The sequence below is a fragment of the Anolis sagrei genome, chromosome 2, assembly GCF_037176765.1.
Source record: "Anolis sagrei isolate rAnoSag1 chromosome 2, rAnoSag1.mat, whole genome shotgun sequence".
NCBI lineage: Eukaryota > Metazoa > Chordata > Lepidosauria > Squamata > Dactyloidae > Anolis > Anolis sagrei.
The window spans coordinates 64,940,873-65,173,330 of NC_090022.1; the positions used below are offsets into that span (position 1 = coordinate 64,940,873).

At 39.7% G+C, this 232,458-nt stretch overlaps 2 protein-coding genes and 1 long non-coding RNA gene across 7 annotated transcripts; 2 read left to right on the forward strand and 1 right to left on the reverse strand.

The window, feature by feature from the left end:
* Positions 1-49,376: 49,376 nt before the first annotated feature.
* Positions 49,377-79,605, forward strand: TAMM41 (TAM41 mitochondrial translocator assembly and maintenance homolog). 3 transcript variants are annotated; one of them, XM_060765942.2, is made up of 8 exons: positions 49,378-49,557; positions 51,157-51,336; positions 52,214-52,306; positions 61,467-61,617; positions 65,940-66,085; positions 69,642-69,807; positions 72,901-72,963; positions 78,507-79,605. In XM_060765942.2, exons 1-8 carry the CDS (start codon positions 49,429-49,431, stop codon positions 78,578-78,580), a joined length of 1,002 nt encoding a protein of 333 aa, XP_060621925.2. In that variant the 5' UTR covers positions 49,378-49,428; the 3' UTR covers positions 78,581-79,605. The 3 variants fall into 3 exon arrangements, with proteins under 3 accessions (XP_060621926.2, XP_060621925.2, XP_067319676.1); XM_060765943.2 differs by lacking the exons at positions 72,901-72,963; positions 78,507-79,605 and having other exon boundaries at positions 49,377-49,557; positions 69,646-69,767; XM_067463575.1 differs by lacking the exons at positions 49,378-49,557; positions 51,157-51,336; positions 52,214-52,306 and adding an exon at positions 55,457-55,578.
* Positions 68,402-86,212, reverse strand: LOC137096039 (uncharacterized). Its single transcript, XR_010909155.1, has 3 exons — positions 86,179-86,212; positions 81,518-81,566; positions 68,402-68,561 (listed from the first exon to the last, which is right to left on the reverse strand). It is a non-coding gene; the product is annotated as an uncharacterized lncRNA (long non-coding RNA).
* Positions 86,213-95,608: 9,396 nt separating this feature from the next.
* Positions 95,609-227,088, forward strand: VGLL4 (vestigial like family member 4). 3 transcript variants are annotated; one of them, XM_060765940.2, is made up of 6 exons: positions 95,609-95,978; positions 104,404-104,480; positions 179,425-179,614; positions 215,032-215,254; positions 221,400-221,523; positions 224,238-227,088. In XM_060765940.2, exons 2-6 carry the CDS (start codon positions 104,417-104,419, stop codon positions 224,510-224,512), a joined length of 876 nt encoding a protein of 291 aa, XP_060621923.2. In that variant the 5' UTR covers positions 95,609-95,978; positions 104,404-104,416; the 3' UTR covers positions 224,513-227,088. The 3 variants fall into 3 exon arrangements, with proteins under 3 accessions (XP_060621923.2, XP_060621922.2, XP_060621924.2); XM_060765939.2 differs by lacking the exons at positions 95,609-95,978; positions 104,404-104,480 and adding an exon at positions 143,544-144,156; XM_060765941.2 differs by lacking the exons at positions 95,609-95,978; positions 104,404-104,480; positions 179,425-179,614 and adding an exon at positions 198,589-198,686.
* Positions 227,089-232,458: the final 5,370 nt, after the last annotated feature.

The window sequence follows — 232,458 nt, forward strand, 5'->3', positions numbered from 1 at the left end:
ATTTCCTTCCTTCCCCCCTGTAGAGTGCTACAGTGCACGTCCTCGTTTAACAAGCCCAAAACAGCTGATCAGGCTATCAAACGGACACATGACTGGCTTAAAGGAAGTACAAACAGAAAGAAATTAGAACTCTCTGAAACTCTTTATTTCACAGTTTACAATATTAATCAGAACTTGCATTAAGAATTGGGAGAAGTAAGAGGTAATAAATGTGTTTGTGTGTACATTCAGATATTTGCATGAGTTCCAGAGCATAATGGGGTGATTTTTAACTTTTTTAAAAAACTTTTGTCGGATGTCCTCCATTTGCTCTCTATTTTGTTCTGATATAGAGGACGCCTGGATTAGTCCTGGGATTGATATGGGACTTACAGGTCTGTTTGGGAACCTGCAGTCAGGTTCCGTGATTTTTTACCCCCCATTTTAACCCGGATTTTGGCACTGAGCTCTTTCAGGCTTTTAAAATATGCACATGCACTGGGTATAGGAAGGAAGCCACATGTTTTCCATGACTGCAGGGTATATAGCCATGCGAATATGCACATTTTTGGCATGTGTAGAAGGGTCCAAACCAGATTAAAACCAATTAAAATACTTCATACAAACACAGAATTATGGAGTTGGAAGATGCTTAAAATCCAATCAGCCTAGCCATGTAACTTCTTGGTTGGTTGAGGCAACTTACCTTTCCTTCCTCAGGTCATTAGTGACACTCCCCAAGAGGTCCTTGTACGTTGTGTGTCAGGCTCCACAAATCCCTAAATGGTAGTGAGTGCTCTAGTCTAGAAAAATGCTTTCAGGGAGGGGGGGGGGTCTATAAACCTTCCCTTCATTTAAGGCCCAATCTGGAGTGGCGATCCTTCCATGTACTTACTTGCAAACAAGGTGGAACCTGCATGAAGGATGTATCCCAGCTGCACTGCATAGCATCCTTGTCCTCGTTTAGTCCTTTTTATTGCCATACACAATTGCTTTAATCCCAGCTGAAATCAGTCTGGAAAGTCCCCAACCTGGTGCCAGGTTGTGTTCCTACTGTATACACATGTTCAGTATATCAGTTTATGTCTGTTCACATAACTGCAGCAACTGCAAGGTTTGCTTGCTTTCTTTATTCTTGAAACACATATTCACTTAGTCAAATTATTCTTTGTTTTTCCTTTCTTCTGATTGTCTCATTTGTATAAAGTGAAGCCAGTAGATAAAGGGTGTGTGTTTGTGTGTGTGTGTGTGTGTGTGAAATGTCAGCCTGTGAATGTATGCAGTGAATCTGGGAGAGGTGCAAAACCGACCTACATGCAATCATGAAATCCAAAAAAGGGGGTGACAGTGCCTTTTCAGGATGCTAATATAAACAAGGGGGAATACCTTTTTTGGTGGGAATGATCAGGTGACCTGGATGGCCACCTGACCTAGCTGAGCACCCAACAAGCTGGCCTCACCCCCTTTCCACCTCTGTAATCTCAATTCCAACCATGTTTCAAATGGTTGTTTCTTCCCCCAAAACAGTAGAGAACACTGCTATTATTTTAATAATCACTTTAAAGACCTCAGACCAGGCATGTAGCCCGGGGGGGGGGGGGGGGGCTTGAGGAGCTTCAGCCCCCCCCCCCCGAAATTCTCATGGTGGTTCGTGACAAGGCCTTACTGGTGCATTATTTAAACTGTTATGTTTATTCATATCATGATCTGATCACCATGCTCAATATATCCCATATGCATGGGGGTATTGGGGTAATGATACAAAAGGTTTGCTAGAGTAGACCCTCTTTCACTCAGACTCAGTCCCCCCTGAAACTCAGCCCCCCCGAACCCCCCCCCCGAAAAAAACTCAGCCCCCCCCCCCAAATCGAAATCCTGGCTACGGGCCTACCTCAGACATTGCAAAAATGTGTTTTCACACTGAAAAGAGAGGGGCATCATGTGTTTCAACATGGTGTTGAAGCAAGGATGCATTATTTAGCCTGTATAGATCCACCATAACAAAGAAAGTAATGCTGTAAATTTAACACACATTTTAATTCCACCTTCACATCTAGAATGTAAGGAGTAGGAGGAAAGTAATGCAGCTAGCCCTTCTATAGTGATTTGCATTCAGGTATCTCAAAAGTTGATTTTACTGAAGGCATAAATAGTTGAAAAGGTATCTCCGATAGATGCTCCCGCATCAGAAAATCTCTTTCATGACAGAGGTTTAACCAAGCCTGAGCTTGAATATCTGCTGAAGCATCAGTTTGATGAGGCTGAAAAATTTTAACTGAGCTTCCATTGTTCAAAATCAAGAAAGCTGCTCTACTAACGTTAAGTAAATGAATGTAGAGCAGGTTTTTCTCCATTGAGCAGCCAGATGATTTCCTGAAGGCTCTATTTCAACAAAATGGGAAGTCCATCCCATTGAACTTTCCAAAACTCTTCAAGGAAGTCTTGTCAAATTGATGGTACACAAGCATGGTAACTGATGCCTAAGGCTCTTCTTTTCAGGCCTTCATTCTTCACTGCTCACTTGAAATGTTCTTTCCTGAGCTGTGACTGGGCACACGGCAGACACATCTGTGGAATGGCACTTGAGCTACTTGGCCCTATGGGGATATTTTGAAACAAGACAGACTCAGATATTGGGTAATTACATTCAAGATACAGTACAGTATATTAAAAGCTGAGCTTCCAGTCAGTTACTCCACCAGCCTTTCCAGCAAGCTTGTTACTGCCTTACAACAAAAACACAGCCAAGAAAGACACTGCAGCAGTATCACCATGGGAAGTAAATTGATCTTGTGGTTCATAGATTGTAGGGATTTACACTCTTCCAATAGCAAGTTAAATGGTTTCCTATAGCAACTTAAATATGAAATAAAGTATTATAATACTCAGAAAAACATATTGGTTTTATGGTTTATTTTTTTCTGGTAGAGCTTTTCTGATCTATCCAATTTTAATACTGTAGCAATAGAAACAGTGAGACACCTAGAAAAGGAAAATGAAACTGTATTAATGAAGGGAAGAAAGATGACATTATCCTGCAATATGGTTTGGAAAATTGTCTGAAGTCACTTCTTCCCAGAAGCTTTATGGGGCCTGCTGAGTACAATCACTATTACATCTTGCCAAAACGGGATAGTTGACACTGGCAAATAGGGTCAACACAATGGAAGCACAGCTTGAAAGTAATCAGTAACAACTAAAATATTTACTTTTTGTGCAACAAGGGTACATTTCAAAAATAACATGAGTAAGAGCAAAATTACAGTATCGGCGTAAACAGGTTTCTGGCTACTTGTAAGCATTTTCACAAGGATTCTTTTTATGGGCACTTTGATAATATTTCCCTAGTTTTATGCCATTTGTTGATTAAATATAAGAATGTCTTCCACAAAAAGGAACAAAAAGTAATAAAAAGCAAAGATCGGTGTAAAAAAAATTAATGTAACAAGTTGTTTTGGTCTCATTATTACCTTGAGTAATGGCTACAGTTTTTGTTATAATCTTGGTAACAATAACACGAATGAATTATTTCAAACACATTTTTCACTGTCTGAACTGCATCTAAAAGAGGGGTTTTTTTGACCATACAAAAAATGTTTGACTACAGTTTTTGACTGTCTTCCTTCCTTACCCACTCCTGATGACAGCAAGATTTTATTAATTTTTTGCCCTACTGTTCCTTCCAGTTGGTTGCAAAGGTCAGCTCTGGTCATCCTCAGTAAAAATGAAGCACATCACCAAAATTTCAAGTTACATCCTGACTAACCACCAGTGGAAAAGTGTTCATAATAATAGGGTAAGTAAGTAACTGTGAGATATAAGGATCCAGTATAGTGGTTTGAGAGCAAAGTTCGATCAGCTATGGTGACCTTCAGGTGACCTTGGGTGAGTCACACATACTCAGCCCCAGAGAAGCCTGTGATAGAGGTACCACATGCCAGAAATGACTTGAAGATACGCAACAACAAAACTTGGAGTTACATATACATTGGTCTCAAATAGATAAGTCTCCCTGCTGAATTTTAAAGCAGAGAGGCTTATTAACTAGTATTAACAGGCCTGCCAGCTGATTCTGTGGATGCAATATTCACAGGAAGATAATCAGCTTTGAAATTTGGTAGTTATCATGTCAACTGCCTGGCCAGTTTCCTTGCTGCAGAGGTCAGCCAAAAATTAGACATAGCTATTATTCATGGTATTTTAAGAAATCCCCAAGAGCACACCTGGAGTCATTGCGATTTTTGTGTCAGCCTAATAGGCTCTTAAAAGAACACTTCACTTTCTGAATTATAGAACATAACAAGCACAGAGTCTTTTGTGGGTCACAATTCCTAGTATTCTCCAGCTACTCTGACCATGCTTTCTGGGGGATTCTAGGAATTAAAGCCCCAAAAGATAAACTACTCAAGTTGTAGAAAAACTCCAGCGACCATTTTCTTCCACCATAAAACTGTTACATCTTCTTTTGTGGCAGATTAGTTATCTGTTTACTTGTTTGGCTAAATTTAGGGGTTTCCTTCCTTCCCTCCTATCACAGCCTTTTATCTTCTCCCCTTTGATTAATGTTTTCAATCTAAGTCTACTTACGAAGTCTACATTTCCCAAGATTATGGAGGTTGCCATGGGAACAAGAGTATATCTGTTTAACCAAGTTGAGTAAACCGTGAAGTACATCTACCAGAATAGCTTTATCGAACAGATGTCTCTACTTTAGTCTCCACCTCAGGGTAGTAGACTTCACAACATGGAGCCCACAGAAAGTTTAAGAGCTCTTTGTCCATGGAGACGAAACAGGACATTCTTAGCCCCCTTCCACATGGCCCCTATATCCCAGGATCTGATACCAAATTATATGCTTATCCCAGATTATCTGGCCATGGAGACACATATAATTCAGTTTAAAGCAGATGAGCTATTCCATTTGAAATCTGCTTCAGTCAGTCTTATGAAGGTAGTTCATTGATGACACTCTCTATTGCATCCCTGATGCATTTGCACTTAAAAAATATCATTTGCGGTTTTTGTCCATATTATTAGCATCATTTCTAACTCGTGTACCCTATTCCTCACTTCATTACCACTTCATATATTTTTAATGTAGCTGTATTAGCACTATGACTGTAGGACATGATCTCACATGATGGTGATGTGACAGCAAACAAACAAAAAATCAGAAGAGATGGTTAGCAGGGCTTTAAACATACTAGAAAAAGTAATCTTCCCCATGAGAGTGCTGGAAGTAGTCTGGAGCTTCTCTGTCAGATATTTCAATGGGAAGGAGGGATAATCCAGCTATGTCCACACCATTCCCATTAGTGGATCATTAACAGAGGTAAGCACTCTGAAATATCCACACCCCAATTCGTTACTGAATTGTTGTGAGAAATGGGGATAATTAATGGATTATTTCTAGAGTGGAAAAACTGCCATACATCCAGTGACCCTGCCTGGAGAGCAGTAGCATTGTTTGGAGAGCAATAGTATTGTGTGATAAGGCTGAAGCACCAGCAGGATGAAAGCATTGCTATAGTGGTGCCCTAACTGTATGGTATAATAAATGAAGCTGTATTACCCCTTCTTAAAAAATTATACTTTTAAAATGAATGGAGCACTCTTGAAGTTGGGACTATATGGAACAAGTCAGATTTTTCCTGCTGCAGTATTTACATTAAAAACCCTTGGAGATATTAATTTAGGATAGACTCCATGTTTCAACCCTTGCATCAGAAATAAAACATATTTAACAATGAGTTGTGATAGCAAACATATGCATTTACTGTTAAGACTGTTTTTACTTCTCAGTTTGAGTGTCATGGCCATGGAAAGTCTTTTGATTGTGAAAAAATGATAAAAACAAGACAAGAGCTTCAGGCCCCTTCCACACAGCTGAATAAAATCCCACATTTTCTGCTTTGAACTGGGATATATGGCAGATAACCCAGATCTAAGAAGATATTGTGGGATTTTCGGCCTTGATATTTTGGGTTATATGACTGTGTGGAAGGGCCCTCAGCCTCTAGCCCTGAGCACATGGCAGCTTGAGCAGTCAGAGAGAGTTTAGTGCTATAATGAATGCTGCAATTCTATGTCTGAGGATGTAGCTGTCCTGAACACATAGGGGATTTTATTCTGAACAAACATGCTATAAGGTTGTATTGTCTGTACATAACATGAGCAAAGACAAGGTAAACTTTGGAGGGCAGATATTAGTTCAGTTCTCCATGGATATGCTGGTACTTTATCCCTGATGAGTGGACATCTGCAGTGTGCCTGAGAAACAGTTTTCTTCCTCTTGAGATCTTTTGATGACCAAAAATTTTCCCTGAAAGAAAATTTGGCAGAAGCCTATTTCTGGTTTTGAAAAACAAGTATTTCGTTGATGTTAACGAGTTCAGAGACACCCCAATGTCAATTTAAAAGTTTAATTCCCACTCCTATATATAGGGCTTAACATGAGATGATTCACTCTAGGCTGAAGTCTGGATATTGACAGCCACCAAAAACAGCCTTGAAGGACCACATTTTGTCTTTTCCTAAATTATAGGCTTAAATTACTCTGTTGGTTATGAGCTATAGAAGGACTTCTGCACTACAAACAGTGTTAAGAGTTATGGCTTCTCACACAGAAGTGGGTGTCTGTGTTTTAAGATGTTGTCATTGTTATTCAGTTAATGGGTTACACAAAGAATGTGCATTGGCCCCCTTATTAGAAGAGCATTCAATTAGTAAGGCCTATTAATGATCATCAGGGTATCAAAAATGAAAGTATTGTCGAAGGCTTTCATGGCAGGAATCATTGGGTTGTTGTAGGTTTTTTCGGGCTATATAGAATCATAGAATCAAAGAGTTGGAAGAGACCTCATGGGCCATCCAGTCCAACCCCCTGCCAAGAAGCAGGAACATCGCATTCAAATAACCCCCGACAGATGGCCATCCAGCCTCTGTTCAAACTCTGGTCTTCAGAATTAAAGCCACATGGCCATGTTCTAGAGGCATTTTCTCCTGACGTTTCGCCTGCATCAATGACAAGCATCCTCAGAGGTAGTGAGGTCTGTTGGAACTAGGAAAGTGGGTTTATATATCTGTGGAATGACCAGGGTGGGACAAAGGACTCTTGTCTGTTGGAGCTAGGTGTGAATGTTTCAGCTGACCACCTTGATTAGCATTTAACTTCTCTGGTTGAAGTAGTCTGCAGTGCCTTTCATGTTCCTTGATTCGTGTTTGGGCGCTGCGTTTGGTGGTCTCTATGTAGCCCAAAAAACCCTACAACAATCCAAAAAAGAAAGTATTTTTAGTTCTGACAAGTTCAACGTGAGAGAAACTTAATTTGGAGTGAATAAAATTTTTACATGGTAATCTTCCAGCCTCCAACAAAGCATAGGCAGAATACAGCATCGGCAGCATGAGGTAGTGGTTTGAGAGTTTGGCTTTAATTCTGAAGACCAGAGTTTGAATCCCTGCTCCACCATAGGGTAGGCATAAGTTGCAAACAACAACAACAAAAATTGAGAAATTAAGCCTGGAGGCAGGCAACAGAGAAAGTACTTGGGAGAATTACAAGTACTTGTCCAAGAATTGTCCAAGCAACACCACCATTCTGTTAACTATAGTCCAATATTGCATCTTTCAAGAGAAGGTAGCGTGCTGTGTTTGGTGAAAGATTCTTCCAATCTAGTTTTCAACAATTCCTGCTCTCACTGGTGTCTCATAAGACACAACCTGCAAGGTTTGGTAGCTTTTCTCCAACCTCTTGTAAACATTTTGGAGTGTGATTGAGAGGGGATGTAGATCTTCGGTGTATGCTGGCTTTCAGTTTGCACACCACTGTCACACCTCATGAAATTCTATCTCCACCATCTCTAATCAAACAGGTCTTGCATGTTTTTTGAAGTATTATGAAATTCCACAAGCCCAGCATGATCAGAAGAGTGGCAGCGGAATAAAGCAGCACATTTATATACAGGACTATCAATGAATTTGGCACATCACTCTCAGCTCTCTAAACTATTGTCTGTTTCTACCCAGTAGCATACTGTGAGAATATTAAACCCAGACTCTATTCTTGCAAAAGTAAATTGCCTTGTAATCTCCATTACAGGCATTATCTGATTTAAGGAAATCACTTGTCTAAGGCCCCACATTCTGGCAACTTTAAATATAGAGGGAAGTGTATTTTCTTCCCCCAATTCAGACATTTTGTAACCATGGAAATGCCTTTGCAATCCTATGCACATTAAGTTGGAGACAGACCATGTCCAAACCAGAAAAGCATCCCTCCAGGGCAGTGTGAGGAGAGCTGTGCATGGGTTATCCATCACATATTACATCCCACATAGTTGTGCAGAACATACAGGAAAGAGAATGACAATTACATGACCTGTTCCTTAGAAAAAGTAGTTTTTCATGCAAAAGTAAATATAGGTCTTGAATATGTATTCATGCCCAGCTTTCTGAGACATATATTAGAAAAAGGAGAACAGAGAAATAAACACTGTTTGCAGGACTAGAGTTTGATCCAGCAAGATCGCTGGCAATGCAAAAGAAAACTGATTCTAGTTGCGGCACAGGTTAAGGTTGAGTTACAACAGGAATACAAGCTTGGAAAATGTTCTTGTTTGAACTGCAGTTACCTGAATTGCCTCACTAGCATTTACAAGCTCTGAAAATACTGCAATGAGAAAGATAAAACGGGCAGTCAGGTAGGAAGGTTTGGAATTGTAATGCAGGGCCTTAAAGGAAATATAAATGAAGAACAAGTAAAATGCCAGGCAAGGTTGGGATGAAACCAAATCATGGAAATAATGAGGTACATTTTCAAATAACTTTTTCAGAAATGCAGTAAGTAACACAATAAATTGCTGGATAAACTTTTTAATAAATAAAGACAATAGGAAGAAAATACTTTTTAAAAGTACTTTATCAAAAAGGAAGTATCCAAGTTCTCGATGAATCATATATAAAACCACCTTAGGATACCTCTAAAAAATCATTCTGTAGGTAGTGACAAAAAAATGAAAGTGATTGCTTTGCCTGGCCTAAATTCAATAGTTAATCTTAATTAAAGTAAACACAGTGAATCATTGGGAACTTGATTGGTTAACATCTGTGAAATATATTGCATTAATAAACTTATGTGTATTGTGACTGTTGACGAGAATTCATTCTCTGTCAACAGATTCTCCTTGTTCCTTTAATACAGGTGCAAGTGAGATACAGCCCTGAAGGCATAATTGGACTGGAACTGCCATAATCCTTTACTACTGGCCCCAATGGCTAGAGTTATTGGATATTGTAGTCAAACATGATTTGCATAATCTCCTAATTTGGCAGATATAATCCTGATTTATCTCACTTTTCCAGCTACTTTTATAATGTCCCATTTTTTTCCCTTCATTGCCTACTTGTTAGCCGCCTTGAATCCCCATGGGAAGAAAGGCAGGGTATAAATAAAGTGAAGAAGAACAAGAAGAAGACTGTTTCCCTCCATTGCCCTTTGTGACTTTAATTGCTCTAAACTAATTTTATTAACACAACAAGAGGGGAGAGAAGGGAGTCAAATATTGCCAATATGTTCAGGTAAAAACAAACTGCTGTAGCCTCCCCCAACTTATCTGTTCTTCCTGGTTAATAATGTTTGCCATCTTGACAACAATCTGCAGTTACTTAGCCTATGTAGTCCCAGGTTTCATCGGTGAAAAGTTGCATTGAAGGGCCATACCTTGGCCACCCCTGTTATAGGGAGAATGACTGAAGCTGAAAACAAATGGGAAAAAGCCTGGGAAAAACCCACACAGATGACCAGTTTCACCTGTGTACTGAAAAGAGGTAATATCTGACAAGCACTCACTTAGAAAAGAAGAAGAGAAAAGGTAGAGGGTACTAGAAAGCTCCATTAGCTGTTTTGATTTTTCCATCCCCATTCCACAAGATAGTGCCTTTTAAGGACACAAGTTATAGTTAGACCTGACAGTTTTCTGGACCTGTGAGCATTTATAAATTATTAATCCATGTTATTTGTTCAGTTGGGAAGGAAAAGCATTGCAAAGGGAGTAACAAGCTTGCAAATGAATATGTTTGCTCTGTTACTAGGCACTGACTGTGAATAGAGAGTTTTGTTCCTCAAGATTACCAAAAAGCTTCTCAAAATACATTTGCACTATTGATATGTTCTGACAATGCATTGAACAGTAATCAATAGCCTTCATCTGAGAGCTGAATGTGTCAGTGGTTTATTTTGTGCAGTTTGACCTCTGGATTCCAAAGAGAAACATGTTTAGAATTGCTTTAATAAAGCCTTCAGCCAGGATCTCTGATAACAATGTCAAAATAGAGCAGAGCCTCCGCCAACAGCAAAATGAAAATGGAGCAATTGCCTAGATGTGGTGGGATTGCCTCCTTTGGATGTTTTCAAAAAGAGACTGGACAACTACACAGTGGAGATCCTGCACTGAGGAGTGGCTTGGACTCAATGGCCCATGAAGCTTCTTCCGGCTCTATGAATGAGTTTGCAGTCCCATTGCAAACCACTGTGCTACGTGAATTGAAATATTGTAGTGGGGGGTTTTGCATGTGGTCTTGACACCAATACATTTTAGCGCTTGAATATGTAGGCTAAATGTTCATAGAGTATTTCATTCTCTCAATCTACAGCTCATAGTGGGTGGACCTGCATTTGACCGTTATTGTAAATCACCTTGATACCATTTTAACTGGCATTATTCCATTCTATGGAATCCTGAGATTTGCAGTTTGGGGAGGTACATGGAATACTTAGTTAGAGGGACCCAGAGAAGAGTGATTATGGGTATTATATTGATTTATTTATGTAGTAAAGAGGTACTAGAGTAACTGAACTTTCAGAAAAGGAGACTAGAGTTTACAGGCAGAGAATTCTAAATGCCTCAGCACACTACAAATCCCAGAATTCCATAAGATAGAACCATCACAAAGTAAAATGGATGTAACAGCAAAGGGCATTCCCCAAAAGGACACTATCACTTTGTTTTATCTCTCTTGCACACAGTCTCTCTCTTCTATGGAAGAACCTGGTATGGGCCACCAATAGGTCATCATTCAAAATTCTACTTGTTTTTTCCCAACATTAATTTTTTGTAGCCCTAACAAATTTTACAAGATTGGACTGTACCATATAGATTTGCATTTGCACTTTCCAACAAAGTGTACAAATTAATGTATTGTTGATGGATTTCATGGCCAGAATCACTGGGTTGTTGTGTGTTTTCTGGGCTGTATGGCCATGTTCCAGAAGCATTCTCTCCTGACGTTTCACCTGTGTCTATGGCAGGCAACCTCAGAGGTTGTGAGGTCTCCAGAGAATGCTTCTGGAACAGTCCAGAAAACACACAACAATCTATAAATTCACATCAAGAATAATTTCTGAGCTAATTCAGTTGTACTGAATCTTTTGACAACACGGTCTAATGACCTCTAAATCTATTGAGTAGTCAAAAGTGACGTTTTAGTACTGTTGCGGTGATGAAATTCTGGAGATGAATTGGGTGTGCAGACTGGAGTACAGACACTTTCACTGTGTTCTGCGAAATAGCAGGATCAGGGAAGAACTTGGAAGGAAATTAAGGAGAGGTGTCTTCTCATTCCTAGTCATATATTCTGTTGAGACCTGAACCTGGACATCTGTCTACTAGTACTGAAAACTCTTAAAATTAAATCCAGGGTGGGGAACACAGACCAGAAATAATCAATGCAACAATACAATTATATTGTGTTAATTTTTAATATTATAAAATTTAAATTTAAAAGAAACGAAATTAAATCCATGATCCTGTCTTAGCTGAATTTCTTTCGAAAATTTCTGATTTCATTATGGACTGCATGAAATATTCTAATTTTTCCAGCTGTCGTTTTTAATTATAACATTCTATATTAAGGGAATGCTGTATCATGTTTTATATAAATAAATGTAAGTCTTGCCCTTCTTTTGCTGAAGTATGATGAAACTATTTAGACACACAAAATCTATTATCTATTTCAACTAATTGATTTTTATATATGGTGACACCATCAAGGGTTTTCTTTTTGTGTGACATTTATTCAGAGGTTTGCTTTTGCCTTCATGTAAAACCTAATGGGTTTCAATGACTGAGAAGAGACTCAAACCCTCATCTCCTAGAGCCCTAGTTGTAACTTGCCTCGAGCCATGAGGAGAGGCAGGTGAGAAATAAAATTGTTATTATTATTATTAGTAGTAGTAGTAGTAGTTGAACACTTAAACTGTTATAACACACTGCCTCTCAGTATGCTAGTATACCGTACATTTCTCCCTCCACATTTGCAGTTTTGACTTTTGTGGATTTGATTATTCATGGATTTGATTTTAAATGATCAGTGTGTCCTTATGGTCAACTTATTCCAGTCATGCTGGAGGACCTAGACATTTCTAGATAGACCACTTCCTTAGGAATCTCTTATGCATTTCTATGGACAGCTTCCAGTGGAAGTTGACCACAGAGTCATGCTAGAAGACCTTGAATTCCTAGAGAGGCATTATCTCTGGAAAAAATATAGTGATTTCTTTACTTCTGGTTTCTCACTTTTAGAGGTGTTCTGTGCCCTTAATCCCAGTGAATGTAAAAGGCTGACTAGGGATGGAATGGTGGGTGAAATTTGGTGTTTCTGAACACTCGGGAAACCCTGACCAGAAAAATAGCACTTGGAAAGTTCTTGCACTTTGCAGGAACTTTTTGCTTTGGCAACTCTGTGCAGCCTGAAAACCAGCACATTGGAATACTGCACAAGTTTCCAAAGCAAAGATGCACGCCTATCCTAAAACTCTGCAACTTTTAGTGTCTGAATTCTGTAATATTGAAAAGAGAAGTAGAATATACCTTGAATGCTAAGCTCCAAAGTCGTGCAACTCAACTGTGAAAACTATGACTATTTTCTCTTCCATTACCTACCACCCACACTCCCACACAGTGCATTAACTGTGAGCAACAGTCTGTAATTTACAAAGGGAATTTAGGAGAAAGAAAGGTCCACAGCTCCACTATTGGTCTTTCTGAAGCCTTTGCAGTTGCAGTGAAATCCCTTTCCCATTTCCTGAAATTCAACAAGGACATTTTTTTTCACCTAACAGAATTGTGGTGCACCTTCTCATCATTCCAATCAAATCACTGGAATGAAATAACTACTTGCATACATATGGGTAAGTAAACAAAGACTGAAAGATTGCAGTGAGGAACTGCATACAAATGACAACACTATGTAACATGATTTTTGTTCCTGGGTTAAAATTGGTTCTGTCATAAAAACATGGAAAAAGTTTATTAAACTGCAAAACTTTGTTTTTGTGTGACATTCTGCAACACATTTTGCTATAATTTTTCAATGAAGAGTCTCAACCAATACAACAAAATTTGCCACAAAAACACAGTTTCTGGCATATGACAACAACTTTCCAAGTAAGTACCACCTAATTAAATAGGAAATGACACTTTCATGCCAGGAACACACAATTTTTCAAAATATATTTGAAAAATATATTTTTCAAATTTTGTTACATAGTGTAATGAAAGAGGAGGGGGTAGCAGAGAAGGAAGAGCCTTGGTGGGATGAAGCAAATTAGCCAAGCTAAGAAGTAATCGGTGATTTGGAGTAAGCAGGCACTGGAAGAAAGAGAAAGAAAAATTAAGAAAAGGAGCAGTGAAACCTGAGTTCAGGGAACAAAATGCATAAAAAGCAGTCAGAATTATTTAATAATTCTTGGTGTCTGAGCCATCCACTCCTGTCTTATCCCTCTTTCTCAGAAAGTTGCATCAAAGGAAACAGAATCGTGGACAAAGAAGGATTTACAACTGTACCATTGTCTTGTCATTTGCCAGTCTATTCATGGAAGAGGATGGTCCTTTTACTGATAAGAGTTAAGGCATAGCATTTGCATTGAGCTGTTGATACATTGACCCAGGATGTGCAAATGGGTAAGTGGGGAGAGAGGGAGGATCTGAAGATTGGAAGCAGAAACAAAAATCCTTGGGATGAGAATGTAGCTTGGAACTACTTTATTTTCCATTTCTACTCCCACCACCATGAGCCACTATTCTGCACCTGGTTTTGCCTGTTCTGGAAACCCCCCCCCCCCCAAAAAAAACAAGTTAGCTCCTGTGAGTTAACAATCCGCTCCCTGCCACCTCATGCTATGCCAATGAGCTGCCTTGAGTCCTAACATGGGTGAAAGACAGAATATGACTAAATAAATATCTACGAATGATCACAATTGAATTCACTGAAACTAACATTTGAGTAAACATTGCTGGCAAGACAAGCACCACAGTACTGCTCCTGTTATGTGACAAAGACCTGGAGATTTCTCTCAAATGGCTGGCTGGTGTGTCTATGAGGGAGAGAAGAGATTCTCAAAACTAGACATTGTGGAAAAAAATACCAATGATGCATTATCACAAGAAGTGACAGGTTACAAATACACTACTTTTAGCACAGCTGGCACAGGGAAGAAGCCCTCTCTTCTGGTCAAACAACCATACAGTAAAGGCTATGAAAGCTAAGTGATAAATCCAGCTGTAAAGGCAAGAAATGTATCCAGTGTGACTTCTTTGTAACCCCCACCTCCTTACAGACCCGGGCCTATCTCAGCTTTAGCAATTGAGGGACCTGCCAAATAAAAAGCAGGACTCCAACATTGGTGGGGTGGCCAATGAAAGGTGTTGCCTCTATGTAGGAGATCTTTCCCTTCTCAAGAGAAGGGGAGGGAGTTGCATTCTCCCAATATCTCCCTGAAGTGCTGTCTAAGGGCGCACCCAGACAGCCTCTTTATTGTGATAACTCCCATAATAAAGAAGGGGCTGTGCAGATGACATCTGGACAATCCCGAATTCATTTGCTAGAAACCAGGAAAAACCTGGTTTGTAGTGAATTAATTAGATAGTGGATTTATTCTGCACCTTCTTGAAAGGTGCGTGATAAACCCAATTCTTCGACTGTCTGGACTGCTCCCTCAAAATTTCTGGACTTTTGAGTGGGTAGTCCAGACAGTAGTCCTGTGTTTTCCAGCCTGGAAAACTGCAAGGGTTCCAACCCCCTCCCCCAAAGCTCCCACAAAATGTTAAAAAATAAAAAAGAAAGTTACTGTTAGCCATTTGGCTTTTCCTTCTTTTTGATGGAACATACCAATGACACCTGAAATAAGGGGGGGGGATCACTCCTGGCTCCCCTTATGTTTTTGGGCATCATTGGTATGTTCCCTCCATAGGAAGAGAAGCCAAATGGCTCCTGTAAGTTTCCTTTTCATTTTTAAGGGGGGTTTTCTTTGGGGGGGGGGGGTTGGCTGGCCACATGCTATCCTGGAAGTATTAAGGATAACATGTGGACAGCCAAAGGGGAAAGCCTGTTTGTTCTCCTGCCTGTGTGGATTTAAACCCCCTTTCGACTGGGTTTCTTAAACCTGCTCCGAAGTGGGTTTAATGTGGGGAACCACCCTATATTGACTATCTGTAAGGGTACCAACAGTTTGCAAAAGGAAAGAATGCATTTTTAAAAGAAAAGGGCAGAGGTTGGGTCTCAGAAAGCTGCCACCACAATTGTACAGAGCAATTCTAGGAGAATGTGTCAGAATATTGCCCTTCTTGGCTTATTGGTCATTCTTTTTAGAAATATAAAGCAGGTTAGAAATAACAACAACAGCACAGAGGGAGACTGCCTGAGGACCTTATCACACAAGACAGCAACATCACAATTGCATTTCGAAAACACTGCCATCTGTTGGGGCTTAGTACACAAAGCTGTTGCTCATCTGTTGTTGTCCCATAGGAAACTATTTTAAAAGACCCTTTTTGAAAACTAATGCAAAAATCCATTATTGGTCTCCTTTTCCGCTTCTATGAATGCTATGGTATTCTCTGCAAAAAAGTTCAATTGTGCTGTTATGCCAATTTGGGGTGGTCAAAGTGTGATCAGTGAGTGTGTACACTGGATAGGAGATCTAATCCCTTTCTGGAGTCTCTGTTGCTACAATGGTACAATTCCACAGAATGACAATATCTTATTCTCTCTCTCTCTCTCTCTCTCTCTCTCTCGCACGCACACACACATAGAGCTGTGCTGCTATAGGATCAGGCTAGAAGAGAAATACTAGGGAGCTGTTTGATTTTCTGCTTATCTCTTTCCACATAGAGATAATGCCTGAATTTCTTTCCACAGTGCCATGACTGCAAAATGTGTGAAGGAAGGAGGGGAGTGGGTGAGACTCCTCTGAGCAAGCCCCTCAACTGGAGGCCTTTGATTCGCTTGTGCTCTCTCCTCCTGCCTTCCCTCCTTCTCCCAACACTTCTCAGAAAAAAAATAATGAAAAGGGAGGGGATAATTTTGGAGGACATTGTGAGAAGGCAATCTGTGTGCGATAAGGTTTTGGTGCTAATGGGTACTATGATCCCAGATGGTTCTGAATGTGCACAAGGAAAGACCGAGTACCAATTGCATAGCATTTTTACAGACAGCGCAATTGTAGTGGGAGAAGGGCTTTATACAATAAGGGTCAGAGTGATTAGAGGGAATGGATAGAGCCTTACCAAAACAAGGCAGAGTTCCATCATGCCTAAATAAAATAGTTATAACACCATTGCTGAAAAAATGCTGGAAAATTACCAGCCTGTTTCCAATATTTAATTTCTGGAGCATATGGTAGCTTCCCAGCTCCAGGGTTTCCTGGATGAGACAAATTATCTGATTCATTTCAGTATAATTTGATTCTCTCTCCCATGCTATTTAACATATTCATAAAACTGCTAGGAAAGGTTGTCCAGAGCATTTGGAGTCTGATTTCACTATGACAGCCAATTGTATTAGTCCCCTCCACCTCAAGCCAATAATATTGATTCAGTTCTAAACTGGTACTGGACAGGATTAGCATAAACAAATGAAAACATCATTCTACTGGTCAGCAAAAAGGCAGATCAGATAAGGATTGGCGCACCCGATGGCGCAGTAGGTTACACCCCTGTGTCGGCAGGACTGAAGACCGACAGGTTGCAGGTCCAAATCCAGAGAGGGGGCGGATGAGCTCCCTCTATCAGCTCATGCCCCTTATCTGGGGACATGAGAGAAGCCTCCCACAAGGATGGTAAAACATCAAAACATCTGGGCGTCCCCTGGGCAACGTCCTTACAGAGAGCCAATTTTCTCACACCTGAAGCAACTTGCAGTTTTTCAAGTTGCTCCTGACATAACAAAAAAAAAAAGAGAAGAAGATAAGGATTCAACCTTTGCTAGATAGGTCTGTAGCTCCTGTATTCAGCCTTGACAGTGTTATAGTCCTCTTGAAGGTTGGGGAAATATGGGATATAAGTAACTAATATCTTGTGTTACCTCCCTAATTTCTTACAAATATCCATGTGGTTCATCTAATTTTATGTAAAGTGCTCTCTAGTTTCCATCCGTCTGTATGTGTGTACGTACATGTATATATTAAAATTTTGAAACAACTCTCTCTCCTTTATGCTATGAACTATGGTGTGGATAAGGGAGTGGAGAAACCAACTATTCTTCTCAGGAGCAATGGACAAATAATGTTGATGATTATGATAACAATAATGTGTGCCTGCTTATTCCTCCATCATCGTGTTCCATTTGCTGACCAAAAGGTCGGAGGTTTGAATCCGGGGAGCGGGAAAACATCTAGGTGTCTCCTGGGCAACGTCCTTGCAGATGGCCAATTCTCTCACACCAGAAGCAACTAGCAGTTTCTCAAGTTGCTCCTGACACACACGAAAAATTACCACCTAGGAGAAATTTAAAACAAACATTTTCCAAATGGTTCCTCCACTGAGCTAAAGGAATCCACACATCACTTATATAATCCCTCTCTGACCAAACCTAACAACTACAGAAATAAACAGTACATTAGCACAAACTTGGAGCCAACTACTCATGTAAGATAACATGTTTTTCCATTAATTTTAGGAATAAAACTGAACTTCTGGGAAACCATAAACCACTCACTAAAGCACTAGCTGCTTCTTTGTTCCTTCCTGTCAGAAAACATCACTGAGGTTTTGCCAGGAAGCAGTACAGATCCTAGATGCCCACAAAGACCAAAATCATTGGGAATGGGGCTGAGAGCTACTTGTCCTCAGCTCAACCAAGCAGAATTTTACTGTAAGGCTTCTTATATTTTCCTAGCAGAAATATTGATAGGACAGCACTTCTTCTGCCACCCACTCACATTTTTTTTGCTTTTGGAAAAGAACACTTCTTCAGCCACCTTTGCTCACGAAATAAAATTCTTCTGACAAATGATCAAAAACAAACTAGACTCAAATCTGATGCAGTTACAGGGAAAGCAGGATAGAGTGCACATAAAGGCTTGAATGGAGTGTATTGGTGAAAAGGTGTCATTGGGTGCATATACACCATAGAACTAATGCAGTTTGACACCACTTTAACTACTGTGGCTCAATGCTATGGGAGCCTGGGAGATGTAGTTTTACAAGGTCTTTAGCCTTCGCTGCCAAAAACTGCTTGTGGCTCGCCAAACTATAAATCCCAGGATTCTTCTTCATTCAGCCCTGGCAGTTAAAGTGTGTCAAACTTTAATTTGACAGTACAGATGCACCCACTCTCTTATTGCGAGCCACTTTTCTCCCTTTCCCAGATATTTTTTTGTCTCTCATAGTTGGATCACTAATGCAAGGCAATAGTTGCCGAAAAAGTCATATCAAAGCAGAATAGGAAGGAACTGTGGATTGAAATGGGACTTGTGCACTCATTATCCAGTTCCCTCTTTTAGTCACAAAAGGAAAGAAGTCAAGAATCTGTATTGAAAATTGAGACTAGATAATCCACTTGATGATATTAAGTAGAAATTTCACACCAGATTTTACAAAAGATGTGAAAGAGCTTTCATTATCCCCATAAAACCTTTAATAGAATTTTAATGAAAAAGATAAAACCAAAGTCTCAGTTTCTGCAGTGTCTGTGTCAGTCAGTCTTGCGAAGACAGAATAGTTCAGTTGGGACAAATGATGGATACTAATCTTTTCCTGATGAGACACACTTAAACTCATATTTGCCAGTCCGGCAAGTGGTTTCCTAGTTTCTTAGGGATGTAGATATAAGATTGGATTGGCTTTGCTGCCTATACCCATGGGCAGCAAGTCAATGGGCATAGGACAGATTATTGTAACAACCTCATCAGATGGGGGAGGGGGGAGAATCTGGGGCATGCTCCACTTCGCCACCCCTTTAAGCACAAAGCCCATCAGCCCCCCTTACACAATGTACTACTACTTCTGGTAGGGCTCCATGCTTGAAGGGGTGATGAAATGGAGTATGTCATCACCATGGTAACATGGGAGGCTACCTGTGTTACCTTGGAGCAACGGGGCGGGGGGCAGATGGTCAACGCTTCCCCCTGTGGGATCGCCCTGTGGGTAAGCTGGGTGATGCAGGGCATGGGGTGATAGATTCCCCACGCCCCTCGATGGCGGTTGTCAGATTTCGGTGGCCAGTGTGAAGAAGTCATTAGAAACACTTCAGGAAGCGCATCCTTTCTCTAGAATTCTGATCCAAAATATACCAAATTTGTCCACGTGGATGGTCAAGATAGTGATATAGAATATTTGCTTTCTAATGTTTCAATGAACACAAACTTTGTTTTGTGCACAACATTATTTAAAATATTGTATAAAATTACCTTCGGCTTATTTATATAAAGTGTATATGAAACATAAATGTATTTTTCGATTATGCAAATGCAGGTATTCTGAAATTTTAAAATAAAATAAATCCAAAATCTGAAACTGAAAAGTATCAGGGGAGCTGAGGGATAATTTATTGTTGCCACCAATTTGAAAGGAACCAGTATTCAGGAGATTTTACCCCAGTTCCCAATTTTAAAAAGAACTGGCCGATACGCAATGGAGGTTGCCGATTAGGAACCAAATTTACCATCAAGTTGGAAGGGAGGCTGTTCAATTGCACCTCCTCCTTTATTAAGAAAGTAATAACTTAGTAGTAATTACTCTGTATATTCTGTAGTGTGACTAGAGAGAAGAATGTAGATTTATTTGGTTACTTTTCCTTGCGTTCCTGCTACCACGTGAGGTAAGTTATAATATTGTGAGAAATGGCACTTTGGACACAGAATAGACCAGGGGTCCTCAAACTTTTTAAACAGAGGGCCAGGTCACAGTCCCTCAAATTGTTGGAGGGCCGGATTATAATTTGAAAAAACATGAATTAATTTCTATGCACACCACACATATCTTATTTGTAGTGGAAAAACACTTTAAAACAATACAATAATTAAATAATTAATCAAGAACAATTTTAACAAACATAAACTTATTAGTATTTCAATGGGAAGTATGGGCCTGCATTTGGCTGATGAGATAGGGTTGTTGTTGTTGTGTGCTTTCAAGTCATTTCAGACTTAGTTTGACCCTGAGCGAGGGCCAGATAAATGACCTTGGAGGGCCATATTCGGCCCGCGGGCCTTAGTTTGAGGACCCCTGGAATAGACGGAGCTGAGGCAATCTTCAAATAAAAGTTAACAATTTTATTAAATACACAGCGTGTGGTTGCAAGACATAACTTTTCCTTGTTGCACTTGGAATAATACTTGTAACTTTAACAGTTCATTCTTTCAAGTAACACAGTATCTTTCTGACGTAGAGCACTTGTTTCAGACAAAGTTTCAATACAGGGATGTTTCCCTTATTTGATCCTCCCTAGATCAAATACTAAGTAAACTATTCTTTAGCTTCTCCTTAGACTAAAAGAATAACAGCTCTGTTTCACCATTCGGCTGCACTAGCCTGAGAAACTTCCAATAGCCAAACCCAGCTTTTCAAAGCCTCAAAGCTTTGCTTCACAAGTCACTCCGCCACCTTTCATTTCCTTCTCTCCCAACTCCTAACTCCTCACTCCTCTGAACCTAACTCCTGACTGCTCACTCCTCTAAACCTAAACCCCTAACTGATTTTTAACTGTCGTTTTTTCAAACTCTCCCCTCTAAGCTCCTCCCACTTCCCTCTCTCCTGCATCGGTCTCCATGGCAATGCACATGGAGGACTCCTCTGACTTAGGCCACTCCAGCCTTACTGCAGCCAATCTAAATACAAATACAGTTAAAATCATACAATTTATAATCAACTCCTGTACAGAAACATTTCTAGACACAAACATTTTGGGAAAGGGATACTCAACCTGTATGCAGATAATCCAAAAGGCACAGAGGCAAAGTTTCAGCTGGTCTAGAACTTTTTATACATAATCACAAGTCCATATAACCAAATAGAAAAAGGCAAATGAAAAGGAGTCGTTCCACATAGCCAGTCCAGGAATTTAGACTTCCAGGAAGTGCTGAAACATTGAGGCACTGCCAGCCAGAAAACGAATGGTTGCAAGCAACAAAGACTCTCTTCAACTGTTAGTTGATTTATAGGTGGCTGTATCTAGATGCCAGGTGCTTAATGATTTAGCATCTCCTCTTACAGATTCCTGCAAAGCTTCTTCTTCACTCTTTACTTTACTGTAAAGACTATTAAACCCTACTAAGGAGGAAGCACCCCAACTGATTCAGCCTCCAGCTGATGTTCTACCCAGATATGGAATAGCCTGCCAATGCAAAGCTTTTGGCCATTCTGGATAAGCCCTCATTGATGCATTTCTGAGCAAAGATTGATGGGATGGCACTGCAAGGTTTTGATAAGCTATTATTTAATCATATGGGAAACGGAAATTAAATATTACCTGTCCTTGGTATCCACTGGAATTAAATGATGCCTGCCCTTGGTATCTTTGGATGCTCAGGTGTTATTACATGCAATGGCATAGCAAAACTATGTCCCTTATATCAAATAGCAAAACCAAAATTTACTTTTGGGATTTTCTTTAATATCCTTAAGCCATGAATATAATAATATAATATATAATAATAAAACTTTATTTCTATACCACCCTATCTCAGGGCAGTTTGCACACACAAAAGGCAAACATTCAATGCCTAAGTAAGTACTAATACATCAAAAATAATGCACAATATTATACAATAACAACAGTAAACTTATAATAAAAGAATTAAACATTGAAATGAAAACAAAGAGCAAAAATCCAACAGGACAATAAACTAAAACATGAGTGGACATTAAAACCTATACCCTAAAAACAGTTAAAATACATAATATTAAAATGGCTAACACAGCCTTATGGTATAAATGAGTTAGCCAGCGTTTGAAGTGTCATAGTTCTCCTCCTAGTTGAATAGTTGAATTTGTGGATTCAGAATGTATGGATATAGATGTCCAATTGTACTCATATTTAGGCATTGACATCATGATAGCAGACTTTATCTTCCCAATTGTTTATGAGAGGATGGAAGGAGTTAACTCTGTAAACTGAACTCTATCTGAAATTAACTAAATTTTAAATAAGGAACAAAAAAAAGCAAATGTAATAAGCAAAACGAGGAGCCAGACATATTCCAGGCTCATTTAATTGCTTTCACAAATCTCTCATCAACATTGCCTTTCCAACCTCCAGAGGGTTCATAAGTTGTATGTAATTATAGCAAGATTGGAACCACTCTTACCTTTGCCATGACCCTATATATAATATCCAAAAACCCCTTTTAAAAGGATGATTCACTGAAGTGATGCAGAAGATGTGTCAAAAGACCTGAACTCTGCAGGTAATTTTTCAAATGTACCACTGGGAAAAGACTCCAGAATGTATCTCAGGAAAGCAATACTGTATGCTGCTTGGATGACAGTTTCTGAGCATCAGGATCCCATCTTCAAACACTTAGGACGAAGTGGTTGGATTAAATATAGTTTGTGGGGCAGCTTAGGTCTGCAAAACAAAGTCTGTAGAACAGAATGAAATATGGGGATGGCTGCTAACAAGGCATTTCGGAAAGAAGCCAACAGATTCTGGGAAGGTACCCAATGCACATGGAAGAAGCAGTTTCTGAGGATGATGGAGTCATGACTGGTTCAGATACTGCCCTGAAACAAGCAGATGGTCTGTATGCTATTAATGCTGACTGGAAATCAATTTACTTACCATTTTTTCCAGGAGATAGCAGGCTTGCAAGCCAAGCTTCTTATGTTGTTTATTAAATTACAACTTCTATGAAGATTCAATACCAAGTTACATGTCTATGATTCATGGTTCCATGTATGGACCATGGGCTGAGAACATGGGAAAATAGAAAAGTCTCCTCATAAGACTTTCTTGTATTTACCTGTGGCTATGTTGCTGTCCTTTAGCATATGAGAAGAGAATCATAGGATCATAGAATTATAGAGTTGGAAGAGACCATCCAGTCCAACCCCCTTCCAAGAAGCAGGAAAATCGCATTCAAAACTCCCCCACCCCCCGACAGATGGCCACCCAGCCATCCAGTTTCAATAACTGGCTCAGAAAATGGTGTCAGAAGGAACATTATGGCTTCCTTGGCCATGGCCTGATTTTCCAGGAGGACAGCCTACTGGCAAGGGATGGGGTGCATCTCACACAAATAGGAAAACATGTTTTGGGTCACAGACTCATAAACCTCATCAGGTGCACTTTAAACTAGGTCCACTGGGGGAGGCGGACAACAGCTTTGTGCATAGTACTTTATCCACGACCGAAGGGAACTGCCAAAAGGCTAAACGGAGGATTGCACAAACAAAACAAAGACCAAGCACAATAATCCCAAATAAACAACTCAGGGGAAGTTCCCAGGGGCTTACATGTCTTTACACCAATGCACAGAGCATGGGAAACAAACAAGGCTAACTCCAACTTTTAGTACAACACCACACTTACGATCTCATAGGCATCACTGAAAAGGGTCTATTCCAGGCAACTGCAAGTCCTCTCCAGCTTCAGCAAGTGTTGTCTCTTTCTTATGGTTTCCCTACCACTGGACCTAACCAGTCCAGTGGTAGGGAAACCATGAGCTCCTGTGTTTTTACCTGGGGCATCCAAACGACGCCTCAGATAAAAGTGAATTAATTTGGCATGTGGAAAGACCCAGGTCTTTCACGCAACTTCCAGGCCCAATCCACACAGCTGTCTTGGGATTTTTTGGGGCTCCTAGAGCCAGAAAAACCCAAGACAGCTCCCACACCCTCCTCAAAACTCCTTTAAAAGCTTTAAAAACTAAAAATTACTTAGCTGGAAGCCATTACTCTGCTGCCGGCCTTCTCCTGGTGCATAGAAATGCAGTACCAGGAGAAGGTGGGGCCAGGAGTGATCCCCCCCCCCCCACACACACACTTCTATGCGCCAGGATAAGACCAGCAGCAGGGCCATGGTGACCAGGTAAGTGATTTTTAGTTTTAAAGGCTTTTCTGGAGAGTTTTCTTGCTGTCCAGGTGCCCTGCCGGAAGGTCTGGCAGGGCATCTGGACAGCATCCTCCAGAAAAGCATGTGTTTTCCACCAGTGTGGGGACAGTAGTCTGGACTGAGTTTTTTAAACCTGAGTCGGATAGGACTTTTGCCATGTGGAACCAGCCCAAAACCCACAAATGTTACATTTACTCATGGAAAGAGTTAGTCCTCTTTGGCTGGAAGCCTACTAGATCTTTGTACAACATTGTGTAAGGAGGTGCCTAGTACCTTTTTATTCAAGACATCTACCTGGCCAGGCAGGTAGCCGGGGGGGGGGGGGGGGCTTGAGGGCTTCAGCCCCTCCCCTGAAATTCTGATGGTGGTCTGTGAGAAGGCCTTACTGGTACATTATTTAAACTGTTATGTTTATTCATATCATGATCTGATCACCATGCTCAATATATCTCATATGCATGGGTGTATTGGGGTAACAGTACAAATGGTTTGCTAGGGTAGACCCTCTTTCACTCAGACTCAGCCCCCCCGAACCAAACTCAGCCCCCCCCCCCCCCGAAACAAAATTCTGGCTACGGGCCTGTACCTGGCAATACAATGACTGCTGGACATCATGTAGCAAAATCCACATCTAGACTGATGGATGTCAGGAAAGTTCTCCCACAATGCAGTCAGGCTAACCATTTCCACTCTTCATCTAAGGCAGACTTGATCTACAATGGTTCAACTTTATTTTCTGCCACCTTCATATGGGATCTCATCCCCCATTTCCATTTTTGAAGTTTGAAGTATTTGTGCAGTTCTTCTGTTATAAGTACACCAATAGTGATCAGAACCATTCATAATGTAAATCTTAGCTTTTAGTGTCTCCTGTACTTTATTTTGTCCGTCCGTCCATCTGTCTTCTAAAGTGGAGACAGCAAGTTGTACCAAACATCCTAGTTAATTGGAAAAGGTGAGATATGAACACATTTCATAAATTAAACTAATCTACATTAAATTAATATCTGATAAGAATTTCCTGCTTTACATATTCGATTTCTGCAATATTTATACATAATTGAACTTGGCTGATCGAGCCACAGTGATAAAATTTATCTCAAAGGTTGGTTTTGGAAACAAATTTTCCATTGTATGTTCTAAATACCAAGTTTAGTGACCCCTCACATAATCTTGGGCCGTTCGTGCCACCTTAGAAGACATTGCTGCTCTATGAATCCGCTGGAACAGGGTTTGAAACAAACACTGGAGGTTTAAAAATGTTTTCTTACATTACTACATATAAGAAGAATTTGTGATTCAGTTTGTCCAATGCTTTGGCAAACAGGAACATATGGCCAAATTATCAAAGGGTTATTAAACGGTTTATAATTAATTCAGAAATGTTTAAGGAGCAAGGAAAACAAATTGCAACCTTGCTACATATTTAATGACAGAAAAATGAGTGGCACTGGGATTATTGAATTAAAGAGAAAACATCCTGATATTTTTAAGGGACCTTTATTTTAAAACATAGTGATATAAGCAAATAAAACAGCTAACAGGGAGGTCTCTTGAAGAGGGGCAAAATGTGGCTCACCTGCTCTCTCTTCTCTTTCTTTGCCCTTTCTCTTCTTGCCCATACAGGTAAGAGATTTGTGGTATATTTTGCCTCAGATGTAGAATATCAGATTTTTTTCCATCCAAAATAGCACTAAGCCTTCTTGTGCTTTTAGAGAAGTGCTTTTCATAGTACAACATTCACAATGTGAGTTCAGACTATATTATAGAAGATGCTTTCAAAGTTCACACACCATAAAGGAATGCCTTGATATCTAACCTACTTCTTTGCAATCCATGCCTTATCAAATCTCTTGCTTTTTCTTTTCTTTTTTTAAATTTAAAAGCACAAGTAGGACTATTTTAGATGGGGAAAACCTGATATTCTACAGCTAAGGTCAAACTTGAGCACTTTCCTACTTTATCCTTTTTATCTGGTCCTTCTATGTAGATCAGAAGCTTTTCTTCCCTATGTCATTTATACAGTATTTTCTTTTTGTGAGTCTAATAGACTTTATCCTTACTAGATGATAGTAATATTTTCATGCTATTGTATATTTGTAAGACAATGTGCATGTGTGCTTGTTGTGAAAATTGTGAGATTTTTCTGTGTTTGCCAGATGAAAATATTGCTGATATCATGGAATTATAGAGCTGGATGTGACGTCATGGGCCATCCAGTCCAACCCCCTGCCAAGAGGCAGGAAAATCGCGTGCAAAGCACCCCGGCAGGTGGCCATCCAGCCTCCGTGTTCAAAAGCCTCCAAAGAAGGAGCCTCAACCACACTCATTATGTGTGTATTACAAATCTCATCTAGCCCACCAAAGGATTTCTTAGGGTGTGTCTGCACTGTAGAATTGATGCAGTTCAGCATCACTTTGGCATAGCTTGATGCTATGGAATCATGAGAGCTGTAGTTTAATGAGGCACCAACACTATTTGGCAGAGAAAGCGAAGATCTGGTAAATCTAGAACTATCTCAACCATAGCCATCCGTGTGGACTATTTTAGATTTTTGAGTGTTTTGGATTTTAGAATTCCTGAGAAGAGATGCTTGACCTTTACTATATCCTGGAATGTGGTTTACAACCTCATTATAAACCAGATACAGTTAAAAAATTGCAATAAGAAAAATACCCTTAATTTACAATAGTAAAGAACTATTGAAAATACATAATATAAAAATGCAGGATCTGCACCCCCCCCCCCCCCCCCAAAATCATATCCTTCCTCACACCCAGTTAATTTCCAAATGCCTATTTAAATACAAAGTTCTTTACCAGTCTTTATCACACTTCCTCATACTCGTTTTTATCTAATCTAGAAAGCTCTGTGCCCAACAGAAGCTTTGTCTGACTTTTATTTCATGGAACACAGCATGGCCTTTGAAATTGAGAAAAAATTCTAAGATGCTTGTGATACACCACGGCAGGATGCGGGTCTTTCAGGATTCAAGTGTAAATGTTCACATTCTTGAAGCCCATACTCAGAGCAACAGTTGCACCCCAGTCCTTCTAATTTTCTATAAAGGTATCCGTTTTTTCCCTACCAATAAATGAACAGAGCCATATGTAGTTTAAAAAACACAAAGGAAATCTTAACAACTCCTTAAAAGTCCTTCTACTCTTGTTAAAGTAATATCTCCAGTATGATATTCCCCTACAGATCACTAACTATTTATTCAGTGGCTAATGGTGAATATAACACATAGAAAACTATCTAACTATTTCACATCCATTTATAACACAATCCTTTGGCAAAAGACAGTTGTCAATATTATGGCTGTTTTTAATGTATTTTTGGAGGTCAAAGTTTTAAAAAACTTAATAAAAATGTACTGCAAACATTTGTTTCACTAATTTTATTATTAATTTCAATACTAATGTCATTCAGTTGCATCTTAAAATATAGAAACGCCAAAGCAAGTTTTGAAAAAACTAAACATGCTTTTTGGAGCCAATCTTTTTGCAACACACTCTATGTGGGCTGCCTTTGAAGATGGTCCAGAAACTACAGTCGGTTCAAAGATCTGCAGCCAAACTACTAACTGGAGCTAGTTACAGGGAGCGGTCAACTCCTCTGTTCAAACAGCTCCATTGGCTTCCAATAAGTTTTCAGTCCCAATACAAAGTGCAGGTTATCACCTATAAAGCCCTAAACGGTTCGGGACCTGCCTATCTTCGTAATCGCATCATCCCCTATGAACTGGAACATACTTTAAGGGGAGGCTCTTCTCTCGCTTCCACCACCCTCACAAGCTCAGTTGGTGGGAACGAGGAAAAGGGCCTTCCTCTGTGGTGGCCCCCCAGCTCTGGAACTCCCTCCCCAGGGAGATCAGACAGGCTCCCACTCTCTCCATTTTCTGCAAGGAATTAAAAACTTGGCTGTTCTGTTGTGCCTTTGATTAGGCAGTTCACCACAGAATTCCCTGATCTATCCATCTCCTGCACTTTAACATGGTCCCTTTCTGGCACTTCTAACACTTTAATAGCCTAAGGACATTTGCCTCCTAGCCCAGCCTTCCGATTGTCACACTTTCCCTGGCTCTTCTTAGGATTCATTGCAGTTAGTAATTATGAACCGAACCCAGCACTTTATTTGCTCAGCCATGATAGCTTTTATTATTTTCAGTATTTATATACCGCCTTTCTCACCCCTCGGGTGACTCAAATCATTTTTATAATGTTGTCTGATTTTATGTTTATTGATGTTTGATATTGCTTGTTTTTCAATGCTTATTTTAACCTGTTTTGTTGGGCATATCCCTCTGTAAGCCACCCTGAGACCCTTTGGGGAGATGGAGGTGGGGTATAAAAATAAAGTTATTATTATTATAAATCTGGTAGAGGAGCCCCCGGTGGCGCAGTGGGTTAAAGCACTGAGCTGCTGAGCTTGTTGATCGAAAGGTCGCAGGTTCAATTCCGGGGAGCGGTGTGAGCTTCCGCTGTCAGCCCTAGCTTCTGCCAACCTAGCAATTCAAAAACATGCAAATGTGAGTAGATCAATAGGTACCGCTCAGGCGGGAAGGTAATGGCGCTCCATGCAGTCATGCCAGCCACATGACCTTGGAGGTGTCTACGGACAACGCTGGCTCTTCGGCTTAGAAATGGAGATGAGCACCACACCCCAGAGTCAGACATGACTGGACTTAATGTCAGGGGACTACCTTTACCTTAGAGGAATATAATCATTTTTGAATGTCAAATTCCTATACAGCCAGCATTCATTGAAAAAGTTGCTATGATCTTTGGTTTTGCAGATTTATACAATGTATCAGTACTAAGGCATCCTATCCTGTCTGATCTTGGAAGTTAAACAGAATGGCCCTGGTTAGTACTTTAGTGGGAGACCTCCAACTAATACCAAGTGCTGTAGGCCTTTTTTTTTTTTTTTTTTTTTGAGGAAGCAGCTGGCAAAACCACCACTGAGTACTCCTTGCCCATGAAATTCATGGGTTTGCCATAAATCCATGGGCTGTTTGAAGGTGCGCACACACAGACCCTAACTAAGAATTGTAAGCCTGAACACAGATCTTCATCATTAAGCAGTGCCAGCCATTCACAGGTGGTTTCAGATACTTTATTTTCTGAAAAGTCATGCTCGAGACCTGGCATGGTGTAATACTTTGAGCACTGGACTATTACCCTGGAGACTAAGCTTTGAATCTTCGCTCAGCCACGGGAAGATATGGAATGTCCTTGGGCAAGTTATGCTTTCTCAGCTTCAAAACAGACTGCGTCTGGGGAAAAAATCCTCCCAAAAAATTCTGTGATAGATTTGTTTTAGGATTTCCAGAAGTCAGAAATGACTTGAAGGCCTGAAACAACAACCATTCAGCAACAGCATAAAAAAAAACAACATACTGGATAGCATTTAAAACTTTTCTGTTCCAGTGTTCTGTCCACAAAATAGGTAACCAGGCACTAAGGAAAGCTCTCCAGCAGAACATGAGGCGCAACTCTCTTCTTCTGTTCATGTTTACTACAACACATTGGGAAAAATCAATAATTTGGCAAATCTCTCCAAGTAGAGCTTTTAGAGGACCAGAAACAGTCTGAAGCAATAACCATTCCATAGCCCCCATTTTTAATTAGCTAGACATCTGTGGGCAGTGACCAGCCCACAGATGTCTAGCTGGGAAAAACAGAATCAAAATTAAATATTCCATGCAAGGTATAAAAGGATGTTTATTCATAGTCTGAGCATAACTACACACAGACATGGCTTCTTAAGGTAAAGTGAAAAAAATCGAGTTCTACATAGTATCAGGGAAAAGGGGCCTCTCATCCCAGGATGCTTCCTCACCACATGCTTGTTGGCGAAGGATCAGAGATAAAAGTTGAGTGGTCAAACATATGCAGCCCCAGAGAATATATTAATGCCTACATGAACCTGGAAGGGAGGGTGTGAATAGACAGACATACAAGAAACAAACCATAAACATACTTTTCTAAAGTTCTACAGGATCCAACTACCAATGAATTATACATGCACAGTCTTCTATCTCCAACACAAAATGATCATAACCACAGACATTATAACCTTAACTTTCAAAAGGTTGTTTCATCCCCTTCTTATTTTGGCGGCTCTTCTCTGCAGTTTTTTCAAGTACTCCAAGTGCATGATCACTATTACACATATTGTTCCAAGTATAGTTGCACTATAGATTTGTTCAAAGGTATTGTGAGATGTGCACTCCCCCAAACCCACCCCCCATATTGATCCCCATTATGGAATGTGCCTTTCAGTTAGCAGCTTACAAAACATGACAATATTCTCATCGTTTTCCATCATAACCCCTTGGATCCTCCTCAGTAAATATGGAAACGTATGAATTTTTCCACTAATGCACATTGTATCATAATTACTTATATCCAATAGCATTTGCAATTTGAAGAAATATTTATGAAGTACTTTGTCATCCCTAACTACTAAATTAATTTGGTGTTATATTCAAATGTCGCCACCACACAGTTCCCTCCTTTCACAATAATTTTGAACAAATTTTAAAATTGCCCCCAAACAGATACTTAGAGAACCAACATATCACCATGCTGTATGTTTCTCCTTGGAAAAAATTATCCAATTTATTTCATTTCTTGGTTTCTTTTCTTGGAGCAATAGTCATCATGAAACCTGTGCTGAGATGTGCGAGTTTTTAACCTAGGGGATTTCAGCTTTGTCATGGACTTCTTTAGAGTCCACTTAACCATGTCTCCTGGGTTATCACCTCTGTCAAAAATGCTTGTTGACACACACAAAACTGAAAGGCTGGTGAGATAGAAAAATACAGAATTTCAGAAATTAGTTTTGATTCTTCCTCAGTATCTTCTTGACAGTACTATACACTCCAGGATTGGTCTAAATAACCTTTAAGAAAGTCTATAGTTGAGAAAAGAAATTCCTGTGGGTTAAATCAGAATGACAAGTCTGGACAATTATCTCATGTTATGGAGTAGTCCTCTTGGATCTTCCTTGACCTTTTATCACCTGTGGTGTACATTCTGTATGAGTTTTTATTACTGAGGTTTTGATTAATTTCCAAATGTTCTGGAGAGATTTGAGCCCCCTGACCTTACATTTCAGTTTACCTTCTACCAATCTCTTCATTGCTGTTTCATCTTTTGCAGTTAAATGGATTTTTGTGGCAATTTTCCTTCCATGCCAATTAAAATTGAAGGCTCTGTGTCACTCTTTCAAATAGCTTCAATAACACTGAGATCCTGCAGTAAAAATTGTAAGGATTCATTCCATGGTCACTTTCCTTTTATCTAGTCCCATAACTACGTTCAGTCATTCCGGGTAACTAGAAACGTTATTTCTTTGTTATCACTGGAAAATTTAGCTGTCCTATTGAAGGTACCAAGCCAGTGTGGTCTAGTGTTTTGAACACTGGGTTATGGTTCCAGAAACCAGGGTGAAAAATTCTCACTTGACTATGGAAACCTATGGATGACCTTGGGCAAGTCACAATCTTTCAACTTCAGAGGAAGGCAAAGACAACTCCGCTCTGAACAAAGATTCTCTTTAGGATCAACATAACTACAAAATCATTTGAAGGCACACAACAATAACAACAATGGAAGATGACCTAAGTCATACATACTATAACCTTTTTGAGGCCTGCCTGATTTTATTCTATATGTCAAAATTATCCTGAACACTTAAACTAGGGAAATTGTAACATTCTCCAGGATGAAATACTTTGGATACAAAGTATTGTCAACCACAATACTTTTGTGGAGGGACCTGTTACTTTTGAAGTCATTAGTTTGTCATGATGCCCCTCCGTACACAGAAAAAATGCCACCCCATTATGCCTAGGTTTGTTAGCCAGCACTGAATTAGCAAGAAGAAAGCATGCTGTAACCATGTGAAATAAGCACATTAATGATCTTTATCTGCAGATATTTACATCTACCACTTTATCACAGTAGGGCTTTAAATTGGGCAGTCCCACATTTTGGACTTCCTTTGCTAACTGCTAAATTCTGGTAAATGTCGTTTAAAGCGGGGCCTTTTGTATTCTCAGCTACAGAGGTCTTCACCTTCCCAAACTATATTTCCCAAAATTCTGCAGATGGCAGAACACCTCAAAAATGGGGGACTGCCTGTTTTACAACCTTAGTGTGATAAAGCAGATTATGAGGACAGAACTCTTTTGTAGATTTGAAAGATGCTCAGTTGGTTGACATACTTCTCAGGCATTTCAGAATTATTAGCTTTAAAAATACTGAAAATTTGGATAAGAAATCTTACAAAGCAAATTGATGGCCTTTACCATATAATGCTGTCAAAATCTTTAGTTAATAGAAAGATGTAAGTCTTTGGGCAATCAAACCCACATTAGAAAAGACAATAGACAGCTTGCTGAGATGGAGGGACTGTGCATCAATGTCAGCTCTATGCAATTCAGCTAATTAGCTACAAATGCTCCAACATTCATAAACCATAGCTTTAGAATGGTGTAGCAACCATCTTTGCCTCAAAATAATACAAACTGATCTTAAACTTCTAATATTAGTCAGACCTCAGTGAGAGTAGAAAAACCATGAATAAAAATCCTTTTTAGCTGGGATAGCATCTCTTTAGGGATTTCTTGATAGTCCAATGCAACTCTATAGTCAACCTCTGATGGAAATTGACCACAGAATTGGAACTGGAGGACTTACAAAAGCCTAGAGAACTCCTGCTTGAAGTTGGCCATAGGCCCCTTCCACACAGATGCACAAAATCCACATTGAACTGGATTACATGGCAGCATTCACTCCGATAACCCTTACTGAACTGGATTTAGATAATCCAATTCAAAGCAGATCTTGTGGGATTATCTGCCTTGATATTCTGGAATATAGAGTTGTGTGGAATGGCCCCCAGGAATCTCTATGTCCTACAGTGTGAGTCTATGGGCCCTTCCACACACCCATATAACCCAGAATATCAATGCAGATAATCCCACAAGATCTGCTTTGAACTGGGTTATCTAAGTCCAGACTCTGATAATGTGGAATTTTCTGCCTTGATATTCTGGGATATAGGACTGTGTGTAAGGGCCCCTAGGCAGAGAGAACATACTAATAAAATCTTTGAATACTAAAATCTGCAGAAGTTAAGCCCGGATATGTGGAGAGCCCATTGTCCTCTTCTGTCTTTTCAACACTGTAGAATGTTGTCTTTATAGATCAAAGTTTGGCACCCATATGTAGCAGGAATACTTGGAATTTATAATAGATTGAAATGCTAGTTCACAGATGAATCACAGAATCAAAGAGTTGGAAGAGACCTCATGGGCCATCCAGTCCAACCCCCTGCCAAGAAGCAGGAATATTGCATTCAAATCACCCCTGACAAATGGTCATCCAGCCTCTGCTTAAAAGCTTCCAAAGAAGGAGCCTCCACCACACTCCGGGGCAGAGAGTTCCACTGCTGAATGGCTCTCACAGTCAGGAAGTTCTTCCTAATGTTCAGATGGAATCTCCTCTCTTGTAGTCTGAAGCCATTGTTCCGCGTCCTAGTCTCCAAGGAAGCAGAAAACAAGCTTGCTCCCTCCTCCCTGTGGCTTCCTCTCACATATTTATACATGGCTATCATATCTCCTCTCAGCCTTCTCTTCTTCAGGCTAAACATGCCCAGCTACCTAAGCCGCTCCTCATAGGGCTTGTTCTCCAGACCCTTGATCATTTTAGTCGCCCTCCTCTGGACACATTCCAGCTTGTCAATATCTCTCTTGAATTGTGGTGCCCAGAATTGGACACAATATTCCAGATGTGGTCTAACCAAAGCAGAATAGAGGGGCAGCATTACTTCCTTAGATCTAGACACTATGCTTCTATTGATGCAGGCCAAAATCCCATTGGCTTTTTTTGCCGCCACATCACATTGTTGGCTCATGTTTAACTTGTTGTCCACGAGGACTCCAAGATCTGTTTCACACGTACTGCTCTCGAGCCAGGCGTCCCCCATTCTGTATCTTTGCATTTCATTTTTTCTGCCAAAGTGGAGTATCTTGCATTTGTCACTGTTGAACTTCATTTTGTTAGTTTTGGCCATCTCTCTAATCTGTCAAGATCGTTTTGAATCCTGCTCCTGTCCTCTGGACTATTGGCTATCGTCTGCAATTGGTGTCGTCTGCAAACTTGATGATCATGCCTTCTAGCCCTTCATCTAAGTCATTAATAAAGATGTTGAACAGGACCGGGCCCAGGACGGAACCCTGTGGCACTCCACTTGTCACTTCTTTCCAAGATGAAGAGGAAGCATTAGTGAGCTCTCTCTGTGTTCGTCCACTTAACCAATTACAGATCCACCTCACCGTAGTTTTGCCTAGCCCACATTGGACTAGTTTCCTTGCCAGAAGGTCATGGGGGACCTTGTCGAAGGCCTTACTGAAATCCAGGTACGCTACATCCACGGCATTCCCCGCATCTACCCAGCTTGTAGCTCTATCGAAGAAAGAGATCAGATTAGTCTGGCATGACTTGTTTTTGATAAATCCATGTTGACTATTAGCGATGACTGCATTTGTTTCTAAGTGTTTGCAGACCGCTTCCTTAACAATCTTTTCCAGAATCTTGCCCGGTATCGACGTGAGGCTGACCGGACGGTAGTTGCTTGGGTCATCCTTTTTTCCCTGCTTGAAGATTGGGACCACATTGGCCCTCCTCCAATCTGCTGGAACTTCTCCCGTTCTCCAAGAACTCTCAAAGATGGTTGCCAATGGTTCCGAAATGACTTCCGCTAGTTCCTTCAATACTCTGGGGTGTAGTTGATCTGGCCCTGGGGACTTGAACTCATTAAGAGCATCCAGGTATTCCTGGACGACTTCTTTCCCAATTTGGGATTGGATGTCCTCCAATCCCTCATCCACTCCATCTTGCTGAGGTTGAAGACTCTCTTTTTGTGAGAAGATCGAGGCAAAGAAGGCATTAAGTAGTTCTGCCTTTTCCCTATCCCCTGTCAGCATTGCCCCATCTTCTCCTCGAAGAGGTCCTATCGCCTCCTTGTTTTTCCTTTTTCTACTGACATAAGAATAGAAGCCCTTTTTATTGTTTTTAATGTCCCTGGCAAGTCTGAGCTCGTTTTTTGCTTTAGCCTTGCGGACCTTTTCCCTACAGGTGTTGGCTATTTGTTTGAATTCTTCTTTGGTGATTTCTCCCTTTTTCCACTTCTTGTGCATGTCTCTTTTGTGTCTTAGCACAGTTAGAAGTTCTTTGGACATCCATTCTGGCTTCTTTGCACTTGTCCTATTTTTTCTCTTTGTTGGCACGGTTTGCAATTGCGTCTTGAGTATTTCACTCTTGAGAAATTCCCATCCATCCGTAACTCCCTTGTCTTTTAGTATCTGTGTCCACGGAATGCTGCTCAGCGTTTCCTTCATTTTTTGGAAATCAGCTCTCCTAAAGTCCAAAATGCGGGTTTGACTTGTCTTAGTTTCGGCCTTCCTTTGTACCTCAAATTGCAGGAGCACATGGTCACTTGCCCCTAAGGATCCTACTACTTCGACCGCATCGGTCAGGTCGTCCGCATTTGTTAGGATGAGATCAAGAGTAGCCAATCCCCTTGTTGCCTCTTCTACCTTCTGGACCATGAAATTGTCTGCAAGGCAAGCGAGGAATTTGTTGGACCTTGTACTCTTGGCCGAGTTTGTTTTTCAGCAAATATCGGGATAGTTGAAATCGCCCATGACTACTACATCTCTTCTCTGTGCCTGTTTGGTCAACTGTTGGCAGAAGACTTCATCAAGTTCTTCCTCCTGGCTTGGGGGTCTGTAGTAGACGCCTACAACGACATCTTTTTGAGTCCCAGTTCCCTTGATTCTTATCCAGATGATTTCAAGCTGGTTTCCCAGATTGCTGTCTTGAATCTCTTCTGCAGCATAAGAGTTTTTGACATATAAGGCTACTCCGCCTCCTCTCCCCTTTGTTCGGTTTCTGTTAAAGAGGTTATAGCCCTCGATATCTACATTTCAGCGATAGGAGTCATCCCACCAGGTTTCAGTGATCCCTATGATATCATATTTGTGGTGTTGTGCTAAAAGTTGGAGTTCGTCTTCTTTATTTCCCATGCTCTGTGCATTAGTGTAAAGACATGTGAGCCCCTGAGATCTTCCCTTGAGCTGTTTAATTGGGATTATGGTGCTTTTCGTACGTGGTCCTTGTTGTGTTTGTGCAGCCCTCCGTTTAGCCTTCTGGCGATTCCCAGACATTATGGGTAAAGTAGTGTTCGCAAGGCTGTTGTCCCCCTCCCCCGGTGGACCTAGTTTAAAGTGCGTCTAATGAGGTTTGCGAGTCTGTGAGCAAAAAGGTGTTTTCCTACTTGTGTGAGATGCACCCCATCCCTTGCCAGTAGGCCATCCTCCTGGAAAAGCAGGCCATGGTCGAGGAAGCCAAAGCGTTCCTCCTGACACCATTTTCTAAGCCAGTTATTGACCTGTACTATTTTTCTGGCTCTTGTGGGTCCGTGTCTTACAACAGGAAGGAGGGATGAAAAGACCACCTGTGCATTACATTCTTTTAGCTTTGCTCCTTGAGCTCGAAAATCATTTGTGATCTTTTGAAACGTATGCCTTGCAGTATCATTGGTTCCTACATGAATCAACATGAGGGGAGGACGGTGATAGGGCTTGAGGAGCCTGGTGAGCCTCTGAGTGATATGGTGTATTTTTGCCCCCGGTAGGCAGCATATTTCTCGAGCCATCCCATCCGGTCTGGAAATGACAGCTTCCGTTCCTCTAAGGAGGGAGTCGCCTACTACCAAGACCTGTTTACTTTTGGGAATGACAGGGCCCCTTTTGTGCAATGTAGTGTGTAGGTCTCCAGAAAAGTGATCCTGTTGGTGTGAATTGTGTAGGTGAAAAGTGTTGTCCTCCTCCTCGACATCCCCGGTGCATTCGTCAAGGACAATCCATTGAGATTCGTCCAAGAGCCTATGGTTCTCCTGTATGTGTTCCTGTTGCACCTGGTCTATGGTTGGGGATGGTACACCTGCACGATTGTGCAAGTGTGAATGTTGTGAAGTGTTGTCCCAGTCAGGGCTATCCCCTGCACACTGATCAAGGATGAGCCACTGATCAGTATCTAAGCGATTCTGGTCTTCCCCAATATGTTGTGTTTCTTGGTCAGGTGATAGTTGTGTGAGAATTTGGAATCTATTGTGTAACTGCAGCTGAGCGGAAGTATTCTGAGGAGGCTTCCGGGTCCTATGTGTCCTTCTAAGGGTGACATTTCTCCAAGCCTGAGGGTTGTCCACATCTGAGGTGCTGTTCTCTTGAGCCTCCCCGTAATGTTGGTGTGATATGGGCTGCGTGTCTAAGCCAGTGTGGTGTCTAAGAACAGCTCAAGTTCCTGAATGTCCTTAAGGGTCTTAATACGGTCCTCGAGTTGTTGGATCCTGTGTTCCATGCGAGTGATCTGCTTACACTTGGGGCAGATGTAATTGAGTAATTGTAGTGTGAAAAAGCTGACCATGCCACAGCTTGTGCATGAAACAGGAAGTTTTCATGTTTATATAGGATAACCAGGAAGCCCCGCCTCTCAAACAAAGTAGTTAATTTTTAAACTCAGGAAGCCCCGCCTCTCAAACAAAGCAGTTAATTTTTAAACTCAGGAAGCCCTGCCTCTCAAACAAAGCAGTTAATTTTTAAACTCAGGAAGCCCCACCTCTCAAACAAAGCAGTTAATTTTAAACTCAGGAAGCCCCGCCTCTCAAACAAAGCAGTTAATTTTTAAACTCAGGAAGCCCCGCCTCTCAAACAAAGCAGTTAATTTTTAAACTCAGGAAGCCCTGCCTCTCAAACAAAGCAGTTAATTTTTAAACTCAGGAAGCCCCGCCTCTCAAACAAAGCAGTTAATTTTTAAACTCATGAAGCCCCGCCTCTCAAACAAAGCAGTTAATTTTTAAACTCAGGAAGCCCCTCCTCTCAAACAAAGCAGTTAATTTTTAAACTCAGGAAGTCCTGCCTCTCAAACAAAGCAGTTAATTTTTAAACTCAGGAAGCCCCTCCTCTCAAACAAGCAGCACTGAAAGCAGTTAAATTTAAACAAAGCTTATCCTGAAGCAGAAGGAAACAAAATGGATTCCTGCTTCCTCAACTTCTGAAGTTAAAAATACTCTCTGAAACAGTTATTTCAGATATGCTGAACAGAATTGTTACGATTACTTCCTTAATGTCTTCATTTATGTTCTGCTTTCCCTCAATAAGAGAACCAAAGACAATTTACAACATGTAAAAAACATTACTATACCACAAAATAAATATAAAATAAAATTATAAAAGTTGCTGAAATAATATATAAAGTCAAACTCGTTACAATTCATTTAAACAAGCTACAAAACAGCACTTGTTCCAGACTTCTGGTGACCGTAAGTGGTTTGAGCATTAGACTGCAACCCCGGAGACAAGGGTTCCAATCTCAGTTCAGCTATGAAACTCACTGGGTATTATTGGGCGAGTCACACTCTCTCAGTCTCAGATGGTGGCAGAGGCAAACCTATTCTGGACAGATTTTGCCAAGAAAACCCTGTGATAAAGGCACTTTAGGATTGCCATAGGTCAGAAACGACTTGAAGGCACACAACAGCAATTACAAAGGCAAGCCTATCACAGAGTTTTCTTGCTCATTTTTTTTTCAGAGAGGGCTTTGCCATTGCCTTTCCCATAAGTGACTTGCCAAGTGGGTACAGAACAACATTGAAACCCATCTCAGTCAGTTCCTAAAAGCCTGTTGGCAGAGGAATGTTTTGACTTGTCAACAGAATGCAGGCAAAGGGTATAGCCTAGCTTCAGTGTCTAAGATCTTAATCCTCCATCACCTCACTTTTTAGCTGCTTTTATAGATCCCAGTTTTTCTTTCTTCCTCCCCAAATACTACAGTGTATTACAAGTATTGTGTGAGATTACGTTCCTTACCACTGAACTGCATTAAAAGTAATATGTGCGTATAAGAAACACTCCTTAGAAATTTGTGCCTGGACTATGTAATGTCTATGAAAAAATAATGTGCCAAGATTGGGAGTATTTCTATCATATGATGAATCCCCACAAAGAGTACATACTTGCATACTCTATTTTTAAAAATAAAAGTACTAAAATAATTATAAAGCCATGGGCTTATTATGCAGTTATCTAAATGTCATATATTTCCAAAGGTTAAGATATTCAGAATGCTGGCATCTCTAGACAATGCTGCTGTTTGCTTCCTTGCAAGCTCAAGTAACAGTAAATGTAAACTCTACACCAATTGACAATCTTAGGGCGAAGAACTTTGAATCTTTCTAGAAAGAGACAACCACACCTCTTTCACTCAGGTAGTAGAAATTACATGGAGGAGAATGATTGAATAGGGCTATATCAAGAGACAGTGGTCAATCGGATGAGTTATGTGGCATCAGAGTAACTTATTTGCACCCTTGTGACTAGTTCTTTTTACATCGTGACACAAATTCCTTGTGGAGCTCTAGCATTACAGCCATGAGCAGAATTCAAATGCCTACACTTGAATTCAGTTTGCAATGACTTTATGTGGAAATGAAAGCATATTTTTTATTCCTGAGCTGTAAATTAAGTCATTACGTACCTTGACCTTACTTAGTTTGCATTGGGATACTGATCTGAAATATGGCACCATATTTCACAAAGATATATTTTCTTGTCTCCCTGCCTTACTAATGATACACTTCATTGTGTTCCTTCTTTTGCACTTTGTGCTGGCTGTGAATTTTAATTCTGATTTGGCTGAGCACAACAATGGTTTAGGAAATAGGACTACAGGCTCCTAAATAATTTATGCATCGTGTTTGCTCTTGATTTGATAAATTATCTTTCTTTTAAAAATCGAAGTGTGCATCTCTAATATTAGCCATGCATTAGAGTTTCACAACACTGCTTCAAGAACAACAGCCGATAAGACACAGAGGATAAAGAAAGATACAAAAGGGTAGCATGTGCTGCTGTGGTTTCCATGCAAGTATTTGGAGCCCAACCAATGTTCTGAGACAAAGCAAAACACAACTATCAAGAGAATGAAATGTCAGTTTGATTTGCTTGAGAAAGGAAGCAATTAAACATTTTATCTCTTGCTTATATTCCTTTGAGTAGAACACAAGTCTTGCTGGTTTTGCAGATTCACATAACATCTCTGTGTGCCAGCATGCGATAAAGAGAGATCGGGGTGGGGATAGAGATTTCTTGAAGAAAACCTCTAGGGAACTCAAATTAATTTCAGATTTTGTTTTTCCATTCATACATGGTCGATAGTAAAAAATACTTTCATTTTGTAGGAGCAGGGAACAATAACAAAAGATAGAATTTCAATGAAGACATTTAAATAGTTCAAGATTCTCCTTATCTTGGCTAAGTTATTAATCATATTGAGGATTACAGTCAAGAACTTTGAAGAAGGCTAAGGCCCCTTCCACACAGCTGGATAAAATCCACATAGAACTGGATTGTCTGGCAGTGTGGACTCAGATAATCCATTTCACAGCAGATATTGTGGATTATTTGTCTTGATATTCTGGGTTATATGGCTATGTGGAAGGGCCCTCAGATTTGGAAGAGCACCTATGATAGGACTAGACAAAATCATAGAATCATAGAGTCATTGATTCCAACTCCTTGCCATGCAGGAAAAGCACAATCAAAGTGGCCATTCAGCCTCTGTTTAAAAGTTTCCAAGGAAGGAGCTTCCACCACACACTGAGGCAGAGAGTTCCACTGTTGAACAGCTCTTACAGTTCTTCCTAATGTTCAGGGGGAATCTCCTTTCCTGTAATTTGAACCCATTGCTTTGAGTTCTAGGGCCCATCCACTCTGCCATACAACCCAGTTCAATGTGGATTGTATACAGCTGTGTGGAATGGGCCCTAGTTTCAATGGCAGCAGGAAAAAAAAACCTGCCCCCTCTTCTTTATTTACACATATTTATACATGGCTATAATATGTCCTCTCAACCTTCTCTTGTCAAGATATATCATTGCATAATAAAGTTAGGATGGTCCATTCTATCATGTTTCCAGTTTCTATGTATGATTGTGAAAACTGGACAATGAAGAAATCTGATTGAAAGAAAATTAACTCATTTGTATTGCTGTGGCAGAGAAGAGTTCTATGGATACCATGGATTGCTCAAAAGACATATCAGTAAGTCTTAAAGCAAGTCAAGCCTGCACTCTCCCTAGATGCCAAGATAAATAAGACTGTCATACTTTGGACACACTGTGAGAAGATACGAGTGATTAGAAAACACAATAACGCTTGGAAAGGCAGTGGGAGAAGAGGAAGACTGTATAAAAGATGGACAGACTCAAGGAAGCCACGGATTTTAGTCTGCAAATCCTGAGCAGGACTGTTGATGACAGAGTGGCTTGAAGTGCATCTATACTGCAGAATCAATGCAGTTCAACACCACTTTAACTGCCATGACTCAATGCCATGGGAACATGGAAGATGTCGTATAACAAGGTCTTCAGCTTTCTTTGTCAAGCTACAACTCTCATGATTCCATAGCATTTTGATAGGGCAGTTAAAGTGTTGTAAAAGTACATTCATTGGGCAGTGTAGATACAGCCTTAGAATCATAGAATCATAGAATCAAAGAGTTGGAAGAGACCTCATGGGCCATCCAGTCCAACCCCCTGCCAAGAAGCAGGAAAATTGCATTCAAATCACCCCTGACAAATGGCCATCCAGCCTCTGCTTAAAAGCTTCCAAAGAAGGAGCCTCCACCACACTCCGGGGCAGAGAGTTCCACTGCTGAATGGCTCTCACAGTCAGGAAGTTCTTCCTTGGAGGTCTCTCATTCATAGAGTTGCCATAAGTTGAAGTTGGCTTGATTCAGTCAACATCAAGGGGTTATAAAATGTGGATAATCAATCTTCAATTTCAGCAGAACACTTTGGGAGGGTTGACTTTTTAAAAAAAATGGGTGTTGGGATTTTGAGGGCTTAGGGTGATTTACCGACTCCAAAAATGGAAACCCACAGGCTACACTGTCCCTTCCCCCAGTTTTGAATCATTTCTTAAACAAATGAAGTGCCAAAAATGTTCTCTGAAGTAGCAGAAACTGGCTTTGGAAGGGGTGGCTGCTCCCCCTTTCTGCTTCCTAGCATCATTCTGACATGTAAGCTAAGGTTCTGGCACATTTAGGCAGAAGTGATAATCAAGGCATAACAACATTTCTAAAACTGCATAAGTATACTCAAGAGTGAAATGAGAACTGACTTGTATGTATCTTAAGCAACGTGTTTTAAACTGTATTTGTTCTATTTGATTTGACTGTTAGCTGCCTTGAGTCCCATAGGGTTGGAAAGCAGGAGAGAAAGAAATCAAATACATCAATAAAAGCAACCCATCCTGAGTTTTCCTCCCCTTAAGTAAAATCTCTTCTTAAACTCTGAAAATCTCTATTCAGCTCTAACCATAGGAACATTCATTAGTCTGAATTCCCCCAAGAAATCCATAAATGAGATAATTCCTTGGACAGATAGCAAAGAGATAAGCACAATGGGCAACTCACAGACCTCCAAATATTCTTGGCCAGTAACTCCTATCAATCCCAGCTGGCATAGCCAATGCTGAGGTAATATGCGAACTGCTGCAACATCAAGGAGAAGCACACCACAAATTGTCCAGCTCACCCTAGATGAAAATTGCCACCGGGTTAGAGACATCAGCTCAGAGAAAACAGACTATAGAAGCATCACAGGCCTTGTTCCATTGTTTAAATGAAGGCAAATGACAGCCTAATGGAAGTTTAATAGGAGTTATGTATTCAGGTAATTAAAGAAAAAAGAATTTCATTTTTATTACTGTAATTTTGTGCCTTCAAGTTCATTTCAATTTATGGAAACCCTTTCACAGTGGTTTCTGGGCAAGATTTATTAAGTTTGTTCTTCCGCTGAGGCTGAGACAATGTGACTTGCCCAAGGTCACCCAGTAAATTTTGTGGCTGATCAGTAATCTGAATCCTTGTCTCTAGAATCATAGTCTGACTCTAAAGCCACAGCACCATGCTGGCTCAGAGACATACCAGTACAAATGTGTGTATGTGTATTTTATTATGATCGTTTTGATCATTAATGATAGTACACTGCTCTAGGAGCTGTGTCTTGTCACCACAATGTCTGCATGGGTGAGAAGGTAATGGTCTTTTTGCTGTTGCCACCCTATGAGGAAAGCCTATAAAAAGGAAGCACAAAGCCAAATGTATTTGATATGATGAGCCATACTATGGATATGGTCATTTTTAACATGTCAAAAAATGATGAGCCATGTAAACAGTATGCTTGCTTCCTTGACTGTTGCTGTCATTCTGCCCAATCAAAGGAGTTATCTTGTCCCAGTTGCTCTGTGCATTTCACTTCCATAAGAAAAAACAACAACATAATGCAGCTTCTGGCAATGCTTCTCTCAAAGACAAAATAAAATGCAGCTGAAGAACAATTCCCCTGCAGGTTGAGGTTTTTTGAAATCACTGAGTTTCTGGGTTGGCATTTCAAAGATACTGCATACAAGTAAGGCTCTTAAAAGACTAGCAGTAAAAGAAACATGAAGGTTGTTGTCATCTAATAGCTCATGGTATCTAATGGCATTTCACTTTTTAGCTTCTTTAAGTCCTAAAGGTTTTGGAAGTGTTCTCGAAAAGCCAATGGCATTGTGAAGTCTTAGATCTGCCTTTTCCTCTCCTCTGCTTCAGTTCCCCCTGTTTATAGGTTTTCCAAATAGTGTAGATAGATACCTTCCTTTGTATTAGTTTTTGGGTGGAGCATAAAAACCCCTAGAGGCCAGTGTTAGTTGGTCCATTCCATTTGCCTGTATACAGCTCCTTTGCTGGACTCCTCCTTTTTCTGCAGCAGAGCTACAGAAAATAGAGGCTTGGGTATTGTCTGGTAGCTCTAGGCCCAAACAATCCAAAAAACAGGCATCCTTGGCACTTGCATTCAGCAGTATTCTTATACCAACAGTCCCAGTGACAACAGAAGCTTTTGACCAGCTTAAGCTTCACAAGAAAGAGGATTGAGACAGTTTATAAGCAACAGCTTGTAAACCATCGCTTTGCCCAGAGGCAGAAAACTCCAGAGAGATGACTGCAGCCAGCAAAGGCTCCCTTTGTAATGTACTATTTTAAATTACCTTATAATAGTCCTGAGTGGCATTAACCCTTTGTTCATCTTGTTTTCAGTAAACTTATTTTGGTTGTCTTTTTGTCTTGTCTAAAGTGCCTCTTTTTGTTAAAGTCTCAACCTTAACAGAAGGTATACAGATAGCCCCTGAGTAAAGCCAGATACTATAGTTTTTCCCAAAGGCTCGGGCGTGCCACCACAGGCATCTCTATCATTTTATACTAGGAATTTTTATTGAAGGGAGGTATGGATAGAATGAGGTATGGATAGATCATATATCTGTATACATGTATCTGTATCACTCTCTCTATATGATGATTGATAAATATGCCAAATATGTGTTTGGGTTTGAACACCCTCCTTACCCCATGCCCATGTTCTCTACTTCTTTTCCCCTTAACCACTCATGCCACCATACATGTTTTTTTCATACTGTTTTTTCTTTCTCTCCATCCCAATATTTATTTAGTCTTTACTTTTGATCACATTTCTCCCCGCACCAGTTTGAAGAGTAAAGTTAACCATTTAACTGTTTGAGAAGTTCAAGTGCCCAGAAAAAGGTACATGGTGCTGCCCTGTAGAAAAACTGATCTCCTAGACCACATGTGTCAATGCAAGACCCATGGGTCAAATCTGGTCCGCTTTTAATACCAAGGAAATATAGTTAAATTATACAATCTTAAAATTACAAACAGGCAACCATAAGCTGATCAGAGGTCCCTTCAACACAGCTGAATAATTTCCCACATTTTCCGCTTGGAACTGGAATATAGGGCAGTGTGGACTCAGATAACCTAGTTCAAAGCAAATATTGTGGAATTTTCTACCTTGATATTCTGGGTTATATAGTTGTGTGGAAGGGCCCTGATTATGGAAGACCTGGAATGTAGTGGCTCAAGAAAATGCATATAATTTTATTAAAATTGCCTAATCAGTGTGAAAAGCAAAATAACCCATAGACGTATGAACGGCAGTGTCCCTTTAGTATCTATACCAGGTTTCAGGTGTCTAGATTTCATGGTCTTAGAGTATAGTGCACTCTTGATATTGACTGATTCCAGAACCCCTAATCGATACCAAAATATCTGGATGTTGAAGTCCTGTTATATACATAGTAAAATGGTGTCCCTTATATAAAATAACATAATCAAAGTTTACTTTGGTGATTTTAAAAAAATCAAGCTATGGAAGATGGAATCTATCGGTGCAGAATCCATGGATACAGAAGGCTGATTGTATAGCCAAACATCACACACATTTTCTTGTATTATTATTACATGTTTTGACTCTGTGTGTGGTGCCTATGTAGTCTCTCTGGGTCCTTCCACACAGCCATATAACCCAGAATATCAAGGCAGAAAATGCCACAATATCTGCTTTGAACTGGGTTATCCGAGTCCACAATCAGATAATGTGGGATTTCCTGCCTTGATATTCTGGGATATATGGCTGTGCGGAAGGGTCCTCTGCTTTGATTAGGGGCAACAATCTATTTGCATTGTTAGCTTGAGCCACTTATAAATCTCAATAAATCTCGGTTGTTTTTGCTTAGTTGTTGTCAAATGTTGTCCATGCCATGCCTAGGACAACAAAGTGCTAGATCTGTTTCATTCTGCAAAATTCTAGAGGGCATTTTATCCACTGATTGCAATAACATTTCAGTAATTGTTATACTTGGAGAATCTCTCTAACCCAAAATCTACATAATCTTTCATTAGTACACTGTTTGTTCAATAACAGGAGGGCTTAACTCATTTTGTGATCTTTCTCCTCCCCAACACAACATGGCAATAAATGCTTGCAATTTTAAGAGAGCCCAGAAAGGATGCTCTGAAAATATTCTGTTTTAGAAAATGAATAATGATAGCTTTGGGGAAAGAGGACCTCAAGTGGTGAAGCCTGCAACTGCAAATGAGTGCCTATTATTATGGAATAATTCTATGCATCACTGAGGCCCCATCCACACATCAGAATAAAATCCCAATGATCTGCCTTAAACTGAAATATATGGCAGTGTGGACTCTGATAACCCAGTTCAAAGCAGATACTGTGGAATGTTCTGCCTTGACGTTCTAGGTAGCAATGTATTCAAAAGATAGCCCTGTTTTTAATAACCTTTTAATGCAGAGATAGGTCTGTTGGAACAAACCCTTAAACAACTCACAGGCAACAATAGTGGTGAAGGTGCTCCAGAGGCCTTTGCATGTTTACTTGAAAGTTATCCAAATTGTATTCATCATAATTTCCTACTATGTGTGTTTAAGACTGGAGCTTTATCGGGCAACCCTAAGTTGTGTTCACTCAGAAATCAAACACACTAAATTCAGTTGGATATATTCCCACACAAGTATCTGTAGCATAGTGAACTGGAATTAGAAAACCACGAGATGAGGGGTGCATCTACACTATAAAAAGAATGCAGTTTGACCCAATTGCCATGGCTCAAAGCTATGGGATCCTGGGAGATGTAGTTTTACAAGGTCTTTAACCTTCTCTGCCAAAGAGTGATAATGCCTCACCAAATCCCAGGATTCCACACCATTGAACCATGAGAATTAAGGTGGGGTTAAACTGTATTAATTCTACAGTGTAGATGCACCCCAAGGTTTATACTACCACTTTTGCCTTGAAACTCACTGGGTGACTTTGAGCAAGTCACACACTTTCAGCCATAGAGGAAATAGAATCAAGAAATAATTTTCTAAGATCTACAGAGATACTTGCAGGAACACCTCAGGAAGCGAGAGTCCAAAAGTGGCAGGCAAAAAAACGGAACCTCAAGCCATGGCTCCCTCCTGGGCACACAGAAGACTGGGCAACTTAGAAGGCGCTGAACAGACTGTGTTCTGGCACCACGAGATGCAGAGACAACCTTAAGAAATGGGGCCACAAAATCGAGTCCATGACATGCACATGTGGAGAAGAGCAAACCACAGACCACCTATTACATTGCAGTCTGAGCCCTGTCATGTGCACAGTGGAGGACCTTCTTATAGCAACACGAGACACACTCCAAATGGCCAGCTACGGGTCAAAAGGACACTTAATATAACACCAAGTCTTTAAACTTTGTGCGTTTTAAAATACATTACAACTGTACCCTTGGCTTGCTTCTGATACAATAAATAAATAGCCATAGAAGAACAACAGCTAATGTGGATTAGTGGTTTAAGTACCAGCTGAGACTTCCTGGAAACCTGATCCCTACTGAGCCATGGGAATCCACTGTGTATCTTGAGCAAGTCATGCTCTCTCAGGCTCAGAGGTATGCAAAAGCAACTAAGAAAAACCCAGGAGAGGGTTGCCATAACAAAACAACCACATTTGTGTAGGATTCTGAATAAATATAGAAAACATTGGTCACTGAAGAACAAAAAACGATAGCTCTCTTCCTGAATGTAGGGGAGACGACAAATGTGTCCATGCTGGATACAAGCCATGACTAACCCATCTGAGCCAATGTGCTTTGATCACAGGAGCCTGCCATAAACAACTACTGAATAGGTCTGGAAAGCCAGCTTCTCTTAATTACGCATACGAATGTTTCAAAAATCCTAGTGGAAAGGAGAATGAAATCTGTAATTATAACAGCTAGTGTGATGTATCAAGCACTAAAACAAAAGCTAACAACAATTACGAGGTGATAAAAGCAAACAAGATGGGCACGGAGAATAGAATGAACGTGTTGCTATAGTCACAGAAAACACAGTGGATTAAGTCCAATTGAGTTACTGCTGAGTGAACAGAGAAAAAAATGGGCCAACAGCTGAAGTCACATTGCTCGTTCACAGGATTGCTAGTTTGCCAGATGGTTGAGAAATTGGAAAGGACATACTTAAAATTTGACTCCACTCCCCTGCAGTTTGAAGTAGTATATCTCAGGGCTGTAGTTTATAAATGCATAGCAACCCCTACCCAAAACTAGTTGTCAATGTTCAGAGTGTCCATTCAAGACTCGGCATTTATGTAGATCGTGTGTAAAATAAATATGGTAGGAGTCCATCTGTTTATTTAGTCTGAACATGTATAGGAGTACAGTATGTCTCTTTGGGCTTGTAAGCTACCCCGAGTCCCCATTGGGGAGATGGTGACGGGGTATTAAATAAAGATGATAATGATGATGATTATTATTGGGCCTGTAACTAGCAAGCTTGGAATTGGGCATACTTAAAAAACATGCTAAGTGGGGGTGCATCTCTACACTATAGGATTAATGCAGTTTGAAACAACTGTCAGGGCTCACTGCTGTGGGACCTTGGGAGCTGTAGTTTGGTGAGGCACCATTTCTTTGTCGCAGAGAGGGCTAAAAAGCTTGTGAAACTACAGCTCCCGGGGTTCCATTGCATTGAGTCATGGCTGTAAAAGTGGGCATTAATTCTACAGGGTAGATCAAGCAAGGGATACTTGGGTCCTCCAAGTGTTTTGGACTCAAACTCCCACAATTCCTAACAGCCTTGTGGGAGTTGGAGTCCAAAACACCTGGAGGGCCCAAGTTTGCCCATGCCTGGTGTAGATGCAAGTAAAGGTAAATGTTTTCCCCTGACATTAAGTCCAGTCATGTCTGACTCTGAGGTGTGGTGCTCATCTCCATTTCTAAGCCGAAGAGCCAGCGTTGTCCGTAGATACCTCCAAGGTCATGTGGCCGGTATGATGCAGCCTTAGCTCAAATTGGGTACTCAATGAATTCAGCAAAGGGGAGGAGGCAGATCCTTTCCCTTCTCCACAAACTCAGGCAAAACTAGAGTGATGCAAATATCTCCACGCTTCTGTGTGTTGTTGTTGTGTTCGTTTCATTCACAAGTCAGTTTTGTCCCACTGCCAGAGAAGGCGCTGTGATGCAGCGCGGAAGGCGCGGCGTTTCCATTTTCGTCCCAAAGCGCTTTCCGTACTTCTTCGGTTCCTGGCGGAGAAGGCGAGTTGGCGCTTGACTTCCGCCCGGCCTTTGCCCAGCCTTCCAAGCCATGCCTTTGCCCAGCTCGGCGGTGGCCTTCCGCAGGATCCTGGCCCATTTCCCCCCGGAGCTCAGCCTCGCCTTCGCCTATGGCTCCGGGGTCTTCCAGCAGGCGGGGGCCTCCTCCGCGGAGACGGGGGTAAGTGCCAGGGCAGCAAAGACTGCTCTCCAAGCAAGCGGCATGGGGTTTTGATGCCTCTGATTGCGCTGATGGGATCCCCTTCAATGCCTTTGGAGTTCTTGGAAATGGAATTCACCTAACTCTTCATATACAATAGACTCTCAGTTAACCGGAACTCTCAAGCAACCGGAAAATGTGTATTGGCTAAAAGTTTATTCTTAACTGCCTTCACAAAGCTATTTTACGTGAATTTTGACCCACCCCCTCCATATAACAGTAGACTCTCAGTTAACCGGAATTCTCAAGTAACTGGCAAAAATGTATTGGCTAAAAGTTTATTCCTAATTGCCTTCCAAAACTATTTTTATGTGAATTTTGATCCATCCCCTCCATATACAGCAGGCTCTCGGTTAACCAGAACTCTCAAGCAACTAGCAAAAATGTATTGGCTAAAAGTTTATTCTTAACTGCCGTCACAAAGCTGTTTTTACGAGAATTTTGATCCACTCCCTCCATATACACCAGGCTCTCAGTTAACCAGAATTCTCAAGCAACCAGCAAAAATGTATTGCCTAAAAGTTTATTCTTAACTGCCTTCACAAAGCTGTTGTTATGTGAATTTTGATCCACTCCCTCCATATACACCAGGCTCTCAGATAACGGGAACTCTCAAATAACTGGCAAAAATGTATTAGCTAAAAGTTTATTCCTAACTTCCTTCACAAAGCTATTTTAATAATAATAATAATAATAATAAAACTTTATTAGTATCCCATCCTACCTCCTTGATGGTGGCTCAGGGCAACTAACAGCATATAACGGCAATATTCAATGCCATATAATACTACCAGCCAATAAACATAAATTTAAAAATGACACAGGAAACCTTAACATAAGCAACAACAAGACATTACCAACGAATTAAACAAACATTCAAGTTTTTAAGTGAATTTTGATCTACTCCTGCCATATACAGCAGGTTCTCAGTTAACGAGAACTCCCAAGTAGTTGGCAGAAATGTATTGGCTAAAAGTTTATTCCTAACTGCCTTCACAAAGCTGTTTTTAGGGGATTTTGATTCACTCCTTCCATATACAGCAGGCTCTCAGTTAATCGGAACTCTCAAGCAACTGGAAAAAGTTTATTGGCTGAAAGTTTATTCCTAACTACCTCCACAAAGCTGTTTTTAATACCAATAATAATAATAATAATGAACTTTATATAGTAGACTCTCAGTTAACTGGAACTCTCAAGCAACCGGCAAAAGTTTATCCACTGGCGTTTTATTAAAATTGCTTATTGAGTCTACATTGACCATATAATGCAGTTTCGAACTGCATTATATAGCAATATTGATGGAGTCTCACAAGAGTTAGACAGTGGGACATATGATCATCATAATTAATGTCTTCCGTGATGAAATAATGTTGGTTTCAGCCCATTGCGTTTGTCTACACAGATATATATGAGTTACGATAGTTTATACCTATATATACTGTATGTTTACAATTATTTGCCTTTGGGGTCGTGAGTTAATCATGTGATATAATATTTGCAGATAAAGTTAGAACCGTATTTCCTAAATTTCAGCATATTTCATTATCTTTTCTACTGTAGAACAACATGCTGGACTTTGTATTTGCCGTCGATGATTCTGTTACATGGCACACAACAAACCTGTCCAAGAATCGGAGTCATTATTCCTTCCTAAAATATTTTGGGCCAAAACCAATCGCTAACATCCAGAATTATGGAGCAGGGATTTACTACAATACACTAGTGCCTTGTAATGGCAGGGTAAGTGAGCAATATAAACCACATATTTCAGAACAGTATAACTGTCTCAAAAAGGAGACAGTGCCAAATATATTTTTAGATGAACAGAAAACTATTTTTGTTCTGCTAAGCTTTTGAGCGCCAGTAAAGTGTCGTAGTTTGAGCATTGAAATAAGAATCTGGAGACCAGAAGTTGAATCTCTTCTTGGCCATGAAAACCCACCGGATGAGAAAGTCACACTCTCTCAGCCTCAGAGGAAAGCAAGGGCAAACTTCTGAAAACTTTATGATGGTTTCACATAACTTTATGATGGTTCCATAAATTGGAAATAGCTTGAAGGCACATCTTGTGCTGAAATGGCTTTAGGAGATAATATGTTTAATGGAAACATGCATTTATTCAACTTTAAATTTCAGCAATTTATACTGATGGAAGGTATTTTGAATACAAAAAGATGTTTATGACCTTTCTCCATCAACATTTGAAAGAGACAGAAGCCTTAGTAGATTGCAAGATGAATGAGAGTTAACAGTGTGATGCAACAGCTGAAAAAGCCAATCTGATTCTAGGCTGCAGTGTAGTGTCTAGATCGAGGGAAGCCATAATCCCATTACATTCTTCTTGGTCAGCCTCACCCAGAATAACACTGCCCAGTATCCAGAACACCTGAGACAGCCATTTGCACTTGAATTAAGAGACATAATGGGAGCCCAGAAGAAAGATACTGGTTCCTAATAAAAGTTTGGATAGCCTTGAGACCTTTCTCATGCTTGGAGAACTATTATTCTAAAAGTAAAGGAAAAGTAAAGTCATCAGAATGATGCCACCTTGCCTCCCCAACTTTAGTTTTGACAAATGGAAACAAGCAATTCAGCTCTTCTTTTTCCCATGTTTCAGGTTATCAAATATGGTGTCATTTGCACAGATGCCCTAATTGATGATTTGCTTCACTGGAAGACTCTGTATGTAGCTGGACGCCTACAAAAACCGGTATTTTTTTCAGCTTCTTTGTCTGTTTAAAATAATAAAAAAACAATAGCATCAGAATGCCTCCTGTAGAAAACGGTAAGGAAAGTGGGTGAGAATGCTACCACTGCATTTGATGTAAGAGCTAAACAACAGGTCGCATTATTTGTAATTTTTGTAAGCATTAGATTGCACTGGAGCAGAAAGCTCCAAATCCCCCTCTCCCAGTGGCTAATTCCTCATGAAGGTGATGTTTGTGGTAAACACCTGCTTTTACTAAACATATCATAGCTCCATTTTATGTTTGAAGTTTAATTTTATATATTCTTTCAAGGAGTTCGGGGTAATGTATGGAGAATTAGGCTGCATGATTTCCAAAAAGTATTCAATGAATTGTACGGCTACAAGGAGAACTCAGTCTATTTATTCCCCTTCCAAATCTCGCAGACTTTTTCTACTGCCCATTCTGGGGATTCTTTGGCGCCATTAAAAATAATCAGGACTGAGGTTTAAGATTGCCATCCATCCCCCTGGTGGCACAGCGGATTAAACTGCTGAGCTGTTGAACTTGCTGACCAAAAGGTTGGTGGTTCAAATTCGTGGAGCCGGGTGAGGTCCTGCTGTTAGCCCCAGCTTCTGCCAGTCTATGAGTTTGAAAACATGCAAGTGTGAGTAGATCAATAAGTACCGCCTTGGCAGGAAGGTAACGGCACTCCATGTAGTCATGCTGGCCACATGATCTTGAAGATGTCTACGGACAATGCCGGCTCTTCGACTTAGAAATGGAGATGAGCACCACCACCCAGAGTCGGACACGACTGGACTCAGGCATGTAGCCCGGGGGGGGGGGGGCTTGAGGGGCTTCAGCAGCTTCAGCCTCCCCCCCCCCCTGAAATTCTCATGGTGGTTCGCGAAAAGGCCTTACTGGTGCATTATTTAGACTGTTATGTTTATTCATATCATGATCTGATCACCATACTCAATATATCCCATATGCATGGGGGGATTGGGGTAATGCCTGGCTACGGGCCTGACTGGACTTAAAGTCAGGGGAAACCTTTACCTTTACCATGTGTTTATATGCTTCAGTAAAAGTTACGGTGACATGAAGTGTTTGGACTGACCACCAGAGGGAAGCAGAGTTGAGCCAGGTGGAGAAAGAGAAAAAGTGCAGTAAAAAAGAACCATTGTTGATATGCTGGGGGTGAAACAAGTTTTGATGTTCGTAAGGGAGTATATTTTGGGCAACTTGGCATTGTGTTTGTATTTTTGTGTATCTTGTATAACATTGGTTGTATTTAAACAATTAGTAGGAGTTGGTTACTTGCAACACAAAATGACCTATAGCATTTTATGTTTCTAGGTAAGGGGTGACTGCCAAAATTTTAGAAGACCTCATTAGGGCACCTCATGAGAACTTTTGGGGGGATGCCAGCCCACTACTATGCCTCTCCAGCAAAGCAGTATTTAGCTTTAATGAAAAGTGCCCCCATTAATCCCAGTGGAATTTTAGCATCATGCCTTTTTTGGCTCAGGAGAGGTCAAAACACAGTAAACCTATGCCCCAAGCCCCAGAGGCTGTGGGGAAATTTTAAATAGAAAAGCAAGCTTCTTTTTTTCAAATGACAGGTGCACAAATCCATTGTCACACTGCTCAATCGTCACAAGAGTCTACCTGGGCAAACTTGGGCTCGCGAGGTGTTTTGGACTTCAACTCCCATCATTCCTAACAGCCTCAGACCCTTTCCTCTTCCCCTTCAGCTGCTTAAGTTGTAGTCCAAAACGCCTGGAGGGCCCAAATTTGTCCATGCCTGCTCTACCACCTCACTGTACCAGTGGAGAGGAGTCATGGGCTGGAAAATACCCTTTTCAAATATTTCAGACTTTCCACACAACTGGAAATTTTAATACAGCCTGTTTTTTTTAAAAAAAATGTATTTAATACTGTTTTTAACTGTAGTTTTAGTAGCATGGACACTTCAGTGTTTATCTTCTGTAGTAGTCTATTTTTAGCTAAACTGTTATTTTTAGTATTCTAAGTAGCCTTGGTTTCCTTGGCAGTGTTACTGTTTGGGGAGAAATTAAAGGTACAGTTCTCTAAACTAGTTAACTCCTCACTAACTAGAGAACTGTTCTTTAGCTCATTTTGCTCATAATCTTCATTATGTCACTTTACATACGCCTCTCCCCATTTGTTTTTGGAGATGCAGCAACCTACAGTATCAAGCCAAATGTTCATTTCCCTTTCTGTGAACATTTCTGAGTTTGGGATATTCATGCTACAGTGCTAATAGGAGCCACGTAGTTCAGATGAGGACATCTCCAGTAGGGCACAAGTGGCTATTGAGAATTGTGAACTCTTTTCTTCTTCCCAGGCCTGTCTGGCTGGGTCTCAAGTGTTTTCTGGCTTCTTGCTTTCGGGGGACATTTTAGCCAAGTTCTCATCTAATGTGGTGGTGAAGAATAGGGGAGTACTGTTTTTCATCCCAGCTCTGACCTAAGTAAATGTTATGTTTTTTTATAGTCCGCTTGGGGAGATAGGGAGGGGTACACATAAAGTATTATTATTATTTGAAACACAACAAGATTAGTACACGGCAAAGAAGATCACTATGTTGGCTGTTGTATTGGATCACATGTCAGATACCTTCCCAAGTGTATCTGACATGTGTGATGTATCGGTGAATAATGTGTGCAGACCCCAGTAGAGTGGCCTTTTGCAGCTGACAGATGGTAATTTTGTCAGCGCCTATTGTGTTTAAGTGCAGGCCAAGGTCTTTAGACATTGCACCCAGTGTGCCGATTACCATTGGGTCCACCTTTACTGGCTTGGGCCAGAGTCTTTGCAGTTTGATCTTTAAATCCTCATATCGCGTCAGCTTTTCCAGTTGTTTTTCTTCAATCCTGCTGTCACCTGGGATTGCAACACTGACAATCCATACTTTGTTTTTTAACACAATCGTGAGATCAGGAGTATTGTGCTCCAAAACTCTGTTATCCTGGAAGTCCCAGAGTAGATGGATGTGTTCATTTTCTATAACTTTTTCAGGCTTGTGATCCCACCAATTCTTTGTCACAGGCAAATGGTATTTTGGGCACAAGTTCCAATGAATCATCTGAGCAACAGTATTATGCCTCTGCTTGTAGTCGGTCTGTGTGATCTTCTTGCAGCAGCTGAGGATGTGATGTATCATTTCGTCTGCTTCCTTGCAGAGTCTACATTTGGGATCCATTGTCGACTTTTCAATTCTGGCTTTCATGGCATTTGTTCTTGGGCTGCAAGAATCGGGTCCTTGGTATTATTATTATTATTATTATTATTATTATTATATTTAAAATATGCACATACCAGCTTGGAATCATGTGAAGTTGCATGATTGCAAGGAAGGAAGGAATGTGTGATGCCCCTAGAAAATGAGAGGTGTTGCAAGATCTGCCCATTCTCTTGAGTCACGTCTATCAGCCAGACTCAGTGAAGCTTCTCTTACATCACAGGTGTCAAACTTGACTAGAGGTGATGGGAGTTGTGATACAGTAACATGTGGAGAGCTACAGTTCATTCTGCTTAGTCAGGAGAAAGGTGTCTACATTTAGATACTAGGCTTGTTGATATGATGTCCGACTATAAAATGTCCCTTAACCTTTCCCCAGCCTCATAGCCACAAGTGCTACTGGGCTGCAATCCCTATTATCCTCAGTCCATATGGCAGATAGTCAAAAGTGATGGGAGTTGTTGAATAATATCTGGGGTCCCAAACTAGATAAAAACTAAAGAGCAGTGACCTATACACACACACACATACATACACTCACACCGGTAGTTGACCCTCATGAGGCAACCTTATGGCTGATGTGTCTTGACTATTCTCACAAAGAAGATACAGGCAAATGTGAAGTCATTTCTTATTTTCCTTCTGGTTGGTTGATGCAAGATCAATCTTACTGGAGGCAGAAGAATTTGGCTGTTTTGAGGTCTCAAAAATCATCTTTTGGGGCAACATGTCTTCTGCCCCTGAAATAATCCCTCTCCTTTAATATGGGAGATGCTAACATCATTTCAGTACACTGACATTTTGTTTGTAAAATAAAGCTAAGAGAAGAAAAAGGCACCCCTTAAATGTGAAATACAGCCAGCCTTCCACATTTGCTGTGAGTAGGGAAAAACAGAGGGAATGCCTCTCTAGGAATTTTTAGCACAACTACTTTGACCCCTCCTTCTGGGAGCCCACCATAGAATTGCACTGGAGGACCTAGAGATTGCAGGAGATAACATTTTAATTAAATCCATGAATAATTGAATCCCCAAAAGTCAAACCTGCAAATATGAAGGGCCATTGTGTATCGTCACAGATTGTGGTGATACTGGCGATGCCCATGCAGGGGGCATGGACACCTGTTGCCCCGCACTGTCGCAGCTTCCCCTCATCACATGAGGGGAAGCCTTCTTGAGCCGGCTCGACCTGTGTTTCCTAAGGGAAAGATGAGGAGCCTTCGGTCGAACACCACGTGCAATTTTGTGACACCAGGGTGTTTGTGGCAGTTCAGTCTTGGAGCCACCCGAAAGTACTTTTCTAGGTTATGATGGGAGCCATTGGGCTCAATGGCTGAAGTCAAAACCCCCCGCTTCGGCCACCAAATTTTGGACCTTGTGAAGAGGTCCTTGTTGGACAGTGATGCATGTCATTGCCTAGTGCAATGATCTGCAGCACATTGGGATCCCTTCAGTTGGAGTGCTATCAGGCTGAACACATAGGGTTTGGTGGTCATGTTGTTCACAACCATAAATTAGAATTCCACACAGTAATGAGGTCATTAATCCAGTTTAGGATCCTGCCTATATGGGAGAGAATGCCACTCAATGATTTTAGCTTGCAAAGACTGAACATTTGAACATCCTTTATCTGGATTCCCCAATTCTCTAAAATTGTTCATATAGGTAGTTGAGATAATGGCACCATTGCTTTCTGATTATTTCGTCTATACAAAGTTTATTTTATGCAAAAAAATAGTTTAAAATATTGTGTATAGGATTACTTTCACATCATATGTGTAAGGTTTTTATGAACCATGAGTGAATTTTATAGTTAGTCTTATGTTTCATCTCCAAGTTACATTTAGATAAAGGTAAATGTTTTCCTCTGACATTAAGTCCAGTCATGTCCAACTCTGGGGATTCGTGCACATTTCCATTTCTAAGCTGAAGAGCCGGCATTGTCCATAGACACCGCCAAGGTCGTGTGGCCAGCATGACTGCACGAAGCACCACCAGAGCGGTACCTATTGATTTACCCACATTTGCATGTTTTTGAACTGCTAGGTTAGCAGAAGCTGGGGCTAACAGCGGGAGCTCATGCCACTCCCCAGATTCGAATCTGCAACCTTTAGATCAGCAAATTCAGCAGCTCAGTGGTTTAACCCACTGCAGGCATAAGTTATATATGCTTATGCATATATAGGTATTCCAAAATCCATAAGGACAAAAGAAATCTGAAACACCTCAGGTTCCAATTATTTTACATAAAGAGTACTCAACCTGTAAAATGTTTTGGAAATAAAGACATGAAATAGCTCTTATAATCTCTTAAGGACCTTTCCCAATTGTGTGTAACTGAAGCCTGGGAAGGAAACACCTGTTGAAAAGGCTGTCATGGATATAAAAAGATGCAAGTCAATGTAATAGTATGATTATTTGATAAAACGGACAATGGGATTAATCTGATCACACTCAATCAGATGAACCATTCCTAAGTTGCAGGTTATGAGAAAAAGAATTGTGCTGCCAGGTTGCATCTTGGTTTTAGTTTGTCCCAGTATACAGTCTTTCTGGTGGTTATTCTTGGAAACTCTATGCCTTAGTCCCCCCTCCCCCTTTTTAATATGGTAGGGCAATATTATATGTACAGCAGGCATTGAAGAAAATAGTGTTTATATTCTTTCTTCCATACCAACCAAATTTGAGAATTGCAGCCTGATGGACTGTTCCATTTTTGCACTCATTAAAGGGCAGGAAAGCCCAAATGTCCCAGAAAGGGGTAGGCAAGGCATATAAAATAAATAGACTGTGTGGGATGAGGCCCCATTGTGCTCTTAAAACCCCATGCTTTGTGATACTGAGGCTTATGGGCATATAGATGGGAGGAAGTGCCATGGGACTCATTTGAGAGTACTTCAGAGTGAACAATTGAGGATTGGTATGCGTGGGCTGTTTTCAGAGGCTCATATAATAGGTGGGAAACATAATTTAAAGTATTTTCTCAGAGCCTGTCCCCAGGATGATGGAAATGATGAGCCTAGCTGCATGAATCCAATATAATGAGCACATTACAAGTAAAGAGAAGTTTACTTGTTTTGACTTTCTCATTTAAAATGGCAGTACAAATTCCTGATTCATGGGGTTACACTTTTTACTTAATTATGGAAGAAACTGAAGACATATTTCAGGGTGCTCAAGGGATGGCCCTCCCTACCCATTATTTCTGCATCTATAGATTCCACCAGTCATGGCTTGAAAAATGTCCCAAATGCAAAGCTTAATTTTGCCATTTTATAGAAGGGATACTATTTTACTTTGCTATTGTATATGCCAGGACTTAAGCGTACATGGGTTTTGGTATCCACGGAGGGTGGGGGGTGGGGGGTGTCCAGGAACAAACACAAGAGCCCACTGTATTTGATTATGCATTTTAATAATAATAATAACAACAATAACAACTTTCTTTTTATCCCCTGCCTCCATCTCCCCGAAAGCACTCGGGGCGGCTTACATGGGACCAAACCCAATCAACAGTTAAAACATTATTTATTTATTTATTTATTTGCTATACTTGTATACCGCCGTTTCTCAGCCTAGCCGGCGACTCAACGCGGTTTACAACAACTTATAACAAACAACAGTATACAGTTTAAAAACATAAAAACACAATCCACAATACATATATCAATAAACAATCCAATTCATCTCTTGACTAAAATCGCGATCCAGTTTCGTCGTCCAAATTGCCAGTCCTTCAAACATAACACAATAAAACACATAACATCAATATAAAACAACATTATAACAATATATAAAACAAGCATCAAAACCAATAATAATAAAGTATAATTCAAGCCTCGTTATGGGTGGGCAGACTTGTGCACAACAATTTAGAGGATACTGCCAGTGAGTAAAGTGCATAGGTCATATAGCAGCAGTAAGGATAAGAGCAATACAACCATTTTGACCAGTATATATTTGTAGGGTCCTCTTTGTGATTATAAAATTCTAAAAAGACAACACATGAATGCATAATATAACTGCATACTGTAACATGATGTGAAATCATTAGATTTTATTGAGAACCCTGAGATGTGTCTCCATTTCCTTTTGTGGGTTTTATTGGATGCTCCCCAGTTTATGCTTCTTTCCTTTCCATCTGACCATAATATATAAACTAGTAGGATGGGGGCTTTTGGAGCATACAAACACAGTTGTTCTCAGTAGAGGTGAACTAGCTGTCACTCAGTGATTCAACTGACTGCGTGTAATTTGGCCGTTAGAGACAGACGGGCCGGAGCAGAGCAGCTGTCTCTCAGGGTGCTCCTCTATTGTCTTCTCAGCTGCCATTTTCTGTTCTAGAGGATCGTATTGACTCCCCTCCCATTGCCCACTTCTTGGAGAAGGGGGGCAAGTTGCTTGTTTGTAAAATTAGACTTTTAAAAACATGTAGGAGAGCAAATTGAAAACATGTGTTCAGATAGCCTCCCCCAGGACCAGTTTACCTTTAACTATTCAGATGGTTTGGATTTTGTGACGCTAACAAAAACCACACTTTGAATGCAGGGGGAGAAGATAATGGAAGAATAATGATACTGTATGCCCCACAGATTCGTTCTGGGTCTCCAGGGCTGTTTTCAGAAATACATGTATATATCTTCAATTGTCAAGTTCTGGATACAATCATCCCTTTGTCATGGCCTCGCTTTCACCCAAGTACCTTCCACATGTTTTGTGAAATGGAGGACTATAATAACAGTGCTTTCCTTCATTTCCATCTAGCTCCAGCTGTCTCCTTTGCTCTATATTCATGTTTCAGATTTTTTTAAAAGGCAAAAAATTATAATTGGGTTAGAGATGGAGCTTATTCTTATAGTATTCTGGGCCAAATCTGCAAAGGACGGAAAGAGCATAGTTGCACAAAAACTTCCATATCATTGCTGTGGATGAATCTATCCATATCCTAAATAGTTTGCTCACATCAGATGAAAACACTTTGAGTAAAATATGCATTTATTTTATTTATATATATTTTTTGCATCAGGGAACAACAATATTACATCAGTGTGCACCTTTTCAATAGTCAGTTGATTTTAAGCATCTTCTCCTTGTTTGATCTATATCAGGATTTCTTAAACTTTTTCTTCTCAGGACCCCTTTTGGCCCAAGAAATTTTTACCTGATTCCAGGAATATAGGTATATAAAAAGATATAAAAATCAAACATTTACTGATGACAATTCAGTATTTGCAAAGCTTGCTAAGCAGACTGAGTCTCCCTTTTATGTACAGGTGAAACATTTTCTGCAGAGTCCACTGCTCAACAGATTTGTGTAAATGTCTAAAACAGCCGTTACATGATGTTCAGAAAAAAAAAATTCAGGACCCCAACATTGAGCTAAGGAGACCCCATTTGGGGTCGGGATCCATAGCTTAAGAAGCCTTGCTCTGTGTAACTGTTATTTACAAAGATAGAGATAGGCTTTGTTTAAGAAGGAGCACGAGGAAGTAAATATGCCCCTAGGCTAGTGATTCCCAAACGGTCCTCCAGTTGGTTTTGAAGTCAGCCCCAGAAGCCCCAGCCAGTTTGTCCAATGGCTAGGAATTCTGGGATCTGAAGTTCAAAACACCAGGAGAACCAGTGTTTAGGGAACGATTGCTCTCATTCATTCTGTCACTGGTCATTCTGGATGGTATTGTTCTGTAATTGATATTTTATTGTTTTTATTTTTGTACCTGTTTTAATGTGTGTATTGACTAATTAGTAACCGTTTTAATGGAGGGGTGTGTTATTGTTTTTACTGTTGATTTTGCTGGTATTGAATTGTATGTGAGTTGTAAACTGCCTTGAGTCCTCTGAGGGGGAGAAAGGCAGGATATAAATGAAGTAAATAAATAACTTAATTGCTGGCTGCACTTTGACTACTTCCAGGTCAAAATCCTTACACAGAATGAGAATTTGAAGTTGCAGCTTGCCCTCAGTAGCAACTTGAAGAGTGCCATCACAGCAGCCTTTCTGATGCTGCCTGAGAGTTTTTCTGAAGAAGATCTTTATATGCAGATTGCTGGACTCTCGTATAGTGGTTGGTATGACTTTCAACCTCTATTTTATTAAGGAGATAGACAAAGTTAAGAAGTTCACATGAAAGGTATGTTATTAACCTTAGCTTCAGCTTATCCATAGATCTTGTTTTGGGCTTGTAATGCTTCTTGCCAAAAAGTCGCCTTAATAACATTTATTGACCAGCTGCGAATGATTGGCAGATTGACCCTCCACAAATGGAAAAACCACTGGAATAAACAAAATTAGCTCTACACCAGGTTTCACTTGTTACCTACAACATTTCTCCTACATGAAGGTAGTTGTATTTTCTCATAGACCCTGCACCAGATTCTTTTGTCATTTGAAATCTAGTGGCCTAGACTAACAGTATGGATTGGAAAACCTGCATTGGGAAGTATATTCCACTCTCTTGTAAGTTTTAGATAGTTGTTGAAGTAGCTTTGGTTAAGTGAACCTGTCTTCCTTTCTGGTTGTTGTTTTGACCCTCACTATCCACTTTCTGTTTGCTAGCAAGCTACACCAGTAGGGGGAAAAGGGAGACCAATGCCGGCAAAAAAAGGAGAGCAAAAGTATTTTCAGAAGGAAAGGAGATAACTATGCAGAGTGATTCTGTGGTTTCCTCTGCCATCAACAGAATGGGGTTCAGTGTAACTGCCCCACAACTCACAAAGATTTCTCATTCCAGCTTTGGCGAGTTACATCTTTTGGTCACTGCTGCTTGTTTGTACTTACATTGGCCTGTATTTTTCATGATCATCCAATTATATTTGAGGCTGCCTTGTGGAGTCACTGAGTTCAAAGGTGGGGGAACATGTTTTTATAAATGAATACATTAAAATGCAATGCAGAACATTGCTGTACCATATGACGCAGGGCTCAGACAAAAAGCAGACCCCAGAATTAATTAGGAACATCTCAGTAAAGCTGGAAGTCTGAAACAAAGTAAAGCTAACATTTAATCCAGAGCTCAGCAAAGGGAAAAGAAAGACAAAGGCGGGCAAGTGCATACATTGGCAGTGATGTGCATTGCAACTTATGGTTTATTTCTTAGATTTACAATGCCAGTTGAACTGACAGATTTTTGTTTAGTGTATTAACTTTTTATCTCTGGTGGGGAAACTACAGATTTTAATAGTACATTATGGTGGAGGATTGTTAACTCAGCAATCTCAAAATTGGAGGAAAACTCTGTTGGCACAGTATGTTTTGGAGCTAAATGAGTATATTACGCTACTTTGTGGTTTGGGAAATCCTTTGACAAACTACCTCTGACCTTCCCCAGGGTAGGTTTCTGCCAGACAAGACTGAATAATAGCCCAGGTGTTTTTGTTTCAGGGAAAAGCTCAAATGTTATGCTTCTGTATCGACGCATCTAACTGAGAAACAACACGGCATAGATTTTCTTTACACCCTTAGAAATAGCTTATCGGTGTTATAGGTTGCCTCAGAATTTTTATTTCACGTTACCAAAAGTTCCCCTGCTGTTGAACATTTTATGTGGTTAGTATTCTGAGTGGCAAAGGCAAACCTTCTCAGAACAAACGTTATTAAGAAAACCTCATGATAGGCTCGCCATAGAGTTGCCATATGTCATAAATGATTTGAAGGCACACAACACAACAATTCTCAGTGGTGCTTCTTATATTGTGTTCTTTCCCTGAAATGAGTTCCCACTGTGTTTATTGGATTCTGTTCCTGTTTCTTCACAGAATCGAATAATAGCCAGCATTACACACATGTGTGAGTAGACTCGGTTTGACTTTCTTTGCAAACACACACGTAAAATAAGAAACATGCAAGAGTAGATAATGTTGCATAAGACCGACCCAAAGCTGACACTTCAGCAATAAAACCAAAGTAAAAAATAAATGATAACCCCCTTTGTCTTCCTTTGTTTTGCCCGTAGGACAATAATCTGGCAATTTGACAATGAATTTACTCACTTTTTCTAAATAACTGCTAAAGCATTTTAAATATTACAAGTGCTGCACCTTTAATTTTTTCTGACACAGGCATATCTCAGTTAACAAAGTAAATGTGTTGCTGGGAATTAATTCTTTAAAAGAAATAATATGGGGAAGAAAGCAGGGATAGGTTCCTAACATATAAATATTAGTAATAGTAATAATAATAATAATAATAATAATAATCTTTTATCTATATTCCGCCCTTTCTCCTCAAAGGGGCTCAAGGTGGATTTCAATACAAAAAGGCAAACATTCAATGCCTGAAGACCAGTTTAATATATTTCAGTTTGCATTTTATTCAAAACAAGCAATAGGCACATATGAAATGAAGCAACGCATTTATATAAAACTAGCGGTCCCCTGCCACGCATTGCTGTGGCCCAGTCTGGTGATCTGGAAAATAAAGTAATGAGAAAGTGTTGGTTTCTAATATATGTAATTTCTTTCTGCTTGTGGGTAAACAGTATTTCTTGCTGTTTCTTTGTCAGTGTTGATATGGAGATTGTGTGGTTTGCCTACTCTGGAACATGCAACATATAATTGTCCTTTACGAGTCCCTTTCAAATCTATGATACTATATCTTTGTGTGTGTGAATCATATCTATCTATCTATCTATCTATCTATATCTATGGCTGGATGGCTCTTTGTCAGGAGGGATTTGATTACGTTTTCTTGCTCTGGTAAAGGGAGTTGGACTGGATGGCCTTAAGAATTTTCTGTTGGTGATGAGGATTCTGTGTGGGAAGTTAGCCCCAATTGTGTCGTTAGTGGGGTTCAGAAAGCTCTTTGATTGTAGGTGAACTATAAATCCCAGTAACTATAACTCCCAAATGTCAAGGTGTCAATTCGTCCAGTGTTTTTTGAGTTAAGTTAATGCCACAAACGAACATTACATTTTTATTTATATAGAATGCATGAGTAAAGAAAAAGCATATTGAATTTTCTGGAGACCACTTTAGAGCTTCTTCCAAAATGCATCCAATAATGACTTCTACTTTCACAAGCTTTCATTTTCTTATGTTTTTTATGTTGTTGATTAGACATAGAGATCTATGATTTTCTAACATATGGGAAATAAAGGTTGGGGCATCTTTCCTCTCTTGTTTTTCTTGTTCATGCATGCTCAGTAATGGATTCTGGAGGCAATTTCTCTTTACTTTGTTTGTTGTAGGGAAACATGGTAGGATTGCCTACATCAGAATCCCATTCTTTCCCAGCTCAAGTTTTATTATTTACTGAAGATATGCTGCTGCAACATGGCAACAAAATCCATGTTTCTTCTTTGAACCCATTGCTCCAAGTCCTAGTCTCCAGGGCCGCTAGCTCTTTAAGAAGCTCCTCATAGGGCGTGGTCTCCAGACCTTTGATCATTTTAGTCACTTTGCTCTGTAGGCTGGGAACTACTTGAAGTCACAACAATGACAACAAGTTGTTTTGAAAGTGAGACAGGCATGAGCAAACCTGCTTTTTAGAAGTGTAACCACTGTCGCTTCCTGGTAGGAAATGTGAGAACCTACAGACATAGGTCTCATCAGCTCAGTTTAAGGCTGCAAGTTATTGGGGAAGATGGATTGTCTAGTGTTATCCAACATCAGGTTGGGAAGATTACCATTTGAAAGTGGTAATCTTCCCAACCTCATAACAATCCTGTAGAATTGGTTGTGTTAATTAAAGTATCAAGGGGACACTGTAAGCTTAGACCCGTCGCAAACTCTGTTCCTGCGAGAGAAAACCTTGCTAGCATGTCCCTGACGTCACGAGACTCCGCCTCTCTCCCTGCCCCTTTCTCTGCCCCTTTCTCCATGCGAGCGTGGTTTTCCTTTGCTAGGGCAGCATTGCCCGCATTTTCTCTCAGTTGGCAGAATTCAACTGAGAGAAAATGCGGGCAATGCTGCCCTAGCAAAGGAAAAACCACGCTCGCAAAGAGAAAGGGGCGGAGAAAGGGGCGGGGAGAGAGGCGCAGGCTCATGACGTCAGGGACTTGCTAGCAAGGTTTTCTCCAGCAGGAACCTAGTTTGCGACGGGCCTTAGAGGAGGATTGAACTTAGGTATTCCCAGTCACTGTTTGCCATTCTGTATGGTAGAACACACAGTGCACCCCTCCTCTGCGTGGTCCATCAGTTTGAGTCATACTTAAAATTAATGAAGTAGGTCCAATGCAAAGGCATCATTGGCAGAATGAGGAGCATAGGAGGTTCCTGTGGAAATACATAATGTTCCTCATTTGCTTTCCTTCTTGAAGGTATGCATTACTTCCAGACTCATAGCTTCATTACTGCTAGTTAGTTCCAAGGACTATGTCTTTTTGTGTATTTAAGACCTTTGTGTTGTTGTTATTGATAGTATGTGTCCTGATCATTTGCTTTTGTTTAGGTGACTTCAGAATGATAATTGGAGAAGATAAGTCAAAGGTAATGAACATAGTGAAGCCAAACATGTTACATTTTCAGAAGCTGTACAGTAACATATTGGAAGATTGTCCACAAGTTGTGTACAAGCATCAGATGGGCAGGTTGGAGGTAAGCAGCTAATTGTCGTAAGCTTTTAAACAAAACTAACTATGCTACAATGTCTATGTTTTTCCTCCTCTTCTGGGAAGTAATGAATATGACATGACTATACTATCTTAAATTTCTGCCAGAACTAGAATGAAGTTGCCTTACAACAAGATTAAAAACAACTGTTGATCCAAACAACAAATATATACAAATATACGCATAAAGCTCATCCATGGATTTGATCTCCACAGTTTCACTTGCCTGAGCCCTCTCCTGGAAGTGTTTATGAGCTTCTCTAGGTCCTCCAGTGCGATTCTACAGTATGCTTCCAAACCTAGTATAGTTAAAATGTAAGGCTTACTATTATACACAGTTTCAGGTGTCTAAAGGGGTCTTGGAACATACCCTGTACTGATATGAGGGTCACACCATAGTGTGAAAACAAGATGATTTTATGTATTTATTTATTTATTTATTGTTACATTAAGCAGTACTGATTTGAAAAAGCAATTTCAAAACGCATCTATAAACTACAACACCAGTTTGTGGAAAGAATTTTAAACAGGTGCCAATCAGTTATTGAAAGCCTATCTAAATAACGAGGTCTTTGAGTATCAGTGGAAGGACAGCAGGAAGTAGACCAATCTTGCCTCCCTTAGAAGGCCCTTTCAGTCTTTGGAAGAGGGCTTTTACTCCATCCTACCACTCTCCCAGTTTTGTCAGGCTAGGACAATGAAGAGAACCTTCTTGCAAGGAGAAGCGGGTAATACATTTATTGTTTTTGTTATCGATGGTTTCTAGGCTGTGGGACTCCATCCAGAAGGGAGAATCATTTGGTCCCCTCACTGACCTCTTTTCACAGGATTCTCCATACAAAAGTGGAGGGCCTATTGTATTTTCATTTTTCTAAATCAATATCTTAAAATACCGTTTTAGTTGGATAACTTATTTACTGTTTTTAAGACTTTTGTATCACATGTATACTTTCTGGCTTTTAAAGCTCTATATTGTAAACCAGTTTCACAGGGCAACTGCATTTGCCTTGGAAACACAGTTGAATATCTTCAATACAATAAGCAAAACTGGGTTTTTGTCACAAAGAGTTTGGCAGTCTCTGGTTTTATAAAATCTTGAGTTAGTACAGATTTAATTCTCTCTTTCATGGATGCTCATCTACACACTATACATGCAAACCCTAGAGTGCTAACATGAGTGCTATGAAACAGGAGGTCTTGATGAATATATATTCCATTTTCAGTCGCTCTACACACCAATTGTGAAACCCCCATGAAACCAGAAAAAATGTGAATTAAAAAATGCTATTTTTAACTTCACCAATATTAAGCAATTATGCTGTACGTGAATGGCAAGTCAGCCCATGTTTTGCTTCTGGGAATCCTTAGCCATTGTTGAAAAACAAAACTGGGTTACCATGTATACTCATGTATAAGTTGAAGGCAGGGTTTTGGCCCATAACTGCTTATTTGATATGACCTATGGGTAAGTCAGGCTACAGAAAGGGGAAAATACCATAATTAATCTCAGGGGGACAGTGCCCTGGCTGCTACTGATGCCATCTTCCCACCCAGGCATCCAAAAAGGCCAAGTAGCGCCATGGCAGAGAAAGTAAGGCAGGTCTTTTAGGCTCTCCTGGGATACACCAAGCCAGGCACCCTCAAACTGTGGCCCGCCAGCTGTTTGGGCCTCCAGTTCCCAAAATTCCTAACCAGTGAACAAGCTGGCTGGGGCTTCCGGGAGGCCCAGACAGCTGGAGAGCCACAGTTTGACAATTCCTGGACAAAGCTCTCACCTTTTGCTGTTTGACTCAGAAAAGGGGAATGGTCTTTTTATAGGAGTTAAGATATTGTATTTATAATGACCAGTAGATCAATCAACTCAGTTTATTTGGGTTGATTTTTTTGACTAAAATTTCTAGATTTATACATGATGTTATACAGCAGATAAGAAATTTAGATAGACCTATCCAGCATTACTCTTCTTTCTATTTCCCATGGCAGCTCTAGCTACTGTTTAGATACCAGTATATATGTGTTCTTCACTGGGAAAACATGCAGGGAACCATTTTGAGCAAGCAAATGCTTGATGAGAAAAAGCTGGATGTTCTCCTCTTGTGTTTTGTCCACTATTATTTTGAAGGCTAATGGAGTTTGTCTAATGCCAGCAATTGAGTCCATGGCTGAAGTAGGATATTAACTGGTGTTGTCCGTCACTCTTCTTCCCTTTGTTGTTATTTATTTATTATTATTTACAGTATTTATATTCCACCCTTCTCACCTCGCAGGAGACTCAGGGCAGATTATAATGCACATACACATTGCAAACATTCAATGCCATTTAGACATGCAACATATATAGACAGAGGCAATTTAACATTCCAGCTTTTCTGGCTCCATGAGGGTATGCTCGATTCCTTCCATAGGGGAGTTGCTACTTCACCATCCTTTGATTGAGTACTTCCTCATTCTTCTGCATGTTGCTGAAAGGTTTTATGGCATCATAAATTAGTTAAATTAGCCTCACATAAAGCAGTACCTAAATTTTCTATTTGATAGATGATACTGTCTTTTGGGCTGCATAGGTCAACAGCAAGCTAGACTATTAATGGCCGGGTGCTCACTCCAGCCCTTCGAACTCATGACCTCTTGGTCAGTAGTGATTTAATGCAGCTGGCTCCTAACTAGCTGTGCCACAGCCTGGTTATGCATTACAATTATGTATCCATGGGGGACACAGTCCCAGACATGCGCACATGGACACCTGAAACCATTAATAATAGTGTACCTTGTATTTTGAAAGTACCTGGGCCACAAACATACCATAGAATCATATTGGAGGCTCTGGAAAGGTGTAGTAGATATGTGCTGGGGATTGGGGGTCCACATCAATAGGGTTGTGAGAACTGAAATGACATTTATGGTGCATAAAAGTCACTCTGAAATTCTTCTAGTCGCTGTTTTGGCTGTTTTAAGGTAAAGTGTTTCAAAACAGCAGTTACAAGTTAAAAATCAAACTTCTAGAAGCAATTTGAAGGGGCTGGTAGGAGTCTGGTATGCCCCGACATCCCTCACTACGGCTTTCATTTTAATCTGAAGAGTTTTTTTAATGCTTGGGTCATGAGGGAGACTTCTGATGTTTGAATAAATATGAAGTATTGGATAAATCTGAAATATGTTTTGGTGTGCCCATAAATTGTAAAATGCACAGAAAATAGTAAGGAGAACAGTTGCTAAGTAGCGGAACACGTGAAAATTTCAGGTTGAATCCCTGGCATCAGGGATTAAAAGGCTCAATCAATGGTGATGTGAAAAACTCCTCAGTGATTCTCTGCAGAGCTGCCACAGTATAGTACTGAAAAATAAATGGTCAAATAGTCTGGCAATAAATCTTTCCTTTTCTGCTAATGTATGTAGTTGTGTTTTAGTGCTGGCCTCTTTTCTGCATGGAGCCAGAACGTTCAGCAGTTCCATGATGAATTTGGCTTCTGATATTTAAAATCTTCCATTGTTTCCAAATGACAAGAGGCATTCTCTGTTAATTGTTTGCCCTCTGTCTTTAGATAGATAAGAGCCCAGAAGGTCAGTTTGCACAGCTAATGGCTCTCCCAAGGACTCTGCAGCAGCAAATAACGTCTCTCGTGGACCCTCCAGGGAAGAACAGGGATGTGGAAGAAATTTTATTGCAAGTCGCCCATGACCCTGACTGTGGATTAGTAGTACATCAGGGTAGGTTTATCAAGGAATAACAAGTAATACAGACATGAGTGTTAAAAACTCAGTGTCGGGATGACTTCAGCATTTAACAATATGTTTTTGTCGAAAGCTTTCACGGCTGGAATCACTGGGTTGTTGTGTTTTTTCTGGGCTTTGTGGCCTTGTTCCAGAAGCATTCTCTCCTGATGCATCTATGGCAGGCATCCTCAGAGGTTGTGTTGGAAACTAGGAAAATGGGGTTTATATATCTGTGGAATGTCCAGGGTGGAAGAACTCTTGTCTGTTTGAAGTATGTGTGAATGTAAGTCTAAAATCATAACAGTAAATAAACAACAACACTCAAGAACAGGGGAATTCTAGACAAGAAACAATCAGGACCAACTAATCATCTCCCAACAAAGGATTCCCCCAGGCAGATAGAAGCCAGACCTTGAAAACTGCTAGGCCATTAAATGCTAATCAAGGTGGCCAATTGCTACATCCACACCTACATCAAACAGACAAGAGTTCTTTCTCCCACCATGGACATTTCACAGATATATAAACCCAATTTTCCTAGTTTTCAGCAGACCTCACAACCTCTGAGGATGCCTGCCATAGATGAAGGTGAAACGTCAGGAGAGAATGCTTCTGGAACATGGCCATACAGCCCAGAAAACATACAACAACCCAATTAAAACGTTAAATATGTTAAATCACTTTTGCCATTGTAACATTTTTCAACCATTTTTTAAAATTCTTGTTTAAAAAGAGAAGATGGAGGAGACTCCTCATTCTTAAATGAGTGACTGCCTCAAACAGCTGGAAATGCAGGCTTGATGATTTCCAGTGAAGTATTGGCATCTGTGTTAAAGAACTAATTCAAAGTAGGTGTGTCACAGGGCTGGGCATGCCTGGTCGGGTTTTTCCCACACACCCGTTCTAGCTAAGTAGCTCCCTATTCCTTATCTCAAGGTTCTTGCTTTTGTGGGCAAACTGCCACGGATGTGCAGAAATAGTTGCACAGTTCTTTGACTCCTAGTCAGTAATTACTGCCTGCTAAGCAAAATCCTGGCCCTTGGGGCAGAAATGAGAGCTAATCATTCCTAATGGATGCCGTACCGTATTTGCAATTTAAAATCTATATACTTGTATATCTTGTTGACTCAGAAACAGGTTGAATGAATTCGGGAAGTTCCTCTTCTGAAGTCTCCATTTCCCATGTGTAGAAAATAGAAACCACCTTGATAGGGTTGACAGATGAAGATGCCTTTTATTCCAGAAGTTTTTCCCCACTGTGCTGCAATACTTTTATTATTTGCTTTTAAATCAACATTGTATTTTAAAGCTTCCTCTGAACAAATCTTGCCAAGAAAACCCTGTGGTAGGTTCTTTCTAGGGTGACTCTAAGTTGACAACAACGAAGTTTGAGAATGAAGAAGCTGTTATGAAGAGTGTCAGTTACTCCATGAACATGCTGTTATAAATTATAGTTACTTGAAACTATAGCCATGATTCAATTAGTTAAGTCCTTTTGATTTAACCTGAGGAAATGGAATGTATATTTTAATTCTCATTTTGAGATCAGTGCATCTCCAAGGGAAAATAACTTAATTTTTTCTGAGATGCATCAAGAAACTGGAAATGTTAGGCTAACATGGTAATGCTTGTCTTCATCTGAAAATTTAAATTTTTGCTCTTTGAATGTTTTTTTCAAATATTTTCAAGTTGTGGTTGGTTAAATCCACGATTACAGAACCTGTAGGTACGGAGGGCCCACTGTGTCTCCATTGGGTTAATGGCATCCAGAACTCCTTGGTTGCTGGAGTTCTGTGAGGCTGTGCAGATTCTGAACTGCTCTCTGGAGGTGATAATGGTTTGGATGAAGTCCAAAATGTTGGATCATGATGAAACAAGGGCATTGTGAATAGGTAATCTTGGCTTCCAGGGAATCAGTGATGATCAGCCTATTCTATGTCCCCTGGAAGAACAAGGTGTTTCTTGCTTCAGGTTTTTCTTCAGAGGCCCAAGTATCCTTAATGTTGTAGAAAAACTTTTATCAGCCTTGGGTAGTTGCCAACTGGGTTCATTTCTAGACAGAATTAGCTTGGCTACAGTAAATTGCACTCCGATAACTTCCTGGTTGGGTTTCTGCAGTGTTTATCTTCAACAGGCCTCCCCTTGAAGATGATTCATGGGCTTCACTTTGTGCTGGATTTGGCTGCTGGAGCCCTGGCCTAGATGAAGTCACATTGCACCAAATATCAGAAGAACTATATCTGCCTCTTAAGAGCAATTTGAGGTGCCATTGTTTACCTTCAAAACACTAAAAACAGCTCATGAGCCAAATACCGTGAAGGCGTGCTGCAACATATATAGCCCTGCCCATCTGTTAAGATCTTTGGATGAGGTTCTTGAAGTACTGTCAATAATTTTATGTTATGTTTATAGGCCACAGAGTGGCTTTTATAGGGTGGTTTTCCAACATTTCCACCCACTCTTTAGAGAAGTTCAACTTAGTACCAGTTTTGATACCCCTTTGGCTCCATGTCAAGACATTTTTATTTGCTCAGGCATTTTAAATTGGTTTTATGATTGCCTCTGTCTGCAGTTGTAGCTATATGGGATGCTGCCTCTTTTGTTGTTTATCTGAAGCGTGATGTGGTATGTTGCAAAAAAATTTATCACATGTTTTTAGTGTTACACCCTACTCTAGTATCCATCTAGTTGAAGGAACATCCAGAAATCCTTAAATACAAGAATGATAAGATAGGTCTAAGAGCTGTACCAGGAATAGCCATTAGCCAGCAGCTTCCTCTTGAAGGGTACATTCAGTATAAAAGCCCCACATTTGTCTCTGTATAGTGGAACAGCCCCCAGAATGTCTTGCAATGCAGTCTGTGTTGCATATATTAAAAAGCATTGGAATGAAGCTATCTAGCTGAGAAAAGCAAACAAGTATTTATTTTAGAACAACTGCCAAGGTATGCTTCCATGCTGCGTTTATTGTGTTACTGGAGGTGGGGAAAGCTTTAACTTTTAACCCTTTGGGGAAAAAATAATAAAATGATACTATGCATAGCATCTGTTTTTGTTTATTCTTCCTCTCCTTCTCTTTCCCTTCAGGCATTTCAGGAATTGTGCGATCGTCCAGCCTAATTCAGACTGCTAAAACTGCCCTAACAGCTGGTAAGAAGAGCGTGTGGTGCTATGCTTTCTTGGTCAGGCTTACAGTCAAGGAAGGCAAATTAATCAAAATTAATAGTAATGATCTTATATAATCAAAAGCTGCAGATGGCATGAAATCAACAAGAGGGCTTGTTGATTCAAGCGCTTTAATAACTGGCACCCTTGTTAGGTTCAGAAAGCGTGGAAAGCGGTTTGACAGCTGCTGCCTCCAAAGCCCTCTGCAAGGGATCCTTGTCTGCCATTGAGAGCGTCCCTTCTAATCACTCTGGCAAACCTTTATCTTGCTCTCAATCTAACAAAGCTGCACTGTCCTCTTCTCCAGTTGAGCTGGTGGCTGCCAGGGTTTACAACGGGCTCAACAGTGCATTGCAAAGTTAAACTGTGCTTCCGAGTATTTAAACAAGCAGTCAGTGTTAGTAGTAATAATAGTAGTAGTAGTAATAATAATAATAATAATACACAACTCTAGTTTAATTCATTTAGAAGCCTGTTTCACTTTGTTAAAATGTTGGTCTTTCAAACCTCCTCCAGCAGCTCAAAATTGGAGCCCATTTACATTTTATAGTGACAGGTGTGTTTGCCACATTGATAGCAGCGCAACTGATCTCTTCAGTCAGTTGGGGCAATATGAACGCAGGTGTCCGTGCAGCACACTTTCCTGCCTCATAAACTGTGAGTTAGGCAATGTCTGGGTGGAGACGTGTTTTCTTTTAATTTGATTCTATTGTTTCTAGTCTCCGGAGCAGAAGAAAACAAGTTCTTTCCATATTCTACCTGGCATCCCTTTCAATAGTGAAAGGTTGCTGTCATGTTACCTGCAAGGGTTCATCTACATTGTAGTACATTACATTGAATGTATTTTAATTATATTATTATGTATTAATTTTAATTCTGGTTATTTTAAGTTAACATTGTATGTTTTAAGGCACCGCGGAGGTGCAATATGTAAGCCGTCTTGAGTCCCCTTCAGGGTGGAGAAAGGCAGGATATAAATAAGGTAAATAAATTTTAAAAATAAATAGTATTAATTCAATCTGACATCACTTTAATTGCCTTAGCTCAATACTAAGATCATGGAAGTTTGGTAAGGCACCAGCACTATTTGGCAGAAAAGCTGAAGACCTTGTAAAATTACAACTCCTTTGATTTTCTTGAGCCACTGCAGTGAAAGTGGTGTCAAACTGTGTTAATTCTACAGTGTAGATGCACTGTGTCATCTTGTCTTCAGACTAAATATATTATAGGCTGTTTTAGAGGCTAGTTGCTCCAGCATTGCCATCCATTTTAAATAGTTGAGTTGGTAGCAATCCCTGCATGTCTTGACTCTGGGCTGTTAACGCATTCTAATTTATGACTGGATAGGTTTATGGGCTCCCTGCATGAAGTGCATTGATGGTAGCAGCCCAAGAGAGGCCTTGGAAATAGGTTTGATTGCTGAGCGGGTGTTTTTCATATAATCAGCTGCATGCGAGGATACTGGTTTAACTACCCAGCCATCCTTCTCCTGTTACAACTGTAGTTCTCCAAATGACTCTTTGAACTAGCACAGGCTTGCATGAGTATTATTTATTGTGCTGTGTTATCCACCCATCTTCTACGCCCTTTTTCCTCTTTCCCATGCAGACTTTATTCAAATTTTAATGGCAGGCTTGGGGCAGAATCTTAAAGCCAGACTTTGCATTAACAACTTGCCTTTCATCTTCCCCTCCTCCTCTCTCCTTGCTGCAGTCATTCACAATACATTCAACTTCTAGAATCTGTATGTGTTGTCAACATCAAATGTTGGTGAACACACATGCTACAATTTTAACAGTGACTTGTTTCAATGTAAAGCCTGTATTTTATAAACAGTTTGGCTATCATGTGTTGAATTGCAGGTAAAATAGTCCTTGTTAAGTTCAAGAATGCTGTTGACCATCTGCTAGACAGTTAGAGCCTAGATGGTAATCATTACGTAGCTGGCATGTTCTGTACTGTTTGCAAACAATACTCGGCAGAAAGCACAACAAAGATCGTCAGGCTTCTAACAGGATTTCCCTTCATCTTTCTCGGCCAGTGTGGTTTTCAACTAGTGTGAATCCTGTATTTTTCTTCACTGTCAGATGCCCAATTCAGTTTTCAAAGAAAGGAGCCTGTATGTTTTCTCCAATCTGTGGCAAAAACTTCTGGTCTGGTTTCTATTAGAAGTGGCACCATCCATTGATTTATTTTTCCGCTTGGCCTAATGGTCTTCTGGGATGTAAGACTTTGAAAAGTTTTATATTTAGCTGTTTCAAAGAACTCTCCCATCCCCCCTTCCTCACTTTCCCTCTCTCTCTCATCCATCTTATGCAAAATAAAAACATCCTTGGTTATATTTGCAGTAGCTTTCTGCTAAAAATATGCTTTTCTGTTTAGTTCTAAATGTTGATTCTTTTTCATATCCCTGAATAATGATGAAAGCGGGGAGGAAAATACAGATATCTGGTATTTTATTTGTAGAAATGGTAGGGTGTCTACCAAGTCCTAGAATCATGTTAGTAACTCACAGGAACAAGATTTAGGAAATATCTAGTCTTAAAAGCATTTCTTCTTATTTGATCTGTGGTAGCTTTGGTCTGTATGTAGCCTTTGCCCTCTCTTGTCACTTGCTAGAATATGCAGGTGAGAAAAAGAGAAGGGTTAAGAGTGACTTAAGAACGGCCTATTATTAATATTAAGGTTAATGGGAACCGGCAACTTCTTGAAATTCTACCACCTCCATTTTTATTTTTACAATTGAACCTACCCTATCAGCTACATGACATGCTTTTTGCATTTGGATGTTTATGATATAAAACAATGCATGTTTTTATCGTGCTTGTTTCTTTGTCATCAGCACCGCCATCATGACAAGTTCTTTTAATTTGCGGGGATGGGTGAATTTAGGAGTCACTCTGAAGAAGCTCCATTCAAATCCTTCTTTGACATTTCAGCTTGATCTGCTGAACTTGCTGACCAAAAGGTCAGCAGTTCAATTCCAGGAAGCGGAGTGAGCTCCTACCATTAGCCCCAGCTTCTGCTAACCAGCAGTTTGATAACATGACAATGTTAGTAGATTAATAGGTACCACTTCAGCAGGAAGGTAACGGCACTCCATGCATGACCTTGGAGGCGTCTATGGACATCGCTGCCTCTTTGTCTTAGAAATGGAGATGAGCACTACCCCCCAGAGACGGACATGACTAGACTTGATGTCAAGGGGAAACCTTTATCTTTACTTCACCTTTAAAACAAAAAGTATATGCTTGGTTTAAGAACCAAGTGTGGATTACAAACATATACTTTCATGCATGGGCTGTATGCCGGACTATATTCCTCTGCTGAAGATATGCTTGCAATTAGTGATGAAATGATATTGCAGCCTTAAAAGGGGAGAGTGGTGGACTGGCCAGGGTGTCCACATTATACAATATGTTATATATTTTAATAAACTTTTGTAGTTTTAAAATATAATAGAAGTTCCTACATTATTACTGTAAGCAACTAAAATGTATGTTGTATTACTATTTTAATAAAAATACTAATATCATTTTAAGGATATTTTATTTTAAAGAATATATTATATAATTCTGGAAAAATAATTCTGATTTGGGTTATGTGTGGCTGATGCATAAATTATACAAGAGCCTCATACTTGTGGGTGGATCCCCTTTTTCTTTTGTCAACCAATATTTTAGACCCAGTCCACTGCCACAGGAAACAAGCTCCATAAACAATGTGTGACTTCCAATACTACATAACTTGCCACATAAACATAAGAGAAGTACTTAAGTGTTGTACCCATGATCTTAACTCACAACCCAAAATGGCTTTATAGTGTTGCCCAGAAAACATTAGCCAGTAATCTCAACTAGAAATGAGCTAGGCAACAAAATGTACTTATGATAACTGATCTGGAGAAAACTTTCATAGAATCATAGAATCAAAGAGTTGGAAGAGACCTCATGGGCCATCCAGTCCAACCCCCTGCCAAGAAGCAGGAATATTGCATTCAAATCACCCCTGACAGATGGCCATCCAGCCTCTGTTTAAAGGCTTCTAAAGAAGGAACCTCCACCACACTCCGTGGCAGTGAGTTCTCTTGTCCTCTTCCAAGATGCAACATTCCTTTACATCGGAGACTCTTGTTTTCTGCCTTTCTGGACAGTCCATGAGCACACAGTACCCCACTGAACATATTCAGCCGTCACTGGGCTGTGATGTTCACTTTGTATTTTTTCCCCAAACGTTTTTTAAAGTCCACAAATCTGGGAGTTCCCTGTGTTCTTGTATCTGATTGATGCCATTTTGGGCTACACAAGGAAAATGTTGTTACTACTATATAATTTAAATGCGCAATCAAACTCTTTACTTTCAAAAGTAGAACAGCATTACTACAATGACATAGAACATATATTTTTTAAAATGCCCTTTGTAAGATTATCAGTGTGCTTGACAATAGTTTTAAATGCTGAGGTACTGATTATATACACTGTTTCTTTGAAAATAGTCTTCAAATAAATAAAAGGGAATTGATATAGGTATAAATTTGTATTTAGAGCAGTGCTGCCAACATATAATAATATGAGAGGCTGGCAACCCTTTTCTCAGTGTGCCAGTGACTCATAACATATTTGTGTCTATTGGTTACACTTGCTTCATGGAAATTTGCCAAGGAGCAGCAGCCAGTGGCTCAGAGATTGGCATTGGTCCATGGACCACCACATAACATAGGTGAAGGTTATATACCTTAAACAACTGGCAGTTGTATGCAAACCCATTTTAATTTGGTTGTTGATACTTTGGAGTCATCACCAGAATTATGACATCTGTGGATGCAGTACACTATGGTGGATAGAGGAAATATACCTTGACTTCATCTCATTATGTTTCAAGTAGAAACTCTTGAATTTCCTTCTGCCTATGTCTTCACCTAAGTGCATAGAGGATATTCATATTTCAGTGGGAAAATATGGGCAGATTCCAAGCTTAGATTCTCAACTATAGTGTAATATAACCGTTCATTACAGCAGCTGATCGGAACTTCAGAATCATCTGAAATGGTATCATTGCTATGTTTCTACCTTTTTAATTGTAAAATTTGTTCTTGTGGGGAAAGTGTGAGAAAATTATTTAATCCTGCTTCTCCATTGTAATAACCTTTATAAAAGCACAGACTAAAGTGAGTTGGGGGGAGGAAAAGCATTTAAAAGCAAGACAATCATAACATTAGTAAAGTATGAGTTTAAATTGTAGATAAATTTAAAGGTGGAAAAACCAACAGCTTGCAAGCTAAGAAGAATACAATAGAAATGGCCATTTAAAGTGAAAGTCTGGTGATTCTTGACTCTGTTGCACAGCAGTGTCAGTAGTGACCACGTAAAGACACAAATGTCTGTCTATATCTGAAATTTTTTGCAAACTGGCATGGCTAGGATGAAGCAAAGACTACTTGCCTCTGAATGTAAAGGACTATGTCATGCTATGTTAAATGCTACATCATTTGTTCTTCAAACTTCTCTATTGCTTTTTTTATCTTCAAGGAGTGAAAAAGTCGGTGACTTACAGCTTGAAGAAACTCTACAAAATGACAAAAGGATGGCTAAGAAGGAGGTGATGACTGTGGGTTTGGACTTCTTCAAAGAAATCAGCTGATCTTCTTGTGGATAAAGGTTATTCCAATTCTACAGGAAGTTGCATCACCTTGCCTTGGAAAATTTAGAATCTGCAGAAACTTGTTTGTGCTATTTATACACGGACAGGCTTGCAGAGAAGATAAACAGAGATCTTCATTTGCTGCTTCCTCAAAGAATATCTGGAAAGGGGTTTCCCCTCCATGCCTGTTAGAACAGTCTCTTCTCCGCCTTTCCAGAGTAAACTGGTTTTAAATGTGTGTTGTGTATGTAATTATGGCTTTTAAGTCCTTCAGAATATCCTTTATCACCCATTCTGAAATTTTTGAATTCTCCCTGATAACTGTTTTTGTATTAGTTCTTCTGCAAGTGACTATTATTTCATCTTTGTCTTCACCAAAAGCTCTTTATGGTCTACTCGTACAACTTCAAGAAAAACGGAATGGCTGGACTAAGTGCTTTTCCTTGTCGTTCTCTGCTATGCAGAGCGTTGTGTCAAGTAACATTGCAAAAAGGTCAGCTGTTTTGTTTTTAAGACATAGCTGACAGCAGCATAATTCACAGCCAAATATTGGTGAGTGGGTCATATTTCAAAACAAGGCCGGGTTATAGCTGAGCTTCTGGGTCCAATCATGTGTGTATGGGTTATGTGTAGATGCATAATTAAAAGGTTTTGGGATATTGCCACTTCAGAGGGCTTTTAATGTCAGCCTGTGGTTAAAACCAGGGGTCTGTTTTCTTGTTGTAGGCTGCTTTCATTCATCAGCACCCCAAATTTACTGCCTCCCAAAGGAAAACATTTGTTTATTTGTTCAAAGCTGATGTAGCCAACTCTCCAACAAAAGACATATAGCTATCTGTGTGGCACCTTTTTTATTAAAAGGAGATTCAAATAATGGCAGTTATCCCAATATATACATAGTTTCAATGAGGATGTTTTGATTTGTTTCTCTTGGCTATTTCTTGTCCATTGCATGCTCTCCTCCCACAATAAAGCTGTTTTCCTCAATAGATGTTTTTATTTACATAGATGTTCACTACAGTAAGATGAGCAATGCCAGCAAGATGTGTTTTAGGGCTTTTCTGCTGGTGGTAGTTGAATGTAAAGAGAAGTGGCACAACGGACATTGTAAGTCTGAGCCAGAGAAATAGGAAAGTTATCTTCTAAAAAGTTACACCATGATAAATAGCTTCACAATTCCTTTTAGCTTGGTTGTAGTCTAACTGATCATTCTTTACTCAACATTCTCCGTTTGACTTAGAAATGTGCTATGGTAGAATAAATTCTCCTATATTGCCATCTTTAGGGAGGCTGAATTATAATTTCAAATGATATTAGGATGTAGAAGATTCTAGCACTAAAACTTAACAGGAACAGCCACACAAGGTTGTAAAAAAAAGGATACACAAGTGTACATTTATTATGTTGTTGTTGTTCATTCGTTCAGTCGTCTCCGACTCTTCGTGACCTCATGGACCAGCCCACGCCAGAGCTCCCTGTCGGCCGTTACCACCCCCAGCTCCCTCAAGGTCAGTCCAGCCAACATTTATTATACGATAATAAGAATAAAGGCCAACATTTATTATACGAATACATAATTACATTACACATCAAACTCTGAACTTTTTAATCCTATGCAGTTCCACAAAATACTATTAGGTTCTTCCATCAGCAGACTCTTCTCTCTCTGTACTGTCAAAGGCTTTCATGGCCAGAATCACTGGGTTGCTGTGAGTTTTCCAGGCTGTGTGGTCATGTTCCAGAAGCATTCTCTCCTGATGTTTCACCCACATATATGGCAGGCATCCTCAGAGGTGGTGAGGTCTGTTGACAATTAGGCAAATCGGGTTTATATAGCTGTGGAATGTCCAGGGTGGGAGAAAGAACTCATGTCTGTTTGAGGCAAGTGTGAATGTTGCAGATGGCCAGCTTGATTAGCATTGAACAGCCTTGCAGCTTCGAAGCCTGGTTGCCTTCTGTCTGGGGGAAATCCTTTTATTGGGAGGTATTAGCTGGCCCTCATAGTTTCCTGCCTGGAATGCCCGTTTTTTGAGTGTTGTTCTTTATTTACTTGTTCTTGGTCTTGCAGCTCTTCTGATGTCTGTGTTGGAGTATCCATTGGTCAGTAGAGCCCAGTTTAGGTAGTTTAGGTCACCTTGGAGGAAGTGAGGTTCACAGATTCTTTTTGCACTGTCTGCTTCTTTTTTTTTCTTAGGTTGTGGTTGGAGTTTGTACTAGGTATCTATCTGTATGTGTACGTTTTCTGTAAACTGTGTGACCCAATTGTTGATTTGGTTTGCAGATGACTACGACATCTAACTCAACACCAATGACAAACTGATCAACTTTGATGTGGTGTCTCTATTTACCAAGGTCCTGGTAGCAGATACCATCACACTAATCAACCAGAATTTCCCAGAAGACATCACAGTCCTGTTTCACTATTGCCTCACCACAAGCTACTTCCAGTGGGACAATGAATTCTATGAACAGAAAGATCGAGTAGCCATGGGGAGGCCTCTCAGCCCGGTCATCATAGCAAATTTCTACATGGAACACTTTGAAAAACAATCCTAGAAACAGCAACAAAAAAGCTAACTATATGGTTCAGGAGCCCCCAGTGGTGCAGTGGGTTAAACCACTGAGCTGCTGAACTTGTTGACTGAAAGGTCGCAGGTTCGAATCCAGGGAGCAGTGTGAGCTCCCGCTGTTAGCCCCAGCTTCTGCTAACCTAGCAGTTTGAAAACATGCAAATGTGAGAAGATTAATAGGCAGGAAGGTAACGGCACTCCATGCAGTCATGCTAGTCACATGACTTTGGAGGTGTTTAGGGACACCGGCTCTTCGGCTTAGAAAGGGAGATGAGCACCAACCTTCAAGTCGAACATGACTAGACTTAATGTCAGGGGAAAACCCTTACCTTTACTTATGGTTCAGATTTGTGGATGACACCTTCACCATTTGGAGCCCTGGAAAAGAAGAACTAAACCAGTTTCTGGACCACCTCAACAACATCCACCCAAACTCCATGGAAAAATAAAATGAAGGAAAATTGCAATTTCTAGATGTCCTAGTGATCCACATGACTGAATTTGTAGTAACTATACACATCCTAAGAAAGCTTCTGTCATCATCCCTTCAGCATAGCAAAACATTACGAAGAGTAGATATGGACATTTTTGGTAGTCTGCAACATGTTGACAGTCTCAGAAAAAGATGGGCACAGAATCTGTGAAAGAATTTCAGGAGATCTTTGACACAGCAAGATCAGTGGTGGAGTCTATGGGTGGAGAAGTTAGGGTTCCTCACATCTGTTCAAGGCAGACTTGTGTAAGCAACATTCAAGCAACTTCACCAACACCAATTGAATATTATAGGCAAAATGTGTACATGCCATTTCTGGACTTTTTCTGCAGTCAGCCTCAAGAAAGGTTTACAAAGCACAGGGAAGTAGTTTAAGAACTGTAAGTGTTCCTTCCTATTAATTGCGGCCATTTAAAATCCAACTTGAACAAGTGCACAGAACTTTACAATGAATGCCTTCAAAATACTGACACACTGATTGAAAATTTTTACCAGTGGTGTAGAAAATAGAAAAAGATTACACCTGCAGAAAAACCATCAAATGCACTGGAAACTTATTTTGTCTTTGATAGACAGCTTTTTTCCAAATGTGAAGGAACTTCCACAGATTTCTACAACATCTCCAGTGTCAACAGCTACAAATGAAAGATGGTTTTCAACTCTTAAACATTTGAAAACATACATAAGCACAATGGGGCAAGAGAGACTGAATGGACTTGCACTTGGACTTGTCTGCTGGAGTGTATTTCTGTCAAAATGTATTGAGAATTTTCAATTGTTTCCAACAGACATTGTGGTATTCTTTTGTAACCCTAAATTACTGATTAGGAGTCATTTTCATGTTTTTTTTAAAGACTTAAAACTTTGCAACTAAAATAGAAATTTGATTTAGTTAAGTCTATGTAAAAATATAGAATAAATCATATAATTTAAATTGTTTTGTGTTATGGACCTACTCTTCATGATTCGCTTAAAATTGTTTCAAACCCCCCCCCATTTTTTTTCTGTACGGACTTGGGTACAAGCGCCTATAGGCTTCCCATTATAGCATTTCCTGAGCACCAACCAGGCTTGTCTAGCATATCTCTTTGCACCAGTGAAAAATCAAGCATGCAGAAGAAAGCCATTGGAGCTTTATTGTTTCATACTCAGAGAAATGCAATTTGTAAGATCTAGGAACTGAAATCCAAATGAAGTGGAGGTATTATTTTTTGAATAACTAATTTAACCCCTCCTTTCTTTCTTGGTGCCCCAGGTTATATTTTTCACATCATGCCCTCTGCAGTTTTGTGAATTTGTATGTAGGGCTGATATGCATTTTGACCCATTCTGTTGTTCGTTTTATAGCTTATTAATGTTGTATTTAGATTTTTATGCTATTTTTAAAATCCCTTAAAGTTCCTTATCAGTAAACTAAAACCTATTTCTAAACTAATAAGCAGTTTTATGGGAATGTTGTTATGCTTTATTCTGTTGTTGACACTTCTGACTATCAGTGTACTTTATCATGCATAATACAGTTAAGAGTAAACCAAGTTGATGAAACATGGACTAAAGATGCTATACATATGCTGGGATATTAAATAACACATATTCTCCCCTATTGTCATTGGGTAGCTACATAGGTTACTGTGCCAAAGGGGTTCCCAATAATTTATAGATCGATTTTTATTTTTGAAGTGTGAACCGATACACATATTAAAACTTGTTTATTTTTATATGCAAGCATACTCACACTTCATATATCCACTTTCATAAGAGAGGCAACGTGGGTAAGCATATACACTTGAGGGTGACCAATCACAATAAAAATGAATCTCCAACATTTACTTTAGTTGCCACTTGGGGAGAGATCATTCTCATGAAAAATACAGGTCAAACATTGGAAGAAATATGATCAGATCAGAGGGTGCATGGAGGTTGACCCTGGATCTTGATAAAGAATTTGTCTGCCTTCATGTTGAACCTGATTGAGGAGCAAGGGTGAACACAATATTCTGGAGGCCAAAAAAAAGTTACATTCTGTGCTACAGCTAATTAAACACTTTTATGTGCAGCAGATGTTCTTTGTAGAGCCAGTGCCAGGAAGACAAATGGCACGGTCTCTCACATTACAGGTGTTGCTTTTATTATAAAACTTGGCCATAATCATAATTTTATTTCTCCCACGTGTGTCATGTACCTGAGACATCTGCATACTGTTTATGGCAAATGTGTTTTTGTAGACAAACAAACAACAAGCCCTAGTTCTTACTTTACCCTTGGGAAGGAGGAAATCGCACCCTGATTAATGGGTTGGAGAGGCCAGGCTAACTTATTCCAACTGTTTATGACTTGCACTGTAAATTTTTCAAGGGTCAGGACTTCAGAAAGTTTCCCCTTTAGTCAGGACAATCTTGAAAGCCTTTTCTTTCAGTCCTCAGTAAATCATTCATGTCTTTGTGGTTTTTAAAAAGCAGGGCACCTTTCCTCTGGAGTCTACAGTTTTGGCACTGAGCCATGAATGAATCATGAGCTGAAGCTGTTCCTGTCGGGAGCTGCTCCTCCTTTTCATTTTCTTAATGGGAAAATACCCTGTTAAGTAGTCTCCCTTACACCGAAAAAGGAAAGCATCTCAAAGAGCCCAATTTCCTTCTCAACAAATGTGAGAAGAAATTTTGCTTAAGGATTTGTGTGGTTTGTTGAATTAAAGTTTATCAAATGTTGTAACAAATGTTTAATATACACACAGAAACCCATGATGTTAAATAAATATTTAATATCATGCATTTATGGGATCTTATGCCCCACTAATCCCTTCTGTATATTTTGGTATTTACTCCTGGTGATCAGTATAACATAGATAAACTAGGATTAATTCTGTTTAACACACAGTGCATGGGATAATATAGAATTATCCAACTGCTTTGGAAAGGAGGGAAACTTTGAAGATTTATCGATCTCCACCTGCTCAGTTCCCCATCGTATTTTTCCCCTTGAAGCAATGTATGAGGCATAATTGCATAGAGTGTTAATCCAGGATGTTAGACATCTGACCCCTCAAATATCGCAATGCTATATTTAGATAATCAGAACCTGAAACTCAGCTCCAGGCTCCTGTTTTAAATGTGTTGTTTGTGCCAATACAGCGCTTCACTACTTCACGACTTAGTCAGCTATATTGACAAGGGATATCAGCTGGTACTACAGGATAAAACGAAAGTGCTTCAAAAGAACATTGGCTACCAGGCATAGTTTGCCATGGAGTGAGTGCTCTCTTGTGTATATTGTATTGTGGCCTTTCCATAACTTGTTTCTGGAATACTGCTGTCTGCATGAGCCATCATTTAAAGTTATTGTAAGCTTAAAATTGTACTTCCAGCACACAGCAAGGACTTAGAGATATTTAAGTGCACCTAAATATCTCATTCTTCCTAATGTCCCCATCACAGTGCCCATACGTACTCAGATCTTCATATACAAGAACTCGTATCTGTGGCACAAGTGTAACACATGCAGTGTTTATCTTCATGTAGCTGTGGGCTATCAGCTAATCCCACTGTGTGAGATTTATGCCTTCGAACCATTCAGACCTGGTAAATATAATATAGCAATGGTTCCCAAACTTTGGTACTCCAGGTGTTTTGGATTTTATCTCCCAGAAGTCTTAGCTGGCTTGGCCAAAAGTGAGTAATTTTGGGAGCTGAATCCTAAAACATATAGAGGATCAAAGTTTAGAAACTCCCACAATATACACATACGTTTTTGTTGTTAACTGCTATCAAGTTGACTTTGATTTATGGTGATGCCATGAATGAGAGACTTGCAGGTCCTCATACAACCAACAGCTCTGCTCAAGTCTTTCAGAATTGGGGTTGTGGCTTCTTAGATTGAGTCTGTCCATCTAGAAGGAAATCTTCCCCTTTTCCTACCGTCTTCTACCTTCTTAAACATTAATTGTCTTTTCTAATAAGCCATGTCTTCCCATGATATGTCCAAAGTACAACAGTCTCAGTTTAAACATCTTGGCTTCGAGGGAGATTTTAGTCTTGATTTTCCCTAGGGCCCATTCATTTGTCCTTTTAGCAGCCCACGGTGTCCACAGAAGTCCTCTACAGCAGCAGTGCACAACAAAATGTCAGACTTTATTATATGTGTTGGATTTTTCTTTTTAAAAATAAATGATTTCACACACATTTTTATGTGGCTGTGACCTGCGGAAAGTTGAAAATCAGATAAATCGGCTGCAGCTATGGAACAAGCAAATCCCATGTGATCCCCCCATCTCTTCCTCTTTTTTACAGAAATGTGATATTTATGGTGGGGTGGAAGTCCCAGGTTTTCTGTGCAGTAGTGCATGTACTTCCATCCGAACCACAACTCAGCACCTCATTACTGGTGTTATGCTGGGCAACAAGTCAAAACTTGAATGTTTACATCTTAGCAGAAGGTTTCCCTCATGATAATATTCCTTAAAAATCTCAAAGAGGTATTTGGGGAATATTTTCTTATACTTACGTTACTTTATGGTTGCTGTGTTGAACAATTTCCTATAAAGAAAATATAGTAGCATTAGAAATGACTACAAATGTAGCACCCAGAACTATATTTTAAGAAAACCTTTTTTTTAAAAAAAAGTAAATGACAAATATGGCTGCCATAAGAGAAATCTGTGTGATGTTCACATTTAGGTATTATTCCAAAACATTTGAGCAATTAGTCTGGGGTTGGACTGTGGCTAAAGAACAGCACACCCAACATTTATTGCCTAATATATAGTGAAAGAAAGAGTATAGCAAAATAAAATAGGGGATGAGATGTTTAAGCATATGATATATTTCCCCATCACTGAAACAAGTAATATTGGATTCAAAATGATCCCCTTTTGGTAGAAACAAGTATATTAATGCATCATATAATGTATGGAATTCACTGCCACAAGATACAGTGATAGACAGCTGCTTCCGTAGGTTTTGGAAAAGGGAACCTGTGGCCCTTCCATAGCAACATGTGGCTAATGGGATTTGGAGGAAAAGGGGGGGCTTTTAATGGGTGGGTGCCATACTTTTTAATCGGTCAGCGTTTATTGGATCATTCCTCAATTATTTGTGTTCAACACCATGGTATTTTGTGTTCAAACCTGTACCTGTTTTTAATCTATTTGTCAGCTGTTTGGGGAAGAAAGGCTGTGAGTAAGCCAAATAAATACTAGTGTTGGCACATTTATTTGAATTGCATATTTGGAGCTCTCAGGCATCAGATATTGAAAATGTCAGAAAAGGGTTTCCTCCAGCATGGTCTGAAAATTCCAAAGCCTTCTGGTCAGAGTGAACTGGAGCAAAATGCTGGATTTCCCTCATATTAATTTCCATTTAGACTCAGTTTTAGTGTAGCTTTTCATGAATAGTTCCTGACACTTCATGCCTTTGCCTCACCACAACAATCTGACATTTTCAGCAACAAGGGGTCCAGACATTGTTGGCATACCAGCATCCTTGGGATTGTTAGTCCCAATGTCCCATAAGTACCCAGTCCCATCTGTTGACTATCTGACCCCTCCACAAAAGGGAATCACAGCCATTTGCTCCCAGATTTAGTTACTACCTGGAAGAAAGAAAGGTGGTGATTGTAGGTTAATCCATTTCTGACAGAAGCTCTCAAATATGTTGTCTAGACACTAATGATATACTCATCATAGTGCTACAACAACATCAGTTCAAGCTAGGTCAGATATTTGGAAAGCGGCACTTTCATTATTAGCATAGCCTGAAAAATATTGTATGGTGTAAAGCGGGGGGAAACCCTAGTTGCAAGAGTCCTGGATTCAAATTCCTACCTAATAATAATAATGCTGGTTAGGTTTCATTTTCTCTCTATATGCAGAGGCATTACATTTACCATATATTCAGTCTTTGCAAAGAAGGAGTCAATGGACCTTCATGTTTTGGACTCCCGTCTACAATGCATTGCTTGGCTACTTCAAGCTTATAGTTGTCATTGAATGCAAGATCAAAACGGATCTGACATATGACCTCCTTTTGTGTGAGTATCCTTTTGCTGACTGTGTCAGGGCTACTGCCCTATTACCTTACTTTGCAAGGGAAGAGGCTGGCACTCTGTGCTCTGTGACCTCTACTATAAGCTACATAAGCTGCTCAATGAGACCATGTTGGTGGAATTAATCATCGCATGGATCGCACCTAACATAATGAAAGAGCTGCCTATGAAAACATGTGCTTCAACGAACTGGTGTGATGCAATCTTCTCAGCACCTGCTTGCTTTGGGGTTAAACATGATAAAGATTTAAAGCAGGGGGTAACCAAAGAGAGCCTTCCAGATGTTGCTGGCCTTTGACTCACATGATTCCTCACTGATTAGGTTGGCTAAGCCTGCCTGGTTACAATATGTGTAGGGCCACAATTCTTACAGTATTACAAAAATTATTTATAGTATGCTTCCCTCCTTAGAATTGGGACCCAAAGTGGTCGACAACTTAAAAAGCATTATTCTGGTTCAATTTTATTGAACGCTTGCTACAGAATCACACTGGAATAACATTTTAATCACATCTGTGAATAATCAAATCCACAAAAGTGACTGCCTGAATAAAAAAGTTTCACCCTGCCCTAGCCTTCCACCAGGACAGCAGGGAGGGGGGCATTCTGGCTTCCCTGGGAAGAAGGGAGTTCCACAGTCGGGGAGCAGCCACTGAGAAGGAAGGCCCTCTCTCTCGTTCCCACTAACTGAGCTTGAGATGGGGGTGGGACCAAGAGAATGGCCTTTCCTAAAGATCTCGGGACACAAACAGTTTCATGCTGGGAGAAATGGTCTGTTAAATAGCCTGGACCCAAGCCATATCAGGCCTGATAGGTGTAAGCAGCACTTTGAACTGTGCCAGAAACCCACTGGAGCTGCTGCAACAGGGGGGTTGTCCTTTCCTTGTAGCCAACCCATTTGTAACCTGGCTGCAGTTTTTTGGACCAGCTGAAGTTTGCAAATATTTTTCAAAGGCAGTCTCAAGTAAATCACATTATTGTAATGGAAACGGGATGTAATCAAGGAATGTACCACATTGGAGAGATCCGTTGTCTCAGGAATGGGTGCAGTTGGACGTAAGCTGTAGATATGCAAAGGGAACTCTGGCTACCACCGAACCGGGCCTCCAGGTTCAATGTGGAATCCAGGAGTATGAGTAAACTGTGAACCTGCATCTTTGAGGGAAGTGCAATCCCATCTAATCCCTATTATTTTAATATTAGGAAAATCCTAGCTAATTTGTTCTAATTGGTACAAATGAGTCAAAGGGTACTGTATCTGACAATAAATTATAATTAACGCTTAGACCAGAATGTACTTTTGAATGGTATCGTTTCAGCAATGTTTGTGTAAGATGGGAAGCCAGAAATAGAACTGATTCTCATAGCACTTGCTCCCGTTTGCTCTATTTGAGATGAAGCTTGAGATAAGTTCTTTATTTGGGCTTTAAGAACCAATGTGTAATATTTTACTTATCGCTGCAATTAAATGGCTGCAAGTAGGCAAATGATAAACGGAGAGCAAGGATGAACTTTGCATGTCAATGTAACATTCACCGTGATGCGTTTGGGGAATGCACATACTAAATGCAGCCTTTGTAGTCTGGCTGATTTCCACGTCTTTCTACATCAAAGGCCCACTTTGTTATGGGATCCTGAGTTATAATAATTATGGCATGTCTGAGCCATCTCTTCCCATTTACAATGTTTCTCTTATATTGAAGTTTGACTGTCATGTATTGCATTCTTAGTCAGCTTTTGAAGCGTGAATAAGTTGGAGGATGCTCAACATTTTTTCAAAGTAACATCATGATTTTGTAAAAACAACAACACTTTTGTGTTTTGTTTCCCCCCTTAAGATATGTACAGTGACTGGGGACCAAATAGTTACCTTGGGCTTTGACTTCTTTGAAGAAAGGATCTCTGTAGCATATAACCAAGAGTGTGTACAACTCCCTTTCAGTTAGAAAGTCTCTTTTATATACCACTAGCTTAGTTAACCAATGATGCCTGGGTTAAGTCTTTTGTAATACTATTTAGAAGAAATGATCATTGTTTGCATTTGTTTTTATGAATGCTCCAATCACATAACACATAAGGATGTGGGTGAACTACAACTCCCAACATTGTGGCTCAATTCTCCCCCCAAACCCCCGCTAGTATTCAGTTAGTCATGATGAGAATGCATGCCAGGTTTGGTACAGATTCACCATCAGTTGAGTTCACAATGCTCTCCGGATGCGAGTTAACAATAACTCTTAGCATCCCATACCTTTTCTCTCCAAACTCTTATCAGTCCTTAAAGTTGATTACATTGGTTATGTCTGTCAAGTTTGGTCCAGATCAGTCATTGGTGTGGTTCAGAGTGCTCTCTAGATGCAGGGTGAACTACAACTTCCACCATGCTGGCTAAGCCCCCCAAACCCCGCCAGTATGTTCTGTTGATCAGAGTGGGTTGCATGTACCAAGTGTGGCACAGATCTGTCATGGTAGGCTGAGTGTTCTTACATGCAGGGTGAACTATAACTCCCAAAACCCAGTGTCAATCCTCTCAAAACCCCTCTAGTATTTTCTGTTGTTCATGGGGGTTATGTGTGCCAAGTTTGGTCTGTTGTTGGTGGGACTTATGGTGCTCTTTGGAAGTGGGGGCCGTCTTGGAAAACACATATAAACAAATATAGATACATCCATACAAACAAAAGTAACGAACATTGATCTTTATTATATAGTTACGTAGACTAGTTGTTTGAGAAACACAAGTTCACCCCACACTACAATTCTCTCCTGGAAAATGTCTTCGTTTTTCCCCAAGGTTCCCCACTTCTAAAATAAGAAAGCAATTTTCCTCCTTTCAGAAGAAAAGGGATAATGTGATGGTGTCACCAAACTTTTTGTGGCAATACCCAGTATATTATGACAGTCTGGAATTAATTCTGTTGGCATTAATTAAGTCTCCTTGCCCCCCCCCCCCCCCCCCTCCGACATTTGAAGAGTACTGTTAAATATTTCCATATGGATAACACTGTCATGAATGTGGAGTGTTTCTGATGTAGTTTGACTTTTGGTTGTCATTTGAATATGTCTAGATGTCAGATCCTACGAAGTGGGAGCTTTATAGCTGAGCAAAGCTAAAACGTTTTCTCAAATTATTTGCATGTGGAGTCAAGTGACTTGTTTTAGATTAAAGTTCCCTTGAAGTACATTTTACAAAGCTGATGTCAATTGTAAACTGTGACCAAAAACTTTATTAAGGCAAGATGTATGTAAAGTTAAGTCACATCGAATCAACTGTGTGGTCATAAAAATGTAGAAATTCCAGGTGTGCTAATGGTGACCTTTACTGAAATTAAGCTTACTAAATGAAGATACTGTTGAAAGCTTTCAATTAGTTCTCCATGAATTTGGGTATGTGTGTGTCGTTTTTCAGCTACAGTGTCCAGCATCAAAATGCGACTGATGAATCAACCTATATCAGAAAAATAATGTACTAGAGGAAGAAAAAACTTCCTAAAATGATCTCAGGAGCTTGACACACAATCTAATCCAATAGATTTCTTTTAATGCATAGCTCCTTCTATTGTATATTAATTTTTAAATTGCTGACAAAGGGTTTTTTATTTATCGTGTCAGAAGCAAATTGAGAATACAATTATAATTCAGAAAAAAACACAAACAAAGGGAAAAAAATTGGGCATTATGTTAAATTCCCTTTGACCAGAAGGTGGCCACTACAAGTGCCTCTGGTGTCACTGTGAGAAGGTCCTCCATTGTGCATATGGCAGGGCTCAGACTGCATTGTAGTAAGTGGTTTGGGTTTGTTCCTTCTCCACACTCGCATGTGGTGGACTCCACTTAATAGCCCCATCTCTGAAGGTTGGCTCTGCATCTCGTTATGTTGAGCGCCTTCCAAGTCGCCCAGTCTTTTGTGTGCCCAGGAGGGAGCTTCTCATCCAGTATCAGCCACTGATTGAGGTTTCGGTTGTTAGCCTGCCACTTTTGGATTCTGCTTGCTGAGGTGTCCTGCGAGTATCTCTGCAGATCTTAGAAAACTATTTTTTGATTTAAGACATTGACATGCTGGCTGATATCCGAACTGAGGATGTGCTGGATATGTCAATGCCTTGGTCCTTTTTTTACTGGTGGCACCACTCTGATGGCCGAAAGCGAGGAGGAGCTGAGGAGCCGTCTAATCAAGGTGAAAGAAGAAAGCGCAAAAGCCGGGTTGCAGCTAAACATCAAAAAAACCAAGATTATGGCAACAAGAATGATTGACAACTGGGAAATAGAGGGAGAAACCGTGGAGGCCGTGACAGACTTTGTATTTCTAGGTGCAAAGATTACTGCAGATGCAGACTGTAGCCAGGAAATCAGAAGACGCTTACTTCTTGGGAGGACAGCAAGGTCCAGTCTCGATAAAATAGTGAAGAGTAGAGACATCAGACTGGCAACAAAGATCCGCCTAGTCAAAGCCATGGTATTCCCTGTAGTCACCTACGGATGTGAGAGCTGGACCTTAGGGAAGGCTGAGCGAAGGAAGATCGATGCTTTTGAGCTGTGGTGTTGGAGGAAAGTGCTGAGAGTGCCTTGGACTGTGAGAAGATCCAACCAGTCCATCCTCCAGGAAATAAAGCCCGACAGCTCACTGGAGGGAAAGATACTAGAGACAAAGTTGAAGTACTTTGGCCACATCATGAGGAGACAGGAAAGCCTAGAGAAGGCAATTATGCTGGGGAAAGTGGAAGGCAAAAGGAAGAGGGTCCGACCAAGGGCAAGATGGATGGATGGCATCCTTGAAGTGACTGGACTGACCTTGAGGGAGCTGGGGGTGGTAACGGCCGACAGGGAGCTCTGGCGTAGGCTGGTCCATGAGGTCACGAAGAGTCGGAGACGACTGAACGAATGAACAACAACAACAAACTTCCCCACAGATATCAGGGCTGACAAAGGGTAAGATTCTACTATGAGACCCTGTGTAATATAGTGGTTTGAGCATTGGACTATGATACTGGAGAGTCTCAGAGAAAGTCGCACCAGAAATGTGTCGAATTGAAATTATATGGAGGTTGTGGCAAGTTGATTTCGAATTGAAGACTCAACAATAATAAATTATAGTTAGCAGAATCCTTGCAAAGCAATGTTTTTGGTCTTTTAGGAAGTGGGTGAGAAGTTGATTGCCCAAGAATAACTTCTTAAGCGAGTTAGAAAAAATGTTGGAGAGAAATGGAAGAAAAACTTGTCACTTGTTTATACTCTTAGGATTTACTCTTAATAATTATTACTACAACAGAGCTCATTAGCTTATAAGATAACATCTCTTTCATTTCAAAGTTGTTGTTTACATTCCTGTCTTTGTGTCTCCTTCCATGTGACTTCAAGAATTACTTCCTGGTATCTGTCTCTGGGGACTCGTTACTCTGCTGTGTCTTAAAGTTGTTTCAGACTTACGGCAGGCAATATTGTGGGGCGTTCTTGGCAAGATCTGTTCAGAAGAGGTTTGCCGTTGCCTCCCTCTGAGGCTGAGAGCATGTGACTTGCCTAAAGTCACACAAAGGGTTTCTGTGATCAAGTGGGGATTTGAACCCTGGTCTTTAGAATGGTAATCCAACACTCAAATCACTTTTGCTGTGAGCTGCCCTGAGTTCCCTTCAGGGTCAGAAGGGCGGGATATAAATGAGGTAAATAAATAAATAAAACACTATCTCTGACTAAATATCCCAAGCCTTGACGTATTCCTGGCACATAGATCTCTATGTGGCATTTTAATGATTTTTTTTTTTAAATGTCAGACAGGAAAGTGCGTCATAAGATCTTGTATTTTGTGCTTTGTTTTGGTTTTACTGCAACAGATTAATTTGGCAATCTTTTGGAAATAGTACTTGCAAGTCCATTTGTTGTGTGCCTTCAATGTGATCGCAGCTCTCTAGCTGAGATGTGAAGTTTCAATTTCCATTATTCAATAGCATTGAGCCATTACACTTAATATGGTGTCAAAATGCATTAATTCTGCATTGGTGATGCACCCAAAGTTGCCTTCTCTGCAGAAGAGTGGTTGCTGGTCACCAAACTACAGTGTGGCTGATTTTTTTCCAGGGGGGTTTCGGGGGGGGGGGGTGAGTTTCGGGGGGGGGGGGGGTTGAGTCTGAGTGAAAGAGGTTCTACCCTAGCAAACCTTTTGTATCATTACCCCAATACCCCCATGCATATGGGATATATTGAGTATGGTGATCAGATCATGATATGAATAAACGTAACAGTTTAAATAATGCAACAGTAAGGCCTTTTCGCGAACCACCATGAGAATTTCGGGGGGGGGGGGGGCTGAAGCCCCTCAAGCCCCCACCCCCCCCCCCCCCCCCGGCTACATGCCTGCCTGCACCCTTCACTACTCAAGAAATTACACTGTCTAGCCCAGCGTTTCTCAACCTGGGGGTCGGAACCCATGAGGGGGGTCATGAAGGGTTGTCAGAGGGGTCACCTAAGACCATCAGAAAACATGGTATTTTCTATTGGTCATGGGGGTTCTGTGTGGGAACCCAGCAACCACAACTCCTAAATGTCAAGGTCTATTTTCCCCAAACTCCACCAGTGTTTACATTTGGGCATATTGACTATTTGGGCCAAGTTTGGTCTAGATCCACCATTGTTTGTGTCCACAGTGCTCTCTGGGTGTACGTGAACTAAAACTCCAAAACTCAAGGTCAATGCCCACCAAATCCTTCCAGTATTTTCTGTTTGTCATGGGTGCTCTGTGTGCCAAGTCTGGTTCAATTCCAACACAGGTGGAGTTCAGAATGCTCTTTGATTGTAGGTGAACAATAAATCCCAGCAACTAAACTCCCAAATGACAAAATCAATTCCCCTCTCCAACCCCATCACTGGGCGTATTGGGTATTTGTACCAAATTTGGTCCAGTGAATGAAAATACATCCTGCATATCAGATATTCACATTATGATTCATAACAGTAGCAAAATTATAGTTATGAAGTAGCAACGAAAATAATGGTATGGTTGGGGGTCACAACAATATGAGGAACTGTATTATGGGGTTGCAGCATTAGGAAGGTTGAGAACCACTGGTCTAGCCGGTATTGAACCACCTGACATCCGCTGGGAATATCCACCAATAGTGAAAGGACCAAGGCAGTGACATCTCCGGCCCATCCCGTTCAGATATCAGCCAGCACACCAACGACTTAAAACAAGAAATAGTTTTCTAAGATCTACAGAAACACTTGCTGGAACAGCTCAGCAAGCGAGAGTCCAAAAGTGGCAGGCTAAAACCCAGAACCTCAATCTGTGGCTGATACCAAATGAGAGACTCCCTCCTGGGCACACAGAAGACTGGGCGACTTGGAGGGCACTGAACTGACTGCACTCTGGCACGAGATGTAGAGCCAACCTTAAGAAATGGGGCTACAAAGTGGAGTCCAGGACATGCGAGTGTGTAGGAGAGCAAACCACAGACCACCTATTACACTGCAGCCTGAGCCCTGCCACATGCACAATGGAGGACCTCCTTATAGCAACACCAGAGGCACTCCAAATGGCTAGCTACTGGTCGAAGGACATTTAATAAAATGCCAAGTGTTCAAACTTTGTGTTTTTAAAAATACTGTACCCTTGGTTCGCTCCTGATACGATAAATAAATGCCAAACTACAACTCCCAGGACTCGACAGAATTGAGCCATGGCAGTTCAAGTGGCGTCAAGCTGCATGCATTCTGCAGTTTGAATCAAACCCCTCCCTCTCTACCTCTTTCCAGGGTTCTACCTGCTGAGGGCGTGACGTCAGGGCCTTATTATGCTAATACAAGCTGACCTCATGGGTGGGCCAGCCAATGAGGCAGCCGGGCTCTCCCCACCTGCTAGGAAGAGAATACCATCATTCTTGGGATTCTTCTCTGGGCCAGTGCAGCGCAGGGCGGAGGGGCTGGAGGTTCCGACCGGCCGCGTTCCCTGCCTGCTGACTCTGCAAAGGCTCTCGCGCTCTCTGTCTGTGGCGCGCGCATTGTTCGGGGACCGGGCCGGCCGACCAATCAGAAGGCGGCAGGGGGCTCTCCCGGGGCTGAGATCCCGGCGCGCGCTGCCCGGGGAAGGAGCGCGCGAGCGGCATTTGGAGGAGACTTTGCTGCTGTTGCTGCTGCTGCTGGCCGGAGCACGCTGCTCTCCGCCCCGCTCCTGGCCCGGCTTGGCGAGGGAAGGGAAGGGAAGGCAGTGCGCCCAACATATCCACCTACTTATTTCTGGAGTAACAACAGGAGCACGGATTTGGTGCAAACTGGTGAGTGAACAGCGAGCGTTAGCGACTCAAGCATGCATATGCAGAGATCAGGCACGCTTTGTGGTGGTGGAAGAAACGCCTGGCTACTACGGGGAATATGTCTGAACTGATGTAAAGGGGTGTCTCCACACTGTGGAATTAATACAGTTTGACACCACTTGGACTGCTATGGAATCCACAGAGTTGTAGTTTCCCAAGGTTTTGAGCCTTCTCTGCCTCACCAAACTACAATTCCTAGGACTCCATATTACTGAGCTATAGCTGTAAAAGTGGTGTCAAACTGCCGTCATGTTTGCGGTGTAAATGCGCCCCTGGAGTCTGGCAATACCTGATGGGCCAAAGGTTTGCAGGAAGGAAGAGTAAGATTTGATGTGTTCCAACTTGCTCCTCGAGCTGGCCCCTCTCTTTCCATGCCTCCAGTTGTTGTCCTCTCCTGCTGTTCTCTTCTGCATGTGTTTGCTCTAGGCTTCGGTTACTGAATTCGTGCCTCCCCAGTGGCCCATTTTGGAGTCTTCTGGGCCTGCCTGGCTTCTGCTATTTCAGGAGCTGTTCGATTTGTAGCAGTAGTTGTCTTTGCCTCTTTCCTGGGTGCAAAAAGGCTTCATGTTAACAAGACGCATCCAGATGACTCACTCAGTAATACATTTCCAGGCCTTTTAAAAATATGTGATGTCTCCTAGCTTTTATGTTCAGGTTCTTTGAGAATATCAACACTGCAGTGTTGATGAAGATACATTTTGTGGCCACTTGTGATGCAAATTGATTTCAGCTTGTTGTAAGATGTTGGGAAATGTTGCTTAAGGAGAAATGAACACTGGAGTTCAGAATCAGAGAACCAGCTGAAGTTGCAGTGTTTCTCCATGTGCACTCTAGAATGAATGCAGATTGATGCCATTTGAACTGCCATTGCTCAATGCTATGCGATCCTGGGATCTGCAGCATGGTGAGGCACCAGAATCTTTTGGCAGAGAAGGCGAAACTATCTTTACACTCTTATGTTCCACTCTGGGTGCATCTACACTGAAGAATTGATTGATGCAGTTTGACACCACTTTGACTGCCATTGCTCAATGCTATGGAATCTTGGCACAATGCTATGGAATCTTGGGAGATGTAGTTTGAGAGATGGGCCAAAACTAACAAAATGAAGTTCAACAGTGACAAATGCAAGATACTCCACTTAAGCAGAAAAAATGAAATGCAAAGATACAGAACTGGCTCGAGAGCAGCACATGTGAAAAAGATCTTGGAGTCCTCGTGGACAACAAGTTAAACATGAGCCAACAATGTGATGTGGCAGCAAAAAGAGCCAGTGGGATTTTGGCCTGCATCAATAGGAGCATAGTGTCTAGATCTAGGGAAGTCATGCTACCCCTCTATTCTGCCTTGGTTAGACTACACCTGGAATATTGTGTCCAATTCTGGGCACCACAATTGAAGAGAGATATTGACAAGCTGGAATGTGTCCAGAGGAGGGCAACTAAAATGATCAAAGTTTGGAGAACAAGCCCTATGAGGAGCGGCTTAAAGAGCTGGGCATGTTTTTCTTTTATTATTATTATTATTTTAAATTTCCGACACAGGTAGAATAACATCACAATCCATCACCATTATTAAATATTGAAATACATAATGAATACATATCACATATTATTTTCATAGTGATCTTATCAAACCCACCTTTACCTCACCCTTGTGTCAAACAGTTTTACATCCCTAATCTCCTCCCCCCACCCTCACCCTCTGGGAACAGTACTTATCTTAATTCAAATATTAATTTAATAAAACAATCGTGAAAAGAGAATGGTTCAGCTCTTTATATCTTTCTTTTCCTTCGACTTTTTCTATCAGTCTTTCCCATTTCTGAACCCAGGTCTTTTTAAATCGGCATGCTGTGCCTGCTGGGCATGTTTAGCCTGCAGAAGAGAAGGCTGAGAGGAGACATGATAGCCATGCATAAATATGTGAGAGGAAGTCATAGGGAGGAGGGAGCAAGCTTGTTTTCTGCTTCCCTGGAGTCTAGGACGTGGAACAGTGGCTTCAAACTACAAGAGAGGAGATACCATCTGAACATAAGAAAGTACTTCTTGACTGTGAGAACTGTTTAGCAGTGGAACTCTCTGCCCTGGAGTGTGGTGGAGGCTCCTTCTTTGGAAGCTTTTAAACAGAGGCTAGATTTTCCTGCTTCTTGGCAGGGGGTTGGACTGGATGGCCCATGAGGTCTCTTCCAACTCTATGAGTCTATGATTCTACGGTCTTGAGCGTTCTCAGCCAAAGCGCGCTAGTGCCTCACCAAGCTACAACTCCCAAAAGGAAAGGGCCTGAGGCTGTTAGGAATTGTGGGAGTTGAAGTCCAAAACACCTGGAGGGTAAAAGTTTGTTTATGCCTGGTGTAGAAGCACCCATACTGGAACGCAACACTGTAAAAATTCCACAGTTGTTGAAAAATAACACTTGCCTCGTGCTCACTGTTCTAGGATTTCTACTATCTTCCCTTCCAGATTTTTTTACAGTCTGCTGGTTGGGGAATGTGTGGCTTCCCCTGCTGTCTAATACTTCCTCCTTGTGTTTTCCCACATAAAGTTATCTCCGCAGTCTCCTCCAACAGGGTGCATTGGCAACAGGGTGGAATGCTGTGTCCTGAGGAAAGAAAACTAAACGAACCGGCCAGGTTTTGGAACTGAATCAGTGCAAGATTGGTTCGGGACAGTTAGTAGTTGCAGTTAGTTTGTAGGTACAATTAAGGTTTCTAAGAGTGGGAGAGCCTGAGAGGTATGTAGCCCACTCTCTGAATTAGGGACACATCTTGTTCAAATTATCATTTCTGGGGGGAAAAATGAGCCTGCTTGAAAACCTTCAGTCCTCGTTTACTAATCAAACTACTATTCCCAGGATTCCATATCATTTAGCTACTACAGTTAAACTTGTGTCAAACCTCATTGATTTTACAATGTAGAAGCAGCCATGTTTTAAAAACTTAATGATCTTTTACCATTTTGATCTGAACACAACATTTTCATACTGTTTGTTTGTTGATGGTTGTGTAGAACCTAAAAGGCTGGTGCCGTGTAGCAAGTCATTTTTCACATCCAAACCTCTTTAACATATTCATTGATACCCAAGGAGTCCCTGGTGGTGCAATAGGTTAAACCCTTGTGCCAGCAGGACTGCTGATAGAAAGGTTGGCAGTTCCAATCCGTGGAGCGGGATGAGCTTCCACCTGTTAGCTCCAGTTTCCCATGCGGGTCCATGAGTGAAGCCTCCCACAGGATGGTAAAACATTTGGACGTCCTGTGGGCAACATCCTTGCAGACGGCCAATTCTCTCACACCAGAAACGACTTGCAGTTTCTCAAGTCGCTCCTGACACACACAAAAATTGATATGCAAATCATGCATAAAGCTAAGGGTGCTTCTATTCTGCAGAATTAATGTAATTTGACACCACTTTAACTGCATTGGCTCAGTGCTATGGGATCCTGGGAGTTATAGCTTGGTGGGGCACAAGCACTTTTGGACTTCAACTCCTTGGCAGAAAAGGCTAAAGACCTGGAGCCATGGCAGTTCAAGTGGTATCAGACTGAATTAATTCTAAGGTGTAGATGCACTCTCAGAACTGAATTACACTTGATTTGCATTTGAGGGGAGAAGTATTACGTTGGTCCAACTCACAGTATTTGACGAATTATTTGGAAACCCCCCCCCCCCCCCGGGTTAGTTTTATTATGTGTCCTCAAGTCAACTTTAACTGATGGATGCTCTGTCATGGTTTCTTGGACAGATGCATTCAGAGGACCTTTGATGTCTTCTAAATCCAGTGGATCCATTGGCTGAGCTGGGAGTTGAACTTCAGTCTCCTGTTATTTGTTAATTAATATTGTTACATTGATATCTTGTAGTTCCTCCATGGAATGGATGTTTCTCTCCTTGGTAATTCTGCATGACAGCTCTCTGAAGCTCCATCAACACTTCCATATAAAATCCTCATCTGCTTGGACTGGATTATATGGCAGTGTAGACTCAAATAATTCAGTTTAAAGCAGTTAATGTGGACAATCTGCTTTGGTTAATTTAGATTATATGCCAGTGTAGAAGGGGCCAGTGTAGAAGGGGACCTGTCTAAACCCACTCAGGATTAGCTGCTGAGTCTCATTGCAGAGTGGTGGATGTGAAGTTAAGTCTGCACAGTCCTATATGTTAAAAAAACCTCTAAAATTACAACAGCAAAACAGCAGAGAGGAAACAACCAGGCACATCTTAACACCTCTCAACAAAAGATTTTCCCAGGCTCAGCCAGGCCTTCAAATGCTAATGAAGGTGGTCAATTGAAACATTCACACCTAGCTCCAGCAGAGAAGAGCTCTTTGCCCCACCCCAGCCATTCCACAGATATATAAATCCATTGCCCTAATTCCAACAGACCTCACTACCTCTGAGGATGGTTGCCATAGATGCAGGCGAAACGTAAGGAGAAATGCCTCTAGAACATGGCCCTATAGCCCGAAAAAAACCCACAAGAACCTAGTGATTCCAGCCATGAAAGCCTTCGACAATACAGTCCTATATGTATTTGAAATTGGGTGGGACTTGGGTGTTCAGATGTTGTTGGACTACAACTTCTAGCATGCTTCTTAGGAATAATGCAGTCTAGTGGTATCTGGAAGGCTGAGTGTTTCCTACTATCTATACCCCATGGGTCTCATAGAAAACAAATGGATGCCATGTCTTCTGAATAACAATGACTATTTGGGAAGCCTACTTAATTAAATAGTGCCAGATCCTTGGGCCTCTCTTGGGCCCATTTAAATTAGAAACATACCATGTTTGCATCAGGCAGTGGAATATTCCTGGAGCAATCCTTTAAATCAAGTTATTATCTTTAGTTTATTTGTAATTTGCTAAGAGTATTTTTCAAACTGACAGGACAGAGAGAAGGGGAAAGGCTTTTGTTTGAACTGTATTAAGTCTTTGGTCCTCTAGGTGTTTGGGTTTCAGCTCCAAGAAGACAGCCAGCTTGGCCAAATTTCAGGAATTCTGGGAGCTGCAGCTCAAAACACCTGGGGCACAAAAAGCTGGGGCCCACCATTTAAGTTGTTTATAAAAAAAACTGATAACACATTTCTCTGATACTCCAAACACATGGAGATATAATCAGGATAAACAGAAGTGGTGATCATCCTTGATCTCCAACTTTTGATTGGCTCTGCTCCACAGAGCAAGAATGCCTCTGAGAACTCAGAGTTCCTGATCGTGTGAACAGAACCTATGATGTTGCAATTTGTACCCATCAGTGTTGGAGCCCATGGGGCTAAACCAACGTGTGGAGGCTGGATCCGGGATCATGTACACATGGGCAGAAACAGCAGGAATACAAGTCTTTGTGCTCTCCCTTGGAGTTGCTGTAGAGCGTGAGTCAGTCAGGTACTCATTCACCTCTGCAGACTCACCGACTGCCGGGACTGAAGATCAGAATGTAAGCAGCAGAGTTTGTAAGACCATGAATGTGAGAGGAAGAGTGGTTTTGAATAGATTATTCCAAACAAGTTGAACCAGTGTGGCGTAGTGATTAGCATGCTGCCTGAAATCACAAAACGATAAAACTCACAGCATGACCTTGGGCAAGTCTACAGCCTCAGCCATACCTACCTCACAGTATTATTGTAAGAATAACATTGGAAAGAGAACTGCTGTATGTGTGTTGCCTTGAGCTTGTTAGATGAAAACAAAAAGAATGTAAATGTCACAATTCTTTTAAAATAAGTGAAAATGGAGCTGTGTTAGAACAGGAGAATTTATTTGGAGTTGATATGCTTGGTGCTATGTTTCACATCCTTCTTTCTTTAGTTGTGTTATTGACCTTTGTCTTTGTCAAAATATTTAGAGTGGGAATTTTTCAGACCCTGACAGTCCTGGGAATGTATATGTAGTCCCCGAGTTACAAACATCTGACATAATAAACGACTCATAGTTAAGAACGGGGTGAGACAACAGGAAATGAGATAAATCAACCTCTCGGAAGGCAAATTCACTCCTGAAAAGAGTTCTCAAGCGAAAAAGATGTCTCAGTTGAAGCTTTTTCACCAATCCTTGTTTCAACCACAAGGCAAAATTTTCAAAATCCAATTGTCACAGGAACCGAAAGTGAGGGGCAATCTCTTGAACAGGGGTAGAGTCAGCAAAAGAAACATTATAAAGGTGTTAGCCCTTCCCTATGCTATCCAAAACTTTAAAAAAATGGGCTAGAGTTACATTTTAAAAAGATGTCCCTGTTCTGACGTATATATAGATTCAGCTTAAGAACAAACCTACAGAACCTATTTTGTTTGTAACACGGGGACTGCGTATTTCAGATGCCTATGCACCAGGATCAAAAATTGTATGGATTGTATTATGTCTTCTTTGTTTGAGTTGCTTTTATAATTTTTATTGAGCCTGTTTATGATTTGTTATATGTTATCCTCAGCATTGAATGTTTGCCACTGTGTTTTACTTCGTTGTGAGCTGCCCTGAGTCCCTCTGGGGAGATAGGGCAGGTTATAAATAAAGCATTAATTATTATTATTATTATTATTATTATTATTATTTTATTTTTGTACACCGCCTCCATCTCCCTGAATGGGACTTGGGGCGGCTTACACATGACAAAAAGTGCCTGAAACAATGCATAAAATAAACACACAGTACAACACAAAAAGTAAAAACTCATAGCATATAAAACAACAATTTAAAACTCAGAACAGTGCCCAATAACCTATAGTGACATGGCCAAACTGAAAACAAGACAAGGGAATGGTATAGTGCAAATTGTAGTTAAGGAACAAGGGCATGGGATATTATTAGACATTTGAGTGTTCTTATTTGTATGTTGTATAGCAGTAACAATTCAGTTGCTTACGAAACAGCAAATGTAGGGTTTCCTTGATCTTCTAATCAGTTCACGGTTCCTTGATCCTTCTAATCAGTTTGTAGTAATGAAAACAGTTATTAAGTGGACAAAGTCATCTGAACGTTGAAGCCTCCTCAGCTGTTTTAGACAAGTATTTTGAAGGGGACAGCACTGCAATTTGGATACTAAGACCTAGTCATTAGTTTTCCTGGAAAGTCATTCCAAGCAGTATGCAAGGTATAATGGGCCAGTGGTTCAGCTCCTGTCTGGAAGGAATGTCAGATTTGACCCACGTGGTCTAGTAATTACCACCCTCTGCTCTAAACCTGTCCCTTTTTCTGAGATGTTAAAGAACAACTCTCATTCTTACTAACAGTAAGATTGGGGTGTAACTGTATTTAATGCATGCCAAAGGGTTAAGTCATCCAAATAAAATGCACACAAAACAATCCTTTCAACTTAGCTGGACAGTCAGCCCTCAGGGTTAAGTACGCAGGACCCCTGTTAATGTGGGAAAAACCCAAATTTTAAAAATGCTACTGTTTTCCCTGAGAGAACATGGCACTAGGAATCTCTAGGTCCTCCAACACAACATTATGATCCAGCACAATTATGTGATCAATGTTTGCCAGACGTTTACTGTAGAATCGCACTGAAGGACCTAGAGCAGTGGTTCCCAACCTTTGGGCCTCCAAGTGTTTTTGATTTCAGCTCCCACAGTCCCTGACACCTCGTAAACTGGCTGGGATTTCTGACCTAGAGATTCCTAAAGATGACATTTTAATAAAATTAGCAAATAATCAACCTGTAAAAGTTAGATAAAGGTAAGGCTTTTCCCCTGGCATTAAGTCCAGTCATGTCCGACTCTGGGGGTTGATGCCCATCTCAGTTTCTAAGCCAAAGAGCTGATGTTGTCCGTAGACACTCCAGATCATGTGGCCGGCATGACTTTATGGATCACCGTTACCTTCCTGCCGGAGCAGTACCTATTGATCTACTCACATTTGTATGTTTTCGAACTGCTAGAGTGGCAGAAGCTGGGGCTAACAGCAGGAGCTCAGCCTGCTCCCCAGATTCTAACCTGTGAACTTTTGATCTGCAAGTTCAGCAGCGCAGTGGTTTAACCTACTGTGCCACCAGGGGCTCCTGTAAAAGTTAGACCTACAAATTTGGAGGGTTGACTGAATTATGGTCCTTCCACACTGCCATATAACCCAGAATATCAAGGCGGATAATCCAGAATATCTGCTTTGAACTGGTTTATCTGAGTCCACACTGCCATATAATTCAGTTCAATGTGGATTTTATACAGCTGTGTGGAAGGGGCCTTACTTTCTCAGTAGCTAAACTGTAAAAGTCAGAATATAATTGATAGGTGAAATAAATGTCTGTACTTTGTTTTCACCCAGTTTCATTTGGTCAAATCTTATGTAAAGATTTGTTATAACAAACGATGGATGAGTGGTTCAAATGCAACATTTCTCTTGTTATTTTGTTAAAGTGATTTTTGAAGGTAACAAAACATTTTTCTTTTATTCAGGATCCTGTTAGGAATGGAGACTCCATTGGATGTTTTGTCAAGAGCAGCATCCTTAGTCCATGCTGATGATGAAAAACGTAAGTCTGACATTGAACTTGCATCGTTGTTCTCAGCCCTCGGTAAAGTGTACACTGTGCATGCCTCACATTGTTGTTGGCTTTTACAGTTCATGTATTTAAAATACATAAATGAAAGTATGTGCTTGTTATGAATTGAATGTAAATGTGAATGAATAAAAATGGGCTATTTGGTTTCTAAATCCACATTGGGGTTGCCTTTCGACCTGGATGTATGAGGAAGTGTGAGAGAAACATTCCAGCAGTGAAAGAAAAAAACCCAAAACATTAGATAATAGAACAAAGATCCTTCTTCTAGTTGTATTTCAGAGATGTATAATGGGAAAGTTATACAGTCTGGATTAAGGTACTGCATCAGTCTTTGTTATATATTGTACATAGGTTATTACTTGCTCTTCCTGAAATTGGTTAGGACTGGTGCTTGTGCTATCTTTGCAAATATTTGTCATTGTAGAGCTGATCTAAAGCAACCAGGTGTTTTGGTTCAGTTCAAACTGATGGGCAGCTAATTTATTATTCAATGAGTTATGTCTTGGAATCTTCCTTTTTCGTCTGTTAGCTGTATCACCACAGGTGTTTATATATGTATATGTATAGGTGTGTATATGCATATGTATGCAGATACTGATTTCCCTAGACCCTCTGGAATTATTTCCTATTGGTGTTCCTTGCATTTTGCTGTGTCTATATATATATATATATATATATATATATATGTGTGTGTGTGTGTGTGTGTGTTTTACATGGAGAATACACAGAATTAATGTGACAAATAGTGCATAGCTAGCAGTGGGGCTGTGGTGGTGCAGCAAGTTAAACTGCTGAGCTGCTGAACTTGCTGACCGAAAGGTTGCTGGTTTGAATCCGGGGAGTGGGGTGAGCTCCCACTGTTAGCCCCAGCTTCTGCCAACCTAGCAGTTTGAAAACATGCAAATGTGAGTAGATCGATAGGTTTTGCTTCAGTGGGAAGGTAACAGCGCTCCAAGCAGTCACTCCGGCCACATGACCTTGGAGGTGTTTACGGACAAGGCCGGCTCATCGGCTTAGAAATGGAGATGAGCACCAACCCCCAGAGTCGGACATGACTAGATTTAATGTCAAGAGGAAGCCTTTACCTTTACTAGCAGTGTTGCACCTTTTTCTTTCTTTTCATTTATGTGTGTGTGTCTTTTTCCTAGTTAGGTAGCCTATATTTAAAGCTTGAAATATACATACAGAGAACTATCACTTTTCTTTGGTTCATGGAAAGATCTTAACTTACTAGTTTGGATGTTTCATTATTAATCCATATTCTTGTTACTCTTCACCCAGAGACACAAAGATCTTGTGTGTATGTATATGTATTGATGTTTATGTACATATTTACTCTTTTAGAAATAGTTAAGATTGTTTTAGAAATAGGGAATGGCTTTAATTATGCCTGTATGTGTAGTGATGCCCCCTGTAAACACTTACTGGCTCACTCGTGTATATTCAATTTATTTAATTTCGTATTCCATTAATTCCCCACTCGAATCTTTTGTACTGCTGTAGCTGTAGCTATATTCCCAGGGTAAGAGCCTAAAAGAAGAGAAGAGGCCCTCTTTGCCTGTCTTACTGAAAAATCACATGCAGACTTTTCATACGATATGAAACAATTGTAGAATTCCTGTAGAAAAGAAACACGGTCCCATCAGGGGAAAAAAGTATAGAACTGCAACATCTGGTTGATAGATGCTGAACAGTTGCTGCAGCCTGCTGGCAGGGAGCACATAAACTATCTTAATATAGTGACTGTTTTCGGAAGAACTCATACAGATGTATTAAAAAACAATAACATTAAGTTCTTTTTCTTGAGAAAGAATAGTGTAGGAGAAACGTATGAGCTAACATTCTGAATTCTTTGTGCTAAAGTGTATACAAAATAAATATCTAGACCACTGGGTTTTCCCCCTGAAGACATTTCGCTTTGTAACAAAGCTTATGTAAAATTCAAATTCATATTTCCTTGTTATATTACAAAAATTGTTTGGGTGGTAAAGAGTTAAGAGCAAAATCATCTATCACCCAAACAGATTGGATTTTTATGCATCTCTTTCAAATTTGAGACACGAACAGTAAGATTGAAGTTTGCATCTGTGAAGTCTAAAATAAGTTTTCTCATTTGATGTGGTTGCCCAACACAAAACATATACCATCCTATTTTACATCAGTAACAGAAACATTAACAACCAATTCAAAACATAAATCGGATGAAAATGAAAGGTAGACATACTTATTTATGAACTGAAGCGCTAATGATTGTTATACGGATGTTTAATGATTTATGTTACAATTGTTTTTAATTGCCCTTTACTTGTCTCGTGATGTTTTGTATTGATGTTGTTCACCGCTTTGAGTCGCCTGAGGGCTGGGAAAAGCGGTATATAAATAAAGTAAATAAATAAATAAATAAAATGCCAGATTGTTAGATTGGATGGAAATGTTTGGTTTCTGAACATCTAACTTTAAAATCATTTGAACCTTTTATGAATATCTTTCAAAACAGATGTGAACGATGTTTAGCCAACTCTCTTTCTTTATAGAGATGTGTACCCAGTGATTATGTTAATGAGCACCAAGCTACATTATGATGCTTTTTTTTTTTTAAAGCTGGGCACCAAAACAGACAATTGCTCCATTTTCCAGTCTATTTAACAACTTGAAAAATGTAACTGTCCCTGTAATATGTCTCACAGCCAAATAAGGCCATACTTTCAACTTACTCTTGGTTTTTGGTAAAAGGCTAACACTTGAATAAAACTCTGGGCTGTTCAAGAATTTCACTTAGCCTTCTGGGCGGCAGCTTTAGCTTTCAAGTTTATTGTCAGTGACCATTGTCCCAGTGCTTTCAGCGTTGCTTTCTAGTGGCATACTTTCTTAATGAGGACTATACCAAATAAGCACAGTAACAATAATCCATATAGGGTCAAGAGATATGTCATTTCATTGTAATCACATAGCATTATATTTCCAAAGACCACCTCTTCACATGGGGCATTTCCCCCCGTTTTGCTGCTTTGCTTTGCGGCAAAGATGGGGCCTGCCGTGGACCATCACACTGCACATGGCAGGCCTTGCCCACTTACCTCTCAAAGTTGGGGGCGGGCGGGGGGAGCACCAAAAGACGCTTCCTCCATGACTACAGAGGAAAATGTAGCTTGGGCAGCTCCAACTGAGCTACCCGTACATTCCTCCCCTTTTCCATGTGTGATGGAGGAAAGGACCGTGGGTCAATGTGCATTGCCACCCTTTCTGCCATCTGATGGGGGGAGGGAAAGGGTGCCAAAGCACCCTCTCCCGTCCCCTCCATGTGATAAGGGGAGGACAGAGGGCATGAGGGGCTCTGTGAGCCACCCTGCACACCTCTTTTACTCGTGATTGCTGATGCAATGTGCAGTGGCACAGCCTGAAAGGGCTGTGTGAAGAGGTCTAGAATCGCACACTATCCATTTTTGGGATCAAGCCTTGAAACATGTGGGTTGTGCGCCCTTCTTCCGTTCTTCATAGAACTTTTTATGTGATGCAGGATGGGTGCTTGGTAGACTTCTGTGTACATATGTTCTAGATAATGCTATCAAAATGTTTGCTAGTTAGTAGATTTTACTGCTGGATGAAAAGGTGAGGGTTATTACAAGGAAAATACTGCCGACTTTCTTAAGTCAGGATAGGTTTCAGAATTGTGGAATATGTTTCTAGTTTGACTCCTTCTGTTGTCATTCCTCTAAGGTCCTGTCCCATTCCCCGTCGTTAAAAATATGAATCTACTGGGAGAGATAATTAAAGCATATTAAAGCCCTGTGTCCTCAATATGATGACTGCCATCCTGGTTTCTCTATGTCATCTGACTCTGATGAGGCTATGCAGGTGTTAAGTTAATAAATAAATTTTGTAATCCGTTGGACGAGGGCCAGTAGACCAAATTGAATCCTGAAAATTAGATGTCCTGTGGAGAAAGAGTTCTTACTTCTGGGAAATTATGTCTGCAGCATGTGCTAGAATCATTGTTGCTTGTTCATTCAACATTATCATTTAAGAGCCAGGTGACTTCAGTAGTTCAGGATATCTTCTTTGGTCGACCTCAACTGGTTCTCTAACTGTTGCTGTTCTGTATTAGGGATAACTTGCTCACACTGTCCATATTGCCATGATTGATAGATCTCATCATTCTGATTTGTATGTGTGGCTGTGAAACAGGACAGTTAAGGCCGGCAGAAAGAACATCAACTCGCTTGTAATGTGCAATCAGCCCCAATTTCTCATTAGAGACCATGATCACAAAACTGGAGATATTATGAGACAGAAAGAAAATAAACTCGTTTGTAATGTGCAAGTCAACCCTGAGCCCTCATTAGAGACCATGATCACAAAACCGGAGATAGTATGAGACAATGTCCTCATCAGAAACTAGGCTTGGTAAAGTGGAAAGCAGCAGGGAAAAAGGGGACACCATTCTACAATTGGATTGATTCAGTCAAGGAAGCTATTGTCACCTTCATTTGGCCGTTCCTTGCCTCTGGAACTCACTCCCTAAAGAAATAAAAATTGCCCCCTCTCTCCTCTCCTTTAAAAAGCTTTTAAAGACCCACCTTGCGTTACCTAGCCTACAGAGAGGAGGAGGATTAGCATCTTTCATACATATTCTCGCCTGACATCTAATACATCCTTAGCCTGCTGACGCGATATATTATACTGTGCTTTTAATGTATAGTGTTTTAATTGGTTTGATTCCTTATACTCATTATGCTTATTTAGTTTAAACCTTGACTTTGATTTGTCTGTAAGTTATATTGAATTATTTGATTTCATGTTTTGATTTGATTGTTGTTTATCTGTTTTTTGGCATTGAATGTTTGCCATTTTTGTTATTTCTGTAAACTGCCCTGAGTGCTTGCAGGGAGAGAGAGTGGATTTTATAAATAAAGTTTGTTGTTGTTGTTGTTGTTGTTGTTGTTGTTATAGTACAGTTGTTCCAGTTCTGTGACAATTTTGGCTATTTCTTCCTAGAAATTTTTACAGCAGCTGTACAGTTTGTTGACATTTTAATTGGGCTAGCTATCTCATTGAGCTATATGTGAAATTGAGGGGAAATGCCCTGATGGTATTGTTTTATAGTTGTTTGCATCATTTGTCATTTTACTGCTTATTTTTCCAACTGGGAGTTTCTTTTGGAACTCTTTACAGTCCATTTTTCTTCTCACTATCCTTAAGCATGTAATATTATTGGCAAATCTTTGTACATCACTATTCACCCTTAACTCAAGATAAATTATGAATTTGTTTAAAAGGCACTTGTCCCAGTATAGATCTTCGAGGGATCCCATTGATCACATTCCTCCATTGCCAGAACTGATGAAGTTTATGATTGCTTTTCTTTGAAGGCATTTTTCCAACACTTAGGTATCCCAACTATCAAATGCATTGGTAACACACTAGTATTTTAAATAGTTATTTTTGGAGTATTCGTAGAGCCCTACATGTATTATTTCTGTAATGCTTAGCAACTGTGAAACAGTATGTTGTAGTAGTTTCATTAGGATTCTGGGAGATGGGTTCATATCCCTGCTCAGCCATGGAAACTAATTGGGTGATAGACATTCTAGGGTCACCACAGGTTGGAAACAACTTGAAAGCAGCAATACCACAAAAGACTTATGATTAACTGGTAGGGTATTAGTGGTTCCCAACCTTTGGTCCTCCACACAATTCCTAACAGCTAGTAAGATGGCTGGGATTTTTGGTAGTTGAAGTCCAAAACAACTAGAGGACCAAAGTTTTGGGGACCACTGCAGCTGAAGCTGTTTCACAATAGAGTTTAGTGAGCTTCTGCTGGAAAATTGAACTGGGAACTTATTATTGGCTTATAACAGGGATCCTCAAACTTTTAAAACAGAGGGCTAGGTCACAGTCCCTCAAACTGTTGGAGAGCCGGATTATAATTTGAAAAAAAAAACACATGAATGCACACTGTACATATCTTATTTGTAGTGCAAAAACACTTTAAAACAATACAATAATTAAAATGAAGAACAATTTTAACAAATATAAACTTTTAAGTATTTCAATGGGAAATGTGGGCCTGTTTTTGGCTGATGAGAGAGGATTGTTGTTATGTGCTTTCAAGTTGTTTCAGACTTTGGTTGACCCTGAGCAAGGGCCGGGTAAATGACCTTGGAGGGTCGTATCTGGCCCTCGGGCCTTAGTTTGAGGACCCCTGGCTTATAAACTATACTCCTTCTTATAGAAATTATACTCACCAAATTGAAAAAAACTGCATCCGTTAGACTAGCATAGTTCACACTCTCCCCTCCCACTGACTCTGTCACTAATTGCTGTCCTACATCCAAAATTGGAGCCTGCGTCCTCTTCCTACCTCCTTCAAATGTCTTTAAGCTTCAGGAATTCTTTGGCTTGGCCTCCCACATTCAGTTTCTCAGTTAGCTTCCGGCTCTTTACTGTCTTGATCTCCATTCCCTGTATGTGTAGATCTCCAAGACATTTGGAGATCTAAAATCAGTGCAGACCAAAGACAAAAATAACATCTCAGTAGGACTGCAGGACAATGGGATTATAATGATACAGCTTTATCAGAATTGAAGTCCCTGTGCTATCCCTGGTTCTGTGGGCACAAGAACTTTCCTTTATCATAGCTCTAGACAGCTGCTATTTCTAGTAATAAAGCTGTATAGAGTAGTATTGCTTTGTTATCTGAAGAACTTACTTGACATAACCAAATCTGCAAGAAGAAAACACTTGCAGAAGTGCACATATTGCTTCCAATCCACCTCAAGCAAAGACGGTCCCTTTTGTAATACCTGTCGCTCACCCAAAGTGCATTTCCTGAAAATGGCTCCCAAATCCTTGTAATGCATGACATGAGCAGCTTAGTGAATGAAAGACAGAGGGAAGAGAATTTAAAAGAGAGAGACAGGCAGGTTTGCTGTCTTTTTGAGTCATCGAAAAATTAATTTAAAATATGTATGTAGTATTTAGCGATAAGAGAAGGCATCAGACCTGAATAACCTGGGCTAGTATAATGCTCTGTGTGGCCACAAGTTTCTACATGAAATTTCTCAGTCATCGCAATCAGCAGAAACGTTTTAAACATCTAAACTGTGGTATGCAAGATTTATTTTACAATGGTATGCAGATCTTGAGACTTTCAAATAAAAGGAGCAGATTTTAAGCGAAATAACCATTCAACAGCACTATACGTTGAATGGGGTATTTTTCTTTATTTGTATGTTTCAATATAACTTACTGAAGACTTTTTAACACAAAAAGAATCTTGGTCAAAAAAAAGACGTATTAATTTCTCTATTTGTATGTTTACAGAATTTGCTTGGGAATCACACTTTAGAATGATTTCTGCCTTTATCATTCTGTTAGCGAGTGAAAACTATAGCCAAAAGTAAAGATTGTGATTGCTGATTAAGAGTAGAAAGGGTTTTATGCATTTCAAAGGGTAGATGAAACAAGGATTCTGAAATAAGGAATATCAATCAGATTCCTTTATGATTTTATTTGAAATGTTTGTATCCCTTCACCTTTTTAAAATCCTGGTTTATATTGCATGCAGTTAAGCTAGCAAATCTACATTTCTTCTTTTTCGAAACCCTTCAGTGCTTCAGCTTTTTTCTTCTTCTTTGACGTGAGAAACTGCAAGTTATTTCTGATGTGAGAGAATTGGCCATCAGCAAGTACGTTGCCCAGGGGATGCCTGGATGTTTTCTGATGTTTTACTGTCCTTGTGGGAGGCTTCCCTCTTGTCCCCACATGGGAAGCTGGAGCTGACAGATGGGAGCTCACCCACTCCCTGTATTCGAACCTTTGATTCAGCTACCTTTGTGGTGTGTGTAGGGAATGTTAAAGATACAAGTAACCATTTCAGTCTTTTAAATATTAAAATTAAGAATGATAAATCAGTCATACTGTAACACTTAATAGTCACTTGGCCTGTTTATAACAACGGGCTTTCTTTTGCATCAGAATGAAAATTGCAACACCAGTGACAATAGTACTGTAAATAAAATAGATTAATTACATCTACCTTATAATAAATAACTACTCCTGCCATACTTTCATTTGAAATACATCCAGTAGCAGTTCTTGTGTTACAATGTGCTGATTAAATTTGATATCCAATTCCATATTTCTTAATCTGAGAAAAATACATTTGGAGATCTAAAATCAATGCAAACCAAAGACAAATATAATGCCTTAGTAGGACTGCAGGACAATGGGATTATAATGATATGTTGTTGTTGTTCATTCGTTCAGTCGTATAGCTTTATTGTTTTCTCTCAAATGGACTAAAACCCGTGAGATAGGACATAAACTTAAGTAGGAGGCGAGTTTCCATACCCCAGAATAGATGCAGCTGTTTTTAGAAGAGTGTGTCTTTGTAATAGAAGAGTCATATGATTTAGCTACCAGTAATTTTTTACATCTTAGAGCTGTGTTTCTCTCTTTAAATGATGCTAAATGGTTAACACTTGCTTAGGTCATAGTATCAGCGTTAACAAATAGGGCCATCCTGTTCATTTATTGACTCATAGTTCATCATTGTTGGAACTTGGTTGTTAAGCAAATTTACTTGGTACACATGTTTTGATAACAAGTAGTGTTTCCACTACAGTGGCTTAAACTAGACGTTGTTAAACCAACTGCAATCGTGTCTGATGTAATCAGGAATCAGTGTCGCTTGTAAGAGAAGCTCAGGACAAGCATAATATAAACATGTCACTGAAGAATTCAATAATAGGAATCGACCTGATATAAAATGTCTTTGTTTCTATAAAAACGTCACCAAGATGGTACACAAGAATATGTATTTTGTATGTCTATATATACATGCATAAAAACTAGCAGTAGGGTCACCAACAATGGCAGCTTAATGAGAATATTGAGCCACATGGGTTCCTATAGTTGAGTATTCAGACCTGTTATTTGCATTTTCCTAATTATTGCTGCATTTACCTTGTCAGTTACTGCTACTTTTTAAAAATCTCTCCACCATATTATTCAGAGTCCAAGATATTGATTGTCCGTGCTTACAAGATTAAATCATAGTTCATGGGAACCCCTTGGATATAAAAGATACTGGTCCAATTTGTTTCCTCTGGAGGTGTGCAAGGAATTTTCAGCAGTTTTAATAGCACCACCATTGGATTTCCCCATGAAGGAAAATGATTTTTTTCCCAAAAAAAGGTTGGGGGGGGGGGAGGCAGAAAATAGTCTCAAAATTTGTGGACACAGATATGGTGGGGGTATGACCTTCCAGGGTCTCCTGAAGTACTAATGTGGCCCCCCGCTCTTCTACAGTTACACAGCCTTGCTTTAAACTTCTGCCATTGCTGCTTCTGGTGATGATGTTAAACTGAGTGAGGTTAGAAACTTTTTGTTCTTGTTTTGGATTAATGGTATCACTTGTTTTCCCTGGATAAACTGTACCTTGTGTTCAGTATCTGTGTAAGAGTTTAGGGGAAAAGAACTTGAAAAGATTAATTTTAAAACATCTTTCTGCTAGCCAACCTTGCAGACTCCTTTGTCATTTTCCAGCCTGAAAATACCTTCATTAATGAATCCTCTGCAAAGATATTTGGGCACACATGACTAAAAGTTCACTCTTTCCCAGTTGCATAGGCATGCACACTCCTCCTTAGTGAAAGTGAAAAACCGCACAGTAGCACTGGCTGAATAGCTCCAGCCAACCACCTTGAAGCCTTCTGCCCCCACACCACCCAAATCCTCCTTTGTCTTCTGAGCATTCTTTGTCCACTAATTTGCTGGACTTTTTAAAGTAGTAGTATTGACATTGGAATGATTTGAAATCTAGTTAAATAATACATGCTGAATAAACATAGAATGTATTTACACAAGGCATGGGCAAATCTAGGCCCACGGGCTGGATACGGTCCCTTTGGGCTCTTTGCCCTGGCTTCCATCTGCTTCGGCTTCCCTTTCAGTATGCGATTGTGGTGGTCTGCTGCATCCCCAGGCTGAGAGGTGGGCTGAGGCAGACACGTCTCTGCCAAGGACCCTCTGGAAAGCACTCGGCACAGTGTGCTTGTTTTCCTCCTCTGGGCTCGAGGAAGGTGGGCCGCTGCCTTACCGGGTCCAAGAGAAGAGCCAGGGAGACAAACACACCGTTGTCAGGAGGGAACTCTACTGGCCCCAGAACTACCTTTCCGCCCCACTCCTGCCCCTTCCAGACTCAACCTCACCCCTCTGGCCCTGGCCCCACCTCATCTGGCCCCGACTCTGCCTCCACCCCAGAGGCTCCATCCATACTCCCTCCCGGCCCAGCCCTTGTAGCCGGGTCCACAAGACGGCCCCAGAGCAAAAAAGTTTGTCCATGCTCATCTACACTGTAGAATTAATGCACTCTGACACTACGTTAACTATCATGGAATCATGGGAGCTATAGCCTTCTCTGCCAAAGAGTCCTGGTGCCTCATCTCTGCAGTTAAAGGCATGTCAAACTCCACTAATTCCCCAGTGTTGAAGCACCCGGAGTCTTTCAGTGTTAGGTTGCAGAGGTGTATTTGCATTTGTGTGTTCAGGGAAAAAAAACCTCATACTTGAGTTGAGAAAGAGCAGAATTCGCATTTAGCCATACAGAATCCCTGGCTGAGTATGCAGGGGAAAATAATATATAGAGAAAAGGGAAGAGAAGTTAAGCCCTTCTCTCCAGCTGTGTCCAGCATGCCAAGAAGGTGTAGATCTGTAAATTTGACCACCAAAATGGAAATTATAGGAAGTATGAAGACTGGTGAAAGAAAATGTCATCCATGCATACATTTTAGAAGAAGGATTTGGTTGGTCTGGAAAAGGTCCAAAATGTTTTTCATTACTTATGCAAGGCTTACATGACATGGTTGTTTCATTGCACATGTGTATATTGTTAGTTTTCAATAAAATTTTGCATTTTTGTGCTATAGAGAGCTGTCCCTATTCTTCATGCATTATTTCTACATCTGGTACCAAAATTTCTGTTGAAGAAATAATTCATAAGAATGTGCCCATTCTTGCAGCCCAGCTTTTGGAGGCCTTCAGCATGTCTAACTATACTCTGTTAACTGAGACATAGCTATATCTGAAATATGAGATTACACTAAAAATGAAGTATTCTGTTGTTGAGTGCATTAAATACCTTTTAAAGAAAGGGTTTTATGCCGCAGGAAGATGATATCATTCTCTTTGTAAATATACCATATCCAGAAATAAACATGTATGTGGAATTTCAGAGAGCTTGCTTGACTCCATGCAAATTCCAAGTCTCCTGAATGTACAAATCATAGCCATATTGAATCAGTGGGAATTGCATGAATGTTCCTATACCACTCAGCAGTATCACTCTAGTTATGACCAGAGTGGCATTTAGGCCTACGTACTTGACCATGCACTTCTTTTAAAGACTATCTAGATCTTTTTCATGTAACTAATCCTTTTCTTTCTAAAGAACCAATTTTTTCTCTGGCAACAGGCAGGGTGTTTGTCTAGTAGAGCTTGCTCTTTTGATAAGATCTGTCCTGAAGACTTCAGCAGAAAGTGTCCTATTCCACAGACTTGAAATAGAGGTCCTCCCCTTGAAACACAAATGAAGCAAATGGTGGCAAGCTGCCATACATAACAAGAGCAGTAGTGGCAAAAAAGTCCAGATTCATCTTTTAAAAAGCAGCTCCAGAATAATGAAAAATTATTTTCCTTTCTGTCTTTTAGGCATGTTTTTAACGTGTATATTGTGGATATAATATTGAACATCTCTTATCCAGAATCCTAAAATCCGAAACACTCAAAAAATGTCCTCATAAGTCACTGAGATAATAACACATTCGTTTTCTGATAGTTCAGTGTATATTAACTTTGGTTCATACACAAAATTATTAAAAATAAAGGCAGCCCCCAAGTTATGAGCAATATACTTCTGTAGCTTTGCTCTTCAGCTGAATTTACATGTAAGTCAGAACAGGTACATTTTTAAGTATAACTCCAGCTATACACACACACACACATATACACACACATACATATACATATATACATTTTGGATACCATAGGGAAGAATTCATTTGCTGTCTGTGCCCCTGTTTAGGAGATTTCACCTCACTTTTTCTCCCTGTAATAAGTGGATTTTGAAAAATTTGGCTCGTTGTGAAAAGAAGGATTGGTGAGAAAACTTCAGTGGAGACATCAACAATCAATCAGTCAAACTTTATTTATATCCCACCCCATCTCCTCATGGGGACTCAGGGTAGCTTACAACATAAAAGACAAGCATTCAATGCCAGAAAAATAAACAATAAATTAAACAATACAGATAAATTGTATAAAACATTCAATTGTAAAAACAAATCACAGTAAAAGATCAATAAAACATATTTCACAACATCAGTAAAAACAGAGTTATGCTTGGGAACATAGGAAGGTCTTTAGTTGCTTTCTGAAGGAAGGCAGCGTGAGGGCCTTTCTGATCTCCTTGGGGAGAGAGTTCCAGAGATGGCGGGCAATTGCAGAGAGGGCCCTCTTTCTCATTCCCATCAGCCAGGTTTGAGGCGAGGGTGGGACTGAGAAGAGAGCCTCCCCTGATGAACGCAGTGTTCGGGCAAGTTCTTATGAGGAGAGGCGGTTGGTCAGGTAGTCTGGATCCAAATAGTTTTAGGATTTTAAAGATAATGACCAGCACTTTAAATTTCTCCTGGTACAAACTGGAAGCCAGTGGAGTTTCCATAACATGGGAGTTTCTCTCTCCCTGTATGGTGTGCCTGTTAGTAACCTGGCTGCTGACCTCTGCACCAGTTGACATTGTTCCCCCATAATAACTCTTCCAGAAGTGAATTCTCCTTCCAAGAGGTTGATACCTCTCACTTCCTGTTGTCTCATCCCCATTCTTAACTATGAATCATTTTTAAGTAAGGGACTGCATGTATTATGCAAAATTGCTTTCAGGCTTTGTGTATAAGGTGCCTATGAAACGTAAGTGAGTTCTGTCTCCAATATATCTCATGATGTATGTATATACGTACAAATACATGTATTCCAAAATCTGAAAAAATTCCAAACACTCCAAGTTGCAAGACCCGTAATAGAACACAAGACATTAATGGGAGGAAGTATATTGTACAGAAGATGTGACCTTGCATGCTATTCTGGGATCCTCTTGGCAAGCCAGAAATAAATCCCTCAGATTGACAAATAGGTCATGACTTGCAATCTGTTATGCAATAGTTATCCATTGTTTATACCTTAAATCTATCTCTGCTTTCACCACAGACAAAACATAAATAATTTGTACGGTCATGAATCAAGTATAGCTGAATATAGTAAGGGTTTTTGTGTATTTCTGGTTTGTGTGTAGTATTTATGTGTTTGTGGTTTTTTGGATAGAAAATAGTGGCCAGATTGTTAAAAAGCATTTTTTTTAAAACTTCCAGCTCCAACAGTTATTTATTATAACATAATTGTACAGTTGCATGATCCATTAGACCATTATTAAGTAGAAGGTACTTTTGCTAGTTTCCAGTACAGAGCATTACTTGGGAGGTGTGTTTTTTGTTCAAGTTCTTATGAATTTGGAAGAAAATGTATTTCCATTAATTGTGGATTGAGAAGCAGTAGACTTGTATGCCACATTGAGCAAAATTCTTCTTTTTTGGTGCTAGTAATTGCTGTGGCTTTTATGTGCATCTCTTCACCTATATATTACACAGTTGTTATTGAAATGTTGTTTTGATTTGTGAACAACTGCCTTGTTCTGTGAATTGCATAGCCATATTTTTGTGCAAACATGCTTTATGGAAGTTCAATTGCCATAGCAGTAACAATTGGGTTGAATGTCAGGTGAATCTCCATAATGTCTTCTTTTTGTTTGTACATTAGTCAGCATACTACTCAAGTTGGAATAAAATGGAATTTCTCAGCACAGTTCACCTTCCTTCATTGTTTCTGAATGAGCTTATTTTAAAGGCGTGACTAACTGTTTTATTTAAATGTGCAGAAATGTGGCGTTGAGAAAAAAACCCTTTCATGAACTTGTACTTTGAATATGATCAGCAGAGCTATATGAGGCTGATTTTTGGGGTTAAGAGATTGTATCTCTGGATTGGGCAGAAGGGTTTGAGCAGAGAAGAGAAGAAAGGAGGAAAAGGCATCTTACCGCATCTTACTCCTCTGTCCCACTCTAGAATGGCCTTTCTCGATCTTTTTACATTGATCCAACTCCTGAATATTTTTTCAGGTCTTAGAGAACCTTTACATGAGCATTATTGAAGGCAGGTTTTAGATCCACAATTATGAACTTTGATATGACCCATGGATATGTCAAGGGCTATTCTGAAGATAGAGCAAAGCACCAGTTTGAGCTTTGGATGACCAGTCTTTCCTGTCCAGGCATTCAAAAAGGGCAGAAGCAGCACAATGCAGAGAGTGTAGAGGGTACTGATGCTTCTTTTAGGTTCTCCCAGTAAGACCAAGTTCTTGCCTGTTGCCACTCTACTCAGAAAGGGATGGTTTCTTTTAAAAATAAGAGTCAAGGTGCCATACTCACACAGACCCATGGATAAGTTCACCCTGGGAGGGCGAGTGATCTCTTTGACTAAAATGTCTATAGATGGTTATATAGGATAGATCCTACAGCTCATAAATAGTATTGTTTTCCAGTCTCTTGGCATCCCTAACAACCTTTTGCAGAACCTTAGGGGTCTCAGGAAATCTAGGTTGAGAAGCACTGTTCTACACATTGTTTTTTGTCAAGTACTACAGCTGGGGGCTGGAACCAAAGAAGTTTAGGGCTCTATAACAACAACAACAACAACAACAACAACAACAACAACAACAACAACAGATGGTCCACAAGTTAAGAAAAAACACAAGATAGGTAATAAATCTTTGTTGGGTCTGCTGAAAAATTAACAAAAGTGGATCCCATAAGTGACTTGAGCATAGATAAATGCTTCAAGAGCACTGGGGAAATAAAGAAAAAGTAGTTCTCTTTCTTCTACTTTTCTAAATCTCCTTCCAATTATGTGATTCTCTAGGCTCTTTTTCCAGGATGACATATTCCTGTCATTGGCATTATGTTGCAGGTCCCCAGTTGTGCCTTTTATAAACCCAAATATTGTTTGAAATTTGCAATAAAATATTCTAAAATATTTCAATATTATTTGAACTTGACATGGGTTCAGCATTGCTTAAGACCATATCACTGAAGGTCATGACAAAAATGGTTTTTATGAAACCCTTCCTCTCTTTATAAAGTGCAAGAGAGTCATAGTAGTGTAGTGATTTGAGTCTTGGACTATGATCCTAGAGATCAGGTCAGGTCATAGTCAGTCAACTACTAGGTGAATATTCAGGGGTGAAGTTATGGTTTAAAATTTTCCAGAAAAACTGTGTTTTGTTTAGAATTATATTGATCAAGTTATATTTAGATATGCTAGCAGAAGACTGAGCTAAATACGTTAATCTGCTGGGATTACTAAACAATAGATCTTTCTTTGTCCTCTGCACATAAGCTGCCCATCATCATATTTACATCAGCTGCACCAGTGACCTAAATGCAAACAGGCTGACATGCGGTGTGAACTGTTTTACATGAAAAACATCACATTTGGCACTAAGGTCATGCCATTCCACTTTTACACAGGCCAGATTTCAACTTTAATGGTCCACTTTGCTATTAGGCTTTGCTGTTACATTGCTGCGAACTCAGCAGATGGCATGCTATGGATTAATAAAGCCATCCTAAGAGTCTGTTATGAGAAGAGTAGTGAAACCGTTTGATATGCTTGAGAAATTGAAAGACAGTCAAACTGAACTGTATCCAAAGATAGAGCGATACATATACGGCCTATTTAACAAATAATCAAGAATTTACTCAGAACAGAATTTGATGCATTATCCATCAAAGATTTGACCTCATTCTAAAGGCATTCAGTTACATCTCACCAATATTAAGCTGTTACAATTGATTTCAGTTAAGTTTGACTAGTTTATCCTGGATCTTTGCTCTCATTTTTGTGAATTGTAGTAATATTTAAGACATCAGCTGGGGAGATGGGGAGAAGAATCCATGCACAAGTTCCATAGTATCACCAGAGTCTTTGCACTTGGGTTTTGTGATTCATCTTCCCCTTTCCACCAACAATTACATATTAAAAGGAAAGGATTTGCCATGTGGCATTCAAATGTCCTGGGCATGTTTAATTCCTTTTCCGTATCTTACAAAGCTCTTTGGCGTCTTGCCATTTAATATAAAGGATATAATAGTGTGTTTAGGCAATGCACTGCCATTGCTAGGTGTTAGCTTCCAGATATTTTTGGGTAGCATCTGTTCTGCGTAAATCAGAACAAATTTCAGTATAAATGAAAAGTGCGAGCAAATGTTAAACTACAGAACATAAAGGATCAATGCACTGTTGTTATATTATTTTAAAGAGATTTAAATAAATTATGCTTACTTTTGTATGGTAGCTCCACTTTCTTATGTAAGCTTGTTTCCCCCCAGTTTGAAACAGTGCCCTTTGAAGAGTTTATTTAGTGCTGACTAGAATTCGTTTCAAATCTAAATCTTTATTACTAACGAAAACTAGACTTTAAAAATGAATTCAAACATATGTGTGCTTTAATTCCAGAAGAATTTTGCTACTTTGATGGTTTGCTCTTAACAAAAAAACATGTCCCAAGACTGGGAATGAAAACTAAGCTCAACCTCCCTTCTGAAAATTACTTGCAGTTGCTTTGACTGTTTCTTTTGTCCATTTGTTTGTAGCCACCTGTTGCCTCTTGTCATACACTAAGGCGATTCGATTTTTTTGAATTTTAGAATGGCAGTGAGTTTTTATATCAATTACAGAAACATGTAGCTAATCATAAGCAAAAAGGTAATTCCTATATATTCTTCCCTAAGTTTTACATTTTTGGTAACTTAAAAGCACACATGTTTACTTGTATGAGCTGGAATTTTGATCTTTTCTGCATTTTATTTCAGATTTATTGCAGGCTTTCAGAAATAATAACCAGCTAGAATACTGAAGTAAGTCTAACATTAATGTCATATCCCACCAGTACCTCAACTACAGGATACTGGAAATTGAGTACACTGTGCTAGCTTTGTTTTCCTAGTGTGTAATGTTACTGAAAAACAGATATGGTATGTTTAAATGGACTCTCTAACATGAGCTAACTAAAGAAATCCCAGTGATCTTATTGTTCAAATACCTTGAAATTGATGCTTGATCTGGGGAATTAGAAACCCTTTTCCATACCTCTCAAGAAATGAATGAATTGGCAATGGTCTCTTTTTCAAGTCCATTGAACAATAATTTGGGAAGCTACAGTCAGTCTTGAACCATGCCAAAAGAGAAGTTATCTATATCCAGTGTGATTGATAAACGGTTACAGTTTCTTATATCAGGTATGAGATATGTGTAGCCTTGTGGAGGTGGCTGGACTTGGCTGGATGGCCGGGGAAGATGGGAATTTGGATCAAGTGACATCCTGAATGCCATACATTTCTGAGTAGTACTTCACATGAACTTTCCATAGCCTTATGTTTGACATCAGAGGTGTTCCACTGTGTTCAGTTGAAGTGAAATGTAAGCGAATGAACCCCCAAAATAGGGCTGTTTCATATAATTGTTCCTATATTCTGAAATGACCCAATCAGGGAGATCTTCCCTCTACTCAATTTTTCAAGAGCGGCTAAGAGTCTGCTGAGCCTATTGTTTTTATATCGTCTCAGAAGCAAATTGAGAATATACTGCAAGTTGCTTCTGGTGTGAAAGAATTGGCCATGTGCAAGGACATTGCCCAGGAGACACCCGCATGTGTTACCATCCTGTGGTAACCTGCATGAGAAGCTAGAGCTCGACAAATGGGAGCTTACCCCACTCTCCAGATTTGAACCGCCAATCTTCAGGTCAGCAGTTCGGTTGGCACAACCCATTGCGCCACCGTGGCTCCATTGCACCAAGACTATTATTCATTGCCATAAATGAAAATTTTCATCGATTGATTTGGTGTTTTATTATATTAATCTTTTTGCACACTCTTAATATATTAATACTTGAATCCTGTTGCTGGTAGTAATTGTAAAAGATCTACTGAATCAGTGGGATTTATGTAAGTGTTGACTCATCACTTAGCAATTGATTCAGGAGGTTTACTCAGCTAACAGGAGTCAAGCCTGTAAAACCCTTGATTATTTTATATAGACTAGTAGGAGTATATTATGTACAAGGCAATCCTTATGGATTGAACAGGTTAATTTTTGAAAAGTTTTGGAAGAAACAATTAGTATATTCACAGTGTATTATTTGTTATATTTTGAAAGGTTTGACTAGTGAGTTTAGAACCAGCATTGATTTATGTAAATATGACTCTGATATTTGTCCTTTTCATTAATTTTATATGACATGAATAATTGTTTAAAAATCAACATGTATAAATGAAAATAGCCCCACACCTGTATTTATTCAAGAAGAAATATATAATATATAATATATAATAAATATAATAAATGAGAAGCTACTACTAATGACCCAGCTAATAGCAGCCTTCAGGCTTTTCATGTTTGCCTAACTGAAGCAAAGCTCCACAGATACGTTCACACATCAATATCCTGTCTATCTCAGCATGAAAACAAGATGTTAATTTCTGTCTTGTTTACAGAAAGTGAAGACTTTTCATACACATTAAAATGTAGTTATTTTCACACTTGTGAGGGAGATCCCATCTTTTGCAGTACTTAGAAAAGTTACTCTTCTACTACTATGATTTCCAGAATTTCACAGCCTGATGGTAAATGACAATGGTGGTTGGGAGATCCTGGAAACACTAGTCTAAAAGAGAGAGATTGCTACTGTCTGTCTTTTATGATTAAGGGTCTGGAGAACAAGCCCTATGAGGAACATCTTAAAGAGTTGGGCATGTTTAGCCTGCAGAAGAGAAGGCTGAGAGTAGACATGATGAGGGCCATATAGTAGTCATAGGGAGGAGGGAGCAGACTTGTTTTCCTTCTGCCCTGGAGACTAGGACACGGGACAATGGCTTCAAACTACAGGAGAATCCACCTGAACATGGGGAAGAACTTCCTAACTGTGAGAGCTGTTCAGCAATGGAACTCTCTGTCCCCGAGTATGGTGGAGGCTCTTTTTTTGGAGGCTTTTAAACAGAGGCTGGATGGCCATCTGTCGGGGGTACTTTGAATGTGATTTTCCTGCTTCTTGGCAAGGGGTTGGACTGGATGGCCCAAGAGGTCTCTACCAACTCTATGGTTCTATGATTCTATAAATCCTCTCTGCGGAGGTCTGTTGCTTCAAAACAGAAAATCTCAACTCCATTCCATTACTCAGTTATTTCTACTATGAGTTTGTATTGATTAAAAGTTATGTGTGTTACACAATGGCTTTTCTAATCACCATTCACGTGTTATACATTTTTATTCACATGTCCTGTTCATGCTAATGAGATTTTAGAAATTCCACAAAGTGTGGGTAGGCATTATTTTCAGAAATAGCTATAGTAGAACATGATGGGCATTCAGAGGTTTTCAAAGCTATAAGTAGCAATTACTCTTCCCTTTTTTATTTTGGGTACTTTGGTTGACATATGGATAGCAGAGAGGCAAGTATGATGTAAGACCCTGTAACTTGATCCTTTTTTAAATCAATGGGCATGTTTGCCTCATGGTAACTATGAGCATAGATAATATTGGTTTACAAGTGGTATAAAAACATCATGATCCATTAGCAAAATCAGGAAAAAACTGCAGCTGAAATGGCTTTAGTGTAGCTATCCAGACAGCATGTAAATTTGCTCCCCAGAGCTTTCTGTAACACTTATTAAAATGGGGAAAATGGCAACTGCTAACTCAGTTGTTGTTCTTGAGTGCACTTCTGGATATCTAGTCAGAAACAAGAGTCTCACATGGGGCTTACTCTCAGGTGTGGGAGTGAAGTTGTCTGTTGAACTCAGTGTTTAATGGCGCCTTGATTTAATTAGTATTCCTTTCCTCTATCCTTTCTCCGCAACACAGAAACACTTAATTGCTTGCAGGTAAAGACAGGTGAATATAAAAGGTATCTTCATATACTGGGTTCACAAGCTGGTGAAGGATGACATAATTATGGAGTAAGAACCAAATAAAACTGGTCCCTTGAGTCTGTTCTGACAGTGGTTGTTATAATTCCTTATCTGAAACTGAGCAGACCCAGAGCAGATTTGTGTGCAAGGCTGCTGGGTAGTGCATTGTGATTTCCTTATCATAAATACAGTACTGTATAGGCTAGTACTGGAGCTTAAGTAAAAACAGAGAGTAAAATCGTTAGAACTATAGTCCAGACTGTGTTTGCTTAGTTCAGAAGGGAATTCTTCTCCATAATGCCTACTGCAAACTGGTCAGGTCAGTTTTCTTTCCAGCTCTGCATTCTAGTTAGCCCCAGGAGGAATTCTGACTCAGCTTCCTTATGGGTGCTGCTGCTGCTGCAGCACCGTAACCTCTCCCTGTTTTCACTGGAGCGCCTTAGGCTGCATAATCAGGAAACCGAGTTTCATTACCACATCTAGGGATCTTTTTACCCCTTTGACTTCAGCAAGCTGTATTTGAAAAATGTGTGTCACCAGTTTTCAAATTATTTTAAATCACCCACACTTTTTGTCCTATGCTAATTTACCTTTGCCTTCAGTTGCTTGTAACTGGATATTGTAACTTCCTTACGTAAAATATTAGTAAAGTGATGCTTTGCAATCACACAGCAAAGGAGAATGAATTTCGAAAGAACGTTTGCCCACTCCTGTTTCCCCATAACATCAGCTGTGAATACGTAGACAGGTATGTACTAGCATCCCTATAATGCAAGTTTGGTTTCTTTTGGCTTTTCAGTGTACCGTAGTTCAGCGGGTCAGACAGGTTCTTCATGAAGGGACTTGTGAATTAATAAACTTTTCTATATAGAGAAGGTGTGGTGAGCCAGGAAATGGCTTCCTCGGGCAATTCTCATATGTTGTATTTTTTGGTAATTATATATCTTCATTTTGCCCTCTGCAAAATGGGTGGTATTACAGATGGTATCAGTATGCTAGATTAATTATACCTCCTTTTTTCCCAAGTGGAGTCATGCTGCTTTTCTTACATGAAACTCCTGAAGATAAGGCTCTATGGACTTTAGGTGAAATACACACAGGCACCACATCCTTGGAAAAAACCACCAGCAGGCTCCTTATAGTTGCTCCTTTCTCATGTGCATAGTTCCCACTGGTAGGGAAACAAGTGTTCTGGAGTGAGTTGGACTGAAGACAACAGGGAATATAGTGTGGATAGTGCAGGTTGAGTATCCCTTATCTGAAATTCAAAATTATCTTCAGGAGGTATATACAAAACTTAAGTGAATTTCATGTTTGGATTTGGGTCCCCTCATAATGAGGTATCCTGAAAATACAAGTATTCTACAATCTGGGGGGAAAATTCAAAATACAGTAGAGTGTAGCTTATCCAGCCTTCACTTATCCAATGTTCTGTATTATCCAATGCAGTCCAGGGTGGGAGAAAGAAAGAATCCTTACTTTTTTTGGTGTTGAATTCGTCAATATAGTAATTACTACATAACGTTACTGTGTATTGAACTGCTTGTTCTGTCAATTTGTTGCAAAACATGATGTTTTGGTGCTTAATTTGCAAAATTATAACATAATTTGCCATTTAATAGGCTTTTCCTTAATCCCTCCTTATTATCCAACATTTTAGCTTATCCAGTGTCCTGCCAGCCCATTTATATTGGATAAGTGATACTCTACTGTACACTATACTTCTGGCCCTAAGCATTTTGGATTAGGGATACTCAATCTGTAATGTTATTTTCTGGAATATTTCAGATACTCAAAGTTATTTTCTTGATGGACCAAAGCAGAGGTCTTCAAACTTTTTAAACAGAGGGCCAGGTCGCAGTCCCTCAAACTGTTGGAGGGCCGGATTATAACTTGAAAAAACAAACAAACATGAATTCCTATGCACACTGGACATATCTTATTGGTAGGGCAAAACCCACGTAAATACAATACAATAATTAAAATGAAGAACAATTTTAACAAATACTAGCGGTCCCCTGCCACGCGTTGCTGTGGCTCAGTCTGGTGATATGGAAAATAAAGTAATGAGAAAGTGCTGGTTTCTAATATATGTAGTGTCTTTATGCTTGTGGGTAAACAGTATTTCTTGATGTTTCTTTGACAATGTTGATGTAGAGATTTTCCGGTTTGCCTACTCTGGAACATGCAACATATAATTGTCCATCTTTAGGTGTCCCTTTCAAATCTATAATACTTTATCTCTCTCTGTGTGAATCATATATACCTATCTATATCTATGGCTGGATGGCTCTCTGTCAGGAGGGCTTTGATTACATTTTCTTGCCCTGGTGAAGGGAGTTGGACTGGATGGCCTTAAGTATTTTCTATTGGTCAGGGGGGTTCTGTGTGGGAAGTTTGCCCCAGTTCTGTCATTCATGGGGTTCATTCAGAATAGTCTTTGATTGTAGGTGAACTATAAATCCAAGTAACTACAACTCCAAATGCCAAGGTCTATTTTCCCGAAACTCCATCTGTGTTCATATTTGGGCATATGGAATATTCGTGCCAAGTTTGGTCCAGATCCATCATTGTTTGAGTCCACAGTGCTCTCTGGATGTAGGTGAACTACAACTCTCAAGGTCAATGCCCACCAAATGCTGCTAGTATTTTCTGTTGCTCATGGGAGGCCTGTGTGCCAAGTTTGGTTCAATTCCATCGTTGGTGGAGTTCAGAATGCTCTTTGATTATAGGTGAACTATAAATCCCAGCAGCTACAACTCCCAAATGACAAAATCATAATTTTTTGAGTGATGGTCACTCCTTGTGTTGTGAGACGTTTTGTTGCCAAATTTGGTGTGATTTCATTCATTGGTTCTTTTGTTTTTAAGATACTCATTATGCGCAGAGGATTTTTATATATATAGATAAGCTTATTAGTATTTCAATGGGAAGTGTGGGCCTGCTTTCGGCTGATGAGATAGGATTGTTGTTGTTGTTGTTGTTGTTGTTGTTTATTTTATTTATTTATTTCACGCATTTCTACCCCACCCTTCTCAACCCCGAGGGGGGACTCAGGGCGGCTTACAAAAGGCACAATTCGATGCCTACACATTGTTGTTGTTGTTGTGTGCTTGCAAGTCGTTTCAGACTTAGGTTGACCCAGAGCGAGGGCCGGGTAAATGACCTTGGAGGGCCGCATCCGGCCCCCGGGCCTTAGTTTGAGGACCCCTGGACCAAAGCATTCTCTGTTGTTTATTTTCTTCATCTGGTAACAAGAAGTATACTGTTTCTGAAACAAAGTATCTACTTAACTGTAAAAGCTGACAGATTGCTTCTGTACCTTTAGCCTTTCACAAACAAATAACATTTTTGAGGTCATTCAAGAAATAGTTAACAGCTTGCATTATGTTACCTCTTTTTTGTAGGCTGTATACATTTGAATTATTTAATATTTAATTAATACTTGGTTTATTTATTGTATAATTAAAGAATCCAAGGTGACATATCATGTCCTGCAACCTTTTAAAAAGCAAATGTGTCAGTAAATAATATCTTTACCTGCCGACAGTACCTTCTGGGAAGCGAGTCCCACAGCTGAAGAGCAGGTACAGATATGGCTCTTTCTTTTTTCTTCTTCTGTGATGGAGGGAGAAAGCCTGCACATGCAGACTTTAGAGGAGAGATAGGCTCATATTGGGAGATACAGTTTTTCAAATAGTTTAGGACCAAGTTGTGAAGGGCTTTAAAGGTCAAAACCAGGACTTTGAATTTTGCTTGGAAATGATTTGGCAAGCTGTAAGTGCATTATATGATCCTTATAAGCTGCCACAGTCAGCCATCTGACGGCAGCATTTTGGATTTGCTGAAATTTAGAAATGGTTTCCAAAGGTAGCCTCACACAGCAGGCTACTTAATGGGGTGCAATCAGGACATGCCAGGATGCTTTGGAGCCATTTCATCCACTGCCTTGGCCATTTTCCTGTTCTAGAGATCAGCCATGGCTTTCATTGGATCTCTTACCAAGGCAACAGGAAGTCTCCAGGGCTTTGATTGTGGAAATGTACCTTTTCGTCTTGTAGAGCCCAGGGCTTATTCACATATTTAAATTTGAATAAATGCTCCCAAAGAATATGATTTACAGAAGTCCACCATATTTTCTTTGGTACAGTAACTAGAAAATAATAGATATACATGTAGGGTCAGTTATGCTGCCCCACTTCTTCTCTAACCATAGCTTTAGGATTTTGGAAAAGCTAAGTAGAAGCATTAGCCAGATATGTCTCTTTTGCAGAGCTGAATCTGTCTCATGAAATTACCTGCTTCAGGTGGTATTGTCAGGTTTTGGGTGAGCACTGTTCCTCTAGCTTCAATTTCCAACAGTATCAACGAAGGAACACAGGGAAAAACATGATTACAGGAGGATTTTTTGGCAATTGGTATTTGAGTTGTAAATGCCCACTTGCAGAATAAAGCTAGCAAATGTAAAATAAAGGCCTTTGAGTTTAAAATATGTCAGCATCACTAAGTTAGTTTGTATTTTGATTTTGAATGCTGTAGGATAAAGAGGTTATTGAATGGATTATGTCTGCACTTGCCAATACAGGAACTGCTTTTCTGTGGGGGTGACTTTAATTTTTTTAAAGTATTGTCTTAATCTTCTTAAGCTAAACCTTTTAAGCAAGATTTTCTGGAACTCAGAAAGTGCTTGGTTGATATTAAAACTGCAAATAATGAGTGCAGTAGGCCTCTCTTTTGTACTTTAAGTTACTGCAATTTTTCAAATAAAAATGGACTTCAACAGTTTGTTTACATTTATCAAAAGCTAGTGTGGTGATTAAGAGTCAGCATGCTGTAGTTTTAAATGTTACATCAAACATGGATTCTGTAACAGCCCTTTGTAGAAATAGGTTTTCTTTAGCTTAGACCATAAATGTAAATTTAGACCTAAGATTCTTGTTTTTTAGTCAGCAGCCTCAAGTGTATGATCCAGATTTCCTTTTTCCAGTTTCAGAGATTGTGCCATACTTAATTGTTGTTTTTATTTGAGACTTTAAAAACAAAATGACAGAAAGCCTAAATATTGAAATATATTATGACATAGAGAATGAAAAGAGGGGCACAGGTTATGGACATAATATGGACAGAAACAAAGTTATGGGGTAACCACATGTATGGACATAATGTTAGACAACACTTTCTATACTGTCACAACCTAAACTGTAGGGAACATTTCACACTTGTTCACCTGCATGCTTTTTACTATCTGTGTTCCATGTAATTACTAAAGTGTGCTTATCAAGTTTGCAGGTGACACCAGATTAGGAAGCATATCGAATACTCCAGAGGACAGGATCAGAATTCAAAATTACTTTTAATAGATTAGAGAGCTGGACCAAAAATAACAAAATGAATATCAACAGGGACAAATGTAAGGTACCACACTTAGGGAGAAAAAATGAAATGCAAAGATACAGGATGAATGATACCTGGCTTGACAACAGTTCATGTGAAAAAGATATTGGAGTATTTGTGGACAACAAGTTGAACATGAACCAATAGGATGATGTAGCAGCAAAGCAGTGGGATTTTGGACTGCATCAAAAGGAGTGAAGTGTTTGGATCAAGGGAAGTGATGGTGCATCTCTATTCCACTTTGGTTAGACCTCAGCTGGAAAATTATATCCAATTCTGTTCAAAAGAGATATTGACAAGCTGGAAGTTGTCCAGAGGAGGACAACTAAAACAATCAAAGGTCTGGAGACCATGAGGACTAGATATGATTGGCCTACAGAAGAGAAGGTTGAGGGGAGACATGATAGCCATGTATAAACATGTAGAAGGGTGTCATAAGGAAGAAGGAGCAAGTTTCTTTTCTGCTGCCCTTGAAACTAGGACTCGGAGCAATGGGTTCAAATTACAGAAAAGCAGATTCCACCTGAACATTAGGAAGAATTTCCTGACTGTAAGAGCTGTTCAAAACTGGAAGTCTCTGCCTCGGAGTGTAGTGGAAACTTTTAAACAGAGGCTAGATGGCCATCTGTCAGGGATACTTTGTGCTTTTCCTGGTCTCTTCCAATTCTGTGATTCATTATTCTAATGTAGAAGCCAGTGAACCTTTGGATTAGGTGTTTTGCACTATTTAGTTGTTACAGTGTAGAATTTGAATTTTGTTCTTTGTCTCCGAAATATAATCATATCAAAATCTAAATATCCACAAGACACAAAATCTGGTGTTTTATGAAAGTATCCCTTACTGAATTACCTGGATCCAGATGTGTTTTGGACTTTTAAAAAAAAATATCTAGAATATTTAAATATACATAATGAGACCGACATCTAAACACAACATTAAATTGTTTCATATAATAATAATAATAATAACCATCATCATCTTTATTTATACCCACCATCTCCCCAAAGGGACTTGGGGCTGCTAACATGAGGCCAAACCCAAAAATACAATACAGCGTATTAAAATACAAAGAAACAAAAAATTACATCAAAATAAGATACATGAAGTAACAAAATAAAATAAACAGTTGCAAAATAACATAATGAAGAGATAGAACACAATGGGCGGGCCAAATGCACAGAATAAAAATGCTAAAACTCTGGATAAGATAGTAGTGGGAAAGTGTATTTCTGAAGGAGAAGCTCATAAGAGATAAACAGTGGTGTTAGACCTTAATTAAGGATGAATGGAAAGTGCATCATGAGGATGGCATTGTAGTTAGAACAGGCAGAGATGGGATATATGATCACTCTCCAAAGGCACATCAGAAGAGCCAAATTTTTAGATCTTAAAAGCTTGCCTAATCTCACTAGATAGCGAGTTCCAAAGCAGAGGGGCCACAGCGGAGAAGGCTCTCTCTCTCTTTCGTTCCCACAGGTTGTACTTGTGATGGAGGTGGGGGCGAAAGGGGCCTCCCCAGAAGATCGAAGATATCATGTAGGTTTATGGTAGGAGATACGGTCATGAAGGTAGGCAGGTCCCAAACTGTTCAGGGCTTTATAGGTGATAACCTACATCTTGAATTGGGACCGGAAGATGAACAGCAGCCGATGGAGCTCCTTAAATGGGGGTAGACCACTTCCTGTAATTCAGACAGACCCTTAGTTACAAACATCTGACATACAAACAACTTCATAGTTTGACATGGGGGTGAGACAACAGGAAATGAGACAAATCTTGCCCTAGAAAGGGAAATTTACACCTGAAAGAGTTATTATGGGGAAAAGGTGTTTTCACTGAAGCTTTAGCACCCGTCCTTGTTTCCACAGCAAGCCAAAATTTTAAAAATCCAAATATCACAAGGGATAGAAAGTGAGATAAAAATCTTCTGAATAGGGGCACAGACATCAAAACAAACTCCATAGGGTTGTTAACCCTCCCCTGTGCTATCCAAAGCTGGAGTTATACTTAAAGATGTACCTGTTCCAATTTACAACCAAATTCAACCTACAGAGCCTATCTTGTTCGTAACTTGGGGTCTGCTTATACATCTTATATACATAACCTGCAGGCAATTTTATATATGGTATTTTGAAGAATTTTGTGCATACATTGAACCATTAGATTTGCATACATTGAACCATTAGAAAGCAAAAGTGTTACTATCTCAACCACCCATGTGGATAGTTTTGGATTTCGGAGCACTTCAGGTTTCTGGATACTGTATTGTTTTGTGTGGCAATAGACAAGGAAATGTCCCCTTCCCCCCTCCTTTGTGATGTTTCCATTGCTTCTGGCAAAGCCCTAATGCAAAGTTTTGCAAAATGACTGGACTTCATACTAGGCCAAGGTCCACCTGCTGTTCGTCTGATGTCTATATGTATGGTATAGGTTTATTGTGATTCACCATCAAAGTTAATTGCTGTTTTGAGGTTTTTTCTGCATCTGTGATGCTTCAGTGACATAATAACTTAGACACCAGGTGAGCTTTGTGGAGAAGGAAATTCCAGTCTTGTCGGCCATCTGTGACAACAGTCTCCCTGTTCGTTTCCTTTCTCCCATTGCTTCCTTTCTTACCTCTGTCCACTGCCCTTCCCCACACCCCATTGGGGACCCTGTATAACATCATCATCCTTATAGTTGCCCTCAAAGGGCTATTGACTCCATGGATGGAGAATCCGTGGATACAGGGGGCCAACAATCTTTTACTACAGGTGGTCATTGCTCTCTAGGTTTTACCCAGTTTGCATCCCCAGATTGCTTTGAATGACAGTTCCCATCAGTTTTGATTATCTACTATGCAGAGTGCAGACAGTGGGAATTGCAGCCCAATAGCACTTGCGGCTCTGAGCTGGGGAAAAGTTTAAAAGACATTTTAACATCAGACATCACATCCACAAGCGTAGTATCTAATTTCAAACCCCATTATCCTGACTAAACAAAATAAACTGCATCCTTCCAAATGTTACTGTATTAAACTCCCATGATGTCTAATGAGGAGGAATACAGGAGTTGTAGACCAACTAAGTTTCCTAGGTACTTGACACAAATCACAGTTGCTATTTCAAATTTTTTTGGGTATAAACATAAAAAGCATGTGATCACCAAACCCTGATGAGTGTGGCAGAAAAAAATAAGTCAAAGTGTTACTTTTGAAAGTTGCCAGTAGGGGACAGTGTTATACTTATAATGTATCTGAGAATATAAATATATTTAAGGTTATTGTATTTTTTCAGTTGTTGCAACAGAAACAAAGGGTTTTGTGGCACAAGATTTCCCCCACTTTAGCTGAGATGCAACCAGTCAGGTGATAGAAGGTCATATATATGCACAGGAAGGGGGGGGATTAGCAAACCATGAGTCCAAAAGACCGTGGCATGCAAGCTAGTAAAAAACTGGAACAAATCTATAAAAACATAAGATCCATCTACAATAACTTTTTAAATTTATGCTGTACTACTTTAATATCTGTCATTGCTAGAGAGAGAGAAACCCACAATCTTCCATTTTATGATTCCATTTTAAACATCTGATGAAGGTAACAAGAGACTTTTGGTGCTTTTTAGTCTTTTGTATTTCGTGCTTTAGAATATAGAATATATCAGTGGTTCTCAACTTTCCTAATGCTATGACCCCTTAATACAATTCCTCATGTTGTGGTGACCCCCAACAATAAAATTATTTTCGTTGCTACTTCATAACTGTAATTGTAATGTAAATATCTGATATGCAGAATGTATTTTCATTCACTGGACCAGATTTGGCACAAATACCCCATACACCCAAATTTGAATATTGGTGGGGTTGGAGGGGATTGATTTTGTCATTTGGGTGTTGTAGTTGCTGGGATTTATAGTTAACCTACAATCAAAGACCTTTCTGAACCCCACCAACAATAGAATTGGGCCAAATTTCCCACACGGAACCCCCACGATGAAGAAAAAAATACTGAAAGGGGTTTGGTGGGCATTGACCTTGAGTTTTGGAGTTGTAGTTCACCTACATCCAGAGAGCACTGTGGACTCAAACAATGATGGATCTGGACCTAACTTGGCATGGATACTCAATATGCCCAAATGTGAACACTGGTGGAGTTTGAGGAAAATAGACCTTGACATTTGGGAGTTGTAGTTGCTGGGTTTTATAGTTCACTTATAATCAAAGAGCATTCTGAACTTCACCAAGGATAGAATTGGGCCAAACTTCCCACACAGAACCCCCATGACCAACAGAAAATACTGTGTTTTCTGATGGTCTTTGGCGATCCCTCTGACACCCCCCTCGTGACCCCTCAGGGGTCCTGACCTCCAGGTTGAGAAATGCTGGAATATATGTTACAACAAAAAGCATTTTATAAAGTGGGGATGTCTAAAAAGAAAAAAGGTCATCAAAATATTGTGATCCTGGTATATCTATATTGTAGGAGAATGCAGCTACACACTACTTCAACTGTTGTAGCTCAGTGCTACATAATCATGAGAGCTGTAGTTTGATGAAGCTCCAGCACTCTTTGCCAGAGAAGGCTAAAGACATGAGCTGTTAGGCTCACTTGGGGGTGATTCCACAAAAATATAGAAAAGTGCCAGAAGCACAGTTCATAACAAGCAGAAGCTTCCATGTAAAGAGCAGGGATTGGTTTCCATTCAATAGGATGGAATAGGGTTGTAGATCCACAACTTCATAGGTTCTAAAAATAATATGTTTATTAAAGACAAAAGAAGTCCATTCTGGATAGGAAAAGGTTCTTGGAGCTGACTAGCTTCACTGAGCTATCTTCTAGGGAAAGAAAAAGGAAAAATTACAAAATTGTCATATCTACTACATTTCACCTGGACAGTGGCAAGAACCCTCCTCACTCTAGGAGAAAAAAGGGAAGAGAGACCCAGAAAATGGAGACAGGCCGCATGGCCAGCCCAGGGCAATAAAAATACCTTTAAAGAGGAAATTACTTTTTCCCTGAAGAGATCACATACAAAGGGGGAAGCGATAGATGCATGCAGGATGAGTAAGACAAACTCCCTTTTTTGAGGTAGGCGTGCACAAGGAATTTGGGGAAGGAATACCTCACTCTAAACTATCTAGGCTAACTACTTATTGAGGACTAGAGACTTGTGCAGTCAGGCATGAAACCCAACACCATGGTTCCATTAGCATTGAGCCATGGCAATAAATTAGTATCAGCCTGCATTAATTCTACAGTGTATGAAGCCCTAATGTTTGGAGTGACAGTAAACAACCTTGTTCCATCATGAACATGACAGGCATTTAAATAGGATCACCATTTTCTCTCAGTTGCCCATTCTCCAAACATTAAAGGTAAGACTGTAAGTTTGCACTATGTCCTGGAGCTGTGCTTCTTTCGCAGAAATAAGATCACCATTCATTTTGCAGTGGTGGAACAATATGATGTGTAATGCATTGAATATAATGTAATGCAAATGTAATGTAGCGAATTTACATTGGAGTTGAGCTCTTGACATCCATTACCTATGTAATTCCACACCATTCTCATAATGATAAAAACAGAGCTGGAGGAGTATAATTTAATTCAGGCTCCATACCAGTCAGTCTCTGCTCAGACAATGCTGCAACGTTGGGCTTGCAGAAGAGATGATGTAAGAACAATTGTGGCCAGTGGATAACCCTGGAGGTTGGTCCCTTATCTCCCCGTTCCCACTGTCTGTGACCACATCCCCATCTTAGTTTTGGATTGGATTAACCAAGAGGTGAACCACATAGGCCTCAGCAATGTGACACATGCTACAGACCAAAGGAGGATTATGCCCTCTTCTTATCATGGAATATGCACATGTCTTAGTGGGAGCTTTGGCCAAAAGGTTGATTATGCAAAAGCAGCACTTAGACTTGGCTCTTTGAGCAAACAACAAAGGAAAGAAAGAGTGAGAATAACAGTTGTCTTGTCTCAGAAATATTCGCAACTTTGCAGGAGTCTAAACACACACTTGCAATGGAAACTGCAATTTCATGTCTGCAAATTAAGAAGCAAGAAGTGACCCTGTACAGAGGGTTGCCTCATAGCGAAAATTGACTCTTAAACAGACTTGTCCTTCCTCCCAAGTGCTGCAAGGAATACAGGGCATTCCAACATCCCATATTAAAAGAAGAGTTTCACCTTTTTAAAAAACACATCTCAGCTACCTGGCAGGTTATTTTGCTGCCGCCAACATTAGTTAAATAATACACAATGTGCAACCAGGAGTCACTGCTTCTCAAAGTGCTACCCAAATCTTTGAGGGATTCTACTCCAGTGACCTTTTGGTGTGCTGGTGCTAGAAAATGCATATTCTTTTTGTAGGATGACAACCAGAATGTATGGAACAGAAGAGAAAATTAGGACAGGTAAAATTCCAGTGGCCGTCAGCATGGTGGACTGCTTTCAGCATTGGACTATGACTCTGGAGACCAGAGTTCGATTCCTCACCCGACCATGGAAACCCATTTGGTTACCTTAGGTGACTCCCATACTCCTTGCTCCAGAAACCTCCATGATAAGGTCTCCATAGGATGGAACCTACAAATAACAACAGTAACAAAGGTCCAGTGCAATTCTGCCTAAACACCTTTTTTATATATCTGTTGGTCTACGCATTCTTCTTTGCAAATGTGCATGTGTAGAGGGCCCTTGCATAAATAAATGAAATGGAGAACCCTATTCTGCTGGGGCTCTTATTCTACTTCTGATGCTGTTTGATAGATGCCATAGTTGTATGAGCTGATTCTGTATGTTCGCATCATGGATAGTGGACAATGAATTCATTGGATGCAGTGATTTAAGCCACTATACCTTGGAAGGGATGAATCAGACAGGTACGTGAATGAGGGTACTGAGTGATGTATGAGTCAGTGTTCTATATTTATATCACTGCTCTATATTGTATGTGCAATGTCCCCCTTGCTGTTCGTACAAATGTGGTTCCACATAGAACCCTTTAATATTTGATATTATCATATTTTTCTCTGCCTGCCTTGGAAAATAATGTGAAAGGTGGGAAGCTTTTCACATTCAGGTCTTTTTGGAAGTACTGTACAGGGTTTTTAAAAATGATGGACCCAATTTTAAAGTAATATGCCAGTATTTCATGATGGCAACATGTTACAATTACTCAAAAAAAATCACACACTGTTTAATGGGTTGGCAAGTTACCAAGTTTCACTAACTATTTTGAGCCAGAAACAAATCTAAAAAATAATCCTGCAAATGGAGAATATCTCATTAGGCCTTGTGTTGTGTGATTGCCAGCTTGCAAATTACTGAGACTACGGGCTGTTTGTGCTCTGGGAGGGGCAACTAGCTGTAATCATTGGAAACTTTATGGCTGGTGCCACCTTGTCGTGGTGGTCCAAGGATGCTGAGAGCTGTTCTGGCGGTAGCGTAACTACCAGCAGGTCCAACCAAGTCAGAGAGATCTCAGCTGAGGAATGGAACTAAGAGCACCTAACCCATTAGCACTATGGAGAAACAAACCAAAACAAAGTCTGTGCTGGCTTGATCGATGTCCAGGATAAAAAGGACTGCGGTAGATTCTGCTGATCCTGGACATCCATCGAAAAGTGAGCTACAGAATCAAAATACAAATGAACAATCACAAAAGTGGCAGAAATATACAATGCCAGAAAAACACACTATTATTATTATTATTATTATTATTATTATTATTATGTACATTGTTTATATAATATTCTTGGTATGATCTACAAGGAGGTTTGGCTGCTTCTTTGGAATGCTTTAGAACTACTGATATATGTGTTTTTGTAGGCCTTATTTACACCATCTTATGGAGAGAGCTGGTTGGTGTGACTGAAATAATATTATTTCTTTCCTTCTTCTGCTTACAAGGCTGAATTATGGGATTTGGGTCACTGCAGCATGTCCAAATCCGTCCTCTCCCCTTTTTGGTCACATGCACAAATTCGTGCATGACACGCAAATTAGTGAATCATTCCATATTTTTATTTGTGTGTGGGGTTATTATGTTTTAATATGTTTAATAGGTTTAAATTGTATTTATCTATCTATTCTTTCTAGTGATTTTATGTTATGTTTTATATGGTTTGTATAAGGAGGCATTGAAATTTTGCCAAGATGTACGTTGTATGTCCCCTGAGGGGTGAGAAGAGCGGGATAGAAATGAAGTAAATAAATAAATATTCAGTAAATAAATAAATATGCAGAGATATTTTAAAGACATTGTAGTTATAAAGAAAGTAGCCAACTTCTTTGAATATATTTTTTGGACTGATGATGTAACATACTCTCAGGTGCTGGCTGAATGATTAAGAGAGAAAATAAGACAGACAAATACAATTTCAGAAGTTCAAAATTTGGCTGGATGTATATAAGGGATTAGATGGAGAAATGATTAAGTGAAGCATTTTGATACTATTCAGTAGAATATAATTGTAAGCAAAAAAGATGTGTAAAGAGTTGAAGATAGGGTCATACACATTACTGGACAAACCTTTGAGAGGAGGTAATCCTGTGATTTGGTGTGAAGCTGGAAAGAAAGAAGTATAGTCTGCATTGCTATTTGATATCTTTAACTCTTGGCTTGTATTCAAGGGATGCAGAATAAAATGCATTGAGTAATACATTTCCATCTTTTAAATAAATCAGTCCTAAATCCACATATTTCCTTTTCTTTTAAATGTGGAATGTATCAAGAATAGTTTTGAGAGATTCTTGACATACTTCTGGGAAGGAAGGATAAAATCGAGGGTCATGCAAACTCTTCTGAATTGCTTTGAAAGATTATATGTTGCCTGTTTTAATATTGTTATAGTGTTGTTTTATGTTGTCTAACACAGTTGTTATATTTTTACATGCCATGTTTTTAATTCTGTGTGATTGGGCTTGGCTCCATGTAAGCCATCCCGAGTCCCTTCAGGGAGATGGAGGCGGGCTGTAAAAATTAAGTTGTTGTTGTTGTTGTTATTATTTGAAACACAACAAGATGAGTCTGCAGCAAACAAGATCACTTTGCTGGCTGATGTATTGGATCACATGTCGGACACTTCCCAAGTGTCTAGGACTGTGTGATGTATCGGCGAATAATGCATGCAGATCCCAGTAAGGTAGCCTTTTGCAGCTGGCAGATGGTAATTTTGTCAGCACTACCTCTGAGGATGCTTGCCATAGATGCTGGCAAAACATCAGGAGAGAATGCCTCGAGAACATGGCCATATAGCCCGAAAAAACCTACAACAACCCAGTGATTCCGGCCATGAAAGCCTTCGACAATACATTGTGTGTAATTTATTTATTTTCAGCATTTTTACCCCGCCCTTCTCAACCCCTGGGGGTGGGGGTGGGGACTCAGAGTGGCTTAAGTGCACTGTTTAAATGCAGGCCAAGATCTTTCAGCACTGCTATTATTATTATTATTATTATTATTATTACTAATAATAATTATAATATTGGGACATTCTGATTTAAGACTTTGAAAAACCGGGCTCAAAGAATCACAATAGACTTTAGTATGAACCTTTAAACATAATACTTCTTTCCAATATATTCTTACGCAATAGCCTCTAAAAAAATTCAAGGAAAGGAAGAAAGTTTCATGACTGAATTGTTTCCTAAAATCACATTGTATTCCTGATAACCAAATTAAACCCACTGCTTGAACTTTAACTTTATTGTTAGTTTTCCCCCCTTAAGGGCCCCCAAAATGCAATGTTCTTATTCTTCCTTTCAGCAGCTTTAAAAAAAGCCCAACCCCTGCTATCCTAACTTTCCTTAATCTCTTTCCCAAGCTTCCAATTCTTGGACAGTGCCATTTTTATGCTCTTCCCTTTGCTCATTCTCTGAAAACCTCAGCTGAAATCCATGACTATATGGTACCCTACTGTAACTGAAGCAGTGATGCCAGATCCACCCACCACAAGTGGTTATGCTTCGAGCCCACATTTTGCAACTGGATAGGAAAAGGAACTGGGCAAGAAAGTTATTGGAACCATTTCATTTCCTAAACCACTTGGAAAGAGCCAGGACAATGTGGGACAGAAAGGCATTCCTCAGACAAATTCCCAGAATAGACCTCTGGTGATCTTTTTGGGTGGAGCCTTGCAATTGCAATATTTCACACACCCCATGTTTTCTGGAAAGCACAGAAAGACTGTCAGGCCATATTTAGGTGGATCTCTTTAGAATAATGTGAAATCATAGTTTTATTTCAGACAATGTGGTCTTGGAAATAATAGAACTCATCTTAATTGAGACTTTGTTTCTCCTGCTTTGCCCCACTGTCTTTTTTTGTAAGCATATGACATCATCTGTTTAAATACGGCTTTATTGCATTTTCCAATTGAATATAATGTTAAAAATTTTTTAAGGCAGGCATGAAAGACATGGGGCCTTGATGTTCATTTCTTATCGGGCCTAGCTAATGTAGTCAGTAGTGCAGGCAAATGGAAGCTATTATTTGACACCATGTCTTGACCATACATTCACTCTCCCAATTTTAAGGGAACATGGTGTTTGCTGATGTTTATACTTGAGAGGGATAGTCCAGTTAAACGTCTTTGGGGTAGACGTCTTCATATTTGAATATGTTGAGTTAAGAAATTGGAAAAGTATGTCTAAATCCAAAAATACTAATACCTAGAGGCCCCTTGAAATCAGTGCAATTTGGGATAATTGTGACTAAGAAGTCCAATTCATTTTAACAAACTGCACTTGTTAGTCACAATTACCCAAACTTCTAGGCAGAACTAACAGCATATTGAGCCCAGACAAGGGAATCGGGACAGGAAATGCAAACCCTAATAACAGCTTGTTGCTTCATTTTCCCTTTTATTCTCAGTCTGCTTACGTGGAAGGAAAAGCTGTTAAATAAAGATCTTTAGTATTTGGGTTTGCGAATGTATCTTTTTAAAAATAGTGACAGACTCTGCAGTTTGGTCCCACTTTAACTACTATGGCTGTGCTATGGAGTCCTAAGAGTTGTAGTTTTTACAAGGCACCAAGCATTCTTTGGCAGAGAAGGCTAAAGACCTTGTAAAACTACACGTCCCAGGATTTTGAGCCATGGCAGTTCAAGGGGTGTCAAGCTGCATTTTTTTCTACAGTGTATATGTGTTGTGCTTAGACAGGTGAGCTGGGTTTTTCCCAGGTATAGGGGGTGCTAGAGTATATACCGCCCCCTGGTGGCACAGTGAGTTAAACCACTGAGCTGCTGAACTTGCTAACCAAAAAGTGAGTCGTTCAAATCCAAGGAGTGGGTTGAGCTCCTGTTGTTAGCCCCAGCTTCTGCCAACCTATCAGTTCAAAAACATGCAAATGTGAGTAGATCAATAGATACTGTTTTGGCAGGAATGTAGCGGCGCTCCATGCAGTCATGCTGGCCACATGACCTAGGAGATGTCTATGGACAACGCCAGCTCTTAGGCTTAGAAATGGAGATGTGCACCACTCTCCAGATTTGGACACGGCTATACTTAATGTCAAGGGGAAACCTTTACCTTTACTCGGGTGTGCTTACAATAGGCTATTTGGAATCAGTGTGATTTAAGATTATCATGTGTAATTTCAATCACATTGACTTAAATGTCCCCACTCCTGAAATTATGCAGATATGCAAGAGGTATATAGAAGTAGAGAAAATCATGTCCAAAGTATAAATGCCAAGCTTCCCCAGTTAGCGCATTAATTTTAGTAAAGGAAGTTGGGTTTTTAGGCAATGAACTTCCAGATTGATTTCTATTGACTAAAGATTCATATGATGACACTGATTACTGATATTCCACCTCCAGGGATGATTCATATCCATCTGTATAAACACGTAGGAAACATTAGGACCAAGGTTTGCAGTGTAGCAAAACAAACCACATCCTGAAATAAGAGTAGAAGAAACAGGAGGGGAGAGAGGGAGGGAGCGTTCTTTTGTTACTTTGAAGACAGAGCCAGCTCAAATAGTCAAATCCCTAGATAATAAAATGCCACTCTTAAATTTATTTTAAATTCTTTGAAAACCCTTACTTCAAATATGCAAATGTATTAATTAAACCATCAGACCATAACAATAGCGCCTCCTTAACTCACTGTGCATCTACACTGTAGAATTAATGCAGTTTGACACCACTTTCAAAGCCATGGCTCCGTACTATAGTATCATGGGATTTGTAGTTTGGTTAGACAGAGAAACCTTAAAGACTTCGGCTGTTAGGAATTGTGGGAGTTGAAGTTCAAAACACATGGAGGGCTGAAGTTTGCCTATGCCTGCGATGACCTCAAAGTTTGCAACTGGTGGTTAATATAATGATAATCCCTCCTTTGGGTTGTTATGAGTTTTCTGGACTGTATGGCCATGTTCTAGAAGCATTCTCTCCTGACGTTTCGGCCACATCTGTGGTAGGCATCCTCAGAGGTTGTGAGCTTTGTTGGAAACAAGGCAAGTGGGGTTTATATATCTGTGGAATAATGTCCAGGGTGGGAGAAAGAACTCTTATCTGTTTGAGGCAAGTGCAAATGCTGCAACTGATCAACTTGATTAGCATTGAAAAGCCTTGCAGCTTCAAGGCTTGGCTGTTTCCTACCTGGGGGAATCCATTGTTGGGAGGTGATTAGCTGGCCATTGAAATCCACAAGCATGTGGACAATTTCAACAGAAAAGAAGAAACCATGAAAATAAACAAAATCTGGCTACCAGTATTAAAAATAATCTAAAATCAGAATAGTAAAGAAAGAACAACACTCAAAAACAGGGGAATTCCATACAAGAAACAATCAGTGCCAGCTAATCACCTCCCAACAAAGGATTCCCCTTGGCAGGAAGCAGCCAAGCCTTGACGCTGCAAGGCTTTTCAGTGCTCTAGGCTGCCAGAAGCTGGGGCTAACAACAGGCAAGAGTTCTTTTTTCCACCCTGGAAATTCCACAGATATACAAACCTCCCTTGCTTACATTTACAATATACCTCAAAACCTTTGAGGATGCCTGTCATATATGTGGGTGAAACGTCAGGAGAGAGTGCTTCTGGAACATGGCCATACAGCCCAGAAAACTCACAGCAATGCAGTGATTCTGGCCACGAGAACCTTCAACAACATAATCCCTGCTTTTTAAAAAAAATCCCTAAAATATTGATCCTTTAATATTAATTCTTTAAGTTTATAATAGCACAGTGTTGGTATAATGAATATTGTTCTGATGAATCTGCTTTTTTTAAAATGTCTAAACATTGATCCTTTAATATCAATTCTTAAGTCTTTATTAGCAATGTGTTGTTATGATGATGTTGTCAGGATGGATCTGTTGTAATTAATCTGCACTTTCAAACAGTTTAGGAACAAATTAGAATGAAGCAGCCGGAAAGGGGAGCATGAAAGAAAAAAGTTGAGTTCTATTTCTGTTGTTTTAAAAATCCTTCAGGAAGAAAAACAAAAGGTTGCCTGAATCTGTGGCTGCCTCCCCCCCCCCCCCCCTTGGCTCTGCTTCCTGTAAGGGCAGGCTGTGACATGGCCCCTTCTATCTCCTCCTCCTCCTCCTCCTCCTTCCCCGTCTTGCTTTCAAACACTGTGCATTTGGAGGGCCTGATCTTGGGCAGAAAATATCCCTGACATTTGAGGAGCTCCAGGGATTTGCTGAGCATGCGCAGTCCCCTCCGCCTGCTAGAAAGAGGAAGCTAGTTTACATAGGAGTCATACCAAGCATAGCCTGCATGTCAGTGCAGTTAACTTGCAGCGGGCTGTAAGGAGAAGGAGCATGTCTTTGTCCTAGGACTGCTGTCGCTTTTCCCGTTTGATCCCCCCTCCTTTCCACCACTTTGGAAGGAGACCTGCAAACATTTTTCATAGGAATCGGGGGACCCAATATACTGCTTTGGACTCTCTGCCTCTAGTTCAAAAGGAAGGGGATTCCTTTCTCCCTCCTCTTGCATTTCCCTTTCCAAACTCTTTCTCTTTTTTGAAAGATTACTTTGCGTAGTTGGAGGCTGGGCCTTGAGCTTGTGGGGCTCGGAAAAGAGCCAGCAGCCTTTGCCTGTGTTTTTTAGGGGGCGAAAAGCAAGCAAGCTGGTCTTCTTTGCTAGCCCACTAAATGCTATTTATGAAGATGGACCTGTTGAACTATCAGTACTTGGACAAGATGAACAACAATATTGGCATTCTCCGCCAATATGAAGGTAACATGAATTCTGTAGCCTTTGTCACTCCTCTCTCACTTGTGTTCTCGTTTTGTCACTTTATGCCTTTGTCACTTCTGTCTCACTTGTCGTCTAGTTTTGACACTCTTTTGCTTTCTTTCCATTTTAGTTTTTTTTTTTTTTTACCCTTCACAAGATTTGATCTCTTTGCTGGAGGTGTTTTTCCTTAAGACAATATATTGTGTATTTTTAGATTCAAGGATGTGACTGCTGCATTTTGAGATGAGATATTGTGCATTTTGGGTGTGTTGATTACAAATGCAATATGGTTGCGTGAAAGCAGTTTTCTTTCATACTTTTCAGCTGGAAGGAGTTCTTTTGTAAATGGTTATTAGATCAACATGCTTCACTTTCTACGTCAAGGGCAGACAAATTGTGACAATGGCTGAATCATAGGGCGGTATGTTCTTGCTGGGTTTTTGTTTTGTTTTTTTGTTTAAGGTTGATGGGTGTTTTCAGGGCATCATAAAGCGCTTTTACTACTTTGCTCCAGGGATGGAAGGGTGCCTGGACTACAGAAGACAGAGTGGCCCTTTGTTTGACTTCTCATTTCCTGTACGGCTCTGAGAAATCTCTGACACTGAGGGCTGCCTCCCCTTTCTTCCCAATTTTCTCCTCCCTCAAGGCGGCCTCCGCTTCTTTCCCCAGCAGAAAGAAGAACTACACAGCTGCTAGAAAACACAACTTTATGCTCATCCTTTGCGGTGGCTTCTTTCCCTTCTTTTCCACTCCCATGTTTGTGATTTGCAGACATGGAGTTGTTTGCTCCTATTATTCAAGTTTTGAAGCAGCATTCCCCTCCCTTTCTTCCCTTTTTACAAATCTTTGCTGCTTTTTAGTTTGAGTTTTTGATGTACGTGCAGTTCGGAGAAGCCATAATGGCTTGGCTTTGAAAAGAAAGGAAGGCACCACTGAGCTAATAATTCTGCTTGGCAGGACGGCTGTTTTGCTGTCGCCACACACACAAACATTGCACAAATCACTCTCCCTACTCCCCAATTTTCAGTTGGAAAGGTTTTCTATGATGATTAAGACTGTTTTCTTGTGATAGCCAGTGTTACCAAAACATAAATCTGCACTGTTTTTAGTTGGGGAAAAAATACATTATTATCAAGACTTTGTTTTCCTGTGATACTCAATGATTTCTAAATGTAAATCTGTGTTTAAGGGAAAGGAAAATAAACAAGATCTTTCCACTTGGAAACATGTTAGGGACTCACAAGGCCTTTGTTTTCAACATAACCAGGAGGGTATTCATTCTGTATTTGCCAGCTAGTTAATCGTTGGAGTGTTACTGCTAACTCATGGTTCTAGAAAGCAAATATTGGGGCTGTTTATACATTTGGAAGTGTGGCAGAAGAAGAAGAAAATCAATGTGACTGTTGCAGTCCTTAGAGTTTTATTAGGTTCCCCCGCCCCCAAATTTTGTTTTGCAGTTATAAAGTTTTCTAGTCGTAGGCCAGTCCTTTTTAAAGAGTTTTTATTTGTACTCAATCTATAAAACACTATTGCCCTTTAGTATTTATTACTTCTATTCCTGCAATTAAGCGTGTATGAATTGAAAGACAGACAACACAACTTGGGAAGGCCTTATAACAATGAATTATATTATTTTGGTATAAGATTGTAAAACAGTGCCAAAGTCTGTCGGACATCAACAATGATAGTAATCTTAGTCTTAACTTTTACATTGTAAAATTTTGTAAGAGACTGAATCTTCCCATTAGCAGGAGTGGAGAAATTAGTTTTTTGTCTTGGAACATAAAATATTTTGGAACAAATGTCTCCCAAATTGTTTGTTTTATTGACAGTCATACCAAAATATACTTAATCCTTTCAAGAGAGAGATCTTTATGTGTAGAAATTTGACATGGCTATCAAACTGGAAAAATAAATTTACTGATGAAGTTCACATGACTTGTGTATAATCATCCATAATGCTTTTTAATTCCTTTAGTAGTGTTCTCACTGAGAGGGGTTTATAGTTCACTTTTACAGAGGAATAGAAATCTTTACTCCTATATAATCTTTTTCACAATTGGACTTGCTCTGATTCTTCCCAGGATGCTTCTTTCCACAATGTAGAATCATTGTAGTTAGAGATCAAAGCAATAGAAAATATCATAGATCCAATAATTTCACTGAAGATAATCTTCCTAGCAAGAAATATATTCATGTTTTTATTAATCATGTGATCTTTCAAGGAATCATAGAATCATAGGGTTGGAAGAGACCTCATGGGCCATCCAGTCCAACCCCCTGCCAAGAAGCAGGAATATTGCATTCAGAGCACCCTGACAGATGGCCATCTAGCTTAGACACCTGGTTATTCATAGGAGTATGGCTTTAATTTTATGATTGAGTTCTTGAGGAACTTTCCAAACAACCTACCTTTCTAAGCAGTATTTCGGATGTTTCTCATTTGAAGTAGAAATCCAAATCTCTTCTCCTTTATTGCAGATAAAGTTTCCCAGCACTTAAATGCAGTAGGATGCTGCCTGTAAAAATGTGATTTCTCACTATTCCGTCACGTCAGATGGTATAGTTGATCATAGGATTGCCACACAGGAAATAGTTGTGTATTGTGTACAGGAAAAGTGGTTAATATAGGAATGATGGCCAGTGACAAGAATTTTCCTTCTCTTTGTCCAAATGTATTATTTTATGCTTCTTTTTTCAAAATTACATGCTGGGTAAGTGCTCTCCTATTTTCCATTTCAGTTATTGGATTATTCAACAATTTCTCTGGTTCTACTGTGAACAAAACTACAACCTTCCCTTTGGTGTTCAACCATCAGTGCAGAGGTGTTTATCCCTCACCTCCCCTGTACAGCCATGTAGATATAGGTGAGCTTTTAAAGGCATTGCAAACAGTTTGGCCACCTTACTAGACTAATGCCTGACCTGAATACCATACTATGAGGGACTTGAGTTATTCCTTGCATAGTACAGTCATCCCTCCACATTTGCGGTTCTGGCTTCTGCAGTTTTGTTTATTCATGGATTTGGTTAAGATATTCCTTCTAGGACTGTCTAGAGCAGTGGTTCTCAACCTGTGGGTCCCCAGGTGTTTTGGCATACAACTCCCAGAAATCTCAGCCAGTTTACCAGCTGTTAGGACTTCTTGGAGTTGAAGGCCAAAACATCTTTGGACCCACAGGTTGAGAACCACTGGTCTGGAGCTTTCCATGTGACTCTATGGTCAACTTCAGTCATGTTGGAGGATCTAGAGATTTCTAGAGAGAATACTTCCCTAGGAATTTCCAGATCCTTCAATATAATTCTGTGGTCAGCTTCTGGCAAAAGTTGACTATGGACTTGTGCTGGAAGACCAAGAAATTCCTATAGAAGTACTCAAGGTAAACAAATAGCAGTTTATTTGCATTTTTTTTTTACTTTCACAGGAGTCTTATACCCATATTCCCAGTGAATGTGGAGGGCTGACTGTATGATTATTTCCCAGAGCCTTCTTGTTGACTGCTATGTGAACTTGATGCCTTTGATCTAATCCAGCATGATTCTTCTTGTGTTATTAAAATGCAGTTGGAGGGGGAGGGGGGTAGCTTGCTGCCACGGGCAAAGGGAGTAGAAAGTAGCCTAATTCTACAAAGCGAGTTTGCAGATATTTTGATCTCCCTAAGATGCTTCTGAGACCATGTTGGAGCCTAGGAACATTGTGAAGAAATGAAGATGGCACTAGCTGAAGATACTTGGATAGACACTTCTTTTTGGTGGGGATTTTTTTTTAAAGAACAACATTTTAAATAGGAGTTCAATGATGATAGGGCAAATTTCAATGGGGGAGAAGTGAGCTGCATTATTGTGATTCATTTACTACTTTTACTTATGCCTAAAACGGAGCATGTCTTGCTAGAGATATGGGTTCAAGCAAACATCCAGATGTAGCAGTGATGCTTGCAGCATGGCTATGGCCAAATAGTTGTGCTTCTGCTTCTCTTTCCACTTGTAAAATGAGATTAATATCTGTAAAGTTTGTTGTAGGAACATAAGTCTGGCAGGGTTCTTGGGATTCATCCCAAAATGGGATTTCTGACCTTAGTTGTTTGATAGATTTCCATTGATTTTGATCTGGATAGCACACAAATTATGTGGGTTAATTATGCATATAATCATTTGAAAGTATGCTCACCAATCATTTTCAGGTCAGTGAGAGAGCTATGCAAGAGAAGGTAGTGCTGAGGAGATCTTTGTGCAGCATTACACCTTAAAAATGCTACGGAAGCAAATTATTTGATAGCTGCCCCACTTCCTCTCTTTGTTGTCTTTCATAATGCTAGAACTTAGGGTCACCCACTAAAGCTAAATTGTGAAAGGTTCAGGACATGTAACACATAGTTAAATTGTGGTATTTTCTACTGTGAAATGTATTAATGGCTGCCAAATCATAAAACTGTAAAAGCCAATTGGAGAAGTAAATGGAGATCGTAACTATCAGTGGCTACTAGCGTCAATTTCTGGACTTACTCCATCAGCATTATCTCTGAAGAATCCTGAAAATCTCTTGGGAAGACAGGTGAACAAATGTCAGCATCCTGGAAGAAGAAAAGACCACCAGTATTGAAGCGATGATTCTCCGCCATGAACTTTGCTGGACTGTCTGTGTTGTCCGAATGCCCAATCACCATCTCCCAAAGCAGCTGCACTACTCTCAACTCAAGAACAGAAAACAGAAAGTGGGTGGGCAGGAAAAGAGATGTAACGATGGGCTCAATACTAACCTTAAATGTGGCATAGACACTGAGACCTGGGAAGCCTTGGCCCTAGAGCATTCTGACTAGAGGTCTGCTGTTACCAACAGTGCTGTGGAATTTGAGTAGGCATGAATGTAGTTTGAAAGGGAAACTTGTCAAGAGGAAAGTATTTTAAGCCAACCCTTGTCAGGACCACTTTCCATCAGGAAATAGATGTCCTCATTGTGAAAGAATATGCGGATCAAAAATAGGCCTGTGCAGTCACCTATGGACCCACCGCCAAGACCGTACACTTGGAAGGCAATCAGATTCAACTATGAGTGATAGCCTATGATGATGATTAGTCTCAATGGCTGTTGTGTACTAGAGGCAGTATATGGGTGCAGAGCCAACCTTAAGAAATGGGGCTACAAAGTGGAATCCAAGGCATGCGAGTGTGGAGAAGAGCAAACCACAGACCACCTATTACAATGCAGTCTGAGCCCTGCCACATGCGCAATGGAGGACCTTCTGATAGCAACTCCAGAGGCACTCCCAAGTGGCCAGCTACTGGTCAAAAGACATTTAATAGAATGCCAAGATTTTAAACTTCTTGTGTTTTCTCAACTACATCACAGTTGTACCCTTGGTCCGCTCCCGATACGATAAATAAATAAATGTGTGTGTCTTTTGCTGGGCTGCTGTTGCATTCACATCCTGCTTGTACACTTCCTGTGGTTGCCTTCTTGGCTACAAGGTGAACAGTGTAGCAGACCACTGTCCTTATGTTCTAATCCAGTATTGTGCTTATAGTCTTACCCAAATCGTGATTTTCCAGGGACAGTGCTGTCTAGGTGTGTTCCTGAGTTTTAATTCTTTAAGAGAAAACTTGACCTTGTAAAAAGGAGTTTATTTGTCAAAGGGTTTAAGTGCTGTATACCCGTATGTGAGTTCCTTGCTTCTTCCTCTCTGTTCTTATTCCAAATCCCCCTACGCACACCTTTATCACTTTACTCCCCTTGGGGAGTCAGGCATGCCCCCTTCTCCAAGATTTGTGGGATTTCCCCTTCTGAATGTTCCTTCCTATTAAGAATAATCTACCAGCCATTCCAGGCCATTAACATGTAATCTGATTGACAAGAGGAATGTTACCCAATTATTGTAATAAGAAAATGATTCTAATGTCCTCCATTTAAATATGAGGTTGTAATCCAATCTCCAGTTAATGAACATAATAATCTTGAGGGTTATTCCACTCCTATTTGCTTTTATTTTCATCTCACCTGTTTGGATTTGCTTCTGAAATAATTAGGGGAATCAATTGGCATGAGATGCATCATTTTGTGTATGAACTGGCTAAAAAGCAAATAATATTTTTCCTAAGGAGCTTTTAAAAATAACTTATTATCTTCCTTATTTATAGGTGTGATTTATTTTGGCTCACTTTTAAAGGCGTTTTACTACAAAGATAGTCTGCCTAATCTTAAACATGATTCGTTATCTAGAACTGAGGTGTGGATTGGGTTTCCACAACACCACTGAGAAAATCAGATTGATAACCTGGTGGTCTTGTTGATGGGAAATCTGTTTCCTGTGGGGAGACGTGTTTTGCTTAACAGGAAACACTCTCTCTATTATTTGAGTATGTTTTCATGTTTGTGTGAAAACAGAATTTGGAGATGGATCAGAAGGTTCATTCAAGCATAGTAAAGTTATAAACAATAGACCAGGAAGTCATGTTTTTCTTTTTAAAATAAATTGAAAATGCAAAAGAAAAGGGAAGATATGGAAATAAGGGGAGAGTACATAGATACAGGACATATACAATAATAATAATAATAATAATAATAATAATAATAATAATAACCATATACTAAAAAGGACAGAGTGTTTTTGCCTGTAAAATGCATGTTCATGCACAAATGAAGCAACGAGATTCTCCAGATATTGTGTGACAGGTGGTGAGTATTTATTATTCACACCTTTGTTTATTAAGGGGATTGATGACCCACCTAAAGGCACCAGATCCCCTCTGATCTTGGAACCTAAGCAGACTCAGTTTTGGTTAGTACTTGGATGGGAAAACTGCCAGCAAATATCAGGTGCTGTAGGCTACAATTCCAAAGAAGGACCTGGCAAAATTACCCAAGGAGTTCCCGGTGGCACAGTGAGTTAAACCTTTGTGCTGGCAGGACTGCTGACCAATTTGTCAGCAGTTCGAATCTGGGGAGAGCAGGTTGAGCCCCCCTCTGTCAGCTCCAGCTCCCCATGTGTGGACATGAGATAGGCCTCCCACAAGGATGGTAAAACACCAAAACATCTAAGTGTCCCCTGGGCAATACAGACAGGCAATTCTCTCGCACCAGAAGTGACTTGCTGTTTCTCAGGTTGCTCCTGACATGGGGGGAACCCCCCCCCCCAAGGCTTACTTACTTAAGAAATGGGGTCACCATAAATCGCAGGTGACTTGAAAGCACACACACACATGGATGCAGGAGTGTATGAATATGTTGAAGGCACCAGATCCTGTTTATCCTGGAAGCTAAGCAGGGTCAGGCCTGGTTTGTACTTGAAAGGGGGACCTCCAAGGCATAACTGTTGCTGTAAAGTATATTTCAGAGAAATCCAATGGCATACCACTTCTGAGTATTCCTTTTTTTTTTAAAAGAGAAACTATGAAATCCACGAGGTTGCCATAAATCAACAGGTGACTTAGAGGTGTTAGTGCACACATATACATAGGGATTCAGAATCAAATAAATAGCAGATAAATTCCTAGCTGCAGATTAGATGGAAAGAGATAACACTTGCTATCTTTACCCATTGTGCCATTATCTTGAGGCCCAGTAGTGTTGTCTTAGGTTGGAAATTACTTTAAGGCACACAAGAACAACAAAAACAACAAACGGGAAAGGCTGGAGAAGAGGAAGTGTCAGGCTGCCTATTCAAGTTAAGAGGAACCTGCAAGGCTTTTACTGCATCAGTATAATGGCATCTGCAGGTTTTGGCTGAGCTCTTACCCTAATAATGTGAGGAAGTGAATGTAAGACAATCTCTGCTACAATCTGAACAGACAGGATGGACTAGAGAGAAAGGAAGGCAGAAAGATGAAGGCAGCAGAGAAGGCAAGAGTCAAATAGATGAGATCACTTATTTAAAATATGCAGACTTTTTAAAAGTTGAAGATGTAGAAAGATAATTGCTAATTGAAATGCACTCAACATATCATGGGTCTATTAGTGATCCCAATAAAAGTGTACACAAATACTGCACAGTAGAAGGACAGTGGTAAATGCAGTAGATATGGAATTAACAAAAAGATATGTGAGACATATTTGGGGATTGGTACGGGTAATTACTTTACAAATAAAATAGAGTGTTTACCCCATAATTTGATGTGGATGTGTGAAAATTGAAACGAATTGCTAGCCCCTATTGTCATATTTTCTACACTTTACTTTAACACTTGGTAGTATTTTGGCATATTTAAGAATCGAAGAGAATTCTCATAGTATATCTACAGTACATTCTGCAGAATAAAAGCCTACGAGGCAGTCCTTTGTGTGCCATTTCCTAGGTTTCATGATGAATAAGAAGGCCTGGGTGATATGCTTTTAAAAATATGTGCAGTGCCAGAAATTCTCTTTTAATTTGATGAGGCAGCATCTTCTCCATTATTGCCATGATGTGGAAGTACATTTTTAGGGTTGGTATCAATCTCATTGCCTGATGAAGAAGCCAGTTAACCTTCAAAAGCTTCCATTATGTAAGCTATGCATTTTAATGGTTGTTGATCATGTTTATTTAATCAAAGCTATTGACAATGTTTCTTTTTTTTTTTTTAAAGTGTGCTCTTGGTGGCATGCAAAAGGTCCCTCCCCTTTGGAGAAGTAATAGGGAGGAGGGAGCAAGCTTGTTTTCTGCTGTCCTATAGACTATGACACAAGACAATGACTTCAAACGACAGGAAAGGAGATTCCACCTGAACATTAAGAAGACCTTCTTGACTGTGAGAGCTATTCAGCAGTGGAACTCTCTGCCCCGGAATATGTGAAGGCTCCTTCTTTGGAGGTTTTTAAGCAGAGACTGGATGGCCATCTGTCAGGGGTGCTTTGAATGCAATTTTCCTGCTTCTTGGCAGGAGGTTGGACTGGATGGCCCATGAGGTCTCTATGATTCTATGATCCTACTTTGATCTATATATAGTGCTCACGTATTTCCATGTGATATGTCTGCCTGGTGGTGACCCCTTACATCTTTCTGAGCTTTTCCTACTTAGCTTAAACTCAGTAGTTTAAGCTAGGCTATACAGTCATCCCTCCACAGTTGTCATTTTGAGTGGATTTGATTATTTATGGATTTGATTAAAAATATTCTCTCTGGGAATCTGAAGGTTCTATGAACTGCTCTGTAGTTCCCTTCCTCCAGTTATGCTGGTGGCCTAGAGATTCCTGGAGAGAACGCCTCCATAGGTTCTCCAGTGCAATTCTTTGTTCAGCTTCTGTCGGGATTTGAAATAAGAGTCATACTAGAAGACCTGGAAAAACCTAGAGAGCTGATCTCTCAGGTAAAAAAAATAGCAGTTTCTTTATTTGCGGGTTCCACTTTCATGGAGGTCTTGTGCCCATGACACCAGCCAATGAGAAGGGCTGGCTGGAACCTGAAAGTTATGTTTTGTGTGTCTATGGAAAAATAAAAGTTGATATGTAATACATTGTGGCCCTATACAATTACGGCACTGTGTTTCACTTTGCCATGGCTACATTCTGTGGAATCCTGAGGTTTGTAATGTGGCAGAGATACTGGCGCTTTCTGGTTGAGAAGTCAAAGTAATACTCCCAAAACTACCAACCCAAAGATGGATCATGACAGTGAAAGTGGAATCAAAGTGCTATAATTGTGCACATAAGTTCATTGATGATTGAGACCTATTCTATTTGGATAAATAGAATTGGTGGAGTTTCTATCTGAGCTGTTCCTCATGGCTATAGATGAGACAACAGTATGTGAAAATGCACATACACAATTAGGCTGTCTACTTGAAGCATGCAGATACCTCTGTGGTCAAAATTGATTTTCTTCCTGTTGTTCCTTTATCAGATTTTTGTATTGCAGCATTCTTGTGAATATAGCTTGAGCAAGAAGGAAGAGATTTAATAAGTTGCAGAGAATTCCCTTTAGGCATGTATGAGACTCAGAATAGCTTTAATTCTACTACATCTTATATGGACAGTCTAGAAGGCTGGATTTTATAACAAAGGAAATTGGATCCATATGTGAAGAGCAGGACCACTATTTTTTCTCCCATTTATGCCTGACAGCTTACATTACTTAGCTGCATATTACATAACTACTTCACTTACTTCCTGTAACAATGAAGCATGAGTTGGCTGCAACTAGCGTTTGGCAGCACAGTGGAAGGCAAACAGTTTTTGTCTCTGTCTTCCAAAGCAGCCTGTATCAGAAGCAGAGCTGGGGAACTGCTCTGCAGAGTTCAGTTCAGCATCAATAAGCAATTTGCTTAAAACTTGTGACTAGCTAACGTGCAAGTCTAATTTGCTAACAGTGCTTGGCTTCTTTGTATGCAGATTGGAAAAGTTTGGGAGACATTTGGTAAAGTTGGACTTTTCCTCCCCAGTACCAAACAATGTGCTTTATTATTGCGTTTTGTGCAAAGTAACAGGAAGCTTATATGGCGAGTGAAGGATGAATACAAAAGGCACATTTTGTTATTTATGTTTGCAGAAGATCTGCTTTGCATGCCACTGGCTTTTATTTATTTATTTTTGTTAAAGATCAATATAGATGGATGTTTTATTTCCTTCTTGCAAAAAAATGTGCTAATTGAATAACCTAATGATTTCCCTAGAATGGGAGAAAGTTGGAAGTCTTCAGAGATAATGTCAATAGGGCATTTAGAACACTTTTTTTTGGTGAAGAAAGGTATGTTCTGCTTTAAATTTTGATTCAGTTTCCAGCCTTGTTTTTCATTTTTCTTGTTATGCCCCTCTATAATTAATTTTGCAACACCTGCCACTGCTTACAACACCTGGAGCCTGCATTGTTATGCTGAATATTAGCAAAGAATGATTGCTTGGCACAGAGCCTCTTTGTTTTCCTTCCCCATTCACTGCACGCCAAGGCATTTGGGAAATAATTGATAAGTTATTACATGGACCTTGTTGGATGTGGTGTTTAGAGAGAGCATCAAGTTCGTGGGAACCGTCACGTACACACCAAGACCATGGGTGCAGTCACGTAATACCCCAGTAGAGTTGCCTGAATCCAATTGTCCTCTCCAATCAAGTAGACCTACTGAATCAGTGGGAAACTACTAACTCAACTTTTACATAGGTACGGTACCCTTCCCAGATGTCTTAAGGTGTAGGGGTCAGAGACACTTTGGATCCCAGAGGAGTCACTTTACTTTTGGAATTTAGGGTTTTTTTAAACTTTGTTTTTGCCCTTAGTCCACATGTGATCAAAAAAAGGGGGAAATGCCTACTGCTTGCATTGAGATCCCGCCAAACTAACTAAGCTACAACAGAAACAACATATGTTGCAAAATCTAGGCATGGGACTACAACACTGTCTCTTTTATTCTCCAGTATATTTTGAATAGAAGTATGATTTGTAGCAATATTTGGATTTTAAAAAACCCCAAATTATATTATTCTTTAATTAGAACATAACTTCTGTTGGTCATAAAGAAAGGACCAGCATACCAGGAGCTTGTCTACTGGCCCAAGCTTTCATTCCATTCCTTACCTTGGAATTTAATTGTCTTTTCCCCACCCCTCCTCCTTTCCCTTTCCCTTGAGGAATAAAGTTCACATCTGCTCTAACATGCTTTTAGTCAATCAAGAAAACTGATTGATTTTTTGTGCTTTTGGAGTAGCTTAAGGAAGTTTGATTATATTGAATGTTCGTTTTATTTATTTTTTGGTTTATAGCCATGTAGTGTTCTTAAAAAGAGTGAAATGAGAGTTTCTTGTACGTTTCAAAACCTAGTGTCCCAGGACAGTTCTTGTCTCAATTTTTCTTTATTTTTCTCATAGAATCATGGAGATTTTGTGTATGTGTAATTGGGGCAGATTTGTATTAGGGAAAACACAATACCTAAATTTAAGAATTCAACACTTTCAGTTTTTAATGGGGAGATAATAAGGAATCGTGAATGGACCAATGGAACGACTACGGACTTGATTTTGGATGGCGTAATTTTAGTAACTGTTTTTAAATCGTGTTGTTTAATGGTAGTTTGTAATATAAATGTTATTGTATTAACACTGTTTAATTTGTTATGCTTTATGTCTAAAAGTTATTTTATGTTTTGCTATTATCTGTTGGTTTTCACATGTATGTACAGCATTGAATTTTGTCTATATACGGGAGAAAAACCATACATAAATGTAGTAGATAAATAAATACAGCAAACACATTCTGTTAAAGTACTTACGGCATTATTTCACAGGCATTTGCTTCTCCTTTCCACTCAACATAGTACTGCCTTCTGACATGGAGCTTTTAATATTCTAAATGTCGTTTTTCCTTATGACTTCATCAGGGCATGTAGTCAGTCGAATTATATTTGATTTTCATTGGGATGGACAGACCTAGAATGTAATCATCTCTTACCCTTGCATAAAACATATCTGAAAGGTAGATGTTTGTAAGGGATATATTTGAACAAAGTACTTATTTCACCTGTGCTGGTCTCATTGAAATTGGTGTTGTATGTATCCTGTAACACTGTTACTAAATTAATATTTTGTCAATGGTTGTAAGAGCCTCAACCACGTAACTACTTCAAAGGTAGTGGAAGAGTTAGATTATTGTTGGTAAAACAGAAGCAGGAAACATGTAAAGGGAAGCAAATCTAAAATTAGGATTTGTTGCTATGTGTTTTTAGTTGACTCTGACTTATGGCAATCGTATCACAGTGTTTTCTTGGCAATGTCCATTCAGAGGAGGTTTGCCATTGACTTCCTCTGAATATTGCCTACAGCAGAAAGCAAATCTTGTTTGTTTGAGGTTTTGTTTCCTTTTGTTGAATTACTTTAGATGGTTTAGACTGTTTATGTTGAGTAAGTGACACTACTAAGTCCTGAAATCTTCAAATGCAAATGCAATGTAAATATTTCAATAAACAATCCTTTTAAAACCTTGTATGAATATTACTTTATCATGCAAACAATGGGGGTTGTTCTTCATAATCCATATTGATAGTCCATTTTTTCATAATTCAGTAGATAATGTGCAGGTTTGCAGGCAAAACAGATTTTGATAGCCTAATTTAAAGATAGATTTCCATGATCTGGTCTTAGTCCTGTGCTTCTATTTTAGGGATGGAAAACTTTTGAGATGTTGTCTGTACTTGTAATTTCAATATATGTTTTACAGGGCAGCAGTTCACCTGCTATGCCAAGAAGAAAACATGGGCACATGGGAAAGAACTCAAGTTTCTGTGGTTTCACAGACCTTCAAAAATCTTTTCCTACCTTTGTGTGTTTAATAGAATGGAGGTGGAAGCTAACAATTTCCAGAAAATTGTCCCATTAAAAAGCAGACACTCCTTTGTAGTATGAAATGCACTTTAAAAAGAATGTGGAGGGAACTAAATGATATGAATTGAATTTAAGTATCCTTGAGTTAGATAGAGATATTTATAGCATGGAAGGAAGATACTTCTTTTCATGCTAGATCTGGATAAACAATTTTAGATGTTCTGTGCTAACATCTGGTGTGCATTGCTTCTGTTCAGTCCCTGCCCCCATCCCGATTGCATGCTGTGGCATCTTAGAAAGCTATCACAGTCATTCTGTGGTTGGCTTAAGTTAAATCACATGGAGCCAGCTAGGAGAATGCTGACATACTCAGTTTTCATGCTGAACACACTGAAACCACAGGCTGGAGTTAAAGAGAACTTCTCACTGTTTGAGTCTAGACACTAGGCTGTAACATTGGGGGAGGGATGGTCACAATGCGAAACTTTTACCATGACAAATGATAAATATCTTGTACGTATCCTCTTTTCTTTTATTGGCTGAAATGTCAGCCCATTTAGAACTCCTGAAGTGAGTGCTAAGGCACTATCTCCATTACATGAGCTTGGAACTGGTAGAGTTGGATATGATGTTCTACAATCTGACTCATTTGGATTCTGCGAAAGCAGCATTGGTCATCAAGCCTATGTTAAGTATCTATGCTAAACAATTCTAAATGGTCTGCCTTTTATAGTTTCCATAAAAGTATCTGAATGTGATTTTGATACTACTGACATAGAAACAGTTGAATGGCAAGTATTAAAATATCCCTTTTGAATGCTTCTTGATATCTGGTTTGGGTCATGTTTCTTGTTTATAGAATCAAAGAGTTGGAAGAGACCTCATGGGCCATCCAGTCCAACCCCTTGCCAAGAAGCAGGAATATTGTATTCAAAGCACCCCTGACAGGTGGCCATCCAGTCTCTGTTTAAAAGCCTCCAAAGAAGGAGCCTCCATCACACTCCAGGGCAGAGAGTTCCACTGCTGAACAGCTCTCACAGTCAAGAAGTTCTTACTAATGTTCAAGTGGAATCTCCTTTCTTGTAGTTTGAAACCATTGTTCCGCATCCTAGTCTCCAAGGCAGCAGAAAACAAGCTTGCTCCCTCCTCCCTGTGACTTCCTCTCACATATTTATATATGGTTATCAAGTCTCCTCTCAGCCTTCTCTTCTGCAGGCTAAACCTGCCCAGCTCTTTAAGCCACTCCTCATAGGACTTGTTCTCCAGATCCTTGATCATTTTAGTCGCCCTCCTCTGGACACTTTCCAGCTTGTAAATACCTCTCTTCAATTGCGGTGCCCAGAATTGGACACAATATTCCAGGTTTCATTTCAATAATTTGTGCATGAAACAAAGTTTGTGTACATTGAACCATCAGAATGTAAAATTGTCACTGTGTGAACAGTTTTAGATTTTGGAGTATTTCAGATTTCTGGGTGATGAGAACTTAACCTGTACTGAAAATATCTTTTTTTATCTGAGCACTTTAGAATATCCTGACAATTTTCAAGTGTTTCATGAAGGGATAATAGCCTGAAGCTGTTAATGTTACTTGCATTATGTTCAGTATGAGTTGCACCGCTTTCTGAGAAAATGTTTAAATTTTAGCAGCACAGCAAATAAGAGCTGGGAATTCTTATCATCATCATCATCATTTATCATATTTCTTGAAATCAAAGGCACACATTTTTTCCAGTTTAAAGGGCATCATAAATTGAATGTGCCTCTATGGCACCTTAGATTTGTCTTTTTAAAAACTGTCTTACATCTGATTAGGAGGAGGAAGGGCTCCAGCTCCAGTGAACCTGCCAGCCCTCACCATTTTGTCCTCAGCCTGCACCAGATGGCTGTTTACCATCTTGCTGAGCTAAGCACTGCTTCCTCTGCCTCCCCAATGGGCCCATAGACTTCATGAAATAGACTCACCAGACAAGATGACTTTCTTCACACTCCCTCCTCACCCTTCACTCTACAGGATAGATGGCACTATAAAGCCACATTGAAACAAACAAACAAAAAAGTGTTATACCTGCAGAGGAAATTCTAAAAAATATTCTAAGAGAATTGCTTTCCCCCTAAAATTGAAGTCTCAATAATGGGGCACCTTGATCTGGTGAAATGTGTATTTATAGAGTGTCATCAGTGTACATGGCACTGTACAAGTAAAACAAAAACAAAAAATGGCAAGTCCTGCCAAAAACATGCAGTCTAAAATATATGTACATTACATATACACGCACACTGGGAAAGAATAATAAAACATATCACTATACAATTGTAAAATAAATTATCTAGGTAAAATAAAAATAATGTAATATAAGTAAACTGACCAATATATGCAGTCAAAATATACAAGATTTACAAAATAGTATTAAACTGAAATTCCAAAACCTTTGGGAAAGAAAGTTTTTCATTGAGATTTTTTCAAAAACAAAGGAACAATCCATAAATGACCAGGGAAATAATAATAATAACTTTGTTTTTGTATCCCGCCTCCAACTCTCTGAGGGGTCTCGGGGCAGCTTACCTGGGGATAAGCGTGAGATTCAGCATAGTTAAAATATAACATAACAAAATTCATAAAAACATTTCAGCAGTATCAAAACAACCACATATAATATAATATATAGCAAACATCTAAATGATTCCAAGTCTCATTCTTGATGCTCTCTTGTTCACCAGAACCTGCAAGGGTGTTGTAGGTAATGGCCATGACAAGCACTTTGACTTTTGGCCAGTGTGCTGTGTCTGAAAAACTTGTCTGTAATTGGCTAATCTAAAATCCTGTCTCTTTGGTTTGTTGTACTTTGGTGAGAGACATATTTCCTTCAGATTTCCTGTTACGTTTCATTTCCTTCCAGTAACTGTTTTAATCACATACAATGACCATTTATTTCTCCAAAGAAAGCAATACTTGGTCATTAGGTTGTGCTACCTTCCTGTAAGTTAATTTTTCTTGAACATTGAATAGTACTTTCTTAAAAGACCACTGAGTAGAGTGGACAACTTGTTCCTCTTCATATATTACTAGCTTGGGGACCCGGCGATGCCCGGGTTACTCGATAAAGACCTCACAACCTCTGAGGATGCTTGCCATAGATGCAGGTGAAACGTCAGGAGAGAATGCCTCTAGAACATGGCCATACAGCCCGAAAAAAACTACAACAATCCAGTGATTCCAGCCATGAAAGCCTTTGACAATACATTGAGAAAGCATTGTTTGTTTTGGGAAGTTTGGTAATATCTCTGTATGCAGGGTGAACAATTCTCACACAGGCAGGTCATTGCCTCCCAAACCCCTCCAGTATGTTATGTTGGCCCAGGTTATTTGAAAAAGGTACTATTTGTTTGGGGTGTTAGGTAATATCAGTTTGGTAATTTGTAGCTCTATTTCTTAAAAAAAAAAAGCCAGGATTTCCTGTTGTTTTTCTGAATGCTCGCATTAGAAAATGCATAAGGATGTGTACTGTATTTCCCAAAATTGCGGGCCAGTCACCCCAAGCCCCATCAGTATTCAAAGTTTGCCATGTTGGGTCTGTGTGCCATGTTTGGTAATTCTTCCCAAACTTCTTGTTCAGTTGCAGATCAATTCCTGTTTGCTGTGTGCCATAGGAATGCATAGGAAAGGGTTAAGTGAGAGGCAGTGGGCGGGATCATGCAAATTTGGAGAGAGAAAGGAGCCCTGGGATGTCCATTGTGTAGAAAAAACAGAACATCTAGGAAGGAAAGTTCCCCCGAATGAAAGCATTCCTTGGTTGTTGGTGTTTGGGAAGGATATTGGCAGGGGTTGGGCTACATGTTCATGGTGCTCACTATAACCTGCAATGTCAGTTGAGGGAATGCCTTTGGAGGCTTCTCAGCACTTGGAATTATCCTGTTTCTGGAGGCAGGAGACTATCTGTGAGGCTGTCTGTGCAAGTGGACACCTCTGCAACATACACACATTTTTACTTTTATTATGTGTACAGATTGGATTCCAAGTCCCATCGTGCCACAGTATTGGCTGGTATATCTAGCATTGATGAGAGTTGCAGTCAAAAAATGTCTTGAGTAACAAGTTGTCTACCAATGGACTGGGCAATGGAGTGGAAGAAGGTAGCATAGGTAGGCTTATTGGCATAAAATTATTATCTAATTTAATACATTTATGTTAGTGTGTAAAATATACCAAATGATAGATTTATAGTAAAGATATGCCATGTGCTTTCCTGTTGAAGACAGGATTTGTTGCCACTACTACTTACTTGCCTTATGTTTTATCCCTTCTCTTACCTCCTCATAGCAACCACAGAATTTGATCATGGATTGTATCACAATGTGTAGGATCCCAATTGCATTGTGAGCTTCTTTATTTAATCTTCTCTGCTTCTCTGAAGTGATTCCAATGTGTGTTTTGAATAGTTGCTGGCAAACATCAAGATCTCGGTAACATTAAAGAAGGTCCAGCCTAGTTTGTATTATAAAGGAGGGGCATTATAGGAGGGGAGGTGTGCCTTGAGTTGCTGCAACCGTGTGTAAGGCCCTGTTTACTGGGATTTCTGGTTACTGTCTTGTACCATCTTGTTGAATGTGGCCAAGGTTGGTGCCTGGGATTCATGTGGTTGTTGTTGTTTATTTGTTCAGTCGCTTCTGACTCTTCGTGACCTCATGGACCAGCCCACGCCAGAGCTCCCTGTTGGCTGTCACCACCCCCAGCTCCTTCAGAGTCAAGCCAGTCACTTCAACGATATCATCTATCCATCTTGCCCTTGGTCGGCCCCTCTTCTTTTTTCCTTCTATTTTCCCAAGCATCATTGTCTTCTCTAAGCTTTCCTATCTTCTCATAATGTGACCAAAGTACTTCATCTTTGTCTCTACTATCCTTCCATCCAATGAGCAGTCGGGCTCTATTTCCTGGAGTATGGACTGGTTGGATCTTCTCACAGTCCAAGGCACTCTCAGAACTTTCCTCCAGCACCACAGTTCAAAAGCATCTGTCTTCCTTCGCTCAGTCTTCCTTATGGTCCAGCTCTCACATCCATAGGTGACTATGGGGAATACCATGGCTTTGACTAGGCGGATCTTTGTTGCCAGTGTGATGTCTCTACTCTTCACTATGTTATCGAGATTGGTATTCATGTGGTATAGCTGGGAAAGTCAGATTCATAAGTCAATGAGTTGTTCCCACACTTGATATGGGCAGTTCCCCCTCTAGTTTACTCCCACATTATGCGTAAGAAACCTCCATGATGTTGCAGCCATTGCTCTTGCTGATGTCCCCAGTTACGTTCTCTAATTTAAGTGATAACTTGTTGCAGTGGCCCTCTTTTTGATGCAGTTGCTTCCTGTTCCTTATTAATTAAAATAGCCTTCCTAGGAATTGTTTGGTGAATAAAGGCTGAGAAAGTTGTAAAAACTGAATAAGAAAGACATTCAGTAGAATTCTAATAATTTTACTTCAAAAATAAGTAGGTGCCAGAAACATTTGAAGACATGACAGCACGACACACTATTAGGAATTGCTATAAGTTTTGATGCCTCTGTAATCCTGCCAAAAGGGCTAAGTAGTTGGCGGTCTCTCAGCCACTGAATTCCGTGCATAAAAGTCCCTAAAAGTTGCAGAGTGATTTCTTAGCCATTTTTCTGAAGTGAGTCACATTGGACACAGATTCAACAGCCTGTTTTTTTAAAACGTTGCATGTTGTCTTAATCTGCTTTGTCTGCACTGTCATATTTATTGCTACTTACCTGAGCCATCATTTTTGTCTTTGTTTTGCCTGTTTCTTTGAGCAATTTCTTACTAGTGTTGCTTGCAGTAGCACCTCCTGTGTCCCCCAGATCTAAAAATTGATTTTTCTTCCTTCCCTTCACATAACTAATTTGTTTGTCTGAGTTTGTAAGTGTAATTGTTAATACTGAGCATAATTGAGAGCATTTCTGCCACTATCTCCTCTCAGGACAGAAAGGACAAGTGAGAATTTGGTATGAACTACATCTCTCACAAGGATGCTCTTTGGGATACAACCCCTTACTTTTGTCTATCTGTGCTCTCTCCCTTGACTTTTCAGAAGGGTTCCGTGCTACTATTAATGTTGTTGTTGTGCTCTTTGTTCCGGTGGGGTTTGCCATTGTCTTCCCTTGAGGTTGAGAGGGTGCGACTTGCCCAGGGTCACCCAGAGGGTTTCCACAGATTACCAGGAATTGCAATGCTTGTTTCCTAAAACTATTGTTCATCACATAAACCACTCCATCCCATTAGCCTTGCAGGCTCAAAACTTAGTTTTGTTGTTGTTTCCATGTGCCCTCAAGTCAGCTCCAGCTAATGGTGACCATATCATAGAGTTTTCTTGACAAGATTTATTCAGAGGAAGTTTTTCATTGCCTCCAGTTTCGGCTGAAAGAGTTGACTGGCCTATGGTCTCCAGTAGGATTCCTCCATGGCTGACTGGGAATTTGAACCCTTGTCACATAGAGTTGTACTTCAGCATTGAAAGCACTGCATCCCATCAGCTCAACTTAGTTTGTCCCCTCTAAATTTTGTTTTTGTTATGTGCATGCAGCTAATATGCCAAATACAAGCTTTTAAAAATATTTTACTCTCATGTGAGCTTGCTCTTTTGTTCGGGTTAATGGGTTGCCTGCTTTTTTGGATTAAAAGATGAATAACCTGCTTTCAAACTCCCTTACGTTCTGTTTTTAAACATTCAATATTAAGGGAAGCTCTTGTTTATGAATTCCAGATTGTAGCATTTCCATTCTCATGGAAATTTCTGATGACTGGGTTGTTCTTGGAAAGAGGTGGATTTGTATTTAATTCCTCCTAGGGAAATTACCATAATGGCAATGGAGAAATATGAACTCATCCTGGCTCCGTCTCAGATGCAGTGATCTGTTCCCGGTTTTTTTGTGTGTGTTTGTGTCTGCAATGTGGTTGTGTTCTATTTGATTTTTTATTTATTTTATTTTGCTTTTTCCTAGAATGGATGTTGGTTGTAGGATGTTGGTTACTATTTCTGATCAAACATGCAGTCTGTATATTAAGAGAGATGCAAATACAAAATGAAGATGCCAGTATATTAGAGTTTGTATATGATGAGTGATGCAGAAGGCTAAAATTCATTCTCAAACCAGGTGTCATCCTCCCAACATTTCTGCCTCTTCTTTTCTTTTTTTCCTGTCTTGGCCATAAAACAGCATAGCATATTTGAAGTTGGCCTATTAACTTTTATGTCTTTGAATGCCTTAGATTTGGAAGCAATTCTTCAGAAATTGACTAAGTCTCTTTTTCTTGTTATATGTAGGTGTAGATAAAGGTACTAGTCTAGTCAAACTACAAATGTTTATCAAGTTTGTAATGGACAGAAAATACTTAAAGAGGTACTATTCTGTACTTGGCCATTTTGCTGAATTAACATATTTGTCTGTGGAATATTTTTGTTCAAACTTTTGGAAAAAGAAATGTTTAGAAACAAAATGTTGACAACTATTGGAATGAAAGAAATATACAGACTTTATAGTTGGTGGCAAATAAACAATCACACAAAAACCAAGAATTATTTGAAACCTTTTAAAGGGATTACAATGTGAATTTTGTGAATGAGAGGCCAAAGTAAAAGAATGCATTTCTAAGTTGGTTGCTGAGGGGATGGCTGGCAGATGTAGCAAAAGTGTGTGCTTGCACTGATTGTGTCTCCAGAATGGGGAGGGTGTTGAACTTCTTGCTGTAGCATAAATAAACAAGTGCATTGTATTCTATAAATAAAGGCAAGTTGAATTTAATACTAGTTTTATCCTCTTTGTTGTAAAACTGGAATTCATGGTTGGCATCATCAAATATGTCAAGACACCATACAAGTTGCTGCTTTATAAATACACATCTTAACTCATTTTGAATGTAACCTTACTCTTGCCCAAATTAACTTTTGAAGTGGAAGGGCCATAGTTAAGCTTTGATCATTTTCACCTAGTGACAGACAGACCTTTGATCAGCTTTCCTGTGTCTTCTGTTTCAAACAAGTCTTATTCCTCAATAACAAAGCTAAAGAAGACAAGGGTATAATAATGCCAAGAGTTGGAAAATGATGGTAATTTGAACTCCGTTTCTAATGTATTGCATATTTAGGTGAATAACTTTGAGTGTTCACTGAATATTTTTTGTCTTTTTAAAGAACCACAGGCTTATTGTTTGTGATGTTGTTGGGATCAGTTTTAATGATAAACTGTTTTATGTCATCTTGAGATTTGTAAAGCAACTTGTCTATGACAACCTTCCCCAACTTGTTGATTTCCAAATATATTGGATGCCAGCTCACAACATTCCTGACCATTGGCCATCTTGGCTTAAACGGATGGTGGTTGAAATTCAAAGCAGATGGCTTGCACTAGGTAAAACAAAGATGGTTTATGAAGAGAACCTAAATTGTTTCTCAACATATCTAAGCAATCTGCACAAAACAGTGTAGCATATACATCCCAGAACAGCAAAGGTAATCCATGGACATGAGCAGGTATAATGTAGAGATAAACAACTGGGTTGTGATTCTCTTTATGGAGACATGTGTTTATTTCCTTCATCTTTTGGACATACAAACTTTTGTAGCTCTGTAGCATTTTTCATTTGTGTGTGAAATCAATAGAAGCATGTTATTGAAGTAATTGTACTCTGAATACAATTGTCATGAATTTTGGATTTGAAACTGCAGATATCTTACTTCTCAATTGCTGTGATTGTTACAGAGCTTCTTCCAGCCAGTGTGATGATGGATATTGTTTGCAAGGAAGACTGATGAATTTGGGTACAGATGGGCAAAAATAGATGAAGTTTAAAGATAAAGTCCTGTGGTCCATTTGCCAGCAGAATAAATATTACAGCCATCATACATGGTTTAATTATTTTATAATCCTATATTTATACTTTTGATGCCTTTGCATTCTTTGTAATTTGTATTGTTTTACATATGTTGAATCGTATTGGGAGGAAAAGCAGGATATGTGAATAATATGTTGTTTTCTTACCTCCAGCAGTATGCTTTGTGTTCATGATATTAGCCAGTTTTATAACTTTAGGTGAAAAGTTGTGATTAATTAAAAGTCAAAGCTGAATTTCTGAAATCCTCTTGGAGGAATAAGAGGAAGTGTGTTATTAGGCTTCCTCATACCTTGCTAATCTGTAACTTAAAAGGATGTGTGTGTCTAGTCACCATACCCAGTATAATGCTCTATGATGTGTCCAATATTCAGCTTAGTCAAACAGTTCTTCAGTAATCCAATATTTTAAACCAGTACAACAATCCTTTATGAATTTGAATAGCAGTTCTGAACATATCAATCTTTACAACTGAACCAAATGACATATAGTGCCTTTTTGGAAAGGAAAGATATGGGGATCATAGTAGGCTAAAGATGCATTTATACAGATGAGGGGGAGAAAGTAAAATAATAAAGGGTAGAGGAAAGTTCAAGCAAGGAAGGATGAGAGGAAGAGAGTTATCCAATGAAGACCAAGGGGCAATAAGGGGAAGAAAGAAATACATAGAAAAAGAGAAAAAGAGGAGAGAAACGAAAAGGAGAAAGCTGCTAATTGGCGTGACCAAGGACGGCACCGAATAACAAAAGTGGACATGAATAAATGAACATATAAAACTTTGAACAGCCGTGTCCAGTTCCTGAATTTCTCCCACTTGTGGCATATGGGACTGAAAATTTTGGCCATCCTGCTTCACATTAAAATGGGTGTCCTTTCTGATTTCTAGGCATTAAAGGAACACTCAGTGTTTGCTCTCTGATGTTTATATAAATCTTTGCAAATAGAAATTGATCATAGGTAATGATTAACTGAAAGCCAGGCACCATCAAATCTGGGGGATGGAAACCCTGGAAGAATCCTACCAAAATAAATAGACCAAGGAAAGGAGGGGAAGCAGCGGCAGCTATTTTTGAAAGAGTTTATATTGATCTTGGAAGTCTCTTGATTTTGGATCTAAAAACTATAAATAATAGTCACTTTTCAATGGCACATTTCCTGTGAACTAAATCTTATTCCACAAAAAAGTCCTAAAAGTGGAACAAAATGTTTGTTTAGTATAGACCCTTTTACTACTGGAAATACGGGAGATTCAAATAGAACAAAATGTATGTTAGCTGAGATTATTATCTATTTCTGTAGTATAGTACTTTTTACTACTAGAAATACTGGAGATTAGAATTTACACAAAGTCATAGCTGAAACGCTTGGATTTCTGTTTGGACATGAGAGCACAGAATAGAAATACCAGTGCATTCTGTGTCTCCCCAAAGCGCCATGCTAAATTTAAGAATAGCCCAGTTCACTAAAATTATGCATATATTTAAATTTAGGTACCATATTTATGTCCCATGGCTGAAAATGAGACCTGGAATAGCTTGAGAATGGAAATCTTGATTTGTGAGTTATGAAAAACATTTTGTTGTCACTGGAGATTGGCATATAGTGCTAAGAGACTTTGTTAACTTCTTGTTTAGACTGCAATCGGTTTGCCGTGCAAGTTATTAAGCATATTGTGTCCACACCATAATTCTTTTAACAACCTGTGGAACATCCTATGGAGTTTGTTATGCCTATTTTGTTATTGTCAATTGCCCTCAACTCAACTTCAACTCACATTAACCTTTTGAATGAGACACTTCCAAGTCACCCTGTTATCAACAGCCCTGTTCAGGTTCTCATGCCTGTGGCTTCCTTGATTCCAGAATGGAAGAGAGATATTTTGCCATAAGTAATGTGTGCTAAGTTCTCATATATCTTATTAATGAGTGCTAACTATTAGAGCTCTCTATTTTGAGTTCACCTCCTAGTTGAGTTGCCAGCATTTGAAACATCATCTCTAGCCTATGCTTTCAAATATATTGACTTGCTAAAGTCACATAATGTTTAATTTCAACTGCTGATTTCTGCATTAAACCCCAGATTAAAAGGCACAAACAAGACAGGGTAGCTTTGTGATCAGGAGTAGTATTGACATAGTATGACAACTTCATTTAATATGGAAGCGATGGTATTTTTGCATTGTACCTACAAGAAAAAAGAGGAAGAGGAAGAAGAGGAATCCTCATCTTCGTTGTCGTCATCATTTTATTTGTGTTTAAAGCACAAATAAAAGTATGAATCTTGTATTATCAGTATAAATACTGTGTAGGAGATGCACACAAGAGATGTATCACAAATTACTTTGATTTTGTAAATAGACCGATTGAAAAGATGGCACTGAATCAGTTGAAAAGAGGGGCGGAAGCAGTGCAGCTGCAAAAACATTATACAGATATGATGAAACAGAACATGTTGAATACGTAGATTCTGGGTATAGGTGGGCCATCAGAAAGCAGGGGTTGTCAAAAAGCAGACAATCAAAAACCACTGTACAACAGTGAAGAACATTTCTTTTGTAATAATCTTCCTTAAGGCTATTTCTTTCCATTCCAGTTCTGTTCTCTGTTGTTCCTTCATTCTCATGTTAGTAGGCATGCCATGAGTTCCTCGCTGGTTTTTCTGTGGTTCCCTATATGTTTTTAAAACATTTCTCGCAAAACACTGCTTTGGGTTATGCTCGTTCACAATGCATTTGAAATGTTTCATTATTAAGGCTCCATCAGAAATATTCTGCATGTGGAAAACTAGTACATCAGGGAGCAATGGAGGGAATTATGCTACAGAGGTATATTAGATCATGTCTAACCTCCTCAAGTTTATTGTGTCCGTCTTTTTAGCCAGGCAGTGACTTATTTCTTCAGGGTAAACTTATAAAATATTTGAGACAACTCTGTTTATTTTTCCTACCAGTGTCCCATTCATCCCTAAAATGATAGTTAGGAGTGGCTTGCTTTTTCAGTGAAATATCCTTGTGGGTGTGGGGAGTGCCACCACCTTTTCCTGTCTTGTCTCCACATAGTCTGTTGCTTGAGGCATTTTTCTTTTTGCCCTAGGCCAACTCACTTGTAGTGTCAAAGTCAGGTGAAAAGGACGGCACAGAAGTTTGACTTTTTGGTTTAAGCTGTATATATTTTATTGCAAACATTTCCCGTTTTAAACATATAAGGTAGAAACAGGAATGAATAAATGTGCTTTGCCATGTGATGTCTCATTTCAACTTTCATTCTGGCTATAGTGTAAAAATAATAGTTTGGGATTTTTTTGTTCTTATCGTTATCACAATATCCAATAATAATGGCTGGCAATCTATTTTGCAGTTATGAATTCATAACTTAAGTGTTATATATTTGTAATTTCTCTTTGTAGTCTTACAGTAAGACTATGTAAGTGGCTTCCCAGCACACTTTAACACTTAGTAGCTACGTTGGGAGATGGAGTTATGTTCAGTTCTGGTTGGGACACAGGGAAGGTGATATCTCCAGCCCCTCCAACCAGCAAACAAGACTGTGATGATAGGAAGAAGGACCCCTGTTGTAATTCCTCATTGCAACTCATTTGCTAGTGGAAGGGAGCTGGAAATGTCATTCTCTTTGCACCATGATCAGTTTTCTACATGTACTTTTCTCAGTGTGGCTGCTGGCTTTTAAGATGAGCTTAGGGAACAGAGCCAAGAGACATTCTGTAGTTATTCATATATTATTTAACAAGCCAATGAGGAGCCCCCGATGGCACAACGGGTTAAAGCCTTGTGCTAGCAGGACTGAATACCGACAAGTCACAGTTCGAATCCAGGAAGAGTGCAGATGAGCTCCCTCTGTCAGCTCCTGCTCCCCATGCGGGAACATGAGAGAAGCCTCCCACAAGGATGGTAAAACATCAGAACATCCTGGCGTCCCGTGGACAATGTCCTTGCAGACAGCCAATTCTCTCACACCAGAAGCGACTTGCAGTTTCTCAAGTTGTTCCTGACATGGAAAAAAACCCTAACCAATGTTGAATATGAGCCAATGGGGGATGGTGGTGGTGGTTATTGTTGTTGTCGTTATCATCATTATCATTCTCCTCCTCTTTGGATGTCCTTAGATAGATGGCTCTGGTGCCACTTATCAAAACACATTGTGCAAATATTCAGTTTCCTGCTTCTTACCCACTTTTCTCTGCTAACAGAAAGAAAGGGATGTAGAAAGCATGGGAACATTAGAAGTAGGGGAATGACAGCTGTAAAATTCCTTGGGTGAGGCAGTGAGATTGCACAATGAAAGCCATTTCTGGAAGCACCACTTAATTTACGGATTAATTAAGGGATTAATTATGACATTGTTTGAAGGCATTTCAGCTATCTTATTAGAACAGGTTGAAATATGATTATGAAATACAGGCAGGAGAAAGGAAAGATAGTGGTGACTAGATTAACTGTAAAGACAAATATCAACAGATAACTGGAGGTAAATTTTAGAGTGTAAAGAGCAAAAAATGTATTGTCTCTCATAGCAGAATCAATACTGTATATTTGTACTTGTAATATTTTGAATCACATAGGTTGCCAGATAGTGGGGGAGGCAGTCTGTTTGAAAATGTTCCACCTGGGCTACAAGTGGTTGCGTTCCATGAGCTTGTAGCTAATGTTGCTGTGCTGGTGTTGTACTGTTGCAGCCGGCAGACAATACGTCACATTGTTATCTCTGGTTATCTTGTTTGTACTTCATCATGTTGCCTAACATTCCAGATCTATGACTGGGGGAGGGAGAGTTGATGAATAGAACTATAAGCAGAGCTATTTGAGTGAGAGAGAGAGAGAGAGAGAGAGAGAGAGAGAGAGGGAGGGTGAGGGAGAGATAGATAGGCTGAGCCCCAGCCCAGCTGCTGTGGCTGAAACAAAGAAAAGCATTCTGAATCCTGCAATGAATATGCATTGCCAGCTTCTCTCTCTCTCTCTCTCTCTCTCTCTCTCTCTCTCTGTGTGTGTGTGTGTCATTTATCTTGTCAGCCAGAGGCAAGCCTGCCGGCTAATCGGACTGGAAGATTGGGGACTTTTTTCAAGTGCCTTTTGTTTTATCCATGTGTTAACATTGCCAATGGGATGATGTCAGTCTGGCTTGCATAGAATGTAGTCAGGCAGGAGAAGACAAATGCAGTGTGAGGCAGCATTTTATTTTGATAGACTACGAAGTGATTTTTCTCTCCTCTTTGGAGGCACTGGTATTTTAGCTGGGAAAAGATTTGAAAGTGTGTATGTGTGAGAGAGGGATAGAGAGAGGATAAAGTTATGGGTAAGCAGTTTGTATATGTATAAAATGAATGTGTATAGGCATTGTGATAGGCTTCAGCTTGGACAGAGTTACAATTTAAAGGTATTAGTAAACATGTTGAAACGTGGGGGGGGGGGGATTCTATCCCTTTCCCACTCACTTTAAGATGTCCTTGTGATAGATACCACAGAATCATGAAAACAGTCTTGCCTGTAACCTTTGTTTCTATAGACTCTTATTTGCATTTTTTTCTTTCTCCCTTCTAAAATAGCTTCCCCTTTTAGCAGTAGTTCCTAACCTTCTTTTGATCAGGGAACACTCTCCAACATCATTTATTTATTTGAAATATTTATATTCTGCCCTTCTCACCCTGCAGGGGACTCAGGGTGGAGCACAACATATATACGGCAAACATTCAATGCCGGGACATAAAACCATAAATATATACAAACATTAAAATTACTTATACCACTTTAAAATCAGTAGCTTAGAAACCATCCCAGGACACCAATCTATTATTGCCTCATTGCACTGACCCAAAGGCTTGATCCTGCAGCCAGGTCTTCACCATCCTTCTGAAAGACAGTAGGGAGGGGGCTGATCTAATATTGCCAGGAAGGGAGTTCCATAGCTGGGGGATCACTGAGAAGACCCTGTCTCTCATCCCCGCCAAACGTGCCTATCATGGTGGTGGGACCAAGAGCAGGGCCTTTCCAGAAGATCTTTGTCTTTGTGGTGGTTTGTAAAGGGAGCTGCAAACAGGTAAACTGGGCTCGTGCAATTTAGGGCTTTATAGGCCAAAGCTAGCACTTTAAATTGTGCCAGGTAGCAAATTGTGCCCGGTAGCAATGGAGCTGACATAACATGTGAGTTGTGTGCTCCTGAATGCCACCCCAGTTATTAACCTTTAGTACCAAAAGGGTTACAGATCAGTTTTTGGTCAACTTTAGATTTAGTTTAAGGTGCTGATTCAGAAAATTGCATTGGATAGACCACATCAGCTCTAATTTCTGATACGGAACATATGCCATGGTCAGCAACAGGGAAGGAGTGGCAGGCGGTGCAAAAGGAGTGGAAATAAAATAAAATAAAGAGGAATGAGGTTTGTGAACCAGATTTTCATCCTTGTGGCCCACTCGTGGTCTGCAGCCCACAGGTTAAGAACCACTGGTCTATAGGTACTTGTGCGTTTTCTTCCTTTCACTTGGTTCAGAGTTTAAGAGTTCTGGCACCTATCTATACAGACATAACCACCACACACTGCTATCTTGACCCACAATATTTGTGACTGACCTTTATTAGCACATCTCTGCATAAAAAGATGATTAAAGACACTTTATATAGAAATACTTACTTCACATGCATAGTGGCAAGAAAAAAAGCAAAGTGGCCACTGCCATGTAGCCAACCAATGGTGCAAATGGGAGGCATTTTCCAAAACATATGTAGCTATTGCAGACAAATTCAGCAAATTGTGCATGCTGTCTCTGTGTGTGAGTGTGTATGTTGTGATGGAGCAGACAAGGGTCTATGAGGATCTTGAAAATACAGTGTGATGATAAAGGAGCCCCCCCCCCCCCAGCATAGACATGCATCTAGTATAATAGACGAAACAGTGTTGCCGTTATTGTGATGTTCTGTTCATTTCACAGGAGATCTAAATAAATACAGAAGGATCTCATGATTGTGATGAATGTAGGAAACTAGTCTCTTTCCTTGCCTTCTTAAGCATTGTGTTTCAGAAGTTACTGGAGTAAACTGCTAGCAAAGCACCCAGTCCCTTTTGCAATAAGCTCAAAGGGACATTGACACGAACTGCACATGGCAGCCGCACTTCCTCAATATCCCACCATTATCCAAGTCCACAGCTGCTGCCTGTGCAATTCAGTGCCTCCTCCCATTGATTGCAGATCTGACTATCTAATCTGATAAATATCCATAGAAAGTCTAAGACACATAACATCAAAGCCCTTTAAATACATAACAATGGCAGATGTGCATTTTAGAGGGCATTCAATGATATCTGACAGAACCCATTATTATGTAGAATTTGGCACTCTTTGTAATAGACTTAACAATCATTTAGTTTACTGGCATGTGGGGTATGGAGTAGCTTAAGATGTTCCATTCTGTTCCCTCACCCCTCCACAATTTCTCTTGTTGGAAATTAATAGCTGGCTAAGTTGTACGATCATTTCCCTTGCTGGATTTTCATTTTGTAAATAATGACTTTGAGCATAGAAGCAAAATAGTAATGAATGGTATCGGTCAATTATATATGAGTGTTAAGAATAATAAAACGCTGGCTAATGTATTTGCATTTTATGGCTGCTATGGTATACTTTAAATCACAACTGATATCAGGCACTTTTATGCATTTTAGTCATTTAATTGTGCCTGGCACATGTTTTTAGTGTAATTATGTTTTATTTAAATATCTATTCTTCTTTATTATTCAAATTTTAATTCTACATTCTCTTTAGTTATAAGTTTATTTATGTTATTTGTATTACAATAGAGTCTCGCTTATCCAACATAAACGGGCCAGCAGAACATGGGATAAGCAAAATGTTGGATAATAAGGAGGGATTAAGGAAAAGCCTATTGAACGTCGAATTATGTTATGATTTTACAAATTAAGCACCAAAACAGCATGTTTTACAACAAATCGACAGAAAAAGCAGTTCAGTACATGGTACTGTTATGTAGTAATTACTGTATTCACAAATTTAGCACCAAAACATTGCAGACTGCATTGAACGTTGGCTGAGCGAAGGTTGGATAAATGAGACTCTACTGTATTTTGATGTGTATTTGACTACGGTATTTAATGTTTGCCTTTCTTGTATGTAAATCGCTCTGCATACCCCCAGGGAGAGAGGATGGTCTATAAATAGAGTATTTATTATTATTTATTATTATAAAATGAAGTTAATCCAACTTCCCTTTTAAAGACTAAAACTGAAAGAATGATCTTGCTTGATGTTCCAGTCTAAATGACTTGATGAAATTCCTAATCGTTTAGTGAAAGAGTTCCTGTTGTAATATAAACATGTGGTGAATGTTTATATGATATCACTTAACATAGGTAGGACACGAAAAGCCTAATTGGAAAGCGACACCTTTCTAGCTTCTAACTTTTAGATATCAAGTTATGCAAGTTTTTGAGCTGAGTTTATATTGGAGTTGTTCCACTCAACTGCTGGACTGATGTACTTGTTCCTGAATTTGGCCCAATTATAACTATCTTTCAATCATGGCTTCAAATGGAAAATGTTAAACATGGAGAAGAAATATAGCTAGAAATATAGAATGCCTATAAATATATCTTACTCATCCACTCGCCACCAGACAAAGAGAGAAAGGGAGATGACTGAACAGTGTCAAAATTAATCATAATTTTGTGTTACAAGCAAGCAGAATGTCTAGATGGTTGAACAGGGTAACTGGTCTACTATGGAACAGACACTTTCTGCTTTTAGTGTTCAGGTGGAAAGTTACAGTTTAGTTTTGGTGCCAGCACCTTGGATAGAAGTCATTACTTGTGGTATGTTTACAGGCCACAGTATGTTTGCTAGTTTATATATTGCCTACTAAATTGGTGAAATGTTTATTTTTACTAGTAAACATAGTGGAGATTGGTCCCTAGTGGTTCCTTTAGCAACAAATGCCATTTGTGGCAAATATTACACAAGGGCTCTTTTTGCTTGTAGGCTGAGCATTGCATAAGATATGAAAATGTATGATACTATAACATTCTTCCTTTCTTGTGTATACTGTGATGCTGCTGAACTTGTAATATAACATATCTTGTAAGCATCAGAATCAGGAAAACTTTGTTAAATTCTCTTTGGCTCTTACATTTATTTTCAGTTTTTCAACAAGTTCAATTCCTGGCTATCTCTCCTACTGGGTAGGTTGTGAAGCTATGATGGGGTGGTAATCCGTTGGCCATCCACGTATTTTGTTTTGCATTTCTCATCATCCCCATTAAGAATAATCCTTGGAAGGGAGTGCGGGACTTAATCTAGAACACACATGTCAAACGCAAGGCCCATGGGCTGAATCTACAAACCACATCATTTTATGTGGCCCACGAGGCTTCCAATACCAGGGCAAGAAAATTACATTTATCATCATCATCATCACCACCACCACCACCACCGTGTTTATTTAGACCCACTTTATGTCTCCCAAATGAGAGTCTTATGATTATACAGCCTTATAGTTACAACCGACCCTTTGAAAGCAACTGTAAGGCTGATGTGGTCCTTGATGTGGTCCCTGATCTAGAACATATGGAGGGCCCACCAATAGGCTAAACACTTCATGATCATTGGAAGAAGTTAAGAGAGGAATGTCGCAAATGAGCAGTGTATGGCACTTAACATGCCACGTAACATAAAATAAAAACAACACTACTTAAATCATAATAATAATTGTGGAAAGCTAAAACTGATAAAATGTATTTTACTCCTTGTTAAAAAAAATAGAAAAGAAACAATTCTTACACCTTGGTAGGGATTTCTACAGATTTGGGTGCTTTACTGAAAAAGTCATGTTCCTGCCACTCTTCACCCTTGCTGAGGGACACAATAGAGTCACTTTGGGTGATTATCCTAAGATATCGGCAGACTGATAAGGAAACAAGTGGTCCTTCAGATATCCCCACCCCAGATTATCTTCAGTTGATTCCAGAAATTAATTGGAAGGTAATCTTGGTATAACATACATGCAAAACAGTCTAGAAACTGCAGTCTCTACCAGATACGCTTTCAAGAATGACTCCTTGTGTTTCTACAGTCTGGTTAGGAGGAGACTAAGGTTAGTGTCAGTGTGGACCCTCTTTCCAGAATATGGCAATAGCTCTTCATTCCCTAGAGTTACCATGTAGACGTACTGGGCCAGAGTTGGATATAACCTTGAGCACTATTTTCTTGGTTGAACCCCCAAGTAGGACTGAACACACTACAATGCAGTTCTGGTAGGTTTGAGCCCAGCCAAAGTTTCTCAAAGACTACTGCAGTTGGTGACATCAAATTCAAGACCCAGAAGAACCAACTCAGATACATCCTGTGCACAGTGGTCTGTCGATGCAGTGAATAAATTGATGGGAAAGGACATGTTATTATCTTCATCACCACTACCATGTGATTGTTTATATTAATGTTTTCATATAGTTACCTTGGGTTTATTACTACAGGCATTACTCGAATTACAAACATCCAACTTACATCTGAGTCATAGTTACAAACAGAGGTGAGGCAACATGGAGTGAGATGAAATCTACTCCCAGAAAAGGGAATTCACTCCTTTTAAGAGTTATTACAGGGAAACGATGTCTCCACTGAACCTTTATCACTAATCCTTATTTCCAGGACAAGCCAAAATTTTCAAATTCCAATTCTCACAGGGACAGAACGTGAGATTAAATCTTCTGAACAGACCCCAGACAGAAAAACAAATGTTTCAGGGCCCTATGCTATCCAAAAGCTTTTTTAGAAATTAGCTAGCGTCACACTTTTAAAATGTAGCTGTTTTGACTTACATACACATTCAGCTTAACAACAAACCTACAGAACCTATCTTGTTCATAAGCTGGTGACTGCCTATATTTTTCTATAACTTTTTTAATTGCTTGAAAATTAGCTCGAGAACAGTAAACCATGTGAGCAGAGGCCTTATTTTTCTGTTCTGATTCACAGTGCATGACATTTTGCTTCATGATCTATGCTGCAGTTTCCACTTCAAGCTGCTTATCAGTGGGGCCTTGACTGTGTCCTTACACAAGGTTGACCAAGTTCTATGGATCTGGTGGTGCTGTGCAGTAGGCCACAGCACCCCAGAAATGAAACTAGACTGGCCATTAGCTCACTTTTGATTTCCTAAGAGCTCTCCTTTTTGCTTTGTTTTAGTATAAAATTGTACTTCCTTGCAGCTCCCAAGGGTATAGTTTTAGATAGTGCAATCCTGTTTTTCAGACATAAAAAAGTGGTAGAGAACTGTGGGAATTGCAGCAACCCCGTCCCTTGTATGTGTGTGTGTTTGCGTGTCTTTAGATACAGCTACTTCTGGGCACATGACTCCCCAGAGGCATTTTGTGGACTGTTGTTGAGAGACAGTGCCAGACTTAAAAGTATCTTGCTGTGTACCAATCAAGATATCCTGACCTTCCTAAGACATTTGTTCTTAAATTGTGCTCCTCTCCTGGCATGTCCAGCCCTTCACTTCAAAGTTTAAATTTATCAGTGGAATGCAGTTCTAGTCAATTTGTATATAAAAGGATTCTCAAAGTAGAAGCCTTTTACAAAGAAAGTTTTATCACTGCTTTACAGTGACCATTTCAGAGATAACAAACCTTCCTCTCATCAGGAGAATGACCCTGCACGCGGTATGTGTCCACATGCTCTCTCCTGGGCACCTTCATGAATGACAGAAGACAGAAAACTATGTTTTTGAACTGATCACAGTTCTCCATAGATCACAGTTACGAACTTGGAACAATAGTTTATTCTAATTTTAGTTAGTTCAAACAAACTGAAGGTTGAAGCATGGTTAGATATGGGCATTTTTGCAACAACAGAAACATTTAATTTATTGGCTCATTTGAGGAATTGCTTGACATCAGCATTTTTCTTCACATGAACAAAACCTAGTTCTGTTTAAAATATTAATTGATAAATACACTGCTGTTTAAATTCTGAGTGAAAAATTTGGGAATTACAAGGTGGAATCCAGTTAGTGTAATACATAATCATTGTGTTAGTGTGGAGTACTTTCATCCAGGAAGAAATGGAGATTCATTGTGGATCATCTTCAAGAGATGAAAGCTGTGGGCTACAAGCAGCCGATTTCCCCAGTAGTTGGCCTTCTGTGGAGGAATCATCAGAACTAAAAGTGCTGTGGGAGGGCTAGCTGTTAAAGTTGTGCATAGCTTGCACGGAACAGGGGATTTTGCAAGCCAGCTTCAGGCTCTCTCCCAATCTTGTTGTGTTCAAGTTATTTCGGATCTATGGCAACCCTAAGGTGAACCTTTCATAGGGTTTTCTTGGCAAGATTTGTTGAGAGGGTGTTTGTCATTGTCTTTGAGACTGAGAGAGTGAGACATGCCCTGAGTTACCTAATGGGTCTCATGATTGAGTGAAGATTTGAATCCTGTTTTCCAGAGTTGTAATCCAACTTTCAAATGACTACACCACTTTGGCTGTCCCTAGCACTAAAGAAATAGGCTGCTAGACCTTCTTGTCTTAACAGTGACCAATGATGCTATGCCTGCTCTTCTCTGTGGCCTTTTTTCTTCTGCTACAAGGGTCATTGAGAAGAGCAGTTGTAAAGGCAGACAGGCCTAGTAACAATGATCATATATCTCTTGAATTGTGGTGCCCAGAATTGGACACAGTATTCCAGGTGAGGTCTGACCAAACCACCAAGACTTCCCTTGATCTAGACACTATACTTGTTTTGATGCAGCCTAAAATCCTATTGGCTTTTAAATTTACTGTTGGTTTATTCCTTCTATTTTTTTTAAATGGAATGTCTGCCAATGAAAATGCTTGAAAGATGTGCCAGTTTGGTTTTTTAAAAGTGCACTTGAGGTGAGTCAGCTATGCTTCCCTGTCCCTTCTCTGGTGTTTTTCCACCAATGTTTTAGAAATGGAATGTTAACAAGTACTTGATTTGTATAAGTTACATTTTAAGAACATAAATGTTTTATTTCTAACCCCATTTTTAAAAAAGTCTTAAAGAAGTCAAAGCATGCCTCCTCTTGGTTTGTCAAATCCCCAATTTAAGGAAATTCAAGCTTCAAAGGACACTCTTCCTAATGTTTCTATATTTCTGCCTTCATTCTTAAAAAAATATATTCTTTTTTCCCTTAGGGGAAGCTGCTCTAAGAGGAGAGCCCAGGATGCAGTCCCTGCCAGTATCAGCGGCTGTAAACAACCATAGGACAGGGCCACCACCCATCAGTCCTTGCAAGAGGAAGTTCAGCATGGACCAAGGCGATGATGACCTAGACTGTGAAAATGAGCATGTCTCCAAAATGAGTCGCATGTTCAATCCCCACCTGTAAGTTCTTTTCTTTCTATATTTGTTTGCTTTCACATGAAGGAATGAATGATCTTACTGTTTATTAGAGCTGTGCGATCGATGAAAAAAATGTTTCAAAACTCATTACAAAATTAGCGGGCACTGGTGTTTTGTTTCGAAAGTGATTCTAAAGTATTGTTAGTAAAAATTTTGTTACTGTAACAAGAGTAATGGAATTTTGTTACTTTTTCATTATAGTAATTGTGCAAGAGGGGAAACCTCAGGGCCTCCTTTCCCCCTCATTTTTACAGCTATTGAGGTGAAACTTGCTACAGTGGTAGAACACATTTACCACTGTTAGCCCATCAAATTTCAGAATGTTTAACTTATTCGCAGAGTTTTGGAGAATTTTCAAAGTTTTTAATAAACAACATTTAAAAAAAAAAACTACAAGAGTTCTTTCCTTGAATTTTCTGTACAATGACACAAGATAACGGGATAATTTCCCCCCAACTTTTAGAAATATTCATATATCTATTAATTTTAGGGATTCTTAAAATGTTTTGACAAAAACTTTTTTTAAAAAAGCCACAACAGCTATCTCATTGAATGTCTTTCATATTAACTAATAGAACTTCCATTTAGGGAATTCTTCCCAGCCCAGCACAGAGATTTACTTACTAGAAGTATCGCTCAGTCCTCCTGTTTTCAGATTCAACAAAACTATTGGAATTCTCGCTGGCTGCTGCTACAAAGAGACAAACCTCTCCCCTGATGCAGAGCAGAATTCTAGGAAATGTAGTTTAGGGCAGGTCCTTTTTGAATTCTCTGGCATAGGGCTCCAAACTACATTTCCCAGAAATCTGTGCTTTCTCAATCCTTTTCTTGGCAAACTCTGCTTTCTTCCTGCTGCTTCCTTCTCCTAATGGTAAGAAGCCATTAATTTGAAGAGGCCTTGCTTTGCTTGCATGCACTGAATATGAAACTGACTTTTTGGAGGCTTCGGAGATTTACAAAATTCAAACGAAAATTTATTGGGTAAATTTCAATTCTTAAGCTTTTGGCTCGGAACACGTGCACATATCAGATTGTTGCATTGTAAGTATTGTATATATTGTAAGTATTGTATTGATCCGACTTATGAGGATTAACGATAATTTTGCACAACCATACTGTTTGTCAAGCACTTACTTCATTTTTGGTGGTTCAAATGCTTTCTTTTTTGTAAGATAGAAATCTGAAATGCATCACAAGTGCATAGCACCTGAATTGAAAAACATGTTACAGAAGACATGGGTAGAGTTGACACCAAAATTAGTGTCTCTTGTTGAATTGCGCCCTTTCCTGTCAGTAGTCTTACACCACATTGCGTGTTTCTCTACTGCGAAGGAATATGAATCTCAGTAAATAGTTTCATTATTTTGCAGTGATGCCACAAATCATGGAGATGGTGAAGAAGACCCCCAGTTGTGCAGTGCTGTTTGAAGTGACAGCCCCATTACTTTATTTAATCACTTTTGCTACATTTGAGTTGAAGTATTGCACTGAAAAGTGATGTGCTTTTTAATGCACTGTTACGACCACTTTTATTGTATTCTAAGTTTATAAGCACTTTTAAAATCAACTTGGCCTGGATTTTACAGGTTTCATTCTTTACAAATTGAGTACCATTTTGCACTTTTTTAAACTTGTCTAGTGTGGATTGTTAGCCACCTTGAGTCTCCATGAGGAGAAAGGCAGATTATAAATAAAGATGATAATAATAATAATAATAATAATAATAATAATAATTCAAAATTCTAGCACAGCAATTCCACTTTAATTCTCATGGATGCATCCAGCGAAATCCTGGGCTTTGTAGTTTGGAGAAGCAGTAAATCTTTCTGGCTGGGGATTCTACATTCTAAACAGCAAATACCAGAAATCCATAGGATTCAGCCATGGCTGCTAAAGTGAAGTCATAGAGCTATAAGTGTGTTGTGTAAAAGAGCCCCGACAACAGTATATATCTTTAGTGATTTTTCCCCTTTAAGTGCCAGTTCTGCTTGCTCCTCCTGACAAAAAATGCTTAGATATGTTTAAAAATACAATTTCTGTTTGCTTTTACTTGTCCTGCAGAGCCTTCCCTGTTCAGCAAGAGGGAAAAAAGAGGCTTTGTGTAGTTTGGAGAAGCAGTAGAAGCAGTGGTGTAGGGTTTTGTTTTTTTTTTGTTAAAGACCAGCCAATTTTCAAACAGCTGCCTTAGTACAGGGCACACCAACAGCTGGTCAGGCAACAGTTGTTGCTAAACATGAGCAATGTGCTCTCATTTCTTACATTCCAGCATGGTGTTTTACTGTGCAGGTACAGTGTGTGCTGGTGGAAGGCAAGACGGCAGTTTCCATCCATTTTGTGCTCCCCTTCCGAAGAATATTACTCTTGTTGGCATGAAGTCATAGCTGAGAGGATTCCTTTCATTCCTGATTTAGAGGAAGCAATTGGAGTATTTCAGCCAGAGCCAGCTTGATAACTGTGTGCTTTTCCCTGCTGCCTCGGCTCAAGGAGCACTCCACATTCCATGCATTCTCCCCAGCTTTGGGTTGTTGTGTTCAGTCATAAGATGCAGACTGAGGCATTTTATCCTCAAATAAATCACAGAAGTCTTAGTCAGAGGACGGCAGACTACTGGCTTGGAATTTGTTGCTAGTAAGAAGTGGTACCAGGGCAATACACACTCATAAACAGTGAGATATTGTTTGTTCCTTGGGTTCTTTTTTTACCCGAAGTATTTAAGATTATTCCTCAAAGTGAGATTTGCAATCCTTGAGAGAAAAGGCTAAAGTATAAACTTTAATAGCATTTTCTGTATATATAGTAAAGGTTTGTGGCATGTTCATGCTATGACATAATTTTGAGAACACATTCTAGAGTCACAATAAATTGGAAATAAAAAAGACACGGAATTTCTGTATTGTGTTTCATTTAATGTAGGCACATGGAAGTGGAAACTTTACAGTCGTGAGACAGCTTTGCATTCACTTCTCTGGAATCATAAAATGGAATATGCCTTCCAGAACTGACGCTTTTATTTAAATATAGATTTATAGATGGAGCCAGATATGTACAATGACCGTGATAGTAACCCTCTGTGTATGTAATATGGGAAGTTGCAGATGGAAGGGAGAGTTTTCAATGTTCCATTATTAACTGGCATTGTATGTTTTCTAACATTGGATACAGAACTTATAAAAACATTGGAAAGGTTTTCATTAGTAGATGAAAATTCAAAAAATACTAAAAATGTGGGAAACACACTATCACGCAAAATGTATATGTCACAGTGTTATGTTTGGCAGAGACCAGATACAGTTTGGCTGAATTTAATGTTTAGATGCTCTTTGAACTATATACTTGGAAAATATGGAAAAGACTGCTAATTTGTTGGCAGCACTGAATGGAATTACAAATAAGGTGGAGAATTCAAATGCTGTTGAAATCTACTAAAATAAATCAAATGTAATATGTTTAGATTACAAAGTGAAAAAAATCAATTTATGATTCAAGTATCTTTCTTTGTTATTAGATTATTTGTTACTACATTTATATACCACTGTTCAGTAAAAAAATCACAGATCAGTGAACAAGGAAAAGTAAAAAAAATGAATCAAAACTCTGTAGGCTCATTGTGTCCTGTTAAGACAATTAAGACAAACAGAAGATTTTAAAGTCTCAGCCAACATCAAAAGGACCCAGTGGACCTGGAATAGTTGTTTGCCTCAATTTTATTGGTAAAACTTCATGATGTTTATTAGTAATTGGTGAAACTGAAGAAATTTTGATTCATCCCTTAAAGCAGTGGTTCTCAACCTTATGGTCCCCAGATGTTTTGGCCTTCAATTCCTTTTGGCGCAGCTGGCTGAGTGTCAGCTGCATTAAGATCACTCTGACCAAAAGGTCATGAGTTTGAAGCCAGCCCGGGTTGGAGTGGGTTTCCAACCAATTGTGTAGCCTGTTGTCGACCTTTGCAACCCGAAAGACAGTTGCATCTGTCAAGTAGGAAAATTAGGTACCACCTTAAAGTGTGGGGAGGCTAAATTAACTAATTTATGAGGTCATAAAAAAAAGACTCCAGCAAGCACTCCAGCAAAAAGCATGTGGGGAATGCGGAAGTACTTCATCAGTGTCGCAGATGGACGATGAAAGCGACAGCTCCCCTGGTGGCCAGAAAAAGTTAAATAGCCTCTGTCTATGTCTGTATATGTTTTATGTCAAAATTGGCATTGAATGTTTGCCATATATGTGTACAATGTAATCCGCCCTGAGTCCCCTGCGGGGTGAGAAGGGCGGAATATAAATGCTATAAGTAAATAAATAAATAAAAATCCTAACAGCTGGTAAACTGGCTGGAATTTCTGGGAGTTGTAGGCCAAAACACCTGGGGACCCACAGGTTGAGAACCACTGCCTTAAAGGAAGAAATTCCATACTGAGGGTATCCTAGTCAGGTAGAGCTTTTGCTTAGATTACCACGGCCTGGGCAATGTCTCCTTCAAACATTTCAGAACTTGGGTACAGGTTGAGTATTTTTTTAGCTGAAGTGCTTGGGACCAGAATTGTTTTGGATTTATTTATTTTTTTCAAATTTTGGATACCTGTATTTGTATCTACGCACATAGTTACCCAATTCTAAACCCAATTCAAGCCATTAGCGTGTGCAGCATAGAGTATTATGATAAAGTTCTCTTGGTGCAGGAAAGGCTCTAGCCAACAAGCAGTTGTAACTGAAAGGCAGCCACTGTGGCTACTTGAACCTCCAAGGACAGTGTTGCATCCAAGTTTACTATTGTTAGTTATTTACCTGCTCCTTGGAGATTGCATCTTTGTTCAAAACAAATAATCTTTTCCCTTTCTGGACAGAAAGCTACGCACCAAGAGGACCTCCTAATTGTTTGAGTTTAGAAGAAAGAGACTTTACATTGCTTGCTACTCTTAATAATAAACAAAGAACAGCAGTTGATAAGGATTTGAGCTAGCAAAATATGCCTTCCTTTTGTGGAAGGGATATTAGAATCTGCTTTTGTGTGCCTCTTTGCTTTGTTATTGTAAGTATGTCTTGCAGTTAAGTGTTGCAATTTTACATCTAAGTTAAAATCCAAATGATAGCAGTGTGATATATCTCCCAAGTTGTTGGATACAACTTTTACTTTCAATGTATAGAAAGTCTAGCCTTACTGCAGAATTTGCACTTTGTTCAATATGGAACAGAGATAATATAACCAGAATGGCAACCAGAATTTCTCTGACTATTTCTCTGAAACCATTGGTTCCTTGGCCTGGTGTAAAGAATTACAACTTAAAGCAACTGGCCCAACAAAAGTAGATTCATTGAATCAATGGAACTTGCATACTATTTTATGTATTTCCCATTAATTCAATGAATGTATTCTAATTGAGTGACAGATTTACACAGAAAGAGAAGTGGCTAGCAGGAATCCTTTGAAAAATGGAACATAGAAATTATCAGCGAAAGCTAATAGATTTTGTCTTGATTCTGTGTTTTATGTCAGAAGGCAGCTGTTCAGGTCTTATGTTAAATTTGGAGAGTGCCATCCATTCTACAGTTTTTTGGTTAAAAAAAATTATAATGTTTCCAAAATTATTAATTATGGCATTAAGCTGAGGAGAAATGTGATAATGATTATGATTGCCATGCTTCAGCAACTGTCTTTGCCTTCTACTAATAGTTACCAGATTTTTGAAGTATAGTAGAGTCTCGCTTATCCAACCTTTACTTATCCAACGTTCTGTATTATCCAACGCAGTCTGCCTCCCGCCCGGATCCACAACTGTTTCAATGCATTGCGATGTTTTGGTGCTAAATCCGTAAATACAGTAATTATTACATAACATTACCGTGTATTGAACTGCTTTTTCTGTTGATTTGTTGTAAAGCATGATGTTTTGGTGCTTAATTTGTAAAATCATAACGTAATTTGACGTTTAATAGGCTTTTCCTTAATCCCTCCTTAGTATCCAACATTTTCGCTTATCCAATGTTCTGGCGGCACGTTTATGTTGGATAAGCGAGACTACTGAACCGTGAACCTCATCTAATGAATCTTCAGCCTCTTTATAGGTGTATTTATGTATTTCTTGTTTCAGTAAAAGATGCTTGCTGAGGAATAGAGGAGAGTCCTTACCAGCTGTTCTCCTGGTTTCATAAACTTGCAAAGTAGCATCAGTTTTATTTTGGAATGGCTTCTGTTCTACATTAAAAGTGCCTGGGTGTTACAGTGCAAGTGTAACACTAATGAAGTGTTGTCCCTTTAAACAGAGGCCTCAGGACTGACCTATGCTGTGTGGGTTTCTTGTTTGTCAGGCTGGAAGTATTTTCTCATTTTCACAGTTCAGCTGAAAACAAAGGCCCCCTTATCCTTGCAGGGAGCTCTTAAGAGCTGACATCAGCCTTTTCCCAGCAGGCATCATTTTTGCCTTAAGAGTCCTTGCACAGAGCTCAGAAAGCTTGATCATTTCTCTTAGGTCATTTACTTTGCCAAGAAACAAATCAAATGAGCAAATTCTACAAGTATCAAAGAGTTAAGGAAGTAACCGCTCTGTTTGTCTTTTAGCTTATCCTTAGAGCCTGTAAATAGAAAGCTTTATCCTGCCTCTACAAGATGAGGGCGATACAACCAACTTTTATGTGCTATTGTAAACTTTATTCTGGGGCATTATGTGGATTAATTTTGTGTATGTATTAAGGAACTTTTATTTAGTCAGCTTTTTTTCCTCAAGCAAAATGCATATATTGATGTAATTTCTTGTTAAGAGTCTTCTGGGCAACATTCTACTTGAAGTTTAAGGCATTAAAAGAAGCAAGTGTTGGGTTTTGCAGAACTACATTGTTAATCATGAGGGAGAGAGTTCAGGAGTTGGTCCAGCTTTCATTGGATTCCTATGCTGGCTCACTTACTGCATGACACATAGGAATTTTGTCATGGGCTCTAGTGCTGTGCTGTTCTGCAAAACGTTATACTAAGTTTGAGGAGACACTCAATTAGTGTGATGACCATCAAATTGTTCTTTAGAAAGGCACCAAACCCCCCAAATGTTTTTGTCTTGCTCATACCAAGAGCAACTGATTTGTATTGCTTTTTGAAGTCGTCTTCTGATTTTGATATTCAATAGAACAACAACAGCAAAAGGAAGAGGGAGAGTTAAAAACAGAATGAAATATAAATTTTCAGAGCATGCCTTCGTGGTACTGTAGCTTGACACACGATAAAATGAATTGATTTTGTAGGATGGGCTACATGAGAACAAGACTTGTTTTAGACATGAACATGTATTGAAGTTTAGAAGTCCTCATTTTGAAAGTAGACCAACTTTTCTTAAGTTTCTCCTTGTTTAAAAATCATACAATCATAGAATCAAAGAGTTGGAAGAGACCTCATGGGCCATCCAGTCCAACCAGGCCAAGAAGCAGGAATATTGAATTCAAATCACCCCTGACAGATGGCCATCCAGCCTCTGCTTAAAAGCTTCCAAAGAAGGAGCCTCCACCATGCTCCGGGACAGAGAGTTCCACTGCTGAACGGCTCTCACAGTCAGGAAGTTCTTAAATCAACTAACTAAAAGCTAACCACAAGTGTATTCTTAATTGCTTTATTCATTTCAGAACACAATTCACACTCAATTTCATTAGACTACAAAATTCACATGAACTCATAGCTCAATCTATATCATTTTTATTTTATTGGAGCCCCCAGTGGCACAATGGGTTAAACACTTGTGCCAGCAGGACTGAAGACCGAGAGGCTGCAGGTTCGAATCCAGGGAGAGTGCGGATGAACTCCCTCTATCAGCTCCAGCTCCCCATGCAGGGACATGAGAGAAGCCTCCCACAAGGATGGTACAAACATCGAAACAGCCTGGTGTCCCCTAGACTGCATCCTTGCAGACTGCCAATTCTCTCATACCAGAAATGACTTGCAGTTTCTCAAGTTGTTCCTGACACACACAAAAAATCACTTTTATTACTATTTCAAGCATTTGAATAGTTGGGGTTAGAGTGCATTTTCTTAAGAAGAATTTGTTACATAATTTTAGTGTACAGGCATTCTTCAAGTTATGAACAAGATAGGGTTTGTAGGTCTGTTCTTAAGTTGAATTTGTTTGTAAGTCAGAACAAGTATATTTTAAAGTGTAACTCCATCTATCTATCTATCTATCTATCTATCTATCTATCTATCTGTCTATCTATCTATCTGGAGTTAGTGAGGGGAAATCTTCTTAAATCAGAAAGTGAGGGGAAGTCTTCTTAACAGGGGCCCAAACAGCAAAACAAACACCATAGGGCTGTTACCCCTTCCCTATGCTATCCAAAGCTAATATGTGTGTGTGTTAGCCTCACTTTCCCCTTACTTTCTGTCCTCATGATAATTGGAATTTTAAAAATTTGGATTGTTGTGGAAACAAAGATTGATGATAAAGATTCAGTAGAGACACGTTCCTCCCATGATAACTTTCAGGAGTGAATTTTCCTCCCCAGGAGTAGATTTCTCTCACTTCTTGTTGTCTCACCCCTCATTGTTGTCTCACAATGAGTCATTTGTAAGTCAGGTGTTTGTTTGTAAGATGGGATACCTGTATTGAAATAATTTTGTTCAATAAGCAGTTCATAATTATTTTGGCTTCAATGTGTTTCCCTGGGTCGATTGCTGGGTCAGACTAGATGAGCATGTTTAATTTTTTGTGTGAAAAATGGACATATTAAAGAACTATTAAAGGATATTATATGTGTTATGAGGAATGCTTCTTCATGTAGCCTGAAAATATGTTCAAAATGTGACAGTTTTAAAAAAAATACATAGTTAGGGTCACAGTCACTTGTTTTCTTGAGGATGGAACAGCTTCTTCCAAAATAAATAATCTGGCCAGTTTGTTGATTTGTAGGAATTTGGAAGGGTGTTCATATTCAACCCTGTATGCTAGAGTCTTATTCTCTGATCATGCTTCTTTCTAAGTGTTTAGGTCTACTGATGTAAGAAAGAATATCATACCAGCAATAAACTTCTCCCTGATTTGTTAATTAGTGGTATGCCCTTAATTAGCTACATTGTTGTGACACATATGTTTTGATCAGTTTTCCCATGTTAAATTACAGAATAATGTAGATGTGGAAATTGGCAAGAACATGGAAGGCTTGGACTAACAGGGCAATTGTATTCTGAATAGTTCCAATGACAAGCTTCCCCTCTTCACAGGATTAAGGTCTAGTTATATATTTCTTCTGCAGAATAGTGGTATCTTGAGTTATGACGTGTTGTTATCCAGGTACGGCTCTGAATCTTTGAATACCCAAGAAGGTCCTCTTTTTTAAAATTCTCATTATATCAGTGCAAAAAAGCCAAAACAAAACAAAAACCTGTAATATTTTTATGAATGGACTGATGAATTATAAAGTCCTAGTTTTTCTGAGTATTGGATTGCAGCTTTAGATTTTGTATGCTATATGTGTGGATTTTAAACTTTGACTTAACACAGCAAAAACATCTGCTTATTTAGAAATCTGAAAATGTTGACTATTGATGTCGTTCTTGTCATGCATCTCTGAAATGCATGCATTGGTTATGGTCTGTAGTTATCAGATGATGGGTTTGGAGGGATATGTATCCAGTTGCCTCATTTCACACTGGCTGTAATACAGAGATACACATCCCTTATTAAGGAACAATAATTAAGAAACAATTAAGAAAGAGGCAGGTTCCAGACCAGGGAAAAACGGTGCAACTCAAATTCTTAATCTGACTCAGCATATCGAGGAAGGCTACGAGAAATTTTGCATTACGAGAACACTTTTTGTAGACCTTATGGCAGCCTATGACATGGTGCAACATAGAAAAATGCTGCATAAAGTCTACCATATTACCCAGGACTATGATTTTACAAAAATTATCCAGACACTCCTAGCAAACCATTGCTTCTATGTAGAATTTCAAGGCAGGAAAAGTAGATGGAGGAGGCAAAAGAATGGTTTACCTTAAGGCAGTGGTCTTGCATTGACCTTGTTTAACATCTTTACTAACGATCAGTCACAGTCACCACTCACAAAGAACTTTATATACGGTAATGACCTCGGCCTAACAACACAAGCAAGAGACTGAAATAGTTGAAAACCAACTTACTGAAAGATCTCTCCAGCTACTGCAAAGATAACCATCTGAAGCCTAACCCTGCCGAGACACAAGTGTGTGCTTTCCACCTACATAACCATGAACCAACAGGAAATTGAAAGTTATCTGGGAAGGCCAAGAGCTCAAACACCGTTCCCATCCTCAATATCTTGTTGTCACCTTAGATCAAACACTAATATTTAGGAAACACTGTATAACTCCAAGCACAAAGTAGCTGCACGTAGTAACATCAGGATCTCTGTAAAATGCAAAATCAACAACTGCTTCAGTTACATCTATGTTTAGTTAAATGAGGACCATAGTTTGGAGATATAATAAAGAGAAGTTGCTCTGTGTTTATGAATGTAGAAAGGTTATTAAAAAGAAAGAATATAATGAAACTGGCAAAAACAGTCTTAGCTGGGATAAAACCAAGTGATAATAAAGACTAATAGCTTACCACATGGTATTCCATTCCTAGAAATTGACTCATTTCATAGGCTCAAGTGATGCTATGATGAGATTAGTTTTTCCTGTGTATTTCTTCTTCTTTTTATAGACATTGGTGGTTACTCTGTCTTTTGTATTACCTTTTGATACATACTGATAATGGTTTGCCTTTATTTGGAAAGAAGTTCCCCAAATACAGCTTTGAGTAGAAAACCAGACTGTTGTTTAGTTTTATGTGAAATACATGATACTGTATTCCTGTGGAAAAGGAAAACTTAAAGCATGTTGTATAATGTTGGGAGTTTCCATGCTGTCTCTTCGGGCTTGCAGAAAGTAGACTTGCTCTAGTTTTAGTTGCTTTGTTATTGTTATATTAGTTGTGTGAATATTTAACAAGTTTCTTTCCCGCTAGGTTCGAGAGAGGCAGTACAAGACTACCTCAGGCATTGAAGAGTAGCAGAATTGCAGCATTAGAGGTCTTATAATGCAGAGCTAAAAGAGTGTTGGGTGGCCTTAGAAAGCTTTGAAGGGAAGCATGAAAAGTTTGTATGGGGTCATGGAACTGACAGGAAGCCAGCTGTAGAGACTTAAGGAGCTGATAATGCCTTTCCTATTCATCATCTCTGGGTTCCTAATACCTATAGCTGCCCAGCTAGCTGGAACACACAGAGATGCCTTCCTATGATCTTTAAAAATCATTATCCATAAGAATGCATTACAAGGCGGGGGGTGGGGGGATACCTAGGCTGTATGTATAATAGTAGAAATGAGCACACAACTCGGTAGGATAGAAAACCCTGTCACATTGGATATTGGCCATCTAAGTTTGGTCTAAACCTTAAAATACTTCTTCTGCCATCACCCTAATAATTTCACCCATGAAGATAGTGCTTTTTATGTTGGTGGTAGGGCTTGCTGTATATCTATATTCTAATGAATTCATGCAGTGCGCCACTGCAGAAAGCTATTTCAACTTTACATGGCAACTGAACTTGCTACTTGTTCTCTGTCTATTCTTGATGGTACCTTAGGGACAGGGTTATGTAGTTGTTTGGAAGAGGGAATTTCAGCAGGTATTACTTGCATGTTAGTTCTATAAATGTCATGTTGTTATAAAATACAGTAGACCAAAATCCACAAGAATGATTCCTTCATTTGCCAACCAAAATGCACAAAATAACACCATGCCATCTTTTTGAAGTTTCACTGACTTCATCAGGCAAAAGACATCAAAAATCATGCAGAAGAAGAAGAAAAATGATGATGTCACTGGCCTACATTTTGCATCAAATGTTGTGACATACGTTCTAAACAAATGGAGACCGTAGTCAGAAGCTCAAAAAGTCATCACAGTTGGTTAAAGCTTGCTAGGGCATATCGGTTTCACATTTGTAAATATATTTAAAGAAGTTCTGGTATTATGAACTTGAACAGTTAATCTTGAATTTGTTCAGCCCTGGATTGTGATCTTGATTTGGTCACTTGGTTGATATCATTTTGAGTCCCATTCCTGATTTCACGGACTAGCAGCAGAGAGAGAAATTGTGTGCTTTTCATGCGAGCTTCCTTATTTTCACCTGCTTTGCCTCATCTCTAGCCCTTAGAGAGGCTGCCAGAAGAAATGGTGGGGTGACTTCAGAGTTTGTTGGGGGGATGGGTAGAGACTAATACCATGTGCTCTGTGGTAAACCTTCCATGTACTTCTTTTGGCTCTGCATACCTCCATTTGTTTGGAGATCATCTATTTCTGCCTTGCTTCTCCTGGTGTTCTTTATACCAAAAGCCCACCCAATAGAATGTTGTTAGTTGAGGATATGGGACCTAGTGAGATTATTTAAGTGACTCTTAAGTGTCTTGTGGTTGTTTTTATCTTTTCACTGTTGCTTTGATGGGTATGAGGTATCTTATTGCTAAGGTTTTTGTTGTTGTTTAAAAGATGAACTCCTTATTTTGAATTATTTTATGTGTATAAAGTTGGTCAGTGCTTTCCAGGTGATCTTATGAGAAAGCCTTGCTCTATAGCTCTTAAAACTTTGGCATGCTCATGGAAGGAGATGTGGTTTTTCAGATAGGTGATTCAAACTATATAGGGCCTTGAATGTCACGTCCAACACCGAGTTCTGCCTGGAAATGGACTAGTAACCAGTTTACGTATGGGAGTTTATGTATTCCCTGTAACCAGTCCTAGTCAGCAGCCTCTTTGCAGAATTTTGGACCTGCTGAAGATTCATGACAGTTTCCAAAGTCATCCTCACAAAGAGCATGCTACAATTATCCAATCAAGATGCAATCAAGGCATGTGCTACCATGGCCAGATCTGATGTCTGAAGGAATGGGTGCTCAAGGCTTAAGTCAGAGTCCAGCAGGATAAAATAACAGTTGGAGACTACCTAGTGCCGTATGGGTCAGGTCAGATTTTTGTTTAAATAGTAAAAGCAAAACACAACTCTCCTTATCTATTCAACCAGTCCCACTGTGCTTGCGTTTATACACCAGGAAGGGCATAGGTCTAGTATATATGTGGTGGCTCTCCCATCTCTGAGAATCCTGTTTACAACCTCAGGCTGCACAAATTGAAACATACTTAATATTATAGGACAAGTAGAAACCCAAATTTGCTGAGCCCATATTAATCATAGCATCCAAGTTGAAGTAGACCTCAGCTTCTAGCTAGTCTACCTGCCTTTGCTGTGGCATAACTACTCAGGACAACACCAGGCAGATGCCAGAAAATAATTCTGCCACCCCCCCCCTCCACCCCCACACACAAAGAAATAGGCTTTCCAACGGGCCTCTACTCCTTGCTCTCCAGGTCTTGCCTACCTCTGAATAGAGAACCCAGGCAGACAAAGCTGGGACAGATTCAGATCAGCTCTGCAATTTTAAAATAATCGCCACTCCCCTACCCTCCAACCAGGGGAATCGCTACTTGTCCTTGTAGGGATTGGCCTTGCCCCCATAACAGCTTCCTCTCAGAGCAACAACCTTCCTCTGGTAAAGTATCCACCACCTTAAGTAGCCAGCCTTTATCTCTTCCAGCTGGAGCTGACTAGCTGGCAGGGTACCTTGGGGCCTGGTCCTGTTGAGGGCAGATGTCAGGCAGCAGTCCATTGGGAGAGTGAGGCAGTCCAGCAGCAGACAGACAGGAGGAAAGTCTGTCTCCTCTCTGAGGCTTGGTGGTCATGATGGCAAGAGCTTATTACCTATCTAAGCAAACTCAAGTAATTATAGGTTAAGGAATGCATATATAATGAATGTTAATTCTGTGTATTTTATTAGAGACTGTGTACATATTAACTGTACAGAGTCATAGCCAAACCACCGCAGAAATCAAACTAGATTTTTCACTAGTGAAGCAAAAGCTCTATGGAATAAAAGTTTTGAAGTTGCTACTTTTTGTTCAATGATTTTCCCAGATGTTTCCTGTAGTTTGACAAATGTACCATTTACTAGAAAGTTGCACTCTTGAGAGTTAGAATGTTATGGACACAGTTGCTATAGACAAGGACTGTAAAATCAGGATTTGGAATAAAATCTTATGTTTGCTTTTAGTTGAAGAAGTTTTTTTCCCCCCCAGACTAAAGATGATGTACTAGAAAATATCCTTTCATTTTCTCTTACACTGTAATCCGTTGCAATCCTCCTTCCTCTCAAACTGGCACCAATTCTGTCTAAAGCTGCCAAATGTTAGCACTCACTCAGGAGCAGATTTGTGTCGTGCTAAAAGGTTGCACAAGTTGTTTTGGCTCTTCCTTTGAACCTTTAAGTCAATTAAGGCACTTGGGTTCAATGATTAAACTTTTTATCATAGCTACCTCTTGGTTATCCCATCCGGAATTAGATACGTGAAGATTACAAACAGTAGATGTGTTAGAATGTTAAAGGGAGATGTGGGCAGGAAAGGTGCAACACTCACAATGTTCAAATTATATGGGAAGGATCAATACTGAAAAAATGTTAAAGTATGTGTTTTTATGAGAACCAACATGATCTAGGAAGGACAAGAGACCTCTTCCAGAAAATTAGAAACATTGGAGGTAAATTTCAGGCAAAAATTGGTATGATAAGAAACAAAGATGGCAGGGACCTAACAGAAGCTGAAGAGATCAAGAGAAGGTGGCGAGATTATACAGAAGATCTGTATAGGAAGGATAACAATATCGAGGATAGCTTTGACGGTGTGGTGAATGAATTAGAACCAGACATCCTGAGGAGTGAGGTTGAATGGGCCTTAAGAAGCATTGCTAACAACAAGGCAGCAGGAGACGACGAGATCCCAGCTGAACTGTTTAAAATCTTAAAAGATGATGCTGTCAAGGTGATGCATGCCATATGCCAGCAAATATGGAAAACACAAGAATGGCCATCAGACTGGAAAAAATCAACTTACATCCCCATACCAAAAAAGGGAAATGCGAAAGACTGCTCCAACTTCCGTACAGTGGCCCTTATTTCTCATGCCAGTAAGGTAATGCTCAAGATCCTGCAAGGAAGACTCCAGCAATACATGGAGCGAGAGTTGCCAGATGTTCAAGCTGGGTGTAGAAAAGGCAGAGGAACGAGAGACCAGATTGCCAATATCCGCTGGATAATGGAGAAAGGCAGGGAGTTTCAGAAAAACATCTACTTTTGCTTCATTGACTATTCTAAAGCTTTTGACTGTGTGGATCATAATAAATTGTGGCAAGTTCTTGGTGGGATGGGCATACCAAGCCACCTTGTCTCTCTCCTGAGGAATCTGTACAAGGACCAAGTCGCAACAGTAAGGACTGACCACGGAACAACAGACTGGTTCAAGATTGGGAAAGGCGTACGGCAAGGCTGCATACTCTCACCCAACCTTTTTAACTTGTATGCAGAACACATCATGCGATGTGCGGGGCTTGAAGAATGCAAAGCTGGGGTGAAAATTGCTGGAAGAAACATTAACAACCTCAGATATGCAGATGACACCACTCTGATGGCCGAAAGCGAGGAGGAGCTGAGGAGCCTTCTAATCAAGGTGAAAGAAGAAAGCGCAAAAGCCGGGTTGCAGCTGAACGTCAAAAAAACCAAGATTATGGCAACAAGAATGATTGACAACTGGAAAATAGAGGGAGAAAATGTGGAGGCCGTGACAGACTTTGTATTTCTAGGCGCAAAGATTACTGCAGATGCAGACTGTGGCCAGGAAATCAGAAGACGCTTACTGCTTGGGAGGAGAGCAATGTCCAATCTCGATAAAATAGTAAAGAGTAGAGACATCAGACTGGCAACAAAGATCCGCCTAGTCCATGCCATGGTATTCCCTGTAGTAACCTACGGATGTGAGAGCTGGACCATAGGAAAGGCTGAGCGAAGGAAGATCGATGCTTTTGAGCTGTGGTGCTGGAGGAAAGTGCTGAGAGTGCCTTGGACTGCGAGAAGATCCAACCAGTCCATCCTCCAGGAAATAAAGCCCGGCTGCTCAATGGAAGGAAGGATACTAGAGACAAAGTTGAAGTACTTTGGCCACATCATGAGGAGACAGCAAAGCCTAGAGAAGACAATTATGCTGGGGAAAGTGGAAGGCAAAAGGAAGAGGGGCCGACCTAGGGCAAGATGGATGGATGGCATCCTTGAAGTGACTGGACTGACCTTGAAGGAGCTGGGGGTGGTGACGGCCGACAGGGAGCTCTGGCGTGGGCTGGTCCACGAGGTCACGAAGAGTCGGAGACGACTGAACGAATGAACAACAACATGATCTAGTAGTTTGAGTATTGGAGTAGGACTCTGGAGGCAAAGTTTTAAATTCATACTCAGTCATGGAAACTCACAGGGATCTTGGGCAGGTCACAGTCTCTCATCCTCAGAGGAAGGCAATGGTGAATGCCCTCTGAAGAAATCTTGACAAGTTGGAATTGACTTTGAAAACACACAAAACAGATGTTTTTTGATCTCATATTGGGAGTGAGTTGGTTGGCAGTTTATATATTTAAGGATATTTCTGTTTGTGTCATTGTTGTTATGTACCTTCAAGTCAACACCAACTTCTGGCAACCTAGGATCTTCTTGGGAAGATTTATTTGGAGGAGGAATGAATTTGCCATCCTCAGAAGCTGGGAGAGTGTGGCTTCTCCTGGAGAATGTGTTTAGGCCCAGATATTTCAGTCAAAATTCCAAATGCAGTATGGTTTCTTCAACAAATTGAAGATAGAAAAAAATATTTTCTTCAAAACATAATAATTTTATAATAATCAAGATTCATAGGCATGAATGGAACCCATTGTGGTGGTGTAACTCAAGCGTTGGGCTACGACTCTGGAGACCAGGGTTTGAATATCCACTTGGCTATGGAAACTTACTTGTGACCTTAAGCAAGTCATACTCTCAACCTCAGGAGAAGGCAAATGCTCTCTGAATAAACCCTGTGATAGGTTTGCCTTAGGGCCCTTCTACACAGCCCTATATCTCAGAATATCAAGGCAGGAAATCCCATAATATCTGCTTTGAACTGGGTTATCTAAGTCCACACTCAGATATATGGGATTTTCTGCCTTGATATTCTGGGATATAGGGTTGTGTGGAAGGGTCCTCGGTATCTTTATAAGTCAGAAATTAGTTAAAAACACATAGCAACCACCAATGCATCAATGGAAATGAGGTAGATGTTTCCACACATGCTATTAACACTAAGTTACCAGTCAGTTTAAAAAACAGACCATAATATGTGCCATTTGTCTGGGTGATAACACTTAAATGCTTAAAATATGTATGTTTCAGTATATAATAAATTTGTGTGCTGCTTGTATACCACCAAGAGCTGTCCTATATCTTTCTGTTTTATTGATTAATATTTCACACCTGATATGCACAAAGTTTATGTAAATATGTTGCCCATATCAAACTGAGGGGCCATCCTTCATATGTTGTTGGAGTGCAGCTCAGTGTTCTTCACCATTGGTGACTGCGCTGATTAGATCTGCTGATACTTGCAAGCCAACAACCTGCCCTGTGCACTCTGCACACATACATACAATCTTGTTGATTGCTAATGACAATATTAATAACAATATTGTTAACTTTCATGCAAAACTAAAAAACATAAAAGGTCAGTGGGTATGGTAGCCAGAATATTACAGATGGAGCCAGGTGGAGGCAAAATGGATTGTGACTTAACCATGATTTGAACCAAACTCTGAGCAGTGATTTGTGCTTCATTGATTACTCTAGGGACTTTCATGTTTTGGAGCTGGTGTATGTGTGTGGTGCACCAGTCTTATTTATATTAGTTACTACAGGGCTGATGAGGGCTGCCATCATGGTGTTATGTTTGATGATTGGTGGGGACCATTTCCTTGAACAGCTCACTGTATTGATGTAAAGCATATTCAAGAATAGTTTTAGTTGGGAAAAAAACTGGGACTAGTCAGATTTTGCATGTTTGGGAGGTCAGAGGGGATCCCAACAGTTGCACAGGATCACTGAGGTGGCAACGGATGTTTTTCCTCCTCTGTGAAACGACCCTCAACCCATTCATGGTCATATCAGTATTTATAATTTTGGCCCCATATCTGCCCCCAACTTAGACTTCAAGTTGACTTATGCACCACCATATATGACACAAAACAGCATTTCTCTTGAAAGGAGCGAACTGCGTTTTTCAGTTTCCTCTCCCCTGTGAAAATAGGTGTGGCAATCAAGCAAGTACTTGTACTTGGAAATCAGAATACGAGAAATGTAAAATTGGGCCCTTAATCTGCACATCAAATTTATCCTGCTCGTTCCATGTTCCAACAGAGTTATTACTTCATAGATTTACATGCAGAATGCTGAACGAGCCTGTCTTTAAACCGAAGAGATGACATGGTTGTCTGGGCTGTTGAAAACAGATTGGCAGTGAAGGTGAGCACTTTGAAAAGAAAAAAGCAAATGCTTAGCAGGGCAAGGCTAGAAAATGGCCACGTGGCCATCCTAGGCATAGTGCCAGCTTGCTGCCTTTGTCCCTGTGTAAGATGATGGATGAGTACACACACACACACACACACACACACACACACACACACAGAGAGAGAGACAGAGAGAGACAGAGCGAGAGAGAGACGCAAGCACACCCAGTTGCGTGGTTTAATGATGCAATGGCTAAGTGGAACACAAACCTTTATCTCTGGTTTACGGAAAGGACCCCATGGTTTTGCTGTCTTTCTTTTTGATCTCATGTGGAGATTCAAAGCTCATTTCCTTCTCTGAATAAAAAAGAATAGCATCAACACTTAGCAGAACTGCATTTTAGCAAAAAACATGAGAACCCCTTGAACGAAAAGGGAGCACACGAGTTCCACAAAAATGGTGTTTCAGCAAGTGGAGAAGAAATGCATCCCTGGTCTTTTGCAGCACAGCTTTCAGGATGGAGGGACTCTTATTCTGACACAGCTTCTGCCTGCTGATCTTTTTGTGCAGGAGAGCGCTTGCCAAGTTTGTGAGGCCCAAGGCTTTCTTGTGGGAGGACGCAGGGTTGTCTTCATGCTCTTTGGCAATGATTAAAGTGAGGTTAGTACCCAAAAAAAATGGTGTTGGGGAGGGGAGGGAGTGTGCTTTCATTTTATTCCCTGATCCTTGCTGTTTCAAACCAGATCCTGGCTCTCTGAAACCAGATGGCAGTGCCATATTTTCAGCTGTAATTCATTTAAAACTTTTTTAAATGCTCTTGAACCAGGAAGTGTAAGAATGGATCAGTAGCTCTGCTAGGAAAGTGATGGGTTTTTCGGTACAGGAAGGCATCAGCTGTGTCTCCCGGGCACCATTTGGTGACTGGCTTCCACCCCAAAAAGACCAGGACACTTCTGCAACTCTAGCTCAACGGTGGACTCTATAATGTCAGGTTTCAGGGGCACAGAGAAGGTTATTTTGCTAAATGGAAAAAAAGACAAGACTCAGGCATTGAGAAAATGTTTCTGCTGCTGTGGACATGTGACAACCTGTAGTGTGCATTTTTTTAAAAGCAAGAGCAACTTTGCATGTTTATTTCTTGTTATTTATTAAAATTGTGCCCTGCCTTTCTGCCCTTCCCCATGGATAATACATGCAAATGGCAAATAAATAATGAATAGTTAAAACATCATATCAGATTATGATCACGTCAATGTGAAAATGGGGGGAAAGTCCCTTTCTAAAAGGGTGTAATTCTCTCACAATTTGCACATTGCCCCGCCTATGAAGAAGGTAATCCCTGTGATTCTTTTTAATGTGATTGCAAATGTTGTGAATACAATTGTTAGGCATCCAATGCATGAAATTGTGTAATGTTCCCTTCCCAAATCACACTTGAAATATTAGTCCATGCTAGGTTCCTGTGTGGGGGGTGGGGGGTAACTCTGTAGGAAATGCTTGGTATGATGTGGTTTTCAAAGAAATAGCCATGTTAGTCTCTTGCAACATTAGAAGGAAGTAAAGAAGTGGAGGAAAAAAATGAATGAGGCAACACCCCCAAAGGTGCCATCTACATTAATGCCATAGCTCCATTCTATGGAATGATGGATGTTGTAGTTTGCTCAAGCACTAGTGTTCTTTGGCAGAGAAGGCTTAAGACATTGCAGAACTACAACTCTCATGAAAGCAGGTTTATAAAGAAGCAATCAAGGCCGTTTACATGACTGAGCAGTGAAGAAGGGAACCTGGGTTGGGAGAAAAACCTGTAGCTGAGGATCCAGCACTGAGGAGGCACTCTTTCCTATGTTTGGTAACTGGACTGATCACAGTGTTTACTCTCAAAGAAGATTACGAGACATCTTTAAAGGGATTGCTGGGAATAAAGCTTCTGATTTTGGTTTGCTGGCCATTTTTGTAGGAATTCTTCAGGGTTGTCATCGAATGAGTGCATTGCAACGTACTCATTCACAGATATGTGAGATGCTGGAGAAACTGGACTGCCTATTAAAATTGTTCTGTCTTACTCCCCTATTTTTTAAAAAATACTCAAGGTGATTTGTAAAAAAACACACCAAAATTAATATATATTTACAAAGTTTACATTGTTACTTAGCTGTGTGTTGCTCTTCTCAAGTCTGCAGTCACTTTGCCCATCTGCCAAATTTTATATAGAACTGAATTCACCCCCTCCCTTCCCATTCCCTTTTCATCCGTTCAGTAAGCAGCTGACTTTCCTTCAGTGGATAAGGGAATTATATGTGATTAATTATAACCCCAGGAGGTAGATAACACGGGACCCCTACTCTCAGACTTTTGTGTAGCCTGTGCATTCTTGCTCAAACTATAAACTTAAGATGACAAGACCAAGAAAAAAAAGTATCCAAACTGGATTTGCACAAAGCCATCCGTAGGATTCATCTTTGCCCTCTGGATGTAGTTGGACTTCAGCTTCCATTTGTTGGGCTTTGGGCCTTGCAATCCAACTACTTCCAGAAGTCCACATGATTCTCATCCTTGCACTAAATAATGGGGTGTTTTTTGGGGGAGGGGGGGGGAGGGGGTTCCTTTCCAGTCACCAAGTACTTACATATATTTATTTGGATGGACAATAGGAGCCCCTCCTTCTGCACTCTCCAGACCTTTGACAGGAAAACTGCATGTTCCTGAGAAGTCTGGGGAAAGAGGACATGTTTTCATTCCTAGGCTACAAAGATTCCTATAATTTGAAAATGGCAACACAGTAGACATTTAGAGGTTACTTGTCCAATTTGAATCCATCTCCAAAGGGGCAGCACTGGAGAGGAATGAAATGGATGTCCCCATTTACTTATTGAGCCCTACCTCATGCCTGAATAAGCCATTCACACATACCCACCAAATATGTCCAACTGCACATTGACTCCAGATTATCACCAGATTATCCCCGCTACATCTTAAAAATCTACCTGTTCTGACTTATAAACAAATTCAACTTAAGAACAAACCTACCGAACCTCTCATGTTTGTAACTTGAGGATTGTCAGAATAGGATACTCAATGCTCAATGATGTCATCCTTGTGGTGGGTTTTCAAAAGGTATAAGAAGAAAGTGGTGGAAAAAGAAAGGTAGCAGTACAGTGATTCACTGTCTCCTAGGTGGGCAACAAGGGGGAAAGTGCTGTTTAAGTTAGTCCAGGGCAGGAGTAGATGTAAAAAGCCAAGGGAAATCAGAGAGATTTGTGAAATGGAGGTATGGGGAGGCAATAAATCTTCTGGACATCTGCATTCATTAACCATACAATATAACTTCTCATTTAACAAAGGAGATGTGTTGCATAGATTTTTTAACAGAACATTTTTGACCAAATCACTTCTTATAATTTCCATGTGGAAATTCCATGTGCATCCGCAGAAAAGAAGAGCTGTTAAACATGTTTCAGTTAATTTTTAATTCAAAACTAACAATATGCATATGTGAAAGAAACATCAGGTCAAGTGAGTCATGCATAAGTTAAGCAAAAACATTATAAACCTTCTGGAGGCCCCTTGGAGGCTTTTTGCAAAAGGCATCAAGGGATCTTCTGCTTCTTATGATTTCCATTTTGTTAGCAGATCTGTTTTTTAAATATGTTGAGGGTTCTAATAAGGCAGGCTTATCTGCCATCCTCTTTTCTTTATTTTGCTGTTTATGTATGCAAAGGAAGGGGTTCTGATGGCAGCTGCTGTTTGTCTTGCCTCTTACTGGCAGGCACACACAGCTGTCATAAAGTCTGCTAACGTAAAAACTTTTTTTGTCCCTACCTAAGCTTCATTGCATTGTTTGTGGCAGACACCACATTGCCACTCAATGCTACAAGTTTGTGTTTCTTCAAGTGCCTTTTTACCATGCTCTCAATGCTAACGTGAAAATACTTCCCAATAGTGGATATGCAGGGAAATTGGGGGCTGGGCAGGCATAAAAAATCTTTGTAAAAGAGAGCTTTGATGGCAGAGGTATACCAGGATTTTCCTAAAAAACGGCAGCCTGCTTTGCATGTAAAGCTAGTGGTCCAGGCTGATGGAAATCATCAACGTCTGACAAGGTAAATCCTTAAGCTGATAAAGTCTGAATTGGTAAAGATTAGTCACCGAGAGTATCCTGCAAGCATAGGAAATGACTATTTCTACCTACTGCACACCAGAGCTTTGCAGCCCAGCAAAGTACATTTTAAACTATACTACTGAGTTCTGCTATCAAGGCCTTTTTTCCATGGTCTGATCTAGTGTGATGGTGATGGTATTTATTTATTTATTGTGTCATCCGCAACCAGAACATGGTGATGGTAACTATCGTAGTAGTGGATTGTTGTAGGGTTTTTTGGGCTATATGGCCATCTTCAGAGGTTGTGAGGATGCCTGCCATAGATGCAGGTGAAACTTCAGGAGAGAATGCTTCTAGAACATGGCCATACAGCCCGAAAAACCTACAACAACCCAGTGATTCCAGCCATGAAAGCCTTCGACAATATATCGTAGTAGTGTGCCTTCATTTCTGTTCCATGGGGATTATGTCACGCAAGATTTGTTCAGAGGGGCATTGCCCTTGCATTCCCATGGGGCTGAGAGAGTGTGACTTACCTAAGGTCATTCGGGATTTCCACAGCCAAGTGGGGATTTGAACCCTAATTTCCTTGTGTCCTAATCTTGCACTCAGACTATGATAACATGCTGGCTAATGTAGTGCAATTACATTATTTTGATTGAGAGTGACTTTACTGCAGAGAAAATTTGATTGATGTTTAGCTATTTGCAATCCAGAATCCAGGTGGTTGTGAAACTCTTATTAGGCAAACTTCAAGTCCCTTCCTGTGCTATCAGTTGTAGTAGTGGGTGGTGTACACGTATTTGTTTGCAAGCACAATATACAATACTGTTTTTACCTTAACTTTAGTGTATAGATACACAAGAACATGTCAGTTCTGGCTAGAAATAGCTCATGTTGTGTGCTAGTTCTTTGTTCCAGGGGGTGTGTTGTTGATTCTTCCATGCTGATTTGCCAGCATTTTCTGTTCTTTTTCTATGATTGAGATGCAGTGCTGTTATGTAATGTTGCAGAAACAAAAGAGAAGTCGAGAGATTTGCAGCCTGCTGAATTTGTGGGGAGTATAGCTTGCAAGTTTCTTTATACAGCTTTTAGCACTACAACAAATGTTATTATCTGATCTTTTATTTGCGTGTATGACCCTAGCATCGGGCCAAAAAAGTGTTTTCTCCGTATCTTAATTATGTGTGGCTATCATTATGGGTGGTTATCACTGTATTATCAAATATTTGTAGCAGTCTGGATATTACCCTGTGAATGGTGGAATGAAAGGGAAAATACATACTTGAAAAGTATTGTAAACTACATCATTTGCATGTAAGCTATTTTTAACCTTATAGAATTTTCCATGCACCTTTCAATGTACACATTGTTCTTGTAACAAGGTTTATATGGAAGTTAAGAGGCATTTTGAATCTGGAAATTCAAATTTTAAAAAATCATTTTTTTTTCAAGATTATTTAAAAATGTGTCCAGTTTGTGGTGTGTGACATTGTCTGTGAAAGCACACGCATTTCTTTTTTTTAAATTTTATTTTGGAGGATGAAACTATGAACAGCAGATTATCATTTTTCTTTTCTTTGTTTGAATAATGTGCAAGTAAGTGTGCATGATTACAATTTTATATATTTGAGAAATGCACAGGGAAAAAAGCATTTTTAAGGTAGCAGAAGACTAGTAATTAAAATGTGTCAAGAACTGATACATTAAAATACAGAAAAGTCAGTTACATTAAGAAAATTGTATCAAAATATGTATATATTTCCATGCAGAAATTTTTAGTCCCACAACATAGTATGGAAATTGAATGGAACAAGAATACTGACAAGATTATTTGAAAAGCAACAGATATGGAATGGATCTTCACATCCATCCTTTTTATTTGTTTCCATGCTGGCATCTGTCTCATCTACATAGCATTTTTGAAAGGGTTTTGTGTTGTATTTCAAATAATATCATTTAGTAAAAAAATGTCATAACACAACACAGTGGCACTTTTAACTGCAAGAAAACTTGCAGCATTTCACATCATGTTTTAAATCATTCAGGATAGTCTGTAAATCTCAAGGATGACTGACCTTGCTTCACCCTATAGCTGTCTTAGCCATTTGTGGCACTTAACTGGCATGAAAAAAAGAAAAAATAATCCAACCAAGTAACCTGAGAACCAAAACAGTGTAGTGATTTCAGTGTTGGATTAGGACACTGAGAGACCAGGGTGCAAATCCCTGCTTGGCCATGGAAATGCACGGGGCTAATTTGGGCACACCCTCTCAGCCTACCAGAAAAGCAAGGGCAACCCCCCTCTGAACAAATGCTGCCCCTAAAATGGCTGTGATAAGTTAACCTTAGGGCCGCCATAAGTCAGAAATGTGTCTTGTCATTTTTAAAAGTCTCTGGTGGCGCAGTGGGTTAAACCCTTGTTATAGCAGGACTGAAGACCGACAGGTTGCAGGTTCGAATCTGGGGAGAGTGTGGATGAGCTCCCTCTTATCAGCTCCAGCTCCCCATGCGGGAAGATGAGAGAAGCCTCCCACAAGGATGGTAAAACATCAAAACATCTGGGCGTCCCCCTGAGCAACATCCTAACAGATAGCCAATTCTCTCACACCAGAAGCGACTTGCAGTTTCTCAAGTCACTCCTGACACACACACACACACACAAAAGTTTCAAAGCTTTTTTTCTATTTCATGGCAACAGCATAGTTAAACCCAATTAGGCATCTTGTTTGTCAAAAGGCATAACTTGACAGCAACTTATTGGGACATCTGCTATCAGGAAGTCAAGTTGTAGAAACTTGAAAAAAGCAAATAAACATAATGAAACCACTATTTTAATATAATGTACCTTTTAGCCTGTCCAATGAATTAAAAGATTCCTTTTCTCAAGTTTTCTTTGCCATCTGTCAGGCAGTGTTTTTTGGCTTCTGTTGCGCGCTAAGTTAGGAAAGTACTTGAACAACAATAAATTGCACACAGGATGTAAAATGAAGGCCTTCATGCAGCCCTTTTCTGTCACACCTTTTGTTCTAAGATAGATAGATTTTGGAATGGAGCCATCAAAATTAAGGAATGCTTGGCATGGATTTCAACTGTTGCAGTTCTTCTAAGTTATGTTTCAGACAACTACTGGATCATTACTACTGGGTGGCCTTTTGGAGGATAATTATGTTTGTATAAAAACAAATCAAGTGCATCAGTTTATTTCCTTTTTGTTGGCCGGAACCATTAAGAATACATGGAAAATATTCATTTTGAGTTTATATCTAGTAGCTAAAATGTCAATTGCAGATTGAATGGGGCATCCATAAAAGGGCTAGTCTGTTCATGTATGTATTATTTGCTTATGTTGTTAGGTCTCACAGAAATGTTGTGAATTATAGGAAGAGGGCAATATAATAACACATCACTACAAAATGTATCTTGCCTCTCAAGTTAACAGTGATATAAATGTGCATGCACCTAATTTATTTGTTGTAATTTTATGTTTCTTCAGTCTGTCATAATCATATATAGAAATCAGAAATACTGTGGCATGAATGAGTCTGCATTTGGTATTTAAAGTGAGATGTCTATCTGCCAGACTGCCCTAAGTAGTTACAATCTTTTTCTGAATTTTTGACTCCATATCTAAACGGTTCGGGACCACCCTACCTGCGTGACCGCATCTCCATCTACGAACCCACACGCTCGCTACGGTCATCCGGAGAAGCCCTGCTTGTGATCCCACCCACGTCGCAAGCGCGCTTGGTGGGGACGCGTGACAGGGCCTTTTCCGTGGCGGCCCCCAGACTTTGGAACGCCCTCCCAAAAGATCTCAGACAGGCCCCCACTCTAGCCGTTTTCAGAAGGAAGTTAAAAACCTGGCTGTTCCGTTGTGCCTTCCCAGACTAGGAATCCCCATCCCAGGTCCTAGAAGCACCTTAGCATAACCAATGTTGCTGCACACCACACTTTAATCCTACGTTCCTCCTGCCATTTCAGCACTTTTAATCCCTGTACCCCACTGCGCCGGCCGAACCAGTTTTAATAGTGTCCTGATGTATTGTCATTGTGGTTTATTTTGCTTAATTGTTTTGATTTGCTTTGTTTACTGTTGTGCTATGTTTTCTTTTGTATTGTGTTTGAGGCTTCGGCCGTGTAAGCCGCATCGAGTCCTTCGGGAGATGCTAGCGGGGTACAAATAAAGTTAATAATAATAATAATAATAATAATATCTTAATTTGTTGATGTTCTTTCCCTTGGGTTTCATGTCTCCTTCCTCTGAGTCTACTTCTGCTATCAATATGATATATTATGCTGATAAATTATTCATATAGAGTGATAAAATTCAGCCTCACATGACCCATTTACAAGTTGGAAAACAATATGTATCTTCATATTGCATCCTGACAGTACTCTCTTGTACTGTGTATAAGTTAAATATAAGGACAACAAAATGTTGTGTCCTTCCCATTTTTTGACAGTGACCCATCGTTTTTCATGCTGTACAACAACAAAGGCATTTACAGGCATTCCTCAGTTAACAAAGCCTCTGACAAGTTGCTCCTTTTTACAAAATTGTCTTACCTTCATCCAGTGCCTCTTTTCCTCCTCACCCTTTGTCTATCTGAAAGTTTCTTTTAACAGTATCAGCACTGGGAGGGTGGTGAAGTAGAACTGCAAATCACAGACTTTTGCTGTTACGTTGCACTACTCAGGCATGGGCAAACTTTGCCCCTCAGGTGTTTTGGACTTCAACTCCCTCAGTTCTCAACAGCCGGTGAGCTGGCTGGGATTTCTGGGAGTTGAAGTCCAAAACACCTGGAGGGCCAAAGTTTGCCCCTGCCTGAACTAGCATGTCTGCAGTGAACAATGAAAAGAAGCCTGCGATAGGAAGGAATGTGATTCTCTGCTGGCTGATCCTACTGTAGCTGTGTGGCCTGCCTACAATAGACAAGTTATACAGCAGCAGCCTCTAGATCCCTGACTGACGATATGTGGACAGCAGAAGAGAGAGAAATGGAGAAAATATGTTAAGAATACATAGATCCATGTTTGGCCATCCGTATGGAAATCGTGCAAAAAAACTGGAAGCTGGTGGAAAGAAAACAAATATCTGAATGCATTTTGGAAGAAACATTTAAAAAACGTTAAAATGTTTTTGTTTATTCACACAGTTATCTGATCTCTTTCCCCCCCTCCATTTCACATGTGCATACTCTTAGTTTTAAATAAAAAGTTTGCCAAAACATGTGAGATGGCTTCTCTTTTTTGTAGTATAGGAATTTATTACTGTTCTTTTCAGATTATTTATAACTCTGGTACTAAATGTTCTGTTAAAAAGAAATGTCTACTTGATTAACTGGAGTACAGTATACCTATAATCTATAAAACACAGTATAATGTTCTTCTCAATTTTTTGTGCCCCACATTATCCAACATGTATTTGCAATATGATCTCAAGTGCCTCTTCCTTTTCTGAACCTAGCTTAGAATTCTGAGATTCTTCGCTCCATATATGAATACATAAAAGCAAGAGGCTATACTGACAGTAGCTTTGGCATGGGTCAGGTTTCTACAATCAATCAGGCTTTTGTTGAGGGTTGACTAAATGTGTAGAAGAGCTGTTTGAAAACAGCAAGCTCTCTGACACAATGAGAGTTGTTCTTTAATGCAACATAAAAGGGAGCAGCAGTATCCTACCATGAAAACCCTATGATGAGCAAATCTAAAATGAAAGAAGCACCATAGGAGCAGAGGAATAAAATGAAATGATCAAAATGTAGCTTTTAAGTATATCCTTTTAAAAAGTCTACTTAGTTGCAACATTTTTGAGTACGTGGACAGGTATCTAAGAGTTCCGACTGCAATTATTCTAACTGTAGTAGAAGAAACGATTGCTTAGTGATTTTATATGGAATACATATTACTGGATTACTGTAATGCGCTCTATGTGGAACTGCCTTTGAAACTTCAGTTAAGGAAAAGAATTACAGCCAAGTTGTAAAATACAACTCCCTTGTTGCAACAGTTCCACTGGCTACTAGTCTGTCTCCAGGCTCCATTCCAATATAATCTGATTATAATTTATTCTTATTATCAATTACATTATCAATGATAATGTTAAGTAATATAATAATTATATTTAATTATAATGAGAACGCATTCGTTACTCATTTCCTCTCTCAGCCTGTTAATTGCTTGTGTCAGAAAGGAGCAGTATAATAAAATGGTTGCCTTTCCAAGTGGTTCAAGTTTCATGACACAGTTAGCAAGGACATCGTCCTTCCAGTTGGCTTTAAGGAGGCATTGCACACATGCATGGGCGCACACACCCCAACACCAAACTAACGTCTGTCTCCACATCCTGATTCTGGTTGGCTTTACTCTCGGCTCTTTTGGCTCTTTAGAAACTTTGACTATTAAACTCAAGTGGGCCTGAAATTCATACTAGGAAAATTCATTTTGTGTGGGAGGCTGGGATGTTCAACACTTGACTCTGGGAAAGTATTATTTAACGGACTACTCAATAAGCTTCTGGTTGGCATATGAAATTCTGGTGGCCTTTTACTGAACAGTGTACCCAGCCTGAGGGTGACTATGAAAACAGAGCACTGGCCTGTCTCTTTATAAACATGGCTAAGGAAGCCAAAGAGTAGAGCTTGTGCCAGCTTTGATTCCATTTTTTTTGCTAGAGCTGATTTGGTCATACAGTGTAGTCTTGAAACATATATCCTTATCCTGTACTTTCAATGTTGAAATACAACAATTGGACAACAAAAGGAGGAGAGATTGTATCATTTTCCTTTGTGTATTCTTAGCCTACTTAGTAGAGAATAAAGTTCAGTTTATTTCAAGACATAACATTTGTTCAAATAGAAACCTAAATACAGCATGCAAAATACACTGATAATTCATCTTGCAACAGAAAGCATGAATTGGTCTCCTCTATTTAAAGGATTAATAGCGATTTGAAAGATAATATACTGAATTTGGGAATAAAGGTTGGGAGGCAGGGGCTTGTGATAAAGAGAAAATATTTGAAAAGTTACAAGTAATTGTTTACTCTAGGAAATTTTAAAGCATAAGTTGGTTTCCTTTGCTCTTGAATACAAACAATGAAAATAATCATGGCTGGTATTTTGTATCACATTTTAGATTCCTAACACAGAGTTACGGATCTGTAACTGCTTCATGTTCATATAAAGGAGGACCTATGAAAACAATAAATCTGCTTAACAAAAGTTAGTTTCTTTGGGTTCAAAACCTTCTCTGAGAAGATGCCTTTTTCTTACATGTGTGGTAGTTGGGACTCTTGCATGGAGCGTGACATAAAGAGAATTGCCTTTGTTCATACCTCTGTTAATGGATTGGAATTTGTGAACAGAATCCAGTTCAACTTTTCTCTTTCTAGTCTTCCATTATATTTTCCTCGTTCAAGGACTGAAGTCTTTAATTCTGTATTATATGTGAATGAAAGCTGAACTGTTCTACAGCTGGGTTTGGAGTATTGCTATTTCTAATATTTTTGAGACTGCTTTTTTTTAACCAGTTCCAGAACAGTTCAGCCTTCTGGGACATACAGTATGGAATTTTAAAGGCTTGTATTGAGAAAAACTCCTGCTATAATACAAGTAAGTTAGACTTAAAGGTATTGCAACATTGCCGGTCCCCCACACATTTTTGCATTTTTATATTGCAAGATAACTAACACAGATATCTGTTTGAGAAATATTATGTATTCAACTATGTTTCATATTCATGGTTATTTATTCATCGTGTCAGAAGCAAGTTGAGGATACAGTTAAAATTAATTTAAAAACACAAAGTTAAAAACTTGGCATTATGCTAAATGTCCTTTGACCAGAAGCTGCCCACTTGGAGTGCCTCTGCTGTCTCTGTGAGAAGGTCCTCCAGTGTCCAACCTGCCACTTTTGGATTCTTGCTTGCTGTGGTGTTCCTTCGAGTATCTCTCTCAATCTTAAGAGGCTGTTTCTTGATTTAAGCCATTGGCATGCTGGCTGATATCCGAACAGAGGATGAACTGGAGATGTCACTGCCTTGGTCTTTTTATTATTGGCTGCTACTTCCCGTCGGATGTCAGGTGGTACAATACCAGCTAAACAGTATAATTTCTTCAGTGGTGTGGGGCGTAGACATCCTGATTCATGGTTGTGATATTATTGCCATGATTGTAAGTACACCACAAATCCCACCTGAAAACTCCAGGGAGCAGCTCTGAGTGATGGAGGTCTGTTTTGCTGGTGATCATGATGCAGCAGAATGACATTTTCCAGGCCTCTTCCCCAGTGAACTTTATCCTCCTATGGTCCGTTTGGCAGCAGAACTGACCTCCATCTTCCAGAGTAACTGCTGACTGTTACGGTAGGTTGTGAGTGATGACACTTAGTTATACATTCACAATTAATTTGGTGATGTGGAATCTTGACCAATAAAATCAAAACAGTTAAAATTATGAAACAGTAAACCTAAATGATCAAAGGAATAGATCAAGTATCGCTTTATTGAGCATAGTGTAATCCCCTCGAATTCAGCCTTTCACATTATCCAAAAAGCAGCTGTTGAGTGCTCTCAAGCTTCAAGTTCAGGATTGTCAACTCCAGATTTTTCTGGACCCCAATCTTCCACTAGCAATATGTCTCCACTAGATCCAGTCCAAACATTGAGCTCAGAGAAGAAAAACGTATTATTGCTGAAGGAGAAAGAGTGTGAGTACCAGACAAAGTTAGGAAGGCATTCCAAAGCAAGGGGTTGTCTCAACATGCCTCTAAGCAACCAACCAGTCAAAACTTTCCCAAAATTGTGTTTCCTTTTCCCTTTGAGTTCACAAGAGGAATTTGGTACTGTTTGGCACTGTTCCATGGATGTTTACTCAGATGTAAATTCTGCTGGTTCACTTTAGAACAGTGGTGTTCCTTTCATTTGCTTCTCTTTTAGCACTAGACTTTCTTAGCTTGTGTATTGTGAATTATAAAATTACATCAAATACCGTACATGATGTGTGTGTCCTCAAATTAGGGTCTACTTGAATAAAGCCTTTATAAACAGGCACTGTGAGATGTTAGCTTCATGTCAGTAATGCTTTTGGCTGCTCTTTGGTTTTAAAAAAAAGCAGTGCACTGGAAATAAGCACAAGTGGAACAGTCCCCTTCTCTGGGCCTCTCTCTAGCTCTCCCTTTTTCCTTAAACAGTTGGCAAACTTAGTAATTTATCCAGGATGGGTGTGAATTACCCATTGCACTGTTCCAGTAAACAGAGAGCCAGCATGAACAGTTCTGCAACACAAGAATCGTTTAAGGACAATGTGTCGTAACTACCACTTGAACCTTTTCAATGCACAGGCTCAAAACATTGCTTCCAATTCACAAAGAAGAAAAACTGCTGCATTTTGGTGCTAGCAGCCAGGATGTGTGTGGTTTTGGTATGTCATCCATCTAAGCACATGATGCTTGAGTAAGCAATGAAGACTGGGTTGTGATTCACTGAGGAGAATGATGGAAAACAATGTCTGTTTAAAATGCAGGGAGTACAAAACACTTCGAACTGTATGTGAGTGTTTGTGTGTGTGTTTGTGTGAGAGAGTGGCGAGGTGGTGGGTTCAGCCTGGTTTGTACTTAAAGGCTTATACAGTAGCCAAGAGCTTGCATGTGATCTGTTTGTACATGGACACATTGGTTACTCCCACAGTCAACATCAGGTATATTAATAAAATACATCATGAGTCACTATAATATCAAGGCTGGAATATTGCATTTGTGACTTAGGGTGTTCACGTTATATTCTCACTTAGCCATAAAACTCGCTGGATAACCCTGGAGCAGTCTCTCAGCCTATTTCACATTATTTTGGGAGGACAAAAAGAGAAGAGCAATTTACATTGGAGCCCATCAGAAGAAAGGTGACAATAGAGATGCATCCAATAAAATTAGCTAAATAAATATATGCTTTACAATGACTAAAATCAGGTGCAGTATGGTCCCCTTATCCATGGATTCAGTATCCATGATTTCACTTACCCCTGCTCCACCCCCCCCCCCCCCCCCCAAAAGCCTCTCTGGGTCCTCCAGTGTATATGGGATCCATCAGTGTCTTGGAATCTATCCACTGTGTATATTGGGAGTCATGTTGTAATACCTTTGGTGTGTTAATATGTAAGATACTACCTTTTATTAGTAGATGTTACGTTGATTAGAACCATCCAGTGATCACAGTTAAGTGTGTTAACATGTAAGTTATAAACCTCTCTTCTGTAGCTAGATGTATAATGCATGTGTTTTTAGACTGTATGTTCCATAAGATCCTGATAGAGGAGGTCATTATGAACTTTAGTTTAGCTCAGGTTTCACAGAAGAATACTAAGGCAAAGGAACAATAAATGGTGACCCCTATGGAAACATAAAGATATTAGTTTGTAAAATAGGATTTAACATTAATTTGAAAAGTCCCCTTTAAGAAAGAAATGTAGTACAGGGGGCTTTATCTGAAACTAAAGCTTTCTCTGATCTGTTTCTCCAGAACATTGGCTGCCAACTAGCAGCACATGGTGGTGAAGTGTTTCTGCATGGGCAGTCACTGAGGTCTTGGACTTTTTTTCCAGTTGGGTGAATTTGGCTGAATATAAAATCACATGTACTTGTGTATAAAACAGAATGACATGGGAACTTTTTTCTTTTCTAAACTATTATCTCAAGTAGCACATTTACCTCTGCAACTGCCATCTCACTGCTCTTGTTAGCTGCATTCAGGTTGACATCAACTTATGGAGATCTCATGAATACCAAGTCACTCTGTCCTCAATAGCCCTGTTTAGTCTTGCAGCCCCAGGGTTGTGGCTTCCAAGATTGAGTCTGTCCGTCTGGAACACAGTCTTTCCTTTTTCAGATAGCCAAGATATTATTAGCTTTTTTATTGAGTCACATTTTCTCATAATATGTCAAAGCACTATAATCCGAGTTCAGTAATATTGGCTTCTAGGTAGTGTAATTGTGTTGTGGTGTACATTTCCGTGGCATTTTGGCATTGACACACCAAAAGAGCATTTGTTGTTGGTACTGATAATTTGAGGACATATTGTGAAATGGTAACATGTTGCCATTGTGAAATATACTGCTTTGAAACAGGGTCTATCATTTTTAAATACCCTGTAGAATTGAGGATGCCCTTGGGTTTGTAGAGCAAAGAAGTCTTGGTTGATAAATGTGACATTGCTCTCAGTAAGCCAGCCTGAAATGGCCTCACAAAACACAGAAGTGCTCTGGGGATTATTTCTTCTGTGAGTGGAAGACTGTTCCAAGTCCTCCATATTACGCAGATGTTTCCGTTTTATGTATTTTCCTCTCATCTCCAAGAACCGTGAAATTTAATGGACTTAATAGACTAGCTACCCCACTGTGTTCCAGGCAGGGTTTCCTGCAAAGTGACCACTATTCTTGCTTACCTAAACATGGACCAAAATTAAGTGCAAAATAAAGATGATGGTTCCACCCTAACATTAGAAGGTTAGCAAGAGGAAGGTCACCTTTTACAGTGTTTAGTCTATAGCTGGTTATATAACTTCGAAAAAGCAAATGTTGTGAGAATGGGAACCCTGCTTTCAGTATCTAGTTCAGGGGTCCTCAAACTAAGGTCCAAGGGCTGGATATGGCCATCCAAGGTCATTTACCCGGCCCTCGCTCAGCCTAATCAGAAACAACTTGAAAGCACACAACAACAACAATCCTATCTCATCAGCCAAAAGCAGGCCCACACTTCCTATTAAAACACTAATAAGTTTATATTTGTTAACATGGTTCTTCATTTTAATTCTTGCATTGTTTTAAAGTGTTTTTTGCACTACAAATAAGATATGTACAGTATGCATAGGAATTCATCCATGTGTTTTTTTTCCCTTCAAATTATGACAGTAGAGCATTAGTTCTCAATTTGTGGGTCCCCAGGAGTTTTGGCCTACAAATCCCAGAAATCCCAACCAGTTTACCAGCTGTTAGGATTTCTGGAGTTGAAGACCAAAACTTCTGGGGACCCACAGGTTGAGAACCACTGCAGTAGAGTGCCGGACACCTTAAATCATTCATCCTTCCACAGAGAGAGAGAGAGAAAGAGAGAAAGAGAGAAAGAGAGAATGTAAATGTTTAATTATTGTTTTATTCTGTTGGACATCAGCTAACTAGAAAGGTTATTTTTTTAAAAATAAGTAGTGTTTGTTTGAAGAAATAGCCCATGTTTACAATGATCATGTACCAAATGCACTAGTATTTTATAAACTAGATATATTTTTTCATTGAAGCACATTTACAACACATAATTACCATCTTAGTGAAATAACCTTGTTTTTGTTGAAGTTAAGCAGAGCTGCTGAAATAAATTAACTCCCAAATGACTTCACAGCATTGAATAAGTAAACACAGCATGTTCTCCTGTGAAAGTAGCTGTGTTCTATCAAGTTTGGCAGCATCATTATTCCATAACTGTTTCATTACTCAGTAGTCAAATCCACTGGTTACTGGCATAGTTTCTTTCTGTCCGTAAGCCTTTACATATGCTATTTTTTATGAGAGACAGTGTTCATAGCATGAGGACATAAAATGTGTGTTATGGTGAAAACGTTTCATAAACATGACATATATCACCATGAGATCACAAAAAGTCAGAAGTGACTGAATGAATAAACAACAAAACATGACATATATCACTGTTTATTATTATTTACAACCTATCCAAATAGGCAATTATTGCGATCTGCTACCTTTTTAAGACTGCCTATATAATTTTTTAAAGACTGCCTATATAAAATTCGTTCTTAGGTCTTGATTGAAGACACTGGATAAACTAAAAACCACATGGAAACCTTTCCTGGTCTCCAGGACAGTGTCCCTTGTAATAATCTGTTTCTTTTTCTTGTAGAATGAAGACTGCCAATGGGGATTACCGAAAAGAACACCGAGAGAGAAGTCGTAGTCCAATCGATCGGGCTGTTGCACCAACAATGAGTCTTCATGCTAATCACATATATGCCTCAATCCCAAGCTTAACCATGGATCAACCTCTAGCACTGACCAAAAACAGCATGGATCCTACCCGGTCTGTAAGCCTCACTCCTACAATGACATCAGTGGAACGGCAGCAGGTACTTGGCTTATGGGTGGATGTATGTATGTATGTATGCATGTATGTATGTATAGATAGGCCAACAGACAGTTAGACAGAATGATAGAATGAATGTATCTCTCTGTCAGCTATGGGCTCTCCATGGAAGTGAAGAATCTCTTTTCAAATAATATGCAGGAATCCTCTTAGGGGGGAAGGGTGTTGTCTTAATTTCAGAGGGTAAAAAATGAGGAAGAGTTTTGGTTGTCAGTGTTGCCTTGGGTCATCTAGATGTCTTCCGCTATCTTTTGAAAGCACCACATCCTTGTTTGCAGGTAATCTGAAGCTTTCAAAATATAGGCTTGATCTGTACAAACAGAAGATTAGATAAAATGAATTCTGAATTGCATCATTTCAGATTGCAGGTGTGGGGACTGCACGGTTGAGGGACTTTACAAACCAAAATGAATGCCACCCTTTTATTTCTGATGACCCACAAACCCTTTCTAACACCTACTCTTAGGCTGTTAATACATCTGCTCAACCACATGAAATAAGCAGTGTTGTTGGTTCAAAACACTGCCTCTTTTGCTGCAGGTCTTGATGATCCTTCGTACTTCGATCCTCTTTCTGGGTATATTTTCATTTTAGGAAAATGGCCATTGATATAGATAAAATGTTTTCCTCATTTGTGCTGGTTTTCCCTCAGTTTACTATCCCCCCCCCCTCTTCATTCTGTTCCACTAGTCTTTTAAAACAAGTAGAAGATTATAAACTGCAGCCTAAATGAACTGAGATATACAAGAGGCCTAGCTGCAAACATATCTGTTCACAAAGACACATCATTATGCAATCATTATCTCTGCCCCGAATGTTGCTTTTGGGCACATTAAGGTCACTTTTTCAGAATTTGATGAGCTCCTTCTGCATCATTTTCAAATGTTTCTATTTAGCAGTTGAAAGGCATTTCATGCTTTCCTTGGCCACTCTTGTGTCTTGTAAATATATCTGGGATGGGATCTGAAACCTTTTGGTTTACAACATGATTGTATTATCAAGTGATGCATTATTTTGCATAATCCATTGTGCAAACTCAACTGCTGATATACTGCACACACCTCCTCCTCTCCAGCGTTGGTTCAGTGATGACAGACAAGGAAGGGAGAGGCTTCCACTGACGACATTTGGGCTCTTGATAAGTCTTGCTATTGTTTCTTCGCTTGGCAGACAATCCTGCCACTCTAAGAGTACATCAAGAGCTGTTTTTACTGGACTGGACCCTCGTGATTATGGGCAGATCTTTTGAACATTTTGTTGTGTTTGGAACATGCTTGCCTCTTTCCCAAACTGGATGTGACAGTGAGCTTTGTCAGTATTGTCAGATGCTAATCATCTCGGTTTTCAGTTGTAGCTTTACTGTATTATAGTTGTGCCTTTTATCTCATTTTATCTATAATTGTTTGTACATCACCTAGAAAAACAATGTTGGGGTAACTACTAAATTCTAATGAAGTTCGTTGAAAAGGTACACTACAAACACAGTTCAGCACACAGCATTGTTGCAAATCTTCCATTCATTACAGAGCTGTATGAGGCGATTGCATAGCCCATATGTAAATTAAGCACTTTTCCTGATCTTGCCATGAATGATGCAAAGGCAAGCCTAATGTTCCTTCCTGTCCTTTGTTTGACAATGCTCAGTATATTTGACTTTGCTGCCAGTTCAGAAAGATTCAAATGTCTTTGTTCTCCCCAGAAGGAGAACAAAGAGCAGCAGCCTCTTGCTTTTGTTTTTAGTTGGTTGAAATTTGACCCATGAATCTTTGATCTGAAACTAAAATATAATCTTTTCTCAGGATGCTTTGTGTGAACTTGGTATTAAATAATACAGTTGCTCTGCAAGTGTATATATTAGTGTGTGTCTGTGTTTTAAACCTAGAAAGAAGGATCAAGGACCTGGACTCTACTACTGTCTACCTTAATCATTTGGCATTTATACTTACTCCTAAGAACCAAGTCATTCCATTTAATAGTTCTTAACCTGTACCAGGGTTCATGTGTCATTTCAGCAACAGGTGACATTTTGTAAGCCAATCAAAAATGCATTGGTAGGACTTCTATCTCAAGCAGGATGTGGTCCCTGACCCCATGTTTACCAGAATTTATAGAAGTACAAGTTGATAATAGGTATCGTCAACAAAATACAATTTTTGTAGAAAAGAAAGCTTTGTTAGAGAGTTACATCAGAGGAAAGATGTGGTCTGCTACCACCAGCTATATGACTAAGAGTAAGAAGTAATATTAAGTGTGTGATATCAAGACTGAGAATGTTGATCTTGAAGGAAATAGAACAGGCATGGCAAAAAAGCAACAGACAGGAGAATCCTAACTAGGCATGGGCAATCCATGGTTCTAAATAGTTCTAAAGTACTTACAAATCTAGAGGGTGCAGGTGCTTTGCTTCTACAGTGTTGCTAAAGTTCTGGTGGTGAAAATTTCAGAACTCTAACAAAACTTTCAAAATTTCATTATTATTTTACTAATGGCAATTTTTATGACAGAACCAATTAGGAATTGCCGTTTAATATGAAATAGTGAACTCACTTTCACTATCACCAAATTTGTGGTTACAATAGTTCTTGCTAGAGAGTAAAATCATTTCCCTGTACTGTTTGTTGCTTGGTAGAGCTTCACTATTGACATCTGTTGCGAGGAAATGTATCACTGTAGATGAGTTGAAATTTTTTGCATTTAAAGTCTCATTCTCTTTTCTTTTGGACTGAGATGACAACATCCATCTTCTTCCCCTTCACTTTGTATTCCAAAATAATAGATGTCACCTTCACCTTTTTCTCCTTGTACACATGACTTATGATCTCACTTTTTTCATATCACAAAATCAATTTATCAACAGATGTCACTTTGTAATCCACAGTAAAAAGTATGGAGTGGATCTCATCAGATACACACATGCTGCCAATACTGTGGTGTACAGTTCCAATAAAATTGATATTAAAATTGATGAATTACTTTTCTTGACTGAACCCCACATTGATGAGCATTGGTTTTATCATTCCATGCTCTTGCAAGGTTGCTTAATTCCCAAAAACTATTTTGAAGTTTGCATACATAGTTCTTGTTTCCTGAATCTTCAGCTACTGAGCCTGCTTCATCTATTGTTTCCTTTATTTTTCCCTTGGAAAACAGTCTTTAGATCTAGGTGTTATATTCTTTTACTTGCTGCTAGAATGCTTAAAGTGTCCGCCTTGAAGTATGCTGTTTAACTAGGTCAAACATTCCGTTATTGTCTTCCCTGTACATCTGGGAGTTGACTTTGGCAATTAGCCTGTCCTGGAATGTTTGAATTCCTTTAACTGCACCTTGCTTGACCTTGAAGACTCACTTATATCACATGTTCTTCCTTTCTGGTGGCAATTCCATGATTATCCAAATCTTGCGTAGATAGAGGCAAGATGTCTCACTCTTCCTCTCTGTCTATGGTATGTACTAATATGGAGTATCCCTTGGATGCAAAGGCAAATTTCCATCCATGCATCTCCTTAGATTCAAAACAATGCTATGGAAGACTAACAATGTAGTTTTCAGAGAATCTCAAGATGTGTTTCACGTTAATTGTGTTGTCCTCTCCTCTGATTAAACAGAAGACTCGGTCATCATGTGCAGACAATCAAACAAGATATTTCTATTGCCTATCCCTGGTCTGGGGTGTGAACTACACTTGGGGTGCATTAAAGGAATTTTCATAGCGATATTTTGACATTTCTTAGCAGAATTTACAACCCATGGGCTGGTCCAGATCTGTGTTGTCTTTCAATCCAAGCTCCAGGGTATTGTCTTTACTCTTGTCAATTATTTGTAAGGTAGCCAAGTGTATTTTTAGATGTTTTCTTCATTTTTGCATTGGCACAAGATTTTTGATGTTACAGCTGTACTTCCTGCTAGAAGCCTCCATCATAAAACCATTGTTCCTCCTGCTTCTGGTCCCACTTTTAGCCAGATCTCAGTCATTGTGGAAGACGTCTGTCATTTCTCAGCCATTCCTTTCTCAACTCTTTTCTTAGCTGCTTTCTCTAATTCTTCAGATAGAGGAGGGAATGCATACCTAGCAGTCCTTGTTAAAAGGAAAATGTTGCTTAGAAGGGCAACATCAGTGTTCAAAGAGGGTAATGATTTGGGGAAAGGGGAGAAAGTATTTTTGTGCTCTCTTGTCTGTGGAGCTTTGTGTATTTACTGAAGTTGTAGGATGGTTAATTATGTGGGGGAGATGAAAAAGAGAACATGAGTAAACATGAGAATGTATGAATGAGTAAACAGGAATGTATGAATGAGTAAACAGGAGAATGTATGAGCTCCAAATGGTTGGATACATGGGACAGGGAGGAGTAGATCACTTGGGTTGAGCTGAATGACTTCCACTCTAGTACTTCCTTAAACTTCCTTGGCCTGAAAAAAATCTTCATCATCTTTAGTGTGCACTGTAAAATTCAAATATAAATCCTCACATTTTATGTAGATTACATTATGACTTTTCACATAGTACCTTGAAATTGTGTTAATTGCTTGCATAAAGTCCCAATATAAGATCTGGATGTACATAGGTAGAACAAGACTTTTCTGAGGGAGGTGGAACTCTACACAAGAGGACTTGCTTGCAGGACATTTAGTCAGAAGATGGTGCTCAACCTCCCTGCCCCTGCAAGCCTGGGCAAATACTTCTTTGTAGCAATAGTCAGGCATCAATTTCTTCCTTCCTCTCTTCCATTCCTTCACTGTCTGACTGCCAGGCGATGCGTGAGGCGCATGTCCTTGCCTATATGAAAGGAAGACCCTGCACATTACAAGGAACAGGAAGCTGTGTACAGCCTTCTTCTGTTGAGTTCCACCTTCTGAGCAGTGCCCAGATCAGCCTATGTATATCCAGATACCATTACATTGGGCCAAATAATGTGCCACAGTGGTGGGAAAACAGATAGAATAACATTACGTAAGTATAACTTGAAGTTCCAAAGAGAAACCAGACATAAGATTGCCTTTTTTTGGCAGCTGCTTCATTGTCTCTTCTGGCCTGGCTGGTCTTTAGGAGTGGTTCTCAAGGGGCTGTGGCTTCTCAGTAGCTGCATTCCCTTGTTCTGCTTTGGCTTTCTCCTGGAAACTGTATTTTCAGATACTGTGTTTTCCTGGTTTAGGCATTCAATCTTTGCTTGTGCTGAAACATAGCAGGACTATCATTCACAAGTAGGGTGTGAGCTGGATTGGACAAGACTAAGCCCTTTATCTGATCAGCTTTTCTCATTTGGAATACAAATACGCATTGCCTATTCTCTTACCCCTTTATTTCTGTGGGGAGGATTTAGTGTGTACACTTGTGATAATGTTTTTCACAAATGTGGCCAGTGCTATTTTGAAGTGATTTGTTGGGAAGAAGAAGAAGCCATATTGCTTAGCTGATGACTCCTAGAAATACAGTTAGAATAATTTGGATTTAACGCTGGCACTTTTGTTCAGTCATCCTATTCCATGTAATTGTAGTAATTGCTCTGACTCACTGCCTTTATGTTACTGTTTTTGATGCTTTGTTTTATGTAATAAAATGGTGGAGAGATCTGAAACATTTCAAAAATATGGCAAGCAGCAATTCTATCTCCTGTGCTGCAAGCAGAGCAATGAGTGCCAGCCATATTTGTCACTGCAGAATCCACATCTTGTCTATACATGTGATGGTACAATTGAGAACCTTCACTGGCTATTCACACTGCATAAAGTATGAACTGAACCAGCCTTTGGAAGCATGTCATGCTTTCTATATCATGTGCGAGTTTAAAATACTACTCTAATCTGTTCATCATATTTTGTCTTTAATAACCCGATCCTAAAATAATTGTTTCATACTTCCTCTTCATCAAGTTTCTGAAGAGATCCTTTCTTTCTGAATATGTCTGAGCTTCATGTGCCTGAACATGTTAGACTGAATAAAATGCTGGTCATTTTTACATATTTCTCAGCTAGCTTATTGTGCTGCTAGGTGTCACTTGCCGCTATCAGGATATTGACTTTTTAGTATAGTGTGTATGTTTGTGTTGTTTTTGCTAGTGAGATGAACAACTCTTCACTCTCTTTGGGGAAGCAACTGTGTTTAATGCCTATTCATTTCTTCTGCTCCTCAGAACCGTCCATCTGTCATCACTTGTGCCTCTGCAAGCAATCGTAACTGTAACCTTTCTCACTGTCCAGTTGCACACAGTGGATGTGGCACTGCCCTGCCAGCCAGTTATCGGAGACCATCTAGCAGTAAGTAATGCTTTCTTGCCATAGTTTTTCTTCCAAGAGCTTGAAATCTATGCATGGCCATCTATCTCTGACATATGTAAGAAATTAAAACTACAGTGGGAGAAGCTTATTTCTTTCTTTTAGGGAGAGAGTAGGCTCAGGTCAACTTAAATGCACACTGGAATAGAATTTTTATTGGGATTGTCTTCCATGTCTTTGGCAGCAGAAAGACTGAGCCATGCCAGAACTTCCCAGAAAATGAACTGAAGGAGAAAAATATGGATTCTCCATTTTTAATGAAATCTTTTTTTTCCTGGAAACTATAGACCTAGGATTGCTTCAGTAGTTTTGAATATATTTTCAGAAGACTGAGATGTGATTTATATCTACTGTCTTGTGTGCACATATGTGTACATATGCACTACAGATGTGTCGCTTCATAGAGATATATGACAGCATGAGTGCCAAGTCATTATAAGGGTAGATTTTTACATGGAGCATCAGGCCCTAGAGAAGGAAAGGGAGATTGTTCACCCCCTCATTTGGACCCAGAACCAGTATTTGTCATGACTAATTCTTTACATTTTAATAGGATTTCAGTGCAATTTAAATAGTTTTGAATTTAACTCCCTCAATTTTGAGGATGTTTGATCGCCAGTTAGATCCACAGTCTTGCAGAGAAGCCTACTGAAATCACTGTGACATTGGTGGGCCTCTTTTAGAGGGTGCACCTACACTTTAGTATTAAGGTAGTTTGACACCACTTTAAGTACCATAGCTCGATGCTATGGAATCCTGGTATTTGAACTGCAAGATCTTTAGCCTTCTCTACGAGAGTGCATCACCAAATTACAAATCCCGGGATCCTAGCTTTGAGCCTTAGCAGTTAAAGTGATGCCAAACAGCATGAATTTGACAGCATCGATGCACATTGTAGATCCAATCCAGTGCCAATATTAACACAGATTGAATGCAAATTATTTGTGGAAGAGCAAATTTTGTAGAGGAAAGGGGGCAAGGAAGAGCAAAAACAAAGGCAAGGAATGCCTTTCAAAAGTCATCTTATGAAAAAATCCATACTATCCCATATTTTGTGTGTGAAACCATACCTGTCCTTTCTAGAACTATTCTTTAAAGCCTGTATGATTTTCTGGTTTTCAGTGACAATAATAGTCATTCTGCTCATGGGTGGATATGTTTTTGAAATCCTTCAGCATCCTCACCTCCTTGTCCCTCAAATCCCTGTATTTACTCAGCTGCCCAAACCTTCTAAGGGACATGGGTGAAATTTGGCTATGCCTTTTTGTCTCCCCTGAGCTCTTTCCGTAATCATTTTCTTTGAGATTGATTTACTGTTGAAAAAGCCACATTCATTAACTAGAATCATAAATATCATAAGTGTATTAAGTCAAAATTATATAAATAGAAACATCAAAATTGAATGAAAAAAATGATTAATGAAAGCAGTGGCCGCAGTCTTACCGGGTGGCTTTTCTGCTTAGGCAATGGTGGAAAAGCAGTAGCATAAGTGGCAGAGGCAAGGCAGCAGAGGGAGGTGGCACCAAAACCCTTTTCTGTTGGGAGAGTAGATTGCTCAGTTGACTCACAAGCAGTTCAGGATAGCAGGGCAGCAACTTCTCCAAACAGAAATTTTATTTTATCCTCTCCCTGCCTCTTTGCTGGACTGAATCACATTTTTTTTTGAATGAGTGCTTCTACCATTTGCAGTCACAACTGCATGGAAATGTATACATGTTTTTGGTTACCATATATACTCATGGATGCTCTCTCATGTATAAGTTGAGAGCAGGTTTAGGGGCCAAAATTATGGATTTTGATATGGCCCATGGATACGTTGAGGGTCATTCTGCAGAGAGGGAGAAATGTCAGTGTCCCTTCAAGGGGTGTATGCTAGGCAAAGAAGGGAGTGGTCACTTTCAAAATAAAAATTAAATTACAATATTAACTTATGAAAAAAAGAGCTATCCCCTTCTCTGAGAAGAGTGGCAAAATATGAGGGCTTAGTCCATCCTGGGAGAAACTTAACAGAAAACCATCACAGTGCCAACTCTGGCCTTTTGGAATGCCTGGGTGGGAAAATGATGGTGACGGCAGTACTTTGATGTTTTGCCCCAAAGGATGCTGAGAAAGTAGAAGCACTCAGTGCTTTCTTTGTTTTCCTGGGATAGACTAATCTCTCACCTTTTGCCTCTCAGCTCAGGGAAAGGGATGATTTCTTTCTTGATAAGTGTTGAAGTACAGTACTTACACTGGATTCATAAAGAAGTCGATTGTTTGACTCATATTTGAGTGTACACACACACACACTAGCCATCCCCTGCCACATGTTTCTGTGGCCCAATCTGTGCATATGTGTTTTTGCATATATGTGTGTGTGTGTGTGTGTGTGTGTGTGTGTGTGGTTTTGTGCATGCGTTGTAATGTAATTTTGGGGTGGTTTTTTTGTCTTTTTATAAGTCTCTTCTGCTGTGTTTTCAGTGTTTTTATGAGGGATGGTCACTTGTTGGCTTGATAGGTGTTATTGTATCCAAATTTAGTGTCAATTCGTCCAGTGGTTTTTGAATTATGTTAAGCCCACAAACGAACATACATTTTTATTTATATAGATATATAGAGATATATATATATAGACATAAGCATTATTAGTTGCAGGTTTCTAACACTGTTTTTCCCCCTCTCCACCTCCTCCTTTCCTGTGGCCCGTGCACATATAGGTACCACTGCCTGCGATCCAGTGGTGGAAGAGCACTTCCGCAGAAGTCTTGGCAAGAACTACAAGGAACCAGAGCCAGTGACAAACTCTGTATCCATTACTGGCTCTGTGGACGACCACTTTGCCAAAGCACTTGGAGACACATGGCTTCAGATCAAAGCTGCGAAGGATGGCGTATCCAGCAGCCCCGAATCTGCCTCCAGGAGGGGCCAGTCCTCTTCTCCCCCTTCCTCCCACATGGTCAATCATAATCATTCACCTTCTGTCGTCTCATGAAGAGAGGACCACACACTTAAAAAAAATCCAAACGTGAATTTGCATGGTTTGACTGAGCTTCGAACAGTGCTCACATTTTTTTCAATTTTTTTAAAAAAAATTAAAAGTATTTGGGAGGGAGAATAGGAGAGATTAGTTTTCAGCACACGTTTTGTGTGTAACCTCCTTGGTTTTTATTTTATTTTATTATTATTCATGTTCCCTTAAAAGATGATAGCAGGAACTATTCAGTTATGTAGCACTCTTATTTTCCTGCTTCAGTTACCAAAGAAACCTCTGATGCAAATCCGCTGCCCCTTTTTCTTTAACAAAAAAAGGAAGAAAAGACACCGATGCAAGTTAATGGGCGAAAAAGCAAAAAAGCCATTCTGTACAGTTGGTTGACCCAAACGCTGTGTGCTTTGATTAGTTTCTTGAGAGTAGAGTTTTGTCTGGTTTTTGATACTTCTGTTGCTTTCTTCTCCCTTTGTGAAGTATCGTTTTATGTATATACTTGAAAAGAACTGTTGTGTATGATTTGCACTATTGGAGGAGGTCTAGAGTTGCATAGCAACTTCACGCACGATGCTTATATTCTGTGGGCAAACTGCTTTGGGGGGGGAGGGGAACAAAGTCAAGACTATGATGTGTCTGTCTCTCTTTAAAACATTTTTTTTAAAAAAGCAACATTTGCCTAGGAAGGGGAAGTCTCATACAGGTTATAGGTCTTTCTCTCTTTAGTGCTTGCAACTGGACTGCATAATTGACTGACCCACGGGCATTTAAATTTTGTTCACACTGCAGTTTGTTAGAATAGAGCTGAGGTCAGAGGGTTCAATAGTGCTAAAAAGATGCATGTTTTATGGAAAAAAATAGCTGGTATCTATTAATGTATAGACAGTAAGAAATATAATACTTAATAGCCTTTGTTGAGAACTAGTTTATATATTTTTTTCAGTAACAGTCGTAGATAGACTTACTGCTGGTACAGTTGTACTCTGATATTTGTATCTGATGATATTCACTTTAGTAGCAGCCAGCAACCACGGACAATTGCCTCCGGTCAGGCCTCAAATGGAGCGGTTTTATTAGCTATACAGTGCTGTGAGGTACAGGATGCTCTAATGGCATTTATTACAGAATAACCAACTTAACATCTCTGCAGCACCAACTGCTTAATGCAAATCTACTTAGTGTTTGTTTTTCGTGTGTAAGCTAACTAGTTGCTATCAGTAAATATGTTGTCTGAACAACAGATTGTGAAATGCAATCATTTTGATTATTGAGGCTGCTTATAAATCTAGGCCAAGGCACCATACATTCCACCATTTAAGAAAAAAAATCTTTTATAAAGGTGTTACTTGCATTTATATAATTTGCTATATTAATAGCCACTAACTAGGTAACAAGAGGCAGGCATAAAGAGCAGATTTGTGTCAATAGTCATGAGCTTCTCAGCTTTTTATTTCATGCAGCAATTTGGCCCCTCCTTATGGATACCCCACACATTCCACCATCCCCATGACAGTTAAAACTGGTAGGCCTTTTAATACTGGATTACCTGAAAAGACTGGCTCTACGGAGAGTTGATGAATAGGGAAAAGACAGAGATCCATGTGATGTATTCTGGAGCGTGTTGCAGGATTTGGGTCCACAATAGTCTTCATATGGGGGGGGGGGGGGATATTGATGGTATTAAATATGAAAAAGGGGCAGGTTAGAAAAGGCCTGAAGATGGTCGTTTCCATTTTTTCCTCCCGTAGTGAGTGTGGCTGCCAAATCTCAAAAGCAGAAAAAGAGCTCTTCCCTTGTCACCCTTTTACACATTTCATGGTTGTCGTTCTGGCGGGTGAAATGCTCAGTCTCCTTTGGCATTCACTGCCCTGCTCCCTCTAAGACAATTGCAGAAATACACACAATCACACACACACATTTTAAATAGATAACTTTAAGACCATCATTACGCTGTGCGTAAAGAATGTACAGAGAAATTTGTAGGTATTTTTTGAGGAACAATTAATTTGTTAATGATATGTAGCTATTTAATTTTTTCCCTTTCCTTTATTGTAATCATTCTCTCCATCTCTCTCTTATTTTATTTTATTTTTTTTGGTCCGGAGAAAAAAAGTTGATCTTTTTTGTTTGTTTTGTAGAGATGTCTGTAATACAGTAAAAGTGCAGGAACACAGTTATTCTATAAGAACACTGCATTAGCAATTAATAGCCACTAGTGTGTTGTTGCTACGGGCTACTGAGCAGTCTAACAGGAAAGTACTAATGTCTGTAGATGGACTCTGTGGGAGATGTAACTCCTTGGACATTTCTTTGAAGCACAATATTACAAAGGCACATTTACTTATCTGTGATAGGTAAATGGGTCTGTGGTGAAGCAGAGGGGATTGGTCCCTCAGTCCAACCACACAAGGCTCCGAAGCAAATTCTATCAAAGGGCGCGGGGAGGGATATACTTCCTGAGCACACTTAGGGTGATGAGTTCAGCAAGGTGTGTCCCATATACCATAACGTGGGTTGGGAGGGAAAATACTGGTGAGAAATGTAATTATTTTATGATAGCCAAGGTTGGGGCGGGGGGGGGGGGGGTGAGAACAAGAAGAGGGATGTTAACCTCACTGTTACATAAAGCATTGGGGTTTTCTTTTCACAGAGCCACGGTATCTACAGTTCTGCTTGAACAATATTCTTCATGTTTGTAAATCTGTAATATATCATTCTTTTGTGGCCTTGTTTCACCTGGCAATTTTTTTTTTAAAAAAACGGTTTGGCAGGCCATCTTTTTTTTGTACTTAAAAGTAGCCTTAATGAACAATAAAGTGCTCTTAAATCTCATAAATGTGAGCATGTGGTGTTGGGTTTTCTTTATTATTGTATTCAAACCATTTCTTTTGGAAAAGATGAGCAATTTTACTCAGTTACCTTCAGTCCATGATATCATGCCAATGATACATGCCAAATACACAGCTCTAGCATACATTTGTTGGGTGTGATTTGTTTAATGCTTTGGAGCTTTTGGGGCTTTTTCCTGCAACAGAGCATCTGCCTCCTCACTCCAGTAGAAGACCACAATTGCCGGTGAGAGCTGCATATGATCTCACTCACCTGACCTTGGGTACTTTTTCAAAATTCACATTTTCTTACACCATAGTTCCTGTCATTGAGAAATTGGAGTAGAAGTCAACTTCTGACAATTGTTTAATTCATTTCAAGTGTGAAAAAAACCCACAATATTCATTTAGGTGCCAAGGGTACTTGGCACATGGGAAACAATTTATTCCAAGAAAAGCACCATTGGTTTTTAATTTTAAAGGACCTAATGATAACATTTTAATTGCTTGGTGTACTACTGTGTTTCTCCAAAAATCAGTCATAGCCATAAAATAAGCCGTAGCAGGATTTCTAAGCATTTGCACAATGGAAGCCATGCCCCAAAAAATAAGACATAGGCGTGGCTATGTAGCGTATTGGCACAGAGCGGTAAACAAGATGGGCAGCCCTTCTCATCTGCCCAGTCATGACAGCTGCTACTTTGGAGGTGACTGAAGAGGTGTGGGCAGCCCCATCAACAAGGTCGGCTCCCCCATCAGATCCCAGTCATTCTGTGCATGCTGCAAGCTGAGGCATAGCTCTGCTTTAGGTATTGTGTGTCCTCAGGGGAAAAAAGTCAAGCTGTGGCTGCCGTTTTACTCGGCACTGTGGGTCTCTTTCACCCAGCACCAACCAGCAACAGTCTGTGGGTCTCCCCCCAAACACCAGAAGAAGACGATTTAATAAAAACAAGACATCTCCTGAAAATAAACCATAGTGTGTCTTCTTAAGGAAAAAATAAATATAAGTCACTGTCTTATTTTCAGGGAAATCCAGTACATTATATACTCGTGCATAAACCCAGACATTTAGGTCAAAATACTAAGCAAAAACCCTGGGTTGACTTATTCATGGATCAGTGGAGATAACACTTCTTTTTTTAAAAAATATCCCTTTTTCTGAGTAGGATGGCAAAAGTCGGGAACTTAGTCCATCTTGGACAACCTAAAAGAAGTACTGACTCTCCGACATGATGTTGCCTCTGGCCTTTTAGAGCACCTGGGTAGAAAAATGTGGGTAGCAGCAGCTGGGGCAGCTACTCCAATTTTTCATAATGATTCACAATGTAGCTATGGATCATATCAAAATCTATAAATTTGGCTACAAACTTGTCCGAAACTTATACATGAGATCAGTTTTACATGAGTAATAACATGGTAATTACACTTAGTGCTTCTCAGAATGGCCCAAAAAAAAAAATCCCTCCTGGCAATTTTTTCCTTTGCTTTATCCTGTTGAAAAACATCCTCTCCTCCCTCATGCCACTCATCTTGGCCCACTAGTATGATGTTTCCCACCAAAGATTTTGGGCCTTTTCCCTCTGGGTTGCATTTGTTCTCTGAACATTCCTGAATTCCTCATTAATGGTCTGCTCTGAAGAGATATAACGGATAAGAATGAAGTGCGGGAGTCCACACTTGAAGAATTTCTTAATTCACAAAGTACTGTATCACTTTAGTACTGAATACTTTTGCCAACCCAGCCAATTTGTCAGCAAGAATAAAATGGGGGTGGAATTTTAAATAATCATTTTCTGTATAACATTGTGCAGAGTTGGGGGTACAATTTCATCTACAATAGGCTAATTCTGACTTATGACAAAGCTGTTACTCACTTTTCAGCAAGATGCCACTTCATTTCATTGACACAAGACCATTTCAGCCTCTCTCATGTGATGCATGACTGGCTACACTGTCCATTGTTGGCCTGGCCCTGTGTATGTCACAGTGATGCTATTGTAGAGCAGCTATTGTAAAGGCCAAGTAGGACATCTGTCACACTTGCTGTTTTTTAAATCCTAAAATTATATGCATGCATCATTCTGTTTACACTCCTCTGCTCTTCATTTACATGCCGCCCCCAGTGATAAAATTATTAGTTTCCTTCTGACCTTTTCTCTTACACAACTCCGTCTCAAGTGCAGTTGGTGGGGATGAGAGAGAGGGCATTCTTGGTGGTGGCCCCCCAGCTTTGGAACACCCTCTCTAGGGAACTTAGGCAAGTCCCCACACTACAGAACTTTAGAAAAGAATTAAAAACATGGTTGTTTCAGCAGGCTTCCCACACCGTTTAGATAATTGCCAACCTAATTGCCACTATGTTAGTACCTTACATCTTTTAAGGTAATACAGTTGAGATGCTGAACCACTGGATCTTTTCATCATGGCTACAACCATATTTTACTATCTCTATTTAATAGAGGTTGCTTTTATTAATTTTAAATGTTGGTTTTATCTATTGTGTTATTGATTTGATATGTTATTGTATTGTATCTTACATGTCATGGCACTTGTAAGCTGCCCCGAGTCCCTATGGGAGATTGAGGCGGGGAATAAATAAAGCTTGTATTTTTAATGCAAAAATAAAACATGCCAAGAGCATTAGAGATTACCAAGGACTCTTGGTTGATGTGACATGAGGGAGAAGGATGTAACAGGAGCTATCATCTTAGCGAAGACTTTCTTCAATCTCATAGAAGTGTGGCACCATACAGGCCTTGTGCTGGCATTTCAGGCACACATGCACCCCACGCACTGAGTGACTAATAGATAAACAGTTGTTAACGGTAAGACTGAAACCATTAAAAATATATATCCAGGTTTCAGTGGGCCTTACCAAATCAACCTGTCAAACTAGCAAATGCACAACATCTCTAAATAAGTAGAATTCCTGGCCTGACACCCTCACTCACACTTACCAGAAGGCAGCTCCTGTGATTGATAGGAATCTATTCCCATCAATCAGGGAGCAGCTGACTGCCATTTCCACACCCACTTGTGTTAAATAGGCAGAAGTGGGGTCTCTGTCACTATTCCCCCTTGTGCTAGATATCGCTCGTGTGTATGGGATAGGACTATCAGTCAACATCTTCCTAAACAACAGGAAACAGACCATATGAATTGCAGTTACTACTTCCTGTTGAGCAAGGATTGGGGACTTTCACAGTCCCATGTGTCCCATAACCTAGGGACTATGTGGGTTTTGGGAATACCACACACTTTTGTATTTGTAACTCTGGCTAATTACAGCAGGCCTGTGAAACCTATGGCCTCTGGATATTTGGGACTCCCAACTCCCAGAAGCTCCAGTCAGCTTGTCTAATAGGAATTCTGGAAGCTGAAGTCTAAAACACAAGTTGTGCAGAACAGGATTATAATAACAGTAGAAGACACAATGATGGTGGAGAAAAAAAGTGTGTGCTAATTTGCATGAATGGGCCAGCCCTCAAAAATCAGATATCGGAAACTTTAAATCACCAGGCACCATTTCAACATACTACTTTAATAGAGGTCATTCTATTACTCAGCTGTGAGTCACTAGGAAGTATTTACATGCATATTCGAACCAATTCCCAACATTTCTACCTCAGTTACTGAACAATACTGGGGTCATCTTACCAGCTCTGCTTTCAAAAGTCAGTGTGGACTACTTCTGAGAATGTACTATAGGCAACACCAGATCTAAAGATGCATTTCAAAAAAACCAATGACCCAAACTGGAAGTTGCCCAGCGTCCACGTTTTCTGGGACTGTTGTAAGGCCCTTTATTCTATTCAGATATAAAATCAAGTGGTGGCACAGGCTTCCCAGAACAAAACACTTAATTTTTAAAAGGAAAAATTGGGATATGGAGAGAAAGAAAAGGGAAGGCTGCAAAAAACAAAACAAAACCTGAAGAGGGGCACTTTGTCAACCCATGTCTCATATGCACATCATATTCTTCAACAACTGTATTAGATAATATACATTGGCTACAGGCATCCCCAAAGCTGTTTTTGTGACTTCTTATTCCTTTCGTTTTTCTATTTCCCTCTGCCCCTTTTTATGTGTTTTTGGTGGCCCATGCAGTTTCCTGGGGGTCACAAGGGCAAAAAATTGCCCTCTACACCCACCTAAATGATAATCATGGGAATGCTAGAGGCATATGGGAGAGAGCGAGGCCTTGAGTAGAAGTTTTCTGAACCAGTATAGCTAAGTTGGAGCTACATGGAACAGGGAGGCATTATGGCTAAAACTGCCAAAGGCATCTCCTTCAGCATATATGAGCATGAAACCAACTGAAGAAATACCACTGATTTAAAAAAAAAATCCAACCTTACATAAGTGGTGACTTACCATTGACTCAACTGCTAGGATTTAGGCCAAAAACTCTCAGGAGTTAATGGCTGTAATTTTACTAAAACAATAAATTGATAGCTTTGCTGAGTCCCAGTTACATTATTAATACATTGAGTTATCTGAGGTTATTTCTTATCACTGTCTTAATCATAAGAGCCCAATGCAGTCATTCCATGAGACAACTAAATTAAGAAACCACTATGGACTCTTGGCATCAGCACTAGAGTTTCAGCCGCAAAAGAGACAATCGGCCTTTGTATGCAGTATTTTATGGCATGATGGTGTTTGTTCCACTGTTCTCTCAGCCTTTCAAGAAGCCAACTGTTCAGTCTCTTGAGCACAATCACATTTGGAATGCAATGTTACAACCATATTTGCAGTCAAGTCTGAAATTGTTAATTGCCTTTCTCTCCCTCCAAGATTAAACCACACATTATCTTCTTCTTCACTTTGAGCTAAACTGCCAAACTCAAGAGTTTCCTCTAGTGCAAAGCAAAATGTCAAATTGCATGCTTGATCCCTAAAATGCTAAACTTATTAAGATGGTTGTCATCCACTTAGCTGGATGCTCTTGAGAGCATTTGCCAGGAATCCCGTTGGTGACTTAAGGTAGTGTAACATCAATACATGTTTGGACCGGGTGGTAGCTGTAATGGGGAGACAGACATCTTGTCTCCTAAGCAGTCAGGGAACCAGTGGGGCAGATTTGGCTCTTAACAGAGACAGCTACCACAACTCTTCCACTCT

Coding starts and splice junctions, on each gene's coding strand:
- TAMM41 (XM_060765942.2), top strand. CDS start 49,429: ATGCCTTTGCCCAGCTCGGCGGTGGCCTTCCGCAGGATCCTGGCCCAT. Junction 49,558..51,156: donor CCTCCTCCGCGGAGACGGGG/GTAAGTGCCAGG, acceptor TTTCTACTGTAG/AACAACATGCTGGACTTTGT. Junction 69,808..72,900: donor TGGATTAGTAGTACATCAGG/GTAGGTTTATCA, acceptor CTTTCCCTTCAG/GCATTTCAGGAATTGTGCGA.
- VGLL4 (XM_060765939.2), top strand. CDS start 144,072: ATGCTATTTATGAAGATGGACCTGTTGAACTATCAGTACTTGGACAAG. Junction 215,255..221,399: donor CATCAGTGGAACGGCAGCAG/GTACTTGGCTTA, acceptor TCTGCTCCTCAG/AACCGTCCATCTGTCATCAC. Junction 221,524..224,237: donor TTATCGGAGACCATCTAGCA/GTAAGTAATGCT, acceptor GTGCACATATAG/GTACCACTGCCTGCGATCCA.